General features: G+C 42.0%; 4 protein-coding genes and 1 long non-coding RNA gene across 7 annotated transcripts; 3 read left to right on the top strand and 2 right to left on the bottom strand.

The window, feature by feature from the left end:
* Positions 1 to 12,831: 12,831 nt before the first annotated feature.
* On the top strand, positions 12,832 to 44,422 carry pdia4 (protein disulfide isomerase family A, member 4). The gene is made up of 10 exons (XM_078418455.1): positions 12,832 to 13,045; positions 32,658 to 32,826; positions 33,613 to 33,818; positions 36,992 to 37,130; positions 37,521 to 37,726; positions 38,540 to 38,698; positions 41,494 to 41,645; positions 42,099 to 42,255; positions 43,066 to 43,299; positions 43,719 to 44,422. The coding sequence occupies exons 1-10, from the start codon at positions 12,958 to 12,960 to the stop codon at positions 44,132 to 44,134; spliced, it is 1,926 nt and encodes a 641-aa protein (XP_078274581.1). The 5' UTR covers positions 12,832 to 12,957; the 3' UTR covers positions 44,135 to 44,422.
* A 45,047-nt stretch (positions 44,423 to 89,469) lies between these two features.
* On the top strand, positions 89,470 to 141,699 carry ezh2 (enhancer of zeste 2 polycomb repressive complex 2 subunit). 2 transcript variants are annotated; one of them, XM_078418429.1, is made up of 20 exons: positions 89,470 to 89,909; positions 99,651 to 99,824; positions 106,011 to 106,136; positions 108,163 to 108,282; positions 108,788 to 108,908; positions 110,578 to 110,766; positions 112,050 to 112,152; positions 112,738 to 112,901; positions 119,098 to 119,189; positions 119,777 to 120,017; positions 121,903 to 122,069; positions 122,579 to 122,673; positions 128,686 to 128,726; positions 128,844 to 128,969; positions 131,694 to 131,872; positions 133,648 to 133,743; positions 135,843 to 135,924; positions 136,016 to 136,096; positions 136,454 to 136,538; positions 140,708 to 141,699. In XM_078418429.1, exons 2-20 carry the CDS (start codon positions 99,708 to 99,710, stop codon positions 140,766 to 140,768), a joined length of 2,286 nt encoding a protein of 761 aa, XP_078274555.1. In that variant the 5' UTR covers positions 89,470 to 89,909; positions 99,651 to 99,707; the 3' UTR covers positions 140,769 to 141,699. The 2 variants fall into 2 exon arrangements, with proteins under 2 accessions (XP_078274555.1, XP_078274562.1); XM_078418436.1 differs by lacking the exon at positions 128,844 to 128,969.
* A 415-nt stretch (positions 141,700 to 142,114) lies between these two features.
* On the bottom strand, positions 142,115 to 235,170 carry cul1b (cullin 1b). 2 transcript variants are annotated; one of them, XM_078418417.1, is made up of 22 exons: positions 235,029 to 235,170; positions 207,731 to 208,021; positions 192,576 to 192,750; positions 189,746 to 189,913; positions 184,994 to 185,044; positions 182,213 to 182,303; positions 181,930 to 182,093; positions 179,116 to 179,278; positions 177,941 to 178,071; positions 173,357 to 173,464; positions 172,525 to 172,631; positions 168,877 to 168,925; positions 167,988 to 168,119; positions 164,081 to 164,198; positions 163,319 to 163,395; positions 163,082 to 163,213; positions 151,126 to 151,218; positions 150,870 to 150,917; positions 150,701 to 150,783; positions 150,511 to 150,616; positions 147,384 to 147,497; positions 142,115 to 142,744 (listed from the first exon to the last, which is right to left on the bottom strand). In XM_078418417.1, the coding sequence occupies exons 2-22, from the start codon at positions 207,868 to 207,870 to the stop codon at positions 142,664 to 142,666; spliced, it is 2,331 nt and encodes a 776-aa protein (XP_078274543.1). In that variant the 5' UTR covers positions 207,871 to 208,021; positions 235,029 to 235,170; the 3' UTR covers positions 142,115 to 142,663. The 2 variants fall into 2 exon arrangements, with proteins under 2 accessions (XP_078274543.1, XP_078274537.1); XM_078418411.1 differs by lacking the exon at positions 235,029 to 235,170 and adding an exon at positions 234,838 to 235,000.
* LOC144604227 (uncharacterized) lies at positions 234,436 to 241,353 on the top strand. The gene is made up of 3 exons (XR_013548703.1): positions 234,436 to 234,758; positions 238,567 to 238,742; positions 240,412 to 241,353. It is a non-coding gene; the product is annotated as an uncharacterized LOC144604227 (long non-coding RNA).
* A 12,670-nt stretch (positions 241,354 to 254,023) lies between these two features.
* Positions 254,024 to 268,862, bottom strand: LOC144606374 (uncharacterized). The gene is made up of 4 exons (XM_078422404.1): positions 268,802 to 268,862; positions 258,461 to 258,540; positions 255,934 to 256,467; positions 254,024 to 255,553 (listed from the first exon to the last, which is right to left on the bottom strand). The coding sequence occupies exons 1-4, from the start codon at positions 268,860 to 268,862 to the stop codon at positions 255,500 to 255,502; spliced, it is 729 nt and encodes a 242-aa protein (XP_078278530.1). The 3' UTR covers positions 254,024 to 255,499.
* Between the last annotated feature and the right edge of the window lie 19,496 nt (positions 268,863 to 288,358).

The following is a 288,358-nucleotide window of genomic DNA, read 5'->3' as shown; positions in this document are numbered from 1 at the left end:
AGTTAAAGGGGAAGCGAATACAGGAGAAATTGCAAAGGACTCTCGAATAAATGGGAAGAGAAGTTCTAGATGGGATAAGAGAGTAAGGCCAGGGCCAATTGTGAGAGGGGAGGTGAATACCAAAGTTAAAGTGATGTATTTAAATGCGCGAAGTATAAAAAATAAAGTGGACGAGCTTGAGGCTTAGTTAGACATTGGCAAGTATGATGTTGTGGGAATCACAGAGACATGGTTACAAGAGGACCAGGGCTGGGAACTGAATATTCAGGGGTACACAACGTATAGAAAAGACAGACAGGTGGGCAGAGGGGGTGGGGTCGCTCTGTTGGTAAGGAATGATATTCACTCCCTTGCAAGGGGTGACATAGAATCAGGAGATGTAGAATCAGTATGGATAGAAATTAGGAATTGTAAGGGTAAGAAGACCCTAATGGGAGTTATCTACAGGCCCCCAAACAGTAGCCTCGACATAGGGTGCAAGTTGAATCAAGAGCTAAAATTGGCATGTCGTAAAGGTAATGGGAGATTTCAACATGCAGGTAGACTGGGAAAATCAGGTTGGTAATAGACCCCAGGAAAGAGTTTGTGGAGTGCCTCCAAGATGGATTCTTAGAACAGCTTGTACTGGAGCCTACTAGGGAGAAGGCAATTCTGGATTTAGTGTTGTGTAATGAACCCGATCTGATAAGTGGACTCGAGGTAAAAGAGCCATTAGGAGGCAGTGATAACAATATGATAAGTTTTACTCTACAAATTGAGAGGGAGAAGGGAAAATCGGAAGTGTCAGTATTACAGTATAGCAAAGGGGATTACAGAGGCACGAGGCAGGAGCTGGTCAAAATTGACTGGAAGGAGGCCCTAGCAGGGAACACAGTGGAACAGCAATGGCAGGTATTTGCTGGGAATAATGTAGAAGTTGCAGGATCAATTTATCCCAAAGAGGAGGAAAGATTCTAAGGGGAGTAAGAGGCACCCGTGGCTGACAAGGGAAGTCAAGGACAGCATAAAAATAAAAGAGAAGTATAACATAGCAAAGAAGAGTGGGAAGCCAGAGGATTGGGACTCTTGTAAAGAGCAACAGAAGATAACTAAGAAGGCAATATGGGGAGAAAAGATGAGGTACGAGGGTAAACTAGCCAATAATATAAAGGATAGTAAAAGCTTTTTTAGGTAAGAGGAAAAAAATAGTCAAGGCAAATGTGGGTCCCTTGAAGACAGAAGCAGGGGAATTTATTATGGGGAACAAGGAAATGGCAGACGAGTTGAACCAGTACTTTGGATCTGTCTTCACTAAGGAAGATACAAGCAATCTCCCAGATGTTCTAGTGGCAAGAGATCCCAGGGTGTCGGAGGAACTGAAGGAAATCCACATTAGGCAGGAAATGGTGTTGGGTAGACTGATGGGACTGAAGGCTGATAAATCCCCAGGGCCTGATGGTCTGCATCCCAAGGTGGTGGCGCTAGAAATTGTGGACGCATTGGTGATCATTTTCCAATGTTCTATAGATTCAGGATCAGTTCCTGTGGATTGGAGGGTAGCTAATGTTGTCCCACTTTTTAAGAAAGGAGGGAGAGAGAAAACAGGAAATTATAGACCAGTTAGTCTGACATCAGTGGTGGGGAAGATGCTGGAGTCAATTATAAAAGACAAAATTGTGGAGCATTTGGATAGTAGTAACAGGATCGTTCTGAGTCAGCATGGATTTACGAAGGGGAAATCATGCTTGACTAATCTTCTGGAATTTTTTGAGGATGTAACTCGGAAAATTGACGGGGGAGAGCCGGTGGATGTGGTATACCTCGACTTTCAGAAAGCCTTAGACAAGGTCCCACATAGGAGATTAGTGGGCAAAATTAGAGCACATGGTATTGGGGGTCAGGTACTGACATGGATAGAAAATTGGTTGACAGACAGAAATAAAAGAGTGGGGATAAATGGGTCTCTTTCAGAATGGCAGGCAGTGACTAGTGGGGTACCGCAAGGCTCGGTGCTGGGACTGCAGCTATTTACAATATACATTAATGACTTGGATGAAGGGATTAAAAGTACCATTAGCAAATTTGCAGATGATACAAAGCTGGGTGGTAGTGTGAACTGTGAGGAAGATGCTATGAGGTTGCAGGGTGACTTGGACAGGTTGTGTGAGTGGGCGGATGCATGGCAGATGCAGTTTAATGTGGATAAGTGCGAGGTTATCCACTTTGGTGGTAAGAATAGGAAGGTAGATTATTATCTGAATTATGTCGTTAGGAAAAGGGTATGTACAACGAGATCTGGGTGTCCTAGTGCATCAGTCACTGAAAGGAAGCATGCAGGTACAGCAGGCAGTGAAGAAAGCCAATGGAATGTTGGTCTTCATAACAAGAGGAGTTGAGTATAGGAGCAAAGAGGTCCTTCTGCAGTTGTACAGGGCCCTAGTGAGACTGCACCTGGAGTACTGTGTGCAGTTTTGGTCTCCAAATTTGAGGAAGGATATTCTTGCTATTGAGGGCGTGCAGCGTAGGTTTACTAGGTTAATTCCCGGAATGGCGGGACTGTCATATGTTGAAAGACTGGAGCGACTAGGCTTTTGTACACTGGTATTTAGAAGGATGAGAGGGGATCTTATCGAAACATATAAGATTATTAAGGGGTTGGACACGTTAGAGGCAGGAAACATGTTCCCAATGTTGGGGGAGTCCAGAACCAGGGGCCACAGTTTAAGAATAAGGGGTAGGCCATTTAGAACGAAGATGAGGAAATACTTTTTCAGTCAGAGAGTTGTAAATCTGTGGAATTCTCTGCCTCGGAAGGCAGTGGAGGCCAGTTCTCTGAATGCATTCAAGAGAGCTAGATAGAGCTCTTAAGGATAGTGGAGTCAGGAGGTATGGGGAGAAGGCAGGAACGGGGTACTGATTGAGAATGTTCAGCCATGATCACATTGAATGGTGGTGCTGGCTCGAAGGCCGAATGGGATACTCCTGCACCTATTGTCTATTGTCTAATTTTACGAACATTCCTGGAAGGGAAAATTTGACAGATCTTGAGGATTTCAAGCCACAGTCTGGTTAAAATTGAACTATTTAAAAACAAACAAATTACTGTTCATACAATATAGATGTGGTGTTCTTGATTTCAAAGCAGCAGAAATCTGGAGATTTGGCTGTGTTTTATTACTGCATCGACAATGTCTTAATTATATGGTAATCTTTAATAATATTAAATATTCATTGTTTCATGCATTCCTGTGCATCATTGCAGTTTGTTATCAACCTCTACCTAGTGGAGTGAAGACAAAGCACAAAATCTAGGGTCGCCTATCACTCCAAAACAGTAGATGGAGCCAAGAAAAGTCAGTGCTTCTGTGATGTGAAATTGTAACACAGAGATGGAAACTCATAAGAGAGAATGCATGAGTCATGTGCAAATCAAGGAACCTCAGCAAAACTGAGGACAAAATGTTTAATGCCTCATCATACCTAATAAGGGAAGTTGGTTCTTGTTATCCAAGGGCATTAATCCCAGTCCCTTGGGGCTTTCAAGACAAATATGTTAAATTATAGCTTTTCTTGAGGATAATGTCTCGAGTAATGGGATCTTATGAACTGTAAGGAGGGTTGTAATAGACATCAATAAAATATACGCAGATGGAGGAATTGGGTCAATGGATTAAAACTAATGCTGGAAAAAGTGAAATATTACATTTTGGTAGAAGAAACAGAGATAATATAAACCACAGGGCACAATTCTGATGGATTTAAGGATGGAGAGTTATTCATTGAGGATCCTACCCATCTTCTGCGACTCAACATACATATGACCATTTTGGTTTCTAAGGGGTGTTATTCTCTCCCTAGTTACCCTGTCCTTAATATATACATAATATCTCTGGATTCTTTTTGATTTTATGTGCCAGAGCTACCTCATGTCCCCGTTTTGCCCTCCTGATTTCCTTCTTGTGTTTCCTCAGTCCCCAGTGATACACTTGATGCCAACTGCCTTTACTTGACCCATGTCTCCTTCTTTGTCCTCACCAGAGCCTCAATCTATCTCATTATCCAGAGTTCCTTACACCTTGCCCTTCACTCAAATTTGGTTACAGAATGAGCTTTATGATGGTAAGCAGAGGATAATGGTGGAGGTTGTTTACAGATCAACTGGGCAAGTGGGCCAAAGAATGCTCATGGAATTTAACTGTGTCCAAATGTAGGTGTTGCATTTTGGGAAGTCAAACAGAATAGGACTTTCAAGGTGAACTGTAGGGACTTATTGGAGAGCAAAGGGATCGAGGAGTGCAAGCACATAGTTTCCTGAAAGTGTCGTCACAGATAGATCAGGTGGTGAGGAAGACTTTTGGCATGTTGGTCTTTATCAGTCTGGGCTATGAGTATAAAGCCTGGGCTATGAAGCGGTATGCGACAGTTATACAAGACCTTGATGCAACTGCATTTTGAGTAGTGTTCAGTTTTGCTCACCTTGCTATAAGAAAGGTGCCATTAAGCAAGAAAGTGTGCAAAGCAGATTTATGAGGATGTTGGCTGGTCTCGAGGGACTGGGCTATAGGGAGTGGTGGGACAGACTTTATTCCTTGGAGGCCAGGAGGCTGAGGGGGATAGAATGAATACAGTCTTTTCCCCAGGGTAGGAGAATCAAGAACTAGAGGACAAGAACTACATGACATAGGTTTAAGATGAGAAGGGAAACATTTTATAGGAACCTGAAGGGCACGTTTTTAACATAGAGAATCGTGGGTATATCGAAATATCTGCCAGAGAAGTACTGTGGCAGGTATAAGAACAACATTATAAAATAAATTTAGACAGGTACATGGATAAATTGTATGAGTGTGCACAAAAGATTTACCACAATGATTCCAGAGATGAAAATCTTTAGACATGTGGCTAGACTAGAGAAACTGGGATTGTTTGCTGGGAATAGTGGAGCTTGCGAAGGGATCTGATAGAGCTATTTTAAATCATGAAGGCTTTGGATTGTAAAGGAAGAGAAACTTTTTCTTTTGATGAGTCAAGAACCAAGGGACAGAGAATATAGGTGATTGGCAGAAGAACCAAAAAATTGACATGAGGAATTTATTTTTAAATACATACAGAGCAAGGGTTTAGGATCTGGAATAAACTGCCAGAATTAATAGTGGAAGCAGTCGACTGTAATGTTGGGGATTTGTTAGAGACTGGGATTATTAGGATCAGTATTTATTTTATACTGATTTCTATTTAAGGGTTGGATAAGATTATCTAAAAAACACGATAAACTAAAAATCAATTATGCAAAAAGAACAGATTGCAGAGGCATTTGTTAGATTTGATTAGATAAATAAAGTTAAAGAATACAATCATGAAAACAGTAATGACATAAAAGATAGCCTGCCTTATGTAGCTGACTAAAGCCAGAAGTGGTCTTGCAAATCATTCCCCTGTAAAAAGACATCATTGCAACCAGGACTGTGGAATGAGTTCACTAAATATGTGCAATGTTAATATCAGATGCAGTAAGGTGGAAGGAAATCTAATGGAGAGCAAGCACGAACATAGACCTGTTAGACCAGATTGTCTGCTTTCACGCTAGAAAATTCTACCTAAAATTTAAAAGGGCATGGAGATAGTATTTAGATGGAAAAATAATATCCCAGTGAGAATGCATAGCCCATCACAGGACTTCATGTATCAGCAGAAAACTGACCAGGAAGCAACCACACAAAGTAAGCCACCTGTAATTCCAAATTATTTAATCTATTTCTTCCGCAAGAATTATTGGCTTGGAATATGGCAAGAAAATACACACACTTATTTTGCATAAGTAAATGCATTATTATTTAGATTTGCATTTGCTGACAAGTATGCAAAATTCTTCAGCAAACAAATGCATAAAGTACACCCAACAGTGCAGGCAGAGTTGAAGTGGCATATTTTAAAAAACTTAACACATTTTCATAGAGTAAATCAGATTACATTGTTTCCATGGTACAGCACACATTAACAACTTGCATGACCTTGTAGTAACGTGGCAAAGCTTTGCATACTTGGGTAATGCAGGTGTTGTTCTCCAGTAGTGGGCGGCACGGTAGCGCAGCGGTAGAGTTGCTGCTTTACAGCGAATGCAGCGCCGGAGACTCAGGTTCGATCCTGACTACGGGTGCTGCACTGTAAGGAGTTTGTACGTTCTCCCCGTGACCTGCGTGGGTTTTCTCCGAGATCTTCGGTTTCCTCCCACACTCCAAAGACGTACAGGTATGTAGGTTAATTGGCTGGGTAAATGTAAAAATTGTCCCTAGTGGGTGTAGGATAGTGTTAATGTGCGGGGATCGCTGGGCGGCACGGACTTGGTGGGCCGAAAAGGCCTGTTTCCGGCTGTATATATATGATATGATATGATGATAGTGCTAACTCGTTTTATCCCGTTAAAAAAAAATCCCTTTTCATAACAAAGGCTGTATATAAAATGTAACTCCAATGAAATAATATTGCTCTTCCTTCAAATAATAAATCTACAATTATAAAAAGTAAAAGATTTTGCTTGGTTACAGCAGTAAAGCCAGTGGAATCTGGATACAATTGGCCAAATCATTGTAAGATCACATCATCTGCGAGTTCCTATCCAAGTCACACAACATCTGGCCTGGAAATATATTTATGTTTCTTTTTCGCAGCTGAGTCATAATGCCAACTACCACTACCTAAACCCACCGCAGGAGTAACTTCATTACATGGACCTTAGTAGTTTAAGACTTTCTCATGGTTATACTTAAATTTGGCCATTTCAGCAACACTGAAACAAATAAAGGAGTATGCTTTAAATGTGCTCATAAAATGTATTATGGCCATTTTTTAATGAAACTTCATGGCCCAGTTCAGGTCCTGCCCACAAAGTTGGCCACAACCCCAAGACAGTTACAAGATTCTTCAAACTGAATGAGTTCGGAATAGTAAAATGCTTCTTTCTTAAATGTGGAGACAAAACAGTGTAATAGGTTTATTCTGAACAATTGTGCATCTCAAAAAATAATATGTAGTTTACAAAACTACCAGATGGCTCAGAAAGCATAAAGGGAACAATTTGCACTTCTTTTCATCAGGATATTCCAAATTAGTTAACAGCAAATTACATATTGTTTCACTGCAGAGACTGATTTAAACCAATTTACACTGCCTGTTGAAGAGTGTGTTTACAAATATTAAGATTTATTTTAGTAAGAATTTGAATAGTACCTGCCAGAACCCTTTACTGTTCTGACTGCACAGAAAGCAGAAGCTCTGCTCTAAGATATGAATATGAACAATTACAGGTAGGCAAAATACTGTTTTACAGAGTGGTGTATTCCCAAGATATTCATTTGTATTTTCTATTCACTGATTACAGCCTTATAGTCTATGCATCATACAACATATTTTGTACTTGATGTAATTTTTCCTTTTTTATTTAACCAAACTATTTCCGGAGCCTTGTAATAGAGCTAATCATTTGGTTTTGTACAAGAAAATCGGAATACCTGAAAAAAATACATTATTTGGTATAATTTTATGACTCTCTGTTCCCTTAAGAGAGCCTCGTCCAAGATTCAAGTACACGTCCAAGATTCAAGTACATACTATCTAATATTTCTGGTCATTTAAATAATTTTCAGAGTGAGAAGGACTAGGATAATAAGAATGCAAGGTGGCATTAAGGTGACTATCAGTGTCACAGCAGCACAGCTTGTAGAGCAGCTACTTCACAGCTTTTGTGATCTGGATTGAATTATGTCCTTTGGAGCAGTCTGTGTTTGCATGCAGAGTTTGCACGTTCTTTCTGCAATGCATGTTACCTTTTAATGTTCCAGTTTCTTCACACATCCCAAAGACAATTACCCTTGTAAAAATGTGTTTATGTATGTGATGGATTGAATCTGGGGAGAGTTGATGGGAATGTGGAGAGAATAAAATAAGATTGGTGTACCTTTTGTGTAAATGAGTCCCTCGTGGTCAACGTGGACCTCTTGAGCCAAATAGCCTGTCTCCATGTTCAAAGACTCGATTACATAAATTGGAAATAAACAAACTGGCACATATAGAACATAGAACAGAATAGCACAGAAATAGAGCCCTTTGGCCCGCAATGTCCATGCCAATCACAATGCTAAATTAAACTAATCTCCTCTGCCTGCACGTGATCCATATCTCTCCATATACTCAAAGCCACAATCTATGAAGGCAAGCATATCATATGCTTTCGTTACCACTCTTTCTGCCTATGTTGGTACTTTCATGGAACTATGGAGAGGACCCCATCATCCCTCTGTACCTCAATACTGTTAAGGCTCTTGTCATTAACTATATATTTTCCCTTACATACACCCTTGCAAAATACTACACCTCACACTTGCTCAGATTAAATTCCATCTGCCATATCTTCACCTATTTGTGTATTATGTACAGTATTGTGGGGAAAGCAGATGAACCTAGAGCCTGGATTGGTGCTTGGGACTATGATGTGGTAGGCATTGTGGAAATGCAGTGAGACTTCCACTCTCCCACTGCAACATCTGTCACCTGGCCAGGCTTGTTTCCCAGTATAATGTCAAGTATCCTCAAGTTGGACTATCAACATACTGTTTGAGGAAACTATTTTGGATATTTCTTACAAATTCTGCCACCTTTTAAGCCTTTTGTACTGAGAATGCCCCAATCAATATTGGGGAAATTAAAGTTACATACTATGATGCCATTGTTGCTTTGCATCGTTCTGTAATCTGTCTACATATTTGATCCTCTATCTCCTGCTGGCTACAGGGGGGGACTTAGTACAATCCCATTGGAGTAATAGCACCTTTCGTATTTTCAAACTCTACCCATATTGCCTCAGTGGATGAACACTCTAATGTGTCCTCTCTGAGTGCTGTAGTGACATTCCCTCTGATTAGTAATGCAACTCCTTCACCTCTTTTACCTCCCTCTCAATCATGTACAAAAGATCAAATATCAAACATTGAGCTGATAGTCCTGTGCCTCTCATATCCAAGTCTCCGTAATGGTCACAACATTATAGTTCCAAGCACTGATCAAGGCTCTAAGTTCAAATATTTTACACTTGATACTCCTTGCATTGAAATAAATACACTTCATCCCATCTGTTTCACCATATTCCTTAAACTCACCCTGCGTGTCCATCCTTTTGAGACTTACTGCTCATAACCTCTACCATCCCATCAGTCCTACCATTTGCTGACCATCTACTCTGGTTCCCAACTTCTGCCACCCTAATTCAAACCCTCCCAAGTAGCACAAGTGAACCTCCCTTCAAAGATATTGTTCCCACTCCAGTTCAGATTCAACCCATCGCTCTTGTGCAAATTATCTCTGCAATCTCAATGGTCCAAAATCTGAAACCCTGTGCCTTGCACCAACTCTTGAGCTTCATTCATCTGTCCTATCTGCTTATTCCTACCATCACTAGCACGTAATCTGGATATTACTAACCTTGAATTCATCTTTTTTAACCTTTTGCCTAACTCCCTATATTCTCTCTGCAAGACATCATTCCCTTTTCCTACCAATATAATTTGTGCCAAAGTGCACAATGACTTTTGGCTGTTCACCCTCCCCCTTGAGAATGTTCTGCAGCTGCTCAGACATCCTGGACCCTGCCACCAGGGAGGCAACACACCATAATTTTTGAGGAACAGAATCTCTTATCTGTCCTCCAAACTAATGAATTTCCTCTCACAATGGCTTTGTTTGTCTTCATCCTTTCCGCTGCGCCTCAAAGCTAGGCCTGGTGCCTCAGACATGACTGCTACTGCTGAACTCCTCTGAGGGGTCTTCACCCAAAACAATATCCAAAAGGGTATACCTTTTTTCCAACGGGAATGGCTACAGGCGGTTCTTGCACCCTCTGCCTACTCCCTTTCCTGGTGGACACCTATCTACGTCCTGCCTGCACATTAGGTGTGACCACCTCACTGAGTTCCTATCTCTGATGCTTTCCTATTCCCTTACAATCCTGAGGTTGGCCAGCTGCAACTTCAAAACCCCTCATGTGATCAGTCAGAAGCTGCAGCTGAACACGCTTTCCACAGGGAAGTCTCCCTGGCTTCCCACAACCTGCAGGAGCATGCCAATCCCCTAACAGCCACTTTCTAACATAAAAGGAGCCTATGAAAAGAAAACACGTTACTTCATTTCACCCTCAACCTCATAAGCCAAAGCCTGAGTACCTGTCCTCCAATGCAGCTGTTCTGCTCAATGCACAATCTCTTCCAAAATGGTCACTCCTAACGTAGGCTGCTACACTTTACCATCCCTACTTCCATTGCCCACTGTGCCACTCAACAAGCCAATCAGTTATATTTGAACTGTCCTGCTGCCAGTTAAACATCTCTTTAGTGTAGGAAGTAACTGCAGATGCTGGTTTATACTGAATATAGACACAAAATGCTGGAGTAACTCAGCAGGTCAGGCAGCATCTGTGAAGAAAAGGGATAGATGACGCTTCGGGTGGAGACCCGAGATATCACTTTAGTATCTGTTTTCACCACAACTTCTGGCAGAATGTTTGGGCCCACAGATACACGTTTAATATGAAGAAAGTAAGTGGTTGAAGAAGAAGTTATTCAATGTGAGAACAAGGTCAGCCAGGCAAATTAGTGTTTTTGTAGAAGGGAACTGGTTGGACTACTGCTCCAGGAAGAAGCTGAGGTTCTCAGACCATCATGATGAAGCTGCAAAGGAGTTGTACATACATTGTAAAGATTGCCAGTTGGGATCAGGGAATTGGAAACGATCAATGTGGTGGGCGTCAGAGATGAATATAAGTGGGAATGGTCTGGACCAGAAGAGAAAGGGGAAGATCTTTTAGAAATAAAATACGTTTTGTTGGACAAATGTTGGCTAAAACAATGAGGGGTGTGCAGGGCAGGGACACTTTCAGGCTGGAAACTGTAGATGGAAGATCTATAACTGCCTGAGTGACCGTGACCTGATGTTCAATGGTAAGATCACAATCGAAAGGAAGATACGAGATGTCAATGAGAGCTGACATCTGGCTTCTGTGAAATAGTGTCAGTTCAACTTACCTTTGTACCCTTACACCCACACCGCAACAAGCTCTGAGGCTGCCATAATGTTGAGCTCTTCTGTCGCCTCCACCTTCAGGTCTTCCTCTCTGGTAAGGTGGCCTAGCCTCAAAGTGTTGACACATTCTCCCATCTCCAACATTCATCCTCCTCATGGACTCCCCTTGCCGGCCTACTACCCTCTCTGGACTTTTTTATTTCCAACTGCTGCTGCGATGTTAACCGTCTTGACTTTTCCACTCCCCTTAACTCCTCCATCCCCTTCCCCTCTGAATGCACAGCCCTCAGCTCACTCAACAACAATTCCGACATTGGGGTTAAACCCACCGACAAGGGAGGTGCCTTTGTAGTCTGGAAGACTGACCTCTATCATGCTGAGGCCTGGTGACAGCTCTCAGACATCTGCTCATACCTACTCGTAGATAGAATGACCCCAATTCTATCTACACGACATCCACAACTGCAGCAGGGTACCTCCTGCACCCATACAGAACTCATTGATTTCATTAACTTTACCACGAACCTCCACCCTGCCTCAAATTCACATAAACTCTAACACTTCTCTTCCCTTTCTTGATCACTGTCATTATCACAGGGGACATACTATCAACTGACGCCCACAGTTATCTGTATTACTTGCTTTCTCATTCAATTAGAAGGTACATTTGGGCATGAATTCAAAGTGGATCCCTCGCCCGTCCGCAATCAGGGCGGGGGCGGGCAGAAGTGATGATGAAAACACAGCAGTTTTCTCAGGAAAGTGAAAAGGGAGAAAGATCGGGAAGGATATTAGAATGCAAAAGGTGTACGAAGTTTAAGATTTTTGATGTTTGAAAGGAATGTAAGGAAGAAAAATATATTTTCCAATTGTCCATTGTTTGACTCTTTATTACATTTACAAATCCTTCACTTCAAGGCAATTAGGCAGTTGATAAACATCGAACTTGCTAGTGTTTACCATCTATGAGTTGTAATGGAGTGAGTAATGTGTCACGGCTTCTTCGATAGAAACTCCCATACCAAGCAGGTGTGTGAAACCACCAACTTGAAAATATAGTATCTGATAGCTGCCATCTTCATCACAAGAACTGCAGCTGTTCTTGAAGGCAGCTCATAACCACGTTTTCAGATATTTAAGGCTGGGTAAAATAAAAGTTATAAATGAATATACAAAAACTGACCAAAGCTAATTCAGAACTGAGATCAAACTGTATTCAACCAAATTCAGTAAAATTTGTAGGTGTAGCACATACAGCAATGGCATTTTAATCTATTTCTTGTAGTGATGTGTCTGGAATAGACACAAAATGTTGAAGTAACTCAGCGGGTCAGGCAGTATCTCTGGAGAAAATGAATAGGTAACATTTCCCTTTTTCCAGAAATGTGTCTGGAAAGTCAGGAATCAAGTATTTCACCTCATAGCTGCAATGAGACTCAGCTTTTAGTAAAATATATGGAAAAAAAGACACAAAGTGCTGGAGTAACTGAAGGGGGTCAGGAATCCTTTGTTCCTTGTATCTACATTTAAACACAACGCGTTTGTTGGATTAAAGGAGCCTATTCAGTTCAATGTATTTACATTAAACATTGGTGATTTACTTGGACCATTCCTCATTCGTCCAGCGCACACACACGTTCAAATCAGCGCAGGCCAGGCCGCCCCGGCCCGCCCGCGGCTCCACCACTCACCGACGCCCACGCGGCCCCTCCGCCGCGGCAGCGCGCGCGCCGGCCAATGGCACACGGGCAACTCAGAGCAACGGAGGACGTGAAGAGAGGGGCGGGGCGCGCACATCCGCATCGCCAGCGCGAGACGCGGAACGGGAGGCGGTTACACGGTCCGGAGCGGACAGGACAGGACAGACGCGAGCTCGAGCGGGGGCCCGGCGGCCGCACTCGGTCAGGTTCAATGGAGCTGAAGAAAGCGTTGCTGCTGCTGCTGCTGCTGCTGGCGGCGCAGTTGGCCATCGCCGCGCTGGCCCAGGAGGACGGAGCGGGTAAGCAAGCATCGGTCGCCGTGTGCATCTCTCCGGATAACTAACCGGAACAATACACATAGCGTTTGGTGTAAGGGTGGACGCTCCAGCGTTGCAAGGCATTAGGTCGTCGTCTGACATAAAATGTTGGAGTAACTCAGCGGGACAGGCGGCCTCCAACATTGTGTGTGTGTGTGTGTGTGAGTTACTCCAACATTGTGTGTGTGTGTGTGTGTGTGTGAGTTACTCCAACATTGTGTGAGTTACTCCAACATTGTGTGAGTTACTCCAACATTGTGTGAGTTACTCCAACATTGTGTGAGTTACTCCAACATTGTGTGAGTTACTCCAACATTGTGTGAGTTACTCCAACATTTTGTGTGTGTGTGAGTTACTCCAACATTTTGTGTTATCTTCGGTATAAACCAGCATTTGCAATGCCTCCCTGCACAGGTCTTGTTGCCTGGTCGGATGGGGACTTGTGGGCGAGAGGTCCACTTTGAATTCACACCCCAGTCCCACTCTTTGAATTCACGCCCCAGTCCCACTCTTTGAATTCACGCCCCAGTCCCACTCTTTGAATTCACGCCCCAATCCCACTCTTTGAATTCACGCCCCAGTCCCACTCTTTGAATTCACGCCCCACCTACCTCTAAAGTGAACGAGAAAGTGAGTCTTGGAGTGGGGCAGAATTCTGGAGGTACTGGGCAGGGCAGCGGGGGGGGGGGAGAGACAAAGTTAACGATTCAAGTTAATTAACCGTTTATCATTAAAAAAAACATTGAGCTAACGCGAAGCTATTAAGATGTTGCATTAGGCAGAAACAAGGAACTGCAGATGCCGGTTTAAAAAAAAAAAGAAGAGACAAAGTGCTGGAGTAATCAGCGGACCGGGCAGCATCTCTGGAGGACATGGATAGGTGACGTTTCGGGTCGGGACCGGTCGGACATTACATTGAAAAGTCTCTGTTCGAGGTTGAATGTAGCATGTCCTTAAGTTTTTTTAATGCTAGTGTCTGTGCCAATAGAACGATTTTTTTGTTCCCTTTAATTTCGTTTGGTTGGCCGTTCAGAAAAATTAATCAATTAAAAGAACCATAGAACATAACACAACTTATTTAACTGTTAATTTCATTTTAAGAGTATTTAAAAGTCCTATTCATATTGGTCTTTTTTTGTACCCGAGTCTGACCTAGTGCTTGGTTGCAGAGATTCTTTGCATGTTGTGATGTTTGAAATTTCCTGCAATATTAGGCTCTGACACTGGACTCTGAATCTGTCTGAATGGCTGAACGTTCCTTTCTGAGTGCCTGACTACTGTCAACATGAATTGCCCCTTTGATCTTTACAACAGAGCACCAACAACAGATCACAGGAACAGTCCAGTTTCACCCCAGTTTTATAAATACAAATTAAAATTGTAGAACTAAACAACATGGGGGGGAAAAAGCACTTTGACCCACCTTGTCTATGTTGACCAAACTGGCATTTTGGGCTAGATCCCTCTAAACCTTTCCTATCACATGTCTATCCAAATATCTTTTGAAATTCTGTCAACTCATTCCAGATATAGACGACCCCCTGAGATTCCTCTCCTTTTGCATTGGGTTTAGGTTAATTAATGTCATGTTCTGAGTTGCAGTTGCGGCACAGTAGCGCAGCGGTAGAGTTGCTGCTTTACAGCGAATGCAGCGCCGGAGACTCAGGTTCGATCCTGACTACGGGTGCTGCACTGTAAGGAGTTTGTACGTTCTCCCCGTGACCTGCGTGGGTTTTCTCCGAGATCTTCGGTTTCCTCCCACACTCCAAAGACGTACAGGTATGTAGGCTAATTGGCTGGGTAAAAATGTTATTAAAAAAAAAAAAATTGTCCCTAGTGGGTGTAGGATAGTGTTAATGTACGGGGATCGCTGGGCGGCACGGACATGGTGGGCCGAAAAGGCCTGTTTCCGGCTGTATATATATGATATGATATGATGATTGTTCTAAATGCTCTTCAATCAGATCAGGTAATACTATACATAAATTCAATCAAGTTAAACTTTAGTACAATAGATGGAGTAATGGGGAAGATGCAGAATATTTTTCAGCATTGTAGTGCATAATGGCCTACTCCTGCACCTATTGTCTAATAGCGATACATTGGATAGTACCCTAGTTTATGGAAGGACTGGTCAGAAGCCTGATAACGGGAAGAAGCTGCCCTTGAGTCTATTGGTGAGCTGTCAAGCTACTGTACCTTCTGCTGGATAGGAGCAGGGAAAAGGAATGGCTGGGGGTGGTACAAGTTTTTGATTATGATGGCTGTTTTCCAGGGCAGCATAAAGTATAGATAGTTGATGTGGGAAGTCTGGTCTGTGTGATGAACTGTGCTACAACTCTGCAATCTTTTGTAATCTTGGCTAAGGCTGTCTTGAGTTCATGCCCTCCGGTTTTAAAATTGTCTGTCCTGTTCACTTCACCCATGTCCCTCATGATCTTGTACACCTCATCAGGTCGCCACTCAGCCTCCTACGCCCTAAAGTAAAAATAACCCAGCCTCTACAACCTTTCTATAAATCAAGTCCACGTCCAAGTGACAACCTTTCCAACAATGACATCCTTTCTGTAGCACTCCAAGTGTGGTCTTGCCAATAAACGACTTGTACACCTGCACCATGATGTCCCAATCTTTGTACTTGATACCCTCCTAAAGAAGACAAGCATGCCAAATCTCACCTTCACCACCCTGTCCAACTAACCTGCCATTTTTGGGAACCATGAACATGTACTCCTAGATCTCTCGATTCTGCAACTCTCTCCATGACTCTACTATTTGCTGTGTCCTGGTTTGACATACCAAAGAGTGACGTCTCAGATTTGTCAGTTAAATTCCATTTGCCATTCCCTGGCCTACCTCTCCAACTGATGTAGATCCTATTTTAAGAAAATAACTGCAGATGCTGGTACAAATCGAAGGTATTTATTCACAAAATACTGGAGTAACTCAGCAGGTCAGGCAGCATCTCAGGAGAGAAGGAATGGGTGATGTTTCGGGTCAAGACCCTTCTTCAGACTGATGTCAGGGGGGCGGGACAAAGGAAGGATATAGGTGGAGACAGGAAGATAGAGGGAGATCTGGGAAGGAGGAGAGGAAGAGAGTGACAGAGGAACTATCTAAAGTTGAGAAGTCGATGTTCATACCACTGGGCTGCAAGCTGCCCAGGCGAAATATGAGGTGCTGTTCCTCCAATTTCCGGTGGGCCTCACTATGGCCCATGACAGAAAGGTGTCGATGATTGGAGGAGGCCCATGACAGAAAGGTGAGAAGTCGATGTTCATACCACTGGGCTGCAAGCTGCCCTATTTTAAACTTAAATATCCTTCCTCACTGTCTACTATACCAGCAGATTTGGTGTCATCTGCAAATTTATTGACAAAGTTAACTGCACTGTCACATTAATGTAGATAACAAACAGCACCGGACCCAGCACTGATTGCTGCAATACACAACTGATAATAGGTCTCCTATTAGTAAAAAAATACCCCTCCCTCTCGGATCCTTCCCCATCCAAGTTTGAATTTAACAGGCTAGCCTTCCTTGGATTCCCTTTGATTCCCTTTAATCTTTAAGATTAGCCAAGGTAGGAAGCCCTTGCCTATCCCCTTGGTGACCTCTTCAAAATATTCAGATTCCTGAGACATGATTTCTTGTGCATAAATGCATGCTGACTAATCAGTCCCTGCCTGACCAAATGCTGATGAATCCCATCCTTCAGAATCCCCTCCTCCGACACCTTTCCCACCAGTGATGTTGGGTTCACTGGCCTGTAGTTCCTGTCTTGACCTTGCTGCCATTCTTAAAGAATAGTACAACATTAGCCACCTTTTAATCTTCTGGAACTACATCTGTAGCTAAAGATGTTGCAAACATCTCTGCAAGTACCTCTGTAGTTTCTTCCATAGCTTCCCATAGGGTTCGAGGATGCTCTTGGTCAGACCCAAGGGATTTATCCACCTTAATGGTGTTTTAAATTGCCAATACCTCTTTTGCAAGTTTGTATATGGTCTAAAACATCATAACTTGCATGCCTGAATTCCTTAGATTCTGTGATACCTTTCTCAATTTAAAAACTTCATTTAAAATATTATTTAACGTCTTCATCTCCTGTGGATCTGCACAAAGATGCCATGCAGGGGAACATATTCTCTGTCCCTGCTGATCTTGCAGGGGGACATATTCTCTCCATAGCCACCCTTTTAATCTTGATGGACCTGTGGTCTATCTTGGGACTTTCCTGTACCATTTCATCTTTTTGTCTCCATTGCTGCTTTAAGTGTACTGTACACTTCAGTACAGTACACTACAGTGGAAGGATTTGCTTGATCCCAAATGCTTAACTTTGATTGATGCCTCAATTTTTTCAGACCAGAGCCTCTATGTCTCCTGTTGGTCAGCATTCTCTAGGCTTGCCAGCCTTTCTCTTTGCTTGCCAGCCTTTCTCTTCACCCTCACAGGTACATGCTGCCCCTGTTCTCATGTTAGATCGCTTTTAAAAGCCCTCCCCTTGCTGGCAGACTTGTCCAATCAACATCTGCAAGTTCCTGCTTTATGCCACCAAAATTGTCGTTTCCTCAATTTAGGATCATAAAGGGCCTGTCCCACTTTGGCGATTTTTTTAGGCGACTGTCAAAGTCGTAGCAGATCGCCAAAAAAAATAACCGTACGACAATGCCCACGACAACCTAAGACAACCTACCACATAGGCGACGGCAAGCTGACGAAAATCGGCGACTCAAGGGCCTGACCCACTTAGGTGATTTTAAGGTGACTGATGGCGACTAGGCTGTCAGCCACAGTTCGCCGGGGTGTCGCTGGCATGATCGTGAGGAGTCTTCCAAAGATCGTAGTGGATCTCGGCGCGTCGCCAATAAATCAAACGGTTTGAAATCTCTCGGCGACAGCTGGCTTGTCGCCAGGCATCGTAGCTTATTGCGGTCGCTGTCGCATGCTGTCCCCAGGTTTGATAGGTTCTCTTAGATGCATTTAGAAGAACATAATATTAAAATAAGTTAAGTCATTTCAAAATACCATAAAATGCTTGTGTTTAACCAATTTATTTACCGTCAGGACATTTGACAGGTAGATTGGAGGCGACAGTTAGACGGTCAGGTAAGCGTGGGAATTTTCACGATGTTTTTGGCCTCAGCCAAAAGTGGGCTCCAAACCCAGATATTTAACCCAGAAACCAGATATGCATCTCCCTTACATTTTCAAAGAATGCTCACACACTTTTCACAAAAATCCACTGAACCACTTTTAAAACTAATTTTTTTAATACAGCTATTAGTAAACTGTATAGTGGCCTGTGTAGTAAATCCAGTTTATTCCTTGTTACAGTGAAGCTTGGTTTTTAAGTAACCCATACAAGATTTTATAGTTCAAAACTCTCAAGTACTTACCGACTTGTCAGTGATTTCAGCGAAAACCAGGAAGCCGGAGAAGCATTGACAGCGTGGGAATTTTCGCGATGTTTCAGAAGACGGTGTAATCTCGACCTGACTCGGCATTGTCGTGGTCATTGTCGTCGGGTAAAAAAAAAGTTTGGCGATCTGCTACGACTTTGACAGTCGCCAAAAAAATCGCCTAAGTGGGACAGGCCCTTGAGTCGCCGGTTTTCGTCAGCTTGTCATCGCCTATGTGGTAGGTTGTTGTGGGCATTGTCGTACGGTCATTTTTTTGGGCGATCTGCTACGACTTTGACCCTTAACTTGTGGATCATCTTGGTCACTGTTCCCAAAGTACTCCCTGTCTCATACTTTAATCGCTTGCCTACCTCCTCCCTAAGAGTGGATACAATTTTGCAGTCTAATAACTCCCTCCGTAAATTGATTAACGGAGTTTTCTTGGACAAATAAAAAAAAATCCTGGCAATGCAAACCTCTTGCAATGGGGGACCCAGTCAATATTAAAGAAGTTAAAATCTCCCATTAATGCTATGCTATCATTCTTCTAGCCTCTCTGTGATCTTCCTACAATCTGCTCCTCTATTTTTTGCTGATTACTGGGGGGCTTGTAACACAGTCCCACCAAAGTGATTATTCACTTCCTGTTTTTAAGGTTTTTCCATTAAGATGCAAGGGATCCAGAGTGACTTGGTAGTTTGAATTCAAAACTAACTAACAAATAGATAGAAAGTAATGGCGCAAGGCTGCTATTGTGGCTGGAGGTCTGTGACCAGTGGTGTTCCACGGGGACCCCCCCCCCCCCCCGGAGAAAAGAAAATGTTAGACTAAAGGGCATAACTTTGAGATGAATGGGGATGCATGGAGATTACAGGATGCATGGAGGTTAAAGGAGATGCATGTTTTTTTACACAGAATGTTGGCGGAAGAAGCAGATACAGTAAGGGCATTTAAGAGACTTTTGGATAGGCAAGTGGATATACAAGGAATGGAGGAATATTGATTATGTAAAGGCAGGAGCTTAACTTAGCATCATGTCCGACACTAACACAATGGGCTGAAAGGCCAGTTACTGTGCGATATTGCTCTATGTTCTAGATAGCCTGTCTCGATGATCCCCAAGGATATCTTCTGGAACATTGAATTGCCAGTATTAACTTTCAGCCATTTTTCTCTTATGGTAATAATATGTCCACCGAGCCAATCTCTACCTTGAGATTGCCTGCGAAGCTTCCAGCATTTAAATAAATGCAGTTTAAACTATTGTTCTTTCCTCTCACTCTTTGGCATGCTCCTGTCTTTCCTGCCTGCTAATCTTGTTCTCTTTGACTATTTGTCCCCAATTTCACATCTGCTTCCTTCCTGTTGGCACCCTTGCGCTATCAATCTAGATTACCCTTCCCAAGAAGTTTCACGGTTAAGGTCTGTGTAGGAGCCATTTTGCGTTTTAGTTATTTTAATATAATATATTATTTTGTATCCTGCTGTATTATTTTGGACACTAAAAGGTTAATACTATGTTTACGTATGGGTTGGGCAGAGTCAGAGCCTCCAGCTCCGACGTTTTTGTTCAGTTCACGGGAAGAAGCGGCTGATAGATCAGACAGAGGAAGCTGCCGATAAAATCGGCTGAAAAAACCTGCTGATAGAAGATCAGCCAGAAATATCTGCTGGAGATAAGATCTGGCAGTTTGTATCAGTCACATAGTTCATTAGATTTTTACCAAACTAATCAATAACAAGTCGATGACAAGAGATATGCCAATATGTTATATTGCAACTTCAAATAAACGTATAACTTCAAATGAAATGTTGTGGAGATCTCTGATTGTTTGCGTCAAGAAAATATAATTCCAACTATCCTACATCAACGGCGCTTTGGAGCTTGATGAGATGCAAAAAGTGTGAATCCCTGCCTCCTGCACCAGTTCATCAGCCACGCATTCATCTGGCCTGTCCCTCTATTCCTGCCCACAATAGCAGGTGGTGCTGGGAGTAATCCAGTGATTACTACCCTTGAGATCCTGCTTTTGAACCTATTTTAACTCCACAGGACCTCTGTCATTGGTGGAAACGTGCGCAACAATTCTAGTGGCTCACTCTCCTTGAATGTTCTGCAGCCACTACGAGAAATCCTCAACCCTGGCACCGGGAAGGTAACACGTCCTGGAGCCATAGTTGCGGCCTTAAATCTCCTGTCTGCCTCCCTAACTATTATATTCTTATCATTGAGCCCTATCTGACTTCACCCCACCCTACTGTGTCTCAAAGCCAGGTCTGGTGTCACAGACGTGGCTGTTGCTGCAGCATTCCTGGAAAGGTCATTTCCCTCATCCACCCCCATAATATCCAAAAGGCTATACTTGATTTGGAAAGAAATGGCCACAGCAGATTCCTTCACTCGCTACCTATCCCCTTTTCCCTTCCTGATGGTCACACAGCTACTTTCTGCCTGTGACCACATTTGTTAAACTCCTCTGAGGCTCCCAGCCTCCCGAATCATTTTGCTTTTGACAAGTGCCAGTTCCCTTGTGATCAAACAGCAGCTACACACCTCACATGGGTGTAGTCCTCGGCAACAATGGAAGATTTCCAGATTTCACACATCGTGCAGGAGAAGTATACTAACTGCCCTAACTGATACTGACTGCTCTAAGACTAACAAAGGAAATTTTAAAAGATCTCGCCTTTGCCCTCTGCTTGGTCTCGCAACTATTTGGCTGTATTAAAGATTATTTCCATTGATATCTATTTGCACTGTTTGCAATTTGATATAATCTATTGATTTATACTCTCTGGTTTTATGGTTTGTGTAATGGCAACTTCAATCTTTTCCAATAAAGTCCTTTTGCTTGCCATTACTTCACAGGGAATGGGAGTGGACTTGACGCAAACCAACAAAGAGATTTCCAAATGTATTTTTAATTTAATTAGTCGTTTATTGAAGTAGTAGTACAAACAGGTTTGGATCTCCCCAAGCTTTCAGCTCTCGTCGCAGGTCTGGTATCTCACCATACTCCCCATGTCTGACCCCTCCCGTCTCTGCATCTCAAGATATAGCACCTAGTTCTGACTCCTCCCAGTACATTATGCCCATATGTATTCATCTCATGACAGCCCCCAAAATAATACAGCTAGATATCTAGACAAAATAATATAATATGCTAAAACAGCCAGCACAAACACACATGACTCCGACACACCGGCCCCTAATTGTTTTACGTGTATAACAAAACAATTACTAATAAACATTAAATGGAGCTATAAAAACTTTACACATAATCAAAAAAGGTATACACTGTGTTGGCATCTAATCTACTTTAGTGATTCTTCAATCATTAAGGCCGCCAGTCTTTGCTGTACTCGGGTATCAGCTTCTAGGAGCAAACATATCTTTGTTATCGGTCCAAGATGGTACTCTTAGTCTGAAGTCGAACTGTGCGCACAAGACCTTGTGCATCTGGTATGGTCTCCAATATTTTGCCCATTAACCAGGAGCCTCGTGGTGCAGTGGAATCGGCCACCACGACAATGTCACCTGTAGCAAAGCTTCTTTTGACACCATTTCTACCAGCTTCTTGTCCTGATAGTTCTTCCAATCTTTGTCTTTGACAGAAAGAGATGATTGCGCTTTCTGCTTGGGAAAGATCTTCAGGACATAAACATTGTCCGCGGAGTGTTGCTTTAAAGACTTGCATCTCCTTTTCAACCTTTTCAGTGAGCCAGAATCTTTTTCAAGGCTACTCAGCAGTTTGAATTTCCTTTCTCCTACTGGTCAGCTGCAAGTGTTGTCTTTACTTTTAAGAAGCCAAGCTACAGCAGTCTTCAGATTCCTCCATGATGAGAAATGGGTGATCAGAGAGTTTGTGGGGTTCAATGGATCGTTGACAATGACATTCATTGTGATATCTTGCTTGATTTCTGGATCATTAGCAGAGATTGCAGATTCCAGTGAGGTATTGGCCATTCTCTGTCTGGCTTATAGAGAAACTCTGGTCCCTTGATCCATCTTTTACAGTTTAAGAGGTCTGCTATTAGTCCTCTGGAGGCTTCATCTGCAGGATTTTCCTTTCTGCTAAAATATCTCTATTGTGATACATCAATAGCATCCCTTACAAAAGAGATCCTATTTGCTACAAATGTTTGAAAGCGTTTGCTTTCGTTGTTGATGTACTTAAGCACCGTTGTGCTATCGGTCCAGAAGATGGATTTGTCCAGTTGAAGCTGTAATTCTTTTCACAGCATAGTGACAACTCTAAGCTCCATTCTGGGAATCGACATTTGTTTTAATGGTGCCACTATGAATTTTTACCCATTATGAATGCAATATGCACCCCTTTGCTATCGTTTTCTAATCTTAGATATGAAACAGTACCGTAGCCACTTTCGCTGGCATCTGAAAAGTGGTGGAGCTTTGCATATCTGATTTGACCAAAGCTTGTAGGCTTCATGCACTGGCCCACTTTAAACTCCACAATCTTGTTGAGATTTGCTAGCAGTCCTGTCCATCGCTGAGAGAAGGTTTGGGGGATGTTTTCTTGCTTGAAAAGTAAGTCTTGACCATCTGTCATCTTTGCTGAGCGATTCATAATGTCCAAGAATTTTACTTCTTTAGACATTTCTTCTGTTTCATAGAAACATAGAAAATAGGTGCAGGAGGAGGCCATTTGGCCCTTCGAGCCAGCACCGCCATTCATTGTGATCATGGCTGATCATTTACAATCAGTAACCTGTGCCTGCCTTCTCCCCATATCCCTTGATTCCACTAGGGATCCCTGGAGCTCTAACTGAAGAACCTTGAGTTACCTTGCTGGTTCTTTCACTGAAGTCTTGATTGTATTCTTTGACCAGTAGCTCCTCTAGGTTTGCAATGGATATTTGATTGACAGCAGCAGCAGGGCATCCATTTACATCCCTGTTGTCGTTGTCTCTTCTCAGGGGACCATCGATGACCCATCCCAGTAGAGTTTTTACAGCATATGGTCCATCCCCATGGCTGTTGACCAGCTCCCAAGGTTCCAATACCTTTGAAGCATTTATCCCGATGAGTAGGTCAATGCCAAAGTCTATTTCTGGAACAGGTCTTCTTGTCTGGGAATGTTTAGCTGAGAAACAGGCATGGTCTTATGTGTAAACACATCCGATAGTTGAATAAAATTGTCTTTGTTCAGACTAGATATTTCCAAACCTGAGATGAGACGACTGATCACAGGCTTCACTTGGTACATGGTATGCAAGAGAATTTTGGTCTTTGGTCCTGCAATGTTCAGCCTTCTCATCAAGCTTTCTGTGCAAATGGTAGATGAACTTCCATGATCCAATAATGTATATGTTTGCTGTGCTCCCCTTGTGGCTCTTCACTTGTACTGGTACAATGGAGAAGATGCAGGTTTCATCACCAGCCCCAATATGCCCACACATTTGCAAAGAGGGAACAGTATCACTTGCAATTGGCTTTTCATTCTGTTCTGTAGGTTCTGGTTTCTTTTTTTTGTCCTTTTGTTCAATGTGAAGTATTTCAGGATGATTTTCTTTGCACACATCAAAAGCCAAATGAGTCTTTGCTCATGTGACATATTTTCAAATATCCAAAACAGATTCCATTCTCCTTTAAGAAGTCTATCCTTTATGCTCTTTCTTCTTGATCTGCCAACATCGCCCCAATGTGTGACCAATTTTGTTACAGAACAAACAAGAACATTGTAGGTTCTTTTTATGTCATTCCCTTTGTCAGATTTTCTTGCACCTGTGCCTCTACAGATTTAGTTGTTGCAAAACTGCTTCCTCTTAGTCTCCTGATCTTTTCAAGGAACTCTCATCCTTTAGAGTTCCTTGAGAACTTATAAAATTATAAAAGGACTGGACAAGCTAGATGCAGGATAAATGTTCCCAATGTTGGGCGAGTCCGGAACCAGGGGCCACAGTCTTAGAATAAAGGAGAGGCCATTTAAAACTGAGGTGAGAAGAAACTTTTTCACCCAAAGAGTTGTGAATTTGTGGAATTCTCTGCCACAGAGGGCAGTGGATGCCAAATCACCGGATGGATTTAAGAGAGAGTTAGATTGAGCTCCAGGGGCTAGTGGAATCAAGGGATATGGGGAGAAGGCAGGCACGAGTTATTGATTTTGGACGATCAGCCATGATCACAATGAATGGCGGTGCTGGCTCGACGGGCCGAATGGCCTCCTCCTGCACCTATTTTCTATGTTTTCTTTGAACAATTAATAGTTCTTCTAGTCTCTTCTGTTCTTTCTTCTCAGTTGTTCTTCTTTTATTTTCAACTGTCTTCTCTTCTGTTCTTCCTCAATCTCAAGCTGGCTTTTCAGGGCGGCAACCCATTTCCTGACAGCAGAGAATGTTGAAGATAAACACGAAGAAAAACCTTTTTCCTTCACGAATCCTTTTTGATATCGCCACCTTGTGGTTGAACATCAGACCTAACCACAGGCAAAATTGTACTTGTTATTCCCTGTAAAACGCATTGTCGTTAAGTCATATCTTGCACAAGAATTCAAAACAACTGATATCTTGCAATGCTCAATGTCACTTCTATGTTCTCAGCATTCCAATTACAGCAGCCTTTTTCCAATTTAGCTTCTGATGTATAGCTTTTCCAATTTTTCAAACGTATTTTCAGTTTAATTAGTCGTTTATTGAAGTAGTGTACACAGGTTTGTATCTCCCTAAGCTTTCAGCTCTCGTCGTAGGTCAGATAAGAACTCCTGCTGCAACTTGCATCCTATATCCGGGCTATTGTTTGGGGGCCTGTAGAAAACTCTCATTAGTGTCTTCATACCTTTACAATTCCTCAACTCTATCCACAGTGACTCTACATTGTCAGTCCCTATGTCACCCCTCGCAAGGAACTGAATTTCATCCCTCACCAACAGAGCTACCCCACTCCCTCTGCCCACCTGCCTGTCCTTTCTATAGGACATATTACCCTGAATATTCAGTTCCCAGTCCCGATCCTCCAGCAGTTACATCTCTGTAATCCCCACAATGTCATATCCACCAATCTCTAATTGAGCCTCAAGCTCATCCACTTTACTTGTACTTCGAGCATTCATACATAATACTTTTAATCCATTACTCATCTCACCTTTCATACGATTCCTATTTCACTTGGCCATACTCCTATCCCTTTCTATTTCAAAATTATAACTATTCACATCATAGATTGTCAGATTTAAAGTTAAACTCTAGATTATTTACACACTTACCTTGAAAGTATACTCTTTGGATTTCTAAAATAGAAACAAAAATATTGTTCTAATTAATTTGCTTAAACTTCAGTCAGCCAAACCAATTTGCAATCTGTACATACCTCAGTACCCAAAGGAGAGTCTCATCCTGAAACGTCACCCATTTATTCTATCCAAAGGTGCTGCCTGTCCTGCTGAGTTACTCCAGCGTTTTGTGTCTATCCTCCATACTCAGATGCTGGTAAGGTGAATATCATAGAAATTCTACAGGGAAGGAAACTATTCATTATAACTACTCCTTGAAAATGCTGTCTGATTAATTGCACTTTCATGGCTCCACATTTCTCCAGTTCCATTTTTGCATTTTATTTTTACCAGCCTTGTCAACTTGCCCTGGCAAGAAGGTAGGAAGTTCCCGAGTCTGAGAATCTGTATTGTTGAGAACTTGCATGGGAAATTAATTGAAGCATATTTATCACTAACCTGCAAATTCTAATATTTTGAGAATTTCAAAGCTATTAATAGCTCCTTTAATGGAAGTAAAAAGTTACTGTAGCATGGATTGTGTGACATATTTAAGAATCCTATTAACTTGTATTTAACCTAAACTGATCAATCTTTTGGAACACAAAATAGTACAGCACTCGAATGAACCATGCATCCCACAATGTCTGCCAACCGTGGTGCCAATTTAAACTACACAAGGTCTATATCCTTCCATTCCCTTTCTGTTCATGTTTCTGTCTAAATGCCTCATAAACATTGTTATTGTATCTGCTTCTCTTACATTCCCTGGCAGTGCATTCCAGGCATGTGTTTTGCCACATAAATCTCCATTAAATTTCCCCTCTTCACCTTAAAGCTAAGCGCTATTTGGTATTTGAAAATTTCATCCTGTAAGCTAGTCTGGCTATCTACCCTATCTATGCACTTCATAATTTTACATACTTCTATCAAAGCTTCTCTGCTCCAGAGAAAACATTCAAAGTTGTCCTGTCTCTATTGAACCTCCGCCCCCTCAAGTCCTTCCTGTACTGCAGCGACCATTACTGCACACAATACTCCAAATGTGGCCCAGCCAAAATTTTATACAGTTGCAGCATGATTTCCTGACTTTCATACTCAATGCCCTATTCCATATGTTATCTTTGTTATTTCAAGTGTATATTCCGACAGTTAAATGTATATGTAAGGCTTTAGCTTCACAATGATAACATTCTAATAAAATTGACATTAGTCTCGACCTCTTGTCGGCTTAGCCTGGATATTTTTCATTCTAATATAATGTTAATGAACATTTGGTGCACTGTCTTGATTTTAAAAGCTTTTGGGAGTGCTGGCGGATGCTTCTGCATTTTAAAAAGGGTTTTGAAACCTTTGAGGTTTGCTTTTGTTCCTTGGCCAGTCCTGTAGGCTTTGTGTTGACAGTGTAGTGAGAATGGAATAAAATAGCTCAAAGGAAATTTGTTTTTTATTTCATGGGTGGAGAAAATGCCGTTCTCACTTTGCTCTTGGATCTTGTGATCATTAGATTCATTTGCCGTAGTACAATTTGCTCCTTCCTTTCCTTCCCACCTGTAAATTTTGAGGGCCTGTCATTGATTTCCAAATCCAGGATATTGCCAGGGATGGATTCTGATGACATCCCATCACAATAGAATCCTGATCATTTGTATTTAACCTAACCCGATCAACATTTTAGAACATAAGAACCCTTTGGCCCACGATGATATGCTGATCAGGATGCCAATTTGAACTGGTCATCTGCTTGCACATGGTCTGCATCCCTCCATTCCCCACCGGTTCATGTGCCTGTATAAATATCTCTTAAACATTGTTGTCATAGTATTTGCTTCCATCACTTTCCTTGACAGTTCATTCCTCGGTACATTTTTATCAGAGTTCAGTCTGAAGAAGGGTCTCAACCCGAAACGTCACCCATTCCTTCTCTCCTGAGATGCTGCTTGACCTGCTGAGTTACTCCAGCATTTTGTGAATAAATAGAGTTCCAGGTTTTGTAGGTTGACTAGACTTGATCAAGTACCATTGCAAACCAGTGTTAATGCTGAAGGGGATGAGTGAGAATATGATTGAGATCAAATGTAACGTCAGAATGTATGTATCCTTGGCTAGAAGAGAGATGAAAATAAATGGAGGGAGAGGACATTTGTGTGTTTCTGGGCTCCATGATTGGCAACCAAATAGCAACGTTGTGACACTCAAATTTCTTCTATTTTAGGGGTTGAATACTTTGTGGCTCAATGGTAGAGGGTAAGAAGCTCCATGTCTGTTCTTGTGGTTGGCAGAAAGTAACAACAACAAATGGCCACAGAATACATCAGGGAAAGAAGTGTTTGTTAGAGGGAATGCAGGGAAATCACATTGAACGGTACTTGAGAAGTCAGTCGTGTAGTTCAGCGACGGGTAGAAAACTACAGTTTGCAGGATATTATTAGCCCTGTTACTGATGAGGAGGGATCATGCGCTGTAGACCGGTGGTGGTGTTAATCTGTCAGTCAGGGAGATCGTGGGCTGAAATCTAGTGTTAAATGGCCTTGGCCAAGTGAAAGGAAAGAATGGGAAACTTAATATAGATTTGGTAAAGGTGCGAGAGAATCTGAAAGGGACAGTGGGAAACAAGTTAGTTAAGATGGGAGAGTATGTATCAATATGGTGCAGACAGGTTTGGTGTTATTGAGAAAAAGGTGCAGGCTCCACAGGTGGTTAGATCTAGACGAGAGAGAAATCAATAGATTAATGAAGGAGAGGAGACGGTTGAGAAAGCAGTGGAGAAAGTCTACAATTGATGAGAGGGAATTAACACTCTTCTTTGCAAGGAAATGTTAGGAAATCGGTTAGCAATATTAAGGAGGGCAGAACACCTTAGGAGGAAGAGAAAGAAGGAATGAGTCAGGGCAGCATTTTATAGGGATCCATTTAAAAAGTGGACAGCTCAAAGCTTCAAAGGAAGTGTTAGAGAAATATTTAAAAAGGACATACTTTGATCCAGAAAAGAAAAGGGGGATGGGTTTTCCTCCAGATCTACCACCCTTAGGAGAGATAAAGTTAGATGTTTTGCCACCAAATTGGAAGGAAGTGGAAGCCGTAATAAGGCGTGCCGGGTTCTATGGCCCCAGGGCCGAATGGAGTCCCTAACCGGGTATATAAAAGTGCACCTGATGTGCTTAGATTTGTGTTGAGACTCTTGCATATAGTTTGGGAGAAGCAGGTTATACCAAGGGTTTGGCGTCGAGCATGCCTAAACGTCTCCTAAATGTAGAAGACAAGATTTTCTTTGGCATAGTGGCACAGAAGCTGTGCTGAAAGTAGTGCAGAAAGCAGGAATCCCAGGTTGCTTAGAACACATGAGTGTAATATGGCACCAGATTCAGACAGCCAAGCTTGAGAGAAGAGATTTGCATGTAGTGTTTTTGGACCTGGCAAATGCATTTGGATCTGTGCCACATAGTCTTATTTGGAGTGCTTTTGATTTCTTTAGAGTTCCAGGATCAATAGTAAATTGACATTTGGCACTTTGGATTTCTAACATCTTGTCCTGTGTATTTGGAAACATAGTGAAAGCATATTTCCAAGGTCCGAATGTGTTTGAGTACAGAAGACTTTATGACAGCATGGCAGAGACTAGAGATGGGCATTATGGCAGGGTGTACTATTTCCCCGTTGGCGTTTACAATGGTGATGGAGCTAGTGATTAGAGCATCATGGTGGGTCATCGGTGGGAAGAGACTGCAGGATGGACTGCGCCTCCCTCCAATCAGGGCCTACATGGATGAATGATCTTGGTGATCAAAACAGTAGCTTGTACAAGAAGGTTGTTAGAGAAGTTAAATGATAATCTTAAATGGGCTAGATTGAAGATTAAGCCTAGTAAGTCACAGAGTATTTCTTTGGCAAGAGGAAAAGTAGTAGAGAAAAGGTTCTGTGTCAATGAAGAAATCCTGTCTATAATGGAGAAACCAGTTAAAAGTTTGGGTAGGTGGTATAACAGGAAATTGGATGACACTGAACAGGTTCAGCAACTTAGAAAGGATGTTAGATTTTTTTTTAGATTTAGAGATACAGCGCGGAAACAGGCCCTTCGGCCCACCGAGTCCGCGCCGCCCAGCGATCCCCACACATTAACACTATCCTACACACACTAGGGACAATTTTTACATTTTACCCAGTCAATTAACCTACATACCTTACATGACCCGTCTCCATACACCACAGGTCCCTCCAGCTAAACCTACTCTTTTCTACTTTCCCAGTTCATCCACTGCCCATACTTAACCTAAGCTACTGCCCTTACACATCGCACTGCTTCCTCCTGACGACATACCTGCTCTACATCCAATTTGTGTGGGAGGAAACCGAAGATCTCGGAGAAAACCCACGCAGGTCACGGGGAGAACGTACAAACTCTGTACAGACGGCACCCGTAGTCAGGATCGAACTTGAGTCTCCGGCGCTGCATTCGCTGTAAGGCAGCAACTCTACCGCTGTGCCACCGTGCCGTTACTGACGGGTTAGAAAGGATAGAGAAGTCAGGGCTTCCAGGCAAGTTGAAGTTGTGTTTGCAGTTTGGGCTATTCCCTAGGTTGATGTGACCATTGACAGTATATGAGGTGGAAAGGTTAGAGAGATTGGTTAGTTCATATATTAGGAAATGGTTAGGAGTGTCCTAGTAATATGGCTTTATATGGGAAAGGTATTCTCCATTTACCATTGTCTAGCCTAACAGAGGAGTTTATGTGTGCTAAGGTGAGGTTAGAGTTGCAATTATCAAGGAGTAAGGATACCTTAGTTTGTAATCTGGTGGTCAAGTGTAACTAGAGGGAGGAAGTGGAATTCAATGCAGGCAGCAGAAGAAGCTCAAGCAGCTCTAGGCGTACATTGTTGGTAGGGTTCAGTAAGGGAAAGGAAGCTTAGGGTTCAGCACAGGGAAACCAGTGTGGAGTAAGGCAGGTCAAAACAGAGGAGGAAATTGGATGTAGAGCAGGTATGTCGTCAGGAGGAAGCAGTGCGATGTGTAAGGGCAGTAGCTCAGGTTAGGTATGGGCAGTGCATGAACTGGGAAAGTAGAAAAGAGTAGGTTTAGCTGGAGGGACCTGTGGTGTATGGAGACGGGTCATGTAAGTTTCCTTTTCAGGGCTATTTATGATGTGCTGCCATCACTGCAGAACCTCTAACAATGGGTAGGTGGCGTGTCGCTTGTTCAGAGGTGGCAACATTGAGGCATATTTTGTCAGGATGTAGGACTAGTCTTTCTCAGGGTCGGTATACCTGGCGGCATAACCAGGTATTGAAGTGCACAGCTAAGGCAATTGAGAGGAGGAGAGTACAGGTGAATTCAGTAGGCATCAGGACTGGGAGTGTAGCAATTCATTTTGTCTGAGGGAGAGAAAAATTGAGGGAAGTTTGCAGAAAGGTATGAGTCAGGCCAGTTACGGGCAGCCAATGACTGGGAGATGCGGGTAGATTTAGGAGGAATGCTTGTTCCGCAGGAAATAACTACTGCTAGTTTGAGGCCTGATATAGTGTTATGGTCAGTTAGTCAGCAGATACTGTATTTTATAGAACTGACTGTGCCTTGGGACAACTTAGTGGATGAGGCTTATGAAAGGAAAGGGCTTAGATATATACAGTTGGCAGCAGAAGTTGAGCAGCGAGGGTGGAGAGCAAGAGTACATCCGGTAGAGGTGGGTTGTAGAGGTTTCATAGCGAGATCAACCACGTCACTATTTGGAGAGCTGGGAATTTGCGGGCAGAGTTTGCGTCAGGCTGTAAAGCAAATGTCAGAGGCAGCAGAGCAAGGCAGTCGGTGGATTTGGTCAAGAAGAAAGTGTCCGTTGGCAGAAAGGAAATGTATAACATGCAGTATGTGTATTTCTTTGTAATTGTAGTTTGCAAGTGTCTCCTAGTCTTGTGCAAGGATGATATTTGTTGTGTTGCAAGCTTAATGATGGCCTAGGATTAGTGGAAGATAGGATGCAGGTGTTAGTATTTGTTAGAGTGAGCTAATTGGCTGCAGCTTCCTTTAGTAGATACTGGTAGCATTGGTGGTGAGAGCAGGTATTGAGGGGGTTGTTCTGGGACGTCAGAACCAACTGTTGAGCCAACTGAGGTGTTGTGGGCCTAACGCAAAGAAACACCAATGAAGGGAGGTGCCCACTTGATAACCCCAATGATAAACTTGCATCTACAGGATTAGTTTTTTAAAAAGTGAATTAATATATAGGTAGCTGGATTTTTTTTTGCATTTGGAGTCAGTTATTGTAAATTGGTGTATTTAGTTAGATAATACTTTGGTTTTGGGCATGGTTTTCTTAGTTGAGTGTTTATCTTGGAGTTATAGCACGTACTTTGTGTTTTCATTGTAATTGATTATTCTTGTTGTCCCATCACAGGAAGGATGTGGAGGTTTTAGAAAAGCTGCAGAGGAAGTTTACCAGAATGATGCCTGGATTAGGGGGTACTAGCCACATTCCTCCATTCCAAGGAATGGAGGAATGTGGATTATATGCAGGCAGATAAGAAAGAGTTGGTCTTGGCATCATGTTTGGCATAGACATTTTTGGCCAGAGAGCCTGTTCCCATGCTTTATTGTTCTATCTTTTACTATACATGTAATGATTGTAGTGCAAATTCAGGCAAGTAGTTTGAGGTCAAATTTGAGATGGTGTCTTTTTTGATACGGTAGAAGTCTATTGTTATAGTGGTGTCATAAAGATTTTAAGTTTTCTAACAGTTACTTTCAGATCACATGATTTTAAATAGTTTGGCCATTAATCTTGTATTAATGTTGGAACTGAATATCCCATTTCTGTGCTGAATTGAGAGCAAAACCAATTGGGACAAAACCAGCTGCAGATGCTGAAATCTTCAGCAAAAAGTCAAACTGCTGAAGGAACTTGGCAGCATCTATGGAGGGAAATGGACACATTACAATGCCGTCTTTACATAGTACTTCATTTTTTCTAGAATCTGATGGAGAAGAAGAGGTGGAGGAGGAAGGGGAAGATGAAGAGGAGGAGGAAGAGTATGATGAGTCAGTCAAGGAAGAAAATGGAGTTTTGATTTTGACAGATGCAAATTATGATTCCTTCATTGTAGACAAAGAGATTGTGCTGATTGAGTTTTATGCTCCCTGGTATGTATGTATTTCTATGATAAAAGGCTATATATTTGTGTCAGGATATGAATGATTTCTAAAAGGTGGCTAATGTTTTGGCCATAATATTTTTTTCAACAGAAAACATTCAGCATTCATCTGTGCCAGCTTAAAATCAAAATAGATTAATTCCTTTGCATGTTTCCAATAATTTCTTTACAACAAGGAAACTTGAAAACTGAATTCTGCTTAACCCTGGTTCCAATCTGATAAATTTCTGCCCATATTTTAAGATTTATAGCATCCTTTCTGTTTTGTGATGCTCAGAATAGGACACCATATTTTAGCTGAAATCAAAGTGCAAATTTGTAGTTGTTTAATATTTCTTTCTGAACTATGCGTCCACTTATAAAGCCTGGTCCCATGACTTTTAAGCAATTTCTTCAATTTATCTAGCCATTTTGTACAAAATTTACTTGTGAACTCCCAGGTTCCTGTTTCTTCACCATTTTTAGAATGTCACCATTTATATCACCCATCAGATTTTAATACTATAACGTACTCTTTGTGGTTCCTACGTTGAATTTTATTTGCTGTGTTTCTTTTCCGAAAAATAGCTTTTGGTTTTCTGTGACGAAATGGACATTGAAAACCTTTATATTGAAAACCTACATTTTTCTGAACTGATTATTCTTAATACCTTTCCAAATAATTTTGAGATTTTTTGAAATATCATTAGCTGTTTTGAGTGTTATATAGGTGTATAAAGTTAGCCTTCATTTACCAGCATAAAAATCTTTTGTCTTTGTATCTTTTGATCTGTAGGTGTGAACACTGTAAACGGTTTGCACCAGAATATGAAAAGATTGCCATTGAGCTAAAAGAAAATGATCCTCCCATTCCAGTTGCCAAAGTAGATGGCACATCACAAACTAGTTTGGGCCAAAGATTTGATGTTGCTATGTACCCCACATTCAAAATTGTGAAAAATGAACAGCCAATTCATTATAAAGGAACATTGAACAAAGAAGGTAAGAACATACTCTAATCACGGTCTCATTAACTCTTTATAAAATGTGCTCGCTAATGGCGGTTAACTGAAGTTACCAATGAAACCGACTTATGTGGGCTAATCTTGTACATTAATCATAGAAGTAATACCTTGCTTTTACCAATTGTTAATTGTTGTACAATTCCTTAGTGTTATCGCATGCAAAGGAAAGTTATTTTGCTATAGTAACCTTCGATTAATGTTTTTAAGTTCTTAATTTAATAACCCCTACTTGTTAATTTTTCCATGATTTTTATACTTTCTAAGCAAGGTCAATAAATTGTTTACTTGAGCACCTCTTGTTAAGGACGCTAAAGATTTGACATGTGGTATTCCAGTTCCTTAATGCTTAATATAATGACTTCTACAGATGTTACTGAATACATCTTTATCTATATGCTAAAACTCTCGTTTGTTTGTTTGTTTGTTCCTGAACTACAGCCAAAACGGTACACGGTAGCATGACAATTTTAGGCCCAACTTACTCATCATTGCCCCTTTGTTGCTAATGGAAGAAGTTTAATTGAAATCAATGTTATATTTTTTACGTTATTCACATGTTAAAGTTTAAATCTATCTCCGAGGGGGGTGGGAGGGAGGATAAGGGGGGGTGGAGTGGGGGGGAGGGGAAGTGGGGGGAGGGGATGGAGTTGGGGGGGAGTGGGGGAGGAGAGGGTGCTGCACCAATGCAGGAGATGTTTGGGCCCAACGTGTCCACTTGGTCTAGTTATAGCTATGATCCTTCAGTGGAATTTCTTGTTTGTTTGTGCCATGAGCTAATGTTTCAAGAACTAGCAATACACTCGAGCATGAATGGAGGTGAAATTGATGTGAATGGGATGCGTGGAATAAATGAGAGGGGGAAAGAAAATAACCGATTTATAAAAAGATAGAATAACTAGACCAAGTGGACCCGCCGGGCCCATTCCTCGTAGAGGGGGGACAGGGAAGGGGAGAGGGTATCACTGAGTGAGCCCTGGACCCAAAGCCTCTCCTGTATTGGTGTAGCACCCACAACCCCCTCCCCCCCCACTCAATTCCCCCTTATCCCCCCCCCTCCACCCCCCACTCAATCCCTTATCCCCCCTCCTCCCCCCACTGACCCACTCCATCCCCCCTACCCCACCCCCACTTGTCCCTCCCCTGCCCACACCCCCAGCCCTGCCTCCACCCCCATTTCCCCACTTCTATTCCCCCTCCCCTCACCCCCACCTCCCTCCCCTCCACTCTCTCCTCCCCCGCCCCCACTCTCTCCTCCCCTGCCCCCACTCTCTCCTCCCCCACTCTCTCCTCCCCCACTCTCTCCTCCCCCACTCTCTCCTCCCCCACTCTCTCCTCCCCCGCCCCCACTCTCTCCTCCCCCGCCCCCACTCTCTCCTCCCCCGCCCCCACTCTCTCCTCCCCCGCCCCCACTCTCTCCTCCCCCGCCCCCACTCTCTCCTCCCCCGCCCCCACTCTCTCCTCCCCCGCCCCCACTCTCTCCTCCCCCGCCCCCACTCTCTCCTCCCCCGCCCCCACTCTCTCCTCCCCCGCCCCCACTCTCTCCTCCCCCGCCCCCACTCTCTCCTCCCCCGCCCCCACTCTCTCCTCACCCGCCCCCACTCTCTCCTCACCCGCCCCCACTCTCTCCTCACCCGCCCCCACTCTCTCCTCACCCGCCCCCACTCTCTCCTCACCCGCCCCCACTCTCTCCTCACCCGCCCCCACTCTCTCCTCCCCCAGCTTGACTGCCGGAAAAATCGAATCGATTTAATTAGAACAAAAATTAAATTAGAATATGACTGACCTGTCGGTGGTAAAGTTTTTTTTTGCTGATTAGTGCTGCTGCTTTACTAGTCAATGAATTGGTGAGTTAGATATAGCTCTTGGGGCTAATGGAATCAAGGGATATGGGGAGAAAGCAGGAACGGGGTACTGATTTTGGATGATCATATTGAATGGTGGTGCTGGCTCGAAGGGCCGAATACTCCTACACCTATTTTCTATATTTCTATGTCCCACTTAAGAAACCAGTACCCAGATCTATGTAAGGAGGATTTTGCTGAGTGACTTTGAGTCTAAGTTTGTTTGCTGGGTTAGTGCAGGATTAATTTTATCCAGGGATTTACTGCCACAAGTTTGGCCATTTGGCCAAACTACCCCTTCCATCTTTAATAATTTCAATCTATCTATTCTCTTTCATGGTTATCCAATTCACTTTGATTTCCACTTTTAACATGTTTATAAAACAGCTGAATGGCTTGTTGGGTGAATTCAAAAGGCAGATAATAGCTGCCTCCCTTGTTATGGGTCTAGAGCTAGAGTTGGCAATGGTGGCACAATTCTTCCCACGGAGTGGACTTGACAACAATTGGATATGTGCTGGTGGTATTAATGTATTTCTAATTGCCAGGTTATTGGCCTGAATTTAATTACATGGCTTTTATGAAAGGATTTGAGTTTTTTTGTGGATTGTTGTTTAAGATCTCTTGGTTGGTAACTAACTTGATTGCCCCACCACTGTTTTTGTGTTTGAGTAATAATACCAAATAATGGTAACGAAGGGGGAGGTAACAATGCTTTTGAATTTCAGAAGTTCATTGTTAAGACACCTTTTGTGAGAGTCATTGCCTGGCATTTTGTATGGTGGATATTCAACTTGCCATTTAACATCCTGTTCCTGAATGTTGGTGGTGTTACATGTAAGGGTGGAACACTTCATTTTCTGAGTAGTGGATTTCATTAAACATTAGCAAATATCGGCAAATATCCCTACTTCGGACCCTATGATAGAGATTATTGAGAAGAGGTGAAGATGTTTAGGAATTATGGTGATTTTGTAAATATTGTTTCCTTTTGTGTACATTGCTTCCTGTTCTTGATGCAGGATTGGAAGTATATGTGAATATTACTTGGATTTTGGATGGGAAACATACTTAAAATAAATCACTTTTAAAGCACAGTTAACATCTACACCTTTTGAGATTAATCCTTTTGCGATGAGCTTACAGTTTATGGCAGTTGCAGTTGAATTCATTCAGTTACAATGAATTTCTCCTTGTAGACGATTTAATTCTATTCTTACTATTTCCATATTTGTAAATGATACCTTTTTTGGTTTGAGACTAAATAGTTCCATTTAAAATTTTGTTCTGATTCTCTATCTTTGTATAGAAATTTTATCCAAAGTTAAAGAAATTGCTTCACCCGACTGGGTTCCTCCGCCTGAAGCAACCATCACTTTGACAGAGGAAATCTTTGATGATGTTGTGAATGATGCTGATATCATCCTGGTTGAGTTTTATGCTCCGTGGTAAGCAGAAGCTTTTGTTTAAAGTTAGTATTTTATACGTAAAGTGTGACGTTATTTGAAATTGATGCAAGGCAAGGAATTGATAAGAAGACTCGCTTTAGTATTATCTAGTTTTTTGTGATTTTATGCATTTTGGATAAATGGTGTACATATTCCAAAACAAAAACTCCGTAATCCATGTTACAACAATGTGTTTTTTAAACTATTATTGTGGGGTCAGAGTATTATAAGCAAAGTCAGTATTTATTACCCATCCTTAATTGCCTGATACGTTGGTGCAGAGCCACCCCCCACCTTGAACTGTTGAAGATACTTCCACAGTGAATAACTTGCAATTCTAAAAACATGCTATCATAAAGTTGCATGCTAGTTGAACACATTTTGTTACAGGTGTGGACACTGTAAAAAGCTAGCTCCACAATATGAGGAGGCTGCGCAGGAACTCAGCAAGCGTTCTGTGCCAATTCTTCTTGCTAAAGTGGATGCTACTGCTGAACCAAAGCTTGCTAGCAAATATGAGGTCACTGGCTATCCGACTCTGAAAGTTTTCCGCAAGGGAAAACCTTTTGAATATAATGGACCAAGGGATACACAAGGTAATATAAATTCTGAACCGCAACTAAATATTATTAACAATAGATGCACGAGTTTACTCTACGGGAATGTTTATTGTCGTGAATTAAACTTAATTTTCCTGGATGACGGCTCTGATTATTCATCCCACTCCATAGTTGGTATTGAGCTTGATTTTTTTTTAAAGGAATCAGTCAGTTTAGTTTTTCTCCGTAGCGGCTGTAAGGTGTGGTGAAAGTAACCTGAAGTGCAAGAAATGGGTCTGAATAATACACCATTGTTCTCAACATAGATTGATGGAGGTCCTTATAGATTTGGATGTTGAGCTCTGAGAAGGCAAAAGATGATTATTTACTGTGAAAATGCTATGCCTTAGTGTAAATCAGCTGGAAGTTATAATTCCAGTGCTACGGATTGACCAGGAGCTCAAATTGACATAAAATCACACCTTTTCTAGTTTATAAATAAACTTATGAGTATCATGCTCTAACCCTAACTCCATTTATTTTAAAATGCATTGCTAAATGAGGTCCTTGAATTAACATGGGTTATTACTAATCTCAATTTGGGTGGTACCAAACTTGGCTTCAATTCTGCCACGAGAAACCTTGCTATTGAATGATCCATTGTAAAACTTGAGATCCACTGTGTACTTTCAATGCCAGGTTTTTTTGGCAAGATTTTCTCCTCTACTGGAAATGTTACATTCTACCACTGCACTACTATCTCAAGGAAACATTGTGGGAGAAAATGGAATACATAATTTTTGAGCGTTGTACATGTTTAATGTCCTAAACAGCATTGAAATAATGTTCATGTTTATCTTTCAAATGCAGGTATCATTGAACATATGATTGAACAGGCAGGTCCGCCTTCCAAACAAATTCAAGTTGTAAAACAAGTTCAGGAATTCATTAAGGATGGAGATGATGTTGTAATTGTGGGAATTTTTGATGGAGAACAAGACCCAGCATATACCATCTATCAAGATGCCTGTGAGTAATTTGATGTGGCAGAACCGTATTTGAAAATGCTATGGGCAATTCTGGTTTAAGCCTAGATAGTTTGAAACAAAATAGAAAATGGAAGAAATATACAGATTAATTCATATATGGGTGGAGAAATGTTTAATGTTTGTTTTACTTTTCATCAGAACTGAATAGATGTTCTTAGTTTAGATATAAAATGGGAAGTGAATGTTTACTTAAATCTGCTGTGGCCAAATGCTCAAACATAAAGGAAGCAAGGCTGAGTATTGAACTTTTAATGAAACCCAAAATGGAGAGGTGAAGTTGGTGAGGATGGGCAGGTGGTAATGGGAAAGAGGTTGATATGGATACGAGAGAAGATCAGAGGAAATGGTCTGTCTTTCAGATTAAGCCTTGTTGGAATCTTGTCAGTTATTTCATCCATGCCTCCTAATGACAAAGCCAATTTAAATAGCCATGCCCTCTTTAATAAATGTTTTCTTATTCCACTTATCTGTCTCTCTGGTTCTAGCTCTCCTTATGTAGCACCTTTTTTCCTCCTTTTCACCTCTCGCCTTTGTCCACCCTTCTGCCAATCGAACCCCCCCCCTCGCCTGTATCCACCTATTACCTGCCAGGACTTTATCACATCCCCGCTTTTCCAGCTTTCTTCTGATCATTCATTGATAATGCCAATATATGGAGGAAGTTCAGAGTGAAGGAATATTTTCATGTTCCATTAAATTTAAATATTTATCATGTTCTATTATTTGAAAGGGAGATCATCCACGTTTTGGCATCAGGTGGCACTTAAATGTGTTTTTTTAAATCAGCCCCATCAATTGATTTTTAAATTCTTATGATTTTATTAAATCTAGAATTCCATTAGCTTCCTCTATGCTTCTTAGTTAAGATCCCAACTTAATGTCCAAATAACCTTTTCTCCCAAATCCCACTGCTGTTAAATAAGCTGCTTTCGAGATGGAATATATTTTCTCCTGTTTGAAGTGTAATGTTTTTTGTAGACCCCTGAGCTTTATCCCATATTATTACTGACATGGATCCAACAAGAAGCTACATATATTATTATTCTTGTTCTGAATTTGTTCGCTTTAGTGCTTGAGGCAATTTTGTTCATGCACAGATATTTTAGACAACTGATTGGCAGTTGGTGGTTGGGAAGAGATTGACATGGATGTGAAGTGTCTTTTCACTGCTAGCAGAATTATTTTGTAAAACATAGTAGTACTTCATAACAGTGCATTTCACTGCACTATTATTTTCTGAAGCTCGAATGAGAGTACAGTAAACACTTTGCATGCATTATATTATAAATAAAAGTACTCCCCTGCCTTTAAAGTTACAGGAATTTTTGTTGATAGGTTCTTTGCCGCAGCTGCAGATTTGGCAAATATTATGCAAAGCATACTGTTTTATACATATGTGGTTTGCATGTCTAATACAATTTTATCTGTCTAAGGCAAGGCAAATTTTATATATCCATGTTATTCTGTAATAACCTTAAGAATCACTTCAGTTACCTGTCAACTGACTTACTTGGAAGAAGTGAATGTATGGATACAGATTTAAACCTTGCGCTACTTGAAAGCCAAATGTTTGAATGATTGTTTAATATTCGTATCAAAAGTCCAGACAACAAAATTATATGAGGTGTTCAATTGTTTTCCCTGTGAAGAAAATAATGAACAGGTGCTCAGTATTTTTTCTTTTGTTGGGCTGGAGGAATTTCCTAAACCCATGGAACATTTTGAGTAATGTCTTCCTTCTCTTTAAGGAGAACGCTATTTGTGTGAAGTTTGCACATTCTCCTAGTTTCCCCTCGCTTCCCAAAGATGTGTGGGTTTGTCGGGTAATCAGCCTCTGTAAATTGCACCTAATATGTAGGGGAATAGGAATACTTTATTGTCACATGTGACTGGGCACAGTGAAAGTCTTTGCTTGCATACCCAATGTATACAAATAGCAGCCACCTATGACGCTGACAAAGTTACAAAGCACACCGGCTCCTCCTTTTGTTCTCTTCCTCCCCCACGCCGGGTTCCCATTGTCCTTTGTTCTCTCTCCCTCCCCGGTTGTCCAATGTTTTCCCCCCTCCTCCCTCATGGCGGTCCCCCACAATGGGTCCTCCATTATTCTTCCCCTCTCCCCCCCTCACTGCGGTCCTCCCAGGCATGGTCCTCCATTGTTCTCCCCACCTCCCTCACGGTGGTCCTCCCACACCAGGTCCTCCACAGTCGTCGTCCCCATCCCACGCTCTCGTCGACCACGGGTCGACCCGTGAGGCATCGCTGCCGCTGTGAGGCTTTGCAGCCGCCAAGGCCCCATCATCACGAGGCTTCACCGCTGTCGATGCCCCACTTCACGCCTCCGTGGTGCCGACCTGGACCCCAGCCGCAGGCTCTGTCGGCACTCCGCCGACCCGGAGTCGGACTTCGACCCGCAAGGCAAGGCTCCTCAAGCCAAGCCCCGACCCGGGCTTCTACGCGACGATCCAGGAGGCATCGAGACCATGGCGCCTCAATAAAGGCCTCCGGCTGCGTTCCCAGTCCACAACTGCACGGCCCTTCGGGAAGGCTTCCGAGGGTGGATACGAAAGTGGAATAGCGTAGAACTAGTGCAAACGAGTGATCCATGGTCAGTGTGGACTCAGTGGGATGAAGGGCCTGTTTCCATGCGGTATCTCTAAACTGAATTCTATTTCTGAATTAATCGCTAGTACGCAAGAATCCCGAAGGTCTTAAAAGATACCTGGAATGTGTACTAACAAGTATCAGAATAAATTAAAATATTTTTTCTTTTAGGTAATTCCATCCGTGAAGAATACAGATTACATCATACCTTCAGTAGTGAAATACGAAATTTCTTAAAAGCAGCATCTGGGCAGCTAGTTGTAATGCAACCTGAAAAATTTCATTCACAACATGAACCAAATATGCAATCATTAACTATCACGGTAAATATTCCCTTGATTCTATCAGATGTTGCTGAACTTGCTTGACTCTGACTCTGGATATTAACTTTGGTCCATCAAACTACCATCATCTTATCAACAAGGCAACTTAATCCCACCACGGGCATTGGTCTTTTGCGGCCCTTGATTGTTTTCTCTTTGCACCCAGACATGTCTATTCAAATGTTCCTGTGCTTGTATGGCATTGCTGAGTTAATATACACAAACAAACCTTAAAAGATTAACTTGGGGAAACAAAATGCGGTTGATCATTTGGTAGTTGTGGTCAAACCACTTTTGCTCAGGACAAAATTTGAGTTGTCATTTTCTTTTCATGTTATTTTTCCAAGGTGATGTGCTATATATTTCCTAGCCCAAAAATTCTTTACGGAACTTTTTTAAACTAAGTGGCTTGCATTTATCAAATATGAACAGTCCTTTAACTTCTTATTACAGGAGAACATGTCCCAGTCAGATGTGACAGATTTTATTGCAAATAATAATGTGCCTTTAGTTGGACATCGTAAGCAAAGCAATGATGCAAAAAGATATAGCAAGCGCCCATTAGTTGTGGTATACTATGGTGTGGACTTCAGTTTTGATTATCGTGTGGGTAAGTATAGGGAATGGAATTTATAAGTAGATTTGTGATGTTGGCGATACTTGCTCTAATTTTGTAACATGTTAAAACTGGCTGTCCTCCACAGAAGAGAAAACAAAGTAAAGATGGCCCTCATGTAAAATGGTTACACGACAGCCACAAACTTTCAGTCTATTTCAAAATAACATTCCTCTGGATTTCTGATGTATGTACAACTTGCCACCAATTCCAAAGTGGCTGTGATAAATTCAGTGATAAATCAACTTTCCCCAACAGAATTGGGATGTTGGTTAAACTGGCCTGAATTTAAACTCTTGTAAAGGTCCCATATTTAAAAATCTGAAAGCTTTATTTTGAGATCCAATTAATTTACAATAGTGTACTGAAAGCATAATTGCTGTTTGGTGGGGGGGGGGGGGGGGAGATGGGTAGTATAAACTTTTTCACATAATAACTTTTCATTTACATTAAAGCTCTGCCCTCCACACATTCTTTCCAGCACGGCAATAATGAAAAGTCTACTTTTATCGGTGCAATCTGTTTACTTTCAGTACCTGCTGTCCCTACTTTTCTAATTATGGTTTCACTCTACCTCGGTATCATGTTCCAGCCATTTTTGCCCATCCAAATCTCCTGTGCACACTAATTTTCTCTGGGTTTTGTTTCCTCATATTTATGTGAAAGGCACCATATGTTTGTCATTGGCAATAAATGTTATCTGCTATTTTTGTAGTGTCATACAAATTTTGTAGATTTTGGTGTACTTGAGGATTGTTTACAATTTGCATATTAATCATTGTGAAATATTGTTTGTTCTGACAGCTACACAGTTCTGGAGGAAAAAGGTATTGGAAGTGGCAAGGGACTTCCCTGAGTATACTTTTGCAATTGCTGATGAAGAGGACTATTCAACAGAATTAAATGATTTGGGTCTTGGAGACAGTGGTGAAGAAGTGAATGTGGCAATTCTGGATGTCAGTGGCAAAAAATATGCAATGGAACCAGATGAATTTGATTCGGATACGCTGAGAGAATTTGTAATAACATTTAAAAAAGGTACAGTATTTAAATGCAACTATGAAGGAAACTGTTGCAGTCAATTTAGTTTTTGGCATTTGTTGAATTGAGTACTGTGCACTATACTATATTTCTTAAAAATATTTACTTTCGAAACAATAGCACGAGTAAGGAGACTATCCAGATATAGCAAAACAAGTTGTGATTTTGTCACTAATATTGAAGTTTGAAAAGTAGTTAACCTTGTTTACATCTCTGTCACTAATATCCATGCTGTGGGAAAAATATTCTTGCAAAATTACATTTGGCTCCTTTCATGGTTCATAAAAGCTTATTGTGGACTTCATTACTTGTATAGTTTTTTTTAATTCTACAGTTGGTGATCAGGATTCTTGCATTTGAAATGCCAACTGCAATCTTTTCATATGCATTCATATATCTTTTTTTTCCCCTTTCAGGTAAATTAAAACCAGTTATTAAATCTCAACCAATCCCAAAGAGTAACAAAGGACCTGTAAAAGTTGTAGTGGGCAAGACATTTAATGAAATAATTATGGACGAAAAGAAAGATGTACTAATAGAATTCTATGCACCTTGGTGTGGACACTGCAAAACATTGGAACCTGTGTATTTGGAACTTGGTAAAAAGTACAAGAATGAGGAGAACCTGATCATTGCAAAGATGGATGCAACAGCAAATGATGTACCAAGTGATAAATATAAAACTGGAGGTTTCCCCACCATTTACTTTGCACCAAGCAACAATAAAAATAATCCTATTCAATATGTCATGGGTGAGCGGGACCTTGACTCTTTGAGCAAATTTGTGGAAGAACATGCAACCAAGCTGTCGAGAAGCAAAGATGAGCTATAAGAATTCAGTACCAAATTCAGATGTAGGGAGACTTGGAAGGATGAACTTCCAACAGTATGGGAATTAAGATGAAATTACTAGTTTCAAGACAATTCCTTAAAACAATCACTGGCAATCTGAGATTAAAACCTGTCCACAAGAGATTTGTTACAACCAGTGTAATCAAAGTATTTGTTGAGAATGTATGAAATCACAATTTTTGTGAAGTTTGTATGGCTTGTCATCTTTATATTTTGGTAAAAAATCTTCAATAAAGATAATCCAGGGAATAATTGTTTGAATTTACTTATTCGTCCTTTCCATCTCCTTCTATTGGCTTGAATGATGGAAGAAACTTGGGTTGGCTAGTCTGTTCCTACTGTTAGACTGGTGCTGAAGGATGGGTTTGATGTACTTTCACTCAACATGAATTATCCTGTTGTGTAGGAAAGAACTGCAGTTGCTGGTTTAAATCGAAGGTAGACACAAAATGCTGGAGTAACTCAGCAGGTTAGGCAGCATCTCGGGAGAGAAGGAATGGGTGACGTTTCGGTTCGAGACCCTTCTTCTCAACCAGAGATGCTGCCTGACCCACTGAGTTACTCCAGCATTTTGCGTCTTCCTTTGAACTATCCTGTTGTTGTAAGTGAAAATTACCAACAAGCTGGATCTTGACCCCTGGTTCCAGAAGCTAAAACAGTTGTTTCTGCTCCTTTACAACGCAGCTTTGTTCTTTTATTTCTACGCTACTTTTATGTGTAGTGTTTTCTAGCCCTCTAATTTTGATCCTGGCTGGACCCAACCACGGTTGAGGTAACTTTGCTAATTTTCATGATGCCTCAGTAAATGAGTGACTCAGCAAGAAGAAACTGCCAGTAGTATAAGAAAATAACTGCAGATGTTGGTACAAATCGATTTATTCACAAAATGCTGGAGTAACTCAGCAGGTCAGGCAGCATCTCGGGAGAAACTGCCCCTTGCCAATCCAAGATCCATAATATGCTTGATGCTCTGGATTAACTGCATGAGATTCTGTGGACAAGTATAACAGAATTTCTACCCTTTAGTCAGACCATTTTAGATGACCATTTTAATGGTCTAATTGACTATGTAGGAAACTGGCCAAATTAGCACTGACCTAATGATTGAATGAATACACTTCTACTATCTTGTATCATTGCCTTTAGTCCTGCCACCACCTGTCCAGGATTTTGCCGCACCTTATCAACATGCTACCAATTTTCAGAAGTTAGTTTCGCTTAGTGTTTATGATGATGTTTTATTAACCCACTTAACTATAACTGTGGTGACATAGGCACATGTCACATAGGTACATGGAAACTAGAGATGTAGATAAAGAAAGTAATTTATTCAGTCTTCTGGATTAATCTTGTATTGCTTTCTCCCCTTCACTCCTGCTCACATCAGTCTGAAGGATCTCTCCTTGAAACATTATCTGTTCCCTCCACAGATGCTACTTAACTCGCCGAGTTCCTGCAGCACTGTTTTGATTAAAGAGTTTCAATGGTTATTACCTTTTTGAGTAGACAAATTATTTTGGAGAATTACATATTTACAATGAGAGCCCATCTGAAAGACACATTTGATTGGTTAAGCACTTCTGTTTGGTCTGAATGCTTTTGAGAACCAAAGGCAGACACTCAAAATTAGGTTTTATCACTGTATTGAAGGACAGCTCCTTGCCCTGAATATTGACTGACAAAACAAGTCTCTGAGAAAAGTGACTCACATGGTCTCATCCTCAAGTGCTTCAAAGTGGGCAGATTAACATGAATATTCATTATTTTTCCCTGCAGAGTGTACAATAGGTCAAAACCATTTCTCATGTACTGTATATAATCTCTCGTTCCCCTTTCCCATGACTGTCTGAAGAAGGGTCTCAACCCAAAACATCACTTATTCCTTTTCTCCAGACATACTGCTGATCCGCTGTTACTCCAGCTTTTTTTCTGTCTTTGGCTGGTTACAATGTCTTTAATGTATCAATGTATCAATTACGTTGTTTCATAAAATATCTTTGTATAAGTGAAGGCACGAGACTGCAGATGCAGAATCTGTAGCAATAAACAAACTGCTGAAGGATACTGAACTAGCAGCCTGCCATCTTTGCAGACTGCTTAATTACTGCTTGTACATATACCCACCACCCTTGTACATTCTGTGTGAAAATGGATATTCAATCCCTAACACTGCACGTTTGAGTTTGGCAAAAGAGATGAGAGGGGAAACATTTAATAGAAACTTGAAGGGCAACTTTTTCACCAAAGAGGGTGGTGGGTATATGGAATAAGCTGCCACAGGAGGTAATTGAGGCAGGTACAATAATAACATTTAAAAGACATTTGGGCAGGTACATGGGCAGCAAAGGTTTGGAGGGATATGGGCCAAATGCAGGCAGGACGGACGAGTGAGATGGGGCATTTTAGTTGGCATAAAAGCCAAAGGACCTATTCCTGTTGCATAACTGTCACTCTTAAGTTCTAAACCTTCAGAAAACAGTTTAGCTAAAGCTTAACATATTGTAAATGGTAGTCCTTTTTGGAGGGAACAAGTTAACTGCTGGTGCCACAGGGCTCAATAGCTATTCACAACTCAATGAATTGGACAAAAGAAGAGAATGTTACAGTTGCACATTTGCTGCTGACACAGAACCGGTTAGACTTGTGAAGAAGCTTCAAAATGATTAAAACAAGTTGAGTGAGTAGGCAAATATTCAGTGTGGTGTGAATAAATGTGAAGTTATCAACATTAATCAAGAAAACAGGATTATTCATTTAAATAGTGATAGATTGGGGAACATGGATGTACAAAGGCACCCAGATTCATTTGCACATCAGTCACTGGAAGACGGCTGGGAGACAATAGTAAACCCACACCCGATATCAATGACGGAGCTCTGGAAACCGGACCTGATATTTGTCAAAGGGAGTGAAGTGACGGGGGTGGACACCACAATCAGGTTTGAAACTAATGATCAATCGCTCAAAAAAGTATGGAGAGCGAAGAGCAAAAAATACAAAAACAACAAAAAAGATCAAAGAACAGTCAGAAGGACAAAACATGAAGTACTTTGGTTACATGGTTGGAGCCAAAGGAAAATGGACAAGAGAACGGCTGAATGATGGACTTCCTAAAAATCAGCCAATAAAAGACATTTGTACACAGGGGTGCAGTGCTGCCGGATCTCACCGGAGTGCCGCTATGGCACCTCTGTTTAAAAAAAAAAAGCAAAAATAAACTGGGGAATTTTAACTAGCAGGGCTAGAATTTTAACAGCGGCCGCTCTGGCACCTAAAAAATTAGCTCTGCAACACTTTGTACATGAAGGTGCTGCAAAGAGTAAAGCCATGATATGTTGGCCTTGTGTTAGATACAGGAGCTAGGGTGTTTGTACAGAACCTTGTGAGACCACACAGCACATTGAGAGCAGTTTGGGACACACTCCCTAATAAGGATATTCTTGCCATAGAGTGCTATATCCTATTCTGAATGTATCCCTGCCTGCCCATCACCATTATCCTTGATCTCCATCGACATATTTAAGTCCCAATGTGACCTTGGCCTCCCATGTCCCCATTGGGATGTGTCACTCCTATTGGGTTCACAGGCCTGTTTTGCTGTGCAAGTAAGAATTTCATAGTTCTATTGTCTTTACATATAACAATTAAACACTTAATAGTCCATTCCAATCCTGCAACTCTTTCCTTTACAGTTTCTACATTCCTTACTTTTCCTCAACATTGGCAGCAATGTGTCTTAAACATTTGGACTCTTAGCTCTGGAGTGATTTATCTAAATTCTTCCACTGTCCTTTCTTCCTTCCAACTTACTCTAGTGTATTTCTGACAGATGCAAAAACACCAGGGTCAATAATGAGGGAATTTCAGTTCTTTGACAGCCCCTCGTAGTGAAGGATAACTTACTTCCACTCCAGTTTTGTGTGATCTGAGGTGACGGATAAGAATAATATGGAATTTATACTCTTCCACGGATGGAACAAATCATTATTAACTTGGAAATAGTGTAAAATATATTAGGTACAAATGTACAAATATCATTAATGATGAGCTTTAAATGGATTTTAGCCAGGCTTTTGACAAGATCCCACATGCCAGTCTGATTATATATTTTTAATTAATTGGGATAGAAAACCTTTGGAGAGATATGGGCCAAATGCAGACAAATGGGAGCGTGGCTGTGTTCTGCAGCTGCGGCTCACCGGCAGTCTCTCCGTTTTTGTTGTTGTTTTTTTTGTCATTGTCGTTGTTAAATGTACGTTTTGTTTTATTTTTAATTCTGTGTATGTAGGGGGGTGGTGGGGGGGTTGGGGGAAACCTTTTTTTCAAATCTCCTCCTCAACGGAGATGCGACCTTTACCGTGTCGTATCTCCGTTCGCGCTACGGCCTAACATCGTGGAGTCGGCGGCCTCCAGCTGGGATCGACCTTGAAGACTCCGGTCGCAGGGCCTGGACTTACCATCTCGGAGGCTTCGGCCGTAGGCCCTGCAGACCGCAACATCGGGAGTTCGCAGGTCCCTGGCTGGCGACTGGCTTTTGGGAGCTCCAGCCGTAGCAGCTTCGACCGCCCCGGAGCGCGAGGTTTGATCGACCCGCTCGCAGGGCCTTCATCGCCCTGCGTGGCTCGGCCGCGACACTTTACATCGCCCGGTGGGGGCTCAGGACCTTCATCGGCCTGCTCGGCTCGGCCCTGGGACTTTCCATCGCCCGGTGGGGGCTCAGGACTTTCATCGGCCTGCTTGGCTCGGCCCTGGGACTTTCCATCGCCCGGTGGGGGCTTCAAAAAGTCGGGAGCCTCGATCACCTCGTGGCACCACGGGAGAAGAATGAGGAGGAGATAAGACTTTGCCTTCCATCACAGTGAGGGTATGCCTAGAGCAATCACTGTGATGGCTGTTTGTGTAAAAAATTATATCTGTGTGTCTTGTGCTTTTTAATGTCTACTGCCGGACCCTGACGTGAGAGGACGCTGGCGTTGAGTATTCGCCGCTTTTCCGTTAGGATAGTTTGTCTGTTTGTTTCTATGTTAATTGTTTTTGTAAAGCGCTTTGAGCATGTGATAAGGCGCTATATAAAATAAATGGATTATTATTATTATTATTATTAAATGCGACTAGTTTGCATAGAGATCGTGTTGGGCATGGATGAGTAAGGCCAAAGGGCTTGCTTGCATGTTGTATATCTCTCCGACTCTATTACTGTAACATTGACTTACTTGAGGGAAACAAAGGTAACGGTTGATGTACATCTTTGTGACTGAGATGTTAGTGTCTAGGGACTTTCACAGGATTCAGTAGTCAGCTATTGCTTAGTAGATAACATTTTTAAAGATGTGTAATTAAGTGTAGATTATATGACAAAGAAATATGCCGATATTGCAAAAATCTATCATGTAGTTGAAATGAAGAGGAAAGCTTAAGACTGAAGCAAGGTATAGATAGATGGTCAGGTTAGTCGGGCAGAGAAATAACTTCATCCAGAAAACAGATAATAACTTTAGGGAGGTACAACAAGCCAGGGTAATAAATCATTGGATGTTGGGGAACTTGGAGGAACAGGGGGGCCTTGAAGTGAACAGGACAGCTGTTTAAAAATGCAATAAAGTATGTAAACTACACTGCACAACCTTAATGCACCCCCACATCAGCAACAAACTACTTGGACATTGTATAGTTTGCACTACATAATTAGGTTTACTCTATCAGATAATTTATTGCATTATTGATTATTGTATATTTATTTATTATGTGGTTGGAATAATGTGCCTGTACAGTTGCTGCAAGTGAGAATTGCATTGTTCTATAGTATTCCTATACATATGACAATTGAATTCTCTTGACTGTTGCTGCTGCTTCTTTCCTCATTGCAACTCCTATCAATGATGTACTCAGCCTCATAAATGCTCCTGAGTTAGTCCAAGTGAAGCTCCGGCTGCTTGATGAATTGGACTGTCTAAAGATTAATTCTGTATTTTGAAAGTTATTTTATGGCAAAAGTATTTCATTTAAGAATGATATATATTGTTAACTTAAACTGTGTTTTTTTTTTAGCTAGAAATATCCAAAGAACCAGTTTACATAAATTAATCTAATTTTTTGATCATTCTCATTTGTTTTGCTTAAAGTCGCAATTTTCAAAATATGGTCATGCCATTAAGTAAAGAATTGTACATTTTTCGTACAAATCTAATCTTACTCATCACCTGTTGCTATGTAAAGCCACCCACAAATGCATAAACAAGGTAGAGCTTGTGATTCACTAGAGGTGTAAAGACCTTTGATTTTACCACTAACTAACAATTACTCTATCAATTTATTCACAAAATGCTGGAGTAACTCAGCAGGTCAGGCAGCATCTCGGGAGAGAAGGAATGGGTGACGTTTCGGGTCGAGACCCTTCTTCAGACTGATGTCGGGGGTGGGACAAAGGAAGGATATAGGTGGAGACAGGAAGATAGAGGGAGATCTGGGAAGGAGGAGGGGAAGGGAGGGACAGAGGAGCTATCTGAAGTTGGAGAAGTCGACGTTCATACCACTGGGCTGCAAACTGCCCAGGCGAAATATGAGGTGCTGCTCCTCCGATTTCCGGCGGGCCTCACTATGGCACTGGAGGAGGCCCATGACAGAGAGGTCCGACTGGGAATGGGAGGGGGAGTTAAAGTGCTGGGCCACCGGGAGATCAGTTGCGTTAATGCGGACCGAGCGCAGGTGTTCAGCGAAGCGATCGCCGAGCCTGCGCTTGGTTTCGCCGATATAAATAAGTTGACATCTAGAGCAGCGGATGCAATAGATGAGGTTGGAGGAGGTGCAGGTGAACCTCTGTCTCACCTGGAAAGACTGTTTGGGTCCTTTGATGGAGTTGAGGGGGGAGGTAAAGGGACAGGTGTTGCATCTCGTGCGGTTGCAAGGGAAAGTGCCCGGGGTTGGGGTGGTTTGGGTAGGAAGGGACGAGTGGACCAGGGAGTTACGGAGGGAACGGTCTCTGCGGAAGTGGGAGGAGTCAAAAGAGAAGTTGTTGAGGGTGTTGAGTTGTTGACTCCTTCCACTTCCTCCAAACCAGAGGCGTAGCTATGGGCACTCGCATGGGCCCTAGCTACGCCTGCCTCTTTGTCGGGTACGTCGAACAATCCCTGTTCCAGACGTACACTGGCCCCATCCCCGAACTCTACCTCCGCTACATCGACGACTGCATTGGTGCTACCTCTTGCACCCATGCAGAACTCACTGACTTCATACACTTCACCTCCAATTTCCATCCTGCCCTTAAATATACCTGGACTATCTCTGACATCTCCCTCCCGTTTCTGGACCTTACCATCTCCATCACAGGAGACAGACTAGTGACGGACATTTACTACAAGCCCACCGACTCGCACAGCTATCTGGACTACACTTCTCCCCACCCGGTCCCCTGCAAAAAGTCTATCCCCTACTCCCAATTCCTCCGTCTACACCACATCTGCGCCCGGGATGAGGTGTTTCAGACTAGGGCTTCCGAGATGTCCTCGTTCTTCAGAAAACGGGGCTTCCCCTCCTCCATTATAGATGAGGCTCTCACTAGGGTCTCTTCTACATCCCGCAGCTCCGCTCTTGCTCCCCCTCCCCCCACTCGCAACAAGGACAGGATCCCCCTCGTTCTCACCTTCCACCCCACCAGCCAGCGGATCCAACATATCATCCACCAACATTTCCGTCACCTACAACGGGACCCCACCACTGGCCATATCTTCCCATCCCCTCCCCTCTCTGCGTTCCGCAGAGACCGTTCCCTCCGTAACTCCCTGGTCCACTCGTCCCTTCCTACCCAAACCACCCCAACCCCGGGCACTTTCCCTTGCAACCGCATGAGATGCAACACCTGTCCCTTTACCTCCCCCCTCAACTCCATCAAAGGACCCAAACAGTCTTTCCAGGTGAGACAGAGGTTCACCTGCACCTCCTCCAACCTCATCTATTGCATCCGCTGCTCTAGATGTCAACTTATTTATATCGGCGAAACCAAGCGCAGGCTCGGCGATCGCTTCGCTGATCACCTGCGCTCGGTCCGCATTAACGCAACTGATCTCCCGGTGGCCCAGCACTTTAACTCCCCCTCCCATTCCCAGTCGGACCTCTCTGTCATGGGCCTCCTCCAGTGCCATAGTGAGGCCCGCCGGAAATTGGAGGAGCAGCACCTCATATTTCGCCTGGGCAGTTTGCAGCCCAGTGGTATGAACGTCGACTTCTCCAACTTCAGATAGCTCCTCTGTCCCTCCCTTCCCCTCCTCCTTCCCAGATCTCCCTCTATCTTCCTGTCTCCACCTATATCCTTCCTTTGTCCCACCCCCGACATCAGTCTGAAGAAGGGTCTCGACCCGAAACGTCACCCATTCCTTCTCTCCCGAGATGCTGCCTGACCTGCTGAGTTACTCCAGCATTTTGTGAATAAATCGATTTGTACCAGCATCTGCAGTTATTTTCTTATACTTCTTAAATTACTCTATCAAATTGCATAAGTAACTTTAAATTATGGTGATCATCTCTGACAAAACCAAGAAAATAGCTCATATTTTCTCCAGACTTAAGGCTATGGAATATATATTCAAGGACTGTATTCATGGATGTGATTTGGACATTGAGAATGAAAGAATATGGGAAAATGAGAATTGAGATATAAGTTCAACTATGATCTTCACTGATGAATAGAACATAGAACATAGAAAAGCACAGCAGAGGAACAGGCTCTTAGGCGCACAATGTCTGTGGCAAACAAATTTGGTGGAAAAGGTTTCAGAGGCTGTCCAGTCTACCTTTGTTCCTGTCTGTTACGCTCAAGTAATGAATACTGTATTATGCATCATATGCTAAATTTCTTCACAAAATACTGGAGTAACTTAGCGGGTCAGGCAGCACCTCAGGAGAGAAGGAGTGGGTGACATTTCGGGTCGATACCCTTCTTTAGACTGAAGAAGGGTCTCGACCCGAAACGTCACCCATTCCTTCTCTCCTGAGATGCTGCCTGACCTGCTGAGTTACTCCAGCATTTTGTGAATAAATATCTTCGATTTGTACCAGCATCTGCAGTTATTTTCTTACATATGCTAAATTTCCCTTTACAGATGGCTGATTACATCACAGTATGGAAAGCTGGTGCACTGGTGAGGTAGGGTGCAATGTACTTAGTCAATAACAGTAGTGTTGGAGATATTAATGGCCCATACTGTAAGGGGGATTCATAATGTGTGTTAAATTAGATTGCCCATCAAGTAATTCAGGCTTGCTGAGGAGGGTTTGTGTTAATCTGCGAAGGGGTAGGATGAGTGAAAGAAAGAGTGGAGGTAGAATAAGGTGAAGATTGATTAAAAAAAAGTTGATCTAAAGGACGAGAGAGAGCAGAATGAAAAGGAATGAGGAAAGTGAAATAATAGACAAATAGTATCAAGGGTTCTATATGGATCCTGACTACGTGTGTTGTCTGTATGTAGTTTGTACATTCTCCCTGTGACCACGCGGGTTTTCTCCAGGTGTTCTGGTTTTCTTCTACACTCCACAGATGAACAGGTTAATTGGCTGTTAAAAATATTGTAAATTTTCCCGAGTGTAGGATAGTGTTAGTGTGCAGAGTGATCGCTGATCGGCGCAGACCTGGTGGGCAGAAGGGCCTGTTTCCGCGCTGTATCTCTAAAGTCTCTAGACAATAGGTGCAGGAGGAGGCCATTCGGCCCTTCGAGCCAGTGTCTAGACAATAGACAATAGGTGCAGGAGGAGGCCATTCGGCCCTTCGAGCCAGCACCGCCATTCAATGTGATCATGGCTGATCATTCTCAATCAGTACCCCGTTCCTGCCTTCTCCCCATACCCCCTGACTCCGCTATCCTTAAGAGCATATGACATAAAATAGAAAGGAGGGGAGGAGTTGTCATATGGTCAGTATTTAGGATGGTTCGGAATGAGTGAGCTAGTTTCTTAATATTGTTTTCAACGCTCTAAGATAATTGAAATGGGGAATAAAATGATTTTGCAGGTTTGAACATGAGAAAAATCAATATTTTGAAGCATTTTCTTGGCAAGTAAAAGAACCAGTCAAGTGAAGCAGTGAGAGGGGAAGGGGTGAGAGCGAACAAGGAAATCTGTAACTGACTTTGTAAGCAAATATCAACGATAACCCACTACCATCGGACCGGCCAAAAACACTAGTTGTGCACCCGGTATATATATCTCCTCCTTTCAGTACCTCTTTAGTCAACATGTTTAGATTTAATTGTTACTCGATGTAAAACAGAGGGTCAATTTAAAGTGAATTTTGAGTTAGTAACGTTTAATAATGAGCACATTTGCCCAAACTGCCGTTAAATGTAAGACAGTGTACGGTGCATTATGGGAGATATGCTGATTTAGTGGAGAGTAGCTTAGTTGCGCGGAACATTTGCAAATAACGTTTTAAAAAGAACAGTTCCATGGTTCTGCTTTTGACCCATTTTCTTTCGCGCGGTAATTGTTATAATTGGAACAATCGGTTTATTATTTCCCTCCGGGTGCAGCATAAAGCCACGGCCCGGCCCGGCCCGGGGTGTCGCCTTCAAGCTGCCTCAGCTGTTGTCCGTTGATCTCCACAACTACCCGCACACGGTACACGCTGCTCACTGCACAAATACTATTGCAAAGTGTTCCGCTCGATGCATCCACTCGCAGGAAACACAGCCCCAAAACACTGCAACTGCCGTGCACAACGTTGCAGAGTACCTGCTCGCAGTGCGCACTGTTAAATGTAGCCACACACAGCACATGCTGCACCCTGCACAGCAGTGCTTAATGTACCTCTACCTGGAACACATTGCACGATGTGCCCCGCTCATCACAGGACTGCTCACACACTGTATGCATAAACACATAAGTAGAATCCGAGAATAGGTCATTTGGCCCATCGATCTTGCTCTGCTATTTATATATAGCCATGCCAGCCAACAAGTACCTGCACTAAAGATAGACACAAAGTGCTGGAGTAATTCTGCGGGTCAGGCAGCATCTCTGCAGAAAAAGGATAAGTGACGTTTCGGGTCGGGAACCTTCTCTGTGCCTTTTGTAAACCAGCATCTGCAGTTTCTCGTTTCTACGGCGATGGGATTTGTGTCGGTACTTGTAGAAACGAAGAACTGCAGAGTGCTGGGACAGCTCAACGGGTTAGGCAGCATCTCAGGAGAACACGGATAGGCGACGTGCCTTCTGAGTCCGTGAGGACTAAATGCTAGTGGATGGGATTAGTATGCATTGGAGATTAGTATGCATTGGGGATTAGTATGCATTGGGGATTAGTATGCATTGAGGATTAGTATGCATTGGGGATTAGTATGCATTGGGGATTAGTATGCATTGGGGATTAGTATGCATTGGTGATTCAAATTTTGATCTAGACATTACTGCACGACCTGCTGCCAACAACCTGTCAGGCAGTGCATTCCAGATTAGATTCACACTCAAGGTGAAAACAATTTCCCTTTTAAATCTCACACCATACCATACCATACCATACACATACAGCCGGAAACAGGCCTTTTCGGCCCACCAAGTCCGTGCCGCCCAGCGATCCCCGTACATTAACACTATCCTACACCCACTAGGGACAATTTTTACATTTACCCAGCCAATTAACTACATACCTGTACGTCTTTGGCCTATTATCTTAAACCAATGCCTTCTTTTTTAAAACCTCTGATACTATTTATTGACTAATCCTTAATTTCTTCTTTCTCACATTACTCTATTATATATATAAGGAGGTTCTGTGGGTCTTTTGTGAAAGCAAAAGCAGGCTAATTATTGAATTCCTTTGTAATTTCCTTATTCTCCATTATAACTTCTTCTGTCACTATTTGCAATGGCCATTCACTTGCTCTTTCTGGCCTTCCATGAATTCATCTTCCATCCTATTACACTAAATATGATTTGCCCAGTCTATAAGCAAGTTAAAGACTTCCATGATTACAGTATTACTCCTGTCTCACACATTTCTAATATCCTGATTTATGCCTTGCCGGATATTACAACTGCTATTTGGTGCCTATAAATAACTTCTACCATTATTTCCTTCCGTTTTATATTTCTTAGCTTGACACAAATTGATTCTCGTTCTACAAACATGATCATTCAATTCAAGATCATTTATCACCACTACGCTGACCTCTCTTTTTAATAGAGCTTTACATTTACACATGGAATAATGAACTTTGGGATGAAATACCAGAGGGTGTTTGATGGCTGTGCTGATATAACCAGGAAGAGGGAAGGAAGGAACTTGGAATTATTTTGTGTTGTTAGAAATATAATCACACCCATTTATAAATTCCTTTTTAAATGTGTATCTCTTGTGTGCACTAGTCCCGAATGAATAAATGTGTTAGTGGTTACACAATTGTTTAATAGAACTAGCCAAGTAGCCATTTAACTATGTAAGAAGGAACTGCAGATGCTGGTTTAAACCGAAGATAGACACAAAAAGCAGGAGTAACTCAGCGGGTCAGACGGCATCTCTGGAGAAAAGCAAGTGATGTTTCAGGTCGAGACCCTTCTTCAGTCATCTAAGTAAATTATTGTCAACTTAAATTGCTAATAACAATTAAAGAAAAAAATTCAAAAGGAAGGAATATTTTTATTTTTAATCTGACCTCCACACACAAGGAATATAGATCACAGAACAGTACCTCATAGGAACAAGCCTTTGACTTATGAAATCTTTGCAACCAAAATGACAAAATTAATCCCATGCGCTTGCACAGAGTCTATATCCCTCCATTCTCTACCCGTTCCTGGGGTTGTCTAAATACTAAAGTAGAGACCTGGATTGATTTCCTGTGGGCTAAACACAACAACGTCATTAATATTATTTTTTAAATCTTGTACTGAGGAAATTGCATACTAATAATCAAAAATAAGTCTTTGCTCAGTTTTACTTGAGTAAGCTTTTAAGGTTGCTCTGGTATTATCTTATCTGGTAGTTTCCTCCTGATTTATTTCTATTAAACTAGACGAAGTGGACCCGTTGGGCCCAAACTTCTCCTGCATTGATGCAGCACCCTCTCCTCCTCCCTCCCCCCATTCCCCCCTCCCCTCCCATTCCCCTCTTCCCCCCATTACCCCACTTCCTCCTCCCCTCTCCCCATCCCCCTCTCCCTCCTCCCTCCCTCCTCCCCACCCCCTCCCTCCTCCCCCACCCCCCTCACCCTCCCTCCTCCACCACTCCCCCTTCCCCTCCTCCCCTTCCCCTTCCCCTCCCCCCACTCCATCCCCCTCAACCCCCCCATTCTCCCTCCTCCCCCTCCCTCCACCCCCCTCCCTCCCGAGGAGATAGATTTAAACTTTAAAATGTGAATAAGTTAAAAAATATAACACCGATTTCAATGAAGCTTCTTCCATTAGCACCAATGGGATGACGGTGAGTAAGGTGAGCATAAAGTTGTCACGCTATCATGTACCGTTTTGGCTGTAGTTCAGAAACAAACAAATGAGAGTTTTAGTACATAGATAATGCCCTTTTTTCTCCTGAATAAATATTGACAGTGTTGAAGTGTTGAGAAAGTTCAATATCTGTTTGTTCACTTTTAATTGTTCCCCCCAATAGTACCAACAAATGAACTTCATATGCTCTAAATTAGTTACCCACTTCTTGATTATTTAGCAATTTCCAGTCCTTTGCCAAATAGTACTACTTCAGTGTTGGTATCCGATCCAATTCTATTCTTACTAAATCACTAAATATGCAAGGAAAAATCATAAGGAATTGAATTGAATACTTTATTGTCACATGTGACAAGTCACAGTGAAATTCTTTGCTTGAGGTCATTTTTCCCTCCCTAGCCCCCTGCCCCCTGCCCCCTGCCCCCTGCCCCCTGCCCCCTGCCCCACTGGAATTCCAAGTAAAATCCATTAATCTAGTGCAGACCAATTGCAACATCTGACTTACAAAATTGTTGCATGGTGCCTTTAGCAACTGATCCAACAAAAATGTTGCTGAAACCACCACTTCTGATTTCTTAGCTGTGCCATGAGAAAGGCTAGCATGTGGTATCTTACAGAGGGTCTACCAAAACCATTGGACAGTTTCACATTGAAATAAGTTACAATTATTTTAATTTAAAAAATAAATATTACCCAAACAAGCGCAGTTAAAAATCTCGAATAACCATGGAAAATCAAGGCAACATTGAATTTAGCTAAAAGACTCACTTCTCAACCGCATAGTTTTGCGATGTTCTCCTTAATAGTATTTGCTTCATCTATTTTGTAATAATAGATTTTTTAATTTTGAAACACTTTGTTGGGGCAGTACAATGGTGCTGCTGGTCGAGCTGCTGCCTCATGGCGCCAGAGACCTGGGTTTGATCCCAACCTCAGGCGTTTGGAGTTTGCACGTTCTCTCTGTGACTTTTATGGGTTTCCTCCGGTTGCTCTGGACTAACAATCCAGAAACCAAGTTTAAATCCAATCAAGTTGTGAAATTCAAAATTTGTTAATAATGTACAATTTGAGGGGGGAAAAGCTGACCAGTGTTAGAAATGATGAACGTGAGCACGGAGTATTGGTAGACTGTTGTAAAATTCCTTTTGGTTCATGAATGCTCTTTATAAGAGGACATTTTCAGTTTTTACCATCTGACCTCTGTGCAACTCCCAGATCTGTTCTCAAGCCAGGCTTAAGAACATCAGAGGAGCAGTAGGCCAATCAGTCTCTCAATATGATCACGGTTGATTTGACCCAAGCCTCGTCCTCTCTTCTGTGTTAATTAAGTGATCAACATTGATGCCACCACTGGAAAAAAAACTTTCCCCTTACTGATTTCAGTACTTATTCTTAACTTTGTTCATCATGAGTACTAATTCATCAGGTTTCCTTACCACCATTTGACCTGATGCAATAAAGATTCTTGAATCTATGCAAAGGACTCCCAGGCTGTCCTATTGAGTCAGCGTATGGAGATGGACAGCAGTCTGTAAATTTATTCTTTCCAGAGATGCTGCCTGACCTGCTGGGTTATTCCAGCATTTTGTTCAAGACACCAGCATCTGCAAAAAAGGACACGAAGTGCTAGAGTAACTCAGCGGGTCAGGCAGCATCTTCAGAAACAAAGAGACACCTTGTGTGTTTTTTCTTGTAAACCGGCATCTGCAGTTCCTTATTTCTACATCTTCCAGCATCTGCTGGTTGCTTGTGTCTGTAAAATTCCATGCTTTTGCAAGGTCAACTGACACAGAAGTAATTCTGTTGTATCTAAATTGGATGCCTAGATTCACGCCAGGTGGTGTATTCAATGTTACTATTATGTCAGTTTAACTTGGCAATTTTGTTACAACTGAATGGCTTAATCGACATTGATTCAAATAGATTGTTGTGAATCTGGAATCACCTGACCAGACTAGGTAAAGATAGCAGATCTCCTTCTCTGAAGGACATTAGAACACAAGAAAGATTTTCAATTACCATCAATGGCACAACTTTATTAATTTAAAATTTCAGATTATTTAGTTAACCAAATCTAAATTTCCCAGCTGCTACAGCTGGGTCTTTGCACTCCTGATTTTGGACACTTTGTCCAAATTTATTGGCCCAGAAACAAAACCACTAAGTCACCATCCCTCGCAATTGAAACTATTGTCAATTTTGACAAGCACAGATTTTTCAGAGGTTTGCTAAGCTGATCAAATGAAAAGATGATGCTATGGAAAAATAAAGTCGCTTGGCTTAAAATCATAATAATGCTGAACTGGGAGGTGCTGTAGGATAATAAGTTCAGAGGCTAATATGATTTGGCGCGAGTTCAGAAATGAAATGAAAGTTAGATTACCACAGGTTTGGAGGACAGAGTTCGGTGTGGATGGGGTGGCAGGTTGTTTATCAGAAGTGCATTAGAATTAGAAGGTCACAAGTTAATAAAATCATTAATGATGGCTTTAACAGCAGATATGCTATGGGCAGTAACAAATTATGGATCAAGGATGAAAATAGGCAAATAGATGAAAATAGTTTAAATGGGTGACGTTTCGGGTCGAGACCCTTCTTCAGTCTTGACCCCAAACGTCACCCATTCCTTCTCTCCCGAGATGCTGCCTGACCTGCTGAGTTACTCCAGCATTTTGTGAATAAATACCTTCGATTTGTACCAGCATCTGCAGTTATTTTCTTATACTATATAAAATAGTTTAAATGCTTTTTGTGGAAAATGTATGAAGCTGAAAATTCAAAGATTAGAGGCCATAGGGGGGCTGTGCTGCCTTGCCAATTCGGAAGAGTTCTGGGTAAGTTTGATGCTTCAGAGGCAGTTCGCTTCTGCCTATTTCTGTGTGAATTATGACTGAGGTACTTGATGTTGGTGTCTTAACATTTCCCTACTTTGTGAAAATGTGTGACTTTTTGTTAAGCATTTATGCAAATTACACACTTTAATTCATTGTCTTACTCAGAGTTTCATTTCGTTTTCTGTTCTAAATATATACATTTCACTTTCTATGTCTCTTCTTTCCCAATCTTTATTCATTTATTTCTTTTCCTCCTACATCTCTCACACTCGGTGTCATACTCTGATGCATTACTGACTCATCTTTTTCAGTAAACAGATCCAGAGCCAAACTTAGGGTTCTGACACTTTTGCCTTTGCCTTTCCTCCCAGGTACAAACAAAATCCACAATTTTATTTTAAAGAATCCAACTAATGCTTCAGTCGATTTTTATAATACCACAACTTTTTGTCCTGGGCACAATTCCTGTTCCCATATCAGATACCTGATTTACATGTATTTAACTTCCATTGAAATTTGGAACAAATGGCGCAATAAGCTGAGGCATGAAATGTAATTTAGAAATCCTCACTAGGGTCTTTGCCTATTGTTTTCTCTAAAAATTGGAATCCCAGCAATGCAATTCCATATATTTTTGTGCAAAATTCTCTTAACTGGAACTGAACTGGAAAACTTCAGACTTAAGAAAGTGAGGTTGAATTGTAGTTCACACTATAAATTGAAGAGAAATTCATGAGGCAGAAGAGAATTTATACCAAGGAAGAGGTTTAGGAAGAACACTGCAAATTGAGAGGAAAGTACAATTCAAACATGACTTTTTACTGAGGATTTTTTTTTCAGAAATATGGTTAGGGCATAAAAGTGTAAATAACATGCATGGCCACAGAGTCTCAATTTAATTGAGTAATATGAATTAATATGCAGATACTCAAACCTTTAATAGCACATTTACCAAGACAGGCTTATTCACTCAGGCCTCTTGTAGTTCAAATTGGCAAATCAAATTGTCATAATTTATCTTCATTAAGTAAGTGCTTTATATTATTGCTTATTGTTAATTATATTAAGATAGCTTTATAAATTCTACACGGTAATTTTATTTTTTATTGAGTTATTTTCATTTTCACTTCAATGAATCACACTTCATATTTTGCTTTAGTCTGTCTCTATTAAATCATGCATGACTATATATAAAAGCAGAGTTCACCAAAAATCTTTATTAAAATGGGAGGGAGTGAGCATTAAGTGAAATACCTTTTTATTGAACTGGTCTTTGCATGCACAAGTTGTGCTATTTTGAAAGAACGCAAAGACAAGCTAAACCATGCCTGCATGATCAATAAATTGATTGAAACGGGATTATAAGCAACTACTTTTAAAGGGACAATGGGGTAGACATGGATAGATGGATATGGATACTTTATACAAGGGAGGTTAATAATGGCTGAACTATCACAAGGTACTCGACTGGCTGGATCTGAAAGGTCACTTGTGGTTTTCAATGGAATGGCAATTTTGGCCACAAGCCACTGAAATCAAAAGGATTCTGTTGAAGATCATTTAAACACACTTATTCATGATAAAGCTAACCAATTTGATGATTTGTACAGGCTTAATAACCATGTGAGAATTCAGAAAATCAAGGCATCATTTTTGTGTGAAAGGCACAAGAGACCAATAGATTAGAGCTATCCATCTGTTGTAAAGTGCAGAATTTTGCAGACAACTGGTCACAGGGTAATGATGCGTGCTGTATGTAGGGAATTTATTCATTCTCCCTGTGACCATGTGGGTTTTCTCAGGGTGCTCCAGTTTCCTCCCACACTCCAAAGACTACAGGTTTGTAGGTTAATTGGCTTTTATAAATTGTTTGTGATGTTTGCTGTTAATTTTCTCTTATCTAAGAAGTTTCACTCTTACTCGGAGTGAGTAGTGTGGTGGCTGCGTGCACGAGATTGGTAAAATGACAGGAAGCAGAATAGTGCTGATTGATTGTGTTTCAGAAGAGTGGTAAGTGTGCAACGATCTGCTGTTGAGGGTGTGGCACCTTCACGCCCACGTCGGTTTTGCATACAGCCTATCACCGCTGGCTACTTGCCAGCAGCCTCACGAGAAGATCCAGCCACGTGTGCAGCGTAGGTTTACTAGGTTAATTCCCGGAATGGCGGGACTGTCATATGTTGAAAGACTGGAGTGACTAGGCTTGTATACACTGGAATTTAGACGGATGAGAGGGGATCTTATCGAAACGTATAAGATTATTAAGGGGTTGGACACGTTAGAGGCAGTAAACACGTTCCCAATGTTGGGGGAGTCCAGAACCAGGGGCCACCGTTTAAGAATAAGGGGTAAGCCATTTAGAACAGCGATGAGGAAAAACTTTTTCAGTCAGAGAGTTGTGAATCTGTGGAATTCTCTGCCTCAGAAGGCAGTGGAGGCCAATTCTCTGAATGCTTTCAAGAGAGAGCTAGATAGAGCTCTTAAGGATAGCGGAGTCAGGGGGTATGGAGAGAAAGCAGGAATGGGGTACTGATTGAGAATGATCAGCCATGATCACATTGAATGGCGGTGCTGGCTCGAAGGGCCGAATGGCCTCCTCCTGCACCTATTGTCTATTGTCTATTAAGAGCTCAATAACAACTCCAGTTATGATTGGTGAGAATGTAGGTAAAAGTGGCTTCTGGAATAAACAAGACACAAGGTGTCTGGCTCGGCTAAGCGTCGTTTGTCCTTTGCTTTCTGTCGTGGGATTCAGTTGATCCTACAACTGGTGACCCCGTTGCGACACGCTACCTTCCACTTATTCACGAAATGTATGACGATAAGATGGACACGGTGTCAGTCGACAAAGTAAGACTCGACGTCCCAACTCTTTTTGCAACCAACCCCAGAGGGCGGTTTTCAAAACTAGAATCTCGGTTTCACTCCCTCAAGGTCACGAGCCAACGGACAAAATCCGGGTTCCTAGCGCTCTTCTTTCAGAGCAGATCGCAGACGTGCTTCAGGAGGCTCTTAATCCTGAAGAAATTACGCGTACGAAATGTTTATCTTGGAGCAAACACAGCCCTCGAAGCAAGCCCGCATTTCGGAGCTGCTGGGAGATGATAATCTCGGTGATAGGAGGCCATCACAAATGCTGTGGAGATGGCACAGGCTGGTGGGAGACGAAAAGATTGATGGCGATGTCTGGAAACAGAGGTTTATCCCCTGCATGCCTACTCTGGTGCAGGGGCACCTGATAGGTATGTTTCAATTGGCCAGCATTGACGAGCTCGCAAAACAGGCTGACATCGTCATGGAGACAACCACTGCGCAGCAGGTGACTGTGGTTAATGCAACAACAGTAAAGGCGGGAAATGCACAGCAGGAACAGCAAATTGCAGCGCTCACTGTGCAAGTCGAGGCTTTGGCGGCCCAGCAGAACCATCCCCGTTTCAGGTTTAACCCAAACCTTGGGGGTTGGAAGCGACGAGGCCCGGCTGCAGAGGCAACTGCTGCCCATGGGCAAACTAGCCACAGCCTTTTTCTCAGCGACCGCCTCTCGGGTATGCTATATCTCACTGACTCCAGTGCCAAGGTATCGGTCATTTCTCCCAGTTCCCAAGAGCTTTTTCACCCTAACCCCAGATGTGTTCTCACCGCAGCGAACTATTCTAGTACAGGCATTTGGTCAGAAATCAGTCACGCTCGACTTCTGTCTGTAAAAAAAGTTTCGCTGGATTTTCACAATCTCCGACGTATCAAAACCCACTATCGGAGCGGATTTTCTTTCACACTTCTCTTTGCTGGTGGATTTTAAAAATCGCTGCTTAAGCGATTACTACACCCACGCACAGGTGAATGTGGCTGACAAGGGAAGTTAGGGATTGAATAAAACTAAAAGAAAAGATGTATAACATAGCAAAGAGTAGCAGGAAGCCAGAGGACTGGGTAACTTTCAAAGTACAACAGAAGGTAACAAAACGGGCAATAAGGGCTGAAAAGATGAAGTTCGAGGGGAAGCTGGCCAAGAATATAAAGAAGGACAGTAAAAGCTTCTTTAGATATGTTTAGAGAAAAAGATTAGCAAAGACAAATGTGGGTCCCTTGAAGGCAGACACGGGTGAAATTATTATAGATAACAAGGAAATGTCAGAAGAGTTGAACAGGTACTTTGGACCTGTCTTCACTAAGGAAGACACAAACAATCTCCCAGATGTACTAGAGGACAGAGGATCTAGGGGGATAGAGGAACTGAAAGAAATTTGCATTAGGTGAGAAATAGTATTGGGGAGACTGATGGGACTGAAGGCTGATAAATCCCCTGAGCTTGATGGTCTGCATCCCTGGGTACTCAGGGAGGTGGCTCTAGAAATAGTTGACGCATTGGTGATCATTTTCCAATGTTCATTAGATTCAGGATCAGTTCCTGTGGATTGGAGGATAGCTAATGTTATCCCACTTTTCAAGAAAGGAGCAAGAGAGAAAACGGGGAATTACAGACCAGTTAGCCTGACTTCGGTGATGGGAAGATGCTGGAGTCAATTATTAAAGAGGTAATAACGGTGCATTTGGATAGCAGTAACAGGATACATCCAAGTCAGCATGGATTTATGAAGGGGAAGTCATGCTTGACTAATCTTCTGGAATTTTTTGAGGATGTGACAAGTAAAATGGATGAAGGGGAGCCAGTGGATGTAGTGTATCTGGACTTTCAGAAAGCCTTTGATAAGGTCCCGCACGGGAGATTGGTGAGCAAAATTAGAACACATGGTATTGGGGGTAAAGTGTTGTCATGGATAGAGAATTGGTTGGCAGACAGGAAGCAAAGAGTAGGAGTAAATGGGTCCTTTTCAGAATGGCAGGCAGTGGCGAGTGGAATGCCGCAAGGCTCGGTGTTTGGGCCGCAACTATTCACCATATATATTAATGATTTTGAGGAAGGAATTAGGAGTAACACTAGCAAGTTTGCGGATGACACAAAGCTGGGTGGCAGTGTGAACTGCAAAGAGGATATTAGGAGGTTGCAGGGTGACCTGGACAGGTTGAGTGAGTGGGCAGATGCATGGCAGATGCAGTATAATGAAGATAAATGTGAGGTTATCCACTTTGGTGGCAAAAACAAGGAGGCAGATTATTTTCTCAATGGTGTCAGGTTAGGTAAGGGGTAGGTGCAACGAGACCTGGGTGTCCTTGTACACCAGTCACTGAAAGTTGGCGTGCAGGTACAGCAGGCAGTGAAGAAAGCTAATGGCATGTTGGCCTTCATAACAAGAGGATTTCAGTATAGGAGTAAAGAGGTTCTGCAGTTGTATAGGGTCCTGGTAAGACCACATCTGGAGTATTGTGTACAGTTTTGGTCTCCTAATTTGAGGAAGGACATCCTTGTAATTGAGGCAGTGCAGCATAGGTTCACGAGATTGATACCTGGGATGGCGGGACTGTCATATGAGGAAAGATTGAAAAGACTAGGCTTGTATTTACTGGAGTTTAGAAGGATGAGAGGGGATCTTATAGAGACATGTAAAATTATAAAAGGACTGGACAAGCTAGATGCAGGAAAAATGTTCCCAATGTTGGGGGAGTCCAGAACCAGGGGCCACAGTCTTAGAATAAAAGGGAGGCCATTTAAAACTGAGGTGAGAAGGAACTTTTTCACCCAGAGAGTTGTGAATTTCTGGAATTCTCTGCCACAGAGGGCAGTGGAGGCCAAATCACTGGATGGATTTGAGAGAGTTAGATAGAGCTCGAGGGGCTAGTGGAATCAAGGGATATGGGGAGAAGGCAGGCACGGGTTACTGATTGAGAATGTTCAGCCATGATCACAATGAATGACGGTGCTGCTCGAATGGCCTCCTCCTGCACCTATTTTCTATGTTTCTATGTTTCTAACTGCATCTGCCGTCCGGCAATGACTATCTCTCACCTTACCAGCCTCCAACCCAGCCCATATCAGGAGTTATTTAAACAATCTCCACGACTAATCACTCCATCTTACCGCCACATTGATGTCAAACACTCTGTCACGCATTATATTCAGACCCGCGGCCCTTCCGTTTCGGCAAGAGCGCACAGGTTACTCATAGATCGCCTCAAAGTCACAAAGGCCGAATTTGACCATATGTTGGAGCTGGGGATCATCCGCAGGTCTGAGAGTTGCTGGGCATCACCTCTTCACATGGTCCCGAAGAAGTCTCCCGGAGATTGGCGACCCTGAAGCGACTACCGTTTACTAAACAACACCACTGTTCTAGATCGATACAGCATCCCACATTTGCAGGATTTCTCTGCAAGCCTACAGGGTAAGCGGGTGTTTTCAAGCATCGATCTCGTGCGCGCATATTATCAAATTCCAGTCGAGTCTGCCGATATTCCTAAGGCAGTCGTGACCACTCCTTTCGGGATGTTCGAATTTCCACGGATGCCGTTTGGTTTACGGAACGCAGCACAATCGTTCCAAAGTTTCATGGACCATGTACTCTCCGGCCTCAATTTTGCCCGTGCATACATTGACAACGTCTTGGTAGCAAGCTCCAGCAAAGCCAAACCCAAGAAACACCTCGGATTACTGTTCCGGCATCTCGACAAATATGGTGTTGTCATTAACACGAACAAATGCGTGTTTGACGCTTGTGAACTCACTTTCCTCGGGCAACGCATGATGGAGAACGGCATCCTGCCCAGCGAAGCAAAGGTGCAGGAAATCCGAAACTAACCAGTGCCAAATTCGTTAAACCAATTATGGCGATTATTGGGGATGATGAATTTCTACCGCCGCTTTCTACCAAACGCTACAGATTCCCTATTACCCTGAACCAACTTACTCAAAGGTTCGGACAAATCATCTTCAAAGAAACCGTTGTGTTTACCCGTGGATACAGTGCAAGCCTTCAACGCCGCTAAGAGGACTCTCACCGACGCAACTATGCTGGTCCATCAAAGGCCCAATGTCGTATTTTCATTCACCATTGATGCCTCCGTCAACGCCATGGGAGCCGTCGTGGAGCAGCGAGTCAAGGGCAGGTGGGAGCCTCTGGCATTCTTTTCGGCAAAACTATCACCCACTCAGATGAGATACAGCAAGTTCGGGCGAGAACCTTTGGCTGTGTACCTCACCGTCAAGCATTTCCGCTAACTGTTGGAAGTCCGTCCTTTCACTATTTATATGGATCACCAACCGCTCACATACACTACTCGTACAAGTGCGAGGAGCTATTCATCGCGGGAAATATGTCACTTGGACTTCGTTCTGCAGTTCTCCAGTGACAGGCACATTCAAGGAAAAGCAAATCCGTTTGCCGACACCCTATCAAGACTGGAGGTGGATGTTCTGAATGCAGCAACACTCATCGATTTTCATGCCATGGCTCGCGCGCAGCATACAGATCCTGATCCTATCCATTACCATCGGATGTGTACAGCCCTAAAATTGGAAGATGTACCTATCGGTGACATGAGAGAAACCATCATATGTGACACTTCCACTGGCAAACCAAGGCCGTTTGTGCCTAGGACGATGCGCCGAGAAGTTTTCAGTGCACTGCACAACTTATCACATCCAGGCAATAAGGCTACGATAAAACTAATCTCCAAATGTTTCATCTGGCCTTTCATCAAGGATTATGGGCGAAGACTTGTCTACCGTGTCAACAATCCAAGACCTTCAGGCACACTAGGACCCCTTTTGGTGCATTTCATGTACCGAACACCCGTTTCGAGTATGTGCACCTGGATTTGGTCGGCCCACTCCCACCATCAAGAAACTACACATATCTGCTCGCTTGTGGAGACCAGTTCACAAGATGGCAAGATGCTATCCCAGTCATCAACATTTCAGCGGAAACAATAGCCCGCACTTTGTTGACCGATGGATTTTGGTCTTTGGGGTCCCAAATACGATCACAACAGACCGAGGACCGCAATTCGAGTATGCGCTGTTTCAAACACTAACCGACCTCTTGGTTACGAACCGGCTTCGAACGACTGCATATCATCCACAAGCAAACGGCCTGATTGAACGGTTCCATCGCCAGTTGAAAGCTGCTCTGGCAGCCGGAGGAGACGCGTCAAACTGGAGTGAACGGCTCAATGCTTGGCATTCGTATGGCGGTGAAAGCAGACCTAGGATGTTCATCGGCGGAAATGGTTTACGGCACAACTCTGAAACTGCTCAGCGAATTTGTCGAACCAATCCCCACAGACAGATCCTATGATCCAAGCAAGTATGTTGATCGATTATGGCGAACTGCAATGGTCTACGTGCATGCTGACCTCCAACGCTGCACACATGTTTTGGTCCGACACGACAATGTCCGCCGACCTCTTCAGCAAGCATAGGATGGCCCTTAGCAAGTCATCCAACGCCTACCCAAAAGCTTTGTGATCTATCGGAACGGAAAAACTGACAACGTATCTGTTGACCAGTTAAAGCCAGCATACAGTGCATTCAGAAAGTATTTAGACCCTTTCGCTTTTTCCACATTTTGTTACGTTAAAGCCTTATTTTAAAATGGATTAATTTCATTTTTTTAATCATCAATCTACACACAATACACCAGAATGAAGAAGTGAAACCAGGTGTTTAGAATTTTTTGCAAAGAAATAACTGAAATATCACATTTACATAAGTATTCAGACCCTTTGCTATGACACTCAAAATTGAGATTAGGTTCATCCTGTTTCCATTGATTATCCTTGAGATGTTTCTACAACTTGATTGGAGTCCACCAGTGGTAAATTAAATTGATTGAACATGATTTGGAAAGGCACACACCTGTCTATATAAGGTCCCACAGTTGACATTGCATGTCAGAGCAAAAACCAAGCCATGAAGACGAAGGAATTGTCCATAGATCTCCGAGACAGGATTGTGTCGAGATACAGATCTGGGGAAGGGTATAAGACAATTTCTTCAGCATTGCAGATCCTGAAGAGCACAGTGGCCTCCGTCATTCTTAAATGGAAGAACTTTGGAACCACCTGGACTCTTCATAGAGCTGGCCGCCCGGACAAACTGAGCAATCGGGGGAGAAGGGCCTTGGTCAGGGAGGTGACCAAGAACCCGATGGTCACTCTAACAGAGCTCCTGAGTTCCTCTGTGAAGATGGGAGAACCTTCCAGAAGGACGCAGCAGTAGCAATCAGCAGCAGCAGCAGTAGCAGCAGCAGCAGCAGCAGCAGCAATAGCAGCTTGGGAAGTATTGTGTGGAGATAGTAAGGAGTAAGACCTGTGTGATCTCCCGGACAAGTTTCGATCGCCTAGCTTGGGGTCGGAGAGGAATTTCCCGGATTTTTTTCCCCAAATTGGCCTGGGTTTTTATCCGGTTTTTCGCCTCTCCCAGGAGATCACTCAGTTCTTTTGGGTGGGCGGTTGGAGCGGGTGGAGTAGCGGCCGGGCGGTAGGTTTAGTAACCGAGCACGGGGCTTTGTTTGGAGAGTATGAGTGCCAGGGCAGTTTATTGTTCTGGGTGTCGGATGTGGGGAATCTGGGAGTCTGATAGTCTTCCAGACATCCACATCGGCGTCAGGTGCGATGAGATGGGGCTCCTAAGGGACCGTATTAGGAACCTGGAGCGGCAGATTGATGACCTCCGTCTGGTTAGGGAGAGTGAGGAGGTTATAGAGAGGAGTTATAAAGAGGTGGTCACTCCAAGACCACGGGAGGTAGACAAGTGGGTCACAGTTAGGGGGGGCAAGGAGCAGAGGCAGGGACGAGAGAGTACCCCAGTGGATGTACCCCTTGGCAATAAATACTCCTGTTTAGGTGTTGTTGGGGAGTATAGCCTACCTGGGGGCAGCGACGGCGCCCGGGCCTCTGGCACGGAGTCCGGCCCTGTTGCTCAGAAGGGTAGGGAAAGGAAGAGGAGAGCGATAGTGATAGGGGACTCTATAGTGAGGGGGTCAGATAGGCCATTCTGTGGACGCAGTCGGGAGAACCGGATGGTGGTTTGCCTCCCTGGGGCCGGTGTCCGGGATGTGTCTGAGCGTGTCCAGGATATCCTGAAAGGGGAGGGAGGGGAGCCAGAGGTCGTGGTACATATAGGTACCAACAATATAGGTAGGATAAGGGAAGAGGTCCTGAAAGGAGAATTTAGGGGGCTAGGAAGAGAGTTAAAAAAAGGACTAGGTAGAGGATTGAAGTGTAGGACATCTAAGGTTGTAATCTCTGGATTGCTCCCTGTGCCACGAGCTAGTGAGTATAGAAATAGGAGGATAGAGCAGTATAATGTGTGGCTCAGGAGTTGGAGCAGGGGGGAGGGATTCGTTTTTCTGGATAATTGGGCCTGTTTCTGGGAAAGGTGGGAACTGTATAGGCCGGACGGTCTCCACTTAACCAGAGGGGGACCAATATCCTGGCGGGGAGGTTTGCTAGCACTGTTGGGGAGGGTTTAAACTAATTTGGCAGGGGGTTGGGATACAGCATGGAGTTAGTATAGGGGGTGAGGAGAAGGAAAATATAGAGGAAAAAACTGGTCAGATTGGGAGGCAGAACAAGAATGCCCCAGCACAATGTGGTAGGGCAAGTCTGAACGGCATTTATTTTAATGCAAGGAGTATTGGTAGCAAGGGGGATGAATTGAAGGTGTTACTGAACACATGGGAGTACGACATTGTTGCCATTACGGAAACATGGTTGAAGGAAGGGCAGGACTGGCAGCTCAATATTCCAGGATATAGAATCTTCAGGAGAGACAGAGAGCAGGGAAAAAGGGGAGGGGGTGTTGCAGTATTAATCACAGAATCTATTTCTGCTGTAAGAAGGGATGACATATTAGCGGGTTCCTCAAATGAGGCTATTTGGGTGGAATTGAGAAATAGTAAAGAGGCATGCACCTTACTGGGTGTATACTACAGACCCCCAAACAGTCAGAGGGAAATAGAAGAACATATTTGTAGGCAAATCTGTGGCAGAGGTTCACCTTCCAACAGGACAACGACCCTAAGCACACAGCCAAGACATCGCAGGAGTGGCTTCGTGACAAGTCTGTGAATGTCCTTTAGTGGCCCAGCCAGAGCCCAGACTTGAACCCGATCGAACTTAATAATAATAATAATAATATATTCCTTTATTCGTCCCACACCGGGGAAATTTATAGTGTTACAGCAGCAAAATGGATAGTAGGAGAGCAAGAGATTAATCATTATAAATAAAAGATACATAAATTGTCATCAGTTTTCTGTGTGTTCTTAGCTGTTATTGTTGACTCGTCTGCTGGGAGCAGTGCTGGTTGTGCAGTCTCACAGCAGTGGGAAGGAAGGACCTCCTATATCTCTCCTTCACGCACTTGGGGTGCAGGAGTCTGTCACTGAAAGAGCTACTCAGTGCAGTGACAGTGTCCTGCATGGGGTGGGAGTCGTTGTCCAGCAGCGGTTAACTTTGCCATCATCCTCCTCTCTCCCACCACTTGCACTGTCGAGGGGGCAACCCAGGACAGAGCTGGCCTTCCTGACCAGCTTGTCGAGTCTCTTCCCTTCCGCCGCTGAGATGCTGCTGCCCCAGCCTCCATAGAAAATGGCCGATGCAACCACCGTGTTGTAGAAGGTCCTTAGGAGTGCCCCCTGCAGTCCAAAGGACCCGAGTCTCCTTAGCAGATAAAGTCTGCTCTGGTCCTTTCTGTATAGCGCATCGGTGTTTTCAGTCCAGTCCAGTTTATTGTTGAGGTTGACATCCAGGTACATATAAGAATCCACCCTCTCGATGCCCATTCTCTGGATGTTCACCGGTGTCGGGGGGACCTGGCTGCGCCTGCGGAAATCTACCACCATCTCCCTGGTTTTCCCCGCTTTGATCCGGAGGCAGTTCCGCTGGCACCAGTCCACAAACTCCTTGATCAGTTCTCTGTATGCCCTGTCCTCGTCGCCCGTAATGAGGCCGATGATGGCAGAGTCGTCAGAGAACTTCTGTAGATAGGAGTCTGCAGAGCTGTGCCTGAAGTCCGCAGTGTACAGGGTGAACAAGAATGGAGCTAGCACTGTTCCCTGCGGAACCCCAGTGCTGCAGACCACCCTGTCCGAGACCAGGTCCGTTATCCTCACATACTGTGGTCCCTTCTCTGGAGGGACCTGAAAATAGCTGTGCATCGACGATCCCCATCCAACTGATAGAGCTTGAGAGGATCTGCAGAGAAGAATGTGAGAACTTGTGCCAAGCCTGTAGCGTCATACCCAAGAAGACTTGAGGCTGTAATCGCTGCCAAAGGTGCCTCAACAAAGTACTGAGTAAAGGGTCTGAATACTTATGTAAATGAGATATATCAGTTATTTATTTTTAATTACTTTTCAAAAAATGCTAAACACCTGTTTTCGCCTTTTTATTGTGGGGTATTGTGTGTAGATTGATGATTAAAAAAATGAATTTAATCCATTTAAAAATAAGGCTATAATGTAACAGACTGTGGAAAAAGCAAAGGGGTCTGAATACTTTCTGAATGCACTATATGTCGAGAACCAACCGACTACCTCACCCACCAAACCGGCGAAGTCACAAGACCCCAACACTTCCTTTCATAGACCTCCCACACTGCAGTAGCAAACAAGATCAGGCTGTAAAATCAACCAGCAGGACAAAGCCAGGCAGTCGCCACAGTCGCCACCTTGTATGACTCGGTGGCTGAGGGGGGAGCTGTGGCACCTTCACGCCCACGTTGGTTTTGCATACAGCCTGTCACCGCTGGCAACTTGCCAGCAGCCACACGAGGTCCAGCCACAAGAGCTCAATAACAACTCCATGGTCAGACGCACTAATTGGCCATATCTGCACACGTGTAATGATTGGTGAGAATGTAGGTAAAAGTGGCTTCCGGAATAAATGAAACACAAGGTGTCTGGCTCGGCTAAGTGTCGTTTGTTCTTTGCTTTCTGTGGTGGGATTCAGTTGATCCTACAAGGGTATTTCAATAATTAGATGATAAAAAATTGAAAATGTAGCAAACATTGAAACATATGGAAACATACCTGGACAAAGAGAAAGTGGTAGAATAAGTCTGAGGTAATATAACTTAAAATAAATTAAAAATAAGTTTGGTGCTTAATCCTAGGAGAAAATCTCTGTGGTTGTGGTACTGCTGCATGTGAGATTTTCATTCTGCCTGTACCATACTGCAGTGTGCATATGACAATAAAATTGACTTGACTTAACTTGAAGAATAAAAAGCAAGATAAATTATCTTATCCAGAAGCAAAATACTAGATAATGGAATTCAAAAATATACACTGAAAATGCTAGGAATACACAATAGTCAGGCAAGATCAATAGTTAGGAAGGTTGATGAGGGCAGGGCAATAGACATGGTCCATATGGATGTCAGCAAGGCCTTTGATAAGTTCCACAGGTAGGTTACTCTGGAAGATTGATGGAATCCAGGGAGTGCTGGCTAATTGGACACATGATATGTGTGATGGTAGGAAGCAGATGGACATCCAGGAACTTGAAGCTGTTGATATACTGGTGTCTCATCAGTGAAGACTGGTACATGGATTCTTGGCTTACCCCTCCGGAAGTCAACAATCAACTCCTTAGTCTTGCTGATATTGAGAGCAAGATGTTCTTGCATCATTCAATCAGATTTCCAATCTCTCTTTTGTACTTTGACTCATCATTGCCCATTATTCATCCAACAGCGATGGTATCGTTGGTGAATTTGAAGATAATATTAGAACTCTATCTGACCACACAGTCAAGGGTATAGAGAGAGAGAGCAGATCAGAATGCAGAGATTTATGGGAGTGCTACAATGGATGCATAAACTCCACTTACTTGGAGAAATTAGTGGATTGGAAGTTATTCACTTTAAAGCTGCAAAGGCTTGTGGTAGATTTAAAATCGAGTCAAGTTGTCCAATATTGTGAAAACCTTTGAATTAAATAAAGAGAAGCTCTCTTTAACTCTCTGGAAAATAGTCAGAGGTGACTCAGATTTTTTTTTTCAAACAGGTTATTGTTTTAAACAACAGTATATTGGAAATTGATTTTATAATATCTTTCAAAAGAGTTACATAATCAAAAGTCAACGCGATGGAGGAAATCAGCAGGTCAGGCAGCACCCATGAAGGGAAATGGACACATGATGTTTTGGGTTGGGACCCTTCTTCAGGGTCTGAAGAATAATTCCAACCCAAAACAATGTCCATTTCATCCATAGATGCTGCCTGAGCTGCTGAGTTCCTCCTGTACTTTGTTTTTTGCTGAAGATTCCAGCGCCTGTAGTCCTTTGTGTCTTGAGAATTGCAAAATTCCAGTGTGCAGTGAGAGTTGTTGGATTGCAGGGACATGCACAAGCACTGAGGGCCTAATTGTGCTGTATTTTTTGTTTTAAGAAAAATATACTTTTCAAGGTTCTTGATTTTTCTTATGGTGATAAAAATAAACTTGTCTTAAATGCATTTTCATCACATCAGTATGTTTCAAAATATTTTTAAAACAATGATGGAATTGTTTAGCGAACTGCTTGCAATAATGTCATACAAACAATAATGAGTTAAATTACTATATGATCTGTTTTTAATGGTGATATTTAATAATTATTGGTTATGCCACTGTATTCTTCAAATATCAAACCTACTTACATCCAGCTGAGTGTGCAGATTGAGTCTCACCCTAAACTGGCATCTTATACTGTAAATTGAAGCATGATCTCATTACAACCATTGTTGTCATACATACAGTCAATGAAACAGTTTGTGATATGTCAAATGTTTAAATTTAGTTGCACTGTAAAACTGCTTATCTATTCCATCATCAGACCGACTGCCCCATTTAGCATTCCAACGTGTGAGCATCGAGATTTATCTCCTCCTACTCAGGAGTGATCAGAAATGCACTGCTATGGAATGGACAGAACAGCAGGGTTGAGTGAACAGGAACTATCGTTCAGGAGACATAAGGTTTTGAGAGTAAAAGCTAGTTGAGTGAAAGACAGAAAGAAAGTGAAAGAGGCCTCATCATCAAGTCAAGAGTGATTATTTGTCACCCGATATGAACTGGTACAATGAAATTCTTCCTTGTTGCGGCTTTGCTTGCTCATCAGAGAATGGTTGGAAATGGAAACAGGGATGGTATTGGTATAGTATTCTTGTTACATGTTCCATCATACAGTGCAAAACTTTGTTTTTCATGCCATCCAGGCATATAATACCATACATGAATATATCACATAGTGCTAAAGAAAATAAACAGAGTGCAAGATCAAAAATTATTTTCCAGCACATGAGTGGTCCGTTTGAAAGTTTGACAACAGCGGGAAGAAGCTAATCTTGAATCTAGTGGGACGTGCTTTCAAACTTTGTATTTTCTGCCTAATGCAACAATAGAGAATATCTGGGATGTGAATGATCCTTGATTATAACGTCTGCTTTCCAGAGACAGCATGAAGTATAAATGAATTTGAAGGAAGGGGAGGCTGGTTCACGCAATGCAATAGGTTATGTTCACAACTTCTTGCCATCTTTGGCTAAACCGTGCTGCAAAGAATCCGGATAAGATACTTTGTATGGTGCAACATTAGAAATTGGTGAGTGTCATTGTACACATGTTGAACTTATACATAGTCATATAGCTTGGAGCAGCATAGAAATGGGCCCTTCGGCTCAATTTCCTGTGCCACCCAAGATGCCTCATCTATATCATATTTTCCCATATCCCTCTAAACCTTGTCTTTTAAATGTTGTTGGGTTTTTTGGTTTTTTTTTTGTGATTGTGTGTGTTATTGCTTTTTTGTATTGTTTCTTATTATTGGACTGTGGGTAACAGAATCTCGTCCAAAAGACATGTTTTTTGGATGACAATAAAGGCTATTCTGATTTTGATTCTGATCATACCTGCCTCAACTACTTGCTCTGGCAGCTCATTCCAAATACCCACCACCCTCTCCGTGAAACTGTTCCTATTAAAGCTTTCCCCTCAGACTTTAAACTATGTCTCTGGTTCCCGATTCCCCTACTGTGGGTAAAAGTCACTGTGCATTCACCTTATTTATTCCCTTCATGATCTAATACTTCTCTATAAGATTACCCCTCATCCTCCTGCAGTACAAGGAATAGAATACTAACCTGCCCAATTATAGCTCAGGCCCTCAAGTCCTGGCAACATCCTTGTAAATGTTCACTGCACTCTTTCCAGCTTAACAACATTCTTTCTATAGCAGGGTGACCAAAACTGTACACCTTACTCCAAATGTGGCCTCACCAACGTCTTATGTAACTGTAACATAACATCTTTTAGTAGATAAGGCAGGATTGTCTCCTGTCTTATGTATGCATTGCATCAATTTCATTACCTTCTCGTCAATGTTACAAATGCAAAGAATTGACAAGAAAGAGTAGAAGACAAATAAATATTTATTACAGTGAGTCAGGGTTGTGAAAGTATCAAAACTGGTGCCTTGACATCCTCAATTATATAAATAACTAATACTCTGAAACACATTCCATGAATGATTGTAAAATGATTAAGAATTAGTTGGATAGAACCCACCTGTGAATGGGTGACCGATGGTCGGCATGGACTTGATGGGCTGAAGGGCCTGTTTCCATGCTGTATCTATAAAAACTAACAATACCTATACTCCGAGAATCTTAACAGACTTTAGAGTAAATATGTCTAACAACACAAACGAGCAGTCAATATTATACTAAAACACATAGCCAAATGGTTGCATGTATGCCAGAGGAAATCATAATCAAATTGTACTGCAATTTAATCTGATTACAATTTGGTACTGCTGCCAGTTCAACTGCACTTTGGATCTGGAGGCAGTACCACAGTGTAATTTGATCAAAATGCAGTGATCAAATTACACATTGGTACTACCTCCAATTCTGTTCACCATTGCAGAAAATAATCAATAAAATACTGGGGGCAATGGGTTAATACCAGGCTTGAGATATCAACCTGGAATTAAAGATATTACAGCGATTTTACAGTGAAATAATAAATACAAATATGTACTTCAGATTAAGTTTACCAACGACACATAGGATCAAATTAATAAAATCATGACGACTGAAAACAGGAAGCTAGTCATCACACAAAAATTAAATCAGTACACAGAACAGATTTCCAGATAAACTGCTAAAAGCAAATTATGTGGAAGTACTTCAGAAATAATAAACTGAAGAGTATGTCCAAATTGTTATCCCCTTCTGCTTTGGTGCAATGATCAATTGATCAACTCTCAGCATAAAGCAACTCTGAGCTGTAAAGACAGTGTCTGAATTTGTTTCCTATATTTCGTTTCAAATTTGAATTGGCAATTTAAAGTATAATAGAACCTTCGGCTAATGACCTCCAGTACCTCTAAACATTTTCCGTGAGCAAATCGACTATTTTGAATATGTAACTGAACAAGGGCCTATCACAGTTAATTTCAATAATATCTTTGTTTGATATTTACATATGTGGACGGGTGAAAGGAGGGATGAGATCTTACAAGCAGATTTGAGGGAGCTATGAAAGGTTAAAAAGATCCTTAATAACAGAAACAGGATAATTCCTGTGTCACAGAGGTATAGACTGTGGGCCAAGATGCCTTTTCATTTCATGTCGTGACCCACATCCCATATCTACCTGTATTTATAACATATTGTGTAAAAATATTATAGAAATTATATCTGAAACTCGTCAAGAACAAAACCTGCACATATTTTTTAAATATGGAAAAAACCTCCAAAATCTTGTCAATTTTCCGAGTAGTAATTGTCCAATCAAAGCACGTTTGTTATTGAGTTGGACGGCAATTAACCAATCACGCGCTTTGTTTCAGGCTAGCTAGGCAGGGAGCCCACTGGGATCATGGCGGAGAGTATTTTGTCTATCTTCGGTTTAAACCAGCATCTGCAGTTCCCTTCTACACACTAGCACAAAGGAAAATGGTTGTGGTGACAGGGGGTCATCTCAGCCACAGAACATCTCTGCAGGACTTCCTCAGCTTCGTGTCCCGGGCTCAGCACATTCAGCTGCTTAATCAATTACCTTTCTTCAGTCGTAAGGTCAGAAGGAGGGATGTGCGCTGATGATTGCACAATGTTCAGCACCTTTTATGACTCCACAGATACTGAAGCCATTCTACGTCCAAATGCCGAAAGACCTGAACCATGTCTAACAATAGGCTGATAGGCGACAAGTAAGATTCACCCGCACAAGTGCCAGGCTGTGACAATAACAAACGAGAAAATCCAACTATCATCTCCTGACATTCACTGGGATTTACTTAACCGAATCTGCAATATAGATATATGGGGATTACCATTAACCAGAAACTGAACTACTTTAACTATTTACACAAAGTGGCTAAAAGAGCAGGTATGGGGCTAGTAATCTTGCAGCAAGCAGGGTGGCATGGTGGCGCAACAGTAGAGTTGCTGCCTTACAGCACTTGCAATGCCAGAGACCCAGGTTCAATCCCGACTACGGGTACTGTCTGTACGATGTTTGTACGTTCTCTCCGTGACCTGCGTAGGTTTTCTCCAAGATCTTTGGTTCCTTCCTACAGTCCAAAGACGTACAGGTTTGTAGATTAATTGGCTTGGTATAAATGTAAATGTCCCTAGTGTGTGTAAGATGGTGTTGAGGAGCGGGGATTGCTGGTCGGTGCGGACTCGATAGGCCGAAGAGCCTGTTTCCACACTGCATCTCTAAACTAAACTAAACTAAACTAAAGCAAGCAGCTCCCCTCCTAACTCCCCAAAACCTGTCCCCCATCAACAAAGCTCAAGTCAGGAGCGTGATGGAATACTCTCCATTTGTCCAGATGAGCACATTTTCAACAATACTCAAGAGCCTTGATACCAAACAGGACACAGTGGTTCTTTTAATTGACATCCATTCACATTCATCCACTCACCCCACCCCTGACACAGTGGCAGCAGTTTGCACCATCTACAGGATGCTCTGGAGCAAGTCATTGAAACTCTTGAGAAGACACCTTCCAAATCCATAAGAAGGACTAGGGCAGCCAAAGCATGGGACACCACCACCTGGAAGTTGCCCTGCTAGACAGACACCATCTCCACTTGGAAACGTGTTGATGGGTCAAAGTCCTTCACTGTTGATGGGTCAAAGTCTTGGAACTCACTCGCGAACAACACAAGGATTGCAGCGATTCAAGAAGGCAGCTCACCTGCACTTTCTCAAGAGCATCGAGGGATGAGTAATTCAATGCTGGCGCAGCCTGTGATGCTCACATCCCTTGAATGAATGTTTTAAATAAAGAGTGCATTCACCGATACCAATTTAAGAATGCAAATTCACAGATTAAGAAGTTCTCTGTCCAATTTAGTTTTCATATCAACACAAACAGAATATCTCTGCAGTAAATCCTGGCAAAACCCTGCAGTGCGTGTTCAGAATTCTCTCTCTGAGCTCCTGGAAAGCCGCGGGCGGAGAAGCTGGGACCGGAGCAGGCCAGAGCGGGGTCTCGCAGATCGACAGAGCCCGCGGCTGACTTTTTCTAATTAGTTTAATTAATTAGTGTGCAACGTTTTGCACTGACTAGTTATGAATTCCTTCTCAATGATTTTTAATCTAAATCTGTGCCAAATTTCAAGTAGATACCAGAGATGCGTCACGAAAGTCAAAATCTAGACACATTTTCGATGTTTAGTAGGAGAAAAGAGCAAATAAAAATGTGGCTGAAGGCATGATGTAGTAACATAGAAACATAGAAAATAGGTGCAGGAGTAGGCCAGCTGGCCCTTCGAGCCACCACCGCCATTCAATATGATCATGGCTGATCATTCACAATCAGTACCCCGTTCCTGCTTCCTCCCCATATCTCTTGATTCCGTTCGCCCTAAGAGCTATATCAAGAGTCAAGATTTTTATTATCATATGTCCCAGATAGAACAATGGAATTCTTACTTGCAGCCACACAACAGAGTATGTAAATATAGTACACTGTAAACAATATAATAAACGAGAGAGAAAAGGAGGAGGAAGGTTTCAGATTTCTGGGACGTTGGAACTGTTTCTGGTGCAGGTGGGTTACCTGCACGTCAGAACGGTTAACCTTGACAGAAACAGAACTAATATTATCCGGGGCATTTACTACTGCCACTGTGGTGGATTTAAACTAATTTGTCAGGGCATTGAAAGCTGAAAGAGTCAGGAGGGAGGGACAGAAAGCTGCAAATAGTATGCAAAACAGATAAGTAACTAAAACAGAGGCAAAACAGATGTATCCTGGCCAATCCCTCTTCTCCCCTCTCCCATCGGGCAAAAGGTTTAGAAGTGTGAAAACGCATAACTCCAGATTCAGGGACAGTTTCTTTGCAGCTGTTATCAGGCAACTGAATCATTCAATCTAAACTAGAGAGCAGTCCTGAGCTACTATCTATCTCAATGGTGACCCTCAGACTTTCTTTGATCAGACGTTATTGGCTTTACCTTGCACTGAACGTTATTCCCTTATCACGTATCTATACACTGCAATGGGTCGATAGTAATCATGTATGTTCTTTCCGCTGACTGGTTAGCAAGTAACAAAAGCTTTTCACTGTACCTTGGTACACGTGCCAATAAACTAAACAACAATAAACAAACAGCAAAATGAAAATGCATGAAGAATGTTAAAAGGCCAAATTTAGTAGTTGTTGTCTAAATGAATACTGGATTGGCAGCAAGAGGATGAAGTAATAATGCAAACTTCTTGTTAATGGATAAAATCTAACTTTAATTGCAGAAATGTGAATGCACGCTTAAGGAAACTGGGAACTAACTATTCCAGTGGCATTCAAGATTACAAATTGTCTATATCAAATACTAGGTGATATAGCTTTAAGGTGACAGGGGCAAAGTTTAAAAGATGCGTCGGGCAAGCTTTTTACACAAAGCGTGGTAACTGCCTGGAATGCACTGGTAGGGTTGGTGATTGAGACGGATACGAAAGTGGCATGTAAGAGGCATTTGGACATGCATATGGAAATGTGGGGAAAGCAGGGATATGGATTATGTGCAGGTAAATGGTCATGGCATCATGTTTCGCACAGATATTGTGGGCTGAAGTGTCTGTTCTTGTGCTGTGGTGTTCTATGTTAGGCAAAAAGAAAAAGTAGGTATAGTCATTGTGTAAAATATGGGGTGGCATCAGTGCAGTAGCTAGAAAGGAGCGTGGGTCAGCAGATCATGGTATGGAATTAGAATCAGTTTTTGCTGAACTATGTAGCAATAAGAGCTAGAAAACAATGGTGGAAGTCATTTCTAAGTCTCCAAATAGTAGTAGTGATGTGAATAAGGTGGAAACAAATACATGCGATGCATGTAACAGGGAAAATACACCAATCATAGGGACTTTAATTGGCATATGAATTGGTCAAATCAAATTAGGACCAAAAAGATCAATGATTAATTCTTGGCATGTGCATGACATGGATTTCTAGTCAATTATTCGATGAAATTACAGGATACACACTATTTTAGGACTTATACTGTGCAAAGATAAGTTAATTGATAACTTTGTTGCAAAGGGGGCCCAAGCAAAGAGATGATTATATGATAGAATTTCAAAAAACAATAGCATTCAATTGCTAAACACTTTAACTTCCCCTCCCATTCCCATACTGACCTTTCTGTCCTGGGCCTCCTCCACTGTCAGTATGGCCATACACAAATTGGAATAGCACCAGATATTTTGCTTGGGCAGCTTACAACCCAGCAGTATGAATATTGATTTCTCTAACTTCAAATAACTCTTGCTTTTCCTCTCGCTCCATCCTTCCCCCACCCTAGTTCTCTGACTAGTTTCACTGTCCTGATTAATTTTACTGTTTGTATGCCTTGTTGTCAGCTTCTCCTCAGCTCTATGTTTCTATGTAACAATGAACCATACTATATTTGATCTGTTGTTTTCACATCTCACCCTTCCATATCTCTAGTTTCCCTCTCCTCGGTCGGAAGAAGTGTCTCGACCTGAAATGTCACCCTTTCTGTCTCTCCAGAGATGCTGCCTGTCCCATTGAGTTACTCCAGCTTTTTGTGTCTATCTTTGCATTCAATCTGAAATTAGGTTTTTATCTAATAATAATAATAATAATACATTTATTTTATATAGCGCTTTTCAAGATACTCAAAGACGCTTTACAAAGCAAACAAGACATAAAAACAAACAAACAAACAAAAGATTTGTCCTGACGGAGAAGTGGCGAACAAATAGCGCCAGCGTCCTCTCACGTCAGGGTCCGGCAGTAAACAATAAAGAACAAGACACACAATTACAATTTAACACAAAAACCATCACAGCAGTTGCTACAGGCACACCCTCACTGTGATGGAAGGCAAAGAAAAGTCTTATCTCCTCCTCATTCTTCTCCCGTGGTCAGGCAGTCAAACTGCTACCTCGAGGCGATCGAGGCTCCCGACTTTGGAAGCCCCCACTGGGCGATGGAAAGTGCCGCCGCCGAGCCACTAAACAAAGGAAACTACAAAGGTACAGGGGGATATTGGCAGTGGTAATTAGGACAATACATCAAAATGCATGATAAGGGGCAGGCAATGGTTGGCATTAAAGGAAATAATTTATGACCTCCATTTTGATTCGATAGGGTGGCGAAGAAGGCTTTTGGCCAGCTGGCCTTCATCAAGTCTGGGAAATGGGTATAGAAGTATAGAAGTTACAGCTCATGTTACAGCTGTACAAGATTTTAGTGAGGCCACAACAGGGAGTATTGTGTTCAGTTCTGGTCACCCTGCTGTGAGAAATATGTAATTAAGCTTTTGGTACATTGACCATCAATCAGGATATTGAATATAGAAGTTGGGAATATGATGTTATAATTGTACAAGGCAATAGTTAGTCCACATTTGAAGTAATGCGTTCAATTTTGGTCACCCTCTTTTAGGAATGATGTTGTTAAGCTGGAATGAGTGCAGAGAAGATTTGCGTGGAAACTGCCAGGTCTTGAGGGCCTAAACTGTAATGGGATGTTGGGCAGAATGGGACTTTATTCCTTGGAGCGCAGGAGGCTGAAGGGTGGTCTTATAAACATGTATAAAATCATGAGGGGATAGATAGGGGGAAATGCACAGTCTTTTACCCAGAACAGGAGAATCAAGAACCAGAGGATGTAAGTTCAAGGTAAGAGGGGAAAGATTTAAGAGGAACGTGAAGGGCAACTTTTTCACAAAGTGTGATGGATATATGGAATGAGCTGCCAGAGGAGGTAGTTGAGGCAGGTATTATAACATCTAAAAGACATTTGCACAGTACGTGGATAGGAAAGGTTTAGAGAGCATATGTAGGAAGGAAATGCAGATGCTAGTTTAAACCTAAGATAGACACAAAAAGCTGGAGTAACTCACCGGGCCAAGAAGACTGAAGAAGGGCCTCAACCCGAAACGGCACCTATTCCTTTTCTTCAGAGATGCTGCCTGACCCACTGAGTTACTCCAGCTTTTTTGGTCTATCTAAGGTTTACAGAGATATGGGCCAGAGATGGGCAAGTGGGACTAGTGTAGATGGGACACCTAGGTCAGCATGGGCAAGTTGGGCCAAAGGTTTTGTTTCTGTGCTGTATGACTTTATGACTCTAAGCTGGAAAGATCTGTTCTATGCCGAGCACATTGATGCAACCACAAAGACACCTCATCAACTCCTCTAGAAGATTAAGGAGATTTAGAATCTCGCTGGATGCACTATCAAACTTCTACATGTACACAGTAGAGAACACGTCATAGTCTGGTTCGGTAACTTGAACCCCAGGAATGAAGGAGGCTGCAGAAAGTGGTAGACATTGCACGGTCCATCTGACATCCCCAAGATTGAAGGGATTTACAGGAGGTGCTGCCTCAAAAAGGCAGGAAATATCAAGGACCGATATTACCCTGGCCACACTCTCATCTCGTGGTTACCATTGGGAAGAAGGTGCAGGAGCCTGAGAACTGTGTCTTCCATGTCCAAGAACAACTTTTTCTCAGTAACCATCAGGCTCTTGATCACTGTTAACTCAGCAACTATGAACTTTGGTTTGGTTGACCTCGTACTTTGGTTTTTCGGTATTATGGTCTGATAACAGTATTAGTGAATATCAATTTATTGTATTACTGATTATTGTTTATTTATTAGTGTTATTGCAATAATGGGCTTCTAAAGCTGCAGCAAATAAGAACTTCATTGTTCCCTTGCCAAGAGATATGACAATTAATGTGTAGGAGAGAACTGCAGACGCTGGTTTAAATCAAAGGTAGACACAAAATGCTGGAGTAATTCAGCGGGGCAGGTAGCATCTCTGGATAGAAGGAATGGGTGACATTTCGGGTCGAGACCCTTCTTCAGACATGACAATTAAACTCTCGAGTCTCTGGAGAGGTTGGTTAGTCTGGGGACATTTTTCTTTGATTGATTGAAATATACAGCATGGAAACAGGTCATTCGGCCTATGCTGACCATCCATCATCCTTTCACACTAGTTCTGTTATCTTAGTTTTGCATCCACTCCTGACCAGTAGGGGTAATTTACAGACGGCAATTAACCTACAAACCCACATGTCTTTGGGATGTGGTAGGAGAGACAGCACCTGAGGTCAGGATCGAACCTGGGTCTCTGGCGCTGTGAGACGGCAGCTCCACCAACTGTGCCACTTGGCACGTAGGATGAGTGACTTTATTAAGGTGTACAAGATCATGAGGGGTTTGCAAAATGTGTTAAATACCTATTTTCCTTATGTTTAGGCAGATTAATCATAATCTGTGGTAGGAAAGGATTTTGCACTGTTGGCTCATCAGCCAGAACACACCAAATGTCCTGCGCATAAGTAACTAAAAGCTAAAATACATGAGCAGTCAAATTGTATGATGGTATTTATTGCAAGAGGATGAGTACAAAAGTAAAGTGTCTTACAATTAGGGAGTGCAGTGAATATTCACCAAACTAGTTCATGAAATGATGGGTCTGTCAGATGAGATTAAGTAGACTGAGGTAATATTGAATTTAGAAGACTTAGAGGCGATCTCATTGAAACTTACAAATAAGGACTTGTTTGGCTGAGGAATGTACACAAAATCAGTCTCAAATAAGGGGATGGCTATTTTGAAATGAAATTAGATTTTTTTTAAAATTATTGGAATTTACCAAACTGGAGGTATATGAACACTGAGCCATTGTTTGAATTTTAAATTGAGTTTGATAGATTTTCAAATAATATAAAAATGAGAAATGTGCAGAGCAGGAAAGTTGTGTTGAGATAATTTGCATGTTGAATAGTGGAACAGATTTGAGAATGGTCTATTCCAGCTTTTTATGTCCCAATATAGACACAAAAAGCTGGAGTAACTCAGCGGGACAGGCAGCATCTTTGGAGAGAAGGAATGGGTGATATTTCGGGTCGAGACCCTTCTTCAGACTGGTACGAGAGATATAGATGGTGATGTGGGAGTGTAAACTGCCCAAGCGAAATATGAGATGCTGTTCCTCCAATTTGCATTCAGCCTCACTCTGACAATGGAGGAGACCGTGGGCAGCAAGGTCTGTGTAGGAATGGGAAGGAGAATTAAAGTGTCCAGCAACCGGGAGATCACGTTGGTTCACGCGGGCTGAGCGAAGGTGTTCCACGAAACGATCGCCCAGTCTGCGCTTGGTCTCGCTGATATATAAGAGTCCACATCTTGAACAACGGATACAGTAGATGAGATTGGAGGAGGTGCAAGTGAACCTCTGCTTAACCTGAAAGGACTGTCGGGGTGCCTGGATAGAGTCGAGGTGTGACAGGTGTTGCATCTTCTGCGGTTGCAGGGGAAGGTACCAATGTCGACTATTTCTTGTAATCTTTAAAAGTATTCTTTTCCAAGTCGGAAATCCACAGAAGCTAGCTCATGAATGGGGTCTCTTCTCTATCTGCAATTTGGTTGCACTATCCAACAGTATGAAAAGGCAATTACAAATAAAATACATTTAAACTGTGGGAATATTGTAATATGCTGCTAGCATTTCAATTATGCAACCTAAGCTATATTCAAGCTGAAGCCTCTTATTTCCTGTGTAGGAAGGAACTGCAGATGCTGGTTTAAACCGACAGACACAAAAAGCTGGAGTAACTCAGCGGGTCAGAGAACATCTCTAGAGAAAAGGAATGTTATTTCCTTCTCTCGCAAAAACAAAATAATGAAACATCCTGGAATCTGGTTAAATGCGTCTGGTGATCCCTCTCATCTTGGACAAACAGACATTCACCATCCATGGGCCCAGTAGTTTCAAACTGTCCCATTGCTTTTTTCCGATCAGGGCCAAGCTTTAATGCTGCCACGACCCGACCTTGTGGCAGGTTATCAGATAGCGAGAAGAGTGGGAACTCCTGAATTCAGACAGAGTCGAAACAAAGTGTCACTTCCTCCCACCCAATCACCAAAGGAATTAAAAGAGCATTCCTGTGGATTGGAGGATGGCTAATGTTATCCCAATTTTCAAGAAAGGAGAAAGCAGGGAATTATGGACCAGTTAGAATGGTGGGGAAGATGCTGGAGTCGATTATTAAGGATGTAATAGCAGTGGATCAGTCTGAAGAAGGATCTCGACCCGAAACGTCACCCATTCCTTCTCTCCTGAGATGCTGCCTGACCTGCTGAATTACTCCAGCATTTTGAGAAAAAGATGTAATAGCAGCGCATTTGGATCGCAGTAACAGGATCGGTCCAAGTCAGCATGGATTTACAAAGGGGAAATCATGCTCGACAAATCTTCTGGAATTTTTTGAGGATGTAACAAGTAAAATGGACAAAGGAGAGCCAGTGTAGTGTTCCTGGACTTTCAGAAAGCCTTTGATAAGGTCCCACACAGGAGATTAGTGGGCAAAATTAGAGCACATAGTATTGGGAGTAGGGTGAGAACATGGATAGAAAATTGGTTGTCGGACAGGAAACAAATAGTAGGGATTAACAGGTCCCATTCAGAATGGCAGGCAGTGACTAGTGGGGTGCCGCAAGGCTCAGTGCTGGGGCCGCAGCTATTTACAATATACATTCATGATTTAGATGAAGGAATTAAAAGTAACACTAGCAAATTTGCAGATGACACAAAGCTGGGTGGCAGTGTGAACTGTGAGGAAGATGCTGTGAGGATGCACGGTGACTTGGACAGGTTGGGTGAGTGGGCAGATGCATGGCAGATGCAGTATAATATGGATAAATGTGAGGTTATCCACTTTGGAGGCAAGAACAGGTAGCAGATTATTATCTGAATGGTGTCAGGTTAGGAAAAGGGGCCTGAGTGTCCTAGTACATCAGTCACTGAAAGTAGGTGTACAGGAACAACAGGCAGTGAAGAAAGCTAATGGCATGTTAACCTTCAGAACAAGAGGTGTTCAAAGGTCTTTTATTGTTATGTGTACCAATTAAGGTACAGTGATATGTGAATTACCATACAGCCATACCAAAAAAAAGCAACAAGACACACAACTACATAAAAGTTAACATAAACATCCACCACAGCAGACTCCCCACATTCCTCACTGCGATGGAAGGCAATAAAGTCCAATCTTCTTCCCTCATTCTTCTTTTGTGGTCGGGGAAGTCGAACCATCCGTCGGGGCGATCAAAGCTCACGCAGCTGGCAGTCGAAGCCCCTGCGTCGGGACGATCGAAGCTCCTGCGTCGGGGCGGTCGAAGCTCTTGCGGCTTGGAGTTCCCGAAATCGGTCTCTGTCCGGAGACCACGGGCTCCACGATGTTAAAATCAGCAGGTACCCTCGCTAGAGCTCAGAGGTCCACCCCTGGCAAAGGGATCGCAGGCTCCATGATGTTAAGTTCGCAGGCACCCGCGGTGGAGCTCCCGGTCGGTCTCCAGCAAAGGCCGTCAACTCCTCGATGTTAGGCCGCAGTGCAGACGGAGATACAATACGGAAAAAAATTGCATCTCTGTCGAGGTAAGAGATTAGAAAAAGTTTCCCCCAACCCCCTCCCCCACATAAAACAAGCTAAAGAACACTAAAAACAACAAAGAAGATAGGGACAGACTGTTGGCGAGGCAGCCATTGCTGCGCCACCTCATCTCAGTTCTAAATGGCTTACCCCTGTTGAGTATAGGAGCAAAGAGGTTCCTTTGCAGTTGTACAGGGCCCTGGTGATACCACACCTGGAGTATTGTGTGCAGTTTTGGTCTCATAATTTGAGGAAGGACATTCTTGCTATTGAAGGAGTGCAGTGTAAGTTCACGAGTTTAATTCTCAGGATGGTGGGACTGTCTTTTAATGAAAGAATGGAGCGACTGGACTTGTAGTCACTGGAATTTAGAAGGATGAGAGGGGATCTTATAGAAACATATAAAATTATTAAGGTATTGGACAAGCTAGATGCAGGAAACATGTTCCCAATGTTGGGGGAGTCCAGACCCAGGGACCAGTTTAAGAATATGGGGTAGGCCATTTATAACTGAGATGAGGAAAAACTTTTTCACCCAGAGTTGTGAATTTGTAGAATTCTCTGCCTCAGAAGGCAGTGGAGGCTGATTCACTGGATGCATTGAAAAGAGAGTTAGATAGAGCTCTTAGGGCTAGCGGAATCAAGGGATTTGGGGAGAAGGCAGGAACGGGGTACTGATTGAGGATGATCAGCTATGATCACATTGAATGGCGGTGCTGGCTCGAAGGGCCGAATGGCCTCCTCCTGCACTATTGTCTATGTATTTATATATCACAAAATGGGGTGACTTTGGGACACGAGTGGACTTAATCTTTCAGAACATGCGATCAAGACGGGAGACGTCGACAGCAGCCAATGTTTTTATTTCAGACATGCCACTATAAATAGAAAGCTGCAGGTTACATGACGATTCGGCCTGGCGCGCACAGGCATTCACGTTAGGTCGGATACTGGCATTACTGACTTGCCTGACCCCTCGCTGCAGAAAACCGACTTACTCAACGCCGTAGCGAAGTAAACCCACCCCCCAAGCAAGATGGACACAAAAATGCTGGGCAGTAACTCAGCGGGACAGGCAGCGTCTCTGGAGGGAAGGAATGGACGACGTTTCGGGTCGAGACCCTTCTTCAGATTCCCGAAACGTCACCCTCCAGAGACGCTGCTTGTGCAGCTGAGTTTCTCCGGCGCTTAGAGTCTATCTTCGGTGCAAAGCAGCCTCTGCAGTCGCTTCCTGCACAAACCCAGCAAGAGCCCGACGACCCACAAAGAGGCACCACATGGTCGCATCCCGCACTCCACTCCCGCGCGAGCCGCCCGCCGGTTGGAGGGGAGTCGCCGCCTCCCGGCCAACGCCGGCGCCGCTTGTTGGGGGGTTTCAGCAAAGTTTGATCGGGTTGGCCGCGCTGTTTTCGCGCTCTATCCGGGCGGAGAAGGAAGACAAAAGAGAGAGAAAGAAAAGAAGGGCAAAGAGCCCGGCGCCGAGCCGACGCGGGACAGAGAGCCGCCCGCCCGCTCACACCGGCAGGGAATCGGCAACCCAGCCGACGCTCGCTGCAACGTAGCCCGGGGAGCGAACTCGCCCCACACAACTCTCGCAAAGTTTCGGCTCCAAGTTGGCCCCCGCTCGTCGGCAGAGGAGAGCAGGAGGAAGAGGACGCGGCTCAGCTTCTCATTCCCGGTAAGAAGGCGGGTTCCCTCTCCCATCCCCCGCCTAGATCTGTGCCAACCATCGAGTCCCGGGACCGGCAGACGGGGGAGCGGGGACTTGTAGACGGGGGGAGCGGGACCGGCAGACGGGGACAGCGGGACCGGCAGACGGGGGAGCGGGGACTTGTAGACGTGGAGAGCCTGACCGGCAGACGGGGGAGCGGGGACGGCGGGAGCGGGACCGGCAGACGGGGGGAGTGGGGACGGCGGGACCTGCAGACGGGGGCGCGGAGACGGCGGGACCGGCAGACGGCAGGGACGGGCGCCCGGGTTTGAAGCCCAACGGCCGGCGCGAGAAGCCGGTGACAGGCTCGAGGCTCGCGTGACCCCTCGCAACGTGCAGCGAGGGGCAAGTGGGTGAAACAACCCCTGAACCATGGAACACATTAAACGGGTGGAGTGGTCCCTCCTTTAATCTGGCACTTGCCCAGTGGGTGGGGGGGAAGGGAGATGGAATACAGCACACTCTCATTTTAATTAACAGCCGAGCTCTGCCATCTGTACTTATGGTAAATTTGATGGCATTGGGAGTTAACCTGCACTTTCTATTCTTCGCTATTATCCCAACAAATACTTTTGCACCTGTTACAATTAAAATAGGTGACCAAAAAAAGGAATGTAATGAGCCACCTCTAGAGTTATCAAAATGGCTAGATTAGGGAAGGGAAAGTGCATAATTTGGGGGAAAATGTAATGGGACTAGCTAGATAATTACTTTAGACAACTGTTGTAAGGCTGAAGCCCTGCTGTGCTGTAGGATTGTGTTAAAAAGTGTGAATAGCATCCGGCAGTGATCAATGATGATTGTCAAAATACTGAAATTTATGGTTATTAAAGCATAAAGGATAAGTCGTGGTTAACAAATCCTGATCTAATTTTTGATGAGATAAAACAATAATCATAATGACAAATGTACACGCAGAGACCGTTCCCTCCGTACTCCTTGGTCCACGCATCCCTTCCCACCCAAACCACCCCCTCCCCAGGTACTTTCCCCTGCAACCGCAGGAGATGCTTTACCTCCCCCCTGAACTCCATCCAAGGACCCAAACAATCTTTCCAGGTGAGGCAGAGGTTCACCTGCATCTCCTCCGACCTCATCTATTGTATCCGCTGTTCCAGATGTCAACTTCTCTACATCGGCGAGACAAAACGCAGGCTCGGCGATCGTTTCGCTCAACACCTTCGCTCAGTCCGCCTTAACCAACCTGATCTCCCGGTGGCTCAGCACTTCAACTCCCCCTCCCACTCCCAGTCTGATCTTTCTGTCATGGGCCTCCTCCATTGTCATAGTGAGGCCCACCCCAAATTGGAGGAACAGCATCTTATATTTCGCTTGGGCGGCTTACATCCCAGTGGTATGACTATTGATTTCTGTAACTTCAGATAGTTCCTCTGTCCCTCTCTTTCCCCTCCCCCCTCCCAGTTCTCCCACTGTCTTCCTGTCCAACTACATCCTATCTTTGTCCCGCCCCTCCCCTGACATCAGTCTGAAGAAGGGTCTCGACCCAAAACGTCACCCATTCCTTTTCTCCTGAGATGCTGCTTGACCCGCTGAGTTACTCCAGCATTTTGTGATGCCTTCGATTTGTACCAGGGATTATTTTCCTACACAATGTACACTGATAGTTTCAAAGACCGTTGAAGATAGCACAGTGTAGGTTTGTGTTGAATAGTAGAGATTGTGGAGTAATGGAGCATGGCTAAATGGATGTGAAAACCATGGAAATAAATAAGGGGATCAGTTGGGATGAAATGTTTTTACTCTTGATTGGAAAGATCACAGTTATTCACAATTTATTCCAATGATTAAGTCAATATCAGCATTACAGATGCCACTAAACGGGGAATATGGCCAAGGTTGAGGTAGACTGCAATGTTATATGAGAAGAAATTAGAAGAAAAATAAGATTTGATTTTTTTTTTTACATATGAACTTTAACATGCATCGTGACACTCTTTGGTTAGGAAAAATAAAGATATGCTTTAAATAGAAAAAAGTTAAAATTAGAAACTATTCTAGGGATGTAGACTTAAGAGATGATGGAGCCGGTACAATGTACCCGTGTGGATAATGGTCCAAGATTTAATTCCATGGTCGTGGGGGGGGGGGTGGAGGGGGGTGGAGAGAGAGAGAAAGGAGAAGAAATTGCAGAAAAATAGAGAGGAACTACAGGTTTAAATGATTGGTTAATGATGCTGCATTGCAAATTAACTGATTTGATAGAAAAGACTCGAGGTAGAAATGGCCTTGTGCATACTTTTGAGAATTTATGTTGTAACTTCAATCATAATATGTATAAAAGAATAGTTAATTACTGATATTTACCCAAGTTTCAAAGCACAACCCAACGTAATTTATCCAGCAGAAGATTGTAATGAGAATTTAAATATAATTAGTTAAAAAGTAGCACTTGGTGAAGAGAATGTCGTACTAGTGAGCCTACATCAGAAAATCATTTCTCTCAGAGCAGTATGCTTTTGTGGAACGATGTAAAAGCAACAATGGTACAATGGCCTCTTCCATTCCTAACGTTGATATTCTTGACTGTTTTCCTATCAAGCCATGAGTACTGTTTTGTAAAGATGACACAACTGACAATTGTGAGCAAAAATGTGCAGATGTTGTTTTGGGTCAGGACCTTTCTTCACACGGATGGTGGACCTATAAGCAAGATTGATAGTCGAGTCGCATAGGGGAGAGAAGGGAGCTGATAGTAATGCAGACTAGAGATGATGCGCTGAGAAGACTCAATGTTTCTAATTGGATAAGAAAGGAAGGTGTAGAGTGATTTGTAGAATTGGTAGAAGGGAATGATGTGGGGAAAGAAAAATGGAGAACTCATTTGTTCCATCTCTTCCTCTCACCTCTTTGTCCCAGCAATCTCTCCTCTGTTCCATCAGTCTGAAAAAAGGTTCCTCCCCGAAACAAAATCTGTCCATTTCCATCTACAGGTGCTGCCAGACTCACTATGTTCTTTCAGTAGTTTGGTTTTTACTCAAGATTCCATCATCTGTCTCTGAGACAATCTCAAAATTGTCAAAGGCTAATCTGAAATGGAGATCTAATTTAGTCATTCTCCTTTGCCTTCCCTGAAGTTTTGGTTAAGGAATTACCTTGATATCCCATGTCGCTATCAACCCTTCAAAAGTCCGTTTCTTGATGCGATGATAATTAACTCTTTGAAATACACACGTTGAAGCTCAGCATAAAAAGGAGTCAAGAATGAAAGAGCTATTCAGCTAGACCCAGTATAAAAGATTGATTTGGCTATCTTTATTGCTGGCTAGTATTGAGAGATCTAAGTGACTGAAATACATTTTGGTTGTCCTGTAAACTGGTATGGGTAAACTAAATTATTTCATTACATTAAGGGAAATAAAAGAATTAATGCAAAATGTTTGACGTAAAGTTGATATTTATTGAAACGACAATCATAGTAGTACAAAGAATATAGTGGTTTGGTGGGGTTGAGGTACAATTTTACAGGGTGTTCAAGAATCTGATGGTTGGTAGACAGAAGCTGGTTTATGTGAACCAAGATGTAATGTGAAGGAAAACAAATGTTTTGTGTGCTATCCAGGTAAAACAAACATTCATGAATATGATCAAACCATTAACGATTATAACATGTAAAAAGAGAAAGGAAACAATGCAGAATATAATGCTACAGTTACTAGGAAAGTGCAGATATAAATAGTGCAAGGGCTGAAGTAGATTGGGAAGATTAGTTTAAGAGAGGGCTGTTCAAGAGTCTTAATAACAGTGGGGAAGAAGTTCTTGGCTCTGTATGTGCTTTCAAGCTTTGTATCTTCTACCCGAATGACAGGGATGTGAGTGGTCCTTGATTATGTTGGTTTCTTTCCTGAGGCAGAGTGAAGTGTACATGCAGTCGATTTGGGTGGAAGTTGGTTGCATGGTTTAGTGGTTTAAGGTGTAGAAATGCAGCATGGAAACAGGTCCTTCGGCCCACCGAGTCCACACACTAATGACATCCTACACACACTAGGATCTCAACGTCAGCACAATTGATGTTGATTAGGGTATGTACTCCATTTTGAAATTGGTGACCAGCTGAAAGTGACATATTTCTGATGAACCTGCTCTGGTACTTCCCTTCTATCTTTATGTAAAATGCTCTGTTAAGAAATTGCTGCAATCAGAAACCCTATTAGGTTAGCTGTAATGTTGGTATGGAGGTAGCTTTTTTTGCTGAAGCACACAAAGGTTTAAAATGCCACAGATGACTCGACCCATGCTGAAATGATTCTGTGTAGGCAGGCAACAAAATTGTTTCACTGCTATTCATCACTTTTTCACGTAGTGATTAGTCACAGTCAATGATTCCTCCCGCACAGTTACAAAAGAGACTATTGATGTGTAACGAGTGTCTGAATATTGGTCACTGAAACGTGTTCCTCAATATTTTAACCCTCGGACCCACATTGGTGACCGTCAGACTATCTTTGATCGGACTTTACTGGCCTTACCTATGTGTATCATGTATCTATACACTGTAAATGGCTCGATTGTAATCATGTATTGTCTTTCCGCTGACTGGTTAGCACGCAGCAAAAGCTTTTCACACGTGACAATAAACGAAACTGAACTGAAACTGATATTTCTTCACTTGTCCTCTTTGGATTATAATTACTATTGGGCGAGTTCTAAGTGTGGATCATCCTGTAGCAGTGTTAAAGGTTATATGGAACTTTATTGTCATGCTCTTTGACAATGCAGACTTAAAAAAAGTCTGCTTGATTTCTCAAAATATGCTGAGAATTATATTCAAAAGCAATGATTAGCCTAATAAAAGGTAGAAAAGGATGGTGGGAATCTATTTCGCAAATTGAGTTTGTTTTAAACTCCACAGGTAAGAACAAATTATAGGTATTTATGACTCATTAGTCCACGAGGCCAAAAAAGCAATTGAAACTTGACATTGTTTTTTTCCCCAGAACACTTGGCCTTGATGGATATGATAGCGCATCAAATGTTCATCCAAGTGAGTCATAGAGACATCCATGCCGACCAAAATTTGCCATTTAAACTAGTCCCATTTATCTTTGGACCTATTCCCTCTAAACCTTTCTTATCCATGCATCTGTTGCCTCACTGATTTTTATTTAAATATTTTTTTGTTTGTCTTGCATATCATTAAGTGAAATTTTAATTAATCAAAAGGGATGAATCAAATATATTAAGGGTAGGTAGACTCAAAAAGCTGGAGTAACTCAGCGGGACAGGCAGCATCTCTGGAGAGAGGGAATGGGTGACGTTTCGGGTTGAGACCCTTCTTCAGACTAGTTAGGGAAAAGGGAAATGAGAGGTATAGACGATGAAATAGAGAGATAAAGAACAATGAATGAAACATGCAAAAAAGTAACTATGATAAAGGAAACGGCATTGCTACTGTTGGGTGAAAATGAGAAGCTGGTGCGTCAGGTGGGGGAGGGATAGAGAGGGAGAGAATGCCAGGGTTACTTGAAGTGAGGAAAATCAATATTCACATCACTGGGCTATAAGCTGCCCAAGCGAAATATGAGACACTTCCTCAAATTTGTGTTTAGTCTCGCTGACAATGGGGGAGGCCAACAGAAAGGTCAGTGCGGGAATGGAAAGGAGAATTAAAGTGTTTAGCAACTGAGAGATCAGGTAGGTTCAGGCGGACTGAGCCACGATGTTCAGCGAAATGATTGCCCGGTCTACGTTTGGTCTCACCGATGTATAAGAGTTCACATCTTGAACCATGGATACAGTAGATGAGTTTGGATGAGGTGTTTAAGCGTATTAAGGGTGTTGTGATGCAGTGTAATTCCATAGCCAAGCTTATTGTTACAGCAAGAAATGAATTAGTAAATGAAGGACTGGTACCCTAAAATGTCAATAGTGTTATTGTGAAAATTCTAACAGCTCACTTGTAATTGCAGGAATGAATACCTGTAGTAAATTCCACACCACTTCCATGATGGAAAAAACAATTCTGCAACAATTATTACCTTAAACCTTTGCTCCCTCGTCAGTATGGTCGTTGCTCAATAAATCCTTTTTATTCACCTTATCTAGGCCACATAATTTTATAAATCTTGGCTAAACCCTTCTTACCTTTTCTAGCCAAGGAAAATGGCTTCTGAAAGGGAGCGCTGTTAATTTTCTCTATACAAATATTAAATTCCTTTGTCTAAATTTCTCAATTGTGGTTTTGTGGTTCTTGTAACCCATGGCTGTAGTTTCCCAAATAAGCACTTGTCAAGTTAGTTTAGAATTATAGTCATAGCTTTGCATTTGTGCTTAGCTGCGAAATCTACTTAATCATTTTTCATCATTTTTCAGATTAGAATGTGCACTGTTCTTTATTGTACAGTAAATATTGTAAAATAAATATTGTACATTTCAGTACTAATGACGAGTATTGCCATTTAAAACAAATGCATGTAGAAGCTGATGAATTGGTGTTTGCGGTATGTCCAAGTGAAGATTGATTTTGACTTACTCAATTGTAAGTGTTCAATCTGAATTCTATAAACAATGTCTGAGAATATACTAGTTGATTAGGTCCCTGTTATTGCAACAGTTTTCAGTATTTTATGATACCGTGCTGCCTATTTGGTTTGCACTATAATAAAAATAATGTACTCATTACAGTTTCTAGTTTAGTGGCAGAATTTATATTATTCCATAGCTCGCTCTTCAAGCCTTGTTTCAGAGACTTGGACAGATAATTCATCCTGATTTGAGGGAGTGTTCAATCTCGGGTACATTGGATTTGGAGAAAAAAACATTAGCACATTGCCCTACTTGATCTGCTAGATAGATGCACAAGGTGCCAAGTTGCTATTCAAAGAGACATGACTATGTTTCTCCTTGTTGAACAAATGAGTTTTCAGAATTATTTTAGATCCATTGTGCAATTTAAAAATTGCTTTTAGATAAATCATCTTGTATTGTTTTTTTCCCTTTGTATTTGCTTCTTGAGAAAATGTGAACTCTTGTAAGTATATTTGCTCTAGTATTGTTTCTGGAACATCTGTCCATCAAATCAAATCAAATGAACATTAAGTCATTTGGTGGCAGATGCTCCAGGGCTTTTCATAATGGAATCTAAATTGGCAATGGTCTCAATTTAAGTTATCCTGATGCTATGAAGATTAGATTAAGCAAAACATGTAGATATATTTTTACATATAGTAAAGGCCTCCGTCATTGAGATTAGTTAACGTGCAAGAAGAATCACTTACTATTTTCAGGATTAGAGGAAGGATGTGGAGTCTTTGGAAAGGGTGTAGAAGTGGTTTGCTAGAATGATGCCTGAATTAGGGGATATTAGCTACAGGGCGAGGTTGGACAGACTTGGATTGTTCTTTCCTGATCACCGGAGGGTGTGGGGAGTCCTGATAGAAGCGCAGGTACCTCATGTTTCATGCAGGGTTTGTGTAAATCAAATACCAGAGGGCATAGCTTTAAAGGGAGAGTGGCAAAGTTTCACGTAGATGTGTGTGGCCTTTTTTTTATACACACAGAATGGTGAGTGCCTGGAATGTACTGCCAGGTGATGTGGTTGAAGTAGATCCATTAATGGGATTTAACGAGTTTTTGGACGGACAGGGAAGGGAAGTATATGGGTTATATGCACATAGGTAAGTGATGGTCTTGGCATCATGTTCAGCACAAACATTGTCGCCTGAAAGGCCCATTCTTCTGTACTATTCAATGTTTTATAGTATTAGATGAGCTTGCAAACGTTGATTGGAGTATCTTAATTTTAAAAACAGTCTAAGGACTGCCGACTGGAATAGGTAACTTGGATGAGATATTGCGGCTCTGAATAGCTAAAAGGAAAGCATGGGTCAGATGCAAGCAGCTGGGATCTAGTGAACCTCTGGAATAATATAGGAGATACAAAGGTATACTCGAGAAGGAAACCAGGAGGACAAAATGGAGCATGTGATTGCTATGGCAAAGAGGATTAAGGAGAATTCCAAAGATATTTTAAGTATATTAGGGGAAAGCGTAATCAAGGGCCCTCTCAAAGACCAAAGTGGGCATCCATGTTGGAGTCACAGGAAATGGGCAATGTCCTTAATAATTGTTTCTCCTGCTTTTACAACGGAGAAAGATCAGAAGACAAGGAAACTAATTGTACAGTCCTTTCCCTGGGGTTGGGAAATCAAAAAGGACATGGGTTTAAGGTGAGAGAGGAAAGATTTAATATGAACCCGAAGATCCTCCCACCCCCACCATCCACATTCTTTCCTCTGGCTTTATAATTCACAACTCTTTAATCCCTTTGTCTCACACCTTTGGTTTTAATCTCTTTCCTGTGATCCAGCCATCTGCTATCAAAAATGTTGCCTGTGCCTACCTATCACCTGCCAGACTTTGTCCAGCCCCTTTGGTTTAATTTCTTTCTTTTGATCCAACCATCTGCGATCAAATTTTTTGCCTGTGTCTACCTATCACCTGTCAGACTGTCAATAGACATTAGGTGCAGGAGTAGGCCATTCGGCCCTTTGAGCCAGCACCACCATTCATTGTGATCATGGCTGATCATCCACAATCAGTACCCCTCTCCCCATACCCCCTGACTCTGCTATCATTAAGAGCTCTATCTAACTCTCTCTTGAAAGCATCCAGAGAATTGGCATCCATTGCCTTCTGAGGCAGAGAATTCCACAGATTTACAACTCTCTGACTGAAAAAGTTTCCTCATCTCCGTTCTAAATGGCCTACCCCTTATTCTTAAACTGTGGCCCCTGGTTCTGGACTCCCCCAACATTGGGAACGTGTTTCCTGCCTCTAGCGTGTCCAATCCCTTAATAATCTTATGATTCAATAAGATCCCCTCTCATCCTTCTAAATTCCAGTGTATACAAGCCCAGTCGCTCCAGTCTTTCAACAAACGACAATCCCGCCATTCCGGGAATTAACCTAGTGAACCTACGCTGCACTCCCTCAATAGCAAGAATGTCCTTCCTCAAATTTGGAGACCAAAACTGCACACAGTACTCCAGGTGTGGTCTCACTAAGGCCCTGTACAACTGCAGAAGGACCTCTTTGCTTCTATACTCAACTCCTCTTGTCATGAAGGCCAACATGCCATTAGCTTTCTTCACTGCCTGCTGTACCTGCACGCTTACTTTCAGTGACTGATGAACAAGGACACCCAGATCTCTTTGTACTTCCCCTTTTCCTAACTTGACACCATTCAGATAATAATCTGCCTTCCTGTTCTTACCACCAAACTGGATAACTTCACATTTATCCACATTAAACTGCATCTGCCATGTCCTGCCTCTCCACTCTGTTTTCCAGAGATGCTGCCTGACCCGCTGAGTTGCTCTAGTGCTTTAAGTCCTTTATTAATTTGTTTATGTTGGTGGTCTCAAATGGAGTACAGTGTGAAGGTCCCAAGTACATATTTTGTTAAATGAAAGATTAACCTTTATTCAATTTGGAAAGCCAATTGGATATCAAAAGAAAGTAACGCTGAATAATTTGAATGACCAAATGATTGATACGAGTCTTGCTATTTTAAAAAGTTCTGAGGACTTTCCTTGGATTGAGGCTATACTGTGTAGGTAGAAGTTTGCATCGTATGCCTGGAAAGTGAGAGAGAGCATGTTTTATTGCCATATGTACTGAAAAAGAACAACAAAATTCTTATTTGCAGTATGTAATAAGGGGTTGTGATATTTATTACAATTTTTGCAGAACATTTTCCTGGTTGGAAGAGCATAAGTTTCACAAAAGATCATCTATCAAATAACCATGGGTTTTGCGAGCAAGAAATCCACAAAAGGACCAGTTTGCTGGCGAAGAAGGGTTAAGTCTGAATATATGCGTCTGAGACAACTAAAGCGCTTTAGACGAGCTGATGAAGTTAAGGTAAGGGACTACTTGTTTTGATTTGAAACTGTTCATAACATAGTTTAACTTTGAAAGGATGCTGGCACCAGCTAACTTCAATTGCAAGATTTTCTGGGACCAGAAGAGGGTGCTCTTTAATTAGGTCAGATGTTCAAGTCTCAATGTTTCATGTCTTTAAAGTGTTTCATTATGTCTGACCATGGCCCATTTAAAAAATAAATAAAAAATCAGCAGTTATGAATCTAAATTGGTCAATTAACTATTTAACTATATTGGTTCATTCTTTAATGTAACAAAGTATAGTAAGAAAAATAGCAGCTGGTACTCAATTATTCATAAAATCAATTCATTTGGTCCAAGATTAAAGTTTCTAACCTTGGAGAAACTGCTACTGTGTCACATCTGTAATTGCCAAAATTATTTTTCGATGTTCCTAAGCTGCCATCTTTTTCTCTGACCTGGCAGTATATCATAGAAACAGCATACAATGTATTTTTGATTCCACAGTCCAATATTGGCTACAATTTTACAGAGCCTAGAGACCCCAGTGTTGATCTTCCTTTAGAAAGGAAATATTTGCTGTAGAAGGTGAACAGCAAAAGTTCACCAGATTAACTTTTGAGGTGGTGCGACCATTGTATGAAGGAAGATTTGGTCAACTTGGTCTGTATTCACCAGAATTTCATTCTGAGATGTAGCATGGAAATGGGCCCTCGGGCCCACCGAGACAACGCTGACCAACAATCACCCATTCACACTAGCTCTGTGATATTCCACTTTCACATCTACTCCCGACACACTAGGGGCAATTTACAGATGCGAATTAATAGACAATAGATAATAGACAATAGGTGCAGGAGTAGGCCATTCGGACCTTTGAGCCAGCACCGCCATTCAATGTGATCATGGCTGATCATTCACAATCAGTACCCCGTTCCTGCCTTCTCCCATATCCCCTAACTCTGCTATCTTTAAGAGCTCTATCTAGCTCTCTCTTGAAAGCAACCAGAGAATTGGTCTCCACTGCCTTCTGAGGCAGAGAATTCCACAGATTTACAACTCTCTGACTGAAAAAGTTTTTCGTCATCTCCGTTCTAAAAGGCCTATCCCTTATTCTTAAACTGTGGCCACTGGTTCTGGACTCCCCCAACATTGGGAACGTGTTTCCTGCCTCTAGCATGTCCAATCCCTTAATAATCTTATGTTTCAATAAGATCCTGTCTCATCCTTCTAAATTTCAATGTATACAAGCCCAGTCGCTCCAGTCTTTCAACATATGACAGTCCCGCCATTCCGGGAATTAACCTAGTGAACCTACGCTGCACGCCCCCAATAGCAAGAATATCCTTCCTCAAATTTGGAGACCAAAACTGCACACAGTACTCCAGGTGCGGTCTCACTAGGGCCCTGTACAACTGCAGAAGGACCTCTTTGCTTCTATACTCAACTCCTCTTGTTATGAAGGCCAACATTGCATTGGCTTTCTTCACTGCCTGCTGTACCTGCATGCTTCCTTTCAGTGACTGATGCACTAGGACACCCAGATCTCGTTGTACTTCCCCTTTTCCTAACTTGGCACCATTCAGACAATAATCTGCCTTCCTATTCTTACCACCAAAGTGGATAACCTCACATTTATCCACATTAAACTGCATCTGCCATGCATCTGCCCACTCACACAAACTGTCCAAGTCACCCTGCAACATCATAGCATCTTCCTCACAGTTCACACTGCCACCCATCTTTGTGTCATGTGCAAATTTGCTAATGTTACTTTTAATCCCTTCATCCAAGTCATTAATGTATATTGTAAATAGCTGCGGTCCCAGCACCGAGCCTTGCGGTACCCCACTAGTCACTACCTGCCATTCTGAAAGGAACCCATTTATCCCCACTCTTTGCTTTCTGTCTGCCAACCAATTTTCTATCCATGTCAGTACCCTACCCCCAATACCATGTGCTCTAATTTTGCCCACTATTCTCCTATGTGGGACCTTGTCGAAGGCTTTCTGAAAGTCAAGGTACACTACATCCACCGGCTCTCCCCTGTCCATTTTCCTAGTTACATCCTCAAAAAAATTCCAGAAGATTAGTCGAGCATGATTTCCCCTTCGTAAATCCATGCTGATTTGAAACGATTCTGTACTGCTATACAAATAGTCTGCAATTTTGTCTTTTATAATTGACTCCAGCATCTTCCCCACCACTGATGTCAGACTAACTGGTCTATAATTTCCTGTTTTCCCTCTCCCTCCTTTCTTAAAAAATGGGTTTACATTAGCTACCCTCCAATCCACAGGAACTGATCCTGAATCTATAGAACATTGGAAAATGATCACCAATGCGTCCACAATTTAAACTACAAATCCACACGTCTTTGGGTCATGGAATGTAGCCGGAGAACCTGGAGGAAATCTATGTGGTCACGGAGAATATGTAACTCACAGACAGCACCCAAAGTCAGGATCGAACCCGGAATTTTCTAGCACTCTGAAGCAGCAACTGTGCTATTGTGTTTAGAAGAATGAGAAATGAACTAACTAAAATGTACAAAAGGACATGATAGGATGTTTCACTTGACTGAGAGGACAAGAAATAGCATCAGTTTTACAACGGCGAGTCTAAACGTAGACTGAGCGATCATTTCGCTGAACACCTTTGCTCATTACACCTGGGCCTACCTGATTTGCCAATTGTCAAGCACTTTAATTCACCTTCCCATTCCCACACTGACCTTTCTGGCTTGGGCCGCCGCCTGCATTGTCAGAGTGAGGCCAAACGCGAATTGAAGGAACAGCAACTCATATTTTGCTTGGGCAGCTTACAACCTAGCAGTATTAATATTGATTTCTCAAACTTCAAATAACCCATGCATCAGATTTCTCTCCATTCCTCCCCCACCCAAGTTGTTGTACTAGGTTCAAAGTCGTCTTGTTGAGTCTCATTGTCTGTAACTCATTTTCACCTAACCCACAGCTAATGTTTCCTTTATCATCGTAACTTTTGCATATCTTTCATTCATTTGTTCTATATCACCATCGATATCTCTCGTTTTCCTTTCCCCTGACTCTCAGTCTGAAAAATGGTCTCGACCCGAAATGTCATCTATTCCTTTTCACCTGAGATGCTATCTGAGTTACTCCAGCTTTTTGTCTATCTTCGGTTTAAACCGGCATCAGCAGTTCCTTCCCACACATCCATTTTAGAATGCTGGGTATTATGCTTAGAATTAAGGTGAAGAGAAATGTCTTCACTTGAAGGCTGGTGAACCTGAGGAAGTCTCCATTGTGTAATGGTCTGGAGGCCAAAACCCTGAGTGTATTGAAGAAGGACATAGGTTTCTTATTTATTTTGTATATATTTGGGGTTTGGTGAAAAAGAAGGGATATAGTATTGGGGTAAAGCATCAGCAAAAATCAATATTGAATGGCTTGGCAGTCATGAAGAACCAAATTACCTGCCTATATCTCTATTGCTGGCTTCAATTTGCGTATCGTCACAACAGATCAACAGCGGATGTTATCTCACTGGCTCTCCACTCTGCTCTGGACCATCTGGATAGCAAGAACGCATATATCTGCTTGCTGTTTATTGAGTACAGCTGGCATTCAACACTAATGTCTCTTCCAAACATCACCAAATTTCAAGACTTAGGCCTCTGTACTTCCCTCCGCAACTGGATTCTTGCCTTCCTCATCGTCAGATCTCTATCAGTGCGGATCAGTTAAAAATCACCTCCTCACTGACCATCAAGGCTGTGTGCTTATCTACCTGCTCTATTATCTTTACACCCATTGTCTGTGGATAAGCACAGCTTCAATGCCATCTGTAAATTTGTCACATCACTGTGGTTGGCTGAATTACCAGTGCTAATGAGTCGGCGTACAGGAGAGAGATGGATCTACTTTTATTTAGTTTTAAAGAGATTCAGTATGTCATTAAATACTCTATCAAACTTCTACAGATGTACTATAAAAAGTATCCTGACTGGTTGCATCATATCTTGGCAAGTCCAACGCACAGAAATGCACGAGACTGCAGAGAGGGGTGGACTCGGCCCAGTCAATCATAAGAAAAGCCCTCCCCTCCATTTGAAAGTATCTACATGAGGAACTCCTTTGAGAAGGTGGCATCTATCATCCAGGATATCCACCATCCAGGCCATGTCCTCTCCTCACTGCTTCCATCAGGCAGGAAGTACAGAAGCCTGAAGTCTTACACCACTAGGTTCAGGTCAGCTACTTTCCTACAACAATCCAGTTCTTGAAGCAACCTGCACAGCAATAAATCTACTTCAACAATGGAATACCATGGTCCACTTGTTTCTTGATGTTTTTGCAGTCCCCTTTCTATGAGAAGTGTTATGTATTTTTTGTGTGTTTGTGTCTATGTGTATGTAATGCACATATAATACACCACTATAGTGGGCTGGATATCAAATAATGATGAGATAGTTCTGCAAGTAGGTTGAGAACCTTGTTACTTTGTGCCAAGACAGCAATTACTCCCTCAATGCCAGTAAGCCAAAGGAGATTGTGATTGACTTCAGGAAGCGAAGCCTGGTATATGTTGATGGTGCCGAAGTAGAGATGGTCAAAAGCTTCAAGTTCCTAGGAATAAATATCACCAGCAATTTGTCCCGGACCAACCAAATTGATGCTATGTCCAAGAAAGCACACCAACACCACTACTTCCTTAGAAGCCCAATAAAAGATAGTTCAAAGGTCTATCCCAGACCTTCATGTAAACCATTCTCCCTTCCATTGACTCCATCTACACTTCATGCTGCCGTGGCAAGACCACCAGTATAACCTCCCCTCTCCCATCAGGCAAGTAATACAGAAGACTGAAAACGCATACCTGCAGATCCAGAGACAAATTCCTCCCAGCTGTTATCAGACAACGGAACGGTCCTCTCATCAGCTGGTGTGCGGTTCTGATCTTCTACCTACCTTCGAGACTTTTGAACTATATATTATCGGAACTTTATCTTGCACTAAATGTTGCATCCTTCACCTTTGCACTGTGGAGGGCTTGATTGTATTTGTATATAGTCTTATCTTTGACTGGATAGCATGTAAACAAAAGTTTTTCGCCGTACCTTGGTACACATGACAATAATAAACTAAACTAATGCTGCTGCGAACTAGATATTTAATTGTATCTGTAACTCATTGTACTTGTGCATGTGACAATAAACTTGACTGTGGGGGGGAGGGTAACCTGTCATCTGTACCTAGTGTGGCCTATATATGTGACTTCAGATTTGCCAGTGTAGTTGACCCCTAATGCTTTTCTCAGTTCAAAGTTAGATTTTGGCAATAAAAGCTGGCCTGTGACATCTTCAGTCCTGCATTCAAATAAGTAAAAAGAAAATGCACCACCACACGCCAGTATTGGTCACAGTTCAGGAATGAATTTTAAATTGGTTGATTTCACTGAACACCATCAAATAGAAGATGACCTAACGTGGGTGGGTGGTGGGGGAGTGGTAGTTAGAATTCCCAAGTCGGCGATGAGGATGTAGGAGAAAAAGAGGGGTGGAGAGAATTCTGCTGCTCCAATTACACAAAGTTGATTAAGGCAATTCCCACTCATCTGGACTGTGAAAGGAAAGGAAAGAAATAGAGTTTGTTGTTTACTTTGGACTCTGCCTTTCCTTAGGTCATCTGCTGCTAGCCCTGTTTTCTTCTGGCTTTCTCTATCTTTCAGTCTGAAGATGGGTTCTGACCCGAAACGTCAGCTATTCCTTTTCTCCAGAGATGCTGCCTGACCCGCTAAGTTACTCCAGCATTTTGTATCTCTTTCCCTATTTTGGCAATGTATTGGATATTGTGGAGCCCAGTGTCGTGTTATACTAAATTTAGTATTTTGGGTAAAGAGAGTTGGGGAGTACTATTCTGAAATTTGATAACAAACTAGATTTCAGTTTTGATGGAGTATCAACATGAGCTTTGTATCTTTCTAGGCAGTATCTAGCTGCCATTTGGAGTATTTACAACTAGTTTCTGGTTTTTAGATATTGTACACCTCTGCTGAAATTATTTTTCTTGCATGTAATTTCTTGACTGTTTCAACACTTATTTTGTATGTGGTCCATTTTTCCTTTATGTTGCATGGAGTCTGGATGTGCATTTATCAAGTTTGATTTGTGGTCTAGATCAAAATAAATGGAATTAAAAGAAACCCTGATTCTCTTCACAGAGTATGTTCAGTGCAAATCGCCAGAAAATCAAAGAAAAAACTGAAATATTGAACCAAGATTGGAAGCAGCACCGGATACAGCCTGTTCACATTATGACAGTGAGCACTATGCGTGGTACCAGAGAGGTATAATACATTTGTAAGACAGGGTAAAGGAAATTTGGTAATCATTATAGTGTTCGAGATTGCACGGCTCTTTAAATGCCAAGTTGCAAAATTAATTGCACGCAATACTTAATAGCCAATTAATTTACCTACACCTAATTTTTTATATCAGAATTGATTTTGTTTATTTGCATTTTAGAAATGAAATAAATAGAGCTTTTGTTGTGCTCTAGGGCAATGCTTCTTAAACTATTTCAGTGTCATTCACCTTTGCGTCTTTATCGCAAAATTTCATTCGCCTTCGACTACATTTTCTTATGGTTTTGGTAATTTTCGTCTTATTCTCCCTTGTGTATAATTTTATATATATTAAGTCATTCACCCCTCTAGTTTCATTCACCCCAAAATAATTTCATTCACCCTTGGGTGAACATTCACCAGTTTAAGAAGCACTGCTCTAGGGTAGTTGACAAATTTCAAGTAGTCTGACTACTTTGTTCTGAGGAAACTGCTGTATTATTTATCCTTCTATTTTAGAATTTTGCTTATAAACCGAGATTAAAGGATCACAGCATCCAAAAGTACAATCAAATATAAAAAAATGTATTGAAAATATTTTGATTCTATGATGTAACATTAGAGGGAATATTAACTTTATTGCTTTGCACCTAGTAAACTATTCCTGTCATTCCTTATCCATGTCCCATCTCAGTCATTGCCCTTCAGTTACTCTGCCATGCGGCAGAAGGCACAGAAGTTAGAAAACATGCACCACCAGACTGGAACAGCTTCTTCCCCTCTTATATCAGGCTTCTGAATGGCCCTTATTACAAGAGGACTGTTTAATTCACCTCTACCCCATTGGACTTTATGAAATTGATGCGCTACAGCGCTAAGGACTCTGCACTCTGTATCCTCCCGTTGGTTCCATTGTACCCGAGTTTGATGATTGTATTTATGTATAAAATATCTAATCTGTTTTTGATAGCAGGCAAAACAAAGCTTTTCACTGTACGTGTGACAATAATAAACTTGAACCTAAAGTCCAATTCTAGTAATACAGAGCATATTTGGTATCATCAAGACTTCACTGAGCACACTAACATTAGTTTAGTATTGAGTCTTGTTTTTCCTTTCCCCGTGGAAGCGTCAGAAGAATGTAACACGTTTATGTGATCTTCAGCCTTGCTCATTTTTTGAAACTGGTCGAATTTGAGATTGATTGAAACTGCCTTTGTCCAAAAAGGGGAAATATATGCATAAAATGTTTCTGAGAGCAGCTTGCACCATATCTTTATTATACCTCCAGAGCATTTCAACTCACGACAAAATTAAGTACGTTACATAATAGCTAAAATTAACACAATCAAAATTTGAGTGTTCCTCTGTGATGCCCGAATGTAATTTCTTCCAATCATTTAACATTTAATGGCAGTCTAATGTTTTACCATAATTGTTTACAAATGATTTGTCAGGTCAGTCTTTTTCCTTCTCCCTGCTTGACACTGTACTGTTTCCCAGTGTCTCTTTATGGCTACCTTTCTTTTCACCTTCCTGCAACAAGAACAATAAAATGCCAACGCTATCATTGTAAGTTTCCCAACAATACAGATATACTACAAATTAATAGGTCTGTACTCGTAACAGCTACTAATATATGGCAGAGGACAGAATCTACTTGAGTGAAGCCTACATCCTCTGACTCCTAACATAAATTCCCTCTTTTATCCATGAGTGGTTCTACCCTTTCCCTATTACCCTCTTGTTTTCAATATATGCATACATCTCATTGGGATACTCTTTAACCCAATTTACCAATGGCATTTCTTTGACTCTTCTACTGACCTTTCTAATTCCCCGCTTGAGTTCTTTGAGTATGAGCTGTGAGTTTAGACTTCAGCATGACTGGTTTGGATTTGGTAACCCAAATGCTTGGTATTTCTATACTTTCAAAATTTATCTACAGTGGGGCCATTTACCATTCTGGTTAGCAGAGTTGAAATAGTAATTTGATCACTGGTGATTTGATACTTCTGTTTATTTCCAGTGTGCTGTGGAGAGTGGATTTCCTGAGTTTCCAAAGCAGATAATCCCCCTGAAGACCTTGAATGCAGTTGCCTCAATCCCAGTTATGTATTCATGGTCTCCTCTTCAGCAAAATTTCATGGTATGTGGTTTGGACAAGTGAATAATCATTTTACAATTTTCTTTTGGAATACATTCGGAAATTCTATTACGGAGATGGGGGAAGGGGTGCATTGAAAATCTTTAATTCTATTTTTATTCTAACTAAAATGTAGGTGCTAATTATTGTACACTAACCGTTAAAAACTAAAACGTTTCATAAGGACTAAATACGTTTTGTGATGAACACGGCAATAAAACTGGGGGTAACGTTTGGTCTAGTGTCCTTTTTCAAGGAAAAATGTTGTTTACTTTCTAGGCAAAAGGTTTGACATTGTTACTGAATTATTCTTTTGAGGCTTTGTACACCTTGTATAATTCATACTTCCCTAAATCGTTGGACGATAGATATTCCAAGGCATTGGGGAAAGCACGCAAAGATTCAGTACATATCTGAATTCTGCACTAATTAAGAGTTCTGAGGTGAACAGGATGCGTAGTCTGTTATTTTTACATTTATATCAAAGGAATCTTCTCTTAAATTTAAGGTGGAGGATGAAACTGTTTTACATAACATTCCTTACATGGGTGATGAAATTTTGGATCAGGATGGGACTTTCATAGAAGAACTCATTAAAAATTATGATGGAAAAGTGCATGGAGACAGAGGTAAGACTTTCCGTCTGCTACTCTGGTAGCATGCCAATTTTATGTCTGCCATGTTGCTTTTTGGACTTCTTCAGTCATTGAAAGCAAGCATGCAGGTGCAGCAGGCAGTGAAGAAAGCGAATGGTATGTTGGCATTCATAGCAAGAGGATTTGAGTTTAGGAGCAGGGAGGTTCTGCTGCAGTTGTACAGGGCCTTGGTGAGACCGCACCTGGAGTATTGTGTGCAGTTTTGGTCTCCTAACCTGAGGAAAGACGTTCTTGCCTTAGAGGGAGTACAGAGAAGGTTCACCAGATTGATCCCTGGGATGGCGGGACTTACATATGAGGAAAGACTAGATAGACTGGGCTTGTACTCGCTGGAATTTAGAAGACTGAGGAGGGATCTTATAGAAACATATAAAATTCTTAAGGGGTTGGAGAGGCTAGATGCGGGAAGATTGTTCCCGATGTTGGGGGAGTCCAGAACCAGGGGTCACAGCTTAAGGATAAGGGGGAAGTCTTTTAGGACCGAGATGAGAAAACATTTCTTCACACAGAGAGTGGTGAGTCTGTGGAATTCTCTGCCACAGAAGGTAGTTGAGGCCAGTTCATTGGCTATATTTAAGAGGGAGTTAGATGTGGCCCCTTTTTGCTAAAGGGATCAGGGGTATGGAGAGAAGGCAGGTACAGGCTACTGAGCTGAATGATCAGCCATGATCATATTGAATGGCGGTGCAGGCTCGAAGGGCCGAATGGCCTACTCCTGCACCTATTTTCTATGTTTCAGAAAATCCTCTAATTTCTCTACTGCCTTCAGACTGATGAAGGGTTCCGACCCAAAACATTGTATTTTCATTTCCCTCCACAGATGCTGTCTGACCCGCTAAGTTCCTCCAGCGGTCTATTTTTTGCTAAAGTTTAAAAGATGTTTGGACAGGCACTTGGATGAGAGAGGCAGAGAGATATGGGTCTAATTCGGACAAATAGGATTAGTGTAGATAGGCATCACAGCTGGTAGAGAAGGCATAGACTTAAACTATCTGTTTCTGTGCTGCACATTTTTATGATTCTTAAAGATCTTAACTCACAGCGTGTCACATTATTGACCATGTCATCCTCTTAGTACTTTTGCATTGTTTTTTTCAATTGGATGGAGTGTACTTGTTTTGTTTGATACCAATGAGAGCTAAAGTATTTCCCAGTAATGAATCACCTCCCAAGTAATGAATTGCCTCTCAATTGCTTGTTTTCCATGGGGTACTGATTTTGGACTGGCTCGAATGGCCTACTTCTGCACCTTTTTTCTATGTTTCCCCAAGTACACATCCTGTTTTTCATTTATATGTTGCAAGTGGGGGGAAATATCAGTTGTCATGTTTTGTTTAGTTTAGAGATACAGCGCCCATCGGCCACTGAGTTTGCGCCGACCAGCGATCCTCATACACTAGGGACAATTTATCATTTTTACTGCAGCCAATTAACCTACAAATCTGCATCTACAAATGATGCAGAACTTCAACTCTGCACCTCTCTCCGCTCTATTGACTAATTTGTCAAACTGTTCAGTAAAAAAAAAACTAGTCATTTTTATGTAGTGCCAAAAACATGCTAATATAATTACTGGAGGATTTTAAAATTGTCAATTTCATTTGGCTCACACTATTGTTGTAATGTTTTCTCAATGCTGCAGAATGTGGTTTTATCAATGATGAGATCTTTGTAGAGCTGGTAAATGCTCTGACACAGTACAGTGATAATGAAGAGGAGGATGAAGACGAGGAGGAGGACCAGGAGAATAAATCTGAGAAGACTGATGGAAGTGATATCAAAGAAGAAACCAGTGAGTCCAGAAAAGATTATCAGGAGATTAATATGGATGGTAAGTGAGTACTTCTGTTTCTAGATAGGCATGTTAAAGATAAATTCAGAAACACAGTACACTATAGGAGGAAAATTAGTTAGCTGACAGATAAGAAACTACTTAAATAGTTGTATTTAAGTATTAATGTTGTATCCCAATGATGGGGAGTTCTTTTGTTCTTGAAATGTTTATGTAAATGATTTGTACATGGATATAGGTACTCCAAATCTCATGAAACCCAACAAATGGCTGTGAATAGGAGTAGGCAGGGGGAAGTGTTGCTAAACTGCAAAAGACTGGACTTGGAAAAGCGGTGTGTATAAAGTAAACAATGAACACAAGTGTATTATGAAGTGCTGAAGAATTGTGGTCAAGTACCTAAATCCTAGATAGTTTGCAGTTAAATACGATGTGGTAGGCACATCGATGTGGTAGGCGTAGACTGCAAGTGTACAACAAAATGGTAAAGTTATGCAAAAACTTTAGTTATGCCCTGGATGAGAGTATGCAGTTTTAATGGCTGTTTGAATTGAGAGAATGCAAATTGATCCTACTGGGAACCCAGTGAGAAGGAGAACTGGAACAGAAGCCTCTAGTTAAGAAGAAAATTCAAAAATCCAAATGATTTCTGAATAAAGAGACTTTCTCTGGTTCAAAAGTCAGGAATGAAGCATCATAACTTCAACACAGCATGAGGGGGAAAAAATAACGTCCGTTCCTCAGTATTTTTTGCATGTCTTGATCTGTGTGGTTTAGTAGCTAAGTGACTTTTAAGGAGCTTGCATCTTAAATTCCTGATTGACTGAAGTATTTTGGGGCATTTTATATATGACAAGACTCATTTTACGGAAAAAAATATTAGTATGTGAAAAGACCCAATTTATGAACTAACTCAATTGCATTTTATCAAAGAAGTTGAAACAAATGAAATCAGGCAATTTGTAGAGAAAAGATCAGATTAATGGGAAGAGAGAAGATTAGTTTTGAATTGTCACAAAAAATGCCTTCCAAAGCAAAGCCTGGTTTTGCATATGTCTTGCTGCAAACCATTTTTTATGATAGGTAGATTTTGTATATTCCCTAATTTATTAATGCCTGAAGCACAAAAGTTTCCTTCCTGAACCACAATTTTGATTGAGCTTGCATTTAACCATTTGTATAATTATGTATAGATAATGTATTTTTACTTGTTTCTCGATTTACTATTAGCATGATAATTTTCTCAACTAATAATGTGGATGGTACATTTTATTTAGTACTTAAACCATGGAACTTAATATCATTGGTTTCTTCTTCCATAGTTAAAGAATGTGATGAAGGGAAAAAAAAACCCTGTGACAAGATCTTTGAAGCAATTTCATCCATGTTCCCAGATAAAGGTACACCGGAGGAGCTGAAAGAAAAGTAAGTACCATAGCAGTTATGAGATTACATAATTGAGCTCTTGTGTTTCAAGCTACTACCTTCTGTCAGAGGAGAGCAGGGAGAAGAAGAAATGACTGGAGTGGTACATCTTTGATTATATTGGCTGCTTTTCCAAGGCAGCGTGAGGTGAATCAACTGCCATCAGTAGTATTTTCAAATGTTTTCAAATTTTAATGGAAAATACTATTTTGTGTTGTTTCCACATTTGCCATAAAGGATGTAGTTGCTGTTTAAAAGGGCACGTAATTTTTATGAAAACAGAAATGTATGTAAATAATGGAATTCCCACTTGGGTTTCAACACTCGATGAAACCTATATGAATAACATGTTAAGTAGAGTTTGATGGTGTTCTTTGAAAAGTTATCATCCTCAAATAATGAATTTTTGATTTTGCAATGCATCAGCTTCCCAGAAGTAAATTAGTTAATTCTGTCATCTTTTCCACAGGGTTAATAGAAAAATGTGAGATAAGTTCTGATTTGTTACTGTTGTTAGGAATTCCATTAAAGGATAAAGTTTTGCAATGTAGGCACTGGAACTTTATTCATTTTGTTATTTTTAAGGTACAAAGAACTGACTGAGCAGCAGCTTCCGGGAGCACTTCCTCCAGAGTGCACACCAAATATTGATGGGCCAAATGCGAAATCAGTTCAACGTGAACAGAGCTTGCATTCTTTCCATACTCTCTTCTGCAGACGTTGCTTCAAATATGATTGTTTCCTGCATCGTGAGTACAATATCTTGTTGGCTGCAATCTGTATGTTTAATCTCAATAAATATTGTATGCCCAATTATATCTGTAGCTGTTGGAGAACATTGGATCTGAAATAGGTGTGGCACGAGTAAAATAAAGCGCATTTGTTTGACTGGAAAATCGTACGGCATATTTGAAGGATTTCTCGCAATCATTCGTTCTGCCAACTCCTAGATTTCTCGAAAATGATCTGTGGGTATAACTTGCCCCTGATGAATACAGGAAGCTGAGGGGGGGAATGAAAAGGAAAGTAAGATGACAAAGGAGTAAGAGAAGAAAGTGAGTTAATGTTCAAGGGATATACAAATTTAAATGTAAGGATGGTAAAATAAAAGTTTGGGTGGATAATCCATGCCTGGAGGCAGAAGATATAGTTGGAATACTTAAATTGGCACTTTATTTATTGCCAAAATCTTAGTTGCTGGAATGGAGAGATTGTTAGAGGTAATGGATGAAGTGAACATTGAAAGGAAAAGGTACTAAAAAGACACACAATGCTTACATATACAAGTTCCCTGGTTTAGATGTGCTTCATCCTTTTTTTTTTGTTGCCAAAGAGGTGCAGTTGGAGGTTGCAAAAGGGCTTGTCACATTCTTCCAGTCCTCCTTGGATCTATAGGAGGTAATAGCAATTATATTATCTTTCTTCAAAAAGGGGTCCAAGGATTGCCAGTTATCTTAAAGGCTAGTCAGTTTAAATTCTAATGTAGGAGGCTTTTAAAAGGAACTAGACCAAGTGCACCCGTTGGGCCCAAACCTCTCCTGTATTGGTGCAGCACCCTCTCCTCCCCTCCACCCCTCCCCTTAAAATCCTGGGCAAAAGTTACAAGGTGGGTCTTTTGTCCAGAGTCATTATGATACAGAATTAATTGCCTGCAGGATTGTTGGAATTTAATCAAATAACTTTCAAAAGGCAAGTAGAGGCAAATGCTTAAGAATGAATAATTTGCAAAGCTATGGAGAAAAAGCAGGGGAATTATACTTGATGACCAAAATGTTGCCCTATGCCGTTAGAATTCTAAACATCTCTCTCATCTGCTGAATTAGTAATCCTCCATGTTGACTGAGGGTAAGAAGAGGGTAAGGCAAACAAGGTAGGACTTCAGCTACTTGAACCACTGGGATCACTTCTGGGGCAGAGGTGACCTATTCAAGATGAACTGGTTACATCTGAACCAGAGGAGGTGGTGAAGTTTGTTATGCTAGTCGGGAGAATTTAAACTAGTCTGGTTGGACAGTGGGGCACAGAGTAGTAATGTATCAAATGAGAATGTTGAGGCAAATTCAGTGGGCAACCCAGTTGAGGGCAGAAAAGAAGGTTGATAGGCCAAATTGTATTAACTTTAATGCCAGAACCCCCACGAGTAAGGCAGATTAATGGATTGGCACTTTGGATTTTAATATAACAGTTGTAAGGATGCACAGTACTGGCGGCTCATTGTTTCAGGATGCTAACTTTTCCAGCAGATGGAGGTGAGAGGAGGTTGAGGCATTATTTATTATGGAGAAATCACAACAGTAGAGGACATCCAGTGGCGTTATGTTCAGTAAGGGTGTATGGGTGACATGGAAATAAAAATGGAGTGTCATTTTTATGGGATTATGCTATGGTCCCCCAGTAGGCAGTGGGAATTTGAAGATCAGATACATGAGGAAATCACGAATAGGTGTAGGAATAATAATGTAGCGGCAACTCAGTCCTTCCCAATAAAGTCCTTAAGCTTACCGTTGACGAAGGAGGGAAGCAATGGTTCTTGACACAAATAACAATAACAGAGAGATCTTCACGACATTATAGTCAGTCATTTATTGAAGTAATAATACAAAACAGATTAGTATATCTCCCATTGTTAACTTCTTTGTGTGACTTGTTTAGTAAGAATTTAGTATCTCACCGTCACGCCTTCGTATCCTGTTACTGACTTACTAAACCCTATGCTTAGTGGACTAGGCGTGTTTTGTATGGTCCACCAAATCCCTATGTTCAGCAGACTCCTCGTTTTTACTTGCATGGCCTGCTGAATCCCTTTGTTCAGCAGACTCCTGGTGTCACACTGAAGCATTACGTCAGTGCTGGCAAATTATATTCATAATTCTGACTCCTCCCATAACTCCTCCCAGTCCATATACGTAAGACCAATCTTCCAACATTCATCTCGGGACAATCCCCTGGTGAACAAAAATAATACAGCAGGATACAAAGTAATATGATAATATGCTAAGATAGCTAATAAACACAAAATGGCTCCTACACACTGGCCCCTAATTGTTCTAAGTGTGTAACGCAACAATTACTAATAAACATTAAACGGAGCCATAAACTTCATACATAATCAAAAAAGCATGCATTATATATTGGCATCTAATCTACTATAGTGATTCTTCAATCTTCAAGGCCACCAGTCCTTGCTGTAATCAGGTATCAGCTTCCAGGAGCAGACATAGGTTCGTAATCAGTCTTTCCAAGATGTTGTTCTTAGTCTGAAGTCGAACAGTACGCACATACCTTGTGCATCTGGTACAGCCCCCAATATTCTGTCCATTAGACAGGATCTTCTTCAGTCTTCTCTTCCAACTTAAGAAGTGATCTGCTGTCAACCCTCTTGATGCATCACCTGCAGGATTTTCCTTTGTGCTAACATATCTCCATTGTGATACATCAGTAGCATCCCTTATGAAAAAGATGCTGTTTGCTACAAATATTTGAAAGCGTTTGGTTTCGTTGTTGATGTACTTAAGCACCGTTCTGCTATCGGTCCAGAAGATGGATTTGTCCAGTTGAAGCTGTAATTCGTTTTGCAGCATTGTGTCAACTCTGAATGTTCCCATTATGAAGTCATGATTGTATTGCTTGACCAGAAGCTCCTCTTGGCTTGCAATGGATATTCGATTGACAGCAGCGGCAGGGCAGCCATTTCCATCCCTGCTGTCCTGGTCTCTTCTCAGTTCACCATCCAGGGTAGTTTCATTTCTAACAGAGATTTCTGGATAGTCATCTTCAGTTTCGCTAGTGATGAATTCATTTAGTTTTCCACCATCGACAAAAACTGTAGAGTTTTCTGCAGAACTAGTTTATTCAGCAATTACTTTGCTTGAAACGTCTTCAAGGTGTGCTGGGTTTTCTGGTGCAGGATCCCCTGAAGTTTCCAGTTCTATCATTTCTTGATCCGAAGATTCACGATTTTCTGGTATTAGTTCAGCGTTGGTCTCAGTCATCTCTGTGTTCAAACAAGTATTTTCAGGACCAGATTCTCCAGCCAATGGACCAGCCTGGACTGCTTTGGAGGAGATGCAGGTTTCAACACCGGCCCTGATATGGTCACACGTTTGAAATGGGAGAGCAGCATCACTTGCACTTGGCTGTTCTGTATGTTCTGGTTTCTTTTTCTTGTCCATTTGTTCAATATGAAGTATTTCAGAATGATCTTCTTGCACCAGTGATTCTACAGGTTCTGTAGTCTTTGCCAAACCGCTTTTGGCTGTTTGCGGCTTTTCTCTTGCCTTAGCAAAGGTTGGGCCTTTGACAGATCCTCTTTTCAAATAAAAGTTCATCCCATCAACTACTGTATCTTGATTTCCTACCCTCAAGTACATTGAGTCTTGTCTTGGCTGCTGCTATTGCAGCATCTAGTTCCAATCGTACCTTCCGACTTCTCAGCTGTTCCTTCTGGCTCCCCCATTCGAGCTCCATTTCTAATTGTCTTCTCTTTTGTTCAAATGATAATTCTTTGTTTTTCAATTGTTCATCTCGTTTCTTCTGTTCTTCCTTTCTTCTCAGTTGTTCTTTTTCCAATTCCTGTTCCTGTACTTCAATCTCATGCTTGTCTTCCATGAAGGCAGCCTGTTCTGTGGGAACGGCCAGGTCTGCCTTAGCCTTCATACGAGTAGAGTGCGTTCAAGATGCATGAGATGAAGAACGAGATTTGAAGCTCAATTTAGTTTGAGAGTTGCTGAATCCACTGATTTTGCTTTTCCAGCTCATCTTCAGGCAGTGGTTACTTTATCAGTGCTTCATATTCTTCATTGATTTCTATTAACTTGGTAGCTTGTTTATATCTTGAGTTTTTCTGTTTTTTTCCTTCAATCACACGCTGTCTTTTCAGGGTAGCAACCCACTTCGAGACATAAAAGAACTTTAAAGTTTCACCTATTGAAGAAAAACCATTTTCCCTTTGGGAATCCATTCTGATGGTGCCAACTGTTGGCCGGACATCAGATTTTCGTACAAGCATACTTGTGCGTCAATATCCCTTTAAGACTTATTGACGCAAACTCGTATCTTTAAAGGAATTCAAAACAAAACTGATGGTATGCCATGCTCAAGGTCATTTCTTTGTTCTCAGCATTCTGTTTCAGCAGCTGTCCAAAACAGCTTCTGATCCAGCAACTTTTCAATAAAACTTACTGCAACCGGCTTTCGAAGTTTAAAATCTCCATTATCAAATTAACGGCGACAATGTTTCAACTTCAAAGTTTTGCGACAAAACAATCCTAATTTGTTAGTCGCTCTTACCGCAGTCTCCTTCCTAAAGCCAATTAAACTTCAAATAACTCTTAGAGACGGATTACATTATCTTCTCTCACCGAGGATAGCTCTTCGGCTGAGGAAGCTCATGCAATAAATCACTCCAGTTCAGATATGTTCTTACAATAGCGCTCCGGCTAAAGATGAATTTTCACAAACTCGGTCCTTCCCAATAAAATCTTTAAGCTTACCGTTGACGAAGGAGGGGAGAGATGGTTCTTGACGCAAATAACAACAACAGAGAGATCTTCACGACGTTGCAGTTAGTTGTTTATTGAAGTAATAATACAAAACAGATTAGTATATCCCCCATTGTTAATTTGTTTGTTTGACTTATTTAGTAAGAACTTAGTATCTCACTGTCACTCCTTCGTATCCTGTTACTGACTTACTAAACCCTATGTTTAGTAGGCTAGGTGTGTCTTGTATGGTCCGCCAAATCCCTATGTCAGCACTCTCCTCGTTGTTACTTGTATGGCCTGCTGAATCCCTTTGTTCAGCAGACTCCTGGTGTGACACTGAAGCATTACGTCAGTGCTGGGCAAATTATACTCATAATTCTGACTCTTCCCATGGCTCCTCCCAGTCCATATACGTAAGACTCCAACATTCATCTCAGGACAATCCCCTGGTGTACAAAAATAATACAGCAGGATACAAAGTAATATGATAATGTGCCGAGATAGCTAATAAACACAAATGGCTCCTACAAATACATTGGAAATAGGTGATTTTCAACTTCCCTAATATTGACTGGAAGTACCTTAGTGCCAAGGAATTAAATGGGGCAAAATCTAAGTTCTCTGAAGCAATATATAGAGATTCTTCCTCTTAGGAAATGAGATTGGACAAGTGGTTGATATGTCAGTGGGATACCACTTTGGGACGAGTGACCATAATTTTATTAGTTTTAAATGGTCAATAAAATGACAGGGCTGGTCCTCAAGTTAAAATCACAAAGCAGGATGGGAAGATTAATATGCCCTACATATCCATGTGCTTTCCAAAGGCCTCTTAAATGCCACTATTTTATCTGCCTCCACCACAGGATATCTCTTGCCTGTAGGGATAAAAGTTAGCTCAGGAAAATAGATTCCCTTGAGGATCTGTGTGGTAATCTATATGTGGATCTAAAGAGAATGGATGAAGTAGTGAATGAATACTTCTCATCTTCATTTACCACGATGAAGGACATGAAAGCTAGTAAGTTTGGGAAACTGATATTTGGAGCATGTTAACATTACAAAGGAGCAGTTGGATGTCTTGAAATGCAAAGAGGTGGATAAATCCCTATGCCTGACCGAGTGTACCCCAGAATGTTATGGAAAGCAACGGAGTTGATTGGTGGCCCTGAGATACATTTTTTGTACCTTCATTGGCCTTGGGTGAGGTACAGTACCTGAAAAACTGGAGTATGCTAATATTGTTCCTTTTATTTATGAACTGCTACAGGATAAGCCAGGGAACTAAAGGCACTTGACAAATGGCAAAAGACTGTTGAGGCATTGTATGGCTTAATCTTGCAATTTTAAACAGTCTCTCCTAGAAAGATAAATATTGATCTGTTATCTCTATTGAAGATTTGAAATAAACTTGTTATAATGAAAGTTCAAGAAATTCATGGTGATTATGTTTCTGATCCAGCTTTTCATGCTACTCCTAATACATATAAACGAAAAACTCCTGAGACCAGAGCAGAGACAGAACAATGTGGACCAGATTGTTGTTTGTTTCTGGTGAGAAGTTTTTTTTGCATCCACTTTTCTTTCTTGTGGTTTTAAAATGCTGAGGGAAGCTATAATAATTTGTGCTTTGTGGTTCCTATAATGGTCCTAATTTATGAATCTTAAGTTTATGCTTTGAGCAGCACCTGAGCCGTTTGATGTATCAAACTGACAGTGTCTTCTCTGTTGAGAGAGTGCAAAAATCCTATGGCATATCTTTCACGAGAAGCAGGATATTATCCGCAATGTTCTGGTGAATACCTATGCAATGGTCAGTGTTACTTAAATATTACTGGAACAGGACAGCATTGTTTTGGGAGATTGCTGCTGATAAATTAGCTCATGTTTTGTGCATTATAACTGAGTACTTTTCAAAAGTCCTTTATTGGCTGTAAATTGTCTTGAGAGTAAATTGCCTTGAAATGAATGTGAAAGTCTGTCTTCCTTTTTAAAAGAATGTTTGTCATCAGCAGTTTCTGTTAGATAATATTTATATGCTAAAGACACTTTATAAATGCAATATTTTTTTCCAAAGTGCACCATACTATATCCTTGGTGAATTACACAATCAGAATTTGTAATACGATTATGTTATTTAGGATGGAGCAAAAGATTTTGCAGTGGCTTTAACAGCTGAGCGAATAAAAACACCACCCAAGCGTCCAGGTGGCCGTCGCAGAGGACGCCATGCAAACGGCACAAGCCGACCCAGCACACCAACAATAAACACGTCAGAGGCGAAGGACACAGATAGTGACAGAGAGGCTGGGACAGATACTGGTGGTGAGATAAATGACAAAGATGATGAGGACAAAAAGGATGATACCACAAGCTCCTCTGGTAAGAGAAATTCAATTAGCTTTGATTAATTTTAAAAAAATTACATTGATACAAGATTTTGGAGAGATTTGAACTCCTTGCCTCAATGAAAGCCAGTGTAATTTAGTGAGCATTGGGATGATCAGTAAAAAAAAAAAAGATGCTTGTAAAATATAGATAGCAAAGTTGCATGAAATGATTAACAAAATGTAAAATATGAGTTGTCAAATGTTTAGGAAGATAATCAGCAGAAGATAATGTAATTACTGTGGATGCAATCACTTTCAAAGATATATATACAGTAACTCATTAAACTTTCATTTGTATTCAAGTAAAAAGCAGCTTCCTAACTATTATAAGAATATCCATATTGTGATGTTGTAATGACTTTAGCTAAGCATTTGGATGCATGTGACATGTTTCTTGTCACCTTGTCTGCTTTGCTGTACAAGTCAATTGGCTACTATGTAGACAGATCAGCCTGCATTTAGGTTTTGATATTTTGGCAGCCAAGTCTTGAATTTGGTCCCCAATTCTCCCTTAGTTAAATGGGGATACTTTATTCAATATATCAATATATATTTGCCCTGGTTGCTTGTGCTGGGCAATATCCTCTTTGTATTTCTCTGAAGTCTGATATTTTAAACAAAATTGACAACTTTTTTGGACTTGGTGTAACCTACTGCGGCACACGGCCTTCCGGGTTAGCAACGCCGCCATTACTGGCTTCAGTTACATCTCATCGATGGGGCACTCTCTGTGGCACAGAGCCTTCCGAATAAGCACCGCCACCATTGCCAATAGTCAATAGTCGTTTATTTGTTACATACACATAAATGTGTAGTAAAATGAAACATTACCCGCAGTTGAACAATAAGACCAATAAGATTAATCAATAAAAATGCAATAACACATACAATCACAACTAACACCAAACAAAAAGAAACATCCATCACAGTGAGTCTCCTCCAGTCCCTCCTCACTGTGATGGAAGGCCAGAATGTCTTTTTCTCTTCCCTGCCGTCTTGTCCCGCGGTCAGGCTGTTGGAGTTGCCACGTCGGGGCGGTCGGGGCTCCCGATATTGAAGCCCCCGCTGGGCGGTGAAAAAAATAATCCCGCGGCCTATTTCAGGCCGCGCCGGATGGTGAAAGGTCCGCGGCGGGCCGACCCAAGCCCCGCGATTCGGGGCGGGCGAACACGTTGCCTCTGCCGCTGCCGGAGCTCCCGATGTCGGCCCCCATCCAGGGGCCTGCGGGCTTCCGACGTCCACGCGGCCCGCGCCGGAGCCTCCGGAGACGAGTCGCAGCCGTTCCCGCAGCATTCGCAGGCAGCCAGCGCCGCAGGTGGTGAGTCCGGACCGCGGGCTCTGCGAACCAGAGACCCAGGTGGTTCCAGGTGCATGGCCGGTGGTAGGCCGCAACGGGAACGGAGACACGGCACAGAACAAAGGTCGCGTCTCCGTTCTGGAGAGAGAATGTTACAGTTACAGTTCCCGTTCCCTCCCACCCCCCCCCCCCCCCAAAACATAACATACAACACTACATCATATTAACACTACAATTGAGACAAAAACAACAAAAAACACAAAAGACAGACGGACTGCAGGCAAACTTGAGTGAAACATTGTTGCAGAAATTACAAACTAGGGACTGAATTGGTTACGTAAATTCGAGTTTACGCAAGTCGTCTATTGCATAAGTTGGGGAGTGTCTGTATCTCCCTTCAAAATGAATGGCTCAGTTAATTACGTCCGTGGCATAATAAAGAATAAAAGTATACAAACATTTGTTTGAAAATACAAAGATGATTGTGTGTGTGTGTGTGTGTATACAAATACTTTTCATTTAAGTCTGATGCCTTTTCAATCCATGCCCTTTTGCTAATTATAGACTATTATTCATGCAGAGGCAAACTCCAGATGTCAAACTCCAGTTAAGATGAAGCTCACTTCTGATCTTTCTGATGTGGAATGGAGTGGAGCTGAAGCCTCGCTGTTCAGAGTTCTGCATGGCACTTACTACAATAACTTCTGTGCTATAGCCAAGTTGTTCGGCACCAAAACATGTGGACAGGTGAAATACAGTATATTGCAATATTAATCAGTATGAGATTCTTTTGGTGAAAGAGATGAGTGATTTATCTTGTGCTTTTTGGAAAGAAAATCCCTGAAAATTAGTAAACAAAGCAAATTGCATGCATTTTGTGAAATGCAGAAATTTGAGTAATTCAGTTGTGATTACAATCTAATAGTGGATATGAATGATTTTTAAATTACCTACTATTTTTGTCCTTGTACAATAAGGATATTTAGTGGACTAAGAGGTGTTGACTTTCAACACAGACCATGATTCTAAAAATATTGTCTTAATTAAATTGAAGCATATTTTCAAAAATAGCTATTTTCAAAGTCTTTCTAATTTGAGAAAATGTCATTGAATTCTGACAGTTATGATTTTGATTCAGCATCATCTGAAACAAACTAGTGGTTTTTGCCATCATATTTGTACATTTAGGAATAAATGACAAAAACATAATTTAGGTCGTGTATTCATTTGTTGAAATCAGTTATTGTCTCATTTAGGTGTATGAGTTTGCAGTGAAGGAATCTAATATTATTGCTCGTGTTCCTGCGGAGGATGCTGATACGCCTCCCAGAAAAAAGAAGAGAAAGCATCGGTAAGGATAATTTTTGTTATGCGTCTTAATCTTTAAATTAACATTAAGATAACATGAATTGCTTTTTACCTGCTAAATTAAACCTATTGGGTTAGGGGGCGAAGGCCGGAGAATGGGGTTGAGAGGGAATAATAGTTCAGCCATGATTAGATGGCGGAGTAGATTTGATGGACTGACTTGCCTAATTCTCGTAGAACATATGAACATCAATTTATTTTCTGGTGCCTTATCATATCTACAATTATAGACTCTGAATATTTCATTTTCTATATTTTAATTTGTGGAGCATCAAGATAACGGTCGTGGATTGGCTCAATGATCAAAATACAATTTTTTCCCTAAACATATCCTTCTATTAAGCGTGTCGTATAATGTGCTGAAGACTCGGCAAGATTTGCTTCTCTATTTTGACCAGGAGACCAATATTTGTCATTTTGCTAACTCGCTGTGAATTTATTTAAACCAATTGCCCAGGAGGAGACTGTCATCATCTATTCCAATGTGTTTCTTAGAATGCAACACTGGCATTTGCAAATTTTACAGAAAATCAAAAATGTGCAAAAGGATGTTTTAAATTAAGATGCTGTATCTGAACACGAGTGTTCAATGTTCGTCACTGTGCATCCTCATAATTTATAGTTTCCTGGTTTAGGCAGATGCAAGGATCCCAATATATATCATGATACAAGTCAAAATTAACAACCGCAATTCTATATATTTTTTTTGTTAAATGAAAATCAAAAAATCATGCAAAGCAACATTTAAAAAACCTAATCCAGCAACTAATTTCTTCCTCATTTTGGATAAACTATCCCTCAATGGGTTGCCATTCAATTCAAAGATTTTTATTTGCTCATCTTTAAACAAACTAGTTCATGCAAGAGTTCATTTTTCTTTCCTGTCCATTCCTTCTGCTTTGTATACTTTGTATATTCTTCCACCCTACTCATCTCACCATGTTAGCTCAGCCTCTTGGACAAAGCCTTCACCATTCCCATTCCCATATTCCACTCACTAGTGCTCTCTTCCCCTCTCGAATGCTCTCATATTCCTTGAACAGTTCACATTCTTTGAACAATTCTTGGGGATTTATGCTTGCTGCTGTTCCAGTTTTGTATGTTGCTGTATGCTACAGTCGTCTTGAGAGTTCCCAACCACACAGTGGTCTTCAAAATATGTAGCTGAATGTTGTATGACATTTCTGGAGAGGTAATCCAAGAATGAAGTCAGTTTTCATTTTCACATATGTGAAAAAATGCTCTGAATGCTGACTACCCTGTCAATGCTGGAAAATTGGCAAAAATCTAGCTGTCACAATATTTATGGTGCTGCCTCAAGCTTTTGACAAGATAAAATTTGAATATGTGATTATCCACCAATCTCACAGCTAGCTTAAAGGTTCAAAAATTAGCAGCAATAGGCAACACAAATAAATTGTCAGATTCCCAATGTTTCCTTTTATAGCTGGGATCATTTGCAAGATTTAAGCGCAAGAGCTGACCATAATCCTTATAACTCTACACTGGCTGAGGATGACTTGGTTCTCAGACCCATTAAACGTTGAGTGTTGGACATCCTTAAACAGGACTTGTTGTCACAGACGGTGAGTCATATGTGACACAGTGCTCCTTGCTTATAATTTCATTGATTAGCCCATCAAAAAGGGAGGCTGAATTGGAAGGGTTTCTTATTTGGGTTGTAGATATTTTATTGGCATCATGCCAAAAAAGTTATATCAAAACATTTGGTTTATCTTTTTGTGCCAGGATGGTTGTTATAATCCAGGGGTGTGTAGTAGTTGTAATTGCCCTCAATCAGTATTTTGAACTAATCACTTATGACCACAGTCATAAGACCTATTACTATACTGTTGGAAATTTGAATTCATTGATACAAGCTGTAGTTTTTAATTGTAAAAATAAAAAAGTTTTTAAAAAGGAAAATCATTTGCTATATTCTAATAAATTGTGACAGTTATGTATGGATCAATCCTTTTACTCAGAAAAAAATTGCAAGTTCAAATGCCACTTGAAAGATTGAAGTGAGCACCAAAACCTAGGCTGACAGTTCACTCTGAGGGATTTTCGTCATTTGGTTGAGACCTTGTACTGGATTCCCTTGCACTCCCTGGAAGACACAAGATTGCCTGGCATCATTTCAAACATGAGCAGCATTTTTTCCTCCAATGTGCCTTCAGTATTTTCTCTATCTCTTTTTTAAAACAGATCTGCTAGTCAGTTCTCATATAGTGATAATTGGAACGTTGCTTTTTTTGCAAATTAAATCCACTTGTGCTACAACAGTAAATGCAATATTGAGAATACTTCACTGGCTGGAAATGCTCTTTGGTCATGAAAGGGGAAAGCTTTTTCTGACATTACATTTTTCTTCACAATTAAATAACTACTTGATGTTTTGTACGGTGAGGGGTTTTAAAGAAGTTCTCTAAAATTTGATGTTTTTACATTGAAAATTGCTTTTACTTCACAAGTTCACATTGTCGGAGTAGAATTAGGCCATTCAGCCATCAAGTCTACTCTGCCATTCAATCATGGCTGATCTCTCTCTGCCTCCTAATCCCATTTTCCTGCCTTCTCCCCATAACCCTTGACAATCGTTCTAATCAAGAATTTGTCTATTTCTGCGTTAAAAATATCCACCGACTTGGCCTCCACAGCTCTCTGTGGCAGGTTCCACAGATTAACTACCCTCTGACTAAAGAGGTTCCTCCTCACCTCCTTTCTTAAAGAGCATTCTTTAATTCTGAGACTCTTAGGGCTAACGGAATCAAGGGTTATGGGGGAAAAAGCAGGAACGGGGTACTGATTTTGGATGATCAGCCATGATCATACTGAATGGCAGTACTGGCTCAAAGGGCCGAATGGCCTACACCTGCACCTATTTTCTATGTTTCTAGACTCTTCCCACCAGTGGAAACATCCTTTCCACATCCACTCTATGCATGGCTTTCATTATTCTGTAAGTTTCAATGAGATCCTTCCTCAGCCTTCTAAACTCCAGCGAGTAGAGGCCCAGTGCAATAAAACGCTCCTCATATGCTAACCCACTCATTCCTGGAATCATTCTTGTAAATCTCCTCTGGACCCTCTCCAGAGCCAGCACATCCTTCCTCAGATATGGGGCCCAAATTTGCTCACAGTACTCCAATTGTGGCCTGGCCAGCACCTTATAGAACCTCAGCATTCCATCTCTGTTTTTGTATTCAGCCCTCTTGATATAAATGCTAGTATTAAATTTGCCTTCTTTACTTCCGATTCAACTTGCAAATTAACCTTTTGGGAGTCTTGCACCAGCACTCCTAAGTCCCTTTGCACCTCCGATTTCTGGATTCTCTCTGCATTTAGAAAATAATGTACGCCTTTAATCTTATCACCAAAATGCATGACTCTGCACTTTGCTATACTGAACTTCATCTGCCACTTCTCTGCCCACTCTCCTAACCTGTTCAAGTCCTTCTGCAGAGTCCTTGCTTCCTCTACATTGCCTGCCCCTCCACCTATCTTAGCATCATCTGCAAACTTGGCCACAAAGCCTTCTATCCCCTTATCCAGATCATTAATATACAACGTGCAGCAGCCCCGAAACCGCTCTACTAGTCACTGGCAACCAAGCTGATAAAGCGCCTTTTATTGCAACTTTTTGCCTTCTACCATCCAACCAACCCACTATTTACAGCCTCCCCTCTGTCTGTCCTGCTATTAACTTCCTCAAAGAATCTAGCAGATTCATCAGGCAAGATTTTCCCTTCACAAAACCATGGTGACTTTGGTCTATTTTATCGTGAACTTCTAAGTACTGCATAACCTCATACTTTTAAAATCTATTATACTAAAAGTCAGATCTCGTGAATATATGTTATGTATGTATCTGTGATTTCGCTGATTACGGCAAAACGGTAAACCGTAGCGCCACTATTTTTGCGCCGCCTTAATCACCACGCTGCTGGAAAATGTTTTTTTAAGTTATTTTGGTCGCATATTTTTTAAGTTACAGAGGTTTTAAAGCGCTGCCCCCCCCTGGTTTATTGAAGGTTTTTAGGTGGGCGCTTGTATATATATTTCACTGATTCGGCTGATTACGGCAAAACGGTCAACCGTACCGCCACAATTTTGGCACCGCCTAATCACACCGCTGGACGCTTGCCGAAAATGATGTTTTTATTTAATTCGGTCGTTTATTTTTTAAGTTACAGAGGTTTAAAAGTAAAGATATTTTTTCTCTGTTATTTCGGCTGATTTCGGCAAAAACGGTGAACCGTAGCGCCACGATTTTTGCACTGCCTTAATCACCACGCTGAACGCTGCTGGAAAATGTTTTTTTATTTGATTCGGTCGCGTATTTGTTAAGTTACAGAGGTTTTAGTAAAAAAAAAAAAAATCAGCCGTTTTTTTCAATTGCCTTCAGCGTGTGACGTCAAAAACCTCGCGCAACCCCCCTCCTGCTGATTTATTGAAGGCTTTCAGCGTGGAGCTGCTGTGCGTCTGTGCGTATGGGCTCACCTCTCCTCTCTCCCCTTGCTTCTCTCCTCTCTCCCACACCCGGGAGACCTTCTCCCCGCTATCCCCCCAACCCAGGACCTTTCACTGATGCGCTCCCCCGCCCCCCACGGACCTTTCACTGATGCGCTCCCCCGCCCCCCACGGACCTTTCACTAATGCGCACCCCCCCCGGAACTTTCACTGATGCGTTCCCCCACCCCCCCCCCCCCCCCGGGACCTGTTGGTGCTGGGGGAAAGAGAGAGTAGGGGAAAGGGGTGTGCTGGGGAAAGGGGGGAGAGTAAGAGTGTGTCTGGGGGAGAGAGAATGGTGGCGGGGTCTGAGAATGGGGAATGGGGAGGGGGACAACAGGGGTCGTCCGGAGGGGGCTTGGTGGTGGGGGAAATAGGGGTACTGGGAAAAGGGGAGGTTGTGGGGAAAGGGGGGGTGTGGGGAGAGTAAGATTGGGGTTGGGGGAGGAGAGAATGGGGGGGGTGTGGGAATGGGCCCAACGGGGGAGAGAATGGTGGCGGGGTCTGAGAATGGGGACTGGGAAAGAGGGGTACTTGGAAAAGGGGAAATTGTGGGGAAAGGGGGGGGTGTGGGGAGAGTAAGATTGGGGTTGGGGGAGGAGAAAATGGGGGGTGTGGGGACGGGCCCAACGGGCCCTCTTTGCTAGTTTACTCTAAAATCTTACCAACCACCGAAGTCAGGCTAACCGGCCTATAGTTTCTGCTCTTCTGCTATGCTCCCTTCTTGTACAGCAGGGTGATATTTGCAATTTTCCAATCTTCAGGAACCCCTTCTAACTCTAGGGATTCTTGAAATGTCACAGCTAATGCCTCCACAATCTCTGAGGCCACATCCTTCAGAACCCTGGGGTGCAGTCTATCTGGGCCAGGTGATTTATCCACCCTCAGACCTTTCAGTTTTCCTAGCACCTTCCCCATGGTAATCGCCACTCCACTAACTTCCACCCCCTGACTCTCTAGGATTCCAAGCACACTGCTGGTGTCTTCCATTGTGAAGACTGATGCAAAAAGTTATTAAATTCCTCTGCCATTTCTTGATTTCCCGTTATCACTTCTCCTGCATCATTCTCTGGCGGCCCAACGTTCACTCTTGCCTCTTTTTTGCTCTTTATATATCCGTAGAAACTCTTGCTGCCCTCTTTTATATTATTAGCTAGCATGCATTCGTACTTCATCTTTTCTCTCCGTATTGTTTCTCTCCGTATTATCCGTACTTCATTAATTTCCAGAACCAAAGGACTGAATTTTCTTTCAGCTGGCCATTTCCTGGAAGCATTTATCAATGTTATAATGCCTTAGTTATGTGTGAATAGTCCAAAAGGCACTTGCGAATATGGAAAATTACTTTTCATTTTGGTAAAAACTTGACATTTTTACATTTACCCATTCCACCTGGCAGAATCTAACAAAATGGTTGGCAACATTTATTGTATTGTGTTTTATAATATGTTAGCACCTAAACATGATTTTCTACATATTTCAGGTTGTGGGCAGCACACTGTAGGAAAATACAACTGAAAAAAGGTTAGTCATCTAATTTGACTTTATTATTACATATGACTTTCTCTATAAAAAGACCCAAAGCAATCTGCATTTTTCCTTGCCAGTTTGCTGATTCCCTTTTTTGGTTGTTTTACCTAGATGGTTCATCCAATCATGTTTACAACTACCAGCCTTGTGATCACCCACGTCAGCCCTGTGACAGCTCTTGTCCTTGTGTCATGGCTCAAAACTTCTGTGAAAAGTTCTGTCAGTGCAGCTCTGAATGTAAGTATAATAAATAGCAATAACATCATTTTGGAGGGTAGTTTAATGTTTTTTTTAACTAAATCCCTCTTTCCTGTGTGTTCTTTGAACATGGCTAGCAATGACCATGACTAGGCAAAATGATGTTATGACTATTATTATCAATCTGTACAGCATTATTCAAATTAATATCCTTCAGGGCATGGCAATTTTCATTATTGCACCACCTCTTTAAGTGACCTTATGGTGGTTGATTTTGATTTTATTTCTAAAGTGCCTAAGGCTGTGCCAATTTCTAAAACATTGATATTTTGTAATTTGCAATATCATGCCTATATTGAAATCTTCACTGCAGGAGCCAACTGATTTGACCAGCTGTTCAGACATCTGTATTTGTTGCAGAGACCAGAGATGGTATTTGTACAATGACCCTCTTCAGATGACTGACAAATGCAGTAATGCCAATTGTGTTCAAACAGCTGATCAAATCAGCTTTAGCACATGGACTTGAAAGGGAAAAACACAACAGTTTATTTCCATTGTCATTGCTGAAGTGGCAGCTGAAGTGGAGTTCTCTTAAAAAACTAATTTAGTCATTGATCATGTTGGATTAATGTGATCTGCTACTAATCTGACTCAATTATCTAGGATTTGGTGTAGGTCAAAGTCTTTGGAACTCCTCAAAGGGCAGAGCCTCTGAATAGTTTAAGACTGACAGAGGTACATATTTGAAAAGCAAGTGGACTGAAAAGTCCCTGGGGCTGGAAGAGAGTGGAAGTGAGGATGCAATTGGGTCAGCTGCAATCTTAGTGAATGGCAGACCTGGCTTGAGAGGTCTGGGTGGTCAGCTCCTAATATGTTTAAATGGATTTTTATAAAGGCACATTTGTGGCATGGACAGGACTTGGCATGGGTCAAGATAGGTGTAATGGAATTTAATAATGTCTGAGCAGCATCTAATATTATTGTACTTTATAATATTAATGGGTGCATACCTTTAGCTGCAGGTGTATCATGCATATAATGTTCCTTTCAGAATATAATCTTCAGCAACATAGACAGATTTTCTATTTTATTTGAATACGAAATGTCCAATCCAAAGATTTTCAAACTTTGCTTACTGTCATCTTCTAAACATCCATTCCCTCACCACACTAGTTTAGAAATCTATGGTCTGAGGTAGGGTTTTCCTCTGCCTTTGCCAAATGTTGTGTTGCTGACTTGGAGCCTCAAATTTCCAACCATTTTAATCCATGCATTTCTTCTAGCAAACAAGTTAAATTGTCATATTCTGCTTACTTAAAACTTTGACCCTGAGTAGACACTGTTCCTTCTTGAGAATGTCATGAAACAGATTGTCCCAAAATTGCTGACAGCCTGTTCCTGTGCTGCGTTATTTGTATCATCAAGGCCTAGGCGCAGTCTTCACCATGGTTTTCTTGGCATAGGCTAGGCTATCCACAGCAGAATTATTTTTACAGTTAGTGAGCATCCCAAACTCACTGGTAATAATGTTAGCATGGTTGGGTAATTAATTGAATATTCAAATATTTTTGCCATAAACAATCATTCAGTTAAACTTTAGATATGTACAAAAAAGGCTTTGTTTTTGCAGTTAGAAAATACAAAGTTGATTTAAATTATCTAAGATTGACTGCTGGGGAAAAAGTTGGTAGTTAATGTCTCCAATACATTTCAATAGCATATTCTATTCCCTGCCAAGTTTGACCCAATGCAAGCTCAGAGGGCAAACTTCCCAGCCTGTGCTGAAGAAGTCTGCAGAAAATTATGCTGTTGCATTATATACCGTGAATCTGTCAAAGCAGTACGAGGGCAGCCAGAAGTGCAGATGGCAGAGTGAAATATGTCATCTATAATGCAATCTGGGATCCTTGAATAGATAACTGGACAATAACCACCCTTACCACTGGCGTGAGGGGCAGATGTGGCTAATATATTCATTATACTTGCGTCATTTACAATTCATTAAGTATGATGCTCCTATCTGATTTTTTTAAGTATTTTTCTGGAGGCTGAGAGTAAAATGGAAGAGAAGGGAAGAGGAATATATTCTACAATTTCTAAATAATTATGAACATTTTCTTGCTGCTTAAACCATTGCATGAATTTACATTAGAAAGGGAAAATCGGTTATAACGGTCAAATTTGAAGGCCAGTACAATATGCAAGGGCAATACTGCTATTAATTTGTTTCCATCCAATATTCAATCTGCAGTTAATCATTAATAAGGGATTGCGGAAAGGCACACTAGTCTGGGAAAGTATAATTCTCATGAGATACCCAATTTTTAACACAGTACAAGTAGAGTGCATTGCTACAAATTGTACATGTTGGCACAGTCTTAGCCAGCTTTTGATAACTATGAATTGATTCTGACTGCTAAATAATAAAATGTTTTGATGTACAATTTTCCTTCAATAAATCAGGTTAACAATTTAAAAATAAACGCGATGCATCATTATTTCTTTCTATTCCATCCGTGTATTAGTTTTCTTAAATTGTAATCCTATGAATGCTTGTTATGGACGGCATATTTGAACGGCATATGTTATTCAAATAGAAGCAGAAAAGCTAATCCTATACCTAATTGGAATTTGACCATTTAAGTTCAAACTGATTGTAAATGAGGATGCACAGTGAAGCGTTTAAATAGAATATGTTGGTTTATAATGCTTTAAATTTCACAGCAAAATATTTAATTCAGCTGAATCTTTTTCTATTAGGTCAGAACAGATTCCCTGGCTGTCGATGTAAGGCACAATGTAACACCAAGCAATGTCCTTGTTATCTTGCTGTACGCGAGTGTGATCCTGACTTGTGTCAAACCTGTGGAGCTGCTGATCATTGGGATAGCAAGAATGTGTCTTGCAAAAACTGCAGCATCCAGAGAGGATCCAAAAAGGTGATTATTGAATATATATAATTTTACCTGCTATTAAACCTAGTATTGGCATCTTGGAACTGTTTTCCCATTTATTGAACCCAACCGTGGGCATCCTCTTCCAAAAGAATATTATTGAGGCGTGCACACTTCTTGAAATGTCCAAAGCTGCCATGGCTGGCACTGAAGGTATTGCATTTTTTCAAGTGCAAATCCACAGTTCCCTGACCATAGCCATGCTGGTAGATAGGGTGGTGACAATGTACATATGGGATGCTTGCATCATCGGCCATGGCATGAAATATATGAGTAGGGAGGTCACCAAAAGACTAAGATATTGGTTGGATGACACCTAATATATTGGCTGCAGTTCTCTGTTGTCGCACTACAGGAGGGATGTCATTGCACTGGAGGGTGCAGAGGAGATTCTTCGGGATGTTGCTTAATTGAAGCATTTTAATTACAAGGATTGATTAGATAAATTTGATTTGTAATCACTGGAGCAGAGGAGGCTGAGAGGTGACTGGGGCATAAAAAGTTGAGAATATAGATGGTAGAGTGTAAGAATCTTTTACCCTTGGTATTAATGCTGATAGCTTTCTGTAATTTATTAGAGGAGGTGGCGGTACAGTGTCGCAGTGGTAGAGTTGCTGTCTCACAGCGCCAGAGACCCGTGTTGAATCCAAGGGGTGCTGTCTGTAGTTTGCACATTCTCCCTGCGACCATGTGGGTTTCCTACGTGTGCTCAGGTTTCCACCCACATTCCAGACATGCAGGTTTGTTGGTTAATTGGCTTCTGCAAATTGTCCCTAAGGTGTAGGATAGAACTAGTGTAAGTGTGATTGCTGGTCAGCACCGACTAAGTCAGGTCAAAGGACCTGTTTCCTTTGTACTACATTGTACTCTAAAATTTAAAATAGTGCAATCTTCAGAATTCCTGGACATTTTGCAGTCATCTTGAAGGTTATGGAAATTAAATTTTGAGAAATTGCAATAACAAATAGAACTTTGCAATCTCAGTAAAGGTGAAATGGCCTGGGCGCAAGTGTAAATTTACTGTTTGAGCTGAAATTTGAATGTTTTTTGTTATAGTGAATGGAGCTTTATAAATCTGGTTTATATTCTGACAAGTCATCGTGATTGTGGAAATTTGTAAATAGAATGTTCAGAAAAAGGAGACCAACAAAGTCCTAAATCTCTTTCTCTTGTATATTTTTCTTTTGGTCAACTTTTAATTTGTTTGGGGATGAGTCAGCAACTGATATCTTCCATAATTAATAATACCTTTTCCAATTTCATAATGCTTGTATGTTCTTTTTTCTATTCCAATATTAGTTGGTCAATAGAATACTGTTAGATATTATCAATTTTTACTTGTTCATTATAATAATTCAGATATAATTTCTGTTCTAAGTTAACTCATTTATTTTTATCATTATCATTGTTATCTCTAGTACAGCACCTGCATCTCTTCCTTCACTAACCTTTCTCATGTTATTATTGCTGTCTGTTTGAATTATCACTACAAATTGCAATGTTCCTTTTTTTTTTGGATGCTGACTGATTTAATCTATCTAGCAACATTCTTATTTTATACTTGTGTTTTATAATTGTTTGCTGACAATTACTTTTGCTCTTTATCTTGGTCTTATTTTTATTTCAGGCTTCTGTTAACTTACACCAGATTTCCAACCCTGTTGTATGAGTGAACTGGTGTAAAATGTAAATGAGAAGTAATTTCTATAGTCATAGTGTATTTTTATTTTGTTGGTTACATCTGCTTTTCTATGTAACAGCATTTACTGTTGGCTCCATCTGATGTGGCTGGATGGGGCATCTTCATCAAAGAGCCAGTGCAGAAAAATGAATTCATCTCTGAATATTGTGGAGAGGTTAGTCAAAAATTAACTTGCATTTATAATGATGTGCAAGAAGTATAGAAAAATTGTTTACCTGATTTTGTAATTTCAAACAAATTTTAAATTTCCCAATCGGTAAAATTGACTTGATTTTGTCTGGTACAAGGTGTATCCAGAAATGGCTTTTGTTTGGATTTCACCTAGCTGGGGTAAGCGGTTTTAGACTGCATTTTAAGCTTTTTATTCAGATTTGTAATACACATTTGAGTTAGAAGTTGCATATTTTTGGAGATTTATTCTTCAGTGAGGTACGTACAAGATATTTTCTTATAAAAACGCTACAAGTAATGAGCCAGTTTAAAGGCAAGATACGTGAAATTGGGATAGTGACGCTTACTTACATGTAAATGTTAACTTAATTTTAATAACTTAGGAATGATAATCATCCAGTTTAGAGTTTTGGTCTTGAGAGATTATTAAATCTATTTTGATCTCACATTGCGTGCATGCTTGTGAACTCTTGGAGCACAATAAATCATTCCGATAGAATGGGCAGATAGGTAGCAGTAGAGAACATGCCCGAATCAGCATCAATGGTGTTGAAATTCAAATGGTTGGGGGCTTCGTTTCTTGTCATAATAAGTATTACCCAATGATCTGTTGTGGACCAGGCGTATTGAAATTACAGTCAAGAAGGCACACCAACGCCTCTACTACCTCGGGAGCCTGAGGAAATTTGGCATGTCTCCAATGATTCTTACAAACTTCTACATAAGCACCATAGAAAGCTATATTGTTGGGTTGCATCACAGCTAAGTTTGACACCAGCTCTTGCCCAAGACTGCAAGAAATTGCATGGAGTCGTGGGTGTAGCCTAATCCAGACTCCCCAATATTGACTCCATCTGGTTTATGCTGCCTGAGGAAAGCAGCCAATATAATCAAAAGCCTTTCCACACCAGTCGTACCTTCATCCTGCTCCTGTCCGGCAGAGAATACAGAAGCTTGAGAATACGCACCACCAGACTCTGGAAGAGCATCCCCTCTGTAATCAGACTTCTGAATGGTCCTTCCATAAGCTAAGATGCAGTCGAATTCTCCACAATTTCATTGCGATCATTGGAATTTCCTTTGGATCTTTCCGTTTGCTCTATCTATTGCACTTGAGCTCGGCATGATTGTATTTATGTATGGTATTATCTGATTTGATTGGAGAGCATGCAAGCCAAAGCTTTTCACTGTACTTTGGTACACATGTTAATAATACTTAAACTTAAGCAGGTGCAGTTTAATATAGATGAGAAAACAAAACAGTAAGAGGTTGTTCAAGAATTGTAACAAGAATAGTAAAGATGGTGCAATTGAAGCAAATGTTATTAGATGCTAAATGTCATGTTCTGTAAGCTGGATTGTAAGGCTTTCCTTTGTAAGAATGCAGGTGCAGAGAGTTGACCACAAATTACAGTTCCGTATTTTATATCAATTCTGTACCAAATTGTTAGTCCACAGAATACAGTTCTGGTCACCACATTGCGGGAAAGATGCGATTGCAGTGGAAAGAAAGCAAAGAGGATTTAAAAGATTTTGCTGGAACTGGAAAATTGTTGCTGTAAGGATTAATTAAGTGGAGATTGCTTTCAAAGGAGGAGAATAATTGAGATGTAAAAAAATTAGGTGTCTAGAGAACTAGGAAGGGCTTATTTTTCAGCTGAAGGTTCAATAATGAGGGGGCATTAAAGGGGATTTGAGGGAGAAAAAAAATCATGATATTGTTCAGCTACAGAACATACCTGAAAGGACTCTCATCCATTATAAGAAGTACTTGGTTCCTCAACTAGAGATCTATGAACCTATTACTGGAAATTTGAATTAGGTTGAAAGTCATGACAAAGAAAATGACCTTTAGCCCACTGCATCCAAATTGGACCTAGGCCCTTTCACAGGTAAAGCTGGGAAATATTTCTACAGTTGGGTAGAAACTTTCTATTCTACAAATAGAAATTGATGCTGGGACAATAATGATATTTTGAAACCTGAGGCTGCTTGATAAGATTTTCTATTAACAAAAGGTGTATGGCATTTTGTGTATAGCGGTCTTTTTGTTCCATCATCTAAATTTAATTAACGTTTTAGATTATATCCCAGGATGAAGCTGATCGTCGTGGCAAAGTTTATGACAAATATATGTGCAGCTTTCTCTTCAATCTGAATAATGGTATGAATATTCACAATTTGGATAAAATACATAACAAAAGTAAAATCTGAAAAGTGTACCTGCAGAAATAACTTGATTTTTGTTGTTGTAGACTTTGTTGTTGATGCAACACGCAAAGGTAACAAAATACGTTTTGCGAACCATTCTGTCAATCCCAACTGTTATGCCAAAGGTAAGTGTCACCATTTGTTACTCTCATTTTGGGCTTATTGTCTGCAAAATTAATGGGAACCATAACGGTTTATACCAGTGACCTACCCGTGTCTCAACACCAGGGAACATGTAGCTAATTGCACTGCCAATATTTAATGGTAGAGATTCTCCAGAAGTAATGATGCTGAACATCAATCTCTTGTTCTGGTTGTAAATTTTAAATAAACATGGGAATAATTGAGAAACTGAATAGCTGAGAGATCATCGGATTTCTAATAATCAATAGACAGTGTTCATGAACAAAGTAGGAGTGGCATTGGATTTAAGTGGTAAGGGTATTAAGATATGGATGTTTTATTTTTCTCCTGATTTTTAGTAATGATGGTTAATGGAGACCATCGAATAGGCATATTTGCCAAAAGAGCAATCCAGACTGGCGAGGAGTTATTCTTCGACTATAGGTATGAACAGCATGAACTTTTAGGTGAAGAGGATCTATGGATAATATTTTGATGTTTATCTATTTGAATATTTCTACTAATCTAATAACCATTTGTTGAAATATTTTCAATGTTGAAATTTGTCTAAAATTTAATTTTGCAATCACATTTACTTTATTACTGCAATAATGGTAAACTTGTTATGAGTGGTAATATGCTAGACGTTAGATGCAACCTTTTTGCAAAACAAAAAAGCTCCTCTTAAGGATGGAAATTATTCATTTTGTGGTACAGGCAGTGGAATTGTCTTGATGGGCTAGTGAACTGGAAAATTAAAAATTGATTTGAGTTTTGCATCAATATAATCAAGCCTTAATAATCGTCACCTGAAATCAAGTACATTTTAACCATTATTTAAAAAAAATCTCTTTAATCGGATTCCTTTTGGAAAACGTGAGAACTATAAAGTATGGTTTGATTTCCTGCACGAATCAAAGCCTGTACTGCAACATGAAATGATCAAGACATGAGGAGTTTAAAGAATCTTACCAGTAAAATTAAACGTTAGTTATAGAACATAACAGAACAGGACCATTCGGACCATAATGTCCATCCCAAACATGATGCCAAGTTACTCCACTGTTGGCACATTATCCATATCCTTCCATTCTCTACATCAGCACATGTCCGTCCAATGGCTTAAATGTCACTGTCGTATCTGCTTCCTCCACATTTAGCAATGCATTCCAGGTACCCACTACTGTGTATTAAAAAAAAACTGCCCTGCACGTTCCCTTTAAACTTGTCTCTTTCACAGTAAACCTATGCCCTCTAGTCTTTTTGATGTTTGCACCTAGGGGGAAGGGAGGAGGGAGTTTCTGACCGCCTACCCTGTCCTGCCACGTAAGTCAGTGGCCCTTTGTCCCGTCAATGTTGTTCAGCATCTGATCTTCTTTCTCCACTTAACTATTATATTAGAAACCAGCGGTTGTTCACTTCCTTCCCATCTTGGTTGAAGTGGCAGTGAATTGATATTTTGCACTCCTAAAATTTAACAAGATTTGGTAAGTATTTAGTCCCAGCTCATAAAACTAACCACACATTTATGTCTACTTGAGGAAAGATTTAAAAAAAAGAAAAGATGCAGCAATGAATGATTCATTGACATTGTTACAATTGAGGGTGAAAAAAATCTGGGAATGAAAATCAAAAATTTAGAATAATTTGTGTTTCATTCACTTCAGAAATTTTCTTGGGATAGTCCTATTTTGACACGTTTGTTAGAAATGTGTCTGGTTTATAAAACTAATTGAGTAAATATAGTTCAGTAAATCATGAAACCATGGCCGAACTTCCTTTTATGGTCCTGATTAGGTGCTTTCACAACCTTCTGGGTAGAAATTTCTAACGATTCTCATCCCCTCAAGAAATTTCTTCTTTTTTGTCCTTGACAGTTGCAGATCTCTTAGGAATTATGGAAAGTTTTATGTTGGCAATTTATGCTGAAATATTACAGCACTTTTGCATGTAAGTGCTGATCCTTTTAGTAGTATAGAGAGACACTGCCGCAGATTTAGAGTCAGGAAGCGAGGGCTTGCCCACATATTTCGCATCTATACTAGTGCCATCTGCCTGCATTTGGCTCGTATCCCTCTAAATCTGTCCAATCCATAAATGTTACAGTAGTAAATTTGTAGTTGTAGTGCCTTCGAGATGGATTCTTAGAACAGCTTGTACTGGAGCCTACCAGGGAGAAGGCAATTCTGGATTTAGTGTTGTGTAATGATCCTGATCTGATAAGGGGACTAGAGGTAAAAGAGCCATTAGGAGGCAGTGATCACAACATGATAAGTTTTACTCTGCAAATGGAAAGGCAGAAGGGAAAATCGGAAGTGTCAGTATTACAGTATAGCAAAGGGGATTACAGAGGCATGAGGCAGGAGCTGGCCAAAATTGACTGGAAGGAGGCCCTAGCAGGGAAGACGGTAGAACAGCAATGGCAGGTGTTCCTGGGAATAATGCAGAGGTTGCAGGATCAATTTATCCCAGAGGCGGAAAGACTCTAAGGGGAGTAAGAGACACCTGTGGCTGACAAGGGAAATCAAGGACAGCATAAAAATTAAGGAGAGGAAGTATAACATAGCAAAGAAGAGTGGGAAGACAGAGGATTGGGACTCTTTTAAAGAGCAACAAAAGTTAACTAAAAAGGCAATACGAGGAGAAAAGATGAGGTACGAGGGTAAACTAGCTAATAATATAAAGGAGGATAGCAAAAGTTTTTGTAGGTACGTGAAGAGGAAAAAAATAGTCAAGGCAAATGTGGGTCCCTTGAAGACAGAAGCAGGGGAATTTATTATGGGGAACAAAGAAATGGCAGACGAGTTAAACCGTTACTTTGGATCTGTCTTCACTGAGGAAGATACACACAATCTCCCAAATGTTCTAGGGGCCGGAGAACCTAGGGTGATGGAGGAACTGAAGGAAATCCACATTAGGCAGGAAATGGTTTTGGGTAGACTGATGGGACTGAAGGCTGATAAATCCCCAGGGCCTGATGGTCTGCATCCCAGGGTACTTAAGGAGGTGGCTCTAGAAATAGTGGAAGCATTGGAGATCATTTTTCAATGTTCTATAGATTCAGGATCAGTTCCTGTGGATTGGAGGATAGCAAATGTTATCCCACTTTTTAAGAAAGGAGGGAGAGAGAAAACGGGTAATTATAGACCAGTTAGTCTGACATCAGTGGTGGGGAAGATGCTGGAGTCAATTATAAAAGACGAAATTGCTGAGCATTTGGATAGCAGTAACAGGATCATTCCGAGGCAGCATGGATTTACGAAGGGGAAATCATGCTTGACAAATCTACTGGAATTTTTTGAGGATGTAACTAGGAAAATTGACAGGGGAGAGTCAGTGGATGTGGTGTACCTCGACTTTCAGAAAGCCTTCGACAAGGTCCCACATAGGAGATTAGTGGGCAAAATTAGAGCACATGGTATTGGGGGTAGGGTACTGACATGGATAGAAAATTGGTTGACAGACAAAGCAAAGAGTGGGGATAAATGGGTCCCTTTCGGAATGGCAGGCAGTGACCAGTGGGGTACCGCAAGGTTCGGTGCTGGGACCCCAGCTATTTACGATATACATTAATGACTTAGATGAAGGGATTAAAAGCACCATTAGCAAATTTGCAGATGATACTAAGCTGGGGGGTAGTGTGAATTGTGAGGAAGATGCAATAAGGCTGCAGGGTGACTTGGACAGGTTGTGTGAGTGGGCGGATATATGGCAGATGCAGTTTAATGTAGATAAGTGTGAGGTTATTCACTTTGGAAGTAAGAATAGAAAGGTAGATTATTATCTGAATGGTGTCAAGTTAGGAAGAGGGGATGTTCAACGAGATCTGGGTGTCTTAGTGCATCAGTCAATGAAAGGAAGCATGCAGGTACAGCAGGCAGTGAAGAAAGCCAATGGAATGTTGGCCTTCATAACAAGAGGAGTTGAGTATAGGAGCAAAGAGGTCCTTCTACAGTTGTACCGGGCCCTGGTGAGACCGCACCTGGAGTACTGTGTGCAGTTTGTCTCCAAATTTGAGGAAGGATATTCTTGCTATTGAGGGCGTGCAGCGTAGGTTCACTAGGTTAATTCCCGGAATGGCGGGACTGTCGTATGTTGAAAGGCTGGAGCAATTAGGCTTGTATCCATGGAATTTAGAAGGATGAGGGGGGATCTTATTGAAATATATAAGATAATTAGGGGATTGGACACAGTAGAGGCAGGAAACATGTTCCCAATGTTGGGGGAGTCCAGAACAAGGGGCCACAGTTTAAGAATGAGGGGTAGGCCATTTAGAACGGAGATGAGGAAGAACTTTTTCAGTCAGAGAGTGGTGAAGGTGTGGAATTCTCTGCCTCAGAAGGCAGTGGAGGCCAGTTCGTTGGATGCTTTCAAGAGAGAGCTGGATAGAGCTCTTAAGGATAGCGGAGTGAGGGGGTATGGGGAGAAGGCAGGAACAGGGTACTGATTGAGAGTGATCAGCCATGATCGCATTGAATGGCGGTGCTGGCTCGAAGGGCTGAATGGCCTACTCCTGCACCTATTGTCTAAATTAGTTCTAAATTTATCCTAAATTCGTGGCATGGCAGGACAAAACTGATTTACTTATACATTTGACTTTTTGTATTTTTTAGGTACAGTCAAGCTGATGCCCTGAAATATGTTGGAATTGAAAGAGAAATGGAAATCCCCTGAAATGAAACTGCCTCCATTAAAAGTATAGGCAGCTGATTCTATATTTCAGGATTTATGTACTGTATGCAGACATTTGAAACAGCTCTGGTTGATTCAAAAACTACTGTGACAATAATTTATACTGTAAAAAAAGGCTTTTTATCTTTTCAAAAGCTGCCAGTTTTTATATGTGTACTTTTGCTATACACCCATATGGTGAGTTGTTATGTGCAATTATAACATCAATTAAATCAGAGTTGCATTTTAATGTAATTTGAAATTTTTGAACTTTCTATTCTTAAACAAGGTCAAAATAAAATGTAATTAATGGCTTACATGATGGAATGAGTTCTGTTTTATAAGTGGGGAGCACTGATTAGGCAACTAATCTAGTAATGGCCATGGAACCAGTATCTATTTAAGGTCAACAGAAAATCTTGGCTAAATCAAAGGGATCAGCCATCTTTAAAAGCTGGTGATATAAATAGTCCATTGGCAATAGAGAACAAATGGTATGATCTCAGTTACAGTGCTTATATTGACACTAGCTATTGTGCCATTAACATTTAAACTAGATGCAAACAGGGAGATTCCAACTTTATAAAGTTGTCCAACAGTAGAACAGCAGAGGGTGCCAACAATCCTGTGATACCTAACTGGTTAGTCATTCATTGGTGAACTATGAGAAACATATTGTAACCAAAATACTATTATTTCACACTAATTTCCATGCAAATAGAAATGCCACATTTGTCAGCAGCTTAGATTTTGTTCACGTACTTATCTTAAAACTGTTTGCAGCAGTAGGCACTAAGTCCAAAATATCTGCCCTTTTCCTTTCTAATCACTCCTTTATAATCATCCACAAGGTGGGGAAGTGTTTGCTCCAGGCTTTCACCTTTCGTAAAGAAATAGAGGGAACTTCCAGGCACAGTAATTTATGGAATTGTCACAGGTGGAAACCTAAAATCACTATTCAGATCAGCGTTCAGGTATTATGTGAAGCATTTAACTGTAAAAATGCTTTGATAATATATCCTTAAACTAAATCAAGATATTTCCTGTTAATTTGCATCTGCAACAATTGCAAACACCACTTATAAAATAGGTGGAAAGATGATAGTGAACAGAATGTGAATAAAATGTAGACAATGGAAAACTAATTCAAAGCCAGCTGGCACCTTATTCTTTTGATTCATGCTCCAAACCCAACTTATCAGTGGCATTAAAAACATATATAGTGAGTACTTTACTTTTAAAACTCAGTCCATTGTTGCATTAGGTTCATTTTAACTGTATTATTCAGTCTTTACGCAGTGGTTAATAATTTTAGCAATTTAAAAACCCCAACTAATAAATCACAACTGTTACAGAAATCATTAAATTTTTATTTATCACACATTTAAAAAATGAACCACACTATACAAATGGTTTCTCTTGTAGCAGATAATGCAGATTACACATTTTCTAAAGGGCTTGTTCAAATTCACTAGTATGCTTTTGGAAAGTGCTGCCAACATTGCATTCATAAATTAGTTTTTCCTGCTGCCTGTTATTTTCAGAGCAGTGGTGGCCATATATAGCTGAAATAAGTTTTTAATGCAGATAGGCAGTAGCATGCAACCCCTACGTAGAAGATTCAATTCCTTTATCATTTGCTGAATTAAGGTTAGGGGTTTCTTTTGATATTTACATAGTGAAATGCAGCAATCCTGAGAACAGTTCAGTAAAGTAAAATGACTGGCTGGCATTTCCTCTCACAGTTAAAAGGAGGCTCAGCAGGCAGCAGAAAGCTGCGATGGAGTTCAAGAATGCAATCTTACATTCCCATCTTTATCACAAAACTAATAGCATTCTCTGTATTTGAGTCAGTATGTCTTAGGAATGAAGTTTTTATTCAGACACTTGTATTATATTTAAGCCAAATAACTGTAAGTGTCCTTCTCCCCATCCACACGTTCCAAATACTCCTTTTCTATCAGAATGTCGATGCATTTCTGTAAAAGAAAAAATACTTCAGTATAGTACAAAATTTATTTCCTACATTAAACAAGTGCATGACAATATAAACACATTCGAATTCAGAGTTTTAATACAAAACCTGAAAAGGGACAACACTTAGGACATTTTATTTGCAAATAAATGGCTAATTAATATTTTCATTAGAAGCAACAGCTCAAGACTAAACAACACATGACAAAACAAATGTAGTTATTTTGGTACAACTGCCAATTATGAATTTGCTAAACACCTGGCATAAGTATATTAATGTAAATATACTGTCATTTTATTCAGTAATGGAATGTAGGTAATATCACTGTCCAGTCCCTGCAATCCATGTGAAATTGCTCCCAGTGTTATTGGATAGGGTGTTGGGTATCATTGGCCTTATGAAGATGAAGGATTGGTGCTAAATGTCTACATCATCATACCATATGATATGGTGGTGGTGGTGGGTTTCATTTGCCTGTTGTCCTTTTCTTTCCCAGACTTGGGAAGAAATTTCACCGGTGCGCAACAGCAGAGTTTTAGAACTTTTTGAATGTTTATTGATGAACACAACTTTTATATTTGCATAAAGTAATTAATTCAGTACAGATTCTGTGTTGTTTAAAGTTATTTAAATGTATTTGCAAAAATGCGTTAAATCATCAACCAAAGGTCCAAATTTCTATAAAAATTTAATTCTATCAATCCAACCCCTGGAATTGTTCAAATCTTGCTGGCTCAAGTTTTTTTTAAATACCAAAAGCATGTTTATAGCTTTAAAAAAAAAAATTATCAGGCTGAACTAGCACTGATCTGCATTAACTGTATTTATAACAAAATAAAATAAAAATCTCAGCACAATCTATTGATTTTGGTTAGTAAAATAAGATGTGAATGAAAATTATATCTTAATTTACATTCATGTTATTTACAAAGTTGAAATAACACATCTAAAGTAACCCAGAAACAAAGTGCCTTAAAATGATGCATAAAACCTAACTGCAGTTGAAGCATCTAAGCAATAGAATCTGTAAATTATATTGCATGCAAGTGCTAAATCTAATTCTGAATAAATCTTAATTTAAAATTAGAAGCTGGGAATTTGCAGAACAGGACTTGGGAAAAAATCAGTGACATTTTATTTGCTGATGTAACTTAACTGGTCATGTAGGACCGATTTATTTAATTAAGTCTGAACTCTCATTTTATTGTTAGAAATGCATTGCAACTGCAAGACACTGTTTTAAATTCTGTTTTTTTAACATACCGTGACATTCAAGGAATTTTGTTTTCAATTTTTTAATTTTGTATACATCTACAAGCCCATTAACGTGGAAATGGCTGTTCCTGACAATAAAGGCCACAAATACATGACAGCTATCAGAGGTTAGATCCATACTACTTAGTCCGTTTGGATGAAGAGCAATCTGTAATAACAGCTCTGGCCCACAAGCTTTGAGCTCAAATTAACTTTATCTACTGCAATGCCTTTGTCCAATCAAAATATTAATGAAACTTAAGATAAACATAAAATATCCTACATTAATTGAAACATAGGGAGATAGAGCAGAATTTAGCTCACTGAACATATCACAACTTATTTCAAAATCAAGAACTGATTTCACAGATGGTAAGGATACTTGCATTTGTTGTAAAAGATTGCATATGTCAATGGATAATCAATAAATAAAGATTTGAGACAGAACAATCTATGTAAAATGCATATTGTTGATAAAATGTGACTTAAGTACAGGGTGCTGCACATCAGAATACATTTATTCTAATATAAAAATGTAAAGGACAAGGATTTGGAAGCGAACATATTTTAAAAGTATCTGGTCTAGATAAACCAATGTAATCATGGACTGGGATGCCACTGAAGAGCAATAGACCAACAATTCAAAATATATGATTGTATATTTGATGATATTAAAAAGCAATTTGATACAAAGTAGGAAATCAAAAGAAGGATTGACTGATATTTCTGACCAGTTGATAGACCTTCACTCTAGTAGACTCAATGGACCAAATAGCCTCTATTACGATACGAAAAAACTTTATTCATCCCCGGAGGTAAATTGGTCTTTTGCTCTGGGAACGAGTTTTTTTCAGTTTAAAGTGCTGAGCCCCATTCTTTAAATATTAATTTAGTTTATTGTTACGTGTACTGAGGTACAGTGAAAAGCTTTTTGTTGCGTGCTAACCAGTCAGCAGAAAGACAGTACATGATTACAACCGATCGTTTTACAGTGTATAGAGTGTATAGATAGATACATAAGGGCATAAGTGCAAGATAAAGCTAGCAAAGTCCGATCAATGATAGTCCGAGGGTCATCAAAGAGGTAGATAGTAGTTCAGCACTGCTCTCTGGTTGTGGTAGGATGATTCAGTTGCCTGATATCAGCTCGGAAAAAACTCTCCCCGAATCTGGTGGTGTGCTTTTTCACACTTCTATATCTTTTGCCTGCCTGATGGGAGAGGGGAGAAGAGGGAGTGGCCAGGGAGCAACACTTCCCTGATTATACTGCTGGCCTTGCTGAGGCAGCATGAGGTATAAATAGAGTCAATTAGATGGAAGGTTGGTTTGTGTGATGGTCTGGGCTGTGTCCACAATTTGTTGCAATTTCTTGCGGTCTTGGATGGAGCTGTTCCAAAACCAAGCTGTGATGCATCCTGATAAAATGCTTTCTATGATGCATCTGTAGAAGTTGGTGAGAGTTGTAGGGGACATGCCAAACTTCCTAGGCCTTCTAAGGAAGTAGAGGGGTTAATGTGCTTTCTTGGTAGTTGGTTATTGCCCCAAACACTCCACTCTAATATCACTGCTTTGACACCAGATTGTTTTGGGATATTTTTGTACAAATGATTTAAGGGATAATATAAATGTTACAAAATTACAAAGGGGATCCAAGGAGAGAGAGCTGAATGGATAGAAAATTGGCTTCATGGAAGGAAGCAGAGGGTGATGTTGGAAGGTTGCTTCCCGGACTGGAGGCCTGTGACTAGTGGTGTGCCTCAGGGTTTGGTGCTGGACCCGTTACTGTTTGTCATCTACATCAATGATTTGGATGAGAACATACATGGTAAGATTAGCAAGTTTGCAGATAGTGAAGATGGTTGTGAAAAATTGTCACAGGATCTTGATCAACTGGCCAAGTGTGCTGAGGAATGCTTGATGGAATTTAATGCTAAAAAATGTGTTGCATTTTGGGAAGTCTAATATGGGCAGGACCTACACAGTGAATGGTAGGGCTCTGAGCAGTGTAGAGCAGAGGGAGGATTGTAGGAGTACAGGGGCATAGTTCCCTAAAGGTAGTTCGGATGGTCAAAAAGGCTTTTGGCACATTGGCCTTCAACCAGAGTATTGAGTATAGAAGTTGGGAGGTCATGTTGCAATTGTATAAGATGTTGGTGAGGCCATATTTACTGTGTTCAGTTCTGGGCACCATGTTATAGGAAAAATGGTGTCAAGCTGGAAAGGGTACAGAGAATATTTAGGAGGATGTTGCCAAGGCTAGAGGGCCTGAGCTAAAGGCAGCAGTTGGGTAGGTTTGGTCTCTATTCCTTGGAGCGCAGGAGGACGAGGGGTGATCGCATAGAGGTGTATAAGATGATGAAAGGATTGATCGGGTAGATGCACAGAATCTCTGGCCAAGAATAGGTGAATCAAGGTCCAGAGGACATGTTTAAGGTGAAGGGGAAAAAGATTTAATAGGAATCTGAGGGGTAACCTTTTCACACAAAGGGTAGTGGATGTATGGAACAAGCCGCCAGAGGAGGTAGTTGAGGCAGAGACTATCCCAACATTTAAGAAACAGACCAGTTCATGGATAGGACAGGTTTGGGGAGATATGGACCAAATGCTGGCAGGTGGGACTAGTGTAGATGAGACATGAGACGTGTGGGCAAGTTGGGCCGAACCCAGTTTACAACATCCCTTAACTGCAAGCATTGACCAGTTCATGCTGTTATGTCAAAATTAATCAGAAGGGAATAATCAGCTAAATATAAAAGTTATTGTAACAGACCCATATCATTTGTAACAGATACAAGGCTTTATAATTTTCAAAGCTGACTTCATTTGCAATATTTAGATATTTGTAGCCTAACCAAGAGGACAACCATTTTGTTATCTTTGATTTAAACCAATATTTGCCAATTTGTTGCTCAGTTTTTATACAAGGTAACAACTGGCATCCATTATATATATATATCACTTCTGAAGACATCAACATTTGGGGAAAGTACTTTTTAACAAGATTTATTCACAAAATGCTGGAGTAACTCAGCAGGTCCTGAATAAATACCTTCGATTTGTACCAGCATCTGCAGTTATTTTCTTATTTTAACAAGATTTAGTATACAACTATGCATAATTTCCAATGTCTTTCAAGTACTCTTAAGATCTTAAGAATTATTTTAACCATATAAAAAACTTACCAGGAAAAAAAAGTATCGACTTAAAATTTTGTTTCTCACAAAAATCGTTAAGAAGCTACAAATGTTCCTAATTTAAAAATCAATTAATATTTCTTCAAACATGCATAGTTTAATGCTAGATTTTGATTTAGGATCAGTATATAGAGGTGTATAAGATCATGAGAGGATAGGATCATAGGATGAAATGCAAATATTTGAAGAGCATACCTTAATGACGGGAACCCTGGGTTTAAACCTGGAGGAGAGTTGGTTCAGTACTTCTGCCAGTAACTGCTGATGTTTCAAAACTTTCCTCATTTTCATTATTCGTACAATTGCAGCCTTGGAAATTGCAAGAATATCAAGAAAAAGGATTAACACTACTTGTTGCAAGATTCATTGGTGCAAATTGAAACTGTAAAATGGTAGAGCACACTTGCTGCCTTACCAACTAGTTACCCAATTAACCCTCATGAACATTCAAAGCTCTTTGAAGTAGAGAAATGAAAGGATTTACTTGAAAGAATGCAAGCAACAGAACCTGCAGCTGGCTAATTGACTACTTGAATCTGGTACACTTTCCTGCAATAACTCCATATCCCAATATCCAAAAAGAAGCAGGGAAGCTGAGGAACAGAATTCCAGAACCGAGGACCTAAACTACGGCAGAACATCTAGTAGTGGACAGATTAAAATCAAGGAAGTGTGCAAGGTCAGGATTAGAGCACTGAACTCTCAAGAGAATTTCATCATGAATATTTCAAGAGGGTTCGTATTCAAAAAAGGACATGAGGCGGTCAGGCCGCATTTGGAATATTGAGAGCAGTTTTGGGCACCATATACTGAGGAAGGATGTGCTGGCTCTGGAGAGGGTCCCGAGGAGGTTTACAAGGATGATCCCAGGAATGAGTAGGTTAACATACGATGGCACTGGGCCTGTACCCGCTGGAGTTTAGAAGAATGAGGGGGGACCTCATTGAAACGTACACAATAGTGAAAGGCTTGGATAGAGTGGATGTGGAAAGAACGTTTCCACTAGTGGGAGAGTCTAGGATTAGAGGTCATAGCCTCAGAATTAAAGGACGTTCTTTTAGGAAGGAGATGAAGAATTTCTTTAGTCAGTGTGGTGAATCTGTGGAGGCTGTCATGGATATATTCCAGGCCCCCACTCCCTCATCTTTACCATGGATGTCTAGTCACTCTACACTTCCATCCCCCACAAGGATGGTCTCGAAGGCCTCCGTTTCTTCCTCGACCGTAGAACCAGCCAATCCCCATTACTAACACTCTCCTCCGCCTAGCAGAGCTGGTTCTTACCCTCAACAACTTCTCCTTTGATTCCTCCCACTTCCTCCAAACCAGAGGCGTAGCTATGGGCCCTAGCTATGCCTGCCTCTTTGTCGGGTACATCGAACAATCCCTGTTCCGGGCGTACACTGGCTCCATCCCAGAACTCTACCTCCGCTACATCGACGACTGCATTGGTGCTACCTCTTGTACCCATGCAGAACTCACTGACTTCATACACTTCATTTCCAATTTCCATCCTGCCCTTAAATATACCTGGACCATCTCCGACATCTCCCTACCGTTTCTGGACCTCACCATCTCCATCACAGGAGACAGACTAGTGACTGACATCTACTATAAACCCACTGACTCGCACAGCTATCTGGAGTGCACTTCTTCCCACCCTGTCTCCTGCAAAATGTCTATCCCCCTACTCCCAATTCCTCCGTCTATGCCGCATCTGCACCCGGGATGAGGAGTTTCACACTAGGGCATCAGAGATGTCCACATTCTTCTGGAAATGGGGCTTCCCCTCTTCCATTATAGATGAGGCTCTCACTAGGGTCTCTTCTACATCCCACAGCTCCGCTCTTGGTCCCCCGCCCCCCATTCGTAACAAGGACAGAATCCCCCTCGTTCTCACCTTCCACTCCACCAGCCAGCGTATCCAACAAATCATCCGCCAACATTTCCGTCACCTACAACGGGACCCCACCACTGGCCATATCTTCCCATCCCCTCCCCTCTCTGCGTTCCGCAGAGACTGTTCCCTCCGTAACTCCCTGGTCCACTCGTCCCTTCCTACCCAAACCACCCCAACCCCGGGCACTTTCTCCTGCAACTGCATGAGATGCAACACCTGTCCCTTTACCTCCCCCCTCAACTCCATCCAAGGACCCAAACAGCCTTTCCAGGTGAGACAGAGGTTCACCTGCACCTCCTCCAACCTCATCTATTGCATCCGCTGCTCTAGATGTCAACTTCTTTACATCGGCGAAACCAAACGCGATCGCTTCGCCCAACACCTTTCTTAAAATGGATGAAGGGGAGCCAGTGGATGTAGTGTATCTACACTTCCAGAAAGCCTTTGATAAGGTCCCGCACGGGAGATTAGTGACCAAAATTAGAGCAGATGGTATTGGGGGTAGGGTGTTGACATGGATAGAAAATTGGTTGGCAGACAGGACGGAAAGAGTAGGAGTAAACGGGTCCTTTTCAGAATGGCAGGCAGTGGTGAGTGGAGTGCCACAAGGCTCGGTGTTGGGGCCGCAACTGTTTACCATATATATTAATGATTTGGAAGAGGGAATTAGAAGCAACACTAGCAAGTTTGCGGATGACACAAAGCTGGGTGGCAGTGTAAACTGTGAAGAGGATGTTAGGAGGTTGCAGGGTGACCTGGACAGGTTGAGTGAGTGGGCAGATGCGTGGCAGATGCAGTATAATAATATAGATAAATGTGAGGTTATCCACTTTGGTGGCAAAAACAAGGAGGCAGATTATTATCTCAATTGAGTTAGGAAGTAAGGGGAAGGTGCAGCGAGACCTGGGTGTCCTTGTACAAAATTATAAAAGGACTGGACAAGCTAGATGCAGGAAAAATGTTCCCAATGTTGGGCGAGTCCAGAACCAGGGGTCTTAGAATAAAGGGGAGGCCATTTAAAACTGAGGTGAGAAAACACTTTTTCACCCAGAGAGTTGTGAATTTGTGGAATTCTCTGCCACAGAGGGCAGTGGAAGCCAAATCACTGGATGGATTTAAGAGAGAGTTAGATAGAGCTCTCGGGGCTAGTGGAATCAAGGGATATGGGGAGAAGGCAGGCACGGGGTATTGATTGGGGAAGATCAGCCATGATCACAATGAAAGGCGGTGCTGGCTCGAAGGGATGAATGACCCCCTCCTGCACCTATTTTCTATGTTAATTATTTTTTGGGAAAACATACAACTAACACATTTAAAAATATATGCCTGTTGCAATCAGGCCTGATTATGAAAAGGCCAATAAAATATAATGCTCAAATCAAGATATATATATATTTTTTTTTTTAATCAGAAAGGACTTACCTGAATCAACAATTTCCTATCTTCTTCAATATTTTTGTGTGTAGTCTCCTGTTCTTGTTTTTGTTCAGTCTTCATCGGCACATTAATGTTCACCCTCAGCTTTTTACTGCAAGAAACAGCTCAGTTTAGGAAATACAATGCTAAACAGAAGCTCAACAGCTCTGATTTTCACTACTTCTTCATTGCTTACTTTTTGTACCCCAAGTACAGTTTAATTAATGTGTCTGGCTTCATTTCTACTTCATCCACATTTGCATTTTCATCTTCCAAAACCTAAACAAACAAAACAGGTGACTAAGACGAGTTGTGTATTTGATTACTAATTGACAATGGTCTCAAAATAACAAAACGGCACTTACCAGTAGTTTGGACTTCAAAAGTATCTGTAAAACCTGTACCAGTATATCCTGAAATCAATATTTTCAAAACAAAAAATGAGTGGAATTGCAAAATTGAAAAACATTTCACCTCACAATGAAGCAGATAAAGACCAGCTATTCTAACACAATTTAAAAAAAACATGACACCTTAATTTTCACAGCAGATTACCAAGAGGAAAAGATTTAACTAGCGTGGTACCGACATTATCCCAAAGGTGTCAAGATGTCTTCTCACCATTTTGATTTGAGTGCTGTCCGTCAATTGTTGAACAGTATAGGCGTCCTCCGTGTTATATTGAAGTAGGATTGCCATCTGGAATGTGGATGCCTTTGAATATAAAAGTAAATTAAATTCTGAGGATTTATTTTGAAGATCCAGACAAATATCTGCCTTGCCTATTATTGTATGATAATTTGTATTATTTGTACTACCACTCTACCAATGTCCCACCCTTTTTTTCCCCATATTTCAAGACTTTAATTCTCAATAAGGAATCAGTTAGAATAATAAAAAACGTGGTTGTGCCAAAAACAAATTCAAAGGCATTAAACTGCTGTATAGCCTGTTTTGTGGACTGTATAAAACAAAAAACAAAAACTTGCATCTAAAGAAATACATTTCAATAAACTTGACATCATTCCAGCTGTATTATTTCTGGCAAAATACATGTTGAAAATTGTTGTGGCTTAAAATTCAGTAAATAGATTTCAAGATAAACACTGAAGGTAAAAAGTCAATAGTACAAAAGGGAATTAAATAGGTTACAGAGCAAGAATTTCAAACTTAAAGTACATAACACTGCCCCAAATGGTCCATGCAGTTTTTTCCCCAATCATTTTCTTTACAAACAGGAGACCATGCAGCCCATCAGGTCAATGCGATGCTACAAGACCATCAATTCCATTCTCCTGTTTATTTCCCTACAACCTATTCTCTGCCATTTACCCATCAACAGTCCCGATTGTCCTGCCATCCATACCAGGGGCAATTGACAGCGGCCATCTCAAAACATTTTTGAGTTATGAGAAAAACCAGCACAGATGGGGTTATATGTGATTATACTGAAAATACAAACGTCAAGCAGACAACACAAGAGGTTAGCAACTACATCTTTGAAATGGTTGCCACAACAGAAGGAAGACTTGAGATTGGCAATCAAGAGACTGATAGAGCAAATGATGGGAGTAGGAGAGGTGGGAATAGAAGATCGAGGAATGGATGAAGAGACCTATTTAAAGAGAGGAGGGGTGGTGGCTTAGGGCAGATTGGAGAAGGTGGTGTGGTAAAATAGGCTCGGACCAAGCATTTCCTACAAAGCAACACAATGACTTGGCAAACATTGAAAGATTCTCACCATCGGTGGAAGAATGCAAAACAGACACTATAATGCTTCTCTCCCATTCAAATGATGAGATCTTTGGTATCCCCAAAGGACTGTTCCTCATCATAATGTTAGTTGTCACATATTTATGACAACTATAGATAGACACAAAAGGCTGGAGCAACTCAGCGGGTCGGGCGTCATCTCTGGTGAAAAGGAATGGGTGTCGTTTCGGGTCGAGACCCTTCTTCAGACCGAGAGTATGGGCGAGGGGGAAACTAGAGGTATGAAAAAGTACAGAACCTTTTCTGTATAGTTTGGGCAATAGTATTAGTTCTGCGGAAGTGAGACGCTCAGTTTCCAATTGCCATCTCAACCCACCTCCACTCTGACCATTTGACTGTAGCCTATACTGTTAAAACAAGGCCCAAAGCATCCTTGAGGAATAGCACCTCATTTTACATCTGGGCACAAGAAGCCGAACCGACTCAATATTGGATTCTCCAACTTCAAGCAACTCACTCTTTCTTTATCTTTGTTTAGAACCGGCCCTCTATTATTTTACCTCAGCATTTTTATTCTCTTAATACAGTCTGACCAGCTGGGCAAGCCCCATAGCTTTGCTATCAGCAACACCCACAGTGTGCTTGTAACTGCAACATTAACTCATTTGGTCCCACCGTATCAGGAAACCCCCTTATTTTCAATCCATTCCTCCCACACATTCTCTATTACAAAAAGTGTCCTGCAATGTCACCAGATTCTCTAATATTATTACTTTAAAAATGATTTTCTTCGTTTTTTCATTCTCACTGGACACCCGGCACGCTCGTATTTCTGATGAATATTTTTCTGTCTTCCTTCACAAAGCAAAGTATTTACTTTCAGTGGCATTTTCATTTCCCATTATAAGTTCACCCAACTGTGGTATGCATCAACACCTGCCCTTGCTAGTCTTTTTCTTTTTGCCCACCAATAGAAATTCTTCCAGTCCATTTTTGTTCATCTTGCTAATTCACTCTTATATTTTCTTGCCTTTCTTAATCAACTTCTTGAGACTTCGTTGATGAGTTCTAAAATGTTCCAATCCATAAACAGCAACTCTATAACCCTGTTAAAAACAAGGAACTGCAGATGCTGGTCTTTAGAATAAGGACATACATGCTGGAGTAATTAATTGGGTCAAGCAGCATCCCTGGAGAACATAGGTAGGCTTGGGACTGTCCTGATCTGAAACATTACCTATCAATATTCTCCAGAGATGCTGCCTGATCTGCTGAGTTACTCCAGCACTCTGTTTCTAACGTTATAACCCTCTTCTTTTGACTTAATACCGTCTTTATTTTCTCCTGTCAGCTGCTGATGAAATCATGTTTTACTTCTTAAAACACTAGCCCTTAACTGTCCATTGTATTTTCTTAAATGTAATTTCCTAATCAACCAAAGTCCACTCACTCCTCATACATCCATTGTTTCCTTTGTACATTTAAGAGCCTAGCATTGGAATGAACAACATTATTTACAAACTTAATGTAATATTCTTGCTCTTTTTTGGACATTGTTTCCTAAACACTTCTTTACCACTAGATTATTAATGAACTCTTCTTCATTGCATGATACAAAATCTGAAATCGTTTTTTGGCTAGTTGGCTTCTAAAATTCTATCTCTACATGTCCAAATAACTGCTGCTGAAAATCCCCCGCACCAAGAATGCTGGATGAAATGCAAGAATGATCATTTATATGAGAATAAACCAGCATATATAATTCCGAGTCATTGAATTATGCTGACAGAAACCGGATCTTCAGCTTAATGAGTCCACGCCAACCAACAAACCTCTACACAAATCCTGTTTTATTTTCCCCCCAAATTCTACCACTCACCTACACACAAGTGAGAATTTACAGCATCTGCAACCGATCAACCCACATTTCTGGGATGTGAGAAGAATTTGGAGCACGCAGAAGAAACCCCGTGCATGGATAACATGCAAACTCCATACAAACAACACAAGAAGACAGAAATGAACCCAAGTCACTGGAGCTGAAGATGCAGGTCACCTAGCTGTGCCACTTTACTGTCCTTTCCGTTGCCTTGACTCACAATTCTTTTCCATAGCTTTCAGGTCCCATTTCCTTCCTTTAAAAGTAAGATGTCAGAGCTGACAAAACCATTTCATCAAATACAGAGTGAACTGAGATTGCCATAGATAAATCCAGGAAGATAGTATTCATTCAATATCTTTTTAGCACTGCAGCTTTGTAAATCAGGAATACCTGCCCATTACCTTCCTATGTAAAACCATCATTCTAATCCACTGGTACATTGCATAAGAAATGCTCTGCCACTGTTATTTTTCAATCCAATTTCTGAAACGATCAACTTGTTTTATTTTATCAAATGTTTTTTTCTAATTTCTGAAGAAATATAAAAATATCTTGATTTTAAACATTCTTCAAAATGCAGCTAAACCATTGCAGTTGTTTCAACCAAAAAATCTCAGCCATTTGTTCTGTAGTTAAATACCCCAGCTTCTCATCTGACAACACATCAGAAAACTTCCAATATTCAAAAACAATGACGTGAGAAGATCGTCAGGTCAGGATCAAATTGGGTTAATAAAAATAGTCTTTTAAAGAAACTGTGACAGATGGTATGGGTCATGAAGTGAAAGTCAAAAATATGTGGTCACCTCATCAAAACATTACAAAAAAGCCACAGGTTCAGAAAATGAAATAATATTCAACCTGATGTTTTCCAAAAGGGTCATAACTTGATATTTAGGTCAGATGTCCATTTCCAAATAAATTGATTAGCTGGGGAGATGGGAATAGAGTTTTGCTCATTGATCAAGTTCCCTATGACCAAGATTATCAAATCAACAACTAATGACTCATAAAGGCCTATGTACATTTATGAATAGGCAGAAAGTCATTTGATGGTGGAAGGTTGCTTCTCGGCCTGTGACTAGTGGTGTGCCTCAGGATTCGGTGCTGGGCCCGTTACTGTTTGTCATCTACATCAATGATTTGGATAAGAACGTACAGGGCAAGATTAGCAAGTTTGCTGATGATGCAAAAGTGAGTGGTTTTGCAGATAGTGAAGATGGTTGTGAAAGATTGCAGCAGGACCTGGATCGATTGACCAGGTGGGCGGAGGAATGGTTGATGGAATTTAATACAGAGAAGTGGATCACCAGGTGCTGGTTGGTAAAAGCTGTGAAATCCCTGCCCTCGAGAAAGTAGCAGAAATGCCAGATGGCCAGGTAGAGCGCAAGGAGCTCCTGGTCGAAAGCGCTGTATTTCTGCTCGGGGGGGGGGGGGGGTCCTCAGGTGACAACTGAAAAAGGCGAGAGGCTGCCAGCTTAAAAATTTATCAGTTGTTATAGCACATGGAGTGGCGGTCCGGTGGTGGGGATATAGTGCTTCACCCCATGCTTGGGCTGGCCGTTGTGAACTGGAGGGTTCTCATGTCGGTGAAATCGGCCAAGATCCTGGCGTACTCGTCGTTGGAGGGCACCAAGCCGAGATGTGGCGCAGTCAATTCGGCGTGGTGCAAGGCGATCGACTCGAATGTCTCAGAATTGACGAGACGTTGTCCCTTCACGTCGACCACCGGAGGAAATCGGTGCCCAGCAGCGGTTGGGAGACGTCGGCGATAGTAAAGAGCCACTTTAAGTGACAAGAGTTGAAGTTGAGCGGGATCATGCGGACCCCGTATGTTTTGATGTTGCTGCCGTTGGCGGCAGTCAGAGAAGGCCCCCTCTTTCTGGAATGAGTGTAGGCCCCTGATGGGGGCAAAACACTGACCTCTGCTCCTGTGTCCACGAGAAAACGCCACCCAGAATGATGATCCCACGTGTAGAGGAGGTGATGCTTCTGAACGGCTGCAGCCACTACTGGCGGCCAGCCGAGGCGTGTCCCGGGATGTGCGCAGGGTGGTCGGCATCAGTGGGCTGTGGAACCCCATCTTTGGTGGTAACAGCACCACTCACCCTTGCCGGCGTTGCTCGTGGCCGGCTTCACTGCCGCACCTTTGGTGCAGGCTGGGCCCGGCCGCTTGACCTGCCGAGGCACCGCCGCCACCCGGCTGATGGTGGCGCCACCCTGCTGTTTCGCCTGCCATAGCACGTCCGCACGGGCTGTCAGCCGTCGGGGGTCGGTGAAATCCTCGTCCGCGAGGAGCAGGCGAATGTCCTCAGGCATATGCTCGAGGAAAACCTGTTCGAACAGGAGGCAGGACTTGCGTCCGTCCATTAAGGCGAGCATTTCATCCATAAGCACGGATGGCTTGCAGCCACCTAGGCCCTCCATGTGCAGGAGTTTGGTTGCCCTGTCGCGGCGACTGAGACCGAAAGTGCGCATGAGGAGCGTATTGAGGCCCTCGTACTTGCCGTCGGCTGGCGAAGGTAATCGATTTTGTGGCCGGCAGTGCCCTGGTCCAGCGCACTGACCACTTAATAGTATTTGGTGGCATCGGCGGTGACCTGGCGGATGTGGAACTGGGCTTCAGCCAGTTGAAACCAGACGTGGGGCTGTGATGTCCATAAAGCGGGCATTTAGATGGAAACTGCGTGCTGCTGGTCTGGGTTGTCGGCTGCAGACATGATACAATCCAAAATAGGCCATTTTGGATTGTTGGGGTCACCACTGTAGAGGTCCACGCATTGTGTAAACATTCTGTTTAATCATAGAAAAAAGGTGCAGGAGGAGGCCATTCGGCCCTTCGAGCCAGCACCGCCATTCATTGTGATCATTGCTGATCGTCCCCAATGAATAACCCGTGCCTGCCTTCTCCCCATATCCCTCCATCCACTAGCCCCTTGAGCTCTATCTAACTCTCTTTTAAATTCATCCAGTGATTTGGCTATCACTGCCCTCTGTGGCAGAGAATTCCACAAATTCACAACTCTCTGGGTGAAAAAGTTTTTTCTCACCTCAGTTTTAAATGGCCTCCTCTTTATTCTAAGACTGTGGCCCCTGGTTCTGGACTCGCCCAACATTGGGAACATTTTTCCCGCATCTAGCTTGTCCAGTCCTTTTATAATTTTATATATTTCTATAAGATCCCCTCTCATCCTTCTAAACTCCAGTGAATACAAGCCTAGTCTTTTCAATCTTTCCTCATATGACAGTCCCGCCATCCCAGGGATCAATCTCGTGAACCTACGCTGCACTGCCTCAATTACAAGGATGTCCTTCCTCAAATTAGGAGACCAAACCTGTACACAATACTCCAGATGTGGTTTATCAGGGCCCTATACAACTGCAGGAGAACCTCTTTACTCCTATACTGAAATCCTCTTGTTATAAAGGCCAACATTCCATTAGCTTTCTTCACTGCCTGCTGACCTGCACGCCAACTTTCAGTGACTGGTGTACAAGGACACCCAGGTCTCGCTACACCTCCCCCTTACCTAACCTAACTCCATTGAGAAAATAATCTGCCTCCTTGTTTTTGCCGCCAAAATGGATAACCTCACATTTATCTATATTATACTGCATCTGCCACACATCTGCCCACTCACTCAACCTGTCGAGGTCACCCTGCAATCTCCTAACATCCTCTTCACAGTTTACACTGCCACCCAGCTTTGTGTCATCCACAAACTTGCTAGTGTTGCTTCTAATTCCCTCCTCCAAATCTTTAATATATATGGTAAACAGTTGCGGCCCCAACACCGAGCCTTGCGGCACTCCGCTCGCCACTGTCTGCCATTCTGAAAAGGACCCGTTTACACCTACTCTTTGCTTCCTGTCTGCCAACCAATTTTCTGTCCATGTCAACACCCTACCCCCAATACCATGTGCTCTAATTTTAGTCACCAATCTCCCGTGCAGGACCTTATCAAAGGCTTTCTGAAAGTCTAGATACACTACATCCACTGGCTCCACTTCATCCATTTTACTTGTCACATCCTCAAAAAATTCCAGAAGATTAGTCAATCAATAACCAAATACAACCCCTGTCGCTCACCCGCGCCTGCCCGAGTTCAAATCCCAATTGCCAAATCCTTTGTTCTCCTGGCACACGACGGCCGCCCCCCTGACCGCGTGATTGGTCGGTCCAGATCACACCCGGTCCACGCAAGAGTTCGAGCCTGACAAACGACGGTTCGATACCAAAGTGGCTCGGCCCGCCACAACTGGAGGATAAATGGGAATAACATTCAATAGTCCAGAAAATCTGCTCGTCTAGCAGCACCAAAGTCCTGAACATGCTGGATTGGAGTTTTACTGTACATAATACAAAAACTTTGCTTCACAAGGGGAGGCTATAGAATGGAAATAGTTACAAAAATTAATTAATCTGAGCATTGTCTAGTCACCACTAGATGACTGAGGGGGTGGAGGGATACCTGTGGAGGAATTATAGGCTGTGGTTATCTTTCCCGATAATATCTTCTCAAATATCAACAAGGACAAAATTATTAATGTAAATTAATTGATAACTCAACTGCCATTGATCTGTTTTTTTCAAAGAACAAAGTACCAAAGACGTCTTCAGAGGGTGACAAACTTCCTTGCTAGCAGAGCTCCAGATAGATTACGGAAAAAGTTTTCTCATGCAAGTACAGATTCTGCTCTCAACTACGAAAATGACATCTTATTTATAGATGCTTGCGCTCAAACGTTACCCACAAACCTTAAGAGAATTGAAACCTTTGACGGAGGTATTTCTAGTGAAGACTGCCAGACAACTCTGTTCAGAAACTCTTGCCAATTAATTCCAATAAAATCTATTGATAATTAGATTGCTTGTAATATTAAGGATAGCTTGGGAAGGTTATAAATGGGACACAAATCAATAATTAACCTTTTTTTAAACTGTAGGCAAGTTTACCTAAGCAAGATATAACAATTTGCTGCTTCGTTTCAACTATCCAAAGGAATTAATCAGGCAGTGTATTCTATCAGAAGATTGATGACTTCCCTCTAATACTGATAAACGCAGGTAGGCAAACATTTATAGCAGTAATACATATGATATATAATATGTTTGACACAGAAGGTCCATGTTCAAGGCTAAACGGTTTTATAAGCCAATCTTAATACATTCAAAAGAGCAATATAGTTACTGAATATGTGGCACTGAACCTACAGAACAAGACCTTCATCCTCAACGACTTCTTCATCACCCGTGGATTGGACTTCTTACTGCTCACAGAATCCTGGCTTAACCCTGGTGAGCTTGCTCCACTCGTGGAAATCTGTCCTGATAACTGTAACTTCTTCACCTCGCCTAGGCTCTCCGGACGCGGTGGGGGCTTAGCCACTGTGTTTAAGAAACATTTCAACTGCCGCCTCCTGAACGCTGATCATTTCTCCAGTTTCGAGGTGCAACTAATTAAAGTAGGCCTAGCCTATCCCCTCTTAATTGTTCTTGTGTATCGCCCACCAAAAATGCATAAGGACTTCATCACCCAATTTGCTGATCTGATTTCTAGCATTTTGCCCAAATTTGACTGGATCATGATTCTTGGTGACTTTAATATTCATGTTTGCTGTCCCACTAAGCCTCTTGTGAGTGAATTTATGCACCTGGTTGAGTCCTTCAATCTGACTCTTCACACCACGGGACCCACTCACAAGTTAGGCCATACTCTCGACCTAGTGTTATCGTCCGGATTCCCAATCAACAACATTGAAACTACTGAAGCCTGTCTATCGGACCACAGCGCTATCAATTTTGACGCATCTCTGTCTTTATCTCCCGCAAAATCTCATCTCCCTGTTCGCTACTCCCGCGACATAAATTCATTGACTGCCAGTAAATTCTCCGAGGCTCTCACAGCTGCCCCCAACATCTGCACTATTGAGGCCTCTCCCCCCCATCTCAGCACTGAGGATCTCGCCTCTTTATTTAATATCACTTGCTCTTCCATCCTGGATTCTATCGCTCCCCTTAAAATGAAAAAGCCTAAGCCCAAAGGTCGGCCGTGGCTCAATGACTCCACCAAAGCCCTAAGAAGGGAGTGCAGAAAATCAGAAAGGAGGTGGAAATGTGACAAGCTTCAAATTTCCTTCGAAATTCTGAGAAACAATCTTCTCAAATACCAGGAAGCAGTAAAGTCTGCTAGAGCACAATACTTCTCCGACCTTATTTCCAAAAACTTTCATAACTCCAAGGTCCTATTTAGAACAATTACCTCTGTCATATGTCCCGCCCCCAGTACCAGCTTAGTTGGGTCCCCTGCTAAGTGCGAAGAATTCGCTAAATTTTTCACCAACAAAGTTGAGAACATTAGAATGAACATTTCCCCTCCCACCCGTGACCTAGCTGTCTCACTAGTCTGTTCATCTAAATTGGACTGCTTCCAACCCGTCACTCTATCCTCCCTTGCAAAGCTTGTCTCCGCTATGAAACCTGCAACCTGCCCCCTTGATCCTGCCCCCACTGCCCTTCTGAAGGATGTCATTGCAATAGCTGGTCCCAGCATCCTCTCTATTATCAACAGTTCTCTGGCCACTGGCACTGTTCCAACCAGTTTCAAGCACGCGGTGGTCCAGCCCCTACTGAAAAAACCTAACCTAGACCCCACCTTGCCTAGCAACTACAGACCCATTTCCAAACTGCCATTCCTGTCAAAGGTCCTTGAAAAGGCAATTCTAAACCAATTAGTGCCCTACCTGCACCAAAATACCATCCTGGAAAGTTTCCAGTCAGGTTTCAGAGCCCACCACAGCACAGTCTGCCTTGTTGAAGGTACACAACGACCTGCTTCTATCCATCGACACCGGCGACTGTGCAATCCTGCTACTTCTCGACCTCAGCGCAGCGTTCGATACAGTGGACCACACCATCCTTATTGACCGTCTCCGGAGGCGGTTGGCATTGATGGCACTGCCCTGAGCTGGTTCGCTTCGTACCTCAAAGATAGGAGTTTCGCCATCAACATAGGCAGTTATTCCTCTGCTCCAGCTAGCCTCTCCTGCGGAGTTCCACAAGGCTCCATCCTAGGCCCCATTCTCTTCTCTCTATACATGCTCCCCCTTGGCCAAATCATTCAAAGGCACGGCATTTCTTTCCACTGCTATGCCGATGACACTCAGCTTTACCTCCCCCTGAAACCCAACAACCAGTCAAATTTAAACAGCCTCTCACACTGCCTTGAGGACATAAAATGTTGGATGGCACAGAACTTCCTCCAATTAAATGAGAGCAAGTCTGAGGTCATCCTATTCGGCCCCCCCGACTCCATCAAATTGATAACAGGCAGTCTTGGAAGTCTATCCTGCCTAGTCAAACCGCATGTCAAAAACCTTGGCATGATATTTGACTCTGCATTAAAATTTGATAAGCAAGTCAACGCTGTGGTAAAAGCCAGCTTCTTCCAACTTCGAACCATAGCTAAAGTCAAACCTTTCCTCCAATTCGACGACACAGAAAAAATCATTCACGCTTTCATTTCCTCCCGCCTAGACTACTGCAACTCCCTATACACTGGGATCAGCCAATCTTCCCTGTCCCGCCTGCAACTGGTCCAAAACGCCGCAGCGAGACCCCTGACGGGTACCCGTAAAAGGGACCACATCACCCCGATTCTGGCCTCTCTCCACTGGCTCCCTGTACGGTACAGAATCAACTTCAAGCTCCTCCTATTCACGTATAAAGCCCTAAATGGACACTCCCCCCCCACATCGAAAATCTTCTAACCCCCCTCTCTAACTCCAGGTCCGTCAGGTCGGCCGACTTGGGGCTACTCACTATCCCGCGGTCTAGGCTTAAGCTCAGGGGTGACCGCGCTTTTGCGGTTGCAGCTCCTAGACTGTGGAACAGCATCCCTCTCCCCATCAGAACTGCCCCCTCCATCGACTCCTTTAAGTCCAGGCTCAAAACCTATTTCTACTCCCTAGCGTTTGAGGCTCATTGAGGAGGCGCTGTGAACTGTTTGCGTGCTACTGTATGTTTCTTTTTTTTTTCCATTGGAACCTAATCAGATGTACAGCACTTTGGTCAACGTGGGTTGTTTTTAAATGTGCTATACAAATAAAATTGACTTGACTTGACTTGACTTGACTTGACAAACTATGGAGCACCTATTGAGATGTCTTCTATTGGAGCACGAATGCAAAGCTGAGGACCTCGCAGAGAACAATGATATTGCTACGAGTTGTGTTCAGTTTTGGCTGAAATACAATATCTAACATGTGTGGACACGATAAGAAGTAGAATTTGTGTTTATTTCTCCACGGATGCTAACTGACTTTCAGGAATTCTAGCAGCTTCAGTTTTTATTTCAGATTTTCAGCATTTGGTAAATATTTACTTTTATATTTATTGAAATGGCTTGGATAGACATGAAAGCCTTTTTCTAAAGAAAATACAGACTTTTATCCAACAAAAAGTATTCAGTCATGATATTTATTCACAAAATGCTGGAGTAATTCAGCAGGTCAGGTAGCATCTCGGGAGAGAAGGAATGAGTGACGTTTCGGGTCGAGACCCTTCTTCAGACCCGAAACGTCACCCATTCCTTCTCTCCCGAGATGCTGCCTGACCTGCTGAGTTACTACAGCATTTTGTGAATAAATACTTTCGATTTGTATCAGCATCTGCAGTTATCTTCTTATACTATGTATTCAGTCATGATTTGGAAATCACACTCTATTGCTCGAGTATCAAAGTTAGTTAATTGTGACAAAAAGTAACAGTGCTCAACAATTTGTATCATTATAAACCTTAGAACATCCTGACTTTCTCCACTGAAAGATGCTTTATGTATCTTATTTATATTCTAAAAAGAAATTATTAATTATAATAACCTTAAATTGGTTCATATGACAATTTTTCTAGGTAGTGCATTATACATTTTGTGGCAATACCCAAACCCTGCCAATTACTTAAGACTATTTAACACATCTCACCTGTAAGGTATATCTATTCTTAAAGCAGTTTGTGACTAGCTCTCCTTTAGACAACTGGTAGAGCCATGTCAACTTCCGACCACTGTGCCGACTAGCATAGAAAGCTGTGAACCTCTGGTAACTCCGTTCCAACTGCAATAACAGAAAGCTGGTAGTTAGTTGATAGTTTTATTCATTTTTACTATTATTTATAAAGCACATAACAACTAGAAATGAGCAGCAAAACATATTGTTTACCTCAGATGGAAGTGCAAATGTACAAGATTGCTGAAAGGGCCAAGAACCGGAGCTTAAAACCTGAATACTGAAATCCACTGAAGGGAAAGAAAAATATATTTATTAAAGAAAATACTTGTGATACGATGTTGAATCAAAACATCAAACTACAACAAAGTCGACGAGAACACCCAAAATCGCAAGGAAATAACCCTACATTTATGCAGGCGTGATAATACTACACAATGTTTGAAATGTTTAAATGAAATTGCTCTTGGTGCTATTTAAAGGTGGCAATAATCCACTTTAAAAGGTTAATCCTTCACTAACCAATGAATATGAGGATTTCTGACGCTTATCGAAATGTTCACACATTACTAACTCTCTGCCTTAACCCTTAGAAATGTAATTCTTAATGAAAGTTACACGGTTTCAATGTTGCCCTTGTTATATTTTCAATGCAGGTCACCCTCCCTGTTATGGAGGAGTTTGTGTTCTTAGAAAACGGTTCATATTGCAATTATCCTTAACTCAAAGCCGTGTTATCTGTGCAGGCACCAAGAAATGCAAGTGAAAATAAAACTGTATTTAATTTTTTCCACGTAAATTTGTGAGAATTTAAAAAAATTCATATCCCAGGTTTTTCGTTAGCGATTTGCAAATTCCATAACGTTGAATTTCCATTACCTGAACTGCCATAAAGTAGGGTGGCTTACATAATGAAAATACATAAACACTCTGTACCAAGCAACTGACAGATCATTATTCACAACTTGTACTTACAATCAAGTGGTTCCGAGTTAGACAAATGTTTTTTAAATTGTTCATTCAAGTCCTTGCTCACACCAATATCTTGAAACATTCGTTGTAGTTTCGAGGTATACTCAAAGCCACAGGCTTGCTTAAATATAAAGAAAACAGCTAATCAGTTAAGTTTAATTCATTCCAATGTCCTGATAAACTATTCAATAAAGATATTCTGGGTAATTCTGTTTATTGTGTAAAATAAACAGAATTACAGAAATAAAGAGATCTGGGTGTCCTTGTTCATCAGTCACAAAGTTAGCATGCAGGTACAGCAGGCAGTGAAGAAAGCTAATGGCATGTTGGCCTTTATGATAAGAGGAGTTGAGTTGTACAGGGCCCTAGTGAGATCGCACCTGGAGTACTGTGTGCAGTTTTGGTCTCCAAATTTGAGGAAGGACATTCTTGCTATTGAGGGCGTGGAGCATAGATTCACTAGGTTAATTCCCGGAATGGCGGGACTGTCGTCATGACTGGAGCGACTAGGCTTGTATACGCTGGAATTTAGGATGAGAGGGGATCTTATTGAAACATATAAGATTATTAAGGGATTGGACATGTTAGAGGCAGGAAACATGTTCCAAATGTTGGGGGATTCCAGAACCAGGGGTCACAGTTGAAGAATAAGGGGTAGACCATTTAGAACGGAGACGAGGAAAATCTTTTTCAGTCCGAGAGGTGTAAATCTATGGAATTCTCTGCCTCAGAAGGCAGTGGAGGCCAATTCTCTGGATGCTTTCAAGAGAGAGCTAGATAGAGCTCTTAAAGATAGTGAAGTCAAGGGATATGTGGAGAAGGCAGGAACGGGGTACTAGTTGTGAATGATCAGCCATGATCACACTGAATGGCGGTGCTGGCTCGAAGGGCCGAATGGCCTACTCCTGCACCTATTGTCTATTGTCTAAATTGTAAAAATATAATTCTACAACATTGGTAGAATGCAGTAAAATTAAGTATTAAGTTGTAATTAAATAGATGCAGTAAAGTTGCAAATAAGAAATTGTGCCATTTGCAGCAATAATAAGTCACTCATCCAAAAGACTGTACTACAACAGAGGTGTTCAAAAAAAATCAATCACTTGCGAGTGCATTTCAAAGCAACTGCCAATTGGCATGGGTTTTATGTGTTCACAAAACATATGGCCCGTGACTTGCTTGCTGGGTTTTGCCAGCAGTTCTGTATGGAACTGCCAGCATTTACTCTTGTAGTTGTGGGGAGTTTGGGAATCCTACATGAATTTGGAAAACCTGAACATGCTGACCATGGTTTGATTGTGGGTGCCTGGAGGCAGAGCAGGAGCTCTTGCGGGGAAATCTACTCTCAGATCCTGTTCTAGGTTAAATCTGACACACAATCTGCAAACCCAATGACTTCAAATTGAGATTTTACATACTTTTTCTTTGATTATTTGTGCCACAGTAATAATCTTTATTATTTATAATGCTTTAAGTGTTAGTTTTTTTAAAGTCTTGGTTAAAGTTTTAATAACTTCATATTTAGTAGCTTCTAAATGGGTCTGAACATCAGAGCACTCAGAAGCAGTAAAGCATCTTGGACCGACCAACATGCCCCATCTGCACTCGTCCCACCTGCCTGTGTTTGACCCATCTTCTATATACTAAAACTCTTGTTTGTTTGTTTCTGAACTACAGACAAAACAGTACCCGATAGCGCAACAATTTTAGGCCCACCTTACTCACCGTTGTCCCTTTGGTGCTAATGGAAGGTTTCATTGAAATCAGTCTTATATTTTTTAAGTTATTATCATTTTAAAGTTTAAATCTATCTCCTAGGGAGGGAGGGAGTGGGGTGGAAAGAGGGGGGAAGATAAGGGGGGGTTGAGGGGTATGGTGGGGGGGGGGGGGGGAGGGATGCGAGGAGGGGGGAGAGGGGGTGGGGGGAGGATGCTGCACCAATGCAGGAGAGGTTTGGGCCCCAACGGGTCCACTTGGTCTAGTATCCTTCTAAACCCATCCTACCCATGTACCTGTCCAGATGCTTTTTAAAAGTTCTGATAGTACCTGCCCTCAACTACTTCCTCCTTTCCAAATACCTACCACCCTTTGTGTAAAAACTTTGCCCCTTAGGTTCCTGTTAAATCTTTCCACATTCACCTTAAACCTATGTCCTCAGGTTCTTGATTTCCTTGGGGAAGAGATATGGTGCATTTACCCTAACTATTCCTCACGTGATCTTATACACCTCTACAAGATCACTCCTCATCCTTTTGTGCTCCAAGGAATAGTCCTTGGAGAGGATGTTTCCTTTGGTGGGAGAGTCTAGAACTAGAGGTCATAGCCTCAGAATGAAAGGATGTTCTTTTGGGAAGGAGATGAGGAGAAATTTCTTTAGTCAGAGGATGGTGAATCTGTGGAATTCTTTGCCACAGAAGGCTGTGGAGGCCGTTAGTGGATATTTATAAGGCAGAGGTAGATACCATTCTTGATCAAAACAGGTGTCAGAGGTTATGGAGAGAAGGCAGGAGAGAGAATGGGGGGTTAGGAGGGAGAGATAGATCAGCCATGATTGAATGGCGGAGTAGACTTGATGGGCCAAATGGCCTAATTCTACCCTATTCCTTCCTTAAGTCCAAGCCAGCTCAACCTCTCTTTTAGACTTGAGATACAATGTGGAAACAGGCTCTTCGGCCCATCGAGTCTACACCGACCTGCGATCACCCCCTTACACTAGCACTATCCTTCACACTAGGAACTTTTACTATCTTTGACATGCACTAACTAGTGATTGATTTTATTTGAACACCTGCTATTGTAGCGCAATCTCTTGGATGAGTGATTTATTATTTAATCTTTAGTTTTAATCTTTACCGAAGCCAATTATCCAAAAAACTGTTTGTCTTTCGAGTGTGAGAGGAAACTGGAGCACTAGTAACTCAGCACGTCAGGCAGCATCTCTGGAGAAAAAGTAGTGTCATCTGCAAACTTACTAATCATGTCTTGTATGTTCTCATCCAAATCATTGGTGTAGAAGACAAACAGCAATAGGCCCAGCACTGAACCCTGAGGCACACCACTAATCACAGGCCTTCAGTCTGAAAAACAACCTCCATCATCATCCTCTGCTTCCTTCCAGGAAGCTAATTTTCTATCCAGTTGGCTAGCTCTCCTTGGATCCCATGTGATCTAACCTTCCAGGACAGCCTACCATGCAGAATCTTGTCAAATGCCTTGCTGAAATCCATAGAGACAATGTCTGGAGCTGTGCTCTCATCAATCTGCCTGGTCACATCTTCATAAAACAGATGGTAAGCATGGGTAGTGCCTTTGCTGCCAGGAGTTTGAAACTGAAGAAGTATGTAGAAGGGTCATGAAGTGAAATGTCACCATTCCATGTCTTCCACAGATGCAGCCAGACCTACGGAATTACTCCAGCATTTTGTGTTTGTTTTTGGTAAATCAGTATCTGCAGTTCCTGGTTTCGCCACTGCTTGAAACCTGCCCACATGACACAATTACTTTACACAAGCCTTCACTTGGCTATTCTAGATACGTTTACAAGTATGTGATTGAAATGGTTCAGCATTGAGCACATTTGGCGGGCTTCACTCTGCAAAACCTTGGTCAACCTCATCGTCACCATGTATCCAAACCATGCCAGTGCCTCGATTTTCAGCGCAGCAGATAATGAAGTACCAGGTTGTCATACGCATTTATATCAACATGAAATTGGGCAAGCCAAGGTTCTATACATTTGAATTATTCGCAGAACTCAAATATCTAAATTTAAGACTTTAAAAAGTTAATTCAGCTCCGCTGATAACTTTGGTTTGAAAAAGAGATAAACAACCCAAGAGCAATGGCCAATATTAGCCAAGATGACATGAACACTAATGGAAAAATCAAGTTCAAAGAAAGCTGCACTGACCTTTAGTTTGGAGATCATGCTTGCTTCTGCATCATCGCTTGCACTGTTCTGATGAACCAGTCTCTTTGCTAACATCTTGGCATAGAACTTCTGAAATACATCTTTGTCTTCAATATACTTAAATACCACCATCTGAAAAATGACCAATTCAATCAATGATTGTTTTTTAATAACACATTTAGAGTAAGAGAGCCATGCATCACAGAAACAGGTATTTTGGCCAAACTCATCCATGCATACTAGGATGCCCCATCTAAGCTAGTCCCATTTGCCCGTGTTTGGCCCAGATCCCTCTAAATCTTTTCTACTCGTGTACCTGACTCCACTACCTTCTCTGGCAGCTCACACTGACCTCTGAGTGACGGAGTGAATGATAATCACGCAGACAGATTTGTTTAGGATCACGATGAACTGCTGTTGATGGATCGATGAAGGAAATTGGAAAGCATGCTATCATTCTTAATGTATCCAATAAAGTGCTGTGACTTGGAACGTGCCCCATTTGTAGTACAACTATTCGCTGACCTGCTCCAGTAACTGAGGTACGTTTTGTACATCCAGTCGGTTTACTGGCTAACTAACTCCCAGATTCTGGTTAATGATTTAGTGGTGGTAAGTCATTTAATGTTATAGGGAAGTGGTTAGATATTCTCGTCTGTAATTCAATTGCACAAAGATTAGTGTTTTTTCAGTCCAAGTAGAATATTATTTTGTTCTTGCTGCTTGCGGACAAGATATTCCAATAAAATAAAAGCTGCAGGTGGGAAACATTAAAGACTTTTCAATTTTCTTTTACGAGTTGCAATATTGTTGTATGAACCCATAACACGACTGGCCAAACCCATCTTGGCATCTAAAGTAGAGTGGCAACATTTTTTAAAGTTCTCACCACTTGATTGAGGGTATCTTCAAGCTCAGCCTCTTCTGGATTCTTAGAACTGCAGAACACAGATTTAAGAAGCAATATTAAATCAATACTTGCAAAAGTTATAACTACAAATTTTCCATAACAGCAATACTTATTTTTAATTGTGGCAACAGTGATCTATGATTATATAGCAATGGTTAGTTAGGAACCTTGAAATACAGCAAAAATCAAATATGCATTTCCAAGGAATGATAATGTTATTGCATTCTTATGTGAAAATATTGTGCTCAGTTAAGGAAACATTGCCTATTCTTTGCCATTCTGTCAGCACTGTGCCATGTAAGTGCTAACAAATGGGAATTTTATGTGTGCCAGTTCTAATAGATGCCCTCCACACTAGGTTTCCTGACTGCATCCAAATGATGAACTGCGTGGAATCCAATAGAGGCTTAGAGTCATACAGCGTGGAAACAGACCCTTTGGCCCAACTTGCCCGTGCCGACCAACATGTCCCATCTGCCAGTGTTTGGCCCATATCCCTTTAAACCTATCTTATCCAGGTACCTGTCCAAAAATGTATTTTAAACATTGTGATAGTACCTGCCTCAACTACCTCTACTGGCAGCTCATTCTATATACCTACGACCCTTTGTGTAAAAAAGTTGCATTTCGGATTCCCATTAAATCCTCCCCCCCCCCACCTCCCGTTTTGTGGAGAAACGTGTTCTGGCCCACCTTCATGAAACAGTGCATAATCTCATAAGGCCCTACTGCAGTGACTAGTGGGGTGCCGCAAGGCTCAGTGCTGGGACCCGAGTTATTTACAATATATATTAACGATTTATATGAAGGAAATAAATGTAACATCTCCAAGTTTGCAAATGATACAAAGCTGGGTGGCAGTGCGAGCTGTGAAGAGGATGCTATGAGGCTGCAGGGTGACTTGAATAGGTTGGGTAAGTGGGCAGATGCATGGCAGATGCAATATAATATGGATAAATGTGAGGTTATCCACTTTGGTGGCAAGAACAGGAAGGCAGATTATAATCTGAATGATGTCAGATTAAGAAAGCCGGAGGTGTAACGAGACCTGGGTATGCTTCTACATCTGTCACTCAAAGTAAACATGCAGATACATCAGGCAGTGAAGAAAGCTAATGGCATGTTGGCCTTCATTGCGAGAGGATGAGTTTAGGAGCAAGGAGGTCCTATTGCAGTTGTACAGAGCCCTGATGAGACCGCACCTGGAATATTGTGTGCAATTTTGGTCTTCTAATTCGAGGAAGGACATTATTGCTATTGAGGGAGTGCAGCATAGGTTCACCAGGTTAATTCCTGGGATAGTGGGACTGACAGATGATGAAACAATGGGACGACTGGGCTTGTATTCACTGGAATTTAGGATGAGAGGGGATCTTATAAAAACATATACAATTCTCAAGGATTGGATAGGCTAGATGCAGGAAAAATGTTCCCGATGTTGGGGGAGTCCAGAACCAGGGGGTCACAGTTTAAGAATAAGGGGTAGGCCATTCAGGACTGAGATGAGGAAAAACTTTTTCACCCAGAGAGTTGTGAATCTGTGGAATTCTCTGCCACAGAAGGCAGTGGAAGCCAATTCACTGGATTAATTTAAAAGAGAGTTAGATAGAGCTCTAGGGGCTAGTGGATTCAAGGGATATGGGGAGAAGGCATGCACGGGTTACTGATTGTAGATGATCAGCCAAGATCACAATGAATGGCAGTGCTGGCTCGAATGGCCAAATGGCCTCCTCCTGCACCTATTTTCTATGTTTCTAACTCACTGCATGTTTTCAAGAGAGTGTTAGATTTAGCTCAAGGCTAAAGGAATCAAGGGATATGGGCAAAAAGCAGGAATGGGGTACTGATTTTGGATGATCAGCCATGATCACATTGAATGGCGGTGCTGGCTCAAAGGGCCGAATGGCCTACTCCTGCACCTATTTTTCTACATTTCTATGCAAAGTCTCTGCATTTATGATTAGCAGGGCTTTGGACAGCAAGTCATTATGTACAGAACCAAAAAAGATGAAGCCACTTTGCTCCGTGGCCAGCCCTGAGCAAAGCCAACTTTCCTATGAATAAATTCAGACCTAATTGAGTAGAACGCAGGGACATTTATTTAAAACATGAAAATTATGTTAGCCTGCATGCCAAACAGTTGATATCACTGTCATATTTTTAGAAACATAGAAAATAGGTGCAGGAGTAGGCCATTCGGCCCTTCGAGCCAGCACCGCCATTCAATATGATCATGGCTGATCATCCAAAATCAGTACCCCTTTCTGGCTTTTTCCCCATATCCCTTGATTCCCTCAGCCCTAAGAGCCAAATCTAACTTTTCTATCTTTAGCCTCGGGTAGGTAGGTAACACAGTATCACACCAAAGATTTTAAACTTACATCCTTGGAGCTTAATCGAATGGTATTAAATCTAGTTTAGTGTTAGCATTCATGCCTCAGAATCATACATTATCCCACTCTAGGATTTAAAATAATCTGAGAACATGAAAGATACTCGGGTGACTTTTGATTGATAAATGCTCTTTGAATAAATGTGAATACCATGTTGTCATAGCAGCATCATGTAGGAATCTTGCCTTCATAAATGGAACAAGAGAAAAGTAAGAAGCTATGCAAAACATTTACAAATCTGGTTAGAACACTGGTTAGAACACAGTAACACATTTAAGAATGTCAAGGCCTTGGAAAGAGTAAACCAAGATTTATTGGTATAACACCACATTATAAAACATTGGTTAGGTTGCATTTGAAGTATCGTGTGGAGTTTCCCATAAAACTTTGGTTAGGACCCTGATGGGAAGGATGTGAAAGCTCAGAAAGGGTGCAAGAAAAGTTTACCTGGATGCTGCCTGGATTAGAGGGTATCAGCTATAAAAAGAGGCTGGGCAAACAGATTGATTTCTCTGCATCAGAGACTGAGGGGAGACCTAATAAGTTTATAAAATTATGAGGGGCACAGTAAGGCTAGATGTCATGGTCTTTTTCCCCAGAGAGGAAATGTCAAATACTACAGGCCATAGCTTTAAGGTGAGAAGGAGAAAACTTCATGAGTCAAGAGACTTATCATATGTACCGAAACGGAACAATAAAATTCTTACTTGCAGCAGCACAGCAGGTTATCAATAGATAACATGATAAACAAACAAAAAAGTTTAATAAAAAAAATAATATAGTGCAAAACAAAACCCCAAAGTCCCCAGTGCAACCAAGAGAGTTTGTAATTTGGTTCATTTGGTTCCTTCATGATGCTGGCTGCCTTTTTGAGCAGCGCCTTCTATAGATCTCAAAGTGTTTAAAGTAGATGAGCGAGACAAGTTTTTTTTTTTTTACACACTCAAGAGACTGGTGGGTACTTGGAATGCACTGCCAGGGGAGCGATGTGAGCAAATACAATAGTGGCGTTTAAGAGGCATATAAATAGGTACATGAAGATACTGGGAATGGAGGGAAATGGAGCACAAGCAGGCAGAAGGGATTAGTTTAATTTGGAATCATGTTCAGCACAAATATCATGGGACAAAGGTCATGTTCCTATGCTGTACTGTTCTATGTATATTAACACTAGCCCAGAGTTCAGTTATGTGAAGACATTTTGGATAGCTGGATAATTTTCCCAAGTTCTTACCTTTTCTTCAATAGAGAGTCACAGTATCTTGCCAGTAATTCTGGAGATTTACTTGAAGACTGAGCCATTTTTGTTACTGCATTATTATTTATGAAACGACCACATGCCTACATAAAACCAAACCACAATTTTAAACATCACTATAAAAATGGCTGTTAGGTCTTCACACCTTCACCTTCATTTATTGTTTTGTTTCCCATCCTTCTATATCCTTACCAATAAAATTCTATTCACTGCAGGTTTGAAAATTTTGGGTCGAGACCCTTCTTCAGACTTCTTCAGTCTGAAGGTCTTGACCCAAAACATCACCTATTCCTTTTCTTCAGAGATGCTAACTGACCCACTGAGTTACTCCAACCTTTTGCATCCATCTTGAACTTTTCACTGTACCTCGGTACATATGAGATTAATAAACTCAAATAGCACCCCTCTCCAGAAAAACAATTAACATTTTAGCGTAGGAAAATAACTGCAAGTGCTGTTGCAAATCGAAGGTATCACAAAATGTTGGAGTAACTCAGCAGGTCAGGCAGCATCTAGGAGAGAAGGAATGGGTGACGTTTCAGGTCAAGACCTTCTTCAGTCTGAAGGGTCTCCAGCATTTGGTGATACCTTCAATTAACATTTTAGCTCTCCATACAGTTCATTAACCAACAGATCATTAAACAAAAACATTAATTCAGTTTTCCCCTCCACTCAACCTCTAGCCAATTGAGTTTTACCAGAATTTTCTTTTTATATGTTTTACACTTACTTTGATTCTGTTCTGCAACTGTGAATGGTCACATTTAGTTTTTATTAGATGTTGGTTGCCATAAAATAACTGTCTCACCTTATCCAAAGCAGCCACAAAACCAGCATCATTGTTGAAAGCTGACATCACTAATGCATTGTACTTCTTATGGACATCCAGAATTGTTTGTACATACATTTTGGGATCCTGAGTCAAAAAAGGAAAGATACATGTAAATATAAATATTTGCAAATGAATACATGGCCATGCTGAAAACTGACTTATTGATGTGAAGAGTTTCTTTAACAACAAGGCTTCATAACAGTTCATTTGGAACAATAATTTAAATGGTAAACACAAAATGCTGGAGTAACTCAGCGGGTCAGGCAGCATATCTGGAGAGAAGGAATGGGTGACGTTTCGGGTCGAGACCCTTCTTCAGACTGATGTCAGGGGAGGGGGGTGGGACAAAGATAGAATGTAGTCAGAGACAGTAGACTAGTGGGAGAACTGGGAAGGGGAGGGGATGGAGAGAGAAAGCAAGGGCGGTCTGAAGTTAGAGAAGTCAATGTTCATACCATTGGGTTGTAAACTAGATAGTTCCTCTGTCCCTCTCTTCCCCTCCCCCTTCACCCCCCAGATCTCCCACTGACTTCCTGTCTCCACCTATATCCTTCCTTTGTCCTGCCCCCCTGACATCAGTCTGAAGAAGGGCCTCGACCTGAAACGTCACCCATTCCTTCTCTCCTGAGATGCTGCCTGACCTGCTGTTACTCCAGCATTTTGTGAATAAATACCTTCAAGCAAAATATGAGGTGCTGTTCCTCCAATTTGCACTGTGCCTCACTCTGACAATGGAGGAGGCCCAGGACAGAAAGGCCAGATTTGGAATGGGAGGGGGTTGAAGTGCTGAGTGGGGGAGGAAGGGTGGGGAAATCAGGTAGGTTAAGACAGACTGAGCGGAGGTGTTCAGCAAAATGATCGCCGAGCCTGCGCTTGGTCTCGCCGTTGTAGAGAAGTTGACACCTGGAACAGCAGATACAGTAGATGAGGTTGGAGGTGGTGCAAGTGAACCTCTGCCTCACCTGGAAAGACTGTTTGGGTCGAGGGGGCAGGTAAAGGGACAGGCGTTGCATCTCCTGCGGTTGCACGGGAAAGTACCTGGAGAGGGGGTGGTTTGGGTGGGAAGGGACGGGTTGACCAGGGAATTTCGGAGGGAACGGTCTCTGCGGAAAGCAGAAAAGGGTGGAGATGGGAAGATGTGGCCAGTCGTGGGATCCTGTTGGAGGTGGCGAAAATGTTGGAGGATTATATGCTGTATGCGATGAGGGATAGGGTGGAAGGTGAGGACAAGGGGGACTCTGTCCTTGTTACAAATGGGGGGAGGGGGAGTAAGAGCGGAGCTGTGAGATATCAAGGCGACCCTAGTGAGTCTAGTAATTTCAATGCGCTCAGTGTAAATCACCGATTGGAGTTTACGAGTGGAGAGAGGGAATGAGAAGTTGGAGGTGCAGCAACCTACACAGAAATCAATTGAGTGAGTCGGGGTCACCTGTTCCTGGTTCCACGTTCCACGTTCCAGTCGCCCCAAAGAATGGGACATTTTTATTTTAACATACACCAGACCTCCCAACATTTGATTTTTACAAATTCAGAATTTTACATCAAAATTCATAATATGGCGCGTAATGCAACTTTTCCGCAAAACAAAGTATACATGCCAAATGCGCATACACGTTGCGCTAAATTCACGTGTGAAAAACGACTATTATTTCCAACAGTCTGGTTCTTGGACTACATGTACAATGTCAGGCCTATCATGAGTATATTCTACTATTATAGAAAGGTTATTGAACAGAAATACTTTTTACAACAAAGAAAAGATTGTTTTGTTTTGTTTTTCCTATTTTGCTTTTTCCTTACACATCCCAATTCTCTTGGTATTGAATAAAAGAACAATGGTCATAAAATGTATGACTAAGTTATGAAAAAAGATATTCATTTAAACAATTGCACATACCTAATTTAATTGAAGACATACTTGCTCCAGTGGTCTTCAACAGCAAATCACAACGGTCCATGTCCCCCCCCAATCCTACTCCCCTCCACCCCCTCCTCTCCCCAACCCCCCACTACTCCCCTACTCCCCCCCTTCACCTCCCACCCCTCCCCTCCCCCCTACTCCCCCCACACCTCCCCTCCACCCCTCCCCCAACTCCCCCACCCCTTTCCCCCCAAATCCACTCCCCCATCCCTCCTCCCCCACTCCCCTCCCACCCACACTCTCCCCCTCACTTCCTCCACCCCCCCCGACCCCCACTCCTTCCTCCCACTCCACTGCCCCCCACCCATCCACTCTCAACATCAACGGGCCTCGCGCTCCGCAGCGAGGCTAGGCCAGCGGCGAGGCGAGGCAAGGCCGGGCCAGCGGCGAAAGGCAAGGCGATGGCCGGGCCAGCGGCGAGGCGAGGAGCGTGGCAAGTACAGAGGCAAGGCAAGCGGTGGGGCGGGGTGAACGGCAGGGCGGGGCGAGGTGAGGCTAGCGGCGAGGCGAGGCGAGTACAGCGGCGAGGCGAGGCAAGCAGCGAGGCATGTGTTTTGCGGAAAAATGTGAGGCAAAATCAGAATGGCGGAAATGAAATAAGAAAGCAGAAACTTTCCGCCAAATTCGGAAGGGTTGGGAGGTCTGCATACACTGATAATTCCATGCCCTGCCACCATTACGCACAAACTCAATTAGTAGATGTGAGAAAATTAATGCAGATGTGTGCAAAACAACACTACTTCTCGTACACAATCCCAATCGACTCAGTACTTCTGATTCTGTTACTAAAACCGGTTTTGCATTTGCATTAGTGACATGCTGGCTGGAAGAAAATGATTATTAAGACTGCTCAGAAAGAAAATCAGCAGCATTATGGCTTAAAATGAAATTTAAATTGAGCAGATGTTTATTTTTAAATTGTTTACTACTCTCAATATGATTACTGGTTTTAGTAACAGAAAGTCATGCGAAATGTATTCACTATATTTTGGCATCACAAGTGTTCATTTAATTTTCACTTCTCCATCTTCAGTTTTAAAATAATAAGCACAGTCGTCCATGCCAACCAAGATGCTCCATCTAAGTTAGACCCATTTGCCCACATTTGGCCCATATCCCTGTAAACCTTTCCTATCCATGTCCCTGTCCAAATGTAATTGTATCTGCCTCAACTACTATCTCTGCCAGCACATCCCACATACCTCTGTGTGAAAAAGTTGTCCCTTAAGTTCCTTTTAAATCTTTCCCTTCTCACCTTAAACCTATATGACCTCTATGATTCCACTGCCATGGGAAAAGACTATGGATTCACATCTATTCCCCTCATAATTTTATACACCTCTATAAGATTACCCCCTCAGCCTTCTGTGCTCCAAGGAATAAAGTCCTAGCCAGCTGAGCCCTTTCTCTATTTTTCAGGCCCTCACGTCCTGTCAATATCCTCACAAATATTATCTGTGCTCTTCCCAGCTTTATGGTATCTTTCCTTTAGCAAGGTGGCCAAAACTGAACACAATACTCCAATAGTAACCTTGACAACATCTTATACAACTATAATGTTATGTCTTAACTTCTGTACTCAATTAATAAAAGACACAAGTGCCAGAGTAACACAGCAGGTCAGGCAGCATCACTGGAGAGCATGGGTAGTTGATGTTTCGGGCCAGGACCCTTCTTCAGACCCGATACGTTATCTATCCATGCTCTTCAGACATGTTGCCTGACCTGCTGAGTTCCTCCAGCACTTTGTTCCTCTTTTTGCAGCACCTGCAATTGCTTGTATGCACATTCTATACTCAATTCCCTCACTGATGAAGGCCAACATGCCAAAAGCCTAGATGTAGAAAAAAGGAACTGTAAATCCTGTCTTACAAAAAAGACACACAAAGTACTGGAGTACTTTCTGAAGAAGGGTTCCGACCCGAAATGTTCTCTATCCATGTTCTCCAGAGATACCAAAAGGCTTTTTCATTAACCTATTTACCTGCAATGCCACTTTCAATGAACCATGTACTTATACTCCTACGTCCCTCTGCCATACATCCCTCCCCAGTGCTCTACCATTCTCCAAGTCCTTCAATAGAAGTACTGATAAAAAATTTGTGCAACCTTCACAAAAGATGTGATGAGAGCATGTGGCTTTTCCAAAATATGGATAACCACAAACAAACATTTAATGAATAGAATAGAAAATTCTGAATGTCAAAAGCACTTTTGTTTTTAGAATTAAATGATTTGCCACTCCATTATGGTCAGAAGCAGCTTTACTATGAGTAAGAGACATCATAGTCGCCGGAGACAGTTTCAGATATTATCACTATGCTTTCTAGCATTCTTCACAAAAATACCCAAAGTTATCAAACATTGGCAAAGATAAAAATTCACACATTGCCTGGAACAATGTTGTGAGAAGGTAGGAAAAGGGGAGACAAGCATAACATAAATCAAAGTTTTCAAAGCAAAAAAAGGAATGATTAGCCATGATCACATTGAATGGCTCGAAGGACCGAATGGCCTACTCCTGCACCTATTGTCTATAATTACCAGATGCCAAAAATGTATGTAAAGATAACTAGTGTGTCAGAAAGCGGAGTAACCAGAGGGTCATGAATTAATTATTTAAAAAATCAATAACTCACATTCAGAGCAGCTTCTCCACACTTCTCAATGGCAGCCAAACCCTGGTTATGAATGTGTGTTTCTAGAAGTTTCTTCAGCTCCCCAAGGCCATCTTGGATTCGAGACACTAAGTTATACATTCTACCCAGATCTAGCAAAGTAAAGCAAGCAAATCTGGTTATTTATTTTTTGATACTGGCATCAAATATTCTACTTATCCAAAATCATCAAAATCTATCACATACACCAATCATTCCACTAAAATATTGCAACTGTGTACAGAAAAACAAGCCAATATTAAAAAAATACTCAAGCCCTTGTAAGCTAATAACTATGCTTGTCATTGTGCAAGTCATCCGTAAACTTCACATCTCTACAATGCAAGTTTCTACATTAGAGCATGTGAACTTTTAACATGCTATCATTCTATCTCGTAAATCATTTAAGTAGCAGGTTTACTATTGCTATAGTTGGATACTGCACTTTAAATCAGCTGCCAATATTAAACAAACTATAATTCGTCCTTCTTTGTTTCTTTTCTTTGCTCACCATAAAATACTAGAGTAAAATTCCACAGTACACACACAGATTTGAACTGTGCTAGTTCTTAAAATGGATAGATTGGGGTCAGTTGGGCCCATTCCTCATGTACAGTTATGTTATCTACACAAACAATGAAAGGCACAATTATTACTTTTAAGATAAATCAGAGAATTCCATGATCAATCGTCATTGCCCCTTGACTGCCACAAGTGAGGAGGAAGAGGGATGCAAGTAAGATTTTTTAAACTGAGGTTTGAAGTTTGGACTTTCTGAGAGGGTTGTAGAGGCAAAGATTCTCTCAACATTGAAGTATTGGACAAACAATTACATTGGCAAGACATAGATGGCAATGAATCAGGTACTGATAAATGGAAATAAATAAATAGGCACCTGACGATTGGCATTCAAAGGGTGGATCAAAGGACCTGTTTCTGTGCATCATCCAATGGTGGCTTTTTAGAGGTCGCATTTAAAAAAATAACGTATTTACCATTTCTACTGAAGAAGTCTATATAGTAATGGCAACATGCAGTTCAGTTCAGATGAAAGATAAGCTGTCCTCTGAGATTCTAAGTACAAGACAAAGAGAAAAGGAAAATCATGCTAATCTGCAGCATAATGTTCCCCTTTTCACAATAAACAGGAGTATTACCTTCATTTTTATCAGCATCTAATAAATTCTGAAACTCTGTATGAAAAATTTCTAGATGTTTCTCAATGAGTACTTGTTCACATTTACGAGCCAGCTCATCTTGGGTACTTTCATGAAGATAAACTTGTACTCTACGTTGTTCCTCCATCAACCGAGCTTCAGCCTGAAAGACAAAATCAGCTTCCTGAATACAACTAACTACTCAAAATATGATACTATACAAAATTGTATAAACCTAAGTTTAAACCCTTTGTCAATTTTCAAAATGTATCCCTGAACAGTTATACAGACAGGGATTATTTATCAACAAATCCCTTCAGCTGTGTTTGTGCAGTGGGATATCTGAACTAAAATCTGAAAAAGATGGCAATGCTCAACAGAATAGTTTGAATATTTAATGTTTCAGTTTGATGACCATTTATCAGAACTGGGAAAAGTTTTCTGCAAATTAAAATAGATCACATTTCTAACTTTTCCTCATTTTGATGAAAGGCCGTTAACCATTAATGCCTTGACTCTGTGGATACTGCCTTTTACCTACTGAGCATTTCTAGAATTTGCTGTTTATAACTCTACTCCCTATTGCCAGGAATGTGAGGTGAGCTACAATTATCATTAACCTTAAAATAGAGAAGTAAAAACAAAATTGTCAGGCTTCTCATTCTTGACAACTTCTCTTATTTTCAAATAATAATTGAGAAACACATTATGAATAATCCTTTATTTTACTGAATGCCACATAGCTTGAGGGGGCATATTGCATTCAACTACTTTATTTCTCTTGCTCCAAATATCTTACATCCACCAAAACTCAACAACCAGGATATTAACTTACTAGGGCATTTAATTCTTAATATTGGCAGGTTTTGGGTTAATCCTGTAATATGTTTATGTATGGAAATCCATTAAAAAAGCATTTTGGAATTTTAAGCAGGAATATAATAACAAAAAGCCATCATGTTTATCAAGAGTCATGGCATATTCTGTGTGAGCGGGAGGGACGAGCAAGCAATGTAAGTTTAGAAAATGAAAGGGAAAACAAGTGTCAGAGAATGGGGTAGGAAAGGGGCGAGAGAACAAAAGACCCCCACATATTCAAATCCATATATCTGCCCCTCATGATTTTGTAAGCCTGCATAGGGTCACCAGTCAGCCTCTTTCACTCTGGGGAAAACAGGCCCAGCCTATCTGATGTCTCCTGAGAATGCAACCCTTCAGTCTCAGCAACAGCCTCGTCAATTTTTACCCGCACCCTCGCTAGCCTAATCACAGCCTTCCTATAGTAAGCTTGCTGGAACTGCATACAATTCCAGATTCGATCTCACCGACATCTTGGATAACTAATGCTACTTCCCATCTCTTGGAATCCACATCTGTCTGATGAAACCAAGCATGCATATGTCGTCTTTGTCACTTTGACTACCTTCTCACTTTCAGGGTATTTATACCATTGGTTCTCTCCAGTCTACAACACTCCCCAGGACCCCGTTATTCACTGTATATGCCCTGTCCTGGTTTAACTTCCTAAAATACTTCACTTTGCTCTTGTTCGAGTTAAATTTCATTTTGCCATTCCTTGGCCTACTTACCCAGTTGAATTAAAAACCCTGTTTTTGCCTTATACAATCTTCTCCACTGTCCACCATCCGAAAACTTACTAATCATGCCGCTTATATTCTCATCTATAGAACATTGAAAAATGATCTCCAGTGGAAGCTATTTACAAATATACATTAATGACTTAGACGAAGGGATTAAAAGTACCATTAGCAAATTTGCAGATGATACTAAGCTGGGGGGTAGTGTGAATTGTGAGGAAGATGCAATAAGGCTGCAGGGTGACTTGGACAGGTTGTGTGAGTGGGCGGATACATGGCAGATGCAGTTTAATGTAGATAAGTGTGAGGTTATTCACTTTGGAAGTAAGAATAGAAAGGCAGATTATTATCTGAATGGTGTCAAGTTAGGAGGAGGGGGAGTTCAACGAGATCTGGGTGTCCTAGTGCATCAGTCAATGAAAGGAAGCATGCAGGTACAGCAGGCAGTGAAGAAAGCCAATGGAATGTTGGCCTTCATAACAAGAGGAGTTGAGTATAGGAGCAAAGAGGTCCTTCTACAGTTGTACCGGGCCCTGGTGAGACCGCACCTGGAGTACTGTGTGCAGTTTTGGTCTCCAAATTTGAGGAAGGATATTCTTGCTATGGAGGGCGTGCAGCGTAGGTTCACTAGGTTAATTCCCGGAATGGCGGGACTGTCGTATGTTGAAAGGCTGGAGCGATTGGGCTTGTATACACTGGAATTTAGAAGGATGAGGGGGGATCTTATTGAAACATATAAGATAATTAGGGGATTGGACACATTAGAGGCAGGAAACATGTTCCCAATGTTGGGGGAGTCCAGAACAAGGGGCCACAGTTTAAGAATAAGGGGTAGGCCATTTAGAACGGAGATGAGGAAGAACTTTTTCAGTCAGAGAGTGGTGAAGGTGTGGAATTCTCTGCCTCAGAAGGCAGTGGAGGCCAGTTCGTTGGATGCTTTCAAGAGAGAGCTGGATAGAGCTCTTAAGGATAGCGGAGTGAGGGGGTATGGGGAGAAGGCAGGAATGGGGTACTGATTGAGAGTGATGAGCCATGATCGCATTGAATGGCGGTGCTGGCTCGAAGGGCTGAATGGCCTACTCCTGCACCTATTGTCTATTGTCATCCATATTGTTAATATATATGATAAACATGCACAGTCCTGCAATTGCCCAATTCAGTAAACATTTGAGATAGACTCTATTAACTATCCATTTATCTAACTGCAGTTACTAACCTTCTTCATGTATTCTGTTACAGGATTTTGTTGCAGAAACTCAGTGCTTTCCCTTGTGTAAAACCTTTCTGTGTCAGCCAGAAATTGAGATTCAAATGATTCTTTATACACGGTCAATGTGGGTCCCTTTGCAAAAGCATCATCTTCATTCAGCCCAAGTTCAACTGTGATTAAAATAAACACAATGAACAAAAAATTTCACCCTGAAAATTTTTCAAAGATTCTGCTAACAGACCTACTACGAAATCAGTTAGCACAGTAAGCACAAGTAGTTCACAATTACCGTACGACTGAACCACTCCGCTAATCAGTCTGGTGTTGATAGTTTCACCATTTCGCTCCTTCTCAATCAACTTCAGAACAGCATTTGTAACCTGGCGAGAAACGTAATGGTTTTTAGATGAGCCTCATATATCATTATAACAGATTAAATGACTACAATACCTTTCCAAACTTTAATTATATATAAGATAGACACAAAAAGCTGGAGTAACTCAGCAGGACAGGCAGCATCTCTGGAGAGAAGGAATGGGTGATGTTTCGGGTCGAGACCCTTCTTCGGACAACTGATTTCCTAGTAGGTTTGTTAGCAGAATCTTTGAAAATTATATATATGTCATGTCGGCTATATTAAAAGGAATCGACTCGTGGAGACTTAGGCATCATGTTCAACAGGACTTTGTGGCTGAAATCAACACACAGATAACTCTCATTATAGCGGACCATGGTGGGGGTGGATTGGTGTCCATTATTGCTAATCGAAAAACTAAAATTCTCGTTTGTTTGTGTTTGTTCCTGAACTACAACCAAAACAGTACACGATAGCGCGAAAATTTTAGACCCACCTTACTCACCGTCGTCCCTTTGGTGCTAATGGAAGACGTTTCATTGAAATCAGTGTTTTTATTTTTTAAGTTATTCACATTTTAAAGTTTAAATCTATCTCCTAGGGAGGGAGGCGGAAGGGAGGGAGGTGGTAGGAGGGAGGGAGGGGGAGGATGGAGGATAAGGGGCGGAAGGAGGGAAGGAGGGAGGGAAGGAGGGAGGGAGGGGGGAAGGGAGAGATGGGAGAGGAGGAGAGGTGCACTTGGTCTTGTTATCCCCTATAACCGAGTATTCCAAGGGGTGGTTTTGAAAGGACAAAGATCCATAAAACCTTTGCTCATGGCAGAAACGGGGGAGAAGCTCAAATTGATAAAGTTGTGTTGTCAGATTTAGCTTAGTTTAAGATGTGGCACGGAAACTGGACCTTTGGCCCATCGTGTCCACGGCGGCAGACCTGCTTACACTAGTCCTATTTTATCTCACATTCGCATACACTCCCGACACACGAGATAAATATCTCCCGAAACATAGCGGCCAATTAACCTACAAACCCGCACGTCTTTGGGATGTGGGAGGAAACGGCAGCTGTTGCAGTAGCACACAGACAGCGCAAGAGGACAGGATCGCATTGGGTCTCTGGCGCTGGGAGGCAGCAGCTCTACCAGCTGTGCCAACTCACTGATGGACAAATCTCCTGACTCCTCAAGCCCCAGATCCCAGCAGTTCTTTATTCAGTGCAGAGAGTCCGTTCGCCAACTTTAACATTAAAAGCCAATCAGCCAGCTCGAGTTCAATAAATTGAAAGCAAGCCCAAAATATTTATTGTTTCCAAATTTAGGCTGAGCAATCGTACCATCAGTCGTGAGGAGGGAATTATTTTGGCTCATCAGCATTACTTGCCCGATATGAACAGATGCCTCGGTTAAAACTGATTTTGTCTGCTATAACAGAAATCCGTTATAGAGGTCTGTAACAACGAGGGTAGACAGTACAGCGATCAGTGTTAAGAACTAAGAGAACTTTCCTTTGCTCAATCCCTCTTTTAATTCCAGATATTTGCCATAAAATAGAGTGGTCATTTGGTTGTTCATGCTCACTCGTATATGCATGTTCAGTTTATTCTTAAGGCAAAAAGTTTTAAATATTTCAGAAACATTCCAATACATTCAGGTTTATATCATATCATATCATATATATACAGCCGGAAACAGGCCTTTTCGGCCCACCAAGTCCATGCCGCCCAGCGATCCCCGTACATTAACACTATCCTACACCCACTAGGGACAATTTTTACATTTACATTTACCCAGCCAATTAACCTACATACCTGCACGTCTTTGGAGCGTGGGAGGAAACCGAAGATCTCGGAGAAAACCCACGCAGGTCACGGGGAGAACGTACAAACTCCTTACAGTGCAGCACCCGTAGTCAGGATCGAACCTGAGTCTCCGGCGCTGCATTCGCTGTAAAGCAGCAACTCTACCACTGCGCTACCGTGCCGTACCGTACCGTGCCAGGTTTATTTCCTGGATGACAGTGGTGAAAGTGAGATGGCAGGGGTAGGTCATGACACCGCTGGCCATCAAATTCCTTTCCAAACTATTTTGTGGGCACCCACACATGGTGCACATTATACTCAATAAGCTCTATCAACAGACAAGATATTACTGCAAAAGTATCCTCTTCGTGATTTCTGCATGATCCCACTGAGCAAGTTTAGAATTTTTGTTTGCAACCAAGTTGGCTGAAAATCTATCGTTGTTTTTTTCTTCTTAAATGAAGTCCAGAGATTGTTAACGACTTAGGACACCATTAAAAATCCACTTATATATCATGTAATAAATATGAACAATGGGAAAGAGTGGAAACACCTGAAATGGTGGCAAAATCTTTGATTTCTGAAGATTACCTTGGGGAAAGCAGCTCTTTGGCGAGAAGCAAGGACCAAAAATAATGACAATTGGATTTTCACTTTTAACTGCACATAGCCTCTGGAGACTGTTATTAAATTCATGTGGAATGATGGTGAAAGCTAACAGTTTCCACCTCATTAAATCTGCCAGATATTATCAATGAGCCTTTTAAAATGATGACGTGTCAGGAAGTAGTAGAAATATCGATTACACCAGTATAACATTCAGAAAAAACATATTTAAACCACAAGGCTTTTTGAAGAGATAGTAATGAATAGTAATAGAACTAGTATTGAACAAACATATTTTAATGATAAAATACTTGCCTGCTTATTTAAAGGTCGAAATAAGCAATCCCGCCATGTCACTAAAGCAAGCTGCAAGGATAGAAAAAAAGTTTGTTGTGATTGTTGCTCATAAATAAATGGCTTCCAAATATTATCATTATCACCAAACTGTACAAAGTCAAATCTGAAAAATTGTATTTAAGATATGGCCTACTTTGGTTAACATTCTTGGAAGGCAAAGGTTTTTCTGAAACACGTAAAATAGAGTCATAAAGCACAGAACCAGGCCCTTTGGCCCAACTTGCCCATGCCGACCAAGATGCCCCATCTACACTAATACCACCTGCCTGTGTTGGGCCCATTTCCCTCTAAACCTTTACTATTCATTTACCTGTCTTTTAAATATTGTTACAATACCTGCCTCAACTGCCTCCTCTAGTAGCTCGTTCCATATACCCATCACTCTCCGTGTGAAAAAATGATCCCTCGGGTTCCTAGTAAATCTTTCCCCTCTCACCTTAAACCTATGTCCTTTGGTTCTCAATTCCCCTACTCTGGGTAAAAGACTGCGTGCATTCACCCTATCTAGTCCCCTCATCAGCTTATACACTCTGTAAGATCATCCCTCTGCCTCCAGCGATCTAAAGAATAAAGTCCTAGCTTGCTCAACCTCACCCTATAGATCAGGCTCTCAAGTATTGGCAACATCCATGTAAATCTTTTTTTGCACTCTTTCCAGTTTAACGACATTGCAAATCAAGACTTTTTTTAAACTTTAAGTCCTACAGAATTTCCAAAGCAGCTTTGAGTACTGTAAAAATAAATGAGTTCAGAATAGATTAATTACTTTTCCTTTTGATCAAAGGTTAAAGTCTTTTCTGGCAAAGGTGCAATACAATATAAAGAGCTCTTGTTGAATTAATAAATTATATTTCTATTCATCACGTCAGTAACTAGAGAACATTAAATCAAATTTAGAATCAAAAGGACAAAGGGAGAATTGATACGACATGGAATACCTTAACTGAAAGAATGATGACATTCATAAAAGCTTCTAAAAGAAAAGGGGGTAGAAATTTTAAAACAGTTTGCTGAAAAATATCTGTGCATATAATGCACAAAGACTACGTCCAAGCTGGTTTGTGGCATCAGGTTAATTTCAGTCATTACATTTGAATGGATAGAAAGGAACTGCAGATGCTGAAGTGTCTCGACGCAAAACGTCACCCATTCCTTCTCTCCAGAGATGCTGCCTGACCTGCTGAATTACTCCAGCTTTTTGTGTCTACATTTGAATGGATCATTGTTTGACTTACCATAGTATACTGGCAGTCATATTCAAGCACATTAGGACTAGGCACTGCCATGACATAGATAAGATGATACTAACAGATGAACAAAACACTTCAAATATGAATCAGAAAAGATAAATTTAAGTAGAAGAAAGGTGCAACGCTATATTCTGTGGATGGGCTGGAGCAGAAGAAGCCTAGTTTAACCCAATAGTTCTGGATTCAAGTCTAAGGTTACATCTGATAATCATTAATTCTCGAGATTTCAATAGCAAAGCATGCCCATCAATCCTATCCAGAATTAGCAACAGCTCACCAAAATCTCATGACTGTAATACGAGTGCCATTTAAAGTCCAAAACTCCGTTTATCTACACCATTTTTCTTCCATGTATTCTCGATGACGCACACGTACCCATTTCGTTTTCTCTACATTGTTAATTTCTCTGTTAAAGGTAAGACGCCATTAAGCTGGCAAGCGTAGAGAGGATTTACGAGGATGTTGCCAGAACTCAAGGCCCTGAGCTACAGGGGGAGGCTGGGCAGGCTTGGATTTAATACCTTGGAGCACACAAGGCTGAGGGATGATCTTACAGAGGTATTTAAACTCATGGGTGCAACAGATAGGGTGAATGCACAGAGCCTTTTTTCCTAGGGTAAGGAAACCAAGAACTATCGGACATAAGTTTAAAGTGCATGGGGAAAGAATTAATAGGAACCCGAGAGGCAACCTTTCTATTTTTACACAGACTAGCTTAGATGGGGCATTTTGGTTGGCATGGATGAATTGTGCTGAAGGGCCTGCTTCTGTGCTGCATGACTCCATGACATCTACTGCAGATTTCCAGTTTAAAATGACATGACTAGAAGTAACCTTAAAAGATAAATAAGCTATGAAATGGATGAACATTAATGCTCTCCATTTGAGGAGAATTTCAAGCCACCATTGCCCAAGCATCGAGCTCAAACGCTGGTATACTGGATTATAATGAAATGCAGTTAAACTTCTGCAGAATTGACAATTCGGCTCATATGTATTTCTGGGTCTTTACCTGCCCATAAAAATCCAATGGACAGATCCACCAAAAAAGGAGGGAACCAATCCACAATAGCCAAAATGACCCCAGTCTTGCTGCTCATATTTGCTGGTCCCTTAAGTCAACTATACAAAGATGCTACAGGGATATCAACTGTCCTTTTTCAGAATTTACAATTGGCGGGACTGCCCACAATCAGATACAACTTGGAGAAATCTAGAGAAATGGCTTGGGACATACTGCAATAATTCCATCTACCTCATTGGAGGCCTTTGAACTATCTTTAATTGGACTTTATCGAACTTCAATGTTATATCTTGCACTAAACATTGTAAATTTTATCTGTGCACTGAGGGCGGCTTGATTGTATTCATATATATATATATATATATATATATATATATATATATATATATATAGTCTTTTCTTTGACTGGATAGCACACAAACAAAAGCTTTTCATTGTACCACAGTACACGTGACAATAATAAACTAAACAAAAACTGTTCCCAAACCAAGCCGTGATACAGAACAGAACAGAACTTTATTGTCATTCGGTATAAATACCGAACGAAATTTCGGTAAAAGCTGACAGTTTGCTTTCTATGGTGCATCTGTAGAAGTTTGTAAAAGTCATTACAGACATGCCAAATTTCCAGTCTTATGAGGAAGTAGAGGCATTGGTGTGCCTTCTTAGCTGTCGCTTCTAGAGTCATAGTCATAGTGATACATTGTGGAAACAGGCCCTTCGGCCCAACTTGCCCACACCGGCCAATATGTCCCAGCTACTAGTCCCACCTGCCCGCGTTTGGTCCACATCCCTCCAAATCTGCCCTATCCAAGCTTCAATGCGACTGGTCCACGATAGATCATTGGTAATATTTACACTAAGGAACTTGAAGCTCTTAACAATGTCCACTTCTGCACCATTGATGCTGATTGGATGATGAAAAAATAACTGGGGAGAGAATAGGATCCCTCAAAGATCAACTAAGTTGTCTTAAGTGTGAAGCCACAGAGATGGACATGGTCCTAAACGTACATTTCTTATCTGTATTTGCCAAGGAGAATGACATGGATGCTAGGGATAATAGAGATGTCTTAAAGAGAGTCCACATTACAGAAGTGGAGGTGCTAGAGGTTTTAAACCCCATAAATGTACAAAAATCCCTTTGAACTGATCTAATATATCCTTAACAGTGTGGGAAGCTAGGGATGGAATTATGGGCCCCCTGGTAGAGATATTTGTATATGTATAGAAAATAGGCATGGCTGAGTTGCCAGAAGAATGGAGGGTGGCTAATGCTTCCATTTAAGAAAAGCTGCAAGAAAAAACCTAAGAACTATAAACAAGTGAGTCCAACATCAGTGGTGGGTAAGTTATTGGAAGGGATTCTGAGCATCAGGATCTACATGCAATTGGAAGAGCAAGGACTAGTTTGGGATTGTCAGCATAACTTTATTCAAAGGAAATCGTGTCTCTCCAATTCGATGGAACATTTTGAGGTGACCAAGACAAATGATGAGGGGAACGTGGTACATGTCTACATGGACTTTAGCAAGTCTTTTGGCAAGGTAGGCTGGTCAGGAAGGTTAGATTGCATAGAATTACATAGACAATTAGTGCAGGAGTAGGCCATTCAGCCCTTTGAGCCAGCAACGCCATTCAATGTGATCATGGCTGATCATCCACAATCAGTACTCCGTTCCTGCCTTCTCCCTATACCCCTTGATTCCGCTAGCCCTAATAGCTCTATCTAACTCTCTTTTGAATGCATACAGTGAATCGGCCTCCACTACCTTCTGAGGCAGAGAATTCCACAAATTCATAACTCTGTGTGAAAAGGTTTTTTCTCATCTCAGTTCTAAATGGCTTACTCCTTTTCCTTAAACTGTGGCCCCTGGTTCTGGACTCCCCCAACACCGGGAACACGTTTCCTGCATCTAGTGTGTTCAATTTGATATAAAGGCAGGTGACAGAGGCACGTATTCTCACATTTGAGAATTACCTGAACGAGCACTTGAATAGTAAATAGTTCGGGTATGTATCATATGCTGTTAAATGGGATTGGTATGGACAGGTCATTGATAATCAGCCTGGATGGTAGGCTTAAAGACCTCTGCATTGCATGACTCCATGACTAAATAAAACCTTGGTGCATTACAATTTTGTGCTCCCTGCTATTTAATAGAATTTGTGTACACTGGAAAAGTTGAAATAAGAGTTAATGCAAGGCACTCTGGAATTTAAGGGAAAGTAGAGTTGCAGGGGTAAAGCAAATTGCCACGTAATGTTCAAGAACGATAAACATTCACAGAGGCAATACCAAGAGAAAGTTGATATATTTGTCATATTAAATTTATTACATTCTGATGCCTGCAACAAGACTTAAATTGACAGACATAATAAATACAATCTGTCATCTTGATTAAATGATGTGAGACAAATAAAATTGTTTCTTACTGAATATATTTCGTAAATTCCTTTACGTCCTTCATCACATTCACGGCGGACCCAATGTCGATTGAGATAGGCACAGATTCCGTTCAATACCTTACTAGAAAACCTGTAATCTTCCCACTGTTGGGTATAAAATTTCAATACGCTTTCATCCATCAAATCTTCACCATCCTAGAGAAGGAAACAAAATATTATCTTCTGTAAATGTCAATTACCCAGATGAAGGAGTACAGGAAGATCAACCAATTAACCAGTTAGCAAATGGATTCCTTTCCACAAATTAATTTCATCAAACCAGGTAGTGACTTCCCACAAGAAACATGCCAGTTATCATTGCCAGCTAATTATTTTAAAAGTTTTAAGATCCAATAAATTTCTTTTCTTTTCACTGAATTGTCATGACAATTATTTAAGAGAATGCATAAATAAGAAGTTCCAAATTATGAGCAAAATTGGCTATTTGGCATCTTGAGTTTGCTCCATTAATTAATACGATAGTAACTGATCCGAATGCAACCTCAAACATGCATCCTGTTTCTCCACAGTCACTTTTCAGTCCCTTATTCAAGGACTGTTCTACCTCTGTCTTTAAACAATATATGAAAACTCTGCTTCCACCAAGGGCGGCACTGTGGCACAGTGGTAGAGTTGCTGCTTTACAGCGCCAGAGACCCGGGTTCAATCCTGACTATGGGTGCTTGTCAGTATGGAGTTTGTACGTTCTCCCCGTGACCTGCGTGGGGTTTTTTCCGGGATCCCCGGTTTCCCCCCACACCCCAAAGGCAGGTTTGTACGCTAATTGGCTTGGTATGATTGTAAATTGTCCCTAGTGTCTGCAGGATAATGTTAGTGTGTGGGGATCGCTGGTCGGCACGGACTCAGTGGGCCTGTTTCCACGGTGTATCTCTAAACGAAACTAACACGAAACAGTCACTGAGGAAGAGAATTCCAAAAACTCTCAATCCTCTCAGAAAAAAAAAATGCCTTCATTTCTATCTTAAATGGACGAATTCTTTAATTTTAAAGTGAACCCAAGTTTACAATTCTCCCATAAACAGACACATTCTCTACACATCTAACTGTCAAAACTCCTGAACATCTTAATCCAAATGAATTGCCTGAAGTACAAAATGTTTGGCCTTTGGTAGCAAGAGCAAAATAATATATGTAGATGTTGGCCACTTGGCCTCTCAAAAGCCTGTCCCGACATGCAATATGATCACACTCTCCAATAATCTAGCCTCCACAGCTCTCCAGGATAGAGAATTACTAAGATCTACCACGCTCTGTGAGAAGTAGCACCGATACACCTCTGTGACCTTAAATGACTGCCCCTGTTCTTATAACTACCTTATTCGAGATCCTTTACTGGTAGAAAAATCTCATAATCTATCCTGTCAGCTCCTTGAAATTCTTATGTTTCAATAAGATCACTCCTCATTCTTCTAAACTTCAGAAATTGTATCTATATTCTTCGATGCCCTCTGATCCTCGGAATTAGCCGAGTGAATGTGTTTTGGTCTGCCTTCCACGCCCGTATATCCTTTCTTAAACAAGGAGATCAAAATTAGGCACAGCACTCCAGGTGTGGCCCACCGGGTAGGCCTGTACAACTGAAACAATACTTCGCTATTAACCCTTTTGCAAAAGAGGCTAAATATCATTTGCCTTCCCAACCTGCTGGGCCTACTGGCTAACATTTTGCAATTTGTGCACAAGAACACCTGGATTCATTTGCACTATTACTCACTTACAATCTTCCTCCATTTCATTAATAATCTGCTTTTAGATTCCATTCATTGAAGTGCATAACCTCACATTTTCACAATTTAAACACCAATTGCCCCGCGTTTGCCCACCCATTAGTTTAGTTTAGTTCCACAGCATGGAAAGAGGCCCTACTGCCACTGAATTCGTGCCACCCAGCATTCACCTATACACTAGTTCTATCCTACACACTAGGGACAATTTACAGAAACTAATTAACTTACAACATAGTCGTCTTTGGGATGTGGGAGGACACGGGAGCACCCGGAGGAAATCAATGAGGTCACAGGGAAGAGGTACAAACTCCGTATAGACAACACCCGTAGTCAGGATCGAACCCGTGTCTCTGGGCCTGTCATGTTGCAGAGATCAAATATCTGCATCACAACACGCCGTCGCAGCTATTTTCATGTAATTGGCAAACTTGGATACCTTACTCTGCCCATTGAGAATTGATCCTTAGTGCATTGCATTATTTACAGTTTTCCAGCCTAAAAAAAAGACTAATTTCCCCATCTTCTTTGCAATAACCAATCTTTGTTTCATGCCACACACATCCCCCAAAACGATAAGTGCTTATCCTGTGCACCAGCCTTTTACGCAGCAGGTTACCAAATGCTTTCTGAAAATCCCAATACACTAAATTTACATGGTTCCCCACTGCTGGTTAAATCCCTGAAGAAATACAGCAAATTTGCCAGGCATGATTCCAATAAAACTGCTGACTTGGTTTGACCACATTAAGTTTACTTAAATGGCATTTATAGGATTGAGATGATCTGCAGCTTCTTCTGTGATTTTTTTGCCTTATATTTTACTGCAACTTACTCAGTGCATTTTTATCAATTTCCCCATTACAATTATGGAACTACTTAAAACAAATAGCACCTCTATACTTTGTTGGTCAATAATAGCTTCTTGGCTTATAAGAGACTGATTATGGAGCACTGGAAAAAAAAAGTGCCTTCGTCTTAAAAGTTGTATTAATTAGTTGCCCGGATCAAACAGAATTTTTTTCTATAGTGATAAACTATCTGCTTTATTTTTATTTAAAGAAAAGACTTACCGTAAGAAGATTCGTCAAATAATTTTTCAGAAACTCTTTCAGACGTTTGTAGAGTTCCAGCCCTACAAACTGGGCTCCCCCAGGGGTTTGGCCCTTCTGTTTTTTGGCAGCAGCTGTTCCTCCTCCCCGTGCTTGATTTGACTGGTGGACGCTGGTACAATAGTTATAAACATGACTGCAGTCAAGGTTAAGGGCGGTAACACAAGAAAGGTGCCTCATCTTAAAAATTTTACAATCCGTTTGGTTTCCATGTAAAAACAACTGTATACAAATATGCATCCATAGCAGTCTACCTAAAAGGTATTTAAGTTGTTAGCTCATTGTTTAGATTTAGTGTCTCGGCACGTGACAATAAATCTAAACCTAAACAATGAACAAAGGTTAACCTACTCATTCTCTTTAAACATCAATCCATTCATCCCAAGGATGCATCCCAGTCTGCACTGCCACCAGTGGCAATTATGATATTCCTTAAATTCAGAGGTGAAAAGTCCACACACTAATTCCATTGTAGTCTCATCCCCACCCTGTAAACTGTATTAAAACGTATCTACTTTTGTACTCCATCTTCCATGGAAGACTTGCTGTATCTGAAAGATCCTTTCATACTGCTACATCTTGTATTTGTTTCAGTGAGCAGTGCCAAACAGCATGCAGGATACATCAGCACCTCTACCCAACAATGAAGTGCCAATTTGGTGAATTTACAAGTCAGATGCATCCTAAACAGTGCATGCTAACAGATTAGATAGAGAACATCGGCGAGACCAAGCGCAGGCTCGGCGATCAATTCGCTGAACACCTCCGCTCAGTACGCCTTAACCTACATGATCTCCCGGTTGCTCAGCACTTTAACTCCCCCTCCCATTCCCAATGTGATCTTTCTGTCCTGGGCCTCCTCCATTGTCAGAGTGAGGCCCAGCGCAAATTGGAGGAACAGCACCTCATATTTTACTTGGGTAGCTTACACCCCGGCAGTATGAACATTGACTTCTCTAACTTCAAATAGCCCTTGCTTTCCCTCTCTCCATCCACTCCCCCTTCCCAGCTCTCCCTCCAGTCTTGCAGTCTCCGACTACATTCTATCTCTGCCGCACCCACTCCCCTGACATCGGTCTGAAGAAGGATCTCGACCCAAAAAGTCATCCATTCCTTCTCTTCAGAGATGCTACCCGAGTTACTCCAGCATTTTGTGTTCACCTTCGATTTAAACCAGCATCTGCAGTTCTTTCCGACACAGATTAGATGGAGAACTAAGTAGCTCCAAAATGCAATAATCGGAATTGTAAATTCAGCTCAGACATGTTGTTTTTAAGGAAAAGGTAATTGTGCAATGACACACTGAGAGATTGAGTGAGTGGGAACATAGAACAGTGCTGCACAGGCATATTCTTGTGCATGAATCATGAAATATTAGCAGGCAGGCTCAATTAGTCAAGAAGGTAAACAGCATTTTGGCCTTCACTGTGAAGGGGTTGAAGTTTAAAAATAGGCAGGTTGTATTGTAATTTTTCAGGGCATTAGCAAGGCATCACATGGAAAACTGTTTTTGATCCCCTTACCTAAAAAAGATTTTGTAACATTGGTAGTTGTGCAAAGGAGATTCACAAGATTCATTCTTGGAATGAGAGGGATGTCCTACCAAGAGAAACTAAAGAGTTTGGATCTATATTTCTTGGAATCTAAAGGAAAGAGTGCTAACCTTCTTCAAACATATGTAAGGGGGCTAGACGTGGTCAATGTCAGAATGTCTTTATAGTGGGAGTCTCAAACAAAGAGAAATAACAAAGATAATGGGTCGGTACTTAAAACTGAGGTGTGTGGTAATTTCTTCTTGCAGAGGGTGGTGAATCTCTGAACTTCCTTGCCCTGGCAAGTGGTGGAAGTTAGATCTTTATGTATTTAACATGGAGATGAATACATATTTAATAGAGCAAGCAATAGAAGGTTGTTGAGAAAAGGCACAGAGAAGTTTAAGTTAGCACAGGTGGTAGGCTTGAATGGCTGACGTTCTGAATAGTCATACCAAGCTATAAATGGCAATGGATGATTAAATTAATAATGGGAAGTGGAGGCTTCATGAATAATTCCACCCCCAACAACAATAATATGGTGTGAACCCAAAAGGTAAAAAAGATAATCTCCTACAACAAATGTTGAATGGACAATCTATTTTTGCCTCCTCCCAAAATTCACAATATCACAATAATTCCATATCAGTAGAACTGGCTGAATACACTGTACCCCAAAAGGTTATGATCTCCTAGAAAATTCCCTCTCTAATGTAAAACAACCTTTCCACCACAACCAGCCATACCTCTAGTCAAACTGTCCCACGACAGCTACAATACTAGCTTTCGCTGGATAAAACAACAAATTGTCAGGTGTGCACTGGTCATAAAAGCTGGACAAATCTTTCCCAGCCAATACTATCCAAACAATCTCTTAATCATCAACAATTTGATGGAAGATGCAGTTAACAAACTGTATAATCAAGCACACATGTAACTGACATCAGCAATTCAGAGACTGGAATTGAAATCTCTCCATGCAGATGAGGATTTTAAATTAAGGTTAAGATCATGAGATAAAAGTAGATTTAGGCCATTTGGCCCATCAAGTCTACTCCGCCATTCAAGCATGACTGATCTATCTGTCCCCCCTAACCCCATTCTCCTGCCTTCTCCCCATAATTAATCATTTAAGTTTTGTTAAAAGCACATCAGTATTAACCCATCTGGTCAATAAAGTTCTTAAGTAAGACTCGTGCCATCCTTTCCCAGACAGACTAAACTGGCCGAACTAGGGACATCCAAATTTTCATTGTCTGGTTACGTTGGGGAGAGATTAAGCAGACAAGATCTGTATTCTGAGGTCTTGTATGCTGAGACCTGTTTCTAGAGGTCATTCTGAGTCCCCACAGCCTACCAAGATAGACAATTAAAAAAAAATCACCAGGATTTTTCTACACTTTAGTCCCTTTTGAAATTGTTACCCTCACTGTCGACTTCTCACCCATCCTTATCGTATACACTCTTTTGAATTTTCAAAGAATTTTACACATTTCAATGAGAGTAACTCTCGTTTATCAGTGTCCATGAGGATACAGGTTTTGTCTGCTTAACCTTTCCTCATTGACCATAAATTTAACGAGACAATGCCCAATAATACTGGATTAACACAATCAAGTCAAATGCTGAGTACTCAGCAGTGACTGAATCACTACCCAATTTCCAAAAATCTTGCTATCATCTGGAAGACTCAATTTTAGTAAAGAGCCTGGATGATTGGTACTCCATCAACCAGTACAATGGAGATCTGAAACTCCCAGTACCATTCACAATATGCACTACAGTAATGCGTACAGATCTTTTTGATTAAATTCGTCAAACCCTAATCTCCTATAGACAAAAAGCAAGGACAAGAAATGCAAAGAAACACCATCATTTACACATAACATTCTTACTTGGAAATGTGCCAGTACTCTCTCATTATTGATTGGTCCAAAGGCCACCACACTTAAAGGATAGTGAGAGTTACTTCACTACCAGGATTGCAGCTCACCATACAACCTCACCTTCTCAAGGGAAATGAATACTAGTCTATTTGTAACACTTATATCCAGTATATTCATAAGCAAATGGAGAGATCCGCAATCTCCTAACATTTCCATGTCATTAACTCTGCTTTTGATTCCGTCGTTAACGTTCTAGTATACAGGTGCTCCTCAACTTACGATGAAACCCATCGGAAACTGAAAATATGGTAAGTCGAAATACATTTAAAACACCTGATCACGTGGCCAGAAGCGAGCTACGACTCGCTACCGTTTGCACCACCGCAAAGTCGAAATATCGTAAGTCGAAGCATCGTAAGGCGGGGAGCATCTGTAGTGTTATCTCTACTTAGTTCATGAATTAGTTAACCAAATAACAGATCAATCCGACATGGAACCTAACACACCACTATATGTAGACACAAGGAACTGCAGATACTGGTTTACAAAAAAAGGCACTAAGTGGTGGAGTAACTCAGTAGGCTAGCATCTCCGAGAACATGCATAGGTGGCGTTTTGGGTCGGGACCCTTCTTCAGGATAAGGAAAAAAATAGAACTATGGAAAAGTGCAGAATCCTGCTTCTGCATTTTGCTGGTTAATTTCAGATCTGATTTACATTCCTCTCATTTTCTTTATTGTGGTTGTTAATGCCTTAACCAAATCAGTACTCCTAAGAACTTTATTTGAAAATTAAAGATATTTGGTTGGTATCCATATCCTCCACTGGACTACTATCCTACTGCCAGTGGGACTGACACATGATGAAAAAATGGGTCGACTGGGCTTGTATTCACTGGAATTTAGAAGGATAAGGGGGAATCTTATAGAAACATAAAATTCCTAAGGGATTGGACAGGCTAGATGCAGGAAAAATGTTCCCGATGTTGGGGGAGTCCAAAACCAGGGATCACAGTTTAAGAAGGCCGTTTAGGATTGAATTGAGGAAAAATTTCTTCACCCAGAGTTGTGAATCTGTGGAATTCTCTGCCACAGAAGGCAGTGGACGCCAATTAACTGGATGTTTTCAAGAGAGAGATAGATTTAGCTCTTAGGGCTAAAGGAATCAAGAGATATGGGGAAAAGGCAGAAACGGGGTACTGATCATATTGATCATATTGACCATCAGCCATGATCATATTGAATGGAGGTGCTGACTCAAAGGGCTAAATGGCCTACTCCTGCACCTACTTTTCTATGCTTCTATGGTGTACAGCCAGCCTAGTTCAGTAGCTCAAACGCCCAGGAACAAAGGAGACTGCATAGGAGGCAGTGCCTCCAATGTCAAAGACAAACAGCATTCTGACCATGTTCTTATCCCTCTACTCGCATTAGGAAGAAGATGCAGAAGAACAGCTTCTTCCCAGCAACCATCAGGCTCTTGAACACCGCACAACAGTAACCGCTACCTCAGCAACTATGATTTTCTATCGACTTTGTTTTTGGTTGCACTACACAGTTCAGTTGTGCACTAATGTGGTTACTTAGTTTGACTGATTATTAATTTAGTGTGTTATTGATTATTATTGTATGTGTGTTACTATTTAATGGGCCTATTAAGCAGCAGCAAGAAATAATTTTGTTTCTTTGTTGCCAGTACATATAATGAAGCACTGATAAGTGTTTTTAATCACTTGTTTTCCTATCCTTTACTTTAGTAGACTTTAGAGATACAGTGTGGAAACAGGCCCATCAGCCCACCGAGTCGGCGCCGACCAGGAATCAACCCCATACACTAGTATTATCCAACAAACTAGGGACAATTTACAATTATACAGAAGCCCAATTAAGCTACAAACTTATACGTCTTGAGTGTGGAAGGAAACTGGAGCACCCAGAGAAAACCCACCTAGTCATCGGGAGAACTTACAAACACTGTACAGACAGCATCTAGTCAGGATCAATCCTGGGTGTCTGGCGCTACTGTGCCACCTATCCTGGTTGATGTGATTTTCTTTTTCATCTTCTGATTCTATTAAAATGCTTTTACCTTCCAATTTTTAATTTTTATAAAGGACCCAAATCATTATTCAGTTATTATTCTCTTATGCTTTTCCAGTTTATTGGGTGGGATAGAGAAGGTTAATAAATGTTAAACATTTAGGACAATGCTTTGAGTGGATTAACCGCAAATTAAACATGGGTAGCTAACAATGAAAAGCAAATATATATTTCTCTAAAATACAATCTGCAGAATTGAATAACACAATAACAGAGCATTTGTCTTGTAGATCCAATGCTCAAACAGTTCTTGAATCACAGCAATTCTACAGATGAAGGTACTCCCTCAATGCTGATTCAAAGGGTGAAGATCCAGGATTTAGATCTAGTATTGTAGAAATAACAACATATTTGCAGGTCAGGACAGTCTGCTTCTTGAGGAGGGAACCTGAAGATTGTGATCATCCCTTGGCAGCTGCCCTTCTCCCTTCTTGAAGGTAGAAGTTGTGGGTTTGGGAGGTGCTGTTAGAGTACCTCTGGAGAGCAGCTCCATTGCATTTTGCAGGTAGTACACAGTGGAGCCAAAGTGCATTGCTGATGGATGGGGTGCCAGTCAAGCAGGCTTCTTTATCCTGGATGGCGTTGAGCTTCAATTGTTGTTCAGCCAAGTACAGAGCATCCAATCACATTTCTGATTTGTTTCTTGTTTATAATGGAAAGATTAAGGTTGCCAGGTGAAGAGTCAATCGAAACAGGAATCCCAGTCTTTCATCAGCACTTGTGACCACAATGAAAATACACCAGGTGACTGAACATTGATGGTACTTGCCTGAATATCTTTCTCGTCAGAAGTGTCCATTTGCCCAGCGTGGCTTGTTATGTGTGCCACATCAGCCAATGTCTGAAAATTGTCCAAGACTTGCTGCACGGGCACAATCATCAGCAAACTCCCCATTTCTAACCTTCCTATGGAAGGAGGGCATTGATGAAGCCTCCGAAAACAGTTCAGCCTGATTACAGGTGCTATCTGTATGGAGTTTGTATGTTATTTTAGTTTAGTTTATTGCCACGTGTATCAAGGTACAGTGAAAAGCATTTTGTCGCGTGCTAATAAGTCAGCCGAAAGACGATACATGATTCTCCCTGTGACTGCCTGGGTTTCCTCTGGATGCTCTGGTTTCCTCCCACATTCCAAAGACGTGCAAGTTTGTAGGTTAATTGGCTTCTGTAAATTGTCCCAAGTGTGTCGGATAGAACTAGTGTATGGGCGATCACTGGTCGGCGCAGACTCGGTGGGCCGAATGGCCTGTTTCCACACTGTATCTCTAAAACAAACTAAACTGTAATGTTTGTACCAAAACAGATACTAGGTTTGGAAGGGGGTGGCCCAGGCAAATCCTAAACTAGAGAGTGTCGAGGAAGGGTCACTTGACATTTCCATCATTGGTGTCTGCCTTTATCAAGGGATGGCTCCTACGTTTTTCAGGATCACAATCACTGCCCAGATTTCAAGGTGTTGGAAAAATAAAACCATCTCTATCATTGCAATATCTTTCAAATTAACTGGAAGATGTCCTTTCCCATGCTAGCAACCCCAGGTTTGACAGCCTGTTTGGCCAGGTTGGGGAATGAGAACCCAGAAAACATAGAACACTTTCCATAAATCATGAGCCACCAGTTGACAAAGGCAGACACCAATAATGGAATTAGATTGTGCATGTCGGGTTGATTGCATTAGTCGAATTCCATCCTTGCCTACCAGAGAGCTGCCCTTGAGGATATCAGCAGAGTGCTCACCCAAGACTTCAAGGGGATGGAGCACTTCACCTTCTGGCGACTTCACCTCAATCCATCTAAGACAACTGTCACTGCCTTTCACCTCAGCAATCGGCTCGCCAATGCAAAGCTCCGAGTGTCCTTTTGTAGTAAGTCGTTGAAGTATGATGAATTCCCCAAATACCCCGGAGTCACCCTGGACCACACCCTCACCTATCATGAACACCTGAAGAGGGTGGCTGATAAACTGAAAGCAAGGGTCAACATCATCAGGAAACGTGCAGACAACAGCTGGGGATCCAATGCACACACCCTCCGTACTGCAAGCTTAGCCCATGTCTATTCAACAGCCAAGTTTTGCTCAACAGCTTGGGCTAATAGCTGCCACACTAAACGAGTTGACACTGTCCTTAACTCCGCAATGCGGGTCATCACACGGATGCTTGTCAACAATTTTGCAGTGACTCCCTGTCCTCTCTCACACATCACCCCTCCCAGCATTCACAGAAGGGAGAGGATGTTGAAAGATTGGTGCACCATTGAGGCTAACCCTGACCTTCCCAGCCATGCTGACCAGAACAATCTGCCCAACATGCGCCTGAAGTCCCGTAAACCCTTCTGGTCTTCAGCTAAATCCCTGGAAGACTTTGACCCCAAGACTGAGTGGCGCAGAGCCTGGAAAGATGCCAACACCAACAAGAGAGAGGTCATCACAGACCCCACAGTGAAACCATCGGGATTTGACCTCTATCGCAAGCAATGGCTAACCCTGCACAGGATCCGCACCCTCCATGCAAGAACAGCCCATCACCTGCACAAGTGGGGGATGACAGACAGCCCTGCCTGTGACTGCGGGTATCCAGACCAAACCATCCCACACATCGTGAATGACTACCCCGGAGGCTTTTCCCTGGTGGCATCAAGGCCATCCACCCAGCAACTGATGCTGCCCTGGCCTGGATGTCTACCCTTGACCTACAACTTTAGGCTGTGCATGCCATACGCAAGAAGAAGAATGATGGAATTAAAGAACACCTTCAATGCATCAAACCACCTTTCTCCTTTTCAGAAGATCAAGATTTGGGCAAAATCTGCGGTGTTTGGGGCAGCAGTGATTCTTGCCCCTTTACACATTTCTGAGGCCTGCAGTGGGCATCTCAAGGGACTGGAAAAATATCAACATTGCCGCCAAAAAAAACCCATTTTTACTGGAAAGATAAATGAACCAACGTTGGAGTTATCACCAGGGCCAACATCCCCAGCCTTGAGGCCTGGTTACTGTCATTCAGCGGTGCTGGGTAGGCCTCAACATCATGTCCCAACATTGGACTCCCGAAGCACTCTGCTCCAAGCTTTATTATCAGGCAAGACAGATAAAAAGATGAAAAATGTGCTCAGTTACCATGCTGTTCAGCATTCCCACCAACTCCCAGGAAACTCTGGCCTACACTCATTCAAAGTGGAAAAGGAACATGGATAGTAAGGATAGAACAGCTTGACTTGTGATGGAAATAGTTCCAGTTCTGGGATGCATGTTCTATAATTAGGCGCTGCATGGTTCTAATGTTCTGCTGTACATCGCTGCAAACCATGTCTTGTTATTATGTGTGCTGAACTCAGCATTCTCTAATGGTGGAAATCTCAGGAGGAAATTTAATGGATCAACCAGCTGGCAATTCATGCTGAACATGGCTGTTCAGGCCACAGCTTTGCCTGATGGGCCCCAGTATCATTGAACCTCCACTTTCCGGTGTGCTGCAGAATTTTAATCAGTGAAATCACTTTGATTTGTCTACACTGCTGAGCCAAAACATTGTGACCACCTGCCTAATATGCTGTTGGTCCTCCGTGTACCGCCATAACATACCCGCTGAGGCATGGCTCTGCAAGACCCCTGAAGGTGTCCTGTGGTATCTGGCACCAAAACATTAGCAGCAGATCCTTCAAGTCCTGTAAGTTGTGAGGCGGAGCTGCCGTGGATCGGATTTGTCGATCCAGCACATCCCACAGATGTTCAATCGGACGTAAATCTAAAGAATTTGGAGGCCAGGGCCACACCGAGAACACTTCATGTTCCTCAAACCATTCCCGAACAATGTGTGCAGTGTGGTAGGGCGCATTATCCTGCTGAAAGAGGCCACTGCCATCAGGGAATACCATTGCCATGAAGGGGTGTACCTGGTCAGCAACGATGTTTAGGTAAGTGACAGGTGTCAAATTGACGTCCACATGAATGGCCGGACCCAGGGTTTCCCAGCAGAACATTGCCCAGAGCATCACACTCCCTCCACCGGCTTGTCGTCTTCCCACAGTGCATCCTGGTGCCATCACTTCCCCAGATAAACGTGATCTAAAAGAAAACGGGACTCATCGAATCAGGTGACCTTCTTCCACTGCTCCAAGGTAAAGTTCCGACGCTTGCGTGCCCAATGTAAGCGCTTTTGACAGTGGACAGGGGGTCATCATGGGCACTCTGACAGGTCTGCGGCTACGCAGCCCCATACGCAGCAGGGTGCGATGCACTGTGAATTGTGACACATTCCTCCTGTGACCACCATTGAAGGTTTCTGTGACTTGTGCCATAGTAGACATTCTGTCGGTTCGGACCAGACAGGGCTAGCCTTCGTTGCCCTCGCGCATCGATGAGCTTTGGGCGCCCATCACCCTGTCGCCGGTTTGTGGTTTGTCTCTCCTCGGACCACTGTCGGTAGGTACTCATCACTGCTGACTGGGAGCACCCCACAAGCCTTGCCGTTTCAGAAATGCTCTGACCCAGTCGTCTGGCCATATCAATTTGGCCCTTGTCAAAGTCACTCAGGTCTTTACTCCCCATTTCTCACCCATTTCTCCTGCATTCAACACGTCAACTTCAAGAACTGATTCTTCACTAGCTGCCTAATATATCCCACCCCTTGACTGGTGCCATTGTAAACAAGATAATCAATGCTATTCACTTCACCTGTCAGTGGTCATAATGTTTTGGCTCACCAGTGTATTGCATGCTGCTTATCAAGCATGTTGTCGTTTCATGCAACTTCATCAGATTGACACTGGCATGGCCTTCTGCATTGGTCATTGAATCAAAATTAATTTCCTAGTTTGTAAGAGTGAGAATTTACTGGGCGACTTTCCCAGGCTTTGTCCTATCCCCCCTCCTCTCTTCCATCTCCCCCACCCCCCAATCAATCTGAGGAAGATGCTGTCTGACCGACTGAATTACTCCAGCATTTTGTTTCTTTTTTTGGTCAGAGTTGGAATGTTTTCTCTGGAACACTGGAGGTTGCAGGAAAACCCGTTGGGAGTATATAAAATTATGAGAAACATTGAAAGGGTAGACCGTGAGAACATGGTAAAATTAAATACTAGAGGGCATAGCTTTAAGATGAGATGGGCAAATTTTAAAGACGCGTGGGCCAATTTATTTTATAACAGTGTGTATGGGCCATGTGCAGGGAAATGGAACTAGCTTAGTTATAAAACTTGGTCAGCAATGATGGGTTGGGCCAAAGGGCTTAACTAATTCTGTGCTACATGACTCTTAAATTGTCTTTTTGGATGTGGTTGGATTCAAACTTGCTCTTCTGGACAACAATCTGGAATTGTAAGCTGCAGTATTCTCAAAGGATCCCAAATGTACAACATAATGTGCTCATAAATTGAAACTGAGCCCATGTGCAAGATTATACTCTTTGCCTAGCAGTGTTGGTCACACAGCCAATGGAGACAATTACTGGCATGAAGAAACAGTCTTTTTTAAAAAGTCTTTATGTTGGTATACTGATAGCATTGTTATTTTTAGATATTTCTTCAGACAACTGCATCAGAGATACAAGTGTGGACAAGAGAGCTTGGTCTATTCTCTTATTAACTTGCACACTAGCTTGTGTAATATCAGATTTAACTTCAGATAGTCCCTACTTTCCATCTCTATCCCCTCCCCCTTCCCAGTTCTGTCACTAGTCTTCCTGTCTCCGACTACATCCTCTTTGTCCCGCCCCCTCCCCTGACATCAGTCTGAAGAAGGGTCTCGATCCGAAACATCACCCATTCCTCTCCAGAGATGCTGCCTGACCCGCTGTTACTCCAGCATTTTGTCTACCTTCGATTTAAACTAGCATCTGCAGTTTTTTTTCCTACACAGCTTGTGTAACAATATCATCATTCCATCTCAATTTCTACAAAATAATTTTTGAAACTGCTGTTGATACTACATGCAGCCAAAGAAAACAACATTAATTACTGCAGAAAGTAGAAAGAACAATTGCCATTTATATAGTGCCTTTAATAAGACAAATACACCCCAAGGCAATTTGTAGAAATGAATATACAACTTTAAAAGTATTTCAAGTGATTCTGTGTATCTTAAAGATGGAAAGAAAGGTATAGAGATAGAGGCATGGAAGGGAATTCCCGACTTTGCAGAATTATTGGGTGAAGATATGGCTGTCCATGCTTGAATCTGTGGTTATTTAATAAACACTGATAGTTATTTATTTGTCTACTGTGGTGGGCTGCAGAATTTAAATCAGTGAAATCACTTTGATTTGTCTATTGAATGCTGCTTATCAAGCAAATTGTCCTGTCATGCAACTTTATCAGATTGACACTTTACTCTCAGGTAGTACTGTTGCTGCTCTGACATGTACTTCTGCATTGGTCATCAAATCAAAATTGATTTCCTAGTTTGTAAGAGTGAGAATTTACTGGGCCACTTTGCCAGGCTTTGTCCAATCCCCCTCTCTTCCACTTCCTCACCCCCAAATCAGCCCGAGGAAGTGTCCCAATCCGAAACATCACATATCCATGTACTCCACAGAGCATTTAAAAATATTTAAATGATTTAATTTACATTTATAATTGAAATATCTTTGAAGTTTTCTAATAGTTAAAGAATTTAAAGCTAAAACCATTTTGCTTTCAAATTGTCAGAAATAATGTTTAAAAGAATTTGGGCAGGACCAAGCAGAAGTTGTAAATGATTCTGAATATTTGAAGTGGGATTAAGACCAGATATAGAATTTAATCATGGCGGGATTCTCTAGGAAAACACCAGGCAATCTAACTCTGAGATCCTATGGAACCTTCATTAGTCTGAATGGAGATTCTTGACCTGAAAGTTTTTTGTTTAGATCATTTCAATATATTTCAATTATTTAATTATTTAGCTCGCATTGGTGTAGATCAGTTTAATTTAATGGTTGGTGTGGACATGATAGGCCAAAGTTTGGTTTTATTTTGCACAATTCAATTCTTTGTGTCCACATTGGGAACGAGGTTAGGGGTTGTCTGGATATCTCCTTGTATTTTTCTTTCATGTTTAAAATGTTTACTCCCAAAGAATCTTTTCTAAAACTGAAAAAGTCTGTTTTTTTCATTTGATACACTCAGCATCAGCAGGTAATGTGGAACATTAAGTGAAGATTAAAGATCCTTTAGGAACGCTGTATCACAAGGGCATGCTTTGATTATACTGGTTCTTACAGCAGATATCCTTCTGTGAAAATTAGATTATCATTTTCCCTTGTTTAGTGCCATAAACCCATTGATTTCTCCAATTTCAAATAACCCTTGCATTTTCTCTCTCTCCGTCCCTCCCCCATCCTAGTAATCTTGCTAGTTTCCCTGTTTGTATCCCTTCATTATCACCTTTTCCACAGCTAACAATGGATCATCATGAGCTCCACCTTTGAGTCATTGGTGCCCGCTGTTTGTACCTCTAGTTTCCCACTCCCGACCAATTCACAATCTGAATAAGGGCCTCAATCCAAAATGTCACCTATTCCTTTTCTCCAGAGATGCTGCCTGACCTGCTGAGTTACTCCAGCATTTTATGTCTATCTGCTCACAAAAGGCAATCTCTTCTATTGACACGTAAAATACTTTGTCAAACAATGTAGCATCCATTGATAGTTTTAGGTCATCTGTGCCATATAAAGTACAGGTCCATCACCGATTTTCCGGCAAGTGGTTGTCCGGCATCTCCTTTAATTATGACAAAGTTATAAGAGTACACTTGAAATGCCCCCACCTGAAGCCCACCCCCCACTGAAAATGCGGTGCCTAGGCCAGATGAGGCGGCATATTTTTACCTCATCGGAACTTCCCTGCCGATCAGGAGGGTTGAATCTGCCCCCTGACCTTTATAGTAGAGAGAATGATAGCTCTGTCTTCAATACAATAATCCCAACAAAAATAATCTCCAAACCCTTGGAACTAGGAGTCTGCAACCCCCTCAGCCACTGGCTCTTTGATTTCCTGACCCTTAGACCACAATCATGGACAATTTACTAAATTATACTTGGACCCGGTAAGTTGTCTTATACGGTTGGACAGGCTGGTATTGTATCCAGTGGAGTTCAGACTTGGCCATGTGAATGCAGAGTGAATGTCTTGTCATAAGAGAATCTAGAACAAAGCATCACTGTTTAAAAATAAGGGGTTACCTATTTAAGACCAAAATGAAATGAAATGTTCTCTCTAGAAATTGTGAATGATTGGAACATCCTGAAAGGGCGGTGGAAGCAGAGTGCCTGAAGAACTGGTAGAAGGCAGAATGAGATAGATTCTGATAAATGTGGGGTGAATTACAAAACGTGAATGTGTCACAATCAGGTCAGTCAGAGTCACACAGCACAGAAACAGGCCCTTTGGCCCAACTCGACCATGCCGAAGAAATGTGGCATCCAAACTAGTCCCATATCCCTTGAAATCTTTCCACTCTATGTATTGTCCTAGTATTTTTTTTAAATGTTGCTGATGTACCTGTTTAAACTACCCTTGGCAGCTTGTTGCATATACCACCAAACCCCACAAGGTCTCTTTCCCATTGCAGTGGTGACAAAGCATAACACAATACTCCAAGTCCAGCCTCTCCACAGCTTGTACAACGGTAACATAACATCACCTTGAATGATGATGGCCAACATGCCAAAAAACCTTCACTATGCTATCTTCCTGTGATGCCACTTTCAGCGAACTGTGTATTTGTACTCCTAGATCCTTGTGCTCTACAACACTCATCAGAGCCCCATCGTTCAATGTGAGCTTGTTTGACCTCCCGAAATACAACACCTCCCATTTATCCGGTAAACTCCAAATGCCATTACTTCGCCCAAGCCCCTTTGATCAAGCTCTGACTGTAATTCTTGATAATCATCTTCATTGTCTACAATACTACCTATTTCAGTGTCATCTGCAACTTACTAATCATGCCTGGTACATTCTCATCCAAACGTTGGTATAGATGACAAACATCAATGGGCCCAGCACCAATTCTCAAGGTACACCACTAGTCACAGGCCTTCAGTCAGATCTTACTGAAGGAGGAGCAGGCTGGAGGGTCTAAGTGGCCCACTCATGCTCTTAATTTATAAGTCTTATACTCAGAAGCTGTTTATCTCTCCACAGATGCTGTCTGAACTGCCGATTTCCTGCATTTTGTTGTTCGGGGGTTTCTGCATTTGCAGTATTTTTTCTTTTGTTTCTAGCCACTTCACTGATATCACCAGGGGTCACCCGTTCTCAGCAACTTTGAAGTAAACAGCAATAACTATGAACTATTCCATGCTTTCCTTCATAATTGTGGAACTGCATACGCCCATTCTAAAGCAGAGTGACAGTGCAGCACAAATAGTTCAAGATTCTCCACTTTTCTACTTCAAAGAAAATTAAATTATTATTTTATTTGCACACTAAATAATCCACGTTAAAAAGATATTTTACCTCGCTAGTAAATCTTGTAAAGCATAATGAATTCTTCAAATCAAGATATTTTCAGTTACACTACCTTGAGGGATCCTGCTGCCTATACTTGAACTCTTGGAGAATAAGCTAGAAGTAGACAAACTGATGCCAACAACAATGCTGATTATGCAACAGGATACGTGTAGAGTTCCATGTATCTAGATTTAGCCATGCTCTGTCTGGTGTAAACTTGTTGAATGCCAGCTCGAAGATCATCCCATATCTGATCCAGGCCTATCTGCTTAAGACCATGTGGATTTTGGCTCTTGTTTGATGACATTGTTTCCTTATAGGTTTCTATAGCAAGGTTCACAGTCAATAAAGCTATTCCTCCATGAGAAGTCGCAGCATAGATTCCTGTCAGGTTCCCACTGTTAACCGCCAATGAAATTCACCTCCTCCAAAATTGGCCAGACTCTGCCTCTTCAAACCTGTAACAGAAATAACAAGTTTTAAATAAGGAATTATTGCTATGCATTTTAAATTGTTTTTAAAGATTATTAAGAGACATTGCTCAAACTGCATTTTCATGTGTTTTGGACCAGATTATAACATTCTGTATTAAAAATGTAAAGCTTATAACACCTTGACCTAAATTGATGGCAGTTAGCAAAGCAAGATATTTTTTAAAAACAAGTACCATGACTAACAGGTTAAAATAGTATCAGTTTTTATTTAAACTTGCAGGCTCGCCAAGTCTATGGTGACATATCAATCACTGATGCTATTTGATGACATCATATAGCTAGCTTGTCTATAGTGTTAAGAAAATATTTAACATTTAACATTACAATTTTGAACAAATTTACATCTATTACAATTGGGAAGATATTTTAACTTCACAAAATGAAAGTAGTTGGCAGACAAAATTTTGCTGAATATTTGACCTGGATGATTGGATATTCAAAAGGCAGCTTATTAAATTCAAAAACTGAATTTGTTCATGAAATAATGGTGAGTTAAATGCACCCAGCATTAATATATACATAGCGAAGGAGATGTTCTGTGTATCGTAAAAATGACAAAATGTTATATGAATTATGTTGTTGCCATAAATTATGCAAAAATTGTGATTTGCTGCAAATCTCCCATGTGTCAAGAAATTACTCTATCTGTTCTTTTAAAACAGATATAATTTCATAAATACTTTGAAATGGTGTTTAATGATATTTAAATTCTAAAATGACAGGATTAGAAAAGTAGAGTCTCAGCTCTGCAGTAAAACTAATTTATATAAAGGATTTATTCCGTTTTTTTTAGAAATGCTTCTCTTAATATAATTATTGTCCATTTTTATATTTTTAATTTGACTCCGATTAAAGTTATTTACATTTCTGTTTCTTTACACTTACATTAATTGGTTGCCAAGACAATTGATCTCTCAACAAGGTTCCAGATAACCCACTTCCACACAATATGCCATTATCAATTCATATATACATCTATTTGCAGCCTAAATAAATGATAACATCATGTGCCAAGAGATTTGCCACTTCATCTGCCATAATCTCAAATTCAACATTATTTAAATGAGCACAAGTGGTTTGTGGTATTATAGCAATCCAGTTGTAAATCAGCAGGCTTTACAAATCAGTTGTTTGGGGAGTGGGGATATTACCATCAATTTATTAAATGTAGGATTTCATTGCAGCTCTCCGAGTGTCCTTACAAAACCTCTCTGGCGGCTGTCCTTGCAAAAACTGTAGGAATTCAGTTATCAGAAACTGTCTTACTTCAGAGTATTAACTAGACATGTTCAATGGTACCATTGTCATTTAAATCAATGAAATCAATAATGATCGCAAAATGGGCAGTCAACAAACAAAAGGAATCTACAATGCATAGACCGACAAACCTCTGACCTGTTTGAGCAAAGATGATAATCTAGTTAAATCCACTGTTAACATTGACTGAACCACCTATAGTAAAACAGTGTGAAATTTGGCATGGGTTATGCTCAGGACAGCCAAATTTGGGTGGCTATGTTTGAGATCATCAGCGCCTTCCACTTGGGTGGCATGAAATGTTGCTTAGCAACTTATCTATTCAAGTCTGAAAGTAGTTCTGACTGAAGATGGGTGCTTCTGCCTGGTCACTGAAATGATATTTTGAGCACCATAGCATTGAGTAACCACTTTCTCTTCATAGTTTAATTGCCCATCATGCTACACAATAGGATTTGGCATAATTGCAAAATACGAGTTGTGCAATTGCCTAGATCTGCCTATTGCATGCCATTTCAGTTGTTTCCTTTGCATTTGGACCAGTGTCGTTTCTTTTCTAGGTTGGTACTTCAAATTTAATTATTGCTCCTAGCATTTTCTTGTACAAGGTATATGGCCAGAGGAATAGTTGAGAAAGGTACATGGAGAAGAAAGGCTTAGAGGCATATGGGCTAAACATAGACAAATGGGACAAGCTTAAATGGCTTGTATACACTGGAATTTAGAAGGATGAGAGGAAATCTTATCGAAACGTATACGATTATTAAGGGGTTGGACACGTTAGAGGCAGGAACCATGTTCCCAATGTTGGGGGAGTCCAGAACAAGGGGGTCACAGTTTAAGAATAAGGGGTAGGCCATTTAGAACTGAGATGAGGAAAAACTTTTTCAGTCAGAGAGTTGTGAATCTGTGGAATTCTCTGCCTCAGAAGGCAGTGGAGGACAATTCTCTGAATGCATTCAAGAGAGAGCTAGATAGAGCTCTTAAGGATAGCGGAGTCAGGGGGTATGGGGAGAAGGCAGGAATGGGGTACTGATTAAGAATGATCAGCCATGATCACATTGAATGGCGGTGCTGGCTTGAAGGGCCGAATGGCCCCCTCCTGCACCTATTGTCTATTGGGACATCTTTGGTCAGCATGGAAGAACTGGGCCGAAGAGCCCGTTTCCGTTCTGAAAGACTCTATAACTTCTCATAAGGTCATAAGTGACAGTAGCAGAATTAGGCTATTCGGCCCATCAAGTCTACTCCACCATTTAATCATGGCTGATCTATCGTATACACAAAATGCTGGAGTAACTCAGCGGGACAGGAGGCATCTCTGGAGAGAAGGCATGGATGACGTTTCAGATCGAGGCCCTTCGTCAGACTGATCTGTCTCTCCCTCCTAACCCCATTCTCCTGCCTTTATCCCATAACTCCTGACACCCTTACTAATCATGAATCTATCTATCTCTGCTTTAAAAATATCAATTGACTTGGCCTCCACAACCTTCTGTGGCAAAGAATTCCACAGATTCACCACCCTCTCATTCAAGAAATTCCTCATCTTCCTAAAGGAACTTCCTTTATTTCTGAGGCTATGATCTCTAGTCCTAGACTCTTCCATTAGTTAAAACATACTCTCCACATCCACTCTATCCAAGCCTTTCACTATCCTGTACATTTCAATGAGGTCCCCCCTCATTCTTCTAAACTCCAGTGAGTACAGGCCCGGCACCATCAAACGCTCATCATATGTTAACCCACTCATTCCTGGGATCATTCTTGTAAACCTCCCCCGTCCCCAGAGCAAGCACAGGCAGATAAGGTGCCCAAATTGGGTAAGACTCATAATAAGGGCCACGAGGTTATCCATTAAACTTCTGGAGTTCTGGACGCCTTCCGGAGGGGCCGCTGAGAAGCCGAGGGCAGACCCTCGCGGTCCGGAGGTGGAGCATTACGAGCCGAGGAAGCCCTTGGCCGACGGTGCCTGGGGCGGTGGAGCCTGCGGTTGGGACTGCGCCAGAGGCATCCGGAGATGACCTGGCAGCCACAGTGGAGAGGTCGGTGTGGCGGTTGACGATGGCGCCAACCAACGGACGAGGAAGTGAGGACACTGCTGACGAGGGAAGGAACAAAGGAGGACCCGACATGCGGGCACCGCCTTGAGGGAGGAGGGAAATAATTAATAAACAATGGGAGGACCCGGCGTGGGTCTTTCAGTCTTCAAGCACAATGCTAATTGGTACATTGGAATGAAATTACTGAAACTCACTATTTTACTGGCTTCAACAGATATTTATCAATTCTACATCCAGAGGTCAGTCACAAAATAAGGGACCAGCCATTCAATGCAGAAAATATAAATTTATTCATCCAGAGATTAGTGAAGCTTTAGAATTCTCTAAGGGGGCTGTGGAGGCTGTCCTTCAATGCAAGCAAGACAGACAGATGGAGATCACTCAGTTCTTTTGGGTGGGCGGTTGGAGCGGTTGGAGTAGCGGCCGGGCGGTAGGTTTAGTAACCGAGCGCGGGGCTTTGTTTGGAGAGTATGACTGCCAGGGCAGTTTTTTGTTCTGGGTGTCAGATGTGGGGAATCTGGGAGTCTGATAGTCTTCCAGACATCCACATTTGCGCCAGGTGTGACGAGATGGGGCTCCTAAGGGACCGTATTAGGAACCTGGAGCGGCAGATTGATGACCTCCGTCTGATCAGGGAGAGTGAGGAGGTTATAGATAGGAGTTACAGGGAGGTGGTCACTCCTAGACCACGGGAGGTAGACAAGTGGGTCACTGTTAGGGGGGGCAAGGAACAGAGGCAGGGACTAGGGAGTACCCCGGTGGCTGTACCCCTTGGAAATAAGTACTCCTGTTTAAGTACTGTTGGGGGGGACAGCCTACCTGGGGGCAACGACGGTGCCCGGGCCTCTGGCAAGGAGTCCGGCCCTGTTGCTCAGAAGGGTAGGGAAAGGAAGAGGAGAGCAGTAGTAATAGGGGACTCTATAGTGAGGGGGTCAGATAGGCGTTTCTGTGGACGCAGTCGGGAGACCCGGATGGTGGTTTGCCTCCCTGGTGCCGGTGTCCGGGATGTGTCTGAGCGTGTCCAGGATATCCTGAAAGGGGAGGGAGAGGAGCCAGAGGTCGTGGTACATATAGGTACCAACAATATAGGTAGGATAAGGGAAGAGGTCCTGAAAGGAGAATTCAGGGGGCTAGGAAGAGAGTTAAAAAAAAGGACTTCCAAAGTAATAATCTCAGGCTTACTGCCTGTGCCACGCGATAGTGAGAATAGGAATGGAGTGAGGTGGAGGATAAATACGTGGCTGAGGAACTGGTGCAGGGAGCAGGGTTTCAAGTTTCTGGATCATTGGGACCTCTTCTGGGGGAAGTATGACCTGTACAAAAAGGACGGGTTGCATCTGAACCCGAGGGGAACCAATATCCTGGCGGGGAGATTTGCTAAAATAACTGCGGAGACTTTAAACTAGTACGGTTGGGGGGAGGGACTCAAACACAGATAGCTAATAGGCAGTGTGTGAGGCAGGAGGCAGAAAAGGGAAACACTCAGACCCAATATGTAGGAGAGAAAGAAGGGAAAAGAAATAAACTGAGAATAAGAAATGATGGGTCCCTTAAATGTGTATATTTTAATGCTAGGAGCATTGTAAGAAAGGTGGATGAGCTTAGAGCCTGGATTGACATCTGGAAGTATGATGTTGTGGCGATCAGTGAAACATGGTTGCAGGAGGTTTGCGATTGGCAATTAAATATTCCAGGATTTCATTGTTTCAGATGTGATAGAATCGGAGGGGCAAGAGGTGGGGGTGTTGCATTGCTTGTCAGGGAGGATATCACAGCAGTGCTTTGGCAGGACAGACTAGAAGGCTCGATTAAGGAGGCTGTTTGGGTGGAACTCAGAAATGAGAAAGGTTTAGCAACACTTATAGGGGTGTATTATAGACCGCCAAATAGGGAACGAGAATTGGAAGAGCAAATATGTAAGGAGATAGCAGATATTAGTAGTAAGCACAGAGTGGTGATTGTGGGTGATTTCAATTTTCCGTATATAGACTGGGAATCACATTCTGTTAAAGGGCTGGATGGTTTGGAGTTTGTAAAATGTGTGCAGGATAGTTTTTTGCAGCAATACGTAGAGGTGCCTACCAGAGAAGGGGCAGTGTTGGATCTCCTGTTAGGAAATGAGATGGGTCAGGTGACGGAGGTATGTGTTGAGGAGCACTTTGGGTCTAGTGATCATAATGCCATTAGTTTCAATATCATTATGGAGAAGGTCAAATCTGGACCAAGGGTTGAGATTTTGGATTGGAGAAAGGCTAATTTTGAGGAGATGAGAAAGGATTTAAAAGGAGTGAAATGGAAATTGTTGTTTTATGAAAAGGATATAATAGAGAAATGGAGGATATTTAAAGGTGAAATTTTGAGAGTACAGAGTCTTTATGTCCCTGTTCGGTGGAAAGGAAAGAATAATAATTTGAAAGAGCCATGGTTTTCCAGGGAAATTGGACACTTGGTTCGGAAAAAGAGGGAGATATACAATAAATATAAGCGGCAGGGAGTAAATGAGGTTCTTGAGGAATATAAAGAATGTAAAAGGAATCTTAAAAAGGAAATTAGAAAAGCGAAAAAAAGATATGAGGCTGCTTTGGCAAGTAATGTAAAAGTAAACCCCAAGGGGTTCTACAGATATGTCAATAGCAAAAGGATAGTGAGGGATAAAATTGGTCCATTAGAGAGTCAGAGTGGACAGCTATGTGCTGAGCCGGAAGAAATGGGGGAGATATTAAACAATTTCTTTTCTTCGGTATTTACCGAGGAGAAGGATATTGAATTATGTGAGGTAAGCGAAACAAGTAGAGTAGTGATGGAAATTAGGAGGATTAAAGAAGAGGAGGTACGGACACTTTTGAAGAATATAAAAGTGGATAAGTCTCCAGGTCCTGATAGGATATTCCCTAGGACATTGAGGGAAGTTAGTGCAGAAATAGCAGGGGCTATGACGGAAATATTTCAAACGTCATTAGAAACAGGGATGGTGCCGGAAGATTGGCGCATTGCGCATGTTGTGCCTTTGTTTAAAAAAGGTTCTAAAAGTAAACCTAGCAATTATAGACCTATTAGTTTGACGTCTGTGGTGGGAAAATTAATGGAAAAGATACTTAGGGACAATATATATAATTATTTGGATAATCAAGGCCTGATTAGAAACAGTCAACATGGATTTGTGCCTGGAAGGTCATGTTTGACTAATCTTCTTGAATTTTTTGAAGAGGTTACCAGGGAAATTGATAAGGGCAAGGCTGTGGATGTTGTCTATATGGACTTCAGTAAGGCATTTGACAAGGTTCCACATGGAAGGTTGATTAAGAAGGTTAAATCGTTGGGTATTAATAGTGAGGTTGCAAGATGGATTCAACAATGGCTGAATGGGAGATACCAGAGGGTAACGGTTGACAATTGTATGTCAGGTTGGAGGCCAGTGTCTAGTGGAGTGCCCCAAGGATCTGTGTTGGGTCCACTGTTGTTTGTCATTTACATTAATGATCTGGATGATGGTGTGGCAAATTGGATTAGTAAATATGCAGATGATACTAAGATAGGTGGAGTAGTTGATAGTGAGGTAGATTTTCAAAGTCTACAGAGAGACTTGGGCCTTTTGGAAGGGTGGGCTGAAAGATGGCAGATGGAGTTTAATGCTGATAAGTGTGAGGTGCTGCATTTTGGTAGGACAAATCAAAATAGGACGTACAGGGTAAATGGTAGGGAATTGAGGAATGCAGTGGAACAGAGGGATCTGGGAATAACTGTGCATTGTTCCCTGAAGGTGGAATCTCATGTGGATAGGGTGGTGAAGAAGGCGTTTGGTATGCTTGCCTTTATAAATCAGAGCATCGAGTATAGAAGTTGGGATGTAATGTTGAAATTGTACAGGGCATTGGTGAGGCCAAATCTGGAGTATGGTGTGCAGTTCTGGTCGCCAAATTATAGGAAGGATGTTGACAAAATGGAGAGGGTACAGAGGAGATTTACTAGAATGTTGCCTGAGTTTCAGCACTTAGGCTACAGAGAGAGGTTGAACAGGTTGGGTCTTTATTCTTTGGAGCGTAGAAGGTTGAGGGGGGACTTGATAGAGGTTTTTAAAATTTTGAGAGGGACGGACAGAGTTGACGTGGGTAGGCTTTTCCCTTTGAGAGTGGGGAAGATTCCAACAAGGGGACATAGCTTCAGAATTGAGGGACAAAGGTTTAGGGGTAACATGAGGGGGAACTTCTTTACTCAGAGGGTTGTGGCTGTATGGAATGGGCTTCCGGTGGAAGTGGTGGAGGCTGGCTCGATTTTATTATTTAAGAGTAAATTGGATAGGTATATGGATAAGAGGGGATTAGAGGGTTATGGTCTGAGTGCAGGTAGATGAGACTAGGTCAGGGAGAATGGTCGGCATGGACTGGTAGGGCCGGACAGGCCTGTTTCCATGCTGTAGTTGTTATATATGTTATATATGTTATATATAATCAAAGAATATGGAATTAGTGTGGGAAAGTGGTGCTAAGGTAAAAGATTAGCTACGATCTCAATGAATGCAGAACAGACATGGCGGGGCAAGTGGCATACACCTAGTTCCATCTCATGTATTTTGATGATAGTCTTCAATAATTTGGAAGTAAATAATATCCTAACCTATTTTTGTAAATAAAGGCTATTCAACCTTCTGTGTCTTGTTTACAGCTAAAACACCTTTAAGTATCAGTATACCCCATTTTTTTGTACGGAGTATATGGAGTGGGCTGCGGGCTCATTCCATATTCCCGGGAATCTCAATGCTTCCAAACACAGCGTTTCTTGACAAAGCCTGATCCAAACCTGCCCCAGAATTTACTCAAAATAGGTAGCAAAGTCAGGCAATGTTAGAAATAAAACAAGGTCGTCTCAGTGAATATAATCATAGATTCAAAAATGACATCCAGATTCTGAACAGTTATCTTAGTTTTGGACTGATGGCAGAGAGGAATGGAAGAGACTGCCAATGAAATGAGTTTGTGAAAGGGACCAAAAACAATCACTTTGGACTACCTAAAACCAAACAGATAGAAATTTCTGATTATCTAATACTGAGTGTTAGGTTTGAAGTTAGAAATTTTGGAGACAATTGAGAAGTCAAGCCTGGGGATGGGGAGGCAGAATTGAGCATTTTCAGCAAATTTGTGAGAATTAATGCAGTGCTCCTGAATGACATTGCCAAGAGGCAGTTAGTAAACAAGTAGTAAGTGGTGAGACAGAATCCCTAGAAACACCAGAAGCAGTGATTTCAATTGTTTTTTAATAAAAATGATATATAAAGTAGAGTAAAAAATGGCATAGCTTTCCTTGTCAATTTTAACAAAATGATCACTAATCTTAAAACTCAGAAACAAAATTCAAACATTGTGAACAACAGTAGCTTTTGTTCAAATTTGTCAATATGTCAACACACACAGATGACTTCTTAAAATAATCTTAACTTCACCCTTGGACATTGTAGGATTCACTTTGGTGTCTAAATTGTTTATTATACCAAAATTAAGATTCAAATGGTTTTCTTCATTTATAATAATGATGTCACAATCAGAAGGTCAGAGCAATGTAAACGTCTCAGTGCTACTATTAGTATAATAGGCACAATTCTATTTAAGATTATTTTGGATTACCTACCCAGGATGTGCTGTAACAATGAAAGTTATCAATCCACTGATTTCATTGTTTGATGGTTTTCAGGATACCTGCATCACATGCTTCAGTTACCTCTTCTGTCACATACAATAACTGAGATGAGTCACATCACAATCTGAATTAGGATCAATGAACCATGACAACTTGTCAAAATTTACCTACCTAGGCACTACTATCTGGGTGAATGTATATGCAAAAGGATGTGACAAGAATGACAGTGGGAGAGCCTTTATGATGCAAGTGACTATGTTGGGGAGAAATGTAAAATATTGAGCCTTGTAATATAATGGACTATCAACAATAATGAATATCAATTGGAATTTCACTGCACAAATTCACAGCTTTCAAGAAATTTCTGCATACAACAAAAAACATGTAGTTAATGTTGACATGGGGAACCAAGTAATCATAGTTATTCAATTTATTTGTATATATTTGCTGATGAAATGCCACAGACATGAAATTTTGACTGATTCGACACAGGTGCTGCCTAACCCAATGAGCTTCACAGAGTCATTTAGAGCAGATACAGGCCAAGCTTGGTATGCTTCAGGTATTTTCAGCTTTAGGTTTAAATTCCACATCTCCAGATTTTTTTTACTTCAAAAAGAAAGAAAAAGTCTACCTATTGCATATATAATATAATCCTCATATCCTCTCCCCACAATAGCACTGCAGCAATCAGGCACTAAAAACAAGAAGCATTTACAAAGCACTTTCAGCACGAGAATAAATGTGAATGCATATTACAGGTGTATAGTAACACAAGGATACCATTTTAATAGGCAACTAAGATCTGGAATCATTATATTTCATGTACAGCCTGTTGTAAGCACTTTAGCACAATCTGATATTTAGATATACCTGGCCATGACATGGTTTTCTATATTCATCATAAAATGAGAATTTATCACCTGACTAAATTGAGGCATAAATAGGAAAGGTTTAAGAGCACTATGGGCCAAACCCAGGCAGGTGGGGCAAGCCTAGATCAGGCATCTTGGTTGGCATGGACAATTGGGCCAAAGACCCTGTCTCTGTGCGACATGACTATGAATAGATTGAGGAATATGCGGAACCAAGAGAGCAGACTCCAGTCAAATACAATCACAGTGCTACCAATGCTCCACGGAGCCTCATAGATGCACAATTTTGTGTTGCTGGAGTTGTTTGAAACCTCTGCCATTAGCATGACCATAGCATGAAAAATGGATGCTTGCTTCTACCAGAACTGCACTTCCTAACAATTGCAATTAATAATTGCATTTGCCAAGGGTTAAACTGACATGGATAAAGTCTTGTTTCACCTATCACGTAACAAGTGATGTAATAACTTTCCAAATGGGAACAGGATCTGCTGAGCTATGGTAAAATGCAAGAAGCTACAACTAACAATGCTGTTTCAAAGAACGAGCACAGGAATGTTGAGCTCCCTGGTTTTATTAATGATATGGGCTGAAACTCCAGATTGTGTAAAATCTTTGGACCCATATTTAGTTACTGTAACCTCTTTGCTCACCTTACAATCAATTTTCTCCAGTCTTTTTGCTCAATAAAGACTTTCACTGAATTCAGCGACACAAAACAAAGTTCAATATATAGTTTATAATCTTTGCCACTGTTCATCTTTAAAAAACCCCGTTGTTACACTGTATCTCAAGTTAATTATGAAAGAGGTAAATGTGAGAGGGAGCTACAATAAAATCTAAGAAGGAACTGCAGATACTGGTTTAAACCGAAGATGGACGCAAAAAGCTGGAGTAACTCAGTGGGACAGGCAGCATCTCTGAAGGGAATGGGTGACGTTTCGGGTCAAGACGTCTTAAAAAGGTCTCGACCAGAAACGTCACCCATTCCTTCTCTCCAGAGATGCTGCCTGAGTTACTCCAACTTTTTGTGTCTATTGACAATAAAATCTGAATTGGTTCAAAACATTCAAATAACCTAGTCTAACTATCTTTTGCAGTGTATGCCTGGAAATATATATATAGTATGATCAGTTAAGCCATCCTTATACATCATTATAAAACATACATTTATTTTACTTTTTGCGCAGGAGAAACGACTGTATAATACTGACTTTAATTACTGCTATGTGTACGAAGGAAATACAGATACTGGTTTACCGAAGAGACACAAAATGCTGGAGTAACTCAGCGGGACAGGCAGCATCACCGGATAGAATGGGTGCTGTTTTGGGTCGAGACCCTTCTTCAGACCGAGAGTCAAGGGAGCGGGAAGCAGAGATATCGATCATTTAGCTTGAGGAAGGACAATAAAGCATACAGAGATTAAATTTAATCAGGGGGACAGTCAGACTGGTCGGAGAACTATGATGGGGGAGTGATGGAGGGGAAAAGCAAGGGTTACTTGAATTCAGAGAAGTCAATATTTTTACCGCTGGGGTGTAAGCTGCCCAAGCAAAATATGAGATGCTGTTCCTCCAATTTGCGCTGGGCCTCACTCTGACAGTGGAGGAGGCCCAGGACAGAAATGTCAGTGTTGGAATGGGAGGGGGAGTTAAAGTGTTTATCAGCCAAGAGATCAGGTAGGTTTAAGCAGACTGAGCAGAGGTGTTCAGTGAAAAGATCGCCAGGCCTGTGGTTGGTCTCGCTGATATTTAGGAGTCCATACCTGGAACAGTGGATAAGGTTGGAGGAAGTGCAAGTGAACCTCTGCCTCACCTGAAAAGACTGTTGGGGTCCTTGGAAGGAGTCGAGGGAGGAGGTATAGGGACAGGTGTTGCATCTCCTAAGGTTGCAGGGGAAAGTACTTGGGGAGGGGGTGGTTTGGGTGGGAAAGGATGAGTAAACCAGGGAGTTGCAGAGGGAACGGTCTCTTTGGGAAGGGGTGGAGATGGGAAGATGTAGTTAGTGGAGGGATCCTGTTGGAGGTGGCGAAAATGTTGGAGGATTATATGTTGTTGGCTGAAAGGGTGAAAGGTGAGGACAGTCCTGTTGTGACAGGGAGGAGGTGGAGCAAGAGCTGAGCAGCAGGACATCAAGCAGACTTAATTAAAGGCAACCCCAGGGGATGAAGGATGCAGTTTCCGAGAACTGCGCATAAGCCAGGTTTTCTATCAGTCAGAAATGTTTTCTATAACTACCCATATTGTATTGTTCTGCATAACCAACTATAATTCTTTCATTTCACCCTAATTCTAACCTTAATTAAATTAATGGAATACAGTGCCCTCCATAATGTTTGGGACAAAGACCCATCATTTATTTATTTGCCTCTGTACTACACAATTTGAGATTTGTAATAGAAAAAAATCACGTGGTTAAAGTGCACATTGTCAGATTTTAATAAAGGCCATTTTTATACATTTTGGTTTCACCATGTAGAAATTACAGCTGTGTTTATACATAGTCCCCCCATTTCAGGGCACCATAATGCTTGGGACACATGGCTTCGCAAGTGTTTGTAATTGCTCAGGTGTGCTTAAATGCCTCCTTAACGCAGGTGTAAGAGTGCTCTCAGCACCCCATCTTTCCTCCAGTCTTCCCATCACCTTTGGAAACTTTTATTGCTGTTTATCAACATGAGGACCAAAGTTGTGCCAATGAAAGTCAAAAAAGCCATTATGAGACTGAGAAACAAGAATAAAACTGTTAGAGACATCAGCCAAACCTTAGGCTTACCAAAATCAACTGTTTGGAACATCACTAAGAAGAAAGAGAGCACTGGTGAGCTTACTAATCGCAAAGGGACTGGCAGGCTGAGGAAGACCTCCACAGCTGATGACAAAATTCTCGCTATAATAAAGAAAAATCCCCAAACACCTGTCCGACAGATCAGAAATACTCTTCAGGAGTCAGGTGTGGATTTGACCACTGTCTGTAGAAGACTTCATGAACAGAAATACAGAGGCTACTTGCCAGATGCAAACCACTGGATAGCCGCAAATATAGGATGGCCAGGTTACAGTTTGCCAAGAAGTACTTAAAAGAGCAACCACAGTTCTGAAAAAAAGGTCTTGTGGACAAATGAGACGAAGATTAACATATCAGAATGATGGCAAGAACAAAGTATGGAGGAGAAAAGGAACTGCCCAAGATCCAAAGCATACCACCTCACCTGTGAAATACGGTGGGGGGGGGGGGGGGGGGGGGAGGGGGAGTTATGGCCTGGGCATGTATGGTACTGGGCTGAAGGTACTGGCTCACTTATCGTCATTGATGATACAACTGCTGATGGTAGTAGCATAATGAATTTTGAAGTGTATAGACACATCCTATCTGCTCAAGTTCAAACAAATGCCTCAAGACTCATTGGTCAGCGGTTCATTCCACAGCAAGACAATGATCCCAAACATACTGCTAAAGCAACAAAGGAGTTTTTCAAAGTTAAAAAATGATCAATTCTTGAGTGGCCAAGTCAATCACCCGATCTGAACCCAATTGAGCATGCCTTTTATATGCTGAAGAGAAAACTAAAGGGGACCAGGCCTAAAAACAAGCATAAGCTAAAGATGGCTACAATACAGGCCTGGCAGAGCATCACCGGAGAAGACACCCAGCAACTGGTGATGTCCATAAATCACAGACTTCAAGCAGTTATTGTATGCAAAGGATATGCAACAAAATACTAAACATAAGTACTTTAATTTACATGATATTGCTGTGTCCCAAACATTATGGTGCCCTGAAATGGGGGGACTATGCATAAACACTGCTGTAATTTCGACATGGTGAAACCAAAATGTATAAAAATGGCCTTTATTAAAATGTGACAATGTGCACTTTAACCACATGTGATTTTTTGCTATAACAAATCTCAAATTGTGGAGTACAGAGGCAAATAAAAAAAATTATGGGCCTTTGCCCCAAACATTAAACATTATGGAGGTCATTGTACATTCTGTATCCTGTTGTCAATCAATACCACAAAACATTAACCACACTACCACCGTGAAATATTTTACGGGTGAATTTGCATAAAGTTAGGTTTCTCTAAGTAAGATCCTCAGTAATCTGAGAAGCCCTTACAATTATTTTCAGAGACAGCAATGGAATCTTTCAAGGCAACTAAATAATAGAATGAAAATGAAGAATGTCCCAGATGCAGCATTCTTGGCAAAAAAAACTTATATTGTTTACCACAAAAAGGATCTGTTAGATCTAATAACTGTAAATATTTCCTCAATCGCAGATTTATAATTGTAAGTATTTGTAAATTTAGGAATAATTACAAGACAAAAAATTTCTCATCTGAAAACAGCTATTGATATAAGCAATGATAACGAGCAAACCTCAATAGCAAAATTCAGAACTAAAATAATAAACAAGTGATATTTAAAGGCTGATACAAATTGACACGTTTTGTATATACCGCAATAGATTTCCGAGAGGCAAGAGCACAGCAGGGATCGTGAAAACCGTTGGATTAAATTGCATTTATTTCAATGCAAGAAGCCTCTCAGATAAGGTGGACAAACTCAAGACATAGGACTGGAATATTATAGCCATTACAGAAACAGTTCAAGGAAGGACAGGACTGACCTTCGATGTTCCAGGATACAAGCGTGAGAAAGGTAGAGAAAGAGACAAGGGAGTTACATTATTCTTATTGGTCTTATTGTTTAACTGCGGGTAATGTTTCATTTCACTACACATTTATGTGTATGTGACAAATAAACGACTATTGACTATTGACATTTGTGATTAAGGAACACATCAGGAAGTAGCCAGAGGTAAAATTACTGAGGGATCATTCAGTGAGGCTTCATGGGTGGAACTCAGATATAAGAAAGGGATGATCACCTCATTGGGACTGTACTATAGGCCTCCAAATGGTTAACAGGAATTGGATGAACAAATATACCAGGAGAATGCAGAGAGCTACAAGACTAATAGGTTGTCATAGCTGAGGATTTTAACTTTCCCAATATAGGCTGGGACTGCCAAAGTGCCAAGGGCTTAAATCAGGTGGAATTTATTAAGCACGTTTATGAAGGTCCTCAATGGACATTTATTCCGTTTTTACTGTGGAGAAAGACAAGAAGATTAGGGAACGAAAAAGTTAATGGGGATGTATTGGAGATAGTCTGCATTACTGTCAAGGAGGTGCTGAATGCCTTTAAACACAAGCTTAAAAGACATCGGAACAGAATTAGGCCATTCAGCCCATCGGGTCTGCTCCGCCATTTGATCATGATATTTTTCCAATTCAACCCGATTCTCCTGTGTTCTCCCCATAATTGTTAACACCCGTACTAAAAATCTATCTCAACTTTAAAAATATCCAATGACTTGGCTTCCACCTCAGTCTGGGCCTACTGGGTCTCCCGGTTGCTAACTACTTTAATTCCCCTGCCTATGCCCATACTGACCTTTCTATCCTGCACCTCCTCCTTTTGACTAAGATCAAGTGTAGTATCTGTTCGTATCAGTAGAGGACAAGGATCACGGATCTAGCATCCACCCGATCGAAATTGGAGGTCACGTTGGTGACCAGGAGTCTGTCAGTTGCTGGCTTAGAGGTGGATCCATGCTGGTTGAGTAACCAACCTAGCACCTCATCCAGTCAGAATGGCAGCAGCAAATGGAGCGGGAGGACAGGGTATTCGCAATACCCTGTGAGTGAGCATGAACAACCTCAGCGAGGGAGCTCCCTTCTCATGGGACCTGTTCATCAGGAAGGTCTTGCAGGAGCCCTGCAAATTTGAGGCCGAGGACAGTTACTGTCTCCAGGACTTCCCGGGTAACGGATACTTTGATGTCACTTTCAAGTATCCAATGGGATGGCAGAAGCTGATGCAAGACTTCCGGGAGAAAGGGAACGGAGCTCCGCTGTCGCTGCTGCAGGTGCAGCCGCTCTTCACCCTCCCCACACAGAAGGAATGGATGATCACGGTGCACATGCTTAACCCGTATGTGCCCGTCCCGGATGTCCGCACCTTCCTTGCTCGTTATGTCGAGGGAGGAATGGGCCCCAGAGACAGTTGTACCGGGCCCTGGTGAGACCGCACCTGGAGTACTGTGTGCAGTTTTGGTCCCTCCGACAACAACTCTAGCTACGCCAGAGAAGACCCCCTGCCCCCCTCTCCTTGAGGATGCCAGCACCCAGTTCTTGAGCCCCAAAACGGTGCTGCAATTCACCAAAGCGGTGGGCAAGAGAGGATAAGATGACGGTCAGTGACTGTTTAAGGACAATGGAGCTAAAACTGGCATCGCTAAACGTGCGCTGTGAAGAACACTGCGCGATGTGTAAACGCCTTGCAGTACCTGGCCAAGGCGGACGTGACTTTTCTGCAGGAGTGCGGGCTATCACACCTCCGCGACTATCGGAGATGATCTCGATAGTGGCCCCACGATCTGTTGCTATGGTCAGGGGGCAATGACTGCCCCGCTTCCGGTCTGGGGATCTTGCTGCGGGGAGGAAGCATCACCATCACTGTGGTCAGGGAGGTGGTTGGGGGGCATCTCCAGGTGGTGGATGCAATGTACCGTGGCTCTCCTCTCCGGCTGAGCGGTTGGCCGTTCTCTAGTAGCTCCCACTGCTGCTGGCCACGTCCCGGCCGCTCGTTCTGGTCGGTGTCTTCAACTGCATCATCGACGCGGCTGGACGATCTGGCAGTGCCGACAACAGACTAGACAGCAGCTCCAAGCTCCTGATGGAGACGGACAAAGACGCAAAGCTGCACGACGCATTCAGCGACCCTGCAGGCGGGTCCCAGTCGCGGTTCACCTGGTCGAGACCGGACGGTTCAGCCTGGTCCCGGATAGATTTCCTCTTCACGTCGAAGGCTGTCATGGTCAGACACGCCGACCTCACGGCAGTTTTCTTTTCTGACCACTGCCTCCTTCAGGCTTCCTGTCACCTACAGGAGGGACGGAAGGCAGGCAGAGGGACGTGGAAGTTAAATGAGAAGCTGTTGACCCCAGAGAACATTGAGGAGAAAAAGAGGGACTATGCATGTTGGAGAACTGTGAAGCCCCTCTTTGACTCCCCGACACACTGGTGGGAAGCAACCAAAGAGAACATCAAGAGGTTCTTCATATTTAAAGGGGTTCAGAGAGCAAGACAGTCAGAGGGAATTGTGTCAACTCCAGACAGATTTGCAGCAACTGCTCCTTCTGCAGTCGAGAGGGATAGATGCGAGGGAGGAAAGGGTTGCCAAGCTCGGCTCTTTACCTCCGAATCCGCCAAGATCATTTTCCGATCCAGGGTCCGCAACGTGGAGCAAGATGAGACGTGCGCACGCTTCTTCTTCCATAAGGTTCACGGGGGAGCTCTGTAATCAACAGCCTTAGGGTGGAGGACAGCTCGGTATCCTTGCTGACGGACATGCTAAGGATCTGCAGATCCTTTTATACGGGGTTTGTATGACAGAAAGGCCACAGACAGCACCGCCTCCCTGAATTTCCTGTCTATCACGGAGGTCTTGGAAAGGTTCTTCCGGACCAACACCTTTGACCACGTCCATCGGGCAGTGGTCAGCACGAATGTCCTGCAGGCCCTGCAGGGAAATGACTCCATGGATCCTGTGGCGTGGTTCCCAGAGCAGACTGCCCAACTTGTCCGGCGAAATGCCTCATCGCCAGAACTTACCAATAAGCACCAAGAACTGGCTTGGCTGGCAGTGAGGGGAGCCTTCCCAGTCAGATCCTTCCTGCACTGTTGGAACCTCATTACCAGCGCACGCTGCCCTCGGGACTGCTGCTATGGAGAGGAGACGGTTGCCCACCTCTTCGCAGAGTGTGGATTTGCAAAGAGGATCTGGGGAGGTTTGCAAGGGTTCCTGTCACGATTTATTCCGAACAGCTCCATCACAGAGGACTCTGTAATTTATGGACTGTTCCCAGGGACTCATTCAGAAACTGACATCGAGTGCTGCTGGAAGGTTATCAACTCGGTGAAAGTTGGTCTTTGGTCTGCCCGAGCTTTGTTGACTTCCCAGCAGAACGAGCTGTCCGACGGGGAATGTTGCCGACTGCAGGAGTACGTGCTGAGGGACGCACTGAAGCTTGGTGCAGCCGACACCAAGGCTTTGTGGGGGAGGATCACAGTCTAGGGTCCTTCCGCTGCTGGACATGGGGGGCAGGGTGTGGTGGAGACGCCCCTCAAAATAAGGGAAGGGATTCCCCACCAGTAGGCCACAAGAGTGGCAAGGATGTGGGGTGAATATGTGTAATTTGCGTAAACAGGATTGAATGTATAGCTTCCGAGAATGTTGGATGGAGTTTGGTAAGGATCATGTATTGTATACATTTATTTCTCGAATAAGTATACACTGATCAGCCAAAACATTATGACCACTGACAGGTGAAGTGAATAACATTGGTTATCTCAAAGGTAGACACAATATGCTGGAGTAAATCAGCGGGTCAGGCAGCATCTCTGGAGAGGAATGGGTGACGTTTCGGGTCGAGACCCTTCTTCAGACAGCATTTTGTGTCTACCTTCGATTTAAACCAGCATCGGCAGTTTTCTTTCTTAAACATTGGTTATCTTGTTACAATGGCATCTGTCAAGGGGTGGGATATATTATGCAGCAAGTGAACAGTCATTTCTTGAAATTGATGTGTATCCGATTCCGATTCCAACTCCACCTAAATTGCTCCGACTCCGACTCCACAGCCCTGTTCCTCACTACTAATTCAACCTTCAAATTAACATTTTGGAACCCTGCACCAGCACTCTGAAGTCCCTTTGCACCTCCGATTTCTGAATCCTCTCCCCATTTAAAAAATTATCTATGCCTTTATCCCTTCTACCAAAGTATATGATTTCACACTTTGCTATGTTATATTCCATCTGCGTCTGCTTTGGTAAATTGAGTTCAATTCAGATAAGTAAGAGGTACTGTATTTAGAGAAGTCAAACCAGGGCAGGACCTTCACAGTGAATATAGGGTCCCGAGGAGTGTTGTACTTCCAGGTCTATCTGTATTACAAGTTCACAGTTCCCTGAAACTGGTGTTACAGTGGACAGGGTGGTGAAGGCAGCTTTTGACATACAGGCCTTAATCAATAAGAGCATTTGAGAATAAAAGTTGGAACATTTTGATGCTGTGGTACAAGACGTTTGTCTTGTACCACAAGACAATTGTATCCTATTGTTCAAAAGATATCATTCAGCTGCAGAGAGAGCAGAAAATATTTGAGGATATTGCCAGGACTCAAGGGGCTGAGTTAAAGGGAGAGGGTGGAACTTTATTCCTTTTGTGGGTAAAAGACTGAGGGATAATCTTCCACAGGTGTGTAAAATCATAAGGGGCAGAGAAAGGATGAAAGCACACAATTTTCTGAGAGCAAAAGGGGAATTCAAAAGTTAACAGGAAAGCCTGAGACTAGTCCACATCGCAACAGGGCAGGTGCTGGATCTCTTAAAATGTACAAAGATAGATAAATCTCTAGGACCTGATCAGATATATCCAAGAACATTGTGGGAAATTTGAAAAGGAATCGCAGTAGCCCTGACTAAGATGATACGCAACATGGGTCACTGATAAGGTTCCAGAAGACTAGAGGGTGGCGAACATTGTGCCTTTATAAATAAAAGGGCTACAAAGAAAAACCTGGGAACTACAGACCAGCAAGCCTAAGAACTGCGACAGGCAAATTACTGGAGGGGATTCGGAGGGATAAGATATAAATGCATTTGGAAAGACAGGTTGATCAGGGATAGTTAGTACAGCTTTATAGGTGGGAGACTATGTCTCATGAATTTGATTGTTTTTTAGTAGTAACCAATAAGTTCAATGAGAAGGCGGTAGACGTAGTACAAAACGATCGAGAACTTTGTGCCATGTCAGAACAACAACCTAGCCCTTAACATCACCAAGACAAACGAATAGGTTTTTAACCTACAGAAGCATGGGAATCATACACAACTCTGTTCTTATGAACAGAGCTTCTGTACAGATAATAAATAGTTTCAAATTTTTCGGCATCCATGTCATCAGCAACCCAACCTGGTCCTTTCACACTGATGCAGTGACCAAGCACATTTTCTATCTTTGGCATGTCCACTAGGATTCTCGGAAACTTCTACAGATGTAGTCTATAAAGTATTCTCTCAGCGTGATATGGCAACTGCTCTGCTCTCGACTGTCTGGACCTGCAGAGTGGCGAACACAGCACAATCCATCACAAGCTCGTCACTTCCTTCTATCCAATCCATCTTCACGATGCACTGCATTGTGAAGGCTGGAAGGATGCTTGCCAACCTACCCATTCCCTTGTCACTATCTTCTGGGAGAAGATATAGGAGCTTGAAAGCCCAGATGTCCAGAATTAAGGACAGCTTCTTCCCCACAGCTGACTCCTGAACCATTTTCTAATCTCCCCCCACCATTCCCAGAGGTGCTGCTATGTACTCTTTACTCATCTGCATATTCCGTTGATTCAGATTGAACTACAATCATGCACCATTTTGCTGTTTAGCACTCGTGTTTGTTTTTATTGTTACATTTATCAACACTGCGTATATTGTTTACTCTGAGCTTCGAGTGAACAAGGAATTTTATTGTACCCTGATGTATATGACAATAAACAAATCTGAATCCAAATCAGTTAAGATGATGAAAGACTAAAAGACTTCTCCTTGGCACTGAAATTAATCAAGCAACTTATTGCAAGATCGTGACCACCACTAAAAGGCAAAGAATACCACAAAAAGTGTTGTTTTGTTAAAGAAGTAACAGCATTAAAAAAATTGTTCAGCAAACAGCGAAATGTTCAGAATTCTGAACAAAATGAACTCACAGAAGATAAAGTGAACAATTCAACTTCACCTTGAACAAATACATTTTTTTCTTGAAATAGAAAGTACATGAATATAAATTTTAGGCATTCAACTGATTAGAGTTCATGCCCAACTAGAAAGAAAAAGCCATGATACAGAAGTATAGCTCAAACAAAATGGGATCACTGGCTGCAAAAATGATGGCGAGAAATTATAAGATATAAAATTCTCCAGTCTATGTTGAAAGACTGGAGCGACTAGGTTTGTATACACTGGAATTTAGAAGGATGAGAGGGGATCTTATCGAAACGTATAAGATTATTAAGGGGTTGGACACGTTAGAGGCAGGAAACATGTTCCCAATGTTGGGGGAGTCCAGAACCAGGGGCCACAGTTTAAGAATAAGGGGTAGGCCATTTAGAACAGAGATGAGGAAAACCTTTTTAGTCAGAGAGTTGAGAATCTGTGGAATTCTCTGCCTCAGAGGGCAGTGGAGGCCAATTCTCTGAATACATTCAAGAGAGAGCTAGATAGAGCTCTTAATGATAGCGGAGTCAGGGGGTATGGGGAGAAAGCAGGAACGGGGTGCTGATTGAGAATGATCAGCCATGATCACATTGAATGGCGGTGCTGGCTCGAAGGGCCGAATGGCCTACTCCTGCACCTATTGTCTATAAAAATATTTAAGAGTAAATTCCATTGATATACAATCAACGTTGACATACTGAAACATTGAGAGCTATTCACAAATCTTGTGATACACAGTATGGCTCATGACAGTACAGATGATCTACTTCCATTCAGCAAAAAACAAGTACAAAGACGTCAGGAAGGCAGCAAGTATTTATAGAATTTAACAAGTGAGTAAATGTTTTTTAAAAATTCAATAATTTCCCCATGTATTATAAAGGGACAAATAAAATTAATCTTAAGTAGTCAATGCCTTTTGATTTTATTGAGCCAACTTATAGCCAGACTTAAGAGGGCATAACAAAATTAAAAATCTTATGATCAAATTGCATTTAGCCTAAGAATTTTAAGTAGAGAATGCAAGAAGTGTTCATAATTATCACAGCGTTCACAAATACTATTACACAAGATTCAAAATAGTATAAACTAAAAGCAGCATAAATTTAAAATATCATCATACACATTCCTCCCACTACATGGAGTAAATATGCATTTCTTGTAAATATATTCTCCAACTCAGTTTTATAAATTACATAAATATATTTAACAAAAATAAAGGTGGTGATATTCTATATTTTAGTTAACTAAATCAGCATTTGTTGCCAATATACATGGATGCACAACCAAGAATCTTCCCCAAAAAATGCATGTGTAATTCAATTAAAATGTGGAGACTTCATGCTATAAAGATCATCACATAGAAGCAAAGTAGGAGAAAAAGTAAGCAATTTCAAATTACGTATGAGCATAACAATTAAATAAGCCTAGAGGAAATATTGAGAGTTGTACAATTGATCCAAGGCATTGCTGAAATCAACTGGACACCTGAAAACTGAATCTTGGTGGTTGCCCAACCAGATAGTAAAAATGAAGATCCAAGGCCAGAAAGAAAGCTTTCTTGAGTTTTGTTCCATGATAGACAATAGGTGCAGGAGTAGGCCATTCAGCCCTTCGAGCCAGCACCGCCATTCAATGCGATCATGGCTGATCACTCTCAATCAGTACCCCGTTCCTGCCTTCTCCCCATACCCCCTCACTCCGCTATCCTTAAGATATTGAGCTCTTCCATAGCCTCACCTTTTCAATCAAGAATTTCTCTCCAAGACAAATCTACATAAATTTTCAAAACTATTCAATATGTTGCAATCTCACATCAGGGGATTGCTAGCAAAATTGATGGGGCTAAAGCAGCATGGATTGAAATGGTTTAAAATCCAAAGTCGTGATAAATGGTTGCTTACTCAGACACGAGGATCCTAGCCAGTTGTGATCCCTGAAGTCAGCACAAGGGACATAGCTTTTTATTTTAATTAATACATGGGTAACATTTTCAAATTTGCAGAGGACAAAGCTTGGGAGTGGGTTAGGCAGTGAGAAGAACAGTAACTAAAGGATCTACATGGACTAACTCAATGAAAAGAAACCATGAGAGATGAAAGTAAGGAAGAAAGAATTATACTGTTAGAGAATGAGAAACACTGTTCTCCTTAACAAGCACAGTTCTTTTATGTGTGCAGGAACAAAGAGATCATGCATATATGGATAGATCCTTAAGTGTGGTAGTACTTGTTGAGACTGGTTACTCTTATGGTATAAGTACAAAAGCAGGAAATTTATGTTGAACATGTGCAAAACTATGGTAATAAATAAACACAAACAGTCCTGCACCATTTCTGGTCATCAATGATGACTTCACTAAACATACAAGATCAGGTTTTATCCTCATAGTCCTTCGAAACTTTATTTTTCTATATATAAATGTTGCAAGTTAGAAAAAAAATGTTGTCCCTCCTTAAAAGACCTCAAAAAGGTGATATTGAGCTGCTTTCTTCAACAGCTCGTCCTTCCAGTAAAAGTGTTCCCAATGTGGTTAGCTATGATGTGCCAGGATTTAGATGGTGACAATGAAAGAACAGCAATTTATTTCAGATTGAAATGGTGTGCGATTTGGAAGGGAGCATGCAGGCAGTTCCAATGCATCTGTGGTTCCACTCATTAAAGGCTGCTGTTTTGGGAGGTGATGTGAGAACAGCCTACGTGAGTAAATGTGTATGTTGTTAACGATACACATCTCAACCTCTGTGCACAAGTAGTGGAAGGAATCAGCATCATTGACAGTGGATGGGGTACCAATCATAAAGGTTGTCTGCCATTGACAGTGTTGAACTTCTGAGTCTATTGTTCAGGTTCCACTTGTCTAGTCAAATGGAAAACATTCCAGCACACTATTGATTTGACGATAGTGGAAAGGCATCGCTGTGTCCCTTTTGCTGCAGGATGCCAGCTTCTGATTTGCCATTGCAGCCATTCAATTAAAGTGACAGGCTCAGTTGAGTTCTGGTCAATAGCAAGGATCCAAGATGTTGAGGGCTATGACTTCGGCAATGATAACATGACAGTGGATAGATAGTTCGACTCCCTTATTGTAGATGGTCACCATGTGGAATTTCTGTGGCATGATTTCAGCTTTCAGAAATGTTTACCCTTTAACCACTTTCACCAAAGCTTCTTAATCATTCAAATGTTGCCTTGATGTCATGGACAGTAACTTCCAGGTCACCTTTGGAATTCATCATTTGGTCCATGTATTGATCAAGGCTGCAAAGAACTCCAAAGCTGATGGTTTTTGCTATTAAACACTACAACCTCCAAATAAACTCTGAATTACATAGGCTTGGAGGCATTGGTTTTGTGTGTGTATACACATACAAAAACACACACACACACATATTATACTGAACTTTTTTCTCATTTATTATATTGTTTACAGAGTACTATGTTTACATATTCTGTTGTGCTGCTGCAAGTAAGAATTTCATTGTTCTGTCTGGGGCATATGACAATTTAACACTCTTGATTCTTAAAAATCCACACAAAATCCAATCAGTGATTGACTAAGCGTTGCCTAATTGCTTTTAGGATGACTTTGATCACCTTTCCAATGATTCAAAACAGATTGGCTGGCCAGTAACTATTTGGAATATATTTGTCCTGCTTTTATGGACAGGTCATAACTGGTCAATTTTCTATATTGTTGGATACCAGTTATTTTAATTCGTTGTTTCAGTTAATACAACAACCAGGATATTGTCTTGATAGTCTTTACTCAATCCAGTGCAGTCAGCCATTTGTTGGTATCATAAAGTGAATGAAACTGTTTTAAGAAAGCCTCTGAAGGGTTCTGAAAGAGGTAGCATTAGAGATTGAGGAGGCACTAGGGGTGATCTTTCAAGAATCACTAGAGTCAGGAGTGGTCCAGATCAGAAGCAGGGATGATACTGGTTGGTATGAATTCCCAGGGATTATTGTCCTAAAATGAGTCAGCCATTCAGATCAGCAGAAATGTTTTCATCCTGAGGGTAATGAAGACCTCAAGGGGATTGGATATGGGATTAATGCAGATTCAGTTTGGCAGTCATACTTCAGGTTTCTGTCAGCTTGTCAATGGTGATGCCACCAAGCAATTATTGGTGATAGACAGTGAAATGGCCTATCTGGAGTACATTGCATGCTCATACAACTGTAGGTGCTCCTTTCAGGTAACGTTCAATGTTGACCTCTCCTGATTCACCAGCTTGAGGGAAAATAATAAGTAATGGGGAGGCATTTTCCTACTTTACATTTAGCCAGATGATGTGAAATATTATGAGAGGATTCCAGGCCAACTTCCTCCTGTCATTATATCACTGTCATCAACTGTAGCAAGTCTGCCATTCTGATGTAACAGGATGTACTCAAGGATTGAGAACACTGTCAGAACTGAAAACTCTTTTGTCACAAGATGAAAGGCTATCAACCTGAAGCACTAACTGTGTTTTTCAATGCATGAATGTTACCTGACCATTTCCAGATTTTCAATGTGTAAGAAGGAACTGCAGATGCTGATTTAAACCAAAGAGACACACAAAAAGCTGGAGTAACTCAGCGGGACAGGCAGCATCTCTGGAGAGAAGGAATGGGTGACGTTTCGAGTCCAGACCCTTCTTCAGTCTGAAGAATGGGTGAGGTTTTGGGTCGAGATCCTTCTTCAGAATGAAGGGTCTCGGTCTGAAACGACACCCATTCCTTCTCTCCAGAGATGTTGCCTGTCATGCTGAGTTACTCCAGCTTTTTGTGTCCAGATGTTCTATTATTATTATGGATACTGTTGGTTTCACTCAAGTACAAAACATGTGAACAAGTTAAATAAAGTTAAAAGCAGTATCATTTTTAACCGTGGCTAAAATTACTTCCATCACAACACAGTAGAAAGATTAAACCAACAAACATTGCGTTTATATCCACCCGCTTACATATTTAAAGAGTTAAAAGCAATAATTATCCCGTATTCAATAGTATAGGAGTCTTAAGAAGGGTCCCGACCCGAAAGATCGCCTTTCCATTCCCTCCCTGGGTACTACTGGCTGACCCCAAGTTCCTCCAGTACTTTGTTGTGCGCAATACTCCAGCTTCTACAGTCTCTTGTGTCTCAAATATACGCCAGTATTAGGGAAACTTTGGAGAGGTAAAATCCTAGGGCTGTTTTGTGGAAAGCGATCCTGAAGTCTCCGAGAATTAGATTTTTAAAATGTTTCATGGCATGATAATAAACTGTCGAACTCTTCCTGCCACAATTTATTCCGACAACTGCGCGAGTGTCAGGATCGTTCAAATATACGTTTAAAAAAAGATTGCAAAGCCACGGTTCCATTTGGAAAACCCCGAGGCATTTGACTGAACGAGGCCGCCAGCAGACATTAATTGTAAAACACAAAGTGTTGGAGGAACTCGGCGAGCAGGGCGGCATCTGCGGAGGGAAGGGAAGGGAAGAGAAGGGAAGGGAGGGGAAGGGAAGGGAAGGGAAGTGAAGAGAAGTGAGGGGAAGGGAAGAGAAGGGAAGCCGAGCTGGGGGCAGGTGTCGACCCGCGGCTAATTCTCGCACAAAGACCCAAAGCGCCGAGTCACCGGAAACCGTGGCGGCGACTCTTGGACGGCGGCCTTTCGCCCCGCGGGATCCCCACAATCAATGGGCAACGAGCCGCAGGAGGCCTCTCGCTTCCTCCTTATTAATGCGCCACAAACACGAGGGAGGCTTGGGCCTACGCTTCCTCCTGCTCTCCCCGGGCCGTTCGCTCTCTCTTCTCCTCCCCCCGCCACAACCCGCTCCCCTCTCGGGCCTTTTAGTAACCAGCACCTCAACCGTTCGCAAACCTCCCTCCCAACTCCACAAATTAACGCCTGCGACGCTGCGGGCCGAGCGGCGGCGGCGCCGGTGCCGGGAGCTCGGAGTTGAGGAGCTGCCGCGCACAACATGGCGGCGGCGGCGGCGGCCCGGCCCGGCCTCCGACAAGTGAGCGGCTCCAGCCACCGACACCGTGAGTCAGGGCGAACCAGGCCGGGAGCCGCAACGCGCCCTCACCGCGCCGCCCTCCTCCCGCAGGCCCCGACACTCACCATCGCTGCTCCTTCTGCCGCCGCCGACGCCGGCTCTCGGCCGCTTCGTCTCCTTTTCCAGTGATTTAATTTTTCCAACCGACCTAGCGCCTCCCTCGCTCCGCAGACTCCGCGCCGCCCGCCCGCCTGCCTTCCGCCTGCAACAATCTCCACAAACAACAGTTCCGCTGCTCCTGCTCCCACTCACTCACCCTCTCGTATCTGACTGCGACGCCGCTTGTTTGTTTCCCCTTCAGTATGTTTCTACCTAACAACGGGTCTGTGAACCAAGCACGCTTTGTTATTCCCGACAAAAAATAAACACATCTAAGATTATCTGAACCTCTCAGTGAAATAACTGGTTTGGCGAAGACACATCTGCTCCAAGTGGTGGGGTTTAAAAAAAAATAATAAAGAAACTCCAATATAATTTGACTTGAGGCAAAACGAAAACAAACTATCGGAGTTTCCTTTAAATCGCAAGAAGCCATTGCCTAATGGGAAGGTGATCAACAAAACTTGTGTTGTGGTCGATAAAACTTGGTGTTCAGTGAGTTTTGGTTTTGGCCTCCAGGTAGAATAACGTACTGTGTTCACCAAATTATGTGTTTCCATCTGCAACAAATGTAAGCAGAAAGATTTTAAAAATTGGTCCTTTTACTTCAAAGTACAGCAAAAGACGGCTTTCGGTCATAATCAACGTCCAAATAAGAATTAGGCTGTACAACCCATAATAAAAATATATTCCCTATTCTATGGGAAACGCATCTGAAAGTTACTCCCACTGAAACAGGCCATTCAGCCCAACAAGTCCATGCTAACAAGTAAGCATACACCCACACAAGTCAATTGAAGAGTCCCATTTCCCTCCAGCAGCCTGATTTTTTCGCACCACACTAATTCCTTTCTATTCTCCCTACTTTCGTTTTATCTCCCTCCAGATTCTACCCCTCACCTTCATACTAGGGCTAATTTACAATAGTCATTTAACCTAACAAGTGATGTCAAGTTAAAATTATTGTCATATGCACAAGTACAATGAGGTTAATGAAAATTTTGCTTGTAGCAGCTAGCAGACACGTTTAGTTTAAAGGTGCAGGCCCTTCGGCCCACCGGGTCCGGGCCGACTGGCGATCCCAGCATATTAAGACTATCCTACACACACTAGGGAGATTTTTTTTTTACATTTACCAAGCCAATTTACCTACATACCTGTACGTCTTTGGGGTGTGGGAGGAAACTGATCTCGGAGAAAACCCACGCAGGTCACGGGGAGAACGTACAAACTCCGCAGACAGCAGCCGTAGTCAGGATCGAACCTGGGTCTCCGGCACTGCAATTAAGGCAGCAATTCTACCGCTGCTCCACCTCATATAGACTCAGATAACACGCAGGACATAAATTATGCATAAATTCTACAAGACCGTGAAAAGAAAAACATTGTGCAAGGAAAACAAAGATATTAGTTTTAAAACGCACTTAGAAAGCAAGTCCATGGTAGTGCAGGAGTTGATCCATTGTGTTCCTTTGCAGAGGTAGGATTAGGGTTGTGCAGGTCGGTTCAAGAACTGGCCATTTGTAGGAAAGTAGCTATTCCTGAACCCAGTGGTGTGAGACTTCAGGCTTCTGTACCTCCTGCCTGACAACTGCAGCAAGACCAACCTGTACATCTTTAAGGTGTGGGAAGATACAACACCACAGCATTGTATCTCAGGTTAAACCCAGATTATTGAACTCATGAGACAACTCTACCTGTTGTCCAAAGATAGACACAAAAAGCTGGAGTAAGCGGGACAGGCAGCATCTCTGGAGAGAAGGAATGGGTGACGTTTTGGGTTGCGACCCTTCTTCAGGCTGGTTAGGGATAAGGGAAACGAGAGAAAAAGATCAATGAATGAAAGATATGCAAAAAGTAATGATGATAAAGGAAACAGGCCATTGTTAGCTGTTTGTAGGGTGAAAATGAGAAGCTGGTGCGACTTGGGTGGTGGAGGGATAGAGAGAGAGGGTATGCCGGGGCTACCTGAAGTGAGAGAAATCAATATTTATACCACTGGGCTGTAAGCTGCCCAACGAAATATGGGATGCTGTTCCTCCAATTTGCGTTTAGCCTCACTCTGACAATGGAGGAAACTGAGGACAGAAAGGTCTGTGTTGGAATGGGAAGGAGAATTAAACTGTCCAGCAACCGAGAGATCAGGTTGGTTCAGGCGGGCTGAGCGAAGGTGTTCCGCGAAACGATCGCCCAGTCTGCGTTTGGTTTCGCCAATGTATAAGAGCCCACATCTTGAACAACGGATACAGTAGATGAGGTTGGAGGAGGTGCAAGTGAACCTCTGCCTAACCTGAAAGGACTGTCGGGGTCCCAGGACAGAGTCGAGGGAGGAGGTATAGCGACAAGTGTGGCAAGTTCTGCAGTTGCAGGGGAAGGTACCTTGGGAGGGGGTGGTTTGGGTGGGAAGGGATGAGTTAACCAGGGAGTTGCGGAGGGAACAGTCTCTGCGGAAGGCTGAAAGGGGTGGAGATGTGAAAATGTGGCTAGTGGTGGGATCCCGTTGGAGGTGGTGGAAATTTTGGAGGATTATTTGTTGAATGCGGCAGGAAATAGACTATTCACTGATGTCTATTACAAACCCACTGACTCCCACAACTATCTCGACGACACTTCTTCCCACCCTGCTTCCTGCAAAGACTATCTCCTACTCCCAATTCCTCCATCTAAGCCACTTCTGTGCCCAAGATGAGGTGTTCCATACCAGGACATCCGAGATGTCCTCATTCTTTAGTTAATAGGGGTTCCCCTCTTCCATCATAGATGAGGCCGTCACACGTGTCTCCTCAGTACCCCGCAGCTCTGCATTTGCTTCCCCTCCCCCTAGATGCAACAGAGACAGAGTCCCCCTAGTCCTTACCTTCCACCCCATCAGAGGGGTGGAAGGTAAGGCGCTGTAATTAACACAGCAACTCTACCGCTGTGCCACCGTGCCGCCTCACATAGACTCAGATAACACGCAGGACATAATCCTCCAAAATTTCCGCTACCTCCAACGGGATCCCACCACTAGCCACATTTTCTCATCTCCACCCCTTTCCGCCTTCCGCAGAAACTGTTCCATCCGCAACTCCCTGGTTAACTCATCCCTTCCCACACAAACCAGGTAGCCTCGTCATTCCCTCTCTCTCTATCCCTCCCCCATCCAAGTCACACTAGCTTCTCATTTTCACCCTACAAACAGCTTACAATAGCCTGTTTCCTTTCTCAGCGTTATTTTTTTGCATATCTTTCATTCATTGATATTTATCTCTCCACATCACCATCTACATCTCTCGTTTCCCTTATCCCTAAACAGTCTGAAGAAGGGTCTTGACCCGAAACATCACCCATTCTTTCTCTCCAGAGATGCTGCCTATCCCGCTGAGTTACTCCAGCGTTTAGTATCTACCTTCTGTAAACTAAACTAAACACAGCAGAAACAATCCAACTCAATTAGAACCAGTCTTTAAGTGCCTACTGCTTTGTTTAATTTAGCCTTTCTGGTAACACCTTGGAATTATAAAATCTTTGTAATTGATGGAGGATAATAAATCTATCCCTATCTTATCCATTTAGGATATGTTCATTATCCTCATCAAATAATTTAAGTGAATCTGGAATGAGATCCATTTAATACCTAAAGATTATTTAAAATGTTGGTTATTTTTGTGGAAATAATTTCTTCCTGTCACTTTCCTAAATTTCCTTTATCTTAGGGCGGCACGGTAGCGCAGCGGTAGAGTTGCTGCTTTACAGCGAATGCAGCGCCGGAGACTCAGGTTCGATCCTGACTACGGGTGCTGCACTGTAAGGAGTTTGTACGTTCTCCCCGTGACCTGCGTGGGTTTACTCCGAGATCTTCGGTTTCCTCCCACACTCCAAAGACATACAGGTATGTATGTTAATTGGCTGGGTAAATGTAAAAATTGTCCCTAGTGGGTGTAGGATAGTGTTAATGTACGGGGATCACTGGGCGGCACGGACTTGGAGGGCCGAAAAGGCCTGTTTCCGGCTGTATGTATATGATGATGATAAATGTTATCTCGATCACATTCTAATTTCTTGTTATCTTTGAATAAGATTTGCATACTATAAATCTATATGATAAAATCAGCTCAAGGAGATCATTCCCACATCTTCTATGCCTGCCTAGAAACACATCTAGATAATTGCCAGATCACCAATGGCTCTCTTTCTTCCTTTGCAACATCATCTTCATTAACTTTCAAGGATCTAATGCTGAAGTGTTCCTTTGTTCGTGTGGTTAGTCTCCATCTGCTGATTACAGCCCACTCCACTTCTGCAAAATGTTATTAAATCTAGCCAACTAGGGTGTCAGAAATTCAATCTTGGAAGAGTTATAACTTTTTCTAGCTCAATACCAAAGCCTTCGTCATTGTCTCTCTCACTAACATTGTTTCCTTGACACTAAATGTAACATCCTTCCCAACCGAACCAGAATTTTTGAAAGCCTGCTGTACAATACAATTCTGAACTGAACTTAAGCTCCCAGTGTCTTTCAAATAGAAAGTTTACTATCCTACATCTTCTTAACATTGCCTCCCTCTCAGCCCTTATGCATGCATTTGCCACTTATCAGCTTCAGTGTTCAATTGAGATTGCAGCATAACGCATGAGTGCCCCTCATTTTCCTTCATGGACTGCCTGGGGTATTTGAGGACCACATAATGCAGCACATTGGGGCGGCACAGTGGCACAGCGGTGGAGTTGTTGCCTTACAGCGCCAGAGTCCAGGGTTCCATCCTGATTACGGGTGCTGTCTGTATGGAGTTTGCACGTTCTCCCTGAGACTGCGGGGGTATTCTCCAAGTGTTCCGGTTTCCTCCCACACTCCAAAGACGTACAGGTTTGTAGGTTAATTGGCTTCTGTAAAATTGTAAATTGTCCCTGGTGTGTAGGATAATGTTTGTGTATCATCATCATCGGCAGTCACTCAAAGCGAGTATGACTATCCTACTTATAGGACGCCTGTGCGTGACTTTGTTTACCGTGGGGAGACTGGTGCACAGACAGCCACCACACAGTCCTTGACAGTTCTGGGTCAGAATCCAGTGGCATGGAATCCAAGATGACTTGGGACCCTTTTCTGCTGCAGCCTTCATCCGCCTTCCCAGCCGTCGTGACGCTCCACTAAAGTCAGCATCATCCTCCGCCTGTGGCACCGTTGAGGTCTTGGCTGGATTGCTGTTTATCAGGGACCTCCCCCTCGACCTTACTGCCATGGGTGACCCTACCAGGAGCATAGCTCCAGACGGCATCGCTCTCAGGATCTCAGGACCACACAAGCTTCTCCAACACAACAAGGTGACAATCTACGGAGAATGTTTGTGTACAAGGTGATCAGTGGTCTGCGCGGACCTGGTGGGCTGAAGGGCCTGTTTCCATGCTTTATCTCTAAAGATTTGTACTCGTAAGAAGACTCAATTAATGGCTCCATTAATTTCCAAATATTTCAGTGCTGAATCCAATTCAGTAGTTATACTGTACATAATGACACAAAGAGCAAAGGGCCGGTAAGAGTAACCGGGGTCTTGTTTCAGCACCCTCAAGGTCGGCTGCGCAAGGCTCCCTTGGAGCACAAAGGCTGAATGTGCGAGGAGAGGGACAACAGTTCGCCGGGCGATCTGGATTAAGGTGATGTCCTTTATGCCCAGCTGCAGCTTGGACTTTGAAAATGGCGCCAAAATATGACGACCCTTGTATATGGTATCAGAGGGCTATTTCTACTCAATATGGGATTGTACTTATGTATGGTAATAATTTACTGAGCTGTATGCAGAAAAAGAATTTCACTGTATCTCAGTATATAAAGAACCATTGAATAAGGTAATATCACAAAGAATATTCATTTATACGTCTCCAAAGACCTGAAATTAAAACACCACAAAGCAGAAAATAGGAAATAGACTCAAATATAATAAAATTGGCAAGGAAAGCTCAGAAACAGAGCAAAACCCCTTGGCAGGATGTTGTAAGGTAGGTCTACAATTGTCCTTATGTTTGCCATGCTCAGGCTACCCCTGTGGGCTGAAGGAAAAGTAGATGAGTAATTTCCTCCCAAAATAATAAAATCTACCTTTTATTTTCAAAAGAAAAATTGGATGCCCATATAGTAGATCTGTGACAGAAACTGTATGCTTTTTCATATAATGTGATGCGCATGCACCTCTGCGAACAAAGGCTGTGCAGTCTGTGGCTTTTCAGAAGACTGGATTATTATTGAATACTGTTGTGAAGACTACAGCTTTACTTACAATACAGCAATCAGAATTCCATTCCTGGTTGGTTGTGAAGCACCAACAGCCTTCTGCTGTTGTAATTAGTAGTCCCTTGAAGACTGAGGTCATCAAACAAGATGCTAATTCAGGCCACACCCCCAAGGCATCATTAATTTTAAGCAAAATTACAACCGTTTTCACAGACATGCAAATGATTGAAATCATAATAACACAATGGATTTATTCCATTTTAACATTGCTCTCAATAAAAAATCTATCTGAAGTACTGTAAGTTAGTATTTGTCATCTTTGGAAATAATTGTTGCTTGTCATTTATTTGACTATCTTATCTTATTGTTTGCTTCTACTCTAATAACAATATTGAAAATAAAAACTTATCTACCAATGCTTACCAAATTTGTGAACATTTTGGGGTGTTTTCTCCTTGTTGATTTTCACCTCAAAAAGCAGGTTATTAAATTTACATGATCATTTGAAGGTGAGTGTCAAATTTTGAATGCAGTTTAGAGCCAGGGTCATAGAGCATGGCAACAGGCCCTTTACCTGCATTTGGTCCATAGTCTTCTCTGCTTTGTTAGTCCAAATGTTATCTGGACGATTCTTATTTTTTTGTGAGACTACCTGCATCAACCACTATCTTAGCAGAGAGTTCCAGACTCCAACCATTCTAACTGAAACATTTTTTTCCCCACAGATTCCCTTTAAACTTACTATTTTTTTATTTATGCCCTCTTGCTATAAACCCAGAGAAAGATTGGGGACAGGCGGCTGGCAGTAGGTTGGACCACATTATAGCATCTCATTCAGTCTCATTTAGGCAATAAATTGTCTTAGTATTTTTTTTAATCAACTGATGATGGGTCTTGACCCGAAACGCCACCCATTCCTTCCCTCCAGAGATGCTGCCTGTCCCGTTGAATTACTCCAGCTTTTTGTGTCTATCTTTGGTTTAAACCAGCATCTGCAGTTCCTTCCTTAACATTTTTTCTCATTCTTACCATATTTCTGGATGAAAAACAGAGCAATAAGATATTGAAATGGAAATAGAAAATGCTTGGACAACATCAGTGAAGAGAGAAACAAAATCAATCGCCCGGCTCGGCCGCGGGATGTTTCAGCGCCCGGTGCGGCTCGGCCGCGGGGACTTGGGCGTGGGGAAGAGAGCGGAAGTTTTGTTGCCTCCATCACAGTGAGGGGGTGTTTGGAGTCACTGTGATGGATGTTTGTGTTGGGGTTATGTGTCTTGTGTTTCTTTTTTTTGTGTGACTGCTGGTAACGTAATTTCGTTCGGTACCTCGGTACCGAATGACAAATAAAGCTCTGTATTCTGTATTCTGTATTCTGAGTTTTCATCAGAATTGGGAGAATCTGCAGACAAAACATATTTTACGTTGCAGTGAAAGCAGTACAGGGAAAGCAGTACAGGGAACAATAGGAATGTGACCAAGTAAACCTGGATGGCACCAGGGGAGAAGTGGATGAAGGTGAAGGCTAATTCACCATAAATTATTTGACTGGATGAAACATAAGTGGAAGAAGATAGATGAAATCAGAAAGAAAAAATGTGTAGGCAGCAGGTATTTGGGTGACCATCAGGAAAGGTGAGAGGAATAGAGAGACTGTGCAGGGTTCCCCTGTACCTTTTGTTTGGTAACCAATGTGGGAGGGGATTTTTTAGATTTTTAGATTTAGAGCTACAGCGCGGAAACAGGCCCTTCGGCCACCGGGTCCGCGCCGCTCAGCGATCCCCGCACATTAACACTATCCTACACACACTAGGGACAATCCTTTTTTACATTTGCCCAGCCAATTAACCTACATACCTGTGCGTCTTTGGAGTGTGGGAGGAAACCAAAGATCTCGGAGAAAACCCACGCACATCACGGGGAGAATGTACAAACTCCGTACAGACGGCGCCCGTAGTCAGGATCGAACCATAGTCTCCGGCGCTGCATTCGCTGTAAGGCAGCAATTCTACCGCTGCGCCACAGTGTCTAAAGGATGAAACCTTTAGAGAGCAGCAGCAGCAGCAATCAGGTCTGTGGCACTGTGACCAGATCCGAGGCTCAGCAGGGAAGGGTGGAGTTGGGCAGAATGATAGTGAAGGAGAGATGACTCAATAATTAGGGGGACAGACAGGAGAATCTGTGGCCGCAAATGTGACGGCAGGTTTGTGCGATGCATCTCGGGTGCCACGGTCAATGTTGTTTCTTGGATTGTGAACATTCTCCAAGGTACAGCAGAGGTTGTCGTGCACATTGGTACCAACAATATAGATTGAGGCTCTCACTAGGGTCTCTTCTACATCCCGCAGCTCCGCTCTTGCTCCCCCTCCCCCCACTCGCAACAAGGACAGGATCCCCCTCATTCTCACCTTCCACCCCACCAGCCAGCGGATCCAACATATCATCCACCAACATGTCCGTCACCTACAACAGGACTCCACCACTGGCCATATCTTCCCATCCCCTCCCCTCTCTGCGTTCCGCAGAGACCGTTCCCTCCGCAACTCCCTGGTCCACTCGTCCCTTCCTACCCAAACCACCCTAACCCCGGGCACTTTCCCTTGCAACCGCACGAGATGCAACACCTGTCCCTTTACCTCCCCCCTCAACTCCATCAAAGGACCCAAACAGTCTTTCCAGGTGAGACAGAGGTTCACCTGCACCTCCTCCAACCTCATCTATTGCATCCGCTGCTCTAGATGTCAACTTATTTATATCGGCGAAACCAAGCGCAGGCTCGGCGATCGCTTCGCTGAACACCTGCGCTCGGCCCGCATTAACGCTACTGATCTCCCGGTGGCCCAGCACTTTAACTCCCCCTCCCATTCCCAGTCTGACCTCTCTGTCATGGGCCTCCTCCAGTGCCATAGTGAGGCCCGCCGGAAATTGGAGGAGCAGCACCTCATATTTCGCCTGGGCAGTTTGCGGCCCGGTGGTATGAACGTCGACTTCTCCAACTTCAGATAGCTCCTCTGTCCCTCCCTTCCCCTCCTCCTTCCCAGATCTCCCTCTATCTTCCTGTCTCCACCTATATCCTTCCTTTGTCCCACCCCCGACATCAGTCTGAAGAAGGGTCTCGACCCGAAACGTCACCCATTCCTTCTCTCCCGAGATGCTGCCTGACCTGCTGAGTTACTCCAGCATTTTGTGAATAAATCGATTTGTACCAGCATCTGCAGTTATTTTCTTATACATATAGATAGACAAATGTTTGAGGTCCTGCAGAGTAAATACAGAGAGTTATTGTAGGAAACAGGTTACAAAACAGGAACTCAAGGACAGCAATCTCTGGATTACTCCCAATGGTATGTGCTGGTGAAGGCAGATGTAGAAGGATAGGCTAGATGAATGTGTGGCCCAGGAGCCGGCGCAGGGGCAGGGATTCAGGTTCTTGGATCATTGGGGTCTCTTCTGAGGTAGACCCAAAATGCTCGAGTAACTCAACGGATCAGGCAGCATCTCAGGAGAGAAGGAAAGGGTGACTGATATCTGTAGTGCAGTCCAAATCAATGGGTGGGAATCAGACAGCTTTCCCGTCAGGTCTGGAGTCAGGCAGGGTTGCCCTCTCTCCCCTGTCTTGTTCATCTGTTGTATTGAGCCCTTTGCCGAGTCCATCAGGAAAGATGCGAGCATAAGAGGAGTGACATTGCCAGGCAGTGGGGGCACTCAGGTCAAGGCCTCCCTGTACATGGACGATGTCGCCGTCTTCTGCTCGGATCCAGGGTCGGTCCGCAGACTGATTAGCATCTGCGACCAGTTTGAGTCTGCCACGGGGGCCAGGGTAAACTGCAGGAAGAGCGAGCCCGTGCTCCTTGGCAACTGGCCCGACCGATCTTCCATCCCCTTCACCATCAAGCCTGACTTCTTGAAGGTGCTGGGGATCTGGTTTAGGAGGGCTGAGGCACGTGACAAGAATTGGCTGGAGCGGATAGCCATGGTGGGGAAGAAGCTGGAGCTGTGGACGCAGCGCTCCCTCTCCTTCACAGGGATAAATCTGGTCATCAGGTGTGAGGTGCTCTCGGGGCTGCTGTACTTGGCGCAAGTGTGGCCCGTCCCTCCCTCCTACGCCACGGGGATCACCCGGGCTGTCTTCCGCTTCATTTGGGGGTCGACGATGGACCGGGTGCGACGATGGACCGGGTGCGACGAGCCACAATGTACAAGTCGACAGACAACGGGGGTAAAAGCGTGCCCAACGTCGCCCTCATCCTGATGGCCACCTTCGTGTGTGGCTGCATCAGGCGGAGCATAGAGCCAAGGCACGTGGGCACCAAGTGCCACTACCTGTTGAGGTTCTACCTGTCCCCGGTGTTGTGAAGGATGGGCCTGCCGCAGATGCCACGCAATGTGCCAGTCAGCTGGACATTGCCGCACCATCTGTTGCTCGTGGAAAGGTTCTTCCGGACCAACACCTTTGACCACAAGTCCATCGGGCAGTGGTCAGCACGGAACGTCCTGCAGGCACTGCAGGGGAATGACTCCATGGATCCTGTGGCGTGGTTTCCAGAGCAGACTGCCCAGCTTGTCTGGCAAAATGCCTCATCGCTAGAACTCACCAACAAGCACCAAGACCTGGCTTGGCTGGCGGTGAGGGGAGCCCTCTCAGTCAGATCCTTCCTGCACTGTTGGAGTCTCACTACCAGCGCACGCTGCCTTCGGGACGGCTGTTATGGAGAGGAGATGGTTGCCCGCCTCTTCACAGAGTGTGGATTTGCCAAGAGAGTCTGGAGAGGTTTGCACAGGTCCCTGTCACGATTTATTCCGAACAGCTCCGTCACAGAGGACTCTGTGATCTACCGACTGTTCCCAGGGACGCATTCAGAGACTGCCATCGAGTGCTGGTGGAAGGTCATCAACTCGGTGAAAGACAATCTTTGGTCTGCCCGAGCTTTGTTGACCTCTCAGCGGAACGAGCTGTCCGTCGAGGAATGTTGCCGACTGGCCTGCTGCAGACTGCAGGAGTACGTGCTGAGGGACGCACTGAAGCTCGGTGCAGCCAACGCCAAGGCCCTGTGGGGGAGGATCACAGTCTAGGGTCCTTCCAATGCTGGACATGGGGGGCAGGGTGTGGTGGAGACACCCCTCCAAATAAGGGAAGGGATTCTGTGTAAATCTGGCAACGAATATCTGTATTGAATGTATAACCTCCGGGAATGTCGGATGGAGTTTTTGAAAAGAAATTGTTTTGCAAATATTTATTACTGGAATAAAATATTTTTTGATATACATTTTTTTTAAAAAAGTTTGACAGCACTGGGCCTATACTCGCTTTTTTGCAAGAGTAACCATTAATTTTGAACTAAAACTCTTCAAGTTCTTTTTACATTTTCAAGAGAATATTTCATAACATTTCACTTGTGCCCAAGTAGTATTTGGTTTGGATGTCATTTCTACACCAAAAAAACTTTAAATGTAAAAAATACAAAGTGCTGGAGTAACTAACTCCATGGACCATGGCATAGCAGCAGCTATGGAGGACATGGATACGTGTTGTTTCAGGTTGGGACCCTTCTTCAGACATTTTCTTTTGTGATATTCTCTCCTTTTCAAAGTGTTTCTACTTTCCATATCAATTTAGTCTGGACGCTATTGGACACTAGTTTACAACTTATTTTATAGTCTGATGCAAATTGGGTAAAAAAGGTTAGGTTTGTTTTTTTCAATATTTGACACATTGGAGAATCTCCAGAGGTTTAAATGAATCAATTTATTTTCCTTTTGAGACACAATTCAAAACTGGCAATGATCTATTTGAAACCAAGTCATGTTTTCTCCTTTACAAAGCGTTTCCACTTGAACAAATACAGTTCCTTTCTGCTTTCAGCAAAAAACTTAAATGTTTTAAACATTGTGGAAGAATTCCCTCTTCCAAACCCAAAAGCCAGTGTGTAGTTTTCTCACAGGTCTCAGGAACCTTAGTAGAAATAATCAGTTTGTCACTGAAAAATTTGCCTCAGTTGGTTAATGAAGTATTTGCTCTCACTCAGCATCAGTTGCAAAACATATGTCTCCTGTGTACAGTCAGAGTTAGTTGGGCAAGTCAGGTGAGGTTGATGATGGCCTTGTGACCATCTACAACATCATGAATTTCTATAGCATCCTAAAAATGGAAAGTCCTTACATGCTTCAGGTCCAATCAAATATATATAAGTCAGCCTTTAAGATTTGCAAGCAAATCATTGGAAAACGAACAACTTAAGTCAAGTCATTTAAATAATTTAAGCATAGATAACTTTTCCCAATAAGTCCATAGCTCACAAAAAAGGGGCATGATGTTTATCAGTCCATAACTATTTTGGGGGACTTGGTGACTGTGCAAGATTCTGTTTTCTGGTTTCACAGCAAGTGTTTTCTACAAAAGAAACGTACAGACACCATGGCAGTATTTGCACATTGTTGCTTAGCAACTCAATTGTGATAAAATTAAAGGTTATTTCAAACCGTAGTAAGTGAGAAGAACAGTGTTAAACTGTTGAACACTATACTGTAATTATATCTGTCTTGATAAAGAAGTTATTTAATTATTTCGTATTATGTAATCCTGAAATTATTCAAATTATTCTCATTGTAACTAAAGACGTTATGGAAATTTACATGGTTACCAGAAGACTATATTTATGCCAGTGTAAAAATTAACATAAAGCTAACAAATAATGTGGTCAGCTTATTTACAAAAATATTGGACCTTATGTTGGAAAATCACTTTCTTCCATGGCATGAGACTTTTCTATTTTAATTTTAGTGTTAGATGGTCATTCCAGGGAGACACAAGGCAGAGAAACCAATTTGCAGTGCTCTCCTCCGGAGGGTAATGTCCTGTCATGGCATGGCAATACCATTCATACAAATGTTGCTGATCACACACAAATGATTAACAGGTCCATTAATTTTTTTATCATTATTGCTGGATTACCCAGGGTTCTTATAAAAATTAATTGCATAAATTTAAATGCATTGAATGTAATTTACATGATGCTCAGGGATGTGATCATTTTCTACTTTGTTAATGTTTTAACAATTTAGATAGCGAAGGCAAGAAGCTGGTTAACCTCTGAATACGAAGAGATCTGCTATTCCCATTGTTAATACTTCAGATAGAACCACAGTCACTGCAGAAGACATACTCAGGCAAGAAGAAGTACATACTCTGGTGAGACCGCATTTAGAGTATTGTGTTCCGTTCTGGACATCATGTTATAGGAAAGATATTGTCAAGCTTGAAAGGGTTCAGAGAAAATTTACAAGGATGTTGCCAGGACTGGAGGGTCTGAGCTATAGGGAGAGGTTGAGTAGGCTGGGTCTCTATTCCTTGGAGCACTGGATGATGAGGGGTGATCTTATTGAGGTGTATAAAATCATGAGTGGAATAGATCAGGTAAATGCACAGAATCTCTTGCCAAGAGTAGGGGAATCAAGGACCAGAGGACATAGGTTCAAGGTGAAAGGGATAAGATTTAATAGGAATCAGAGGGGTCATTTTTTCACACAAAGGGTGGTGAGTGTATGGAACAAGCTGCCAGGGGAAATAGTTGAGGCTGGGACTATCCCAACATTTAAGAAACAGTTAGACAGGTACATGGATAGGATAAGTTTGGAGGGATATGGACCAAGCGCAAGCAGGTGGAACTATTGTAGCTGGGACATGTTGGCCGGTGTGGGCAAGTTGGGCCAAAGGGCCTGTTTCCACACTGTATCAGTCTGTGACTCTATGAAGAATTGTGCAGACCATTGTGATATGGTGATATGGTAGTTCCTGCAGCGGCGCTTAGTATCATTTCATCAATCATGGTAGCATTTGTGTGTTACAATTAACGGCATAGAAAGGGCCACATGTCTCCAAAGACGCCAAGAAGCCTGATAACAATATTGCTGAAGTTATAAAGCAACAGGAAACAGGTGCAGCAGCTATGTCTGTTAGACACCCGAGGGGGTCGTTCAGCACCTTCTATACATGAATGGGTTAGTACAATTGGGAAAATGGTCTACCTCAATGATCTTTCCTCACTTAATGGTCTGTGTAATATATTTTTTCTCTTTACTGCTGGTCATCACATCCACATTCTGAATCATTGTATCAGCACATTATTTGTTTCAAGTTCTCACTTAACCATACGCCAAGCAGCTTAAGATTCATGTTAAATGTGCTGGTTGATTTTTTTGAAGGATTTGCTTTTAATTTTTCAACAACAACATAGACTTTAATAAGATATATAATGCAGCCCCCATGGCAGGCTGATCGAGAAGATTAAGATGCCTGGGATACATGGTGACCTGACAGAATGGATTCAAAAATAGCCTGCCCATAGATGACAGGTGTGGTTGAGGGTTGTTATCCTGCTTGGAGGTCTGTGACTAGTGATGTTCTTCAGAGATCTGTTGTTTGTGACATATTCAGTATAAGTGACTCTTACGAAAATGAAGATGGGCCGATCCATAAGCTTGCAGATGACCCCAAAATAGGTGGAATTGTGGATAGTAAGAAGGTTGTCAAAGGATGCAGCATGTTATAGATCAGATGAACATATGGATGGAGGCATTTAAAATGGAATTTAATCGGGGGAAGTGTGAGCTGTGACACTTTGAGGGGTCAAATATAAGGAGGGAAGTATGCAGTAAATGGTAGGATCCTGAGGAGCATTGATATAAAGAGGGATCTTGGGGTGCAAGTCCATAGCTCCCTGAAAGCAGTAACATATCTAAATAGAAAGGTAAATAAATTGGAATGCATGCTTGCTTTCATCAGTCAGACATTGAGTATAAAAGTCAGGAAGTCACATTGCAGCTGTATAAAACTTTGGTTAGGCCACAGAGTATTTTGTGCAGTTCTGGTCGCCGTTTTACAGGAAGGATGTCTAATAAACTACTTGCCCACCTGTTCCATCAGCCACTACCTGGCCCATCTGTTGAATAGTCTACGATTTTCACATTGGCCTCCTGTGCCACCTCAGAAGCCACAAAACCAGACTGGGAATATGGAGAAGCAAGGAAATGCAGATGCTGGAATCTTAAGCAAAAATAAAGTGCTGGAGAAACTCAGCAGCTCGGACAACATCTGTGGAGGAAACAGACATATTCTGTTTCAGGTCAGCACCATTCTTCAGAGAAGTATGTCATCCTCTAACCAAGGGGACTGCCTAAGAAGAAGAATTTGCGATGGGAGGAGGTCATTACAAAGTGGCCAGAAGCTAGAGAGGACTAGGTTAGTTGTTGTAGGAGCTGGAAGAGTACTGCTGCCCCAATTTGGTTTACAAAAAAAAAATCAATATGTGTTTGGGAGGTTTCATCAAATTCTAAAACATGATCCTGATCTTCAAATGGAAAGTTACCTATTGCCTGAAGAAAGCAGACTTTCATTGCCTAGCACTGTCTTTGATAGTGGAGCAGCTGGTAGAGGTGCTGCCTCACAATGCCAGAGACACGGTTCAATCCTGGGTGCTGTCTACATGAAGTTTGCATGTTCTTCCTGTGACAACCTAGGTTTCTTCCAGGTGCATAGGTTTCCTCCCACATCGCAAAGATGTGCAGGTTAGTAGATAAGTTGGCCTCTAAAAGAACAGGAAATTGCCTGTAATGTGTAAGGAAATTGCTTGTAATGTGTAAGGAGTATCTCAATGGTGTCAGATTAGGTAACTGGGAAGTGCAACGTGACCTGGTGTCCTTGTACACCAGTCACTGAAAGTAAACATGCAGGTACAGCAGGCAGTGAAGAAAGCTAATGGCATGTTGGTCTTCATAACAAGAGGATTTGAGTATAGGAGTAAATAGGTCCTTTTGCAGTTGCATAGGGCCCTGGTGAGGCTACATCTGGAGTATTGTGTTCAGTTTTGGTCTCACAATTTGAGGAAGGACATCCTTGCTATTGAGGCAGTGCAGCATAGGTTTACAAGGTTACTCCCCGGGATGATGGGACTGTCATATGAGGAAAGATTGGAAAGACTGGGCTTTTATTCACTGGAATTTAGAAGGATGAGAGGGGATATTATAGAAACATATAAAATTATATAAGGACTGGACAAGCTAGATGCAGGAAAAATGTTCCCAATGTTGGGGGAGTCCAGAACCAGGGGCCACAGTCAAAGAATAAAGGGGAGGCCATTTAAAACTGAGGTGAGAAAAAAACTTTTCACCCGGACAGTTAGGAATTTGTGGACTACTCTGCCACAGAAGGCAGTGAAGGCCAATTCACTGGATGAATTTAAAAGAGAGTTAGATAGAGCTCTAGGGGCAAGTGGAATCAAGGGATATGGAGAGAAGGCAGGCACAGGTTAGTGATTGTGGATGATCAGCTATGATCACAATGAATGGCGGTGCTGGCTCGAAGGGCCAAATGGCCTCCTCCTGCACCTGTTTTCTATGTTTCTAGTTGTTGAAAAAATTGGATAATATAGAATTAGTGGAGATTGGTGATCGATGGTCAGCATGGACTCTGTGGGCCAAAGGCTTTGTTTCCGTGGTGCATCTAAACACAGGAGACGAGACACAGCAGAAGATCCTGCTTAAAGCACAGCTTGCTGCATCTCTGGTTTTAATTTGCAGCTTGGAAACAAACCAACGTGCTAAGTGGAAAGGGTTTCATCCATGCAGGTCTAAAGGAAATATTCGTGATACCAGAATGTGTGGTGTAACCCAGCTATCGCGCTATCAGTTTATCATGGAGAAAAGGAAGGGTTTGTTTAAAAACAATTGAGCTCTGAAATCCGAGTCTGCAAGAATGATGAGGTAGAAGAAGAACTTCATCCTGAGGTGAAATGTTTCTGTGCTTTTACACAATTCTTAAACTACATGCATCTCTGATTTTGGGTATTGTAAGGATAATTGTAAAAGTTGCATGCTAGAGGTCTTCTTTTCTAAATCATTTGTACTTCAATTATCAAGAGAAGGAAGATATTTTAGATGCAAGAGTACGAAGACTTTGCCAGAGGAGAGCAACAACATAAAGTCACACCACCGAATGGGTTCCTGAATTTGGCTCTGTTCTAGGCCAATATCTTTCACCAACAGGGGCGCATCTGGACCATCCATCAGCTAGGAAGGGAAGCCTTGGGAAGGGAAGGAAAGGAGACAGGAAGGAAACTGAGGAGAGGAGGAGGGCAGGGGTGAGGTGCAGGGGAGTGTGCATAGAAAGGAAGTAACAGAGAGCAATGTTACTCAAAGAAAAAATCTCAAGATCCAAACAAATAGAAGACTGATTTGGCCACAATGAAGAGAAAATAAATTAAGGTGTAGGAAGGAACTGCAGACGCTGGTTCACACCAAAAATAGATACAAAATGCTGGAGTAACTCAGCGGGACAGGCAGCATTTCTGGAGAAAAGGAATGGATGACGTTTTAGGTTGAGGTGTAAATATTTTTGAATCATCAACTTCCTGTGTGAAATTATGAAACAAAATCATAACATATTTATAGGTAGGTTCACTCAATATAATGTAATTATTACCACATTAAATGACTGCAAACTACATTTTCCCAAATTTTAATAATGTTGTAAGATCAAATGTTAATGAAAGGTCAGCTAACAACAAACACAAAGCTTAATGAAGTCCTTTCCATGACAATGCATTATTGGGCCATGAAATGACCATTCGAATGTATAAACTTTGATCTTTCATTTTTTTCTCACAATCACTACCTGTCTACTGTTGATGATTACATTTTAATAATAACTTCTAATGCTTATTATTGTATCATATTTATTGTCATTGTTCTGCTGAGTTCCTGTTATTTATTTTTCTCTCCAGAACTCCAGTTTATCCCCAAAGCTTCCTAACAAACTAATTAGAAAGTTGGGGGAGTCCAGAACCAGGGGCCACTGTCTTAGAATAAAGGGGAGGCCATTTAAAACTGAGGTGAGAAGGAACTTTTTCACCCAGAGAGTTGTGAATTTGTGGAATTATCTGCCACAGAGGGCAGTGGAGGCCAAGTCACTGGATGAATTTAAGAGAGAGTTAGATAGAGCTCTGGGGGCTAGTGGAATCAAGGGATATGGGGAGAAGTTGGGCACAGATTACTGATTGTGGATGATCAGCCATGATCACAATGAATGGCGGTGCTAGCTCAAAGGGCCAAATGGCCTCCTCCTGCACCTACTTTCTATCTCTATGTCTATCTAAAGTTGTTGATTGACTAATGCTGTTAATAAATCATTTATGTAATTTGCAAATTTCAGTAAAGATCGATTGACCCTCCAGCTCCGCTTTTAGATTTTAAAGAATAAGTTAAATATGCTAGATTTTTAAAATCAATGAATAGAACAATGTTGCTTCAGCTGGAAATTTTGGTTGATACCAATTCAGGTACATAATATCTTTAATTCCTCTTTTAATGACAACTAGAGCAAGTGGACCCGTTGGGCCCATTCCTCGTAGATGGGATGGGAGATCAGGGAAGGGGAGAGGGTGTCGTCACTGACTGAGCCCTATTCCCCCCTCCCCTCTCCCACCTCTTCTAATATTCCCACAAGGTGCTCTAAATGCGACGGGCAACAGTTTTGATTCTTGATAGATACAAAATGTTGGGGTAATTCAGTGGGTCAGGCAGCTTCTCTGGAGAGAAGGAATGGGTGACATTTCGGGTCAAGACCCTTATTTTAATCAGTCTGTCTCGACCCGAAACATCATCCATTCCTTCTCTCCAGAAATACTGCCTGTCCTGTTGAGTAGCTCCAGCATTTTGTATCTATTTAAACCAGCAGCTGGTTCTTTGCTACAGTTTTTATTCTTAGTTCCCCACTGCATCTTCATTTATTCCTGGGCCCAAGGCCTGGGGCACAGCTGATAAGGTGTTGCACATGTTCACGTTCAAACATATACCTCTTGAACCTGCATTGCGAGACTGGGTGAAAATAGCTCTGCTTATGTCAGGAAATGGGGCAAATGGTGGTGGGGACAAAACCCCTTCAATTTTGGGCTCTAGACATCACTGGCAAGGCCGTCATTTATTATCATCCCTGATTACCCTTGGGATGGTGTGAGTGAGCTGCATTCTTGGACAATGCAGTTGAAGTTACTCTCACATTGCTGTTGAGCAGAGTATCCTGATTTTGGTTTCAACATCAATGAAAAAACAGTTGCATTTCCCTAAGTCAGCAAGGTATGTGACTTGAAGAGGAACTGGCAGATGATCATGTTCCCATGCACCCAAAGTCCTTTTAGCAGTGTTGGGAAGTTCTAGATTTGGGAAGTGCTGTCCGAGCAGTCTGGGCGAGTAACTACAGTACACTCTTTTTCCACATTGGAACTACTCTGCTCAGTTGTCTAGTGAATACATAATTGACAGGTGTCATTTATCAGGAGGCTTTGTCCTGGATGATGTCAAGTTTCTTGAGAGTTTCTGCCTCTTCACTTGTGCTTTGCAGATGGCGGATAGTCCTTCGGACATCAGGAGAGTCAACGACCAAAGGACACCTAGGTTCTGAACTGCTGTTGTAATCATTGTTTTTTGTCACTGGTTTGGTTGGGTTTCTGATCAACAGTGAACCTCCTGGATATTTTTAATAGGTATCTCAGTGATGGCAAAGGCATTGGAAGTTAAGGGTTGGGGATTACATACCTTTTTTGGAATTGGGACAATTATCTGGGACTTTTGAACCAGGCTTGGTGTTTGGGTATTAAAAATTCAGTGATGTCTTTACAAATTTAAAGATACAAGGGAAAATATCTATAAAGCAAAAGTTATCATTGGTTTCACAAGTTGTTTTAGTAGGCACATAATAATATAAAAGACTCACAATGTCCTCCATATTAATGATTAATAGATTAAAAAAAAAAAATCATTCTTTAGATAAAATGTACAGAAAGTACTGCACGTTAAAATTTTGATTTTATAGCTATCATTTGCTGTCGGAAATCCAGCTTCTGACTTGCTGTTGTAGTTATATTATTTATGCAATGGGTTCATTTGAGTTTGTTCATTCTTGACCCCCAGAATGCTGATAGTGGGAGAATCAGTCATGATAGGTCTATTCAGGGCCGTCTTTACAGCATTATGGGCCCCGGGCAAAGCAGTGTACTGGGGCCCCTACGACAACTACTCACAGGAATAAAAATGTAAATGGTCGATAAAGTGGGGCCCCTATGCTCGTGGGGCCCCGGGCAAGTGCCCATCAGGCCCATGCGTTAAGACGGCCCTGGGTCTATTTAATGCTAAGTGTTGGTGTTTGCAGTGAAGGCTGCCATATATATATATTGTAGTAAATTACCACTTCCTTTGTATTCTTTTTTTGTGTGTGTTGGTTGGGGTTGTGTAATTTGCTTGTTTTATTGCTTTTATTATTGGACTGTGGGTGACTAAATTTCGTCCAAAAAACTTGTTTTTTGGATGACAACTAAAGATATCTTGAATCTTGAATCTTGAGTTATATCCAGATGAAGTAATTCCATTTTCATTTATCTGTGGATGACCACACCGCCCGGTGCATTTATAACTGTTACTTGCTTCCCCTGAAATACAACAAAGATACATTAATACTATGGATTGTGGTAACAAAATAGAAGCTTTAAAATCCATTTCAAAATATACTATTTGACTATCTTCCTTATTTAATTTATTTTCAAATTCTGTCTCGGTACAGCTCCTTAACTTTTTTTTTTTATCCTCCTGTGTTGAAGGTTCTACAGAAATGGAAGATATTAAAGCTTCATTCCTACAGTTGAAGCCAAAGACATAGCCATGGGCAAAACCAGTCATTGTTAATCTGAACAAGGACAGGTGAATGGTGATTAATTTTAGATGTAAAACGATCTAATTACAACAAAAAAAACACGTCAAATTAGGAAATGTTGGTTGAGTAACATTAGATATCTAAATGAAATGTAACTACCTTAGTTTTTGGTTTTGGTTTAAGTGCGTGCTGCACAACTTTGGTCAAGACAGCAGAAGCAATTTCTTTGGTGAGGCTATTTGAAGACTTCTGATAGACAGCTGTAGGTTGATATCCGCTGCACATAATACTCGCTGGTACACCTCTGTTAGAGTGAGCCATGACCATCGTTGACGTAGAAACCTGCTGGTTGGGCATTTGTAGTACCAAAAGACGCTGCTGGGTGACCATGCGTGATGTTAAAAACTGCTGGTTGACGTAGGCAGGCATTATTGGAGGAGGAGCAATGGGATTTGGCATGGCAATGCCCACTGATGAGTATGGACTGTATGCAGGAGGGTTACCAGGAAGTTCCACTGATGAGTATGAACTGTATGCAGGAGGGTTACCAGGAAATTGTGTCGGAGTTGGATAAGGTGGGCTTTGGATAGATGGTGGCCCTTGGGGGTAAGGTGGGTAGTTGGTTACATTGCCATGCATTCCATTACCATACATTCCATTTTTTGGGGGTGGAGTTGGGTAAGGAGCAGTAGCCTGAAAAAAAATAAAATCAGAAAAAGATTAACAATTTTCCATTGCAGTCAAAGAGAGACACGGTGTAGAAACAGGCCTTTCAGTCCACTCAGTCCAAAACTAACCATTGAGCATCCTTTTTTCTCCCCTCATTACCATCAATTCACCCCTAAATTCTATCACTCTTGTACACACTGGGATCAATTTACAGTTGCCAAGTACCCACCAGCCTGCATGTTTAGGCAAATGAGATTAGCTTATGTTCAGCACAGGGATTGTGGGCCAGAGGGCAGGGGCCAAACGCAGACAAATGGGACGAGATCAGGTTGCCAAACAAATCACTGACCATCTCAACAATAGCTCCTTCCCACTGCATCCAATGCAATTTGGATTCAGGGCTAATCACTCAACAGAAACAGCTACAAGTTACTTTCTAGAAAAAGTTAAGGCATCAATGGACAAAGGCAGGGTTGTGGGGGCCGTGTTCCTGGATTTACGGAAAGCATTCGACACCGTTAATTATAACATCCTACTGCATGAACTTCTCAACTTCAATTTTTCTACAGAATTTCTCAAACTCATTAAATCCTACCTCTCATCCCGCTCCCAACTCGTCAAAATCGATAATTATAACTCTGACCCTCTATGTTTATCAACTAGTGTCCCGCAGGGCTCTATTCTGGGCCCAATCCTGTTCAGTATGCGTATTAATGTTCTACCTTCTGTGTGTGGAAAATGTGATATATTAATGTATGCTGATGATAGTTATTTTTATTCATGGTAAAAATGCAGAAGAGGTTGCAACCATGCTGACAGATGTTATGTTGAAGGTCACTTCCTGGCTTAACAAATGTTGTTTACAATTGAATATGTCAAAACTGTTTGTATGATCTTCTCCAAAGGCCACAGCGTAGATGTAGAGCAAGGTATTCTCATCTCAGGAGAGAGACTACAAGTTGTCCCAGAATACAAATATCTAGGAGTACACATAGATTCAAACCTTGGCTTCAAAACCAACATAAAAATGGTTTGTAATAAAGTAAAGTTTAGTTTGGCAAATTTCTGGTTTACCAGAAACTTCCGATCAACTGCGGCAGCTAAGATATACTTCCACTCAATGGTTCTCTCCCACATCACCTATTGTCTGATAAGTTGGTCTAATACACACCCTACAGCCTTAAAACCACTGGAATCATTATATAAACAAGCACTCAAAACTTTGGACAAGAAGCCATTCAGTTTTCATCATTGCCACATTCTAAAGAAATATAATCTGCTTAGCTGGGAAAACCTCATCAAATACAAAAATGTCTGCTTTGTTTATAAGATTCTGCTTGGTTTAGCTCCTCCTCCTCTGTCTGGTTTCATCAACTTCAAATCTACTGCAAACAGAGCTACTAGATGTGCAACTCGGGGGGACTGCACTATCCCATTCAGGAAAACTGCATTTAGCCAGGCTGTCTTTTTCTTCAGAGCATTACATCAATGGAATTCAAAGGAGGGGACTTCATTGAAACTAACCGAATAGTGAAAGGCCTGGATAGAGAGGATGTTTCCACTAGTGGGAGAGACTAGGACCAGAGGGCACAACCTCAGAATAACAGGACCTAATTTTAGAAAGGAGATGAGGAGTAATTTATTTAGTCAGAGGGTGGCGAAACTGTGGAATTCATTGCCACACATGGCTAAGGAGGCCAATTCATTGGGTATTTATTAAATGGAGATTGACAGGTTTTCGATTAATAAGTGTGCCAAAGGTTATGGGGGAAGGCAGAAGAATGGAGTTGACAGAGAAAGATAGATCAACCATGATTGAATGACAAAGTAGACTCAAAAGGCCGAATGGTCTAATTCTGCACCTATGACTTGTGAACTTTTTAACGTCTTTTAAGCTTTCAAACAATTTTAATTGCTGTTTTGCAATTAATAAAGATAATTCAAAAACAATTTCTCAAACCAGGGTAAAATTTTGCACTCAAAATGAAAGAGTAGAAATAAAAGTTTAACAAAGTACCTGAGCGTAACCTGGTGGAATCAGACCATACGTAGGAGCAGGGCTTCCATCATTGCTAGTACTTGATGTAGTATGGGCACCTAAACAATAGACCCAACATATTAATACTTTCCACTTAAAACAAATATTGCTGTAATATGACCTGGTTGTTTTATGAAATATTTAAAGGTAAATATTTCTTAAAAATTAAATTAGTGAATCTATAGGGCAGACGCTGATGGTATTGGTGGGAGGAAACTGTTATATTTTTTATACCATGGAGTGATATTCTTAGGATTTATGCCGTAGTTCCAATAAGGGCTAATGCAAATGTCATCAAAATATCTGAAGGAAGTCCTTATGGGGAGAAGTCATAGTCATACAGTGCGGGAACAGGCTCTTCAGGATAACTTGCCCATGCCGACCAATATGCCCCATCTACACTAGTCCCACCAGCGAACGTTTGGCCCATATCCCTCTAAACCTATCCTATCCATGTACCTGTCCAAATGTTTCTTGAACGTTACGATAGTACTTGCCTCAAGTACCTCCTCCGGCAGCTCGTTCCATACACCCACCACTCTCTGTGTAAAAAAAGTTATTAAATCTTTCCCCCGTCACCTTAAACCTATGTCCTCTGGTTCTCAATTTCCCTACACTGGGTCGGAGACTGCATTTACCCGATCTATTCCTCTCATGATTTTGTACACCGCTAGAAGATCACCCCTCATCCTCCTGCCCTCCAAGGAATAAAGTCCTATCCCGTTTAACCTCTTCCTATAGTTCAGGCCTTCAAGTCCTGGCAATATCCTCATAAATCTTCTCTGCACCCTTTCCAGCTTGCTAACATCTTTCCTATAACATGATGACCAAAACTGGCATGATGATAAACAGCTTTCTGAATATCCTTTATCTCCTCCATTCATGCGATGAGGAAATGGACAAAAGCCATGCAAGAGTGGAATGCCATTACGTCTTCAGCACTTCACCTAGTTAAATGGTGCAATGGCTTAAAATTTGATTAGAGTCTCATGAGTGAGTTCACAAGCTGAATGATTGTGCACTTTAATTGGCTTGAGATGTAACCCTCTGCACACCAAATAACAACATGTTGATCATATTGACATGTGCAATACTCTCATCTCCTGTGGTTACAAGATTGATGAGCAGGCATCGATGTTCAGCAAAGTTCAAAGGCTCAAGGCCCACTACCAATGTTTAGACCTGCAAGGGTCTAAATGGGGAAAAAATGGCGGCGCTGCCCCAGCAGCTGCGGCTTACCTGCGGTCCGTTTGTGTTTTTGTTGTTTTTTTGTCTTAATTGAAGATGTGATGTCGTGTTTTTTTGTGGTTGTGTACTATGTGTGTGTGTGTGTGGGGGGGGACTGTAAAATTGTAAATTTGTCCCTTCCAAACGGAGACCCAACCTTTTTTCTGCTTCGTGTCTCCGTTCCTGCTGCGGCCTACCATCGGCCAAACTCCTGGAGCTGGCGGCCTCCACCCGGGACCACCTGGGGCTCTGGTTCGCAGAGCCTGCGGACTCACCATCAGCGGAGCCGGCTGTCTTCGGAGGCTGCGGGAGCCGCTGCGACTCGCCTCGGAGGCTTCGGCTCGGGCCGCGTGGATGCCGACATCGGGAGCTCCGGCAGCGGCAGCGTGTTTGCCCGCCCCGGATTGTGGGGCTTGGGTCAGCCTGCCGCGGACATTTCACCGTCCGGCGCGGCCTGAAATAGGCCGCGGGATTTTTCTCTGCTCGGCGGGGGCTTCAATGTTGGGAGCCACGACCGCCCCGACGTGCAGCGGCAGCGTCTTCGCCCGCACCGGATCGCGGGCCTTGGGTCGGCCCGATGCGGACCTTTCACCATCCGGCGCGGCCTGGAACGTGGCAAGTTCAACAGCCTGACCGCGGGAGAAGACAGCAGGGGAAGAGAAATGACATTTTGGCCTTGCATCACAATGAGGAGGGGACTGGAGGAGACTCACTGTGATGGATGTTTCTTTTTGTTTTGTGTTTTGTGTTGGTTGGGGTTGTGTAATTTGCTTATTTTATTGCTCTATTGTTGGACTGTGGGTGACGAAATCTCGTCCAAAAGACCTGTTTTTTGGATGACAAATAAAGGTAATTCTGAATTCTGAAGAATGGAGCTGCTACGAGAAAAGTTTATTTTGTGCAGAAATCAGTCATTTAACAAGTTACTACTTCAGGAAATAGAGATTTTGTTCCAGCAATTTACACATATTGAGTACAGGTAGATTTGCACAGCAGGACATGAAGTGATTTTATGCCTCAACTGGGTAGTCTTGGACAATTAGAGTGCTGGAGTAACTTTGTGGGTCAGGCAGCATCTCTGGAGACCATGGATAGGTGATGTTTCAGATCGGGCCCCTTCCTCTGACTTATCTGCAGTTCCTTGATTCTGCATTTATCTATCTGCAGTCAATTCAGAAACAAGTGTTCTGAACTTAAAGAAAGGTAACTTTGAGGGTATGAGACGTGAATTGTCCAAGATAGACTGGCAATTTATACTAAAAGGGTTGACGGTGGACATGCAATGGAAGGCATTTAAAGATTGCATGGATGAACTACAACAATTGTTCATCCCAGTTTGGCAAAAAAACAAACCAGGAAAGGTAGTGCATCCGTGGCTAACAAGGGAAATCAAGGATAGTATTAAAACAAAAGATGAAGCATATAAATTAGCCAGAAAAAGTATCATACCAGAGGACTGGGAGAAATTCAGAGTCCAGCAGAGGAGGACAAAGGGCTTAATTAGGAAAGGGAAAATAGATCATGAGAGAAAACTGGCAGGGAACATAAAAACTGACTGCAAAAGCTTTTATAGATATGTGAAGAGAAAAAGACTAGTTAAGACAAATGTAGGTCCCTTGCAGTCAGAAACAGGTGAATTGATCATAGGGAACAAGGAGATGGCAGACCAATTGAACAACTACTTTGGTTCTGTCTTCACTAGGGAAGACATAAACAATCTGCCGGAAATAGCAGGGGACCGGGGGTCTAACGAGATGGAGGAACTGGGGGTAATCCAGGTTAGTCGGGAAGTGGTGTTAGGTAAATTAAATGGATTAAAGGCCGATAAATCCCCAGGGCCACATAGGCTGCATCCCAGAGTGCTTAAGGAAGTAGCCTCAGAAATAGTGGATGCATTAGTGATAATTTTTCAAAACTCTTTAGATTCTGGAGTAGTTCCTGAGGATTGGAGGGTAGCTAATGTTACCCCACTTTTTAAAAAGGGAGGGAGAGAGAAAACGGGGAATTATAGACCAGTTAGCCCAACATCGGTAGTGGGGAAAATGCTAGAGTTAGTTATTAAAGATGTGATAGCATCACATTTGGAAAGTGGTGAAATCATCGGACAAAGTCAGCATGGATTTATGAAAGGCAAATCATGCCTGACGAATCTTATAGAATTTTTCAAGGATGTAACTAGTAGAGTGGATAAGGGAGAACCAGTCGATGTGTTATATCTGGACTTTCAGAAGGCCTTCGACAAGGTCCCACATAGGAGATTGGGGTACAAACTTAAAGCACACGGTATTGGGGGTTCAGTGTTGAGGTGGATAGAGAATTGGTTGGCGGACAGGAAGCAAAGAGTAGGAATAAACGGGTCCTTTTCGGAATGGCAGGCAGTGACTAGTGGGGTAGCGCAAGGCTCAGTGCTGGGACCCCAGTTATTTACAATATATATTAATGATTTGGTCGAGGGAATTGAATGCAACATCTCTAAGTTTGCGGATGACACGAAGCTGGGTGGCAGTGTTAGCTGCGAGGAGGATGCTAGGAGGCTGCAGAGTGACTTGGATAGATTAGGAGAGTGGGCAAATGCATGGCAGATGCAATATAATGTGGATAAATGTGAGGTTATCCACTTTGGCGGCAAGAACAGGAAAGCAGAGTATTACCTGAATGTTGGCCAATTAGGAAAAGGGGAGATGCAACGTGACCTGGGTGTCATGGTGCACCAGTCATTGAAAGCAAGCGTGCAGGTGCAGCAGGCAGTGAAGAAAGCAAATGGTATGTTAGCATTCATAGCAAGAGGATTTGAGTATAGGAGCAGGGAGGTTCTACTGCAGTTGTACAGGGCCTTGGTGAGACCGCACCTGGAGTATTGTGTACAGTTTTGGTCTCCTAATCTGAGGAAAGACATTCTAGCCTTAGAGGGAGTACAGAGAAGGTTCACCAGATTGATCCCTGGGATGGCGGGACTTTCATAAGAAGAAAGACTCGATAGACTAGGCTTATACTCGCTGGAATTTAGAAGACTGAGGGGGGATCTTATAGAAACATATAAAATTCTTAGAGGGTTGGAGCGGCTAGATGTGGGAAGATTGTTCCCGATGTTGGGGAAGTCCAGAACCAGGGGTCATAGCTTAAGGATAAGGGGGAAGTCTTTTAGGACCGAGATGAGAAAACATTTCTTCACACAGAGAGTGGTGAGTCTGTGGAATTCTCTGTCACAGAAGGTAGTTGAGGCCAGTTCATTGGCTATATTTAAGAGGGAGTTAGATGTGGCCCTTATGGCTAGAGGGACCAGGGGGTATGGAGAGAAGGCAGGTAAAGGTTGGATGATCAGCCATGATCATATTGAATGGCGGTGCAGGCTCGAAGGGCCGAATGGCCTACTCCTGCACCTATTTTCTATGTCTATGTTTTCTACCTTATTTCTACATTTTACTTGACCCAGCTCAGTGACTCCAGCACTTTGTGTCTTTTTTTGTAAACCAGCATCTGCAGTTCATTGTTTCTACATTTTATTGCTCCACTGTGAAATTTACTCAAGGTATGCCTACTTTGAAGAAATTCTCATCGTCACCTATCCATGTTCTCTAGAGAAGTGACGTTTTGGGTCAGGACCCTTCTTCAGACTGAATATAGTAGAATGGGAAAAGTTTGAAGAGGGGTGGGGGTGGGAAATAACTGGCAAGTGATAGTTGGGTAAAGGTGAGGGAAGGGTTATCCATGTCTTCCAGAGATGCTGCCTGACTCGCTGAGATACTCCAGCATTTTGTTTTCTGTACAAGATTCCAGCATCTGCAGTTCCTTGTGTCTACATTGGCTCAGCCGTGATATTATTTCATGGTTTAAGCAGGCTTGAAATGCCAATCTCCTGCGTCTTATCTTTTGTTTCCATTGAGACAGATGGCTTGAAATTTACATTTGCACTCGAGCAAGCTGCCTGTGGAGCTGAGATCAGCACCAGCGGCTCATACCAATTGTATCAGAGGTGTAGAGGAGAAATTTCCCCTAGACCACAGGCATGTCAGTTCAGGCACAGGCCTTTTATACCCAGAACTAGACGATTTAAGAAAACATCAGAAATGGCCTTTATACCAAAATTAAATCCTGTCATTATGATTTTGAAGATGTCTTTGGCCACACTAGTTCTTTTCTTACCTCAAAACTCAATTCCCAGCTGAACACCAGAATCTCAAAAACTAGGTGCAGGCCAATGCTGATTGGCAACAAAATAATTGGGATAACAAGAGGAATAATCCCCCCCCCCCCCCTCCCCTCCAACCACACACACGTGACCAGGATTTCAAATGCATTATCAAATGAGAATAATATTTATTAAAAAGGCAGATTTACAAGGCAGATTTATAAAGGTGAAAGGAATGGAGAAAGAGCGAAGATATAGGAGCCGAATCTAGACCAGATGGACTGAGAGCCTCTTATAATACTGTATGATTATTTTACCATTTATCTTTGAGGTCACTTTGCGCAATAAAGTTAATGCTCATTGTGTTTGGAGCTAACATGCTTCTCTTAAATTGTGATTTTCTAAGTTAGTAACAATGAAGCTAAACCTCAAAAATAATTCTTCAACCAGAATGACAATCATAACATCAAGTAAATGCAAAGGTGAAAAGTTACTGTGTGCTCTCCAGACCTCAGCTTTGTATTAATATGATGCAACAGGAGGAACAATCTAACATTAACAAGAAACATTGCAGAAAAAGCTATTATTGTCTACTTTTGCACAACACAGTTACATCATTCATTTTTGCTTATTAAAAGGAGGCAGACTAGTCATTGCAGCTAATAGACCGTGGGCCGAGGTGCCTTTTCATTTCATGTCGTGACCCACATCCCATATCTACCTGTATTTATAACATATTGCATCTTTGCATGTAGTTATCCACCTTTCATAGGAATATTGTTTGAATAAAGTAAATTTTGGATATTTTAAAAAAAAATTGGAGTCTGAAGTTATTGCATTTCTAAGTACTTTCTCATGGCATCTCTTTCAAATATTCTAGTTTTATTTATTTTGACCAATGAAATAAGCACTGACACAGTGTTTTAAAATAAACACTGACACTGCATTTAAAAGAGAACTCTTTTCATTTAATTAGATCAATGAAGCAAACACAAAGACAAGCAATTCACTGCATTGAAAGGCGAACCCTTTGTATTTATTGTGATAATTGAAACAAAACCAACACAACCAATGCATTGCATCGAAAAATTGGGGGGCAATAAAAAGGGGCTTGGATTGTGGGCTTTTGGAGTGGTGGACTTCTGCATGTGGAGAGGGCTGCTTGCTGCTGGTCTTCAGATCATGTCATTCTGCCATGGTACGCTACGCTGCCTAGTTCGGAGTGGTAGTAAGTGCAGGTTGACGTTGGTTGTCGTAGTCCCTGTCGTAGTGAACGTCCTAGGTCGGGAAGACTGGGTCACCGGTTGTCGGCAGCTTGCCGTCGCCTAGGTGGTAGGTTGTCGTAGCTTGTTGTGGGCATGGTCGTAGACATTGTCGTAGGGTCGAGTAAAAAAAAATTAAGTTTTTTGGCGATCTGCTACGACTTTGACAGTCACCGGCAGTCACCTTAAAAATCGCGTAACTGGGACAGGCCCTTAAGATTCATCCGCACAAGTGCCAGGCTGTGACAATAACAAACGAGAAAATTCAACTATCATCTTCTGACATTCTCTGGGATTTACTTAACCGAATCCGCAATATAGATATCTGGGGATTACCATTAACCAGAAACGGAACTAGATTAGCTATTTACACAAAGTGGCTAAAAGAGCAGGTTAGGGGCGAGTAATCTTGCAGCAAACAGGGTGGCATGGTGGCGCAGCAGTAGAGTTGCTGCCTTACAGCATTTGCAATGCCAGAGACCCAGGTTCAATCCCGACTACGGGTACTGTCTGCACGGGGTTTGTACGTTCTCCCCGTGACCTGCGTTGGATTTTTCCGAGATCTTTGGTTCCTTCCCACACTCCAAAGACGTACAGGTTTGTAGGTTAATTGGCTTGGTATAAATGTAGTGTGTGTAGGATAGTATTAATGGTTTGGTTATAAATGTAAATTGTCCCATGTGGTGTTGAGGAGCGGGGATTGCTGGTCGGTGCAGACTCGATGGGCCGAAGAGCCTGTTTCCACACTGTATCTCTAAACTAAATTAAAGCAAGCAACTTCAGTCCTAACTCCCCAAAACCTGTCCCCCATCGACAAAGCTCAAGTCAGGAGCGTGGTGGAATACTCTCCATTTGTCGAGATGAGCACATCTTCAACAATACTCAAGAGCCTTGATACCAAACAGGACACAGTGGTTCTCTTAATTGACATCCATTCACATTCATCCACTCACCCCACCCCTGACACAGTGGCAGCAGTTTGCACCATCTACAGGATGCTCTGGAGCAAGTCATTGAAACTCTTGAGAAGGCACCTTCCAAATCCATAAGAAGGACTAGGGCAGCCAAAACATGGGGACACCACCACCTGGAAGTTGCACTGCTAGACAGACACCATGTCCACTTGGAAACGTGTTGATGTTCCTTCACTGTTGATGGGTCAAAGTCTTGGAACTCACTCACGAACAACACAAGGATTGCAGCGATTCAAGAAGGCAGCTCACCTGCACCTTCTCAAGAGCATCGAGGGATGAGTAATTCAATGCTGGCACAGCCTGTGATGCTCACATCCCTTGAATGAATGTTTTAAATAAAGAGTGCATTCACCGATACCAATTTAAGAATGCAAATTCACAGATTAAGAAATTCTCTGTCCAATTTAGTTTTCATATCAACACAAACAGAATATCTCTGCAGTAAATCCTGGCAAAACCCTGCAGTGCGTGTTCAGAATTCTCTCTCTGAGCTCCTGGAAAGCCGCGGGCGGAGAAGCCGGGACCGGAGCAGGCCAGAGCGGGGTCTCGCAGATCAACAGAGCCCGCGGCTGACTTTTTCTAATTAGCTTACTTAACTAGTGTGCAACTTTTTGCACTGACTAGTTATGAATTCCTTCTCAATGATTTTTTTATCTAAACCTGTGCCAAAGTTCAAGTAGATACCAGAGATGGGTCACGAAAGTCAAAATCTAGACACATTTTTGATGTTCGGCCCCGCGGTCTATACTTCACTTACTCCAGATGCTTTTTGACAGCTCCTGGAATCAGATTTGCAATAAAGGAAGAAAAATCAGGCGAATGCTGTTCAGAATGGCAACATGTTTGTCAGTTACCTCTTCCTACAAGTTACAGAAGATTGACAAGTGTAGGTCAATTTGCAGCAAGGTCACCATTTTACCCACAGTTGCTGCTACATCATGCATGAAATACCATCATGAATAAATAAATCATCAGTCACTTGCAGTAATAAGAGGAACCAGGTTGGCATTTTCAGACACTTGTAGTGTACAAAAGAATGGAATAGCAGTCTAAAGACATTCACGTAAATATATGTGATCATCGCCAAATCATTCTGCAAGTCAAGGATTATTCACAAATCTGCATTGGAATTTACCATTAAGATTACATAAATCATGTTCTTCGCACAACTGACTGTGGCACTTTATCAGAACCAACATTATTCCAGCATATCCTTCCAGTTTTTTGTTTAGGCGGCACAGTGGTAGAGTTGCTGCCTTACAGCGCCAGGGACCCGAGTTCGATCCCAACTACGGGTGCTGATTGTACCAAGTTCGTATGTTCTTCCTGTGAGCGTATGGGATTTCTCCGGGTGCTCCAGTTTCCTCCCACATTCCAAAGCCAGTAGAGAGCATGGACAGGACAAAGCATAGCAGGTAATAGGTGGATGCAGGCGAGGGTGGTTTTGGAATGGCATGATTGGAACAAAGGCCAAAGTTAAAAGCATATGGAGTTTAATTCGAGCAGGCATGAGGTTTTGCTCCTTGGGAGGTCAAATGTAAGGGGAAAATATACAATTAATGACTGACCCTTAGAAGCATTGATGAACAGAAGGATCATGCGGTCCAAGTACATAGCTACCTGAAAGTGCCACGCAATTAGATAGAGTGGTAAAGAAGTATTATGGTATGCTAGCTTTTATAAGTCGGGGCAGTGAGCCCGAGTCAGATTCCGAAAGTCATGATGCAGCTTTATAGGATTTGGTTTGGTCGCATTTGGAGTATTGTGTGCAGTTCTGGTTGCCCCATTACAGGAAGGCTGTGGAGGCTTTGGAAAGGGTGCAGAGGAGATCTACTGGAATGATGCCTGGATTAGGGGTATTAGCTACAGGGAGAGGTTGGACAGACGGATTGTTTTCTCTGGAATGCAGGAGGCTGGGGATAGATCTGATAGAAGTGTATAAAATTATGAGAGACATAGATAGGGAAAACAGAATCTTTTTCCCAGGATAAAAATAATCAAATATGAGAGGGCATATCTTTAAGTTGAGAGGAACAATGTTTAAAGGAAATGTGAGGGCAACATTTTTTTTTTTTTACACACACAAAGAGTGGCATGTCACTGAAATGCAGCGATGTGGGTTGAATCAGTTGCATTAGTGACATTTGGATAAGCATATGGATATACAGGAAATGATGGAATATGGGTTATGTGCAGGCTTAAGTATTGGTCTTGGCATTATGTTTGGCACAGACATTGTGGGCCGAAGGGCCTGTTCCAATGCTGCAGTGATCTATATTCTAAATAGAAATTGCTATTCTTAAATTTTTTTGCCAGTTGCCAACTCTGAATAAAACATGTCCCACTAAAAAGGATCCTAAAACTGGGCGGCACGGTGGTGCAGCGGTAGAGTTGCTGCCTTACAGTGAATGCAGCGCCGGAGATCCGGGTTCGATCCTGCTATGGGTTCTGTCTGTATGGAGTTTGTACGTTATCCCTGTGACCTGCGTGGGTTTTCTCCAAGATCTTCGGTTTCCTCCCACAGTCCAAAGACGTACAGGTATGTAGGTTAATTGGCTTGGTAAATGTAAAAATTGTCCCTAGTGGGTATATCAGGATAGTGTTAATGTGCGGGGATCGCTGGCCGGCGCGGTGGGCCGAAAGGGCCTGTTTCCATGCTGTATTTCTAAACTAAACTAAAGTGGAAAGACAGTATGAAACCGCTGCCTGTATCAACAGCAGCTGGTACCTTTGCCAGTCAGTACGATGCAAGGGGATTGTTGCTGAGTCCTTGCAAAGAAGAGTGTCATCTCCGAAGTGAACGTCATAAACAGCTAAATTTTCAAATAAATGTCTAACACCAGCAAGCTTGATGAATTTTAGTGATTCTTGATGAAAAAAAGAAGTCCACAACAAAATGGTTTGATTTATTATTTTTGTCTTGGAAATCAAAAAGGCATTGCCTGCCAATGGAGCAAGAATCTTCTTACTGAGAGAGTTGGGCATGGCTGCCATAACAGGTGAAACCCACCATGAAGCTAAAATTAGATTGGAACATAATGGAACAGAAGGGGAGTTGGCCCATTGAAGAATGTAGTGAGTTCAGTTCAAAACCCACAAAGAATGAGCAGCGATCAGAGACTCAGCAGCAAAACAAAGACAAGGAAGTAGATCGACAAAAACAGAGATTAAAAAATCTCCAAGATCTACACGCTGTATATAATTGAGGAAGAAAGGAATCAGTTGTCAGGTGAGCATTGGAATGAAGCTGTGTTGCAGATAATACTATTGGTTGCACACAAAATACATACCTGAAATTATGTTGACATGCCATGACTCTGAATCACCTGGACCTCTTTATAAAATACATGCCAATCCATCAAAGCAACCAAACAACATGTTTTAGCCCAACTGGAATTAGACACCTATTCTTGTAATACAGCATATCATCAGACTTACCATAAATAATTATTGCAATGACTGTTGCATTCGGGACATTGTTCCTGTAAATATTACATTTTGATTTACCAATGAGTTTGAGGTAAAAATGAGGAAATAAACTAGAACTGGGAACAAGTAAATCAGAAGTAAACAAAAAAGAAGTGAAGATTGACACAAAAATGCTGGAGTAACTTAACAGGACAGGCAGCATCTCTGGAGAGAAAGAATGGGTGACGTTTTGGGTCGAGACGTCTGGAAAAGGGTCTCTGTCTGAACGTCTCGACCCAAAATGTCACCCATTCCTTCTATCCAGAAATGCTGCCTGCCCCGCAGAGTTAATCCAGCATTTTATGTCTAATCCTGACTGAATGATAGACAAGTAAAAGAAGTGAAACTTGAAAATATTTTGCGAAAACAAATTAGTTAGATTTCACATCCTACCCTCCAACCAGCCAACATCATCACAACCTCCCACTCCACAACATCAAGTGATCAGCGTTGCAGAGAAAATAGAACAGTACAGCACTTCGGCCCACAATGTTTGTACCGAGAATAGTGCCAAGTTAAATTAATCTCATCTGCCTGCACATGATCCATATCCCTCTAATCATTGCACTTCCATATGCCTATCCAAAAGTATCTACCTTCATTACCACCCATGGCAATGTGTTCCAGGCCCCTCCACCATTCTCTGTGTAAAAAAACCTGCCCTGCACATCTTCATTAAACTTTCCCCCTCCCACCTTATAGCTACGACCTCTTGTTTTGGACATTTCCACTCTGGGAAAAAGGTTCTGACGGGCTAGTGTTCCAGGGATTGTCCTGGAAAGTTGACCAAGCCTCTCACCAGTCATATTGGATGTGTGCACTACATGATCCAATATGAGAATGATCAGCCATGATCACATTGAATGGTGGTGCTGGCTCGAAGGGCCGAATGGCCTATTGTCTATTGTACATGTGGCTTGCCCAATATTCAACTTGATTTACACCACAACCAGCTTATTGTTTTGTGGCACATGATTCAGCGAGATAAATGATCCAACTTTTTGCTGCTCGTCACAAAGTATAAATAATGTCCATAGGCTGCAAAGCTACAACTGACTTTTCCTTGGACAAGATGTTGGAGTACATTTATAATCCTGTAGTTGGAACCATGTCCAAGTCAGGAGGACACATTATGCGTTCTATGACAGTTTAACTGAGCTCCCAACTAGCCCTACAATTTATGGGTTTATGCAAATGTAAGGGTGTGCCTGTAATGGATTTTTCTTTCAAGTGAAGTGACCATTTCCTGAAATAATAAAGGGGCTGCTGGAAGCACTTAGCACTTCATACAGCATCGGTGGAAAGAGAAAAATATGATCGTTTTCTCATCTCAGAGTATATTTTAAATTCTGAATCCGAATATAAAGATTTTAATCATTAGAAGAAAAAGGTATTGATGCGTAGGATGTAAATCAAGAAAAGCTTGTCCCTGCAGACCAGAACCAAATCTTAAAGGAAACATGGAAGATGTCCATTCTCTTCTATATGTTTGGATTTAATGCAATGCTCATTTAATATTTTTCCCAGGATGGAAATGTCAAAGACTAGAGGGCACAGCTTTAAGGTAAGTAGGGTAAAGTTTAATGCGGGACAAGTTCTTTCACATAGAGAGTGGTGGATGCCTAGAATGAGCTGCCAGGAGTGGTGGTGCAAACAGGTATGTTAGTGGCAGTTGAGGCTTTTAGAAAGGCACATGGATAAGATTAGCTTATCTTGACGTTTCGCTTGGCATGGACATTGTGGGCTGAAGGGGCCTGTTCCTGTGTTGTACAGATCTATGTTCTATTACTGCAGGCTACAATTATAAGATGTAATCAATCAATACACAACCAATGTAGTAAGATAGTAGACTGGGAAATAGCAGCTTTTTCATTTCTAATTACACAACTTCTATCAATGAGGGTCATGCCATTTTGTTTCATTGCAAGGCAGAACAAGCAATAATAAATAGCTGTTCATGCTCCTAGGGATATTGCTGATTTAAAAGTGCAACCAACTGTGCAAGATCCAGCTGGTTTACATTGTCAAGTATATTTTGTGTGCTGATTGGTTTTGAGCATCGCAGTAAAAACCCCACCATTACTCTCCATCTGTTGGACAGCAAGTCGTGAGACTAGAGTGGTTTGTACTGTAGGGACACTTGGCAGCCAATTTCTAAAGAGCAAGGACCCACAAGCAGCAGTTAAGTGACAATATCAAGTGTCCATTATTATGGTATTGGTTGAGAGATAAATGCTGGTCCAACACTAAGTAGATCCCACTTTTTTTTGTACATTTCCCAAGAGACACCCATTCATCTGAGAATATAAAGAGGACACTGGTCGGAAAATTTATTTGTAAAGCAAGTATTTCTTGATGGTCTGGCAATTCTTCAATATTGCCCTCACGAAGGGAGTGGTGAATGTAGAACACAAAATGCTGGAGTAACTCAGCGAGAAGGAATGGGTGATGTTTTGGGTCAAGACCCTTCTTCAAACTGAGAGTCATGGGAGAGGAAATACAGAGATAAATAAAGTCTTGGCACTACTGTCTGGCTTCCTCGTGTTCCTGCATCATTTTTGTTCTTGCTCCTCCATTCCAGAAATGCTAGGACAAGTGATCGTTGGGGTGGCCTCTCCAATGCATGTAGGCAGAGCATGTATATATATATTGCAAAAATAATAATTTAATTTCAAAAACAGGCAGAGATTGATGCTGCCAAATGATTGTTCCAGACTTTGTGACAATTTCACATTTCTGCAAGTTACGGCTGCATTTTTCAGCCATATACAATTTTCCTTTTCAAGCAGGATTATGGTATGAACACGAACACACACACATATTCTCTCTCTCAGGAACAACATGTTTGTACTTAAAGATACACCACAAACAGTTATCAGAAAAATATTGGAAGTTGTACTGTCAGAACACTACTGGTACCATTGTGCTTTTTTAAGTCCACACTCACTAGACAAACACTTCTGTTTCCAGATAGGAAATATATATTCCTAACTTGGTAACAAATATTACCTACCAAAAACCAGGGACAACTACGAAAACAGCTTAGGCTTGATATCCCACAACAGAGCATTGCAAGTCAAAGTGAGAATATCAGTTAAAGAAGGTGGTGGCCCATTCCTGACCAACCATGGCAGCGAATCCACATAGATTTTGCCGGACCGTTCCTGGAGGACATGTGGCTGGTCGTCATGGACGCCCATTCGAAATGGCCTTTAATGGCCCTTAACAATCGTAAGCAACAATGGACCCCAATTTGCCTCGGAAATGTTCAGTGACTGGTGCAAACATCACTCAATCGTGCATCTGACATCAGCACCTTTTCATCCACCCTCAAATGGTGAGGCAGAGCGGCTCGTCGGCGTTTTCAAGCAAGCCATGAAACGTGCTGTAGAAATTGAAAAATAAATCGAAACAATTGGCATTGCGCGATTTATTACAGCAGTATCGAACCGTTCCAAACTGCACTACCGGTCGAACGCCAGTGGAGATGATGCTCAGACGTCAGGTGCGCTCTCCCCCATCAGTTTTGAACCCAACCCGTAACTCTTACATGGCGCACACTCAGCCAACAAAGTCGAACAAGTCCAAATTCGACATTGGCGACTACGTATATTACCGCAATTATACGACCAAGCGAAACAAATGGTGCGCTGGCACGATCATGGCTCACATTGGAACCAAAATGTACACCTTCCAAGGACAAGAAGGCCAGTGCCGATGGCATGATGACCAATTAAGAAGCCACGTTCCTCCAGCGAAGACTGCGCAGAACCTGACCAGAACCAAGCAGTCGGACACCTCGTTGCCGAATCGTGTGGACACTGCAGTGCCTGATTTGCCCCTCCCCTGGCTTGACGAAGTTCCACCGGACGAACTCCCCGCCAATCTGCATGTGGTCCTTCGTCGATCGACACATTGCAATCGTGGTACTCCCCCAAGGCGACTCATTCAGGAATAGAGACGTTCAAACTGGAAAGGGGGAGTGTGATGTTTGATGGACTGTGTGGGGTGGGAAGATCCGTTGCTCCTCCTGTGCAGCAGGTGGCACTGCACAGGACAAAGGGAGATGTTTTGTACACAGTTATCTTGGCTGTACACAGTGTGGCAGCCATTTTAGTTGTCTTGTCACCAGCATTGAGTTAATGTAATAAAGACCTCTGTTGTATCTTGAAGACTTGCAAAGTTTCATACAGACATAGAATAAGAACACAAACGTAGTATGTTTGTTTTACACATAGTGAGGCAGCATTGGGAAAGACCTTTAGGTTGGCATTGAAAAGACAAAATACTGTATTGCCCGACATGCATGGCAATTAAGAGGTGGCAATCCACTAACACATTTCCAAACAATCAGGGTTAATAAATAGAGACTGAATTCCAGTAAACAGTTCACAGTTGCAATTATTGAGGTAACATGAATTTGTTGCTTTAAGCATTCAACTGATTTGTTTTCTTTTTGGGGATCTTGACATCCACTCCCTCCTTTACCTCTTCCCCAAGACAACCTTTTGACATTAACTACATCTCCCCTCTCTCCCACTGCCCACCACCCAACCTGACCACAATCGCCTTGACCACAGCTGGCATATGAACCATGATATAATTCATTTAAATTGGGCTACTGACCTGCATTGAGATAGGAACAGGAAATATATGTTTTCGTTCTCTTTCTTTATTTTAATACTTATATTTAATATCTTTAACTTAAACTTGTTTGCGCATTCATTGTTTTTTTATTGTTCACAATAATTTTTAACTTTTAAAATAATTTAATTTGATGTTAGCCTTTTAAAAAATGTCCCCGATTATCTGGATCTCAGGATAATCAGTGTGTTTATCGGATTAATCCATCACGGGTAACTTGTTGCCTTCAAGGATCACATTGTGAGATGGCCGCAACAGCAGGGTCTAGGGTTTTAACCCAGGGCAGCTGCGAAGATCAGAATCGACCCCAGAATTAGCAGTGAGATGGGGGGGGGGGGGGGGGGGGGGGGGGGCGTCATGGGGAGAATGGCAATGGTGAGTGCAAGAGAAAGGTTGGGTCAGGCAAGATCTGCCCTGTTCACTATTTCACTTTCTGTAGGTGTTTTCATTCTCATTAGTGACTGGCTGCTGGGCATTTCCAGATTATTTTTTTTTAATTTCAGATTTCTATTATCCAAAATATTTGGTTTAAGTTTGGTGCAATCATTTACAGTGGGATTTACAGGACATTGATTTCCAAAAAAATACGTGTATGAAGGCAATAAAAATCTTCCTTGCAACTTAAAAGATGAAATAGTAACAGAAGATGACAGAAGCAGTTAACAGATCAGGCGGCATCTGTAGACAAACAGTGCTAACACTTCAGATAGGAGACCTTACGCTAGAGCTGCGAAAGAAAGTAAGAAAAAGCCTTTGTTCACTGAACTCTTGTTCAAATTGTGAGGTTCCTCTTTTTTTTTAAATGAATTTCAGCAACAGTTAAATTTCTCACATGAAAATAGAAAATTTCAATCCCCATCAGATCTCACAAATTCTTGGAGCAGAATAAGTCCACTTGACCCATCGAGTCTATTCAATCACAGCTGATCTATCTTTCCCTCTCAACCCCATTCTCCTGCCTACACTCCATAACCCCTGACAACCTGATCTCAAATCATTCTCCCTGCATGTTTTCCTGAATCTTCTAACATGTTACTTTTTCCTCTCCAAATTCTCTGTAATCTCTTTCTATGTTCATGTCACTTTACACATTCTTATAACCATATAACAATTACAGCACGGAAACAGGCCCGTTCGGCCCTACCAGTCCACGCCGACCACTTTCTCTGACCTAGTCTCATCTACCTGCTCTCAGACCATAACCCTCCAATCCCCTCCCATCCATATACCTATCCAATTTACTCTTAAATAATTTACTCTTAAATTTCTTCCTGGGCTTTTAGACTATATTTGCTGTTTCCTACATTAATACAGAGTTTCTTCCCAACTGTTTTATTCCCCTCATACCAGACGTCTCCAACTACTGTTGCTTGGTCCACTCAGACTAATAAGTGGGCAGATGGGATGAATTTTCCAAGTCCAAATCAGTCGTGAAGAAATCTTAGCAACCACAAACTGTTAATTTAAAAAAAAAAAAAACTGATTCACATCGGGCTGACACAAGGGTCTGAATGTGGGGTACAAATGCTCAGGTGCAATTCCAACTAATTGTAATTGAAATTATGTAGTAACTTGGGATGTTAAAAGAATAAATTAAACCTGCAAATAGATACCAAACCATTGTATAAGTAAAACTCTACCACCTACGACTATTGAGTAGGGCAAGGAAAGATTTCTTTCCTCTGCTCCTATTTGCACCTGATCACCATGAAGAGATTAAACATTTGAAGGTCTGTAAAGGAAGAACAATTACATTTCCACCCTCCTAAATGATGGTGTCCGAGACTTCACTCACTTCCTGCCTAAAGTGTTGCAAATTAATCAAAGTTTCAATGTACTTGTGAAGTTTATTTCGCGAGTCTTTCATTTTACATATTTTTATTAATCACCATATAATATAATTCAATAAGGACATATCCTCCAAGTTTTCTATGTCTCCTCTGATTGCAACCAACCCGATGGTTAGTTTCCTACTGAGTTTCCACAGCGGCTATTTGAGCCAACGAGAGTTTCACCACATTTCTCTGCCCGGATGCACCTTACTCTATCATCACACTCTACTCCAGCCATGCAAATACATTTACATATGACTGCACAATAAAATGAACACCTTTTCCAAACAATTTAAGTCAACAGTAAAACATTTTTTAAAACCCCTCAGAAATGAAGCATTAAAGTTTCAGAACATTCTACTCCAATGCATTTCAGAAACACTTCACAAACTCCAAGGCATTTCGCGCTGCGGATTTCCTTGCAAACACATTGTTATCTGTCTGCATGAGTCGGCTCAGACCTCCGCCGAGTCTCCACCTTACGTACCTGTGAAGTGATATTCTGCCATTGCAGGTAGCGTGATCGCTGTCCAAACCCTTGCAGCCGTTGCAGAACACGAAATGCTGGAGAAACTTAGGGGGCCAGGCAGCGTCCGGGGAGGGAATGGAAGCTTTGAGCTTTAAACCGAGACCTGGCATGCAAAGTGGGAGGGATAAAATATCGTGGATGTAAAAAAAAACTCTTTCAAAACCAGCCAATTAAAACCCAGTTCTCAAAATAATGTTTCAAAATAATTGTCATTTACAAACAGAAAACACTCCTTCGAGATGTTTTGCACTGTATTGTTTAATGAGGTTGTGTGAGACAATTTTGTTCTGAAACCACAGAGGTCATTGTGTTGTGAATTTGTACAAACAAGGAACTGCAGGTGCTGGTTTAGACGAAAAGGCACAAAATGCCGAGTAACTCCAGTAAACTGGAGTAACTGGGTCAGGCAGCATCTCTGGAGAATATGGATAGGGAACATTTCGGGTCAGGACCCTTCTTCACACTGAGAGTGAATTTAAAGATAGACACAAAAAGCTGGTGTAACTCAGCGGGACAGGCAGCATTTCTGGAGAGAGGGAATGGGTGACGTTTTGGGTTTTTGGTTTAAACCAGCATCTGCAGTTCCTTCCTGCACTGACAGTGAATTTGTTGGGTTATAAATAAACATCGCAAGGACTTAGAGACAGAAAAGCAAAATCTAAGACATTTATCACATTATAAATAGATTTTGATTTGCCTGAGCTCTTGCTTTTCTGCTAAAATTCCTCCCGTTCAGCATTCCCACAGCAGGAAAGCTACTTGTAGAGAGCTGTGACATGCCAATAAATTGTGGGAATTACACTGAGTGTAAGATTCTCAGTACCTCAGTTTCAAATTGTCTGTGGCCATTCACAGTTGAAGGGAATGGCAAGCAGTGACATTGCATTTTCCAATTGCTGGTAACCTTTATGTCAAAGCATTCCTGCATATCAGCTTCTGAGCTTGCACTGTGTGTCCAGTCATCAGCAAATGGATGCCCCTCAGGTAGTTTCTCATACTTTGAATTTAGCTGAGAGTCTCCTCATGGTAAAAAGAGTAAAACATCAGTCCTGTATCTAAGAGTCATAGAGTCATGGTCATACAACGTGGAAATACCTGTCCACGCTGGCCAACATGTCCCAGCTACAATAGTCCACCCTGCCTACATTTTGGCCCATATCCCTCCAAACCATCCCTCCTATCATGTACCTGTCTAACTGTTTCTTAAATGTTGGGATAATCCCTGCCTCAACCTCCTCCTCTGGCAGCTTGGTCCATACTCCCACCATCCTTTGTGTGAAAAAGGTACCCCTCAGATTCCTATTTAATCTTTTCCCCTTCACCTTAAACCTATGTCCTCGTGTCCCGATTCGCCTACTCTGGGCAAGAGACTCTGTGTATCTACCTGACCTATTCCTCTCATAATTTTATAAACCTCTATAAGATCATCCCTCATCCTCCTGCACTCCAAGGAATAGAGTCCCAGCCTACTCATCCTCTCCCTATAGCTCACACCCTCTAGTCCTGGCAACATCCTTGTAAATATTCTCTGTACTCTTTCCAGCTTGACAACATCTTTCCCATGACATGGGGCCTAATACTCTAAATGAGGCCTCACCAACATCTTATACAGCTGCAACATGACCTCCCAACTTCTATACTCAATATTCTGACTGATGAAGGCCAAAGTGCCTTTTTGACCACCCTATCAACCTGCGACTCCACCTTCAAGGAACCTTGCACCTGCACTCCTAGATCCCTCTGTTCTACAACACTCCCCAAGAGCCCAACTATTCACTGTGTAGGTCCTGCCCATGTTAGACTTCCCAAAATGCAACACCTCACATTTCTCTGTATAAAATTCCATCAACCATTCTTCAGCCCACCTGGCCAATCGATCAAGATCCTGCTGCAATTTTTCACAACCATCTTCACTATCTAAAAAAACACCCACTTTTATAACATCTGCAAACTTGCTAATCTTGCCATGTATGTTCTCATCCAAATCATTGATATAGATGACAATCAGTAATGGGTCCAGCATCGAACCCTGAGGCACACCATTAGTCACAGGCCTCCAGTCCGAGAAGCAACCTTCCACCATCACCCTCTGCTTCCTTCCATGGAGCCAATTTGCTATCCATTCAGCTATTTCCCCTTAGATCCCATGTGATTTAACCTTCCAGAGCAGCCTACCATGCAGAACCTTATCGAATGCTTTGCTGAAGTCTATGTATACAACATCTACAGCTCTGCTCTCATCGATCTTTTCGGTCATGTCTTCAAAAAACTCAATCTGATTTGTGAAACATGATCTCCCACGTACAAAATCATGCTGATTATCCCTAATCAGCCCTTGTCCGTCTAATTGCCTGTATATTCTATCCCTCTGAATACTCTCTCGTGACTTTCCAACGACAGATGTTAAGTTCACTGGCCTATAATTCCCAGCATTTTCCCTGCAGCCCTTCTTGAATAGAGGCACAACATTTGCCTCCCTCTAGTCTTCCGGCACCTCTCCTGTATTTAAAGACGACTCGTAAATTTCAACCAGGGCTTCCGCAGTTTCCCACAATGTCCTCGGATATATCTGATCAGGCCCTGGAGATTTGTCTACCTTCATACATGATAGTACCTTCAGCACCTCTGGTGGCTTCCATTTTCTTTCTCAGGGAAGGCATCAGATTTCATGCTAAACAGTGTGGGAGCAATGACACAAACTTGTTTCACACCATTTGTGACCATTGATGGGTCTGAAGACTATTCGTCATCCACTACCCTGGCCATCATACTATCATTGAGGTTTTTTTTAATTGAAAGATACAGCATGGGAACTGGTCCTTCAGCCTAGTGGGTCCATGCCAACCATCGATCATCCATTCAGTTCTATGTTATCACTAGGTTAATTCCCAGAATGGCGGGACTGTCGTATGTTGAAAGATTGGAGCGGCTGGGCTTGTATATACTGGAATTTAGGATGAGAGGGGATCTTATTGAAACATATAAGATTATTAAGGGATTGGACATGCTAGAGGCAGGAAACATGTTCCTGGTGTTGGGGGAGTCCAGAACAACGGGCCACAGTTTAAGAATAAGGAGATGAGGAAAATCTTTTTCACTCAGAGAGTTGTAAATCTGTGGAATTCTCTGCCTCAGAAGGCAGTGGAGGCCAATTCTCTGGATGTTTTCAAGAGAGAGTTAGATAGAGCTCTTAATGATAGCAGAGTCAGGGGGTATGGGGAGAGGGCAGGAACGGGGTGCTGATTGAGAATGATCAGCCATGATCACATTGAATGGCGGTGCTGGCTCGAAAGGCTGAATGTCCTCCTCCTGCACCTATTGTCTATTGTCTATTGTCTATTGTCTCACATTTTTTCTTACACAGTAGGGCAAGTTGCAGAAGCCAATAAACCGACAAACCTGCCATCTTTTGGGATGTGAGAGGAAACTGGAACACCTGAAGGAACACCTGAAACATGCAAACTCCACATAGACAGCACCCAAGGTCAGGATCGAACCTAGGTCATTGAGAGGCACCAGCTCTACCGGCTAGGCCACTGTGCTGCCTCATTTGTTGGACAACTATGATGAATTTTTCGGGACAACCATACTAACCAGCATCTTCCAAATGCTGTGCTTGTGGCCACTTTGGCCTTACAATTAGTGCAATGAAAAGAGAAATTAGGCTGGCAAATGATAGGTGGATACCTACCATTTCAGTTTTAGTTTTTCTCAATGTTAACTTTATACCTCATTTGGCTTTGATCAGCAGCCTAGCATTGGGCTCATATTTTTATAGATCGACAATGTTGATTAGAAATTATCGGGAAATTGATAATGAAGCTTGAGAAATGTTGGCATACTGGTTTACTTTGCTTCATAATACAATGATCATTGCGGGCATTCAGTGCAATTAAACTGGTAATACAGGTCTTTATTAGTATCTTATCAGCTGGCTTGATGCCAAACTGGCAAGAGATCAACAAAGATAATGTGCCTAGAATATGCAAGAAAAGTTAGAAAAGAACAAAAAAAGAATTGTTCATGAAATAAAGAAAAGCCAGATGCAACAGTGTGCAGAAAAAAGTATCCTTTGACTGTCTCAATGGGAAGTATCAGATTGAAAAATTCAATTGAGAACTTGAAGAGGTTTGGTGTGAGACAATAGTTTTTTCGTTTAGTTTAGAGATACAATAGTCTGATACAAAAATCTACAAGAAAATCATGATAATTGATGATCAATTGAAGTCGAGTATGACTGTCCTTTCTGTGGGGCTTGAGAAGACTGAAGAGGCCGATCCTGGAGTCACAGACTGTCCCAACCCAAAACGCCGCCCATCCTTTTTCTCCAGAGATGCTGCCTGACCGGCTGAGTTACTCCAGCACTTTATGTTTATCTTTGTTACAGATTGTCAGACAAGTTTGATGCCTGTGCACGACGAGCTGCCAATGGAGATAGATGAGGCAGAACTCTCACAATGTTTAAGAAACATTTAGACAGGGTCGTAGATAGGGCAGGTTTAGAGGGATATGGGCCAAATGCAGGTAGGTGGGACTAATATAGATGGGCCATGTTGGCTGGTGTGGGCAAGTTGGGTCATAGGGCCTGTTTCCACGTTTTAAGACTCTATGACTCTATGACTCAATTACTCTATTAGTCAAACGTAATTTTCCTTTCACAAATCTGCACAAACTTGCTGAATCATGTTATTCTTTTCAAGGTGTTCCGAAATTAAAGCTTCAATAGAGATTTAAGCCTTTTACTGTTATTGAAATTAGACCAGATTAGTATTCCCTGCTTTTTCTCTCCCTCCTTTCTTAAACTGTTATTTTAAATATTCAGTACTTTTAAATCCACAGGAACAATTTCAGAATTCATTGAATTTTGGTAAATTATTACAAGAGTGTTCACTATCTCTATAGCCACATCTTTCAAAACTCTGGGGTGTTGAGGTTTTGGCTTTATCATCTGCTGCAGTACTTTATTTTATTCATACTTATTTCCTCCAGTTCCTTATTCTCTTTAGGCCCTTGGTTCTCTGTATTTCAGGCTGTTTTTCTTTTGTCTCTTCTTTCATGAAGACATAAGAGCAGAATTAGCCCATTCAGCCCATTGAGTCTGCTCTGCCATTCGATCATGACTGATCTTTTTCAGTGAAAATATCTGCTTGATAAAAGTATCAGTTTAATTTCACGGCCGTTTCTTTCAGGGTGTGACAGGCTAGATGCAAGGAGAGTATTCCTCCTGGCTAAATAATCTGGAACCAAGACCTCCATCATACGAGAACAAGGAGTAGGCTTTTTAGGATTGAGAGGAACAGACATTTCTCGTGAACCTTTACTTTCTTTTTACCAGAATATTGCACTGGCTCAGTCATTGAGTTCATTCAAAATGGAGATCAATAGATTCTGGTACACACAAGATTCCATTGTTAAACAGTACTGCCATTAACAGTTTGGCGAGGACAGTTCATTAATTGTAATATAATTTAAATATTCCAGAGTCACCCTCATGAATGTTGTATTAGTGCCATCAAATATTAAGTTTATTAATCAGAAGCTGCTTTATCATTTGATATAATTATGCCTCCGTTATCATGGAAGGACCAAGGATCAAGTTGTTTTGAACGGTCATGTGTGGGAAGGAACTGCAGATGCTGGTTTACACTGAAGATAGACACAAACAGCTGGAGTCACTCAGCGGGTCAGACAGCATCTCTAGAGAAAAGGAATAGGTGACGTTTAGGGTTGAGACCCTAAAATCTTCAGTCTCGACCCGAAACGTCACCTGGTGATGAGGACAGGGTTTTGTGTTTATTCCCTTGCTTTGTTAGGTCAACAACCAACTCTTCTGTATTGCTAGATTGTTGTCCTGACACTGCGACACAAGGCTCTTGAACTCTCTCCTGTACTTTGTCCATTTGTTGTTGTTGATCCGTTCGACCACAGTGGTAACAATGATGAACTTAACGATCGTGTTGGCATTGTACCAGGCCACACAATCATGCACTTTTCTTGCATACCCATTCCCAAGTGCAACATTTGTACAGAAAATAACCTCTTCATTCTGCACTACCAGCTGCAAAATCTCTCCTGGTGAAAGCAAAGGAAAGAAACTTAAATTATATCAATAAGTAATCCTGCCAACTATGAAGATGGAAGGCTATTCAACCTAATGCCAGAATTGTGACTGATTTTCTCATCGGCTGGGGAATCAGCCCAGTGATCTTTGCCATTCAATAACAGTGAATTAATTGATGTTTCCTCCAATTTAGTTATGAGGAATATATATTTAGTACAATTATTATAATACCCAGCAATATATAAAAGATGAGACGATAATTTAAAACATAAATGTGAAGTAATTGCCAATTGAATGAAATTATGATTATTATAGAATAATTATAATCAGTTATGTAAATCATGAATAATATAGCAAAGCACTCAATTTAAAATATTTCTTTAATTATAACAATAGGACATTCATCAAATATCGTGTTAAGCATTTTTGTAAGAGAAGATTCATCTACATATATTCATAATGTTATGGAGAATGGAAGAAAGGCCTTTGGCCTAATTTCTCTATGCCGACCAAGTTGCCATTCTGGGCTTGTCCCATTTGCTTGCATTTGTCCCAAATCCCTCTAAACCTTTTCTATTGATATATCTGTCCAAATATCTCATTGTAAGTCCTAATTGTACCCGCTTCTGGAGTTTACTCTGGCAGTTTATTCCAGATATGATCAACCCACTGCATGAACAAAAATGGCATCAAGGTACCTCATATATCTCTCCCATCTCACTTAAGCCTATGCCATCTGGTGTTAGAATCCTCTACCCTGGGAAAAAGATTGAGCGTTCACTTTATCCTTAGCCCTCATGATCTTGTACACATCAATAAGGTCACCCTTCAGTCTCCTACTCTCAAAATAAAAAAGGCACTGCTAATCCAACTTCTCCACATAACTCAAGCCCACATGTCCAGGTAACATCCTGGTGAATGTCTTCTGCACCCTTTCCAACTTAATGACATCTTTCCTGTCGCTGGGCAACCAGAACTGCACACAGTACTTCAAGTGTGGTCTCACCAATGACTTGTACAGCCAGAGATACAAGGAACTGCAAAGGCTGGAATCTCATACAAAGCACAAAGTGCTGGAGTAACTCAAGGGGTCAGGTAGCATGTACTCTTGTATTTAATATCCTTCCTAAAGAAGACAAGTGTGCCAAATGCCTTTGTCACCAATCTGCCCACCTGATGCATCACTATTAGGGGACCATGCGCCTGTACTTCCAGATCACCACAATACTCTCCAGGGCTCTACCATTTACTATGTAATTCTGTCTTGGTTTGACATACCAATGTACAAATTCTCACAAGTGACAGAGTTAAATATTATTCGCCATTCTTTGGCCCATATTCCCAACTGATCTAGATCCTGTTGTGAAATTAGAGACATTTTTCCCTGTCCACTATAACATCAATTTTGGCGCCACCTGCAAATTTAGTAACAGTGTTTATGGCAGTGTCATCCAAATTGTTAATATAGATAACAACTAACAGTGGACCCAGCACCCACCCCTGCAGCACTCCACTGGTCATTGGCCATCAATCAGCAAAACAACCCCTCCTCAAATATCCTTCGAGAACCAGAGGACATAGGTTTAAGATGAGGAGGGGAACATTTAATAGGAACCTGAGGGGTAACTTTTTCACGCAAAGCATGGTGGGTGTGGAATGAGATGCTGGAGGAGGTAGTTGAGGCAGGTACTATCGCAACGTTTAAGAAACATTTAGACAGGTACATGAATAGGGCATTTTTAGAGGGATATGGGCCAAATGCAAGCAGGTGGGACTAGTGTAGATGGGACATGATGGTCAGTGTGGGTAAATTGGACTGAAGGGGCTGTTTCCATGCTGGAAGACTCTATGACTGTATGACTTTGACTCCTCCCACCAAGACAATTTTAAATCGAATTAGCTAGGTCACCTTATATTTATGTGATCTAACCTTCTGGACTGGACTGTTACTGTAATGTTTATGTTTATTATTGTCATGTTCACCGAGGTTCAGTGAAAAGCTTTGTTTTGCAAGCTATCCAAACAAGTCGGATAATACGGAGGTAGACACAAAATGCTGGAGTAACTCAGTGGGACAGGCAGTATCTCTGGAGAGAAGGAATGGATGACGTTTTGGGTCGAGACCCTTCTGCAGACTGATGTCAGGGGAGTGGGCGGGACAGGGATAGAATGTAGTCGGAGACAGTAAGACTGGTGGGAGAACTGGGAAGGGGAGGGGATGGAGACAGAGGGAAAGCAAGGGCAACTTGAAGTTAGAGAAGTCAATGTTCATACTGCTGGGGTGTAAGCTATCCAAGCAAAATATGAGATGCTGTTCCTTCAATTTGCGCTGGGCCTCACTCTGACAATGGAGGAGGCCCAGGACAGAAAGGTCAGATTGGGATTGGGAATGGGAGGAGGAGTTAAAGTGCTGAGCAACTAGGAGATCAAGTAGGTTGAGGCTAACTTAGCGGAGGTGTTCAGCGAAACGATCGCCGAGCCTGCGCTTGGTCTCACCGATGTACAGAAGTTAACACCTGGAACATCGGATATAGTAGACGAGGTTGGAGGAGGTGCAAGTGAACCTCGGCCTCATTTGAAAAGATTGTCAGGGTCCTTGGATGGAGCCCAGGGGGTGTTACATCTCCTGCGGTTGCAAGGGAATGTACCTGGGGAGAGGTTGGTTTGGGTGGGAAGGGACGAGTTGACCAGGGAGTTGCGGAGGGAACGGTCTCTGCAGAAAGCAGAAAGGGATGGAGATGAGAAGATGTGGCATGTAATGGGATCCCGTTGGAGGTGGCGAAAGTGTTGGAGGATTATATGCTGTATGCGACGGCTGATGGGGTGGAAGGTGAGGACAAGGGGGACACTGTTCTTGTTGCAAATGGCGGGAGGGGGAGCAAGAGCGGAGCTACGGGATATTGAGGAGACCCTAGTGAGAGCCTCATCTACAATGGAAGAGGGGAACCCCCGTTTCCTAAAGAATGAGGACTTCTCCGATGATCTAGTATGGAAAACCTCATCCTGGGGGCAGATACGGCGTAGACGGAGGAATTGGGAGTAGGGGATAGAGCCTTTACAGGAGGGAGAAGTAGGGTGGGAAGAAGTGCACTCTAGATAGCTATGGGAGTCAGTAGGTTTGTAGTAGATATAAAACGCTGGAGTAACTCAGCGGGTCAGGCAGCAGACTGATGTCAAGGGATGGGGCGGGACAAAGATAGGATGTAGTAGGAGACAGGAAGACTGGTGGGAGAACTGGGAAGGGGGAGGGGATAGAGAGGGAAAGCAGGGACTATCTGAAGTTAGAGAAGTTAATGTTGACACCACTGGGGTGTAAACAACCCAAGCGAAATATGAGGTGCTGTTCCTCCAATCCACGCTGGGCCCTACTCTGGCAATGGAGGAGGCCCAGGACAGAAAGGTCAGATTGGGAATGGATGGAAAATCAGGTTGGTTAAGATGGACTGAGCGGAGGTGTTCAGCGAAACGATCGCCGAGCCTGCATTTGGTGTTGCCGATGTAGAGAAGTTGACACCTGGAACAGCGGATATAGTAGATGATTCGGTGGGACATGAACAGGCAGAAACAATGGGTCTGCCAGGCCAGTTCTGCTTGTGGATTTTAGGGAGAAGATAAAATCGGGCCGTGCGGGGCTGGGGAACAAGAAGGCTGGAGGCTTTAGAAGGCAGAGAGCCAGAAGTAATAAAAGCAGAAATGGCGCGTGATATTAGGGTCTGGTGTTCATCTGTGGGGTCATGGCCAAGGATAAGTAGGAGGAGGTGTCTGAAAGTTGTCGCTTGGCCTCAGCCCGGTAGAGGTCAGCGCGCCAGACCACCACGGCGCCTCCCTTGTTGGCAGGTTTGATTATCAAGTCGGTGTTGCTGCAGAGTGAGCGGAGAGCTGTACGTTCAAGGGGGGAGAGGTTAGAGTAAGTCAGGGGAGTGGAGAAGTTGAGACGTTAGACAGTACTAGACATAAATACAATCATGCCAAACTCAAGAACAATAGATAAAGTGAAGGGAAAGATACAGAGAGTAGTTCTCAGCATTGTAGCACAACAGTTCCAGAGACATAGTCCACTGTGTGCAATGGGGTGAAAGGGAATCGGACTGTACCCCATCTTATGAAAATACAATTTTGAAGCCTGATATCAGAGATGAAGAAGCTGTTTCTGAGTCTGGTGGTGCATGCTTTCAAGCTTCTGTATCTTCTTCCCAATGGAAGTGAGCAGAGGCCTTTGATTATATTGGCTGCTTTCCCCTGGCATCGTGAAGTGTAGATGAAGTCAATGGTGGGGAGTCCAGTCTGTGTGATGGTCTGGGCTGCATCAACAGCTCTACAATTTCTTGGTTGCTCCCAAATGAAACTGCGATGCAACCCAACATTATGGTTTGTAGGGTGCTTCTGTCGATGTTTGTGACAGTCGCAGGAGACACGCTGAATTTCCTAAGTCTCCTGAGAAAGTAGAGACTTTTATGTGCCTTCTTGATTGTTGCTTCAATGGAGGTTAATCCACGCCTTATTATTGGTAATATTGACTCCAAGAAAATTGAAGCTCTCAACAATTTCCACTTCAGCACCATTAATGGTGTAACAATTAACAAGTTCTCCACCACACTTCTTGAAGTTGATAATTAGCTCCTCAGAGTCATACAACGTGGAAACAGGTCCTTCGGCCCAACTTGCCCACACCCAACAACATGCTCCATCTATACTGGTCCACCTTGCCCGCGCTTGGCCCATAACCCTCTAAACCTATTCTATCCATGTACCTGTCCAAATATCATTCTTCTTGCTGGTTTATGTCGTGACACCATATTACAATGGTCGATTCCCTTCCTATACTCTGTCTTATTATTGTTCGTGATCTGGCCCACCACAGATTGTATAAACTTGTAGATGGAGTTTGAGCTGAACATGGCTGCACAGCCACGTTATGTAGAGGGTATAGTAAGGTACTGAGAACACATTTTTCTGGTGCACTGATGTTGAGAATTATTGTGGAGTAGGTGTTGTCGTCTATCATCCTTGATTATGGTCTGTGGGTCAAAAAGTCCAAGATCCAGTGGCAGAGGAGGGTCCTGACCCTTATTTCCAGGAGTTTGGAGGTTAGTTTGGATAGGAATATGGTGTAGAATGAGAAGCTATAATTGATTAATAGGAGTCTGGCGTAGGTATTGCCGTTGTCTTGCTATTCCAAAGATGAGTTTAGGGCAGGGAGATATCATCTGCTGCGATCTGGTGCAAAGGTAGGCAAACTACAGTAGATCAAGGCTGTTTATTCACAAAATGCTGGAGTAACTCAGCAGGTCAGGCAGCATCTCAGGAGAGAAGGAATGGGTGACATTTCGGGTCGAGACCCTTCTTCAGACCCTTCTTTAGATCAAGGCTGTTTGGGAGGCTGGTGTTAACGTGCGTCATGACCAGTCTGTCGAAGCACCTCCTGCTGGTGGATGTCAGAGCCACCGGATGGTGGTCATTAAGGCATATTCATCTAGGTTAGTTACAGAGTCCTTTTATATGGGTGGTGGGTGTCTGGGTGGTGGTGGGTGGGTGTATGGGATGAGCTGCCAGAGGAGATAGTTGAGGCTGGGACTATCCCAACATTTAAGAAGCAGTTAGACAGGTACATGGATATGACAGGTTTGGAGGGACATGGACCAAGTGCAAGCGCAGCTACAACTAGTGTAGCTGGGACATGTTGGCCGGTGTGGGCAAGTTGGGCCGAAGGGCCTGTTTCCACATTGTATTACTCCATGACTCCATGACTCT

This window comes from Rhinoraja longicauda, chromosome 2 (genome assembly GCF_053455715.1).
Source record: "Rhinoraja longicauda isolate Sanriku21f chromosome 2, sRhiLon1.1, whole genome shotgun sequence".
NCBI lineage: Eukaryota > Metazoa > Chordata > Chondrichthyes > Rajiformes > Arhynchobatidae > Rhinoraja > Rhinoraja longicauda.
Note: the sequence above shows the minus strand (reverse complement) of the source record. Positions and strands in the feature narration are given on the sequence as shown.

Bases quoted from the DNA above. Each gene is read 5' to 3' on its own strand.
- pdia4 (XM_078418455.1), top strand. From the start codon at position 12,958: ATGGAGCTGAAGAAAGCGTTGCTGCTGCTGCTGCTGCTGCTGGCGGCG. The intron at 37,727-38,539 runs GTAATATAAATT...TTTCAAATGCAG, and splicing joins TGGACCAAGGGATACACAAG to GTATCATTGAACATATGATT. The intron at 42,256-43,065 runs GTAAGTATAGGG...TTGTTCTGACAG, and splicing joins CAGTTTTGATTATCGTGTGG to CTACACAGTTCTGGAGGAAA.
- ezh2 (XM_078418429.1), top strand. From the start codon at position 99,708: ATGGGTTTTGCGAGCAAGAAATCCACAAAAGGACCAGTTTGCTGGCGA. The intron at 99,825-106,010 runs GTAAGGGACTAC...TTCTCTTCACAG, and splicing joins GACGAGCTGATGAAGTTAAG to AGTATGTTCAGTGCAAATCG. The intron at 108,909-110,577 runs GTAAGACTTTCC...TCAATGCTGCAG, and splicing joins AAAAGTGCATGGAGACAGAG to AATGTGGTTTTATCAATGAT.
- cul1b (XM_078418417.1), bottom strand. From the start codon at position 207,870: ATGTCATCAAACAAGAGCCAAAATCCACATGGTCTTAAGCAGATAGGC. The intron at 168,926-172,524 runs GTAAGAACTTGG...TGTGTTCTGCAG, and splicing joins GACTCTCTATTGAAGAAAAG to TTCTAAGAATCCAGAAGAGG. The intron at 151,219-163,081 runs GTGAGATGTGTT...TTATATTCAAAG, and splicing joins AGAATAGATATACCTTACAG to GCATCCACATTCCAGATGGC.
- LOC144606374 (XM_078422404.1), bottom strand. From the start codon at position 268,862: ATGACACTCTTCTTTGCAAGGACTCAGCAACAATCCCCTTGCATCGTA. The intron at 256,468-258,460 runs GTACTTTGTTAA...ATTTTTTTTCAG, and splicing joins TTCCACCAGGTTACGCTCAG to GCTACTGCTCCTTACCCAAC. The intron at 255,554-255,933 runs GTAGTTACATTT...GTTGTATTTCAG, and splicing joins AACCAAAACCAAAAACTAAG to GGGAAGCAAGTAACAGTTAT.